This window comes from Haemaphysalis longicornis, unplaced genomic scaffold (assembly GCF_048455015.1).
Source record: "Haemaphysalis longicornis isolate Haplotype H1 unplaced genomic scaffold, Haemaphysalis longicornis Haplotype H1 scaffold_7, whole genome shotgun sequence".
Taxonomy (NCBI): domain Eukaryota; kingdom Metazoa; phylum Arthropoda; class Arachnida; order Ixodida; family Ixodidae; genus Haemaphysalis; species Haemaphysalis longicornis.
In genome coordinates, this window is record NW_027526422.1 from 26,014,544 (window position 1) to 26,243,995 (window position 229,452).

Consider the following 229,452-nt stretch of genomic DNA (forward strand, 5'->3'; position numbering starts at 1 on the left):
TGTTTCCTTTTGTTTTCGTCCTTGTCAGTCCAGTTCATGCCGGCAGACATGGTGCTCGGTCGCACAAACCCAGACTCTTCAATGCTTTCACGAGTGGTTCCATTCTCGCGTATAACCGAGCTGCGATCACAGCGTGGTGAGCCCCCGCAGTTTCAGCAATGAAGAGCCCCCCATCTGCCCCCGTCAAAATGGAAAGAGCATTTCTAGCAAAAAAACATAATTTCCAGCTTCATTTCTGACTATATTCATAGATTCTAGCTGGAATGGACAGCGTCTAATTAGAAAAATTCTTATTCTAGCTAGATACGACTATTTCCAGCTTGCAGGTTTCTTTTTCTTCCAGCTGGACTGTCAAATGCTAGCCAGAAGTAATAGCTGCCAGCCGGAACAGAATCTCAATCCATTTAAAAATGAGCTAGAAACTGAACTTCTAACTAGAAATTCTGCTTATTTCTAGCTAGAAATATTTCTAGCTGGAAGAAATTTTTGTTTTAATAATCCAGCTAGAAAAAAATATTATTTTCACGTGGGTGTTTAAATTTGTACAGACAGTCACGCTACTTCAGTCTCCCACTGAGGCACAGGCCCCTCTGCCTGATGTATCTTTCCCCACACAATAAAAAATGGTTTAACGACTGACTTGCACTCTAACATGAACCGCAACCTTCAAATTGACTGTATCTTTCTTGACTTTTCCAAAGCATTTGTCCGCGTGCCCCACTGTCGCCTAATCTCTAAATTATCTGCTCTACGACTTGACTCTTTAACATTATCCTGGATTCGAAACTTCCTTTCTTTTCGGCAATAGTTCACAGTTGTTAACAATTTTTCTTTCCCACTTTCTTCTGTCAGTTCCGGTGTGCCGCAAGGCAGCGTCCTTGGGCCCTTACTCTTCTTAATCTACATTAACGACTTACCGACCCAAATAACTTCCTGCATGCGACTTTTTGCAGATGACTGTATTATTTACCGTCCCATTTACACTACTGATGATCACTTAGCACTCCAAGCAGATCTTAACCTTCTTTGTAATTGGTGCTCCAAATGGCTCATGACATTAAACTTTACCAAGTGCGTGGTGATGTGCTTCAGCCGTAAACATGTAAATTCGGAATTTTCTTATCACTTAAACAACACTGTGCTTTCCCATACCTCTTCGTACAAGTACCTTGGTGTTCTTCTTTCAGCCGATCTTTCATGGGTCCCTCATATCACGTCTTTATGCGCCAAAGCATCACGTTCGCTGGGTTATCTACGTCGCAACTTGCGAAATTCACCTACTAACATTCGTAAACTCGCCTTTCAAACATTCATCGTGCCACAATTAGAATTCGTCTCGCCAATCTGGTCGCCTCACCAGAATTACGTAATAAATATGATAGAAATGGTACAGAATAGAGCAGCCCGGTTCATATCACGTAACTACACTATCAATTCCAGCGTAACACAAATAAAACTAGACCTGCAACTTCCTCCATTAGACAGTCGCCGTAATATTGCTGCTTTGTGCCTTTTCCACAAATATATTTTCACCCATAAACGAACCCGGCTACCACTTCAAATACCTCATTGTTTATCACGCAGATTGCATAATCAGTGCAGTTTCATGCGCATATACGGTAAAACCAATGCATTTAATTCATCCGCACTGCCTCGTGTCATCCGCCTTTTGAATGATCTGCCACCATATCTAACCCCGAAACATTTCGCCGTCAGCTACTCCTGCATTACACAATTTAATGCTGTTAAAATATTTTTGTGTAACACCCATTACCAGGATTTTCGTGTATGTTGTGTATGTGTGTGTTTTTTTTCTCTCACAAATTGTAGGCCACAAGTGTTCATGTACGGTGAAAAAGTAATCGCCTTGTTCTTGCAAAATATGTATAATGCATTTGCATTTTGTTGTTACGATGTTCCTGTCTTCAATTTATGCTTTGTATTGTTATTACGTTTTCACACGCCCCCCTTACTCCATGCCCTCCAGTAGGGCCTGTAAGGTTTCTATGAATAAATAAATAAATAAATAAATATACACCTTTACAGCAGGAAGCGAACTTGTTGCCGTGCTTTGTAACACATGCCGGCCTTCTGCGGGAGCATGTAGTTAGTCTTCTTCGGATGCTCATCACAGTCATCAGTGTCTCGGGGACAGGAAGAACAACCTTTTCGTCACTGCGACTCGACAAGGGGCCGACCAGCGAGACTTACAACAGTGTGGAGTCTCACCAGAGCACCATATTTTTCGTACCTTCGCCGATTTCCGTCAGCAGTGAAGTTGAGCTGTGGTGACTTTATCATCAAGTTTCAAGTTTATTGTACTACAATGAAATACATGTGCGTATAAATATACAGGCGATTTAAGTGGGAGTCAGAACGCACGCAGCAGTAGGGTTGCTTCACGTGTGTACGGCAGAGCGGCCGTATATGCCCCAATGGCTGTTACATCTAAGGCTAAGTGCCGGGCGCCCTGGGGCCAGAAAAATTACTCGGGTCGCATGTTTACGCATTTTGAATGCGAAAGCGTTATGGCTTCTCCTGGTAGGTTTAAGTGCCCCGAGTAATCTTACAGCGAAGCAGTTTATGACTACCGGGGTACCGCGCATTTTTGTTCTTCGTCAACAAAAACACTTCCCTATGTTTGTTCCTCCGGCTCCCTCAAGGTGGCGGTAGTCATCCACGCAGAAGCACAATCCCGAGGCTTAACGTGTTTTTGAGGCGGGAGGTGTTTTCAAGGAGGTTATACTAAGTTCTAGTATAACCTCCTTGGTGTTTTCAAGGGTGTTTTATGACACCTGAGGGGTTGTAGGCGGCTGCTTCCGAAGGAGGCGTCCGCCGAGGCAGAAATTTCAACTCTGCCGCCCGCGCACGCAGCAACAAAGCCGCACCGTCGGCGTTGTCGTCGCCGATAATTTTCACAGCAGCACGGCCCCTGTGGTGCTACGCGAGGGCCGGGATCGCTTCACGACTTCAACTTCAATATCACGAAAAAAAAAATAAATCTATCGTTGCTACGAGTTCGTATCTTTGTTCAAATTCTGCGTCACCTCAGCTTCGCTGGTCACCCACCTTCACAGACTGGAATGGCTCATGATCTTTTTTACCCTATTTATTTATTTACTATTACATAAATGCAACCAGGTTTCACTTCACGCCCCTGCTTCCCCTAAATCGGGAAAGTGTCGCGGAGCCCCCCGTTCTGTTTGCTTTTTCTATTTTGTAGCACCCCTCTTCGGTCGCCGAGCCCTGTTTTTTCTAAGTGTTTAAGGTTAACAGGTTTACTTTACTGGCGACATTACTGATCTTTAACGCTTACAATTTTGGAAGACTACACTTATTACATCAAATGAGAAAAACAGTCAATAGAGCTTGACGTTGATGTCGAGAGGAGTATAGTGATGCGTATCACGGTAATGCAGTTTTAAGAAGTGTGATAAGCAATGAAAAGCAATGTGATAGGCAACGACCATGATAGGCAATGGGATGCTTATTGCGGTCATACTTACCACGGCCATTCTTATCATGGAGGTACCGGTTCGCTCGGGTATACGAGCTATGCAGACATGCACAGGTGCGCCCCGCACGGCGCACAATCGCGTGAAGTGACATCGCGTGAAGTGAAGTGAGAAGCACAATCGCGTGAAGTGAAGTGATTGAAGATAATCTAGCCCGCGGGCTATCAGTCTCACTGCTTTCAAGAGAGACATTGAGAAATTGAAGCACGGGTCACTGATCACGCGAATAACAAAATGATGTTTCTGGTTCATTAAGGTTTTTTTTATCACAATATGCACAGTCATGACGACGATTGAAAGAGCCTCCAGTAATCTTGTGAGAGATTGTGCATATCTGAGATTCATGCAGACGTCAGTTCTGTTAATCGTGTGTGCCGTTGTGTGGATATAGAAGGTGTTCGAGATTAAGGCATGCCCATATGTTGCGCCCCGTGTTTGAATATTTTTCATCTCGATAGCATCTATGGGTCTTCTCCCAGTTTCCCCGCAATATTTCTTTATGTTGACGAGTCAGTGCTGTTCATGAGGTTATTCGTTGACAACAATAATGCGACTTCTAAGCAAGGCTTATCTGCATCTCTTCTTTCTGCAGTGCCGTACCTCTACTGCGTTATTTTAGTTTCATGATCGTGCGTCAACCAGCTCAAACTAGCACCTAAAATATGTATTTTATACATTTTCCCGTCTGCCTAAGGTCAAGATGCTCTTGAAGGCTTCTTTTTAATTTAAGAATATGTACTGTATGCGGAATTCATAGGAACCATCAGCATGCTTACACAGAAATACTTAAAATTTGTGGAATTCCCTCTTCAGCGGTAAATGAGCCATTTTCGAGAGCATGCCATTCCTAGGGTCAGTAAAACGAATTGCTTTGGAAGCCCATGCGATGTGAACATTTGTCCACATTTTTCTAGTTCAAATCTCAAGCGTTTAAAACTTCTTGAAATCTCCGTGCGTCATAATCATGTTGCGAATATGTGTTGCTGGAACCTCCGCTTTTCGTGAACCGCTGGTTGGAGAAACGTCATCGATGGTCATTGCAGGCCGCAAATATGCAAACATTTAAATGCATTTTTATTTTATAGAATCGCCCAGTGTATGCCGGTTCACTGATATAGGCTATATTGGCCGCAGTAAATGCATTAAGTCAAAAATAGCTTTTCTGCTTGGTGCGTTTCCTGCGAAAGCTGCGGTTTTGGTGCGAGGGGCCAACATAGAAGAATAAAAACGAGGGTATATAACGTATTGCGGCGCTTATTATTATATTTTTCAGCTCATGACTACTTCTGTTGATTTTGGCATTATGTTATAAGCAGAACTTGACGTCAAAACATGACTCTGGGAACAATAGCACTAAAGAATGAGCGCTTGTTTGCAGACCTATTTCTACAGATGTCGTATTCATGAATACCTGAATGCGTTATGGTGGACGCTTTATTACCTATCTGCATTGTGGTTTTGTGCCAGAAACTACTCCGATGTCAATGATATTTAAAATATTGCTTTCACGCACACTGAGAAACCGGATGACAAAGCGTTTCCGGTTGAGCGTGGTCAGCTGAACGGGTGGCTCCATCCCTCGGCGCTTCCCACGTTGCCGGAATGGGCCAGCACATTACAGTGCGCGGCGTCCTCAGAGGCTTCGGAAGTGTTTTTCAGGTGGTGGTGGTGGGGATGGGGGTAAAGACAATTACTGCTACTGCTGATTATTTAGTGGTTCTAGAAATCAAACTGCGTTTTCTTTAGGGGTTGAAATGAATAGTTTTTTTCCCACAATGTCGGCTCTGGCTTTTCCAACTGAATCTTTAACCGAACACCATTTATTCTAACTAGCAGCTTTTTACCCGCCTTAAACATCTTACGTAATGTATTTCTTAAGCTGCAGCGCAATAAAAACACACACAAGGGTAAGTAAGGGACATACGCAGCGCTGACTCCTCCCAAACATCAACGTTAGTAAGTTACATAATGTAGCAATTAAGAAATTAGGGCTTTTTGTTTGTATAGGGAAGATAAATTGTACTGTCTGCGTGCCCCTCCAAATGCACTCGCAAGTGCTCCGCGTGTGTTATAAAGGACATCATCAATAAAACCACGGGAAGGAAATTATTGTCTCCCCCTTGAATGAGGAGCAAAACTCTAATGGTAGTAATAAGTTGTAAGAAACGAGGTGAACGAAATATTAAATAACGATTACCCTTGGCAGGCTTGACGTGTGTTCTGGCGCAGTGCTCGTTTGAGCCTCTTCCTCCGGTTTTTTTTTTCATTGGGTTCTGGAGCCATGAATTGTCTAGTCATGCGAATCCTACTGGGGCATGCCCCTTCTTTTTTTTTTAAAAAAAAGGGAGTGGGAAGGGAGGGCTGGAAACCCCCCTGACCGCCTCCCCCACTCCGTAGCCCCTGCACCTTCTGCATGTTTCGTCGTTTTTGCTTCGGCGCTGTTAATGCTTATGTGTAGTTGTGAGCTAATATTGTCACGGAACTCACATATATGCGGACAATCCCCCACAGGGTCATGACCCAATTAGGACTACGATGATGACGACGACAACGAAGTTGCGGGCGCGGGCTCTCTAATGGAAGCCATGTAAATACTGTACATAGTTCATTCTACCTTTTAATACATCGCTTCATCTTCAACATGGTTCGAGTCATTTGCTCTGCCGCCACGTAACATTTGGTGGAGGTGCGGGGTACATCCCATGCTAGCCCCAGCTTTGCAAGACATCGGCGTGGACCCAGCCATCAACGTTAAGGGAGCCGCGCCGGGCAGCCCCAGCCCCGCCGTGGCCACAGCTCGACCATGTCCTCCGCCCCGTACCCCAGCCCATGAGACGCCGACGAAGACCTGCAGAGAACCGCTGTGACGAGACAAGCCGCAAATGTCGTATCCCCAGCCCTTTCGTCCAACGTGGCTCCTACAACCGCCGACGCTGTCACGCATGAAGACATCGCTGCTGAGGGGCCAGCATCCCCAAGAACATCATCGGCATCCGTGGCGGCAAGCGATTATTCCTTGTACATGCTCATCGCATTCCTCATCTGCATCACAAGTTCATCCTGCCGCGGCGTCGACCGGGATGGTCTCCCTTGACCGGGGGGTCATTTCACGGAACTCACATATACGCGGACAATCCCCCACAGGGTCATGACCTAATTAGGACTACGATGATGACGACGACAACGAAGTTGTGGGCGCGGGCTCTCTAATGAAAGCCATGTAAATACTGTACATAGTTCATTCTACCTTCTAATACATCGCTTCATCTTCAACATGGTTCGAGTCATTTGCTCTGCCGCCACGTAACAATATGTCCAGTCAAAAGAAGTCTAGGCGGACGTAATGTGTTAGCTGCACTAACATCCAAGGAAACGCGTACGCTTCTAAGCAGATTCACTTCTACCGGTTTCATTTACAACGGTTTCCGCGCCAGCCTGAACGGCGGGATACCTGATACCAGACGCGTGTGACTATTTGAAACCTCTGAAATTCGAAGTGAATAGCGGGATATTAGATTCGGTTTCGAATCGAATAGCACTGTCAGAAAATTCAAAATTTTCGAAGTGTTTCGGCGTTCGAAAACCCCAAGAGACAGTTGTTCAGTGAACTCGCATGGTCAAATTGTGCCTCGTTTAAAACTGGAAATCCCCCGATAAAACACATGCAAAGCATGTTGAGGTGAAATCATGCGAAGCAAAACTATTGTGGCATCGGATGTACCAAACTTTGGTCGCTAACGATCGGCCGGCGCAGATATGCACCGACGTTCTCCGCTTGCGGCGACAGGCTTTCCCGCACCACTCCGGTGACGTGCGGCTGAACGGCAACAGAACAGGCAGGGGTCTTCATAAGAGTTGCTGTTGGGAGAGTTGGTTCATTATTATTTTTAGGAGCGAAGTACTTTAGGGTCTCGGGCTGTCGGAGTCTCATGCCGTTGTCGTTCGTCATCGTATTCTGATGTGGTCATGTTTCTAAAACACTGAGACACTGGTTTTCCAACGCCTCGCGCTAGAACGTAACGCGCACTAAAAGAATACACCGGGACACTCGTTTCCCAATGCCTCATGCTAGAACGTTTCTTCTCCATGGGCAAAAACACGTACTAAAAGAACACACCGGGACACTCATTTTTCGTTCGCGCTTGCTTGCTTGCTTCTATATTTCGCTCCGTGCTCGCTTTATCTTAAAAGTTTGCAGTTCTCCATTTCGAACTTCACTTCTCCTCAGTCTTCGTAATTGGGATGTCGCGTATAATCAGCGCGCGCCATGTGGCAAGAGAGAGACTTACAATCTTTGAATACACTTATACACTGCATGCTTCGCCCCTCTCCAGGTTTCACGTTAGTGTATATGGCCCATTTATTCTAAAAAAAATAAAAGAGCGAAAGGAATAGGCAGGCCTAGCGCTCCTGTCTATTGTTCGAAAGTCCTGGGTTCATTTTCTGTGCTCCTTTTAAAAGAAGGAGGAAGGTGCTTTTGAGGAGCCCCTCTTATCTCTTTGGGGCTAAATCTACCCCCGCGCTTCTGTTTTCCTATCATGGTAAATTAAATCGCGCTCAAGCTGTCCTGGTCAACACTCTCTTGGGACCACTCCAGCCGGTCCTTTTGTTTTTGTTTTGGAGCATTTGTCTTTTCTGTTAGAAGAATATAGACGTCTCACGAAAATAGGCGAATAGACGTTTGGAGCAATGCATGCCTTATCTAATTAGGCCACGACCAGGGGGGGGGGGGGGGGCGGTGTGTCCATTTATTTTGACAAAAAGGGGGGGGGGGGACTTGAGCCCCTCCTGACACCCCCTTCCGAAGCCCCTGAAAATACGTTGTATTGTCTAGCTTCGTATTCCTATACGAACTCCGATCAAGCTTTCTCAACCACAATAACAGCAAAAAAAAAAAAAAAAAAAGGGGCTAAGCTTGCACTAAGTCGCGCAAGGCTTGAGCGGTAGCGAAGCTGGAGGATTTCTTTCTATAAAACATTGAAGGACGCACCACAACGCATTGCATTAGGTTTGAAATTGTTTATTTACATGTTCCGTACTCACCGCACCCGTGCTAGAAGCACTAAAAGACCAGGGAATACAGGATACCTAGATAAGACTTCTAGAAGACATATATAAATAATGCACGGGCACGATAATCCTCCACAAGCAAAGCGATACAGTCCCGCTCCGAAAGGGAGTAAGACAGGGAGATACCATCTCGCCGAAACTATTCGCAGCATGCCTGGAGGGGTTTTTAGAGAGCTTGACTGGGAAAACTTAGGACTAAGGATAAATGGGAACTACTTGACTGCAGAACACCTGCAAACAATGCCTGAGGAACTATAACCAGAAAGTATGGCCCTGGGGCTCAAAGTAAATATGAATAAATCTAAAGTAATGAGAAATAAGCATGCGAAAAACGTCATCTTCAGCTTAGGAAACGAAACGCTAGAAGAAGTAAAAGAAAACAGCTACCCCGGACAGATGCATGGTTAGCGCTGACCCCAACCACGAAAGAGAAATCAGGCGCAGAATAGGTATGAGTTGGGGAGCACTCGGCAAGCACTCCCAAATAATGAAAAGTAAGCTACCTCTGTCACTCAGAAGAAAAATGTACAACCAGTGCATACTGCCGATTATGACGTTTGGAGCAGAAACTTGACGCGCTAGAAAAACAATAAAAGCAAACTTACGTCGGCTCAACGGGCTCAATGTTAGGAGCAATACTCAGGCACAGGAAATGAGGTATCTGGAACAGAGAACAAACTGGAGTAGAAGACATCATAGTTGAAATAAATAAAAAAGAAATGGACTTGGGCTGGCCATCTGGTGAGGCGAACCGGCAACCGGTGGACAATTAGGGTAACAGAGTGTATACCATGAGATGGGTCTAGAAGAAGGGGAAGGCCAGTGATCCGTTGGAGGGATGAAATAAGGAAATCCAGTGGTAAACTGTGGACCCGAGCAGCGCAGGACAGGAGAAGGTCGAAGTTAATGGGAGAGGCCTTCGTCCTGCAGTGAACTTGAGGATGATGATGATGATGATGATGTTCCGCCGTCGCTTTTCAGTATGGTAGTAGTGGTAATCGTCATATCCATCTATATCGTCGTCTTCCTCATGCATGACTGGTGGGCCCTGATCATTTTGCCTGCGGGCTTCCACATTTCTCACAAAGTGGAACGCGTCAGTACGCGCTAGAACTGGCGGCAACCGGCTTCGCGAACTGGGCATCTGTAGCGTGAGCTGTCTTGTGCAACTATGATAGCACTTGAGGCGCGGACGCACGTGAACTGTTTTATTGGTATTTGTTTTGCGATCGCCACGCGCAAGCCGTGCGTTCCTTATAAAACGCGTGCTAACAGGCGCGGTAAACGGCAGGAGTAACTGTGACCTGGGGTTTTTTTGATGTACTGCGGGGATACGCAAGAGAATGTAGACGCTATCACCTTCTTTACCGCCTTCCCCATCTCTGACTAGACCTTGAGTCTCCCCTTCCGAATAAAGAATTATAATAATAATAATATTGATGCCGCACACATTACGGCCAGCAACAACAGCTCCGCTGTTAAAGGCGTGAACAGCGCGCCCCAGATAAACTGGTTTGCGTACAGCGCATGGACTCGACTCTCTTCTCGTCCTCGTTCTCGTCCCTAGCCTGTTTTATGTCATCATAATTAACCAACTTGCCCAGGCTAATGTCGTGTCTTTTCTAATATTTATATTAGGCATAAAATGCCCTTCTTGGAAAACATTTTTGAGCGAGGGGCACACGTGTTTCTAGTGTCACTAACCTTATTTAGTGTCACTAAGTGTGTCTTTAAAGTTCGTGCGTTGTTAGTACCGGCAAAGGGTACGCGAGCAGAGGGTTGCAAAACGGGAATGATACCGTAACGCCATTAAGGCACGCGTTTGTAAATCAGGCTAACTTTTTGTGTTTTGCGTTGCCCCATATGCCAAGCTGTTTTCCTCGAGTTGACATAAATGTTCGTGGAACTACATTTATTTTTCATAAGGCGATTTTGTTAATTATACAGCTTCTCAAAATATACTGTTATGCCCTTATTGAAGTTGAAGTCTTTAAACGAGCCCTCTAATTTTCTACAGGCCATTTACTGAAGCATGCTTGATAAACTGCAATTTTCAATGGTTGTTATTGAAAATCGCTGAATATTGCAATTTATTCGAAAATGCTAGCTTCGATGATCAATTATTCGAACAAAAATTATTATCCTCTTCGTATTCCTCCTCAAGCAAAAATCACTATTCGCACACTGGGTACGGTTGGTTCGATAAGAGAGGAGCTTACGTAAGAGTTCAATTACTGTGTGGTCGTGAAAACCTAGTGGCAATTCAAAAATTTCTTTCTGTAACCACATGTTTTGTGTCTTCTACTTTCAAGGAATGACGGAGCGGGAGCCTGGGAGCTGAAGTCACACTGCCGCGTCTGGAGTCGTCATTTTATCGAGAATAGAAGTAATCCAATCAACAGCCCAAGCTGCAAGCCCACATTTCCCCACTGGTATGAAATAAAGGCCAATGGACTGCCAATGGCGTTGAAGAATGTGACCGGTCAACCTGTCATTTTTAATGCGCACGCCAACATTGCCGTGTACTTAACGCGAGCCATATGTAATGCCTTGTCGAAGCATGTAATCGTTATAATAATGTAAACACAAGTCATTGCAAAAAAAAAGGCGTTGAAACGAAACAAAAGTAACAGAATTTGGATATTCATAGGCAAATCTGGCAACTGTTGTATCTCTCTATGCTGATGACATCTGTATCTGGGCTTCTGGCAAAAACCGGAGAAGTATACGATCAAAACTGCAGAAAGCTCTTCTTGCAATTCAAAAGTACCTTAGCACCTGCGGCTTGGTAATTTCACCCGAAAAGTGTGCCGCGGTCGCCTTTACGAGGCGGGATTTATCCCGCTATCCTCTGGTCATAAATGAAACAGAAATACCATACGTTCACAACCATAAATTACTCGGAGTTACATTAGATCGCTCACTATCTTGGGCCCCCCATATCCGTATCCTTAGAGAACGCCTGCGTTCATTTGTGCCCATTTTCCGGATGATGACAGGAAAAACATGGGGCTGCTCAGTGCCTTCACTACTACGACTTTATAAGGCACTATTCCTTGGCCGTCTGCAGTACAGCCTCCCAGCGCTGATTGGTTTGTCTAAGACAAACTTCAGAGTGATAGAGTGTGCACAGGCTCAAGTTCTGCGCATCTGCCTGGGCCTTCCAAGGTGCACATCCACGAATGGAACTCTCTGCGAAGCAAGGTGTATGTCCGCCCAGACACTCCAAGCCCAAGAGTTCCTTCGCACCAGCCTCCGTCACGTAACCCGGTGTGCTGACCATCCTCTAGCACAGGTGTCTTCCCCGCATGTACGGAGCCTCCTACCGGCCAACTTCTAACGCCCAAGCAAGCCTGCCTTTCCGCCATGGAAAGCTGCACCATGGGATATAGGCCTCACCATACCAGGTATAGGCAAGAAATCATCTCTGCCTGAGCCAGCCTTGCGATACTACACGCTGGAGCATATCAGTTCGCGTTATCTTGGCCATATTCAGGTATATACAGACGGATCCGTGAAGTCTGACTCGTCAGCCATTGGAGTTTGGATTCCGTCGGTGGGACTAACTGTGAAAGAGAAACTCAGTCACAAGACGTCGTCCACCTTCACTGAGTTAACTGCTATTAGGGCGGCACTCCTTCACATCACCAATAGTCCCTCTCGACAATGGGTGATTTTTACCGACTCGCGGCCTGCCTTGCAAGCACTGATGAAGCCATCCCACCGCTGCGGCCAACTTGTGCGTGAGCTAAACGCATTGCACACACTAGGGCTACGAGACGGGCACCGCATCTCGCTTCAATGGCTACCAGGTCATTCCGGCATCAAGGGGAACGTCATCTCTGACGCAGCGGTGAAAGAGGCGCACAATCTGCTTGTGTCTATCGGAATCCCGTATTCCAGACAAGACGGAAGTACGGCCGTGAATGCGCTTGGATGGAAACTGCAGTTATCAGCTTGGCAGGACCCTCTTAAGATACCCTTGCCTCTGCACGCCATTGACCCTCAGTGCAATTTCCAGTTTCCGCGAGGTCTGCAAAAGAAAACTGAGGGTGTCCTTCACCTACTACGCCTGAACGTTGCCTTCACTGGTAATTTTCTTTTTAAGATAGGCTGGGCGGACTCGCCATTGTGCTCTGTGTGCTCTGTGAGAGACGACGTACAGCATGTCTTGTGTTACTGCCCGAAGCATACAACTCAACGCGAAACAGCTAAAAGAACTCTAGTGCGACTGCTACGAGGACACTCTTTAGAGCTGCGTCACTTTCTTGGTCCGTGGCAAAATCACGCTGACGCGGCGCGAGGGACAAAGGCTCTCTTAACTTTTCTGTCTGACACGGGACTAACCGATGTTCTTTAAACTTGGAATCCTCAGATTTTTTCTCCTAGTGCTGTAATTTTTTTATACGTTCCGAACTGATTGTATTTTCTTCTCCCTCTTATTCATTGTTGGTGCGCACTTCTTCCCCTCTTTTTTTTTTTCACCTCACTATGTTCACTCCCATCTGAAGTAGCAAGCCCTGCCGTTTGTGGGGCTAACCTCTTCAGTATTCATTAAAGTTTTCTCTCTCTCTCTCTCTCTGTTGTCTGTTGCAAGAAAAAGAACGCGCGCAAAAATAAAAAAAGGAAATGAAGTAACGAAATCGCAAAGTTCTCCCTAACCGAACGCCTTCATGCAATTATATATATATATAAAAAAACTAAGCATGAACTGATGAAATCACTTATCTGTGTTGTGATCTCGCACCCTCACGTGATCAACTCAACCTAGGAAAAAAAGAGACGCTGTCTCGTTTGACGCGTTTAATTCCACAAAGAAAATGCAAGGTTGCTGAAATGAAGAGGCCGCGTAACACTTTTCGCGTACTAATAGACAATTCGCCGAATTCCTGCAGCTTTTTTTTTTTTTTTTCATGTTGAGCGTTTTGCTTCACTAAACGCTTGTGACAGCTGACGCAGTTTTTGTTTATGCGAGCGTAGGCGATAGAAACGTGGTAAAACGTGATCACAGCATTCTGATGTGAAACTAAAGGAAGCTCTTCAGAGAGAAAAAGACCTTGTCCTGGAGAGAGAGAGAGAGAGAGAGAGAGAGAGAGAGAGAGAGAGAGAGAGAGAGAGAGAGAGAGAGAGAGAGAGAGAGAGAGAGAGAGAGAGAATGATCTTTATCTTTAATGAAGTCGGCGATGCTAGCCGGGCTAAAATGCCTTGCTTGCTACTCCAGACGAATGTGGTGACAATGCATGATAGATATGATAGGAATGATATGTTGAAGAAGAATTTGATGTTCACGAATGCGTTCATAGCTTCTGTGGCCCGGGAAGCACGTTTGGGACATGACCACGCGGTATTTATTCTTGAAACGCATACCGGTGGGCGCTGCAAACACCCCGTATAGCCGCGAAATTAACCAATACGGCATGAAAAATTCTGTTGTGTATTTAAAACGTTCCCACAAAGGAATAATTTTGCACAGCCCCGCCGGTAGCGTAGTGTTCATCGCACCGGACGCGTATTCGCGAGGTCGTGGGTTCGGATCCAACCGGCGGGCATGTTTTTCCCAACTTTCTTTCTTTCAAGAACCAGTATCTGGTTCGATGATCATAAAAATGACCTACCACATTATCCTCTTTGCCTTCCTTGGCTTTCTTGATTGCCTACCCTTATTTTTGTGTTAATTGAATAAGTCCCTCATTTCCCATCCTGACTCGCTACATGCAAAGCGAGGATCTCTGTTGCAGTCTTGGTGCCATAGGTAGCTTAAAGAGGGTTCAACGCTGGTCGGTAGCTCTCGACATGTCGTAGACGCTCGAGTCACGGCTCGGGGGTTAATAAGAAGGACCCCTTAACCCCGAGTAGTCGGAGTGGATCTGGCTACCACCCCCAACCACAGGAAACAATCCCCTTAAAGTGGAGGGGAGCACAGCCCCACCGCTAGCTTATGGTCATCGCACCAGACGCGTGTTCTGGAGGTCATGAGTTCAGATCCCAACCGTCAGGCATGTTTCTCTCCACTTTCTTTCTTTCAAAAAACTGTTGTTTTAATTATAATAAAAATAACCTACCACATTTTCCCCTTTGCTTTCCTTGGTTTTCTTGACTTCCCACCTTGTCTCTGCCGTATGTATGTATGTATATATATATATATATATATATATATATATATATATATATATATATATATATATATATATATATATATATATATATATATATATATATATATATATATATATATATATATATATATATATATATATATAAACGCTTGGAGAAATGGCTTTACTCCTTATGCCCGATGTGAGGTACGTTTCCTTGAGACCAAGAAGTTACCATCTGAATGTCGCAAACGACAATTAAAAATCAACTCAGTTGGTTAGTCCATGGCGTGAAAAAGTGTGCCTATATATAAATCCTTACGTGTCATCCTCATTAGTGAGATCGGGAAGAATTTCGACGAAAGTTTATGTTCGGCAGTTCCTTAGGAATGTGGGTAAATTCTGCCAAGCGCTGGGCGGGTTCACCAGGGTTGACTTGCGGTGGTGCCTCACGCGATTTTTTCGGCGCACACTTATCCATGGCGTTTCTGCGCGAGGAGCCAATTTCGTGCACCGACAATACCGTACCCCAGCCTCTCCGTATTCGCCAGGTGCTTGGTTGGATTTTGCTTAGTGTTAACGCGTTGACTGAATGTGTACTTCTCTTCAAAAGCGCCACCCTAAAAATAGATGTAACCCCTAGAAAAAGAACTCCTTAGTGACGACACTCAATATTCTTCAATAGACAAGTCATTAAATTATTCACATTCTTAAAATGAGCGGACGCACGCACACACACACACACACAAACACACACACGCACACACAAACACACACACAAAACACCCACACAAACACAACACCCACACACAAACACACACTCAAAAACACACACACGCACAAACACACACGCACGCAAACAGACACAAACACACACACGCATACGTACACACACAAACACACACACAAAAACACACACGCATACGCACACACGCTAACGCACACACAAAAACACAAACACACACACACAAAACCCACACAAATACACACACGCACACACAAACACACACACAAACCCACACACACACGCAAACACACACACAAACACGTACACACAAACACACACACAAATACACACACCAACACACACACGTGCACACACGCGCACACACAAACACACACACGCATACGCACGCCACACACACACGCACACACAAACACACACACGCAAACACACACGCGAACACACACACATACACACGCAAACGCCCACAGAAACACACACACACACACACACACACACACACACACACACACACACACACACACACACACACACACACACACACACACACACACACACAGCTGTGGTAGCAATGAGCGGATAACGGTGCCACATGCAGCCTCCCTTGCGAATCACTGTTCTGCACTTTCGACAGCTTTCACGTTGAGTGGAACTGCTTTGATTTTGTTGTATTTTTTGGTGAAAATATTGTTTTCAACGCGTATTTTTATTTGATATTGTCACGAAGCCAAAGACGACGCAGTTGTCTTCAAGGAAAATAAGTTTATTGGAGTTGACTTGTGCTCCCCTAACAACTCAAAGAATACACAGGCGGCGAAACAGCAGTCAAGAAAGTGACGTACGTAGTCGAGCGTCGAGAGTCGAATCGAATTAAAGCCGCGGCGTCTGCTTTGCAGGCTTTTATCTTTAGACGCGAGTGTTTCTCGAACCGTTGATTTACACCCAGAACAAAGAATATTATTCTAGGCTGTTCACATTAGTTCGGAACGCTCTCCCTATCAGAAGAGATAACACATGCGGCATAGAAAGAAAGAATGGAACACGCCCTTCCTTGCACAGATAACACAGACCGGCGCAGCCGGTCGGTAAAAGCAAAACATAAATAAACAAACAAACCCAATGCATGGTTCGCAGCAATATCGCAAATACGAAGCCCAGATTTATTTTCAAATAGAAGAACACTGTGACTACCAATTGTGCATTGATGTTGTGTCTCAAATATGCCTAATGTTTTCTTTTTGCTCAACGATGTTGACAAGTACGAAGTACGTTTCCAGATTTAGTGGTTCGGAAACGTTTTGACTATATAAACTTATCATTCGAGAATTCTTTTAACTTTTGGCCGGATCGCTCAATCAAGGGACGTAAAGGCAAACAGACAGCAGGACACACGAAAATTTTCGTATTTAAGTAGCTCAAGAAAGACTTGTCCTTAATAAAAGAGTGGTTTCGATGACACAGAACTGTTCCTTTGTTTTCAAGTTCGCTTATAGTAGTAATGCAATAGAAGCTATCGCCCAGAATTACGTTGTCTCCCACAGAGCCGCACGCGCACGAGGATGAAGAGAGCTTAGGCATGAAAATTTTCAAAATACGTAATTTGGCTGCGGCCACAATTTGTGGGAAGGGGGCTAAAAGCTCGGAGGCGGGTTATAAAACTATATAGCGTTGCCTGCCAAGGACTAAAAAAGGAGAAGCAAAATTTTGCGGTTACTTCTAATGTTAACCCAGCATAGCTAAATAACGTCACCAGACTATATGGCTTTTCTGTTCTCCGAAACAACTCTGAAACAAATCTGAAACTACTTTCCGTGATGCAAATTAGCTTAAAATGACACTGCGATTCACGAAAGTGATTTGTAATGTCTCTGTAGGACACGAGACGAATTCATTCGTATCCAAACCCTGTTACGTCCACCTACTGCTACCCAGGGCAATATTCTGACAAATACCTCAAACGTAAGGACACGGCAGACCTAGCACATGTACTATGGGCTATAGCCTGCAGGTGGCTACAACCGCTCGCAGAATCACTCAGGCGGAGCAATGGGAGACCGTGTTGCTCAGCTGCCACCCAGCAGATCAAGTGTGGGCCATGCAGCTGGCCTAGGACGCTGCTAGAGCCCAAGTTCGCTTTGCCGAGGCCTAGGATCACCAGGTTTTCCCAATGATGTTGTTTCTCTCTGCGTGTGATTTACGGAAGAAGCCGTTGAAACAAAACGCGCTAATGACAAGAGCACAATTCCGAACGCCATGTTATCTCCAGCCGTTGCTTCCGCTTCGATAAACAGAAGGCACGAGCTATTCTAGTTACAGAATTGTTTTAGGCCGCACACATCTATACGGCACAGCGACTCCTATGGGAAATGACTTGACCTTCAAAGCGAATAATGTCAACGAGTGCTCAAAGTTGAAGTATTTTTTCTCTCGCATCTTCATTAGGCGGAGGTTGATGATGGCGATTAACAATGATACAACAGAACACGCGCGAGGAAGCCCAGACAAGCCACGAAATAACACTCATTTGTTGACAGTTTCGTGAACGCGTCACGCGGTCTGACACAAACTGCGTATCACAATCCAGACGTTCTTTATTTTCATTGCTAAAAATATGGAACGACAAGTGGAAATTTTCTCTTGATTGATGTCCCTGTTTTTTGTGCTAATTTCGATGACGCCGGATATCCATTGCCAAAAGCCAAAAGCCGTATAACCTGTACGGCTATTTTATGCCGCTGGAGAAAACGTGCGCTAGCTTTTTTCCGACTTTAAAAACCGCATGTAACCTTTTCAGCAATGTAGCGGCCGTTGAATTTTTCTAAAACCCGCAATGTGCAGCGGCCATCCAATACCGGCATCGATAAATCCTTACATGCTAGGAGGGTCCGAAGTTCGCCACCTTTTTCCACTTGCTGAGTGAGTGCCGAATCACGACTAACAACCACGCTTACTTAAAAAAACCCCGTTATGGGTCAGGAAAGCTCTACTGCTTACCGCCGTGATGGTACACTATAGGAGGAATGGGTGTCGACGTAGAAGCTAATGCACGCTGGTATTTCGGCGTTCATCTGGTCGTTTACTCTTTCAAATTAAGTTTTTACAGCGAAAATGTTTATAACGAAAGTTCCGCAGATTTTTCGCGACCGTCCAAAAATTCGGGCGGCTAAGACGCCTTGCGGCAAAGCCAACTTATCGCCGGAGCTCAGCAGAAAACAGCTGTAACTCGTTTAATCAAATTTTTTCCTAAAACAGTTACACGACAGCTAAGACAACTTTATCATTACTCTGAGTTTAATTTACTTGCAATAATTAGTTCGGAGAAGTGTAATAAACATTGCAAAATTTCCCTCTGCTCCCTTGTTCGTCTGCTCTTGTTCCCTTGTTCGTCTGTTAGCCAGGACAGAACTCTAGCGCTCCTAAGTTTTATTAAGTAATCCCAAATAAATAATCACTACCATCTAAAAATATGAGGAAAATGAATACGAGTGCATTCTCTAACCGTGTGCGCGCGTGTGTTATACAGCTTCGCTCATTAACAACCTTCACAGAGTGGAATTGTTCTTAACTTTTTCTCAAGGGTAGATATTACACTGGAAGGGAGACGGGAGTTTGGTATGTCACTATTTGATATGAATCGACATATTTCGGAGCTTCCAATGATTTTTTCTGGCAACAGAAGTGGTGAAAACAAGAGTATGTAAGAAAAAATCTCCCGCCTTTCTCTCTATTTCGTGGCAAGTGCCAATGAATAACTTCGTACTAGAATTGCAGTTATGCAACTAGGTTTTAGAACGATATAAACGAAACCGCTTTAAATACACTGCTTAAAGTCACTCCTTTGACTCATAAATCACCCAGCGGAGAAAAAAGAGAAGGGGGGAAGCTGGTTCATTGGCTGAACACAATTCCAGCTAACTAAAAGCGCAGTACTTATTAGTGGGCCACCTACGATGCCGGCGTATGTGCATCTTTCAAAAATTGCAATAATATTATGAATAGTCATAATTATCAAGTGACCCGGCCATTGGATTGTCGTGACAATGCCCGCGTGCCATCAACACGAAATACCTGAAATGCCAGAAGATGACAACCTCTACACGCCCGCCCGTGACGACATTGCCGGGCTGTAGCGAGCAGCCGCACCTACGCCATGCTCAGGGCCAGTTTTCCTGAACGATATCACGAACTTCTGCAAATTCATATCTCCTGCCAACCGGAGCAAAACAAACCCGACTTCAGAGTCAGTGACATTCACATCTCCTGCCAACTGGAGAAAAATAAACCCGACTTCAGAGTCAGTGACATTCACATCTCCTGCCAACTGGAGCAAAACAAACCCGACTTCAGAGTCAGTGACATTCACATCTTCTGCCAACTGGAGCAAAACAAACCCGACTTCAGAGTCAGTGATGCCACCTTGCTTCTCCCACTTTACTCTATTTCAAAGAACTTACTTTTTCTCATGCCGACGGCTACTGCGTAGGCTGCGGGTGATGCCGTTCTAACATATATCTACACACAAGCCCCAGACCTTACTGGGCTATGTAAGTCCTTCTGCGCCTCCGCTTGGCCCAAGGAGCGGAAGAGAGTTTCTCAAAATTCTCAGGGCTGTGGAGCATTAATGGCGGCAGAAGCATCGCGAGATGTCTAAAAGGAGAGAGGACTGCAGGGAGCAGTATAAGTTACCTTAAAAAAAAATGTCTGAAAGCACAAGAGTTCGCGTTGTCCTATCTACCGCAATTGCGAACTGAGAAAAGTCTTTTGTGGTTTCGAGTAGCGCTTAGTTTCCCTTGAATAGAAGCAGAATTATCAAACTCAAGGGTATATCCATGGCTGAAGACGATGGTATTATGATCAAGATGTAAAGAATTATGACGCTCTGGAGGAACATGTCACACACCTATAGCCATCGCTTTCTCTTTTTATGCCGAGCGGCAAAATAAATATTTCGTTAAATAGTTCTGACGAAAGTCACGCCCATAGATGTATAGATAATGCGGCATTCAGCGTTAGCCTTAGTACTACGACACAATGCGCCGACATTGCATACAGAGCGTGATACTACAATCAATCTTGCAGTTGAACGCCGCATTATACCTTCGCAGTGGTCGTCCTCATTTGAATTTCAGGATCAAGATAGCACGCTCAGTCACAACGACGTTCCCGCCGTCGCAAGACCTCCACTGCAAGCGTTGTCACTCACTTTACGCCGATATGTCACGCGAGAACTAGAAGACACAGTTGGGTATACGGCGGGCGGAGACACGAGGATTGGCGCGTCTCGTGAACAACGCCAGCAACAACAAGAATGACGACGACAACGACGATGGCGACAATGACGCAAAAAAATGTTGATGATGTCGGTGTTCGTTTACAGGAGGCAACAGCAGATCCTTCTAAAAATGTCGAGGCAAAATCAAGTTGCATCTTCTGTTGAACTTTGCGACCGCTCCCGTCACCAGTTGACCAGCCCCCTGGACAGCCCACTTCCAAAGCTCGTTCCGCTTACTCGCCAATGCCCGGAGCATCCTGGTACCTTAACCTGGTGGCTCTTATTGCATGTGGGGAGCGGACGACCCCCCTTTGACGCCTCCCTTTCTCGGCGCGTGCTGCGTCGTCTTCTCTCAGAGCCCTCTTCTGACGCTCCTCACACACTGCTGCCTCCTTTTCTTAGCGTGCGATACCGCGCTCATGCTGCCCGGCTCGCGCAGCTTCAGTTTTTCTCTGTTTCAAGCACGCGCGTTGTGAGGTACAAAAAATCTTTCCGAAGAAAACGTAGATATTAGTTTTCAGCGCTCTACATTTTTTTGTGACTTAGACAGCTTTTTAGTGTTTCCGTAGTGCAACTAGCTGCCTGTACATATATTATACACAATATTAATATATTATACAAAATATTCAGCGTAACATTGATGCTAGTTTCACTATAGCGGCCATCCTTTTCACCATGTACCTGGCCACGCAGCCTTGTCATCAATACCAGATGCCGGAAGTGCCAAGCTCCCGACCTTTATATCGCCACCTGTGACGACAGTGCCGGACCGTCGCAGCCGCGCCTACGTCACTTGATAGGGCGAGTTTTTTTTGCATGACATCATGAAATGCCATCTGCAAATCAATCTTTCCTGCCAACTATAGCAAGACAAACACTTATTTGTAGCCAGTGACGACAACCAGCTTCCCCCACTTTATTCCATTTCCTGCATTTCAGCGAACTTATTTTGTCTTATGTCAACGGCTACTGAGTATTCGCCAGGGCCGAGATCAAACGCAGTCGGCCCCTTGTGGCGGAGGGTCGTCCGCTCTCGCGTCGGCTGCTCGTTCACATTGCGCACGGCGCAAGACGCGGGCTGCACATGATTAAAAAAAAAACAAATAGGTGTAATTGTCTCACGGTAAGCAATGACATAGTTACCTCTGATCGCGGATTTTATCTAGGAACGCAGCAATGAGTGACCGTTGCGGGTTAGTACGCTACTTAATTTCCACGAAATGTCGTCACCACGCTCATCGCTTGAGCGTGAAATGTGTTAACAACATTGGTTCGACAGTTTGCACTTTTCCTACCCATGAGTGCAGTCGCCTTCCGTCTTGGGGACGTGAAAGTGTGCTTTGGTGAAGGTGGCGTGGTGCTTATTTAGAGGACAAAAGTTAACTACATGGGATGTTCAAGAGATGAACATTCGTCACACCATTGTAAAATTTAACTGTTTCCATTTACAAATAAGAAACAAACAAAAACAATTATTATTCACAGGACCCAGTCGCTATGACCTGCCCATAAATTACGGGGAAGTGTTTCCCACACGCTAAAGAGTCTTTGTCAGGGAATTCGCGACGTTCGTATTTAAAAATAAGTACGGTTTTTATGGAGTCGTTGCTGGCACTGTTCAACACATTTGATAATTTTTAATGTGTAACTTATGTATATTTTTGAGGATGTGACAAAATATTTCAGGCGGACCTGTCGGTAGAATTAAGCAGTTGTGAGTGAGTTCGCGTTTGCCCTTGCCTAGCTTAGGGTTTCATTTTCACGTATCCCATTTTTAAATCACGACAGGAATCAGCTTGCACAAAAACGTGTTTTTCTCACCATAACCGTATGCTTGAAATTGTCAGGTCTATCCCTTAAGATGGACCCAAGTTCAAAAAGTAAAGATCGCGTAATTAAACATTACCCGGCCGGTCGCGCGATTCACAAATATTTTCTACAGCATGTACGTCGTTGCACTCATGTGGGCGCGGCGTGCTTTTTTTATTCCATAGTTTTTTTTATTCTTGCCACACTGCCGGCGTTCAATACCATTTTGAAAAAAGACCAGGCATAGTTCCTGTACAATCAAAAAGGGGCTGATTAGTTTTCGAAATTGTGATGTTTATTACTTGTTGGAATACTGTTTTTTTTACCGTTACGGAACACGACGCCGAGGGTGATTTCAATTTCAAGTAATACTTGTTGCCATCGCTTGGCTTTTCGTATTACATGCGGTCTCTTCGCACGGTGACTGGGGCACCGGCAGGAACTTAAGGAAAAGCACAAAAAACTTTATTTGTTCCTTTCCCAATCAACCTCAAAAATTTAATTCGAATACAAATTCAGTCAGGTTCAGTCAGGGCCGGATTAAGGGGGTGGCTACGGGGGCTGCAGCCCTGGGCCCCCAGCTGTCAGGGGCCCCGCTCGATCATATGAAAAAAAATATATATATATATCTAGAGTGTGCTCGCTGCCCGCATTGAAAGCTGAAGTTAGGAACTTCAACCTCACATTCACACCGAAGCTAACTCGTGTGGGGGCCCTTCACGTTATGGTTGAGAACCTTCGAGTCCATTTCAATTTAATTTAGTTATTCCTATTCCTCTTCCTTGTTTTCCCGAGGTTAATGAGAAGACGTCTTGGACCAAAAGTCGTGGGTACACAGCTTGACCGGGCCTCGTAAGCCACATAAAAAAGGCCCCGAACTCGGCTCCGGTCTTTTTCGGCACGCGTTGTTTCGGTAGTTTTTTGGGTACGGGGACATCTAAGTACACCGATGTTTCGGCGCGCGCACGTTTCGGTATAAGAAAGGGCCAAGCATGCGAATAATGAAATAATGTCTGAAGAACATTGTAAATTGTTTAAGCCTGAGGGACGTTATATATAAATATTGTCAAGTTATGCACTGCCCTGCGGGCTCATACACAGTTTTTGCCAGAAATTTCAATGTGTAGCGCTTGACAAGGAAGTTCATTGCGATGACGACCCGTTCAATAAAACTAGTGGATTAGTTGAATCGCATAGGCGTGATATGGACTCGATATTTCTGGCTGAATGTCAGCGTATATATGGTTATTTAAATCTTCAAAGGTTGTGTAGGCCACTAGCGGGGTCGTTCGGCTTCAGCCCGTGCCTCTGTGCTGTAGCCTCTGCAGGCTGTCTGAGCAACAAGCGTTCAGGAAGCTACATGTCCACACGACTCCATTCGTAGCGTAATTCTCTAGGCGAGACTCCGTCTGGACGCAGAAGCCGCCGGGCCAGACCGACCCTAGCAGCTCCCTTCAAGCTGGGGAATCAGCAGGCCTAGTGCGGTGTGAAGAGCTCAGGCGTGGACGCCAAACAAAGCAACAACAACGTCTTTTTCCTCTCGGGATCACGAAAGCTGTGTCCACTTAAAAACGCATCCTGCGTGCGACTCCTTCGATGCCATCTTGAAAGCGGACCCCGCCGCGACTCGGGGACGGTAAGCTGTTTGTTCCGGTGGGCGCTTTTCGCTTTGGAATGAGCCGGTGGACGGCGCGGACCAAAGGGCGGCCCGCAGATCTGGTCCCACTTGTGCGCGGCGGCAAGAGGAGAGGAACCCCTGAAGGAGCGCGGGAAAAACAGTGGACGTGGCACACGTGTTGAGGACTCGACAACGAGAGGTCCACCCATACTCGCCTCCGTCGTAGACCCCGAATCTAGACGAGATGCTTCAGCGTGTTTCCACTGCCGGTTACGACCGAACAACGACCTGACCGATCGACAACGAACTACTAACTGCTGGAACTGTTGTGCGGCACCGACGGGAGCCACAGCGCGGGAATGAGCAGATACATTCTATACCTATTAAACTGTTGTCTGATGCCATCTCTCGTGCTCACTTGTCGCCCTCCAACCCAAAGGGGACCCTTTATTGTGTAACGGCTTACCGACTAGCAAGATTATCACAGCTGCGCAACAGGAGTTCATCACCGCTGAAAGTTCGACGGCCATGCGCAAACCCACGCACGAAACGGACCGCTCCCTAGCCCAAAAAGCGAGATTTTTCTGCTTATCGTCTTTGTGCTAATCGTGCTGTGATAGACAGGTTGCGTTACGCGACACGTCCGAGCCCCCCCCCCCCCCCCCCCCCCCCCCCTCCCCCCTCTCCTCCCCCATCAACCTCTTTCATAGGTGGTGCGTGGTCTAACCGTCGCGTGCTTTCTCGTCTGCGCGGGTAACCTACAGGATTTTGGCCCGTTAGCCGTGGCGGCCAACTGTTTGGCAGATGTCTGTGAGTGAAAGCTGCCTGCGCGGACTTTGAGCCCTCCCATATATGCAGGTGGAGAACTTTACAACAAAACTAAAACCTTACAGGCTTAATAAAATGTGCTTCTTCTAAGAAAATACTCTTCTGTACACCATGGTGTGTGCAGACCGACACGACGCTTCGATTAATTGTGAATCTGTGATGGACCGGCATTCAAACCATACCAACCTTTACGCCTGATAAAATTCGTTATATAATACCAAACATCAAGCCAAGAAATTAGTTTCCGGAAAGCGTAAAATTATGTATAAATTATCACTGATCAGAGAGCATAACATGGGCTTCGAAAATTTTCGCATACTAAAGCGGAATCATTATCATCATCATCGTCATCATAAGCATCATCATCATTAGGGCCCCAAGGATGCAGTAGCCCCGGGCCATAAAGTTTCCTAATACGGCACTGGGTTCAGTGGACAACATAGCGCAGTTATCGGGAACCCGCTGGGGTATTTTGTAACAAGAAAATTGGTTAGAACGTGTTTCCACCCCTGTAACTGGCCAAGTTCAAGGTTTTGTGATTTATTGTTGTTTAAATGTCTCTGTAAGCGACATTTTGCAAGATTGGAAACAGATATCGTTGTTCTAGGAAGCTGTTAGATTTTAGGACCACAAATGGCCAACAGCGAAGCCGTGACAAAAAATTAGTGCTCACTTTAAGGAAAGCGTCCAAGAAGCTTGGTTTATAATGCTGTTAACCTTGCTGGTAACGTTGCAAAAATATACCTAATGGTGAGATGTTGACTGTACTGGGCGCGTTAACAATTTCATTCGCAACCTCACTTGCTACGAAAGACTTAAATAACTGACACGACAGCGTTATTCATCAAACCTGCCTTCAATGTGACTAAAATTTGAGTTCACTGTAGCTGGGCGTATCAAAACCCGATTGAATGTTTGCATTTATATCTCACCCGCCGCGGTGGCTCAGTGGCTAAGGCGTTGTGCTGCTGAGCACGATGTCGCGGGTTCGATTCTCGGCCGCGGCGGCCTTTTTTCTGGTGGAGGCGAAAAAGCAAAAAACGCCCGTGTGTACGAGATTCCTTTGGAGGCGTGGTTTTTGGGATCAAAACCAGACTGTTGGGTTTTGTCCGGGGGTCGTTCGAGAGGGATCTAGTTCAGTATAGATCTTGGCTGAACAGGATGCTGCGGGCAGAGTGACAATGTAACCGTCATTCTGTCCTGATGTAAATACTTGGAGTAATGTAAATAGAGTAAATAAACCTAATAACCAGCAAGAAAGGCAGTCCTCATCCCTCACCTGCTTCAAGCATCGGACGTCGGTCATCGGAGTGAGTCGAGGTCGTTTCTCGGCTCGAGCATCAAAAGAACTTCATTATTTCGTCTTCATCATTCATCAAGAAGATGGAGAGCCGAAATCTAACTCGTACTAAATTACATTAATAGTTGTTGTTATTTTATGCATTGCTTGGTGCTATGTATATTCAGTTGTGTTATGAATTATGAAACAAAACGTATTAAATTTTTCCGTGACGACGTTAAGCATAACATGGACGCACGAGCAGGGCTTGTTTCGGAGGATTTCAGCGTTACTTGCATTTGAACCCCAAAAAATGTGTCAAAATTTTTCATCATAATTTGGTTCCACGTTTGCCTTTGTTCCGATTACTCTCAGTGTGTACCTCCCGACTGTAATTTCCCCATTCGAGTTCTTACGAGAGCGGGGGCATTGAAAAATTCCCCGCATTTCCCCGAGGGGAAGAATGTGAAAGTGCGAATGCAGGAGTTGAATTTGCGTGGTTCGGTAATGTTCGCGAAAGAGAGATCACACACACACACACACACAACTACAAAGAAAGAAAGATGCATTTATTCACAGACACCTATTTGTGTTGTCGTTGTACTTGATTGCTAGAGCGGATCTCAGCTTTGAAATTTCGTGTCAGTACACCTTTAAGCGGGTGCATTAGCCCTTCTCACGCCCGATTCCTGGCCAATCCCCCACGTGGGTATGTGCCATGCACAGACACCTATTTGTGTTGTCGTTGTACTTGATTGCTAGAGCGGATCTCAGCTTTGAAATTTCGTGTCAGTACTCCTTTAAGCGGGTGCATTAGCCCTTCTCACGCCCGATTCCTGGCCAATCCCCCACGTTGGTATGTGCCATGTCAGCGGCCAGGCAGCGCGCGCCCAGCTCCCCCCGTTGCCAAGGAAGACGAGGAGATTCCTGGCCAATCCCCCACGTGGGTATGTGCCATGTCAGCGGCCAGGCAGCGCGCGCCCATCTCCCCCCGTTGCCAAGGAAGACGAGGAGCGCGCGCACCCGCAGCTGTTGCTATGTGGACAGACGGCGGTCACGTGAATTCAGGGTCGCCTATAAAGTGCATTCGCACTTAAAATATGACCCCATTTTCATGATGTCTTGTAACACGCAACACCTACTCCACCCTATGATGGATGGGATAGTGCGCGTTTGCATATTGTGTTTTACTGGGACGCAAATACTTTAAATGTAAAAGTTCTAAATGTCAAAGCGCGCTCATTAAGCAATGCAGCGGCGTAACAAAGCTTACCCGATACACGCGTGCCGCACGTGTAGTAGGCTGATGCAGGATATGATGACAGAACAATGTTATATACCGGGAACATACATACTGGTGCGGCCGGTATTTAGTCGTGTAAGACCGCGATGCTGTCTTCACTAATGGCGGTAATAAATTTTGGATAGGCTGTGTAGCCATTGAGTAAGGTAAGTGTGTCTAGTTCGCCGTTCGAATGTAGGCAAGATGTATGATACGAAAGTTTTTCAAGTACGCTGAAGGAGGTGCAGTGTGGTAGTGGTTCATATCACCCGTACTGGTGACGACGTAATCCATGACATGTGACTGCGGGCACAACCCAGAATGCAAGAATATGGAAAGATGTTGAATTGAGTGGATTAGCCTGCACGAGAACTGTATTTAAAGGGAATATTCCATCGCTCGCCGGTGATTCTATACTGTCTGATCATCTTGAATTTATTGCTTCGTAAGCCTTGCTGATGCGAAGACCTTATTTGCCTCACGAGTCAGAAAATCCAGAGCCGTTGTTGACCGTCAACAGCAGGTGGTACCAAAAATAACCGACGGCTCAAGGACTTAAAACACGTCAAAAAAGCGAAGCTTGATGTCACATCTTTCAGGGCGGTTCATGTAAACAAAGTATATTTATGACCTTAAGAAAATTTGGTGCATAGCAAGTTTATTCCGTTTGCTATTCTTGTAGAAAGGCGAAACAATTATGGTGCCAAAGCATAAGCTTTGACCTCAGTGTAGAAAAGGGACAGACAACTGACCTTCCTCGCTAGTGCATATAAAAGCAGAAATTGTTCACAGGCAAAGTATGTAAAAAACATGATTACACTAAGGGAACGAGAACGACATTCGGTGCTTACGCTTCTGTGGGCGCATTACTTGACCTGCAAATGACACACCCAACTACACATTAGTAAAGCATACCGAAAGCGTATAGACTGAAATATTTACGCAGGCTGCTACGGTTTACTTCTTCACAGCAACGTTTCCTCCACCCCAAAAGACTTTAAAGTGCCGCTGTATTAATAGAAAGCAGAGGTGCCATAAGCTACCGCCCCACAGGGGCTTCAAAACAGAGAGAGAGAGAGAGAGAGAGAGAGAGAGAGAGAGAGAGAGAGAGAGAGAGAGAGGCAAAACGGTTATAGTGAGAATTTATGGTGTCCTTGTAGGAGTGGTCCCCTCTTCACAGGAATTCATGAGCCATCTTAGAATCAATGTTTTCCCAATAAACATGCTCTTTCCAGTTGGAATTTTCCGGGAAGATAGCCTTTCATAGTTATTTTGATTTGAACATCCGTATTATCGACTTTATTTACCATGGGCCTTATTCCCGGTTTCGCCTGGGCGCTGCTATACCGACATGACGCCGAAAACACCCTTTCCTGTTGAACAAACTTTTAGGAAGATGGTTATGACCAAGCAAAACTAAGAATAAGGCAGCAGGTTATTTGTAGATCAAATTCAGGTAATTTACTTATCGGCAGCTCTGCCTTGTTTACTCCATGGTTCAGAGAGCCCTTTACCAGCGTAACGACGAAACGCGTTACGCAGACCGGCTCTACAGTAATACATTCCATACTAGAATGTCACAATTGTGCCAGTAGCTACTGTTTTAGTTTAAATCAAGTTTTTAAGTAGTGTTTTTCTATCCTCACGTGAAGGTAAATTCAGGTTGCACTGTGGTTTAGCGTCATGATTCGCAGAATTGATCTTCGTGGCTGAAAAGCCCAATATCATCGATGGGGCTTCACGACGTTACCAGCAAGTCAAATTCTGTGTAACGCGCTCTAGGTAATTCTCTTTCGCTAGGCTAGAGAACATATACTCGGCGAATTTCAATAGTCTGTGTCTTCAGGAGCTGATGCATCACCCTGCAGCACTGTCAGGTCAGGGTCTTCTGACGCCACATCTAACTGTCCGCTGAATAGATTGCAGCCATACTGCCCAGGTTCAAATGGGAGATACAGTTCATTCTTTATCGCTCCACTTCTAGTGAATGATTATTCATTTTAATCGACAGTACAACATTTGTTGCCCTTTGAAAAGTATATGCCCCGTTTCTTCAGTTGGGTTGTAGTCAATGCTAGGGAAACTTGTATTTTAATGCCAATGTGCAACTTGCAATGTTTGAAATAAGACGGTTCAAGAATGGATAGACTTGAGCGTATTTAATATGTGAAGGAAAGCTTGACATCCACCTAAATGAAGCCATACGGCTACAAAGGAAAGCTATACAGTTTTCTCAGAAACTTCGCAGTTGAAGAAAAATTCGTCCTCGTCCTGGCCCGGTCGATTAGCGTATTTAATATTTTTGAATATTTGCACCTCCCTATTGAAAAATCCTGTTCAAAATCAAACAGGATCGTACGGGATCTGTCTAACGGCCGTACAGGTTAAAAGGGTTCAAACCAGACCCGTTTGAGAATTATACAGGATCAAACAGGCCCGGTCTGTCAATCATACAGGTCTAACCGGGCTTATTTGCCAGTATTATAATCGTTGCTCGCCTTTAAGCTGCGCAGTGTGTTGGGGGTTCGATGTCCTTCCTTATCATGACGAAGTGGTTGAACAGATACAAGGAAAGTCATCCGGCACAATCCTATCTCGTCATTTCGGCGCAAAATGCTCCAACAAGTAAAACTTTGCTACCTATTGCTTCCAGTCGGCGTCAATGTAGGTTGAAATGCAAGTGCCACCATTGCTTTTTCCGCGCCATTGTTTTGGGCACGGCGTTCACGGCAGAGACCTTTACCTCGGAAGCTCGAATCCCGCACTTTCATTTCGAGATGTTTTTTTGCCGCTTTTCAGTGACTCGAACTCTCGGCTTCTCCTGCTCTTGCTTCGCTCTATAATTGTCGCTTATGTCGCAGATGCAGAGACACATTTACATGCAGCATCTGGTCCCTGTGTCTGCGCAGAAATGTGGGTTGGACAAAAACAGGCTGCAGCCTTTTCCATGCTCTTTCCAGAATATATTGCAAAGCATGCATACACTGTATCCCTCGGCCTCCATTTTTATTAGGCACATGTGCTGTATAAACCATTGAACTACACAACAGTATTTTGCCTTAGAGTAGCCACGAAGACAAAAAAAAAAATGGCTGCGGCTTGTCTCAGCTAACCTTGGATATGCAAAGCAAAAACTTGGCTTAGTCTGGTTGAGTCTTGGTTTCTCTTGGTTAACCTTTGGTTTAGCTGTATTGCCGACCCCGTCTCAAAGCCGTTCGGTTGATGGACTGATGGACAGTGATGATGATGGACAGTGTAGAAAAATGATGGACAGTGTACTGTCGGACCTGAAATGGCAGTTCTGCTTAGTTTACCCGGATGACGTTGTCATTTTTTTCCCGGCCCTTCGACGAACATCTCGATCGCCTGCATGCCGTGTTGAACGCGATCCGTTTAGCGGGACTGTCGCTCAAACCGGAAAAATGTCACTTCGCGTTTCAACAGCTCAAGTTCCCCGGCCACGTAGTTAGTCCTGAGGGTGTCAGCCCCGACCCTGACAAGACGGCGGCGGTGTGCGCATTCCCGACGCCCGCTGACAAGCGCGCCGTGCGCCAATTTTTGAGTCTCTGCGCTTACTACCGGCGCTTCGTGGGTAACTACTCCAAGATAGCCGAGCCCTCACTCGTCTGACAAAGGACGACGTGCCATTTTTTTGGGGCGCTGAGCAGACAAAAGCTTTCTATGAGCTGAAGGCGCGCCTGCAAAGTACCCCTATTTTAGGACACTTTGACGAAGACGCCGACATTGAACTTCACACAGATGCGCGTAACGTCGGTCTGGGTGCACAGTAGCAGGATGGTGCTGAACGCGTCATTGCTTACGCAAGTAGCACGTTATCACGCGATGAGGCAAATTATTCCACGAACGAAAAGGAGTGCTTGGCCGTGATATGGGCAGTCACAAAATTCCGCCCGTACTTATACGGCAGGGCGTTTTGAGTGATCAGCGACCACCACTGTATGTGTTGGCTTGTCAACCTTAAAGATACGTCAGGACGTCAGAAGAGTTTGACGTGACGGTCGTATATAAGTCTGGAAGACGCCACACTCACGCTGATTGCCTGAGCCCCCCTGGAGCGAGTTACTGCTGACCAGGAAGACGAAACACCCTTTCTCGGAGCGTTGGGACCATCAGTCCTCGCCGAAGAACAAAAGAAGGACCCAGAACTTCCGCCGCTCATTGAGTACCTCGAAGGTCACAGCTCGAGTCCTCCACGGCTCTTCCAGCACTCGTTCTCGTCATTTTTGCTGCACAATGGAGTCCTTTACAAAAAAAGATTTGACCAGGAGCCACCCACCTTCTTCTTGTTGTGCCAACAGCGCTACGTGATGACATCCTACACGCCTCCCACGACGACCCTTCGTCGGGGCATATGGGTTTCAACCGCACACGCTTCGTAAGAAGTACTACTCGCCAAAGTTGGCTCTGACAGTCAAGCGCTACGTCAAAACATGCCGTGGCTGTCAACGGGGAAAGACACCGCCCACTAAACCAGCTGGTTTTCTTCAGCCTGTTGATCCACCAAGCAGGCCATTTAAGCAGGTCTGCATGGATTCTCTAGGGTAATTTCCTAAGTCATCAGCTGGGGATCGGTGGATTGTTGTCGCTACTGATTATCTTGCCCGTTATTGCGAAACCAAAGCATTGCCCAAAGGAACATCGGCTGAAATTGCCAGATTTTTCGTCCATAACATTGTGCTCCGTCACGGCGCCCCATCAGTCATCATAACCGATGGAGGCACAGCGTTCACCGCAGCAGTTACTGAAGAGGTAATGAAACTGTGTCATACCGACCATCACAAAACCACTGCATATCACCCCCAGACAAACGGGCCTACCGAAAGGCTGAACAAGACTATCGCTCACATGGTTTCGATGTACGTTGATCTTGACCCCAATAAATGGGATGACATACTGCCGTACGTGACCTTTGCAAACAATACGGTAGTTCAAGAAGCGACAAACTTTACTCCTTTCCGGTTGGTCCACGGCCGCGAAGTGACGACTATGTTGGATGCGATGCTGCTTCCGGGTGAAATCCACGAGTTTACTACAGACGCCACGGAATACGCTAGCCGCGTTGAAGCTGCCAGACAACTTGCGCAACAACGCATCCGTCACCAACAAATGACTGATGCCCGCCGCTCCAACTTACGGCACCGACAAGTAACTATCCAACCCGGTGACCAAGTCTGGGTGTGGAGCCCTGTGCGACTCCGAGAACGTTCCGAAAAACTTTTACGCCGCTACTTTGGGCCTTACAAAGTGATACGCCAAGTAAGCGCAGCGAACTATGAAGTTCTTCCCGAAGGAACACTGCGGGCACCGCGTATAGGACACTCCCTGAAGTGGTTCATGTTGCCCGGATGAAGACGTATCCCTCACGTTGACAGTGGCTTGCGAAATTTTTGCGTGTTGCGTCGTGCTGTTTTGCTTTGTGTTTTTTTACATTCTATTTAAATATGTTAAGCATCGAGACAATGCTTTGAAAAAGAGAGGGGGTATTGCCACGATGACATAGAATTAAGGAGGGGGGGGGCTCATGCTTTTAGCAAGCTGCTGCCGCTGCCAAGCGGTTGCACGGCTTTATGAGCGAGGGGCTCTGCCTGGTTGCTCTGTGTTCTTCTCTCCTGGCTTCGGCTGCTAGCTGTTCTGATCGCCGCTCTTCAACCATTAAAGCACCCCTCCATCCGGACTCGGCTTTGGGACGTGAAAATATTATAATAAAGCATTTTTATCGCTATACAGTCTTCAAAGGGTCCCTGACATTGAATAGTACTCTTTTCGAAACAGGGTTGGTTGATTGATTCCGTATTGACTGATTGTGACGCCTGACGCGCCGGCGCTACCCAGGAGATGAGGCGCTACACAGGCGCTGCACAGTAGAGGGCTCCGTATTAATTTTCACCGCATAGGGATCTTTAACGTGCGCCAAAATCTCGAAGCCACAGGCGTTCTCGCTTCTTGCCTCCATCTGAAAAGCAGCCGCCGCAACCGAGAATCGAACCCGCGTCCCCATCGATTCCATTTTGTAGGGCAAAACACGGCTTGCCATGATTAAAAATCATGTACAGGGGGGATTAAAAGAAATGCGAACAACCGAGCGCACAGCCTCCGACGCATGCCGCACCGTCTGGCTGCAAAGTCAGTAAACTGCGTGCATACGCAGTTCTTTCAGATCGTTTGAGACTGTGACCTACTGTTAGAGTAAATGCTTGATAAATACGCAACGCCGGCCATTTATTTTGAGGCGGCTTTTCACGCTGCGTCGCCACTGAACAGGATGTTCGTCGAAGGGCACCGTGCTAGCTGCAATCAGCCTGAACCCGCCGCGGTGGCTCAGTGGCTAAGGCATTGCGCTGCTGAGCACGAGGTCGCGGGTTCGATTCCCGGCCGCGGCGGCCGCTTTTCTGATGGAGGCGAAAAGCAAAAACGCCCGTGTGTGCGAGATTTCGGCGCACGTTAAAGATCCCCAGGTGGTCGAAATTAATCCGGAGCCCTCCACTACGGCGCGCCTCATCGCCTGCGTTGCGTCGGCGCGTTAAACCCTACAATCATGCCGCACGTGCCTCGTTACTCTGCGTGGTCCGCTCGAGCCACCGGAACGACTTTTGTACAATGGCTGCGTACTTCGGCCCCGCCTGTTCAAGGCCGGAGTGGTGCACTGTTACCGATGCTTTCGTCAGGGGCACATGAGCACTTCGTGCCCCTCCGCGACGTCAGAGCCACCGGCTACCTCTGAATCGGAACCACCAGCTACCCCGTCGGCCGCACCGCCAAAAGTCACGTTTCGATGCGGTCTGTGTCGTAGCGATGACCATGACATTACGGACAAGAAATGTCCTACGAAATGCAAAGCTGCGCTTGCTAAACGACGAGCGTGGCGACGCCGGTCTGAGCCCAAGGGAATCCACACGTCCAACCGCTTCGAGTGTTTGGCGGAGGATAACGAAGACGCTATGGAGGAAGCAACTGCAGAGCCTGCTGATTACACACAGCCTTCGTACCGTGATGTGCTCCGTCGCTCCAGCCGCCGACAGAATAAGCACAACAAAACTGGGAAGGCATCTCCAGTTACGGACGAGCTAGTGGAGGTGGACCAACAGTTGGCTGTGCTGCAAGCCGAGGTCACCAAGCTCAGCCAGCGCCGTGCTCGGCTAATTCGTCGGTCACAACGTCAGCAGCCAGAAAAACCAAGCCATTCCAGTCAGCCCGGTCTCTCACAACCGAGCCTGCACCAGCAAAAGCCAGTCCCTTCCATCCGCACCCAGCAAGAGCTCCTTCAGTTTGTGGTGCAGCAGCTACAGAATTTGGTGTCTGTGTTAGCAGCCCAACTTCGCTAGACCTCTTATTACTATGCCTGACCCACAATATGTAGTACAGTGGAACTGCCGGGGGCTCACAACGAAGATGGGCGAGCTTCGTGAACGTCTCCGCCTAGGCAAACTTCGAGCTTGGGCGTTCCTGCTCCAAGAGACGAACGGATTACCTCGCCTCCCCAATTTTAGAGCCTATGCTACGCCTTCCATACCTGATGGGCGCTGTGGCTCCACCACGTCTCCACCAGGCAAAGCCGCAATTTATGTGCACACGGCGTATGCACAAACTCCAATTCCATTAGAAGCATGGTGTACGGCTTGGCAGGAAGTGGTTGCGGTAAAGGTGCAACTGCCCAAGTGTGCAATAATTCTTGTATCGTGTTATGTGCGGCCTCACAGCGGACGTGCACCACGGCTACGATTAGGCTGGCTAACATCTCTGCGTCGTTCGAACGCTGGCTGTCCCATACTTGTAACTGGCGACTTCAATGCGTCCCATTGCAATTGGGGATACCCTACCTCAAGTGAACGTGGACGCATGTTACTTGAGCATTTCAACGATGCTCAATTCGCACTACTAAATGATATAGCAAGCCCTACGCGTCGATGCACTCATCCCCGGATGCCGCCCTACTCACCCGACTTAACCTGGTGGCTTGGGAGTGCAGTGGTATCTTGGCAGCGAGAGGCTGACTGCTGGGGTAGTGATCATCACCCTATCATGCTTGGCATTGCCCCGAACTCGACGCGTCGACTTCGGCGAAGCTGCACTCTAGTAAACTGGGATGAGTTCCGGTGCAACATCAATGCAACCATGACGGCCCCCAGCATAGACCCCACCACTGTGATTAAAGAAGCTCTGAGCAGTGCCAGTCGGAGGACGTGGGTAGAGGAGTCCCGGCCAAAGCCTGACCTCCGACTTTTGCAGCTGTGGGCCCAGCGCAAACAGGCTGAAGTGGCTGCCTCGCGAGATCCCTCGTGTGCGCCGGCTCGAATTCGTTTGCAACGCTTGACCGCTGCGGCCAGACGACATGAGAAGCGTCTTTCACGGCAACGATGGCTTAGCTGGTGCGAGTCACTCGGCCCTTCGTCCACCACATCGTCTATTTGGCGCACTTTTCGGGCAATGGAATCAGGCGGCCGCACTCCGGATGCAGCAGCCAGTGCGTGCCTGGCATCAGGCAAGAACCCGGACCAATTTGCCTTCGATGTGGTTCGCGCCTTGTACCCTGCATTTGACATCCTCCCGGCTAGCATCCCGTGCCCGTTTCCTCTACCGCGCCACGTCGGTGCCTCTCCGTCTGACGATGCAGTCCGTGGAATACAATCAGCTTTCACTATGGCAGAGTTCCTGGATGCGATAGACCAGGCGAAACTTCGGTCATCTCCCGGCCCAGACGGCGTTGCGTACGAGGTTTATAAAAACCTCGACGATCCGGCCCTGAGCCGTCTTCTCGACTCCATCAATGAGGTGTGGCTCTCGGGCCAAATACCAGAGTCATGGCTCCGGGCAGATATCGTCGCTATACCGAAGCCAGGCAAACCACCCGAGCATCTCCCCAATTTGCGCCCAATCGCATTAATGTGCACCTTGTGGAAACTGTTGGAGCGAATGCTGGCTACGCGACTTCAGTGGTGGATGGACACTTACCAGTGGTACCACCCGGCACAGATTGGGTTCAGACCTCGTCTGGGGACAGAAGATGGACTTGAGCACTTATCATCAATGGTGCTACTTGGCGGCCGATCTCACAAAGTGCGGACGTTGCTTGCCATGGACATTCACAAGGCATATGACAACGTCAGCCACAGCGCTATCCTGGAAGTTCTCCAAAGCCTACTTGTCCCGGAAAAGGTCCGCTCTTTCATCCGGACCTTCTTGTCTAAAAGATCATTTTCGGGTACGGATTGGTGGAACTAGTTATGGCCATTTTACGGCCGTCCGTGGAGTGCCTCAGGGGTCGGTGATTTCACCCTTCCTCTTTAATGTAGTTATGCTGCCGCTTGCCTGGCATCTTGGCTCCATATCGGACCTACACCTTCTGGTGTACGCGGACGACATTACAGTATGGACTGTCCACCCAGACCTGTCTCAGCAAGCCGCCAGCCTGCAACAAGCTTTAACGGACACACAGAAATGGTGTGAATACGCTGGACTCTCGCTTTCAGCTGAAAAGACAGCCATTCTGTCCGTGGCCAATGCTTGGGGCCGTCGTAGACTGGAGATGTCACCGATCTCGCTGCAACTCTCCGGCCAGCCTGTGCGCACTGCCACCTCGCTTCGTGTGCTGGGATTGGAGATTTCATCATCAGGGTCAGCTGCCTTGTGGCTTCGATCTGCCCGCCAACAAGCAGGTCAAATGCTACACCTTATACGACGCATTTCACAAAAGTCTGGAGGCTCCTGCTTCAAAATGGCCCGACTCTTGGTGCGGTCAATACTTCAGCCGCGACTTGTCTATCAGGCTCAATTCCAGCTAATGACCCAAGCGGAGTGGGCCCGACTTGAAGCAATTAATAGAGCTGCAATGCGGACGATCACCTGCCTCCCTCAAATAACGCCTATACCAGCTCTTCAGGCCGAAGCTCAACTTAACACCCTGGATGAGCTTGTACATCAACGCCGCTCCGCACGCCAGAACAAACTAAATTTTGTTCCGGAGGCAGCGGCGTTGGCGATCTACATGGGCCGTTCTCTACCCGCCTTACCAGCCCACCCTGTAGCTAGGCCGCCCTGGCTGTACCATCAAGTGACCGACAACCGGCCTCTCATTCGACTCCACAGTCTGTCGATGGGAAACGTAGTCGAGCAATCCGCGGGTGTGCCATTAATAGCGACTGCGAACCTGCCCCAGGTTGTAGAGGCATTTGTGGATGCTGGGGCCCAAGACGGCGTTTTAACTACAGCGATCGTATGCCCCTCTCATCCAGAAGCAAACCAAAACTGCGCATATGAAACACTCCGCACCTGGCCTTCTATGCTGGCGGAGCTTACAGCCATCCGGGACGGACTGCAAGCTCTCCTACCGGCACTTCTTGAAGCTCCTGGAAGTTTTACGGCACACATTTACACGGACTCAACGGCGGCCATACGGGATTTGCGACGTGTAGCCTCCAACTCGTCTGTCTCAAGAGACATTCATGACCTGCTGGACACGTGGCCCTGCCCTCTCCGACTGTCGTGGATACGGCGTAATACTATCACCGCTCATATTGCGGCGGATAGTTTCTGTCACGTTACGTCGGTTCCACGGCCCCTGCCCTTGCTGACAACTGACCCACATGACCAACTTGTCCAACTAAAGGAAGATCTGCGTCGCGCCACACGTGCTCTCATCCCACCGTGTGGAACAGACCTTCCCAGTGGGCTCGCTCGCTGGGAGGAGGTCCTGCTGCGTAGACTACGAGTTGGGGTGGCCCTCTCTCCTGCGGTAACCCGGGCGTGGCCACCGCGATACCATGCCCCGTTTTCCACGACCTGCCCCTTTTGTACGGCTCCTGCCGAAGAAGCCGACACCAACCACCTGCTATGGACGTGCCCTTCACTGAGTGCAGCGAGATCCCGGCACCTTCGCGGCACAGGCCTGCATCCGGGGAGACCCCCCGATCTTCAGCGATGGCTGTGGGGGCCCCACCATCGCTGTCTTCTGGACTTCATCCGGGAAACGGGTGCAAACTTGTACCTGTAGGAACTTATGCCAAAGGGCATACTGTCGCAATTAAAAAAAAATCAATCAGCAATCAGCCTGCTGTGCGCTGGGCTCCAGAATGTAGTAGATAACAGGATGCTCAGTGGCGAGAGGCCACAAAAAGACTCCGAAAAAATGAATGACCTGCGTCGCTTCTTTATCAAGCACTTCCCCTAACAATAGGCCTCACTCTCAAACGGTCTGTATAAACTACGCATGCGCGCAGTTTACTGAAAGAGCATCCAGACGGTGTGGCATGCGTCGGAGGCTGTGCGCTCCGTTGTTCGCATTTCTTTTAATCCCTCCTGTACCACGAGTCCTGAATGATCTATGCTCTAAAGAAATCAATTTACATAGTGTGCATTACACCTTCTCAACGGGAACTTTAAGGTCTCAACAGTCTTTCGTAAACTTTTTTTTCGCAGTCTTGAGCATTATTTTCTTTACCAGACTGCTATTGTTACTTGCTGTCAGTGTGATGTAATTGTATATTTTTATACATTTGAATTTCGCTTTCTTTCAATTGATAAATATTTGAAAAGAAAACTTTGTGTTGCACTACGAGAGGTCTGTGCCATCACCTTTTCGCTGCAGAGGGTAAAAGAAACATCAACAATGCCTTCCCTTCATTTCTTTTTTTTTTGCGAGAGTTTGCCTTACGGCATAACAGCTATATGTACAACATAACATTTGTTTCACGCAGAAACGTCAGCAGATGGCTAAGATAAAAGTCTTCTCGGCTTCTCGGCCTTTTAGTAAGGCTTCTCGGCCTTTTGGCTAAGATCAAAGTAAGTATAGTAAGTGTAGTAAGCTGTAGTACCTGACCCCTGGGGGCTCCTCTGAGAGCTCCTGTCCCTCCTGGACGCCTTCAACCCCTGAAACCCGGACCTGCTGCCTTCGGACCTGCTGCGCTGCTGACCAGCCGCCATCTTGAAGGCGCCGGCCGCCTGGATCGCCACGGTATAGTATATTCTAGGCACTATAGCCACGGATCGTCGCCCGGATTGCCTTGCCTGCCTCTCGGATTCATGCTGCCTGGAGGACCTGCTGCTGTTGCATCGGTTTTCTATTTTGAAGGGTCGTGCAGCCGCATGCCTGCATGTTTGTTTTTAACTGTTGCTATGCTGTAGTTGTGCATTCTAAAGTGTAGTTATGCAGCATGCCTGCCTGCATGGCACTCCCTGGCGCTTCGGCAATGTTCAGAGTGTAGTTTCGCACACGCACTTTGAAGAGATTGTCGTTTTGTGCCGAACTTCGCACCGCTTCTGCCCCGGACACCCGCTGACCCTCAGCGCTGCTCGGACCAGCTGCTTGCCTGCTGCCCGGACCCTCTCGGCTGCCCCGCTGGCTCTCGGATGCCTCCCGAACCCCTGCTGCTGCATGAGCCTGCTTCTTTGGAGCATTGTGCTACTGCATGCTTGCTCGTCTCTCATCTTCTTGCTATAGTTCTGCCCTGTGTTTTTCCGCATAATGGCTCATTTCGCTAACAAAACCGCCCTGCTCCTGCTTGACTAAACTCATCTGTAACAATGTAAACAAACCGCCATCTCCTCGCTTTTTCTGCTTTCTCCTACCCATCTTCTCTTCTTTCTTTCGCTTCCCCCCAGCACTAACAATGCACAAACCGCCCTAACAAGGCCCTGCCCACACGTAGGATGGTGTTTACAAAAAACACACCCCTACACGCTTGCTTCCTGCTTAACCTCGCATTGACTTCCTTGCTTTCTTGTTTCTCTTTCCGTTTGCAGGGGCAGAATGACCAGGCCCAGCGCAACCTGATGCACCACCACAATGGCAAACGACAGGGCTCCAGTAGCCAGGCGGCGCAACAGCGGAATCCCGGTGCCCACACCGCGGACACCTGAACCCCCCCCCCTTCCCCTCTCCACCACCAGATAAGGGGCACCAACCTCGCAGAGATGGAGACTCACTGTTTGTCTTTTTTCCAGCCCCCATGTCTTCAGGTGCACAGACATGGGCTGCACGTCAGCCTACACTGCTGCTGCCTGGACGAACAAGCACCAGTCGCTCGAAGGCACCTCGAAGGAGACCACGGCATGCGAATTCGCCGTACGGTCCACCTCTGTGCCCTGTGTGGGGACACGCTAGGCGCCAGGCCAACAACGCACTTCCCATTGGCAATGCAAAGGCCTGGCCAATGGGAAGGCCACTGCAGCCCCTCCCAGCAACGGTACCAGTGCACTGAATGCAGGCTGTCCCTAGTAACGTTGGGCTGTCCTTCCCTTCCATGAAGGGCCTGCACAACCACGTACAGTGGCACAGAAAAGAGGACGCCAAGCGACTGCGTGCAGCCAGCTCCCGGCCAAACACCGCCCCAGGAGATGAGGAGGGGGAGAATGAGGAGCAGCCGCCAACACAAGCCACTCCGGCAACAGGCGGCGCTGCGACCCGGCACAACGAGGGACCTTAGCACAACGCCCAAGCTTTCAGCAGCCCAGAACGTGGCAATGGGGAGGAGAGCCAACAGCCCACCCCCCGTCTAACAAACACCCCTCTCCCGCAGGCCAGCGGGCACTCTACTCCTAGCCAGTCGGACCAGTCTGCCACACCCTCACGCCTGTTCTCGCAGTATGGCCCCAGCCAGGAAGGGAGTCCGCAGGCTGACGACGGTGCACTAATCGATGACAGCTCTGTGCTGGGAGAGCACACGAAAAAGCTGCAGCGCGTGCGAAAACTTGCTCCGAATGCAGAGGCCTGGGACCAGTTCCTGGAGATCCTCAATGACGCAATGACCGCAGCGGCAAGCACAGTCAAGCTGCCCACAACCACAGGGGAGGGAAGACCCCGGCGCTGCCGCCAATGTCCAGCAGATCCAGACGCTGTACCGTCGCAACCGCCGCCGTGCAGTCCGCCTCATCGCATGGGCCCCTCCCAGATGTGTCCCATCCCACCAGAGGAGTTTCAGGCGCACTTTTCCACAGTGTGGGGGCCCAAAGAAGCAGACACAACGCTGCTAACACAGCATCTGCCTGCCCCCGGGGAGATGCACCTGACCCTACTCACTGCAACTGAAGTAGCGGAAAAAAATTTCCCCGCATTTCCCCGAGGGGAAGAATGTGAAAGTGCGAATGCAGGAGTTGAATTTGCGCGGTTCGGTAATGTTCGCGAAAGAGAGATCACACACACACACACAACTACAAAGAAAGAAAGATGCATTTATTCACAGACACCTATTTGTGTTGTCGTTGTACTTGATTGCTAGAGCGGATCTCAGCTTTGAAATTTTGTGTCAGTACTCCTTTAAGCGGGTGCATTAGCCCTTCTCACGCCCGATTCTTGGCCAATCGCCCTAAGTGGGTATGTGCTAAAGAAATTAGGAACTCTTCTTGGCCAATCGCCCTAAGTGGGTATGTGGTGCGGACGGACGGACGGCGGTGGACGCGTGATTCAGATTACTTGGCCAATCGCCCTAAGTGGGTATGTGCTAAAGAAATTAGGAACTCTTCTTGGCCAATCGCCCTAAGTGGGTATGTGGTGCGGACGGACGGACGGCGGTGGACGCGTGATTCAGGGTCGCTTAAGAAGTGCATTCGCACTTAAAACTCCTCCGCTGTGACAACACTGCCCCCGGTAGCGACCGACTTACCTACCACCATTGGAAGTCCGTCGACCCCGAAGGTTGCTTCCTTGCAGCACTCTTCAATGTCTGCTTGCAGCACCGCCGGGTTCCTGACTCCCGGAAGGCGTCCCGCACGGTACTCATCCACAAGAAAGGCGAGAAGAGCGATCCCACAAACTGGCGCCCCATCTCCCTTGGGAACACGATTGCAAAAACTGTCCGTCGGATGCCTTGCGTCCCAGCTTCAGGGGTGGTTGTGCGGCCATGGGGTACTGTCGCAATGCCAAAAGGGCTTCATGCCACACGATGGAGTGTTCAAAACAAACTTTGTGCTGCAGGAGCGCCTGGCCGCAGCGCGCACAGAGAGGGGGGAGGGACCCTCTGCGTGGCGTTCCTCGACTATGCAAACGCCTTTGGGTCCGTGGCCCACAATGCCCTCGTTGAAGCGGTTCGAGGTGCGGAGGCTGGAGATTCCTTCACCAGTATTGTGCAGGATTTGTACGAGGGCAACTCCACCGCCATCATAAGCGAAGGAGGAATGACGGAGCCGGTCAGCATCAAGGCAGCAATTCGTCAAGGCTGCCCACTAAGCGGCCTCCTGTTCAACATTGTGCTGGACCCAGTGATCCGGGCGGTTCAAGGAGGAGAGCACCAGCACAAAATCCTCGCGTATGAGGATGACCTGACCCCAATAGGCAGCAGCCCAGCAGAGCTACAAACACGCATCAACGTGGTAGCGGCACTGTCCTCAAAATTGGGGCTAGAGCTGAACCACAGAAAATGTCGAACGCTCCATTTGTCTGGGCAGACTCCCGTGGGAACCAGGCCCACCACGTTCAAAGTCGGCGCGGCAGAGATTCCCCACATCGGCGACTTCGAGAGCCACGAATTCCTTGGCCACCCTGTGGGCCACAGAGTCCTGCCCGACACAGCCTGCGTAGACGACGCAATCGCCCTAGGAAAGCGCCTCCTGTCATCAATGCTGGCCCCCTGGCAGAGGCTGGACGCCATCAAGACATTTCTATACCCGGCACTGAACTTCGCCTCGCGAGTCGGGGCTGTGGGCAAGGAGGAGCGGCGCCGCCTCGATGACACTCTGCGACCCCTCATCAAGCAGACGCTGTACTTGCCTGCCAATGCGTCCAACAAGTATCTGTATGGCAGCGCAGGTGCAGGAACTGCGAGGATCCCGGAGGCCGCTGAGATCAGCGATGCATGCCGCATTGACGGCGCCTTCAAGCTGCTCTCATCACCAGACAGCGAGGTTCGCGACCTGGCCCTGCAGGCGCTGACTTAGGTGACGGAGCGAAGGTTGCGGCGACCCGTGACAGAGGAGGACGGTGGAGGCCTTCCTGTCGGGTGAAACCGAAGGAGACTTCCAAGCTACAGCTACCCAAGTCCAGTCGGTGTGGACAGAGGCCCGCAAAGCCTCTCTACGCATGGGAGTAGCCTGGGAGCTCGGAATAGAGGGGGCGCGGATCACCTGTGGAGACATGACAATCTCGGCCAAACACAGGAACCAGGTGGTTCGCACGCTGCGAGGCATCCCCACAGCAGCAAATTATCGGGCACTGCAGGAACAACCCATCCAGGGCAAGGTGATGAATGTGTCGCCGCCGACCGCGCCAGCTTCCACTTCATGCGTTCTGGGCGCTTCACGTGATTCGCCGACTGGCGCTTCGTCCACCGAGCCCGGCTGAACCTGCTGCCCCTCAACGGCACGCGACCTTGGGCCTCCGCAGTTGACCAGAGGTGCAGAGCGTGTGGCTACCAGCAAGAAACCCTGCCACACGTCGTCCGACACTGCATGGTTCGAAGCCAGGCCCCCACCTGCCGCCACAACGCCATCGTGGACCGCACCAAAGCGGCAGCCATGCCGCGGTTCACAGTGAGCCATGAGAACCGGCCGGTCGGCAACTCGAGTCTGAGACCGGACCTGGTCCTGGTTCGAGGGGAGGAGGCCATCGTCATTGATGTAGCCTGCCCCTTCGACAACCGCCGGGCTGCCCTCCAGGAAGCTCGGCGGACAAAAGAGGACAAGTACGCCAGCATCAAAGAGTACTTGTCCCGGCGCTTCCAGCGTGTCACTGTGGAGGCGGTCATCATCGGGGCCCTTGGGTCCTGGGATCCAGATAACGACCGTGTCCTCCACTGGCTGTGCAGCAAGGCCTACCTGCGCAAGACAAAGCGGCTCATTGTCAGTGAGACCATCATACGCACTAGAGACATCTATGCTGCACACATTGCTGGAAAGCGCTAGGCACCCTGCTCATAAAGGGATTGCTTTTTTAAAGTTACGTTTTTGTACATATTGCAGATAGTGTATTTAGTATTGTATAACTTCTTGCTGTTTTTTGTGTATAGTTTTGTATAAATTCTGTTCTTATCAGCTTTATTTATTTTCTTTGTTGATGCTCTTTAAGGTGCAAGAATATTTAGAAATTGTTCGCTGTCTGCTACTGTTAAGGAAGTTAGCTCATCGTCAATCTGGCTCCGACCAAATTTTGACACTGTTTCCTCTATTTTTTATTGTTATTGTGAAGGAAGTGCAATAAATTGAAACTGAATGTGAAACTGGGACGCGCTATGCATCGACCTTACGTTAGGCCCGCAGTGACCTCCCGCTAGGCTTTAAAGAACACCTTGCCTAAACTAGAGTAAAGTTTGGTCGTATCTGAATCAGAAAAGGTTTATTTGTACGAAATACACATAACATGTGCAGGATATACAGACAGAGGTCCCAAAAGTCACTGACTGTAAGGGGACCTCTTGTACAATGTAGAAGTGGAAATAGTTTTAATGTACATAGCAGAGAAACGGAACTTCAGTAAATTGCAATTGAGACAAAGAAAGTGTCGATATACGCTTACAATGTCACAGAAACAATTGAAAATCAAGAAAACACGCTGTCATTACAAAAACAAGTTATTACAGAAAGCAACTCACAATCCACCATAAACAACTAAGAAATAGAAAAACAGGCTAGCTACTTGACATAACATGATTTTTTATCTTCGTTTTAATTACATTCATAGAACGGGATGCTTTCAGGTCAAAAGGTAAACTATTCTAAAAAGAAATTTCTGAAAAATAAATGATTTGCTTGCCGCAATTAGTGCGAACTTTAGGCAAGAGAAAATTATTGTGAACCGCAAACCTCGTGACATTGCTATTCGAAAGAATCGAAGTTAAGGGCGGAAGTTGATTGTTTCTTATCCTAAATACCAAGGTTATATTTAACAAGTTCGGCAACAGTTAATATATTGTTTTCGTGAAGCAATGACGTAGCTTTAGAATGGGCTTGACGTGGCAATTCTTATTGCTTGGTTTTGAATTGTCTGAACTGAAGTAAGATGACTGCTGTATGTGTTACCCCATCAAATAATACAGTAAGAAGAGTGTAGCCCGAAACAACCGATCCCCGTTTGAACCCGCCCCGCTTTAACCTATTCCCAAAACACCCTTCCCGTTTGACCGCTTTCTGTTTCAACCCGTTCCCAAAACACCCTTCCCGTTTTAACCCCTCCGAAAACGCCCGCCTCAAATAGTTCAGATAAGTTTCTAAGCACGCAGTGCTTTTGAGCCCCCAGAATTGGGCTGAGCAAGGTAGTCTAGGTTACTGAGTAATCACTACAACATATTTTACTCGTTTCTTGCCTAAATATTTAGCGCAGGGTCAAATTCTATTTTACCTTGACCCTAACTCTATTCGGTAGATGGCGCCACCGACATGTTCTCTTTTTTAAAGCTCTGTTAGGTGACGGATGGCTACAGTATTATCAAAACAACTACAGTAATTGTGAACGCTTCACCCGAAAAGTGAAGTATTCAAGCTACTTTAAACGGAAGGAAATGGATATGAGCAACAAAATTATGCGTGATTTGTTTTGAGACTAATTCATCAGATATCGCTACCTGGGCCGCGGCGGCCGGATTACGCAAACCGCAGACGGTGTGCTAAAGTGCCCCACCATTTCCAGCGGCAAACGGAAACTCCGGCTCCGGGTAGGCCCTCATTCACACAGCCGTTTTACAACCCGCCACGTCACCGTCATGTCACCGTCTTCCGTCCTGAGCAACGGTTTCTCGGACGATTTCTCGCCGAAAACGGTGCGACGGTGACGGGAAGCCGAGCTCTACGTTTCCGTTCCGTCAACGCGACGGGACCACGTCCATGGTAAACCAGTTAACCAGAAAAAAAATTTTTACGACTAAATTTAGCGAAAAGTGAGCACACGTAAAAATCTAAGCCATTTTCTTTACTCTTCGGATTAAGCACGCTCAATTTTAGGCTAAACTGACCACTAGGCAGACGACCCTGTACTCTGACGGAGAGCTCCGGTACGAACGCTACTCCGTTTACGTCTCTGTCGCGGTTTTTTGACGTGAGGGTGCCATGACGCAGAAGGTGATGGCAGTGTGATTGAGGGCTAACCCGATAAATGGTGACGCAAACACGGTAAAAATATGCTAAAACTCTAAGACGGATAACTACCTAAATGTTTGCTTTTGCTTTTCCGTGCACTGCATGCCCGCCTATGTATCATCCGTAAAAAAGTACACGCAAGAGAATACAGCGTGGGGTTTTCTTAACGCTTGGATGAAAATTGTGTGCGAACCATTTCCTCCTAGCAAAAATTGCAGCTTTAGGCTGCAATGGCCATTCTTTTACCGACATTTGCGTATAAAGTGACGGTTCGCCACGTACACATTAAAACGGATCGTACCACTGGTTTAAATACGCTTTTCTGGAGTTAGCTAGATTTGGTCATTCTATATCGCGAGATCTTTTTTTCTGCGCAGAAATAAATCAGTAGTACTGTACTACACCTAATAAATTAATAGTTGCATTTGTTAAAACACCCAACTTCATTCTCGGCCGGAGGTACGGACGCTATACAAACTGGCACTACGACCACGGAAAAGTTCCATTTTTTAATTCTCGCACTTTCTTTTTTTGTGTGTTTTGCATATATGTGCATGTGAGTTCGTATATGAAACTGTAGCGACTGGAACCATCACAGCTGCCGCGTAGTACGCATGCGAGCAACACATTCCAGACCGCTCGACCAACGCAGAAGCAGACGTAAGGGTGTGGTTTCAGCTGTGATTCACCAACGCTGTACCGGGTCGGACGTAACGCAGCAACCTACGTGTTGTTTTTTAATTGGTGCCGCGTATCATAAAACGGACCATTGCAAAAAGGTTGCAGGTTAAAGGTTGCAAAGTATGCAGGTCTGCATACTTCGGCTCCGCAGCCGTAACGTTTTTTTTTTTTTTTTTTTACGGTGAAATACGTCTGACGAAACTTCAGTTTAATTTTCAGGTTACGGTGGACGCAAGTAATTTTTGACTTTCGGTTACGTCGGACGTAACTCAAAACATGAGGTTAAAACACAGTTGGACGCAGCTTTAATTTCAAAAATCGCACGCCTCGGTTCGAGTCACCCAAGTCGAAACTGGGTTCGTTATTCCGGCAAAGGGGCATATGGGAAAATACGGAACGGGAAGGGCGTTTTCTACCGGGTTGAAGCGGCAGGGAACAAACGAGAAGGTCCGAATGGGAACGGGTTCAAATGGGAACACGCGAGGTTGGAAAGGGCGAAAAGGGAAGGTCGTTTTGCGCCCGGTTGAAACGGGAGGGAACAAGCGGGAAGGATGAAATGGGAATGGGTTCAAACGGGAATATCCTCGCCCATTACCGCCACGAACGACGACAGTTCCCGCCACCGCAGTCCCATCTGTCCAGATACGAAGCGACTGCCTTTCGCCGACTTCAGACGAATTCCTATCCCCACGGCGCTGTTCTCCGTGCCATGTACCCCACCCTCTACTACACTACATGTAATTTCTGTCCCAAACATGGCACCCTGTACCACATGGTATGGGAGTGTCAGAAAACCCTATCTCTTACCCCCAATCCTCACCCAACGTACGAGCTGTGGGCGGGCAAGCTGGCCAGCACCGACCTCTCAGTCTAGCCTGGTTAGAGTGTACTAGAAGTTGCCTGGTGGAAAGGGCTAGGGCAGCCAGCGTTGACCAGGGCTTCCCGTACTAGAGGAGGCACCCCACCGGGCGGGCGCCCAATCATCAGCGCCTGAAGCACGTCTCAATAAAGTTTTTCCCTCACTCACTCGTTTTAACCGAAACATCACAGCTTTCGTAGGTTCTTTGTCTTGCGTTTGACAACAAACGTTGATTTGTTTGCTTCAAAATAAATATTTACAGTTAGAAGTTTTCCCGTTGCTCTTTCGTATTCTTTCGGGACGTAAAAGAATCAAGACGTACAAGAACGAGTCACAAAATGTACGATGGTCAGTAAAGCTGAAATCAGGCTTCGACGCGTAGTCGACTGTGCGAATAATTTTGTCACTTTTTAGTCTGATGTATATATGCGCTGGTAGCAAGGCCTTTCAAGGGACTGAAATCGAAACTCAAACACCGCTGGAGTAAGTGAGGCACCCTTTAAAGTTTATTAATTGAAATGTAGTCGTTTAGTCAAGTATGTCCAGCAAATGTCCACCGCTAAAACTTGCTTTTCAACTAAAACTGGGTGCTATCATCTTTCGGGCTCGCACACACGGCATAATTGTTAGTAGCTTCTTAGATTCCCACCTAACAAACACCAACCCCTCAAGACTTGCACAAGGCCTTAACCTACTGCTGCCTAAGGTCTACACTAACTACGGCAAACAAACAGCCATTTTCGCAGCCATTCAACTATGAAATTCATTACCAATAACAATTAAATTGTCTTATTCTATGCGTTCATTCAACAGTAGTTTAAGATCGTTTTTGCTTAGCAATCTTTCCGAATAATAAAGTCTCGTATAGTAGTTATTCCTGTTTTTCCAGATGTAATATTGTATAATTTCTTGTTCTAGTGCTTCCATATTTTATTGGCGTGTTACACTGATCCGTACCTAACTGCGAAATTTTAGTACTTGTACAAAATATTGCTTCTTCATTGTACAGTAATTTAGGACCATGCTTGCTAACATTTTTCTTTTATTTTTTTTAAATTTTTTCTGATTGATACTTTTTGTGCTTCCCCCTGTTTATAGTACTCAAACCTTTTTTTTTCTGAGATAATATTGCAGAATTTCTTGTTATAGTGTTTGCATATTTAATTAGCGTGCTAAACTGACCCGTACCTCGACTGCCTACATATTTTTTAACAACATTTTCGCATTTATTAACAGGAGATCCCCCCGACAGTTTTACTTTGGGACCTCCTTCTGTACTAATAACTACGTGCAATGTGTATGTACCGAAACATGTTTAATAAAATCTTCGAATCCTTGAAAGGTTCCCAGATACATTCTGACTGCTATTTTGAAGAGTTTGAAGAGAGCAATGAAGAGAGCAGTTCAGTGAAGCTGGCGCTATGGTGGATTTGTTTGATAGGGTTTGGCTATATTACGGATTTGCTATGTTGAATTAAAAGGACGGTGGCGTGGTCTCTACGTCACAGACTAAGGACACAAAGGATTGGTGGGTATAAAAAAAATGAAAGCCGTTCCACTCAATGTGAAAGCGGTCGGAAGTGCAGAGCGGTGATTCGCCATAACGGACTGTAGCGCCGTTATCCGCTCACCGCTACCACCCAATGCAATTCCAATTTCCCGCCTTCGCAGTGCTCGCGCGCCCCCTGCCTGAAACTGCGCTAGCGGGAGTTCCGCACGTGCCGGCGTTGCACTGCCACCTTTTTTCGCTTACTGTCGTAAAAACCAACCCAACGAGTGTTCCTAACTAAATGAACGCGGGCGCTGCCGGTCAATTCCGTGTATTTTGCCTCAAATGTACCTGCAGTTTTCTTTGCGCTAAACAACGGGGAGATGTATCACAAGCGCTAGCGGTTCTCGAGTTTCGAACGCTTATGACTATATAAACCGCTTGGCGTTCGAAGCCTCTGGGTTATGCCGCGACGACAGCGGCTACGACGGAACGCCGTTTGGCTATGCTTGGGTCTAGCGAGCGAGCTACGACGACAAGGCGCGGCCCTAAAGTGCTCGGCACTTAAAATGACGTTTTAATATAGCGCAGCTACGTCAATCAGAGCGCAGGCTCTAGTGCGCCGCACTGGTGGCTACCAAAGAGCACGCGCTACTGCGAAATGTCAGAGAGATAGAGAGAGAGCGAGAGCGAGAGAGAGAGCGAGAGCGAGAGAGAGAGAGAGAGAGAGAGAGAGAGAGAGAGAGAGAGAGAGAGAGAGAGAGAGAGAGAGAGAGAGAGAGAGAGAGAGAGAGAGAGAGAGAGAGAGAGATAACTTTTATTTACATAAAGGGTTAGGGTGCGGTGGGCGCGACCCAGAGGGTCGCGACGACTTCAGGGGAGAGAGACACGGAAAAGAGAGGTCGGCGGCTGAGTGGGGACTGTCACCATCAAGGAGGTTAAAAAAATTCCTTGGTCACATACTCCTTCCGTAGGTTCACTGTGCAACACACAGTGTGGGAAAGCCAACCTACAGAGACCAAGCGTGTATCAATGACATTAAAGTCAACTTCACTTCTAAATACAAATGCATCGCTCTGAAGACGCTTTTCCAGGGGCAATATAAGCCGTGCTGTATCAAAAGATGGAGGCGATGTATCCTTTTACACCCAAGATGTCCGTCGCTAGGATCAAGCCGATCATCTCCGGCGACCGACCGAGCGTAGACCAACAATTTTCAGTGTTTGTGAAAAGAATCATAATGAAATAAGTAAGGTCCCAGGGGCTCCATATTTTGGCACAAGAAGGCTTGTATTGCCCCAGAAGAAATGTATTCCTAGAAATGCGTTTGTGTTTACAGGTGAAGTAGAATATAGGGGTATCGGCGTAACATCTTGAAGTGCAGAGGGGCGCTGCCTGACACGAAAACGTAGAAAAGGGGGAATTACACAGGAACAGACGAGGTGAGGCGCAAACTATCAACTGTTTATTATTATGAGAAGGGGAGCTTGGTTTTTGTAAGCTGGCTTTTTCTCATTGCATGTTGCGCAGTGAAGCTTGGCCGCCCACGGAGGGAGTATGGTTACAGCCTCACTTAAAGGGACACTGAAGTGAATTTGTCAAGCTCCCGTTTTTGCTTGCACTGCGTAGACTGGCTCAAAGTAGCACACTTTTCATGGTTTATCCGGTTGACAAATCGATAATTATTTTACAAAGCGCGAAAGAAGAAAAACTACCATGCGCGGTTTGCGGCGGCCGCACCAACTAAAGCTGTGACGTCGGGAGGAGCGGGCACCGTGATTGGACGATGGCCAAGGTGAGCAACCAAACAAGTTTCGGTTTCGGTTTCGGTTCTGTAAAACACAACCGGTGGCGTTGTTGGATGGGCATTCTCAATAACTCAGTAATCATCGTACCGCGCTTCTGCCATGTTGTCAGCTGTAAAAATGCATAAAGATAAGCCTCCCAGGACAGCTTGGCATCCTAGCATTCACTAGCAGAGGCCTACGCAGGTCATGGACGCCCTCCGCGTACCCGCAGACGCCCAAATGTCATGCGCTTTTCCCCATATTTGGAGCTTGCCTCACTCATGCCTGTACCGTAAAAAGCGTGTTCGCACCAGGCCAAGGGTCTGTTCATTCTGGCCTGTGCCCACTGCCCGCAAGCAGTCGGTGCTTATGGCAACAGCACGCCAACGAGAACTCGCTAGCGCGCCAGTGCCAGCCTGCGCGCGTTCTGTGAACTAGTTCGTGGAGCCATGATTGTTGCGGCCCAAAAAAAGGTGAACTCAATGTAGAAAACATCGGCAGAAAACGAAAAAGTTGACTTACAAAAAAAAAGCACGTAACCGCGGGGACTCGAACTCGTGACTTGCAAAACACTTGCGGCGACATACCTAGCGCCCCACACCACTCGGCCACGGAACGGGCTCCGCCGACCTTGGTAAGATAAGGTATATATTGTACAAGTTCACACTTTTATTTAGTTTTGGCATTTCAAGCAGCTTAGGTGACTATTTGTTGTATTGCGCTCGTGCAGTAAGCGTCCCCCGAGTTTCCACAATAGCTCACGTCTAGCAATTGCATTTCGTAGACGGAAAAGCGTTCGCAGATGCGTAGTCGTGCTGCTGACCGATGTGCTTGTTCGCCCAGCGCAAAAAAGTGCTTCCCGCACCCTATTTTTACGCTGTACGGTAAAAATATCAGTTGATTTTATTTCCTTAGTATTTATATTGACTTCGCTGACTCTTCTCCCGCTTTCAAGAGGCCTTATATTTTCCTACTGGCGTACCAGTCAGCGAAGCGTCGCATGTGCGCTTGTGCAGCGCTTGTGTGAAGCGACCTTGACTTGGAGCTAGATACAGTGTACAAACTAACCAAGTAAAGAAAGGCCCATTCTTCCATTCACAAACATGTCCTGGCTTCGTTTCAACTGAGCGAACGAATTGCGACGATCCGTCGGCGGCCGGCGGACGAAACGCTGGGCCGACTGACTCTGTCTGAAGGACGGGGAGCCGTGCAGTAGCGCAGCCAATGGCGAGCTCGGCTCCTCGCGACGTCACACGAAAACGCCGCAGAAAATGGGCGAGCGTAAAGAGAGGAGGACAGCATTTTCGAATTAATTTTTCTACTAAATAAAATCGCGTAAACGCGCCCAGAGTGGTCGTAACATGGGCTGGGAACTCCGGACTACAATTTGCGCAAGTAATCCCGCAATGTTTACATATCACTTCAGTGTCCCTTTAATACTCCTCTCCACCACCGCAGCCTGTTTTCCTAGCCGTGTGCACGCCTCGCCATGTGCGGCGTCTCTCTGCTCTTTGAGACAGCGCAATGCCGCGTGCTCTTTGGGCGGTCACCTTGCCGCGCTCTAGAGATGTCCCTGCCAATCAATTGTGTGCATCCTCTGTCTGTGGCGTAGAGATCGCGCCTCCATCCTTATAATACGACATAGCAAATCACCAATATAGCTAAACTCCAACGTAGCAAATGCCACCGTAGCGTCAGCTTCGCTGGACTTCCCTCTTCACAGGGTGGAAGGGCTCTGAATTTCTTTTTATGAATTTTTCAATGCGCTAAAAATTGTTGGCGCACGCTGGGTTATCTTCGAAAGTTATCTTCGAGATGTTCTTTTCCCCGGGGCTTCTCCTCCAAGCCGCAGCAGCGCTGAGGATCTGACCCCGGGTATCCTCAACCGACAGACTCAGCCTCCGATACAAAACTGTACATTTATTTACAGCCCGGCGGGCGACTAAAAAACAGGACTCGCGCGGAGCTCGAAGACGGCGGGCCGAGCTCTCCCGCGCCCGGACCGCGTCTCCTCTGTCTCATCTTCCCTTCCTCCTGCCGCTGACGGCCGGGGAAGAAGGAAAAGCAGTCGTCTTCGTCGGTGGCCATCCCATGTGGTGGCGGTTAAGAGATCCGGTGCGCGCAGGCGTTCGAAATGCGCGGCGTCTCAAAGCACCGCGCGACACGTGCATTTCATTTGTGCGCTGCTCGCCCCAGGGCCCCCGCCAGTTCGTGCGTCGAAGCGCCCGACACCTCTACCACCACTGTGAAACATAACTTCAGGAATGTTTCACACACGAAACACACACCACACACACTTTTGGCACGTGCACCATCGTTCCTTCAGTTTGACGACACAACAATCAGCACGGCCAGTGCCCCTTGACCCTGGCTGCAGGTCACCATGACAAAATAGGCACAATCCTCATCTAGCTCAATCAGAGCGAGCGGCCTTTAGCAGGTGGTACGCACCGGCCGTCGTCGTCTGAAAACCCCCTTGCCATGCGGCTCACCCCGTCGCACAACAGTAACAGGGGCCCCTCTCCTCCCCGCTTTCTCGCTCGAGAAGGAACCGCTTCTGCCTCGCCGGCCTGCGTTGCAGCCACGCTGCACTGCGGTGAAGCTGGCTGACACTTCCTCCCTTCTTTGTCCGAACACCCCAGTTCAGCCAATCCTGAGCTCGGAGCGCCGTGCTCCACTACGCGCCGTTCGTCAGCGTAATCAGCAGACGGCTGCTTAGCGCTCACACCAATGCTGACATGCAATGCTGGAGAGGCTATTTCTTCAGCCACTCCTGCAGTCCTACCTGCGATTACCTGGGGCTGCACTACACGAGTGGCCGTACCCTGATTTGCACTTTCCTCTCTCACTTCGCTGGAGCTTCCCATGGCAATCGCATTCTCGCGACATGACATCTCGGTATCTAGAGAAACACAGGATGCAGTGGGCGTGACACCAACTGCATCCTCGCGCGATTCCCGGGTTGCTGCATCCTGCAAAGCTCTTGGCCGCTCGGCCATGCTCCCGGAATGTTCTGCGCCTCCGCACGCTGCGACGACGGGCTCACGCTCACCTGAAGCCAGCCCCGGCCCCTTCAGAACGGCTGACTTAAGAAACTCATTGTCCTTCCGCTCCTTTCTGTGGGAACCCTCGTGTTCGGCCGCTACTACACCACCGTGCGCGCACGAAGCGCCGTTCTCTATCACACACCGTTGTGTGACGCAAGGAGTAGAGAAGGGCTCATCGGCCACATGAACGGGAACATGCGACGCAGCTGAGGCTGTTTCTCTTGCTACCAGCTTTTTCACCGGCATGCGCACACTCTCATTCACCTTTGACTGCCTGTCATCTCCCAATGCAGCCTCGCGCGTAACACTTTCCTTGACCTCCCTCTTCATGTGGGTGAAGTTTACTACGCGGGATGCTTCAGTATCCTGCTCCACGGTTGCAGGAAAACTGAACGCCCACGAAGGAACGCGCGCCACTATCCTCTCTTCGCCTATCCCGCGTGACTCTGATAGTGCCGAATCCCGCGAAACAAGAGGCTCACGCACGCCCAGTGAATGGACTCCACACCGCACATCTTTCGGCGTACTGGCGCACCCCAGTCCACTCTCTCCCTCAGCGCCGAACATTACTCGTTGAGCAATCGGTGAGGCAGGAACATTGTTAGCTCTCTTGAAACATTCACTCTTCGAACGTTCCGCTGCTAACTCTGCCTCAGCGATTCTCAATTTCGCCTGCAATAGCGCCTTCTGCTCAGCGAACGACATTGCAATGCTTGCTGTCCCTGCAACGTTCATGCACGCTTCCTAATCCTCATCATTATCTCGCGGCTACACCTAGATAGCCGCCAGATGTCATGGTGAACCGCAGACCCAGCATCAAACGAGGCACTGACCTGCATAGCTCGGCGCCTGTAGAGATGCCGCACCGGTGCAGACGGGGTATCCATTTATCCGCCGAGGTGTCCACCAAACAATGGCTCGCCGACTTCTCGCCTGCCGACAGCTCGCTGCTCCTGCCGCTCCTCGTTCAGTGGGCTGCTGATGCCTCCACTGACCGCTGGTCAAGCTGCTTCTCCGCCGCTCAGCAGGCCGCAGAGATTGCCTCGGTCTCCGTTGAGAAGTTCGTGGAGCACCGGTCGAGCCGCTTCTCCACCAGGCTGACGAGCTCGCTGCTCCCGCCGATCTCGTTCAGCAGACGGTGATTTCTCCGCGTGCCCCGTCCGTCGAGGGCCCGTCTCGCCCGCCGGCCGGCTGAGTCGTCGCTGTTGAAGATCGTGCCGACTGCGCCAGTTATCTTCGAGATGTTCTTTTCCCCGGGGCTTCTCCTCCAAGCCGCAGCAGCGCTGAGGATCTGACCCCGGGTATCCTCAACCGACAGACTCAGCCTCCGATACAAAACTGTACATTTATTTACAGCCCGGCGGGCGAATAAAAAACAGGACTCGCGCGGAGCTCGAAGACGGCGGGCCGAGCTCTCCCGCGCCCGGACCGCGTCTCCTCTGTCTCATCTTCCCTTCCTCCTGCCGCTGACGGCCGGGGAAGAAGGAAAAGCAGTCGTCTTCGTCGGTGGCCATCCCATGTGATGGCGGTTAAGAGATCCGGTGCGCGCAGGCGTTCGAAATGCGCGGCGTCTCAAAGCGCCGCGCGACACGTGCATTTCATTTGTGCGCTGCTCGCCCCAGGGCCCCCGCCAGTTCGTGCGTCGAAGCGCCCGACACCTACCCTTGCACACTGCAGAGTTCGGACTCTCAAACAATGACCCACAGTGGGAACACTTTCTACTGAAACGGCTCTCGGATTCTCTATAACAACACAGCAAGTCGTATATTCGTCTCCTCTCATATCTACGGCAACCAATCAACGAAATAGCAAGTAATCATTCCCGTCACACTCTTGTTATTTCCGCTCAAAATGCCAATCCTCCTTTAGAGCGCGTGTTTACAAAGATTGAAATGTAGGCTGCAGCCGGTCTGCATTTTCTGCACCTTTTGGATTTCGTGACTCAGTACCAACTCCCATGGAATTAAAGCGATGTTTTCTCGCCCTTGGAGCGGGTCTTTTGCGGCATCTACTTTGCCTCTCAAAATTGTTTTTTCAATCACCCGCACTCGCTCCTGTTTTAAAGCGAAGCTTTAAAACAGGAGCAAGTTTAAAATAGTATAGGTTACAATAGCGAGTTTAAAATTGGAGCGAGTTCCTGTTTTAGAGCTTCAAAACAGGAGAAAACGGAAATGATTGAAACACAATGCGAAACACAAGCGAATCATGTAAATCATGGGAAACACAAGCGAAGCTTGTGTAAAGTCAACGTTAAACAGTGGGAGGGCACATAATGATGGCGGTGATGATAATGAAATGCGAAGCAGGAAAGCCAGGTTTACGCAATGGGAGGGCACAACATGATAACTTATCCTGGTCGACACACATCGAATACATATGTACAAAAACGCTTAAGAAATTGGGTTATCTAAGTCGCACACTCAGTGAAGCACCGAGAGACACAAAAGTACAAATGCGTAAAACACTCGTCAGACAGACACTTGATTACGCATGCTTCGTATGAAACCCTTACCGTCAAGACGATATTAGAGAGTTTTAGTTGACCGTTTCTGACGGTCTGCTCCGCTCAGATAGCTAGCGGGAGCGCCATTGCGCATGCGAGGCGCGCAAGTGCGCTAGCGGCGATACCGGAGCGGGGCCCCGCTCCGCTAACCGGTTCCTTTTAGCGGACCGTCGCGGCGGCTTACGTTACCGTGCTGAATATCGACATGGCTGCCCTGCAATGCGAGCGCGCTCCGGCGAACTCGGTTTTTTTAGTTGAAACGCGAGCGACGGAATCGCGAAAGCTCTTCCGAATAGGCAAAGGTGCCACACTCCTCAACGAGCTTTAGTACGGAAGCGAAAAACGTCGACCGAAGCACGGGGCTGCTTCTATACAGCGCCGACAAAGACAGCCGTGTCTTGGCTATTCCAAAGTTTATCGGTTTCTTTAAAAAACATTTAGAACCATTATACCATGTAAGCGACTACATTGTATTAAAAAGGTGAAATAAGGCACTAAACACGGTAGTTTACATTACTTGAGCGACCAAATTCCAATTCGCATCTTTAAGTTTGCGATGACGTTTTGGTTTGCACACGCACAGGGCACGACCAGTGACGCGAATCATTCCCCGTCGAGGGAGATACGGTTATCGCTTAGCGAAAAGCCTTTCTGCCGCTGACGCTACGGTTTCGCTTAGCGGGCCGTCGGGAGCATAGCGGATTGTCAAAAACGGTCAGCTAAAACTCCCTATTAACAAAATAGAAGCCGTTCAAAGGAAAGCCATCCGATTTATTTATCCCGGTATGACCGTACGTTTTCACCATCCACTACCATCGCATCGCTAAACCTAGCCACCTTATCTGCCCGTCGCAAAATGGAATGATTTAACTTTTTTCGTCGTTTCATTCACGGTTCGTGTCTCCTGTCTTCTAACAACTATGTGACATATGCCAACCCGACACAGACCAGGGGCGGTATTCTCGAGTTTTGTCTCTTTTGCGTCCCTTTCAAAAGTGTCCCTTTTGGCGAGCCCTGATTGGCTAAAAGCAAACAACCGGAAGTGACGTAAAGCAAGCGCAACAAACCTACTGCCAACGCTTACTGCTTAACCGGAAGCACGTCACGATGAAAGGGACGCAAAAGGGACGTTTTCAAAAGGGACAGTTACGAGAATACCGGCCCAGAAGCAATCATGCTCTTAACGTTGCCCCTTATCGCCCCCGCACAAACACGTTTAAATATAGATTCTTTCCGCGAACAATTGACCAGTGGAATTCGTTGCCTGGCCACGTGCGCTCCCTTGACTCGGGTGCATTTCATACCAAAATTCAAGCGCTGTAAGCCATACAAATGCACAACTTTTTAATCTAATTTTTGGGTATTTTCTTTGTGAGACTGTACTTGTATGTGTGTACTTGTATTTAGACACGCATACTAGATCATTTTATTGTGATTCTTTACTTTAGCGCTTCTTTACTTTGTGTACTTCATTCTGTGTTGCTGCTAGAAAGCCAGTTGTATAATTACATTGTTTGATTTTCTTTTTTTACGAGCTGTCTTCACTTATTCAATGTATATTTCTCTCTTTGTGCCGTGTACCCAACTCCTGCTATATTCCCAAGAGGGGCTGCAGTATGTTAAAAAAAATAAAATAAATGATGGAACACGAAGCTTCTGCAATACACATACTCAGTACGCAATCCAGTCAGCTGAAGTCCAAATCAACGGCAACGCTGAGCTAACCGAATCAACACACTGAGGTGACTCAATCACAAACTGATAGAAAATCATAATATCACATTCTATTAGCTCAGCGCTGTCATTGATTTTGACATTGGCTGATTGAATTGTTGACTTTGCGTTTGTATCAGAGAAAGCTTCGCGCTTCAACCATCTTTGGTTTAGCAAGAGGCGTTGTGTTACGCTGATAAATGAGCGTCTTTAAAAAAACTTCTGAACAAACCATTGCTCCGTTCGAGTCCGAATTTCACACCCAGAACGCATCTTGTGGTGTTTTTTTGTTTAACGAAAACAGCAAAGACGGCACTTACCTGTTTATTCAGAAAATAAATAAATAATGATTTTCGCCGACGGGAAAATGGCGGCCAGTGTGGACGTTCATGCCAAACTTGGAACAGCGGCGCCACCGGAAGATGTAAACAATATTGATAGCTTTGCTTCACGGCATTAATTTCCCCTTCTCGTGGCACTTGGGCGGAATAACTCAAAGCCCCCCCTCCCCCCCTCCCCCCTCCCGAGGACGTCGTACGGACCGTTTGTTGAAAGACAAATCGTGATAGGTCATTTGGTAATATTGGAATTCGACGCAGTACAACTCGTCACGTACGGCAGTTCGTCATATTGTTATTCGTCGAAAAAAAAAAACACCTTTTTATCAACTTTAAAGCACGAAAGACTATTTGAAAAATGGCATAGAAAGTGTATTTGTAAAAAATAAAAGTTCAGACACCTCATAAAAAATAATCAACCACTGTACGGGAAGCTGCGTGTTAACGGGGCCAATCTTATCACTGAAAACCGAAAACTAGTGGTTCAGTGATCCTGCAGCTTCCAGAACGAATTTTCAAGAATAACAAAATAAATTTCATCAGCCAAATGCGGTAAATTAACTGGTCTAAGAATTTTTATTTCGCAGTACGTCGCTGTGGAAGCCACCAGAACTGAAAAAGGTGGAACGAAGAAACTGCAAAGCGAAGGTCGTGAAAGACGCCTCTAATCTGTGCGTTGTAAAACTCACAGATAACCACAGCCATACTTCAGACCAAACACAGGTTAGTTGCCTGAAAATCAATTCAGAAATAAATACCAGCGCAGGTTAGAATGCATGAATATTTTGTTCATGGGTTTTGTCACGAGAGCACTACAGATAATGTGTGCAGAAGAAGCGCCGCGGCATTTGATTCACCGACGATCGCCTGTGGATGTTGTCCTGTAGACTTATTCGACGCTTGTGTATTCTTTGAGTTTTTCCGGAGCCCAAGTTCCCTCCAATAAACTTCGTTCCTTCAAGAACCCGGCGTCGTTCTTGGCTACGTGGCAATATACTCGATAACAGCGATATACCTCTTATGAATTACGAAAATTGCGCTAACTGGACGTACAGAGGAAGGAAGACAAACAATGCGCAACTCACAACTATTTATTAGCACGGAAAGAAGTTGCCTTAAATAGGCTTATAAATGACATAAAAACATAAAAGCAAATCGTAAAAACGATGACACCACAATACTAAGAGCCCGCCTACCGCATGCTGTCTAAAAAAACGAAATTCATTGCTAAAAAGTGATAATGACGGTTCACTGATGCACCTGTCTTGATTTTTTAAAGACGATAGTCTTTCTTGGCCTCCTTAAACCCAGAAATTTTGGTCTGTCTGTATGTCTGTATGTCTGTATGTCTGTCTGTCTGTCCGTCTGTCTGTCTGTCTGTCTGTCTGTGACTCGATTCAGCCACCCGGCCAAAACAAAACAATGCCTGCGCAATAGTCTTATATAGTCACAGCTACATCTACCCGTCTATGTACGGTGTAATGTTCATACTTGTCAACATTGTTGAAGAAGAACAAGACATTACGCAAATATGAGACAACAAATCAATACAGAAGTGATATTTGCAGTGTTCCTTTATAAAAAAATCAAACATGCTTGATTTTGCGAAATTAAATACTTCATCAACTGCAGAAAAAGAATTCACTCCGCCGTCGCCTGCTGTCACCCGCGCCACTATAGCTGCTGGCGCCATTTTAAGAAATCAACCGGCAACAGTTACGCAAGGTTCCACTAGATAGGTTCCACGTTCTGCTTGCAACGCACGTGGAGTCGGGAAACGCGGATGAACGTTGAAGTAGGGCGCCTCGATTAACGCGCGTCTTCGCCGCACGGCAGCGTTCGCGTCGAGACACCCGGTTTGGAGCAGTGGAACGCGGGAAATTTCAAATGATTTAAGCGAACCTTTGGCATCTTTACCTTGGGAGGAGCGCGACGCAAAAGGAACAACATGAGCGGTGAGCGGGAAAGCGAAGGGAGGCATTTACTTCGCAAAAGCCGTTAAAGACTATCGTCTTTTGACGGCATTTGCAACGAAAGGAGCAGATACGCGGCCAATTTTTTAATGAAGTACGCTCCTGAAAGCTCACGCGCCACAGTGTCACGGCTTCTGTCAATGATTTCGACGACGATTCGTCATTTAGACAAATTGTCCTGTTGCAAATTGTCCTATGCGACGATTTGCTTTGCTACGAGTTACCCTATTACGAATTGTTGTTCGACGAGTTGTCCTAGAAACCCCCGAGGACCCCAAAACAGCTCAAACTCGCTCTCCGCAAGCGCACGTAAAGCATCGGCCGGCACCCATCCTCAGCCGGACAATTGATTACCTCCTCGTTAAAACTTACGAAAGTGTACTGGACAGGTTGTCTTGAACACATTAGGGAGTGCTTGAGGACGACAGGTAGCAGGAGCCCCACTCCAGCGATGCGGAAGCCTTTATGGAAGGGCAAATAAGAAATTTGTCTCTCTCTCGCCGTAAGTCTGCCGCTTAGTCAGCCCTGACCTCACTGCTAACTCAATTTAGCGACGATTGGACGCGTCGAGACACTGTGCGTCGGGCATGTCGGTCGGAGAAAGAGGCAAGCCGCGCATTGAATGACGTCCCCTAGCAACTATCGGCGGCGGTGCGAACGCGACGCCCGGTAAACCAATGCACCACCAGCTCGAGGACGTCGCTTCTCTCTGCGCGTGCGCTGTCTTTCTTTGTGTCTTCTGTCGCTCTCTATCGCGGATTGACGGCGAAAAGTTTTGTCAAAATGTCCCGTATATTTCTACCGAAATAATAGTTTAGACAATTCTCAAGTTGTCTTGTTTTGGGAACTATTAAGGGGACATTAAAGTGGAACAGCAAGCTTGCTTACATTGGAATTTGGTCGATTAGTGTGTTGTGAATACAAATACCACTCGCAGCAGCTGAAATTGCCTATTAAACGAAGAAAATGCCAAAAGCGTAAACACATGTGTCGACGCCCCGTCCACTTTCCCGCACTACATTTTGCGACATCATAAACTGCGAATGCATGGTTAAACGGGATTGGTGGAGCTTTTCTTAGTGTTTTCTGGAACAATCATGGAGGTAGCTGGGACTTAAAATGGGAAATAAATGTATACGGTAACTTTTGAATGTCAGTCGCTTTTGAAAAGACACAAACCACAGCAAGCTCGTTTGAAATTTCGATTATGTTCGAGTGTTTCACTTTGCGTACAAGCGCAGTCAAAAGATGCATGCATACGGGTGAACGCGAGAGCCTACCGCGCCTACTCCACTAGCGCACGTATACTTGACACAGCCAACGCTAAAACCCGGTATCATCAGCGCAATCGACCTAAAAACAGACAGCGTCAAATAATTTCATCAACTGAAAACTTCTTTCCGACATCTGTTCCCAGGTGGTGGCATGTCCTGGGCACTCGTTGAAAAGATTTGACGACGTCATCATTCTCCGCCAATAATGAGAGGGCCCTCGGTGGCCGAATTTGCAGAATGCCGCCACACCAAGAGGGCATCGAAAGCACCTTTCGTGATTGGCTATGACGAAATCGAAAGCCAATAAGGACAGGCTTTCAGGGAGATGGCAGCAATCGAGTAATACTGGACCCGGCTTGCTCTGGCCGCTTTGTGACGTACTCGTAAACACCACGAAAAAATGGTAGGGAAACGATAGAGAGAAATGCTAGCTCTAATTTTTTCTTTCTCAGCAAACAAGGCATCGTTGGCTGTCGAACAAAACCTGAGAGGGCTACGGAGAGCGGGTTCTTTCATTTGAAATAAAATGTAATTCTTCCTTTAGAGTCCCTTTAAGGGATTCGAGGTAACCAAAGTCCGACAATTTTAATGCGCCGTTTGATTTTTGCGCCTCCGAATGATTATCCTGTACGATGTCGAAGTAGTTTTTTTTTCTTTGTAGGGCTTTTCGTACGGTACATAAAAGAGAGACGTGCGCAAACCGAGGAGAGATAAAGATAAGAAAGTGAAAAAAGAATGAAATGGAAAGTATATATCATAATAAGCAAAATGAGTGAGAATGCAGTAAAGAGGGGTAGACGCAGTCCGATTTTGCGGTGGTATCACAGATGGGCTTCGCAGTATTTACCTACACGCACACAGTCGCAGCAGCATGCCTGGCTCGCGTTTAAAAAAAATCTGGAATACTCCATTGTATATCTTTCACCGAAATGACCCAATAAAAAAGTTCGCATTGGTAGTCCCGAAAACACTAGGGTCATGCGCAAAAACAGAACTGACGTCGAAATTTCTTAGGGGAGAATTAATCGATCAAAATATATGGCCTCTTGTCAGGAATTCTTCCTGACCTTAGCGCACGAGTATTCATGCGCACGTTGGACTGTCTGAAAATGCCGCTAAGTTCTGCTCCTATTGGTTGAGCCAGGATATCTTGATTTTGAAATATTTTCAGATGCTCATTTTGCTGTGTTTTCAAAAGCGCAGTTGGGTACAGAAACATCTATATAAACAATAGAAGAGGAGGAACAAAAACAAGGGATAAGATACTCTATTCTGAGGACTATTCCACAACAGAAGCTAAATTATTTTTAACAGAAGCTGCATCCGCCCTTGGAAATCAAGCAACAATCGTGGAATAAAACTTGTCAAGTAAGATTTGCATTTTTTATTAGCACTTTCGTAGTCATAGGTTTACTACAGTCCCAATGCTAGCTAATATCATTTTCATTTTATCCGTAGTGTTATCGCAAAAAAGTAATACATTTCAACCTTAACTTCTGTACGTGAAACAAGTGTGAAATACAGTCAAATCCGACTATAACGAACCCGGATAGAGCTATATATCGAACAAAAACAAATCAGTTACGGAAATACACGCGAAACATATTCCTAATAACGAACTTCACATATGATATATCGAACTCGGCGTGCCTAGAATGGCCGCCAAAATGCTTGGTCTCAGAGCGGCGATTGAGATGTTGATTGGCCGCGACCACTGAGCAAAGGCCGCAACTGAGACATTGCGCCTCGTATGGAGTGACATGACGCCCGACACTTTCCGTAACTGTTTCCGACGCTCAGAACTCACGACGGAACCCGCCCAGTCAGTGAGTCCGTACCAAGACGGCAGCTCGCGAACTTTCCCGATGCTGTGCCGAGGACACTCGTCCCCGAGGAGTGTCCTTCGAAGTTTTTGTGAGCGTCGACGACGACGTTGCCTTCACTGTAAGCCCCTCGGACCCGGGCACCGTCAGCAGCACCGTCTTAATGCTGATGAAAAGCACTGAGGAGGCAGAGGATGTCGCGAGTGAAAGCCGTCTGACGCTTAATGATGTGCTTTTTATGATGTGACAATAATAAGTGCGAATGCACTTCTTAAGCGACCCTGAACCTGCGTCCACCGGCGATGTCCGCGCACGTGGAGATGGGACAATATTATGTGATGTGACAATATTAAGTGCGAATGCACTTCTTAAGCGACCCTGAACCTGCGTCCACCGGCGATGTCCGCGCACGTGGAGATGGGCGCGCGCAGCCTGGCCGCTGACATGGCACATACCCACGTGGGGGATTGGCAAGGAATCTTTTCGTCTTCCTTGGCAACGGGGGGAGATGGGCGCGCGCTGCCTGGCCGCTGACATGGCACATACCCACGTGGGGGATTGGCCAAGAATCGGGCGTGAGAAGGGCTAATGCACCTGCTTAAAGGAGTACTGACACGAAATTTCAAAGCTGAGATCCGCTCTAGCAATCAAGTACAACGACAACACAAATAGGTGTCTGTGAATAAATGCATCTTTCTTTCTTTGTAGTTGTGTGTGTGTGTGTGTGTGTGTGTGTGTGTGTGTGTGTGTGTGTGTGTGTGTGTGTGTGTGTGTGTGTGTGTGTGTGTGTGTGTGTGTGTGTGTGTGTGTGTGTGTGTGTGTGTGTGTGTGTGTGTGTGTGTGTGTGTGTGTGTGTGTGTGTGATCTCTCTTTCGCGAACATTACCGAACCGCGCAAATTCAACTCGTGCATTCGCACTTTCACATTCTTCCCCTCGGGAAAATGCGGGGAATTTTTTTCTTCGATATTGAAGGACACGGACTTGAACTGGTGCAAATTATGTCTCGTGTAAATAATACTATAGTAGTTGACGCTGCCAAAACGAAAGGAAAACAAAAATCACCGTTTTTTTTGAAGTAGGAAGTTATGGCGTTAAGGCGGAAAGTAGCTTTATTGTTTGTAATAAATCGATTGTTTTGTGTATGGTAACGAAATACTTTATTTTGTTAGTTTCTGCATGCGGGGATGGCAAGATGATTCCCAGGTATTGCGAACTCGTAACAATAAACTCGTTATAGGCGGGTTCGGCTATATCGAACTAGTGGATATATCGAACTAATCGTGGTGAATATTAACTACTAAAAAAAACAGTGAATATTGTTGAAGCCTCTGTAGTTATTGGGTTGGATTAAATCTATAAACGCTTCCCACACAAACATATATAAGCCAATATAAGGATTTTTAGAAATTTCTTCGCTCAATTTCTACTCAGACCCGCTCAACCGACAATTTGTTCTAGATTCCAGCACAATAAAAATCATGTCAAAAAGTAGCCGATTATGAACATTCTGATATATTGAATCATATCTTTGCGAACGTTTATTTTTCGAATTATTCAAAATAAAGATCGATTAAACACGAGATCTCCGTCAAATAAAACCTTTGCTCTATGGCACATAAAATGGCGGATTGCTCAAAGGATTAAAAGCAGACCAAGGAATTCTCAGAACAGTGATGGCGCATTCTCAGGAAAACAGCTATACACAAAGTAACGAATGGAGTATGAGCTAAACTTGGCGCTTGGTGGGACTTGAGCCAGTGTCCTACGCGATGCGAGGCGGGGATGGTACCGCCGGACCGCCACAGCCTGCTGGTATTAACTTCCTAAAAGTGAATATAAGGAATGAGTTGTGGCTTTCAACTGAGAAACGTGTTAAAGCGATCCAGGATAAATTTGAGCAGGATAATTAAACAAGGACCAATTAAGTAAATAGAAGAGAGCGTTCTCGTTAATAGCGTATTTTGTGGGCTGGAAAGGGCATTGGCCAAACCTCTCAGTCATTGGAACCAAAAAAGCAAGAAAATGTTGTAAAGGAAAAAGAATGATGATAATTGGATGACATATGCGAACCCTTGTACACGTGCCCCTGCAGGCCTTACGCCCTTACCGCGCACAGAATGAGCGTGCTGCTTTCCACACGACACTTGTTCTACAAATTTCATCAGTTCGGTGTATACAGCTGTCGACTCTGATCTGCCTCCATCAACAGCCCCTGTGTGACCAGCGGCGCACACACTGCCGGCATTTCCATTCCACAATGCAGCACTAACGCTTTCGTATTGACTTCATCATAAGGAGGGCTTCGGTGTACTACAATTTTTCGGTGTGGTAACATTTGTATGCTCAACAACTTTTGCGCTTTCCCTCCCGGCAGCCTTTCCTGCCGTAGGGTCTTCCTGCCACAATAAAGGGGGTAACCTTTATTGTGACAGGAAGATCCCACGTCAAGTGGCGGTAGTGGGAGTAAAAGGTGGGGTATTTGTAGCTTGGGACCTCTCTCTCTCTCTCTCTCTCTCTCTCTCTCTCTCTCTCTCTCTCTCTCTCTCTCTCTCTCTCTCTGTCGATGACCAGTCGATGCGAACATGAATGCCGCTAGATTTCAAGGGCGGAGATGTGATGAAGAATTTTGTTGGTGATGGTATTGTTTGATTTAGGACTTTTTAGAATCTGTAGGAATTCGAAAGAGTCCGTCAGGATGCGTATCTTGGAAGGCACGGAGGATTGAAAGTCAAACATGAGGCAGTCTATGGCTTGAATGATAGCACGGAGTTCCGTTTACCGGATGGTAGCAGATGGAATATTAAGGGATCGTTTGCCTTGGATGGAGGGGAGGTCAGGTGAAGCTCACGCTTTGTCAACTAGCGGAGGAGCAATGCTTGCGTCGGTGTAAATGTCGATTTCGTGGTGGCGTTTGCTGTTTCGGAGAGCGTTGATGCGGGCAGCGCGGACGGGCGGGCGTTACGCGGGACGGGATGGGTGGCCGCAGAGCCCATGACAAAAGGGCGGCTCCAGCGAGCCAGAGGAGGTGGGATGTCGCGGGGTTGTAGTGGCTGGAGATTGTCCCAGGCAATGATGGAGAAACCATGATGAGTTAATGTACGTATATTAAGGGATTCATTTACTTGCTCTTGAATGTGCGCATATTAAGGGATTCATTTACTTGCTCTTGAATTATATTTTCCAAGGGGAGAAGAGCAACTGCAGCTTGCAAATTTTCCAGACGAGTATGTTTTGGTAGCTCGCTGATGGTGCGAAGGGTGGTTCTGTGCAGATGTTGAAGTGTTCTCATGGCTGTTTTGTTGAGGTCGTAGGATTGGGCTGCGTAAGTTATGGTACGAATGGCGACAGCATGTGCTAAAGTTTTGGTTGCCTTCTGGCTTGCTCCACCAAATTTGTTCGAGAGGCGATGTATGACATGTTGAATTGTTTTCCATTTAGCTTTCAGTTGTTGTAGTTATACTGATGGGCTATTTTTGTGTCCGATTGGGATTCTGAGTAATCGTATGGGTTGAAAACTAACGGTTATAGGCGTACCCGCGAGAAGTGTTGGAAGATTATAGTGTGGAGGGCGTTTGTGGCCAAATACGGGTAAGAATTCGGTTTTTTCGGGGGTAATTCGAGACCAAGAGAAGACAAAGAGCATTCAAGGCTAGTTGCGGCGGCTTGGAGTTTCGCTTGCATGCCTTCGGGGCATGAAAGTCGGCTGATTCAATCCATACGGTTACATCGTCTGCATATATTGTGAATCGTGCAGCAGAGTCACGTTCGAGATTTCGAGCTACGCTCACCATGGCGAGGTTAAATAGGATCGGGGAAAGTGTTTATCCCTGAGGTACCCTGTGGTCAAGGTAGTAAGTGCGAGGAGTCCAGCCTGGGTGATACCCTTGGTATTGGCCGAGCGCTCGGAAAATTGCGGATCCAGATTTGCGCCCGGGTGCTTGGGTAGGCGTGCGCCAGTTCCTCTAGTATGACGTATTTGTTGACGCGATTAAAAGCCTTGCGAACTGCTAGGATCAGGTCGGGAGGAGAGTTATGACGGGAACGATTGATCACTCGGCGTAATAGCCAAAGGCTATCGTGGGTGCTCAGGTTTGGGCGGAAGCCAATCTGCGCAGGGCGAAAGAATGGTCGTACATATTCGAGGTAGTGGGTGATACCGTTATTGATGAGCCGTTCTATGAGTTTGCAGAAAACAGGAGTAAGCGAAATGGGGCGGAGGTTGGTGAGGTCAGTCGCGCCGGTCCAGGCTCCTTGGGTTTGGTAATAGGGGAGGTGAGATTTAGCTTAAGATGTTCAGGAACTTCACCAGTTTCCCAGAAACGGTTAATATGACCAAGTAAGGCAACAAGGACAGGTTTTGGCACGTTGCGGAGGTGTTTCCATGTCACAACGTCATGTTAAGGGGCAGATTTGTGTTTGCCTTGATGAATGGCCGTTTAAAGTTGAAGGGAAGGTCGAGATCGTCCTGAGGCGATGAAATGGGTATGAGTGGAAGAGGGGGAGGGGGATGGAGTTGGGCGTGCGTGAAGAAAGCCGTAATAATATATTGTTCAACGGTGACTGAGTCTTTTGTGAGAGTGAGGGTAGAAAATAGCGGAAGTCACTGCTTTTTCGGCCCAAGACTTTGGTGAATTTTCCAGAGAGCCCGAAGACCTTTTCCAAGACCGCGTGTGACACACATATTATTGCACTGGTTATAGGAAAGGCCACGTTGATACGACGTAATGAATAAATTGTCAATCGTTAAACTGTTTTTTCGTCCATGCCTTCAATATAACTGCATTATTACGCCAAAATAAACTTTGGCTCAGAGATTTACCAACCCTTTGATAATGTTTACACTATCATAAACACAGACCGTCAAAATGTAGCATGCATTTTATATTTCAATTTAAGAAGCTGCAGCCTGCTGTTCAATGTAGCATAATGCCTTGATTACTCAGCGTATTCCAGATAGCAGCAATACAAGACGAAGGAATGGGACCTTCTACATTACGTTTAGTAGACAAACATATGTACCATCAAATTATTCTTGCAACTCTCTGGGTTTCTGTTTACGTATCGGTGAGCGCCACCGCATCTGATGGCACCGCATCTGGTGGTAAGTGTTTTTAAGTACGGGCTGTAAATTCAAACTGCATGTAAAATTTCTTGGAATATTCAGAATTTAAAGAGGACATGTTCATAAAATGCTGACGGAAAGGGAAAGCAACCTATTTTAGCAGCACATATGTCTAGTTCTACCATCATTGGAAATGAAACGTTGTGTACTTCCACAGTGACTAAAATGTATGTCATGGGGGTTCGAACCAATCACAGATGGTATTTAGAGGTGACAGTGTCATTCTTCAATCAATCAATCAATCAATCAATCAATCAATCAATCAATCAATCAATCAATCAATCAATCAATCAATCAATCAATCAATCAATCAATCAATCAATCAATCAATCAAGCAAGCAAGCAAGCAAGCAAACAAGCAAGTGTTTATTATCATTCCTAAGAGCAGCCAGGGCGTGTTGATTCTGACGAACGAAAAGAAAGGAAATGAAAAAAAAAATCAAGCCACGAAGTATGCCTCTCACAAAAAAAAAAAAGAAATGAAATAAAGGGTTAGGATTGGTTAAACAACAAAAATGACACACTTGGGCATACGCACACACACGCACCTATACACAGTCACAAGTATAATGCATAGCAGCGAAATTGTGAAGCTAGTGATCACGGGTCTTAATGGCAGTGCGTTCACTAACACTCGCAATCGCAATATTAACTGATTGTAGGGTTTAACGCGCCGACGCAACGCAGGCGATGAGGCGCGCCGTAGTGGAGGGCTGCGGAATAATTTTAACCACCTGGGGATCCTTCACGTGCGCCGAAATGTCGAACACACGGGCGTTTTTGCTTTTCACCTCCACCAGAAAAGCGGCCGCCGCGGCCGGGTATCGAACCCGCGACCTCGTGCTCAGCAGCGCAACGCCTTAGCCACTGAGCCATCTCGGCGGGTCAATCGCAATATACAGATATAATATGATACAGGAAGGTTGCAACAAAAATGGTGTGATTCGGGCTTGCTTACATATGAGGCAAGCAGCGTACAATGAATGGACATGCAGGGGTGCAGGGGACTCGAGCCAATGATTCAGGGGAAACTGAAAGCACAAGAACTGGCATGCAGCGGTAAAAATAAAATAAAGGAAGGATATTCTTGTTAATGGTTCGTGCTAAAGCGATATCGTGAAATTCAGCGATGAATCATGTACACAAGAATAAAGGAGACAAGTAACGACAAAACAACCTCAAGGGCGTGTTTACGAGAGAGGGTCCGGAAATAAATAAACATTAAAGCGACGCTTTCTACGCCTCACTAATGGCGTCGACGTCCGAGCAAAACACACTCCAGGAAAGCCAACTTGAAAGACACTACGATAAAGTCCTTCCTCCTCTCCATGCTTTCCCTCCACTTTAAAAGGTCTGAAGCAGTTATTGAGGCTCTATCACGGGAATATGGTTAAACACATAATACTCTTTAGATCTCAAAAAAAAAAAAAAAACTGGGTGAATCAGCCCAAGAATTCTAACCAAATAATAGCCGGTGGAAATGTTCTCCGGAGAAGTGGAGATTTTCAACAGTGTCCATTAGGTTTCTCGTGCCGTGAACGTAACTTGTTGGCAACGCCGAGACAGGTGGATTCAGAGTTATACCAAGAAATATACAAGGCTCCTCTTGCGTGAGTTTCCGAGCTGTGTCCTTGTAGCTAAGATGCGCCTGACTTCATAAGGAACGCGACACTCCGGGGCGCAACATTCGGTTCCCTAAACGATACAGCACTTGCGCTTCCTGCAAGAGTCTAGCGCCATGTACTGGTTAGTTTTAAACACTAGATATTCTTTTGAATAAACTACAACAAAGTTCTCGCCATTTGATCTGGGTGAATTTAGGTACAGCCTACCTCCAACTGTAACGGCCTGGGTTGCAGCCCACGCAATTTAAAATATTTTTTCAAGTCAAGTGATGCTTTGTGTAAATTGTTTTGAAGCACTTATTTGTAAATAACGTTGGTTCGGTAGGCTTGATGTTATATTCGGTGCAGTGGGCAGCCTATCAATGTATTTAATGGATAGTTTGCACCGTGAATGAAGTGCCCGTTGTGTACCGTTGTGGAAACGGAATGTCCGCACGTGAGCATTTTAAGAACAACCTTTATACGAGTAGCAAATATAGGCGTTGAAAATAGGACGAATAAAGGAGGTGGCGTAGGCTTGCAGTGCCTAGAACACACTCAGAATTTAGGGAAATGACATTGGTAAACTTTGCCACAACTCGTGAAAAATTGGCTTGAGGAGCGGTTGGTACGCTTAAGTTGTGCACCACTCACATTGCAGGTACTCATATGCCAGTTTTGTTCTCGTTTTGTTTTAACGTGAAGATTTATCACTGCAAATCCTTGAATTTTTTTCGGCCTTTTCACTCTTAGAAAGCAGCAAATAAAGCAGCCAACAGTTCTCTACCGCTGTGGATGGTTTGCTGACATTGCTGAAAAACAAACAAACAAACAAACAAACAAACAAACAAACAAACAAACAAACAAACAAACAAACAAACAAACAAACACTAACGTTTCACGGTTCTTTATCTGTCCGTCACAGTCAATGAAAAAAAAGTTCACGGGCATAGCTTCACTCGCACATGCATCAACCTATTACATATTGAGTGCAATATTTGCCGTGCAGCAGACTGCATTTTAATGCGTAGCATTCTTTGCCGACTACCCCCAAAACCAGGACCGTGTAACGCCCTGCATTTCCACAAAAATTGAGATATCGCGAAAGTTCCACCTGCAATCGTTATAATGGCGTAAATGGAGATAACTAGTCGCACGAAATTTTGAAAAAAAAAAAAAGAAAAATATGAAATAATTACAGAAAATGGCGAACCGCGAAGCGCCCTGCATTTCCACAAGAATACAGATTTCGCGAAAGTTCCAAATGCAATCGTTATAATAACGTAAATGGTGATAATTGGCCGGACGAAATTTTGAAAATTAAAAAATAAGAAAAATACATAAAACTTACGGAAAATGGCAAAACGTACAACGCACGGAATTTTCACAGTATTGCAGATTTCGCGAAAGTTCCACATGTAATCGTTATAATAGCGTAAATGGAGATACTTCATCGAACGAAATTTTGAAAAAAAAGTAAGAAAAATATAAAATAATTACTAAAACTGGCCAACCGTGCAATGTGCTGCGTTTCCACAATAATGCAGATTTCGCGAAAGTTGCAAATGTAATCGTTATAATAGCGTAAATATAGATAATTGGTAGGACAAAATTTTGATAAACTAAGAAAAAAAAAATCAAAAAATTACGGAAATTAGCAAAACGAACAAACCATGGCATTCCCACAAACGCGGACTTTGCGGAAGTTTCACCGGTAATCGTTATAATAGCACAAATGAAGATAAGTGGTCGGACGAAATTTTTAAAAACTAGAAGATAAGAAAGGTATAAAATAAACGGCAACTGGCGAACCGTGTAACGCCCTGCATTGCCACAATATTGCAGACTTCGCGAAGGTTTGAAATGTAATCGTTATAATAACGTAAATTTTGAAAAAATAAAAAATAACAAGAATATCTAAAAATTACGGGAAATGGCAAAGCATATAACGACCTGAGTTTCCACAATGATGCAGATTTTTCGGAGGTCCTCCTATAATCGTTATATCAGCGTAAACTAGATAATTGGTAGAAAAATATCTTGAAACACTAAAAAACAAGAAAAATATAAAAAAATTACGGATAATGGCGAACCGTGTAATGCCCTGTATTTCAACAATAATGCAGACTTCGTGAAAGTTCCACTTCTTATCGTTATAATAGCGTAAATGGATATTGGTCGGACAGGATTTAGAAACACCAAAAACTTTGGCTGGAAAAAACTCCCACTCACGACAAGCGGCATAAGAATTCTACTCATTAGTAGATAATTTTGTGAATTTCTGTAGAATTTTTATCTGTTTTACGAAATCCTGAAGGTTCATGACAATACGCCAAAATCATCTGACACCCACTGTGCAGCTCGTATAAGCAACCGAGTGAGGAAACCGTTTCCTTTAATTTGTTAGGTATTGAGAAGCTCTGTACACCAGTTCCCGTTGTGTTCTGTGGGTAACCTGCATCTTACCCATCATCCCAAGCCTCTTGATTGGTAAGATTTATTAAATATACAGTTGGAGGGGCTTTTGTTTGATTGTATGAACAATTCAGCGTAGCTGTATTTTGTACTTCTTACAACGTATCGTCAGGAAGTCGAAAGAGTTCGAGTTGCATGGCTTTTTCCAAATTTGTATCCCTAGAAAATGTCATGCTGGCATACAGCACAGAACGTACAAAACGCGTATAACGTTGAGGTGACATGAAGAACGCCATAAACAAAGCTGCAAAAATATCCTTGTTGGGAGCACAAAATGCATTTGGTGAGCAGTGTGAGCCACGCAAGGCCGGGCGACCCCGGTTGCCCCCGAGAGAGTGTGATCACCTGGTTCTAATCACCAAGACGGGTCAGCGAATTCCCGAGGTTTATGAGATCCAGGTGCTGGACATACTGATCAGTGGCAATGGTAGAAAAGATACTCTGATGAAGAAGTTGGCTATCAAGAAAGGAAGTACCCTGCGGTTGACCCAGCGCGTGTCGTCCAAGCAGGCGGGCATGCGTGAGGGAGGGTTCGCGAGGCTGGTGCAATCCTTCGCTGTAAGTCACGGCGTACACGGCGGCTTACCACAAGTGGTCGCAGACGGACAACAACACGATTGACACCATGATCAGGAGGTTGCAAAAGCGAGCGTTGGGGTTGACGGAGTCAACGAACACCGAGTGGTTGCATGATGCAGTTGGGCGTTCACAACACGGTGGACGAGGTCATCAAGGCGCAATTGGCGGAACAGCGAGAGAGACTGGCGGAGACCAAGACGGGCCGGGCCATACTTGAGACCTCGGGGTACGGCTATCAGGTCACGGGGAGGCAAGGCAGCTTCACGAACTGAGTGAGTTCGAGAAAACGTGCGGGTGAGTCCCATCCCGACGAACGCACATACAGAGCACAACCCGGAGCGGAGGCGAGCCAGGGCCAAGCACCTCATCGAATAGTACAGCGGTGACCCGAGAACGAGGTACGTGGATGCAGCAGACTACGGAAAGGGCAGATACGCAGCGGTTACCATCAATGCGAGAACGGGGGAAGTGTTCACGTCAGCGAGTATGCGGTGTGTTACTGCAACCGAAGCAGAGGAGCTCGCCATCGCCTATAGCAATGGCCGAGCGGTGGTGTGACACCGTCCTTAACGATTCGCTCAAAGCGATCTGAAACCTGGCGAGCGGCCGGATCAGTGACAAGGCAGCCAAGATAATCGAACGAGTGGTTGCACAGGAAGAAAGAAGAGTGGAAGTCAGGTGGATCCCGGCGAACGCGGGTGAATTATCTCCAAATACACCCAACCACAACGAGATGGCCCACAGGGAAGCGCGCGCTATTACGCACCGCGCTCCCAATGTGGAGAGTCGTCCCGAGTTTAAATGGTGGTCGGAGACGAAGGACAGAGCGAGAGGCTATGGCGAAACACTCAAGAACATGCTGCTTTCGAGACGGGCGTACCGGCCGCCACATAGGTCGCTGGGTCGCGAGGAAGCGGTGTGGCTAAAAATACTCCAGAGAGCGTCGGTCACATCACCGGCAGCGTTACATCGGATGTTCCCGGACGAGTACCCCGAGGTCCTGTGCAGTGTGTGTGAGAAGGGACCGGCCAACCGGTTGCACGTTATGTGGGACTTGGCCACCGAACCGGACAGTGCAAGTTTCGAGATGTTACCAGTGAACAAAAAGGAGCCATCGAGTCGGCCCGCAAGTTGGATCAAGAGTGGGCCATCTTCACCGCGCTTGAAAGGCACGGGCTCCGAAAAGGAGCTAGAGCTCAGTAGGACTGCGAAAGGAGATGCAACGTTAGGCCGCGTTGAGGCGGAGCCGTAAATCGGCTCCCGCCTAATGCAGGGTCTTTGTCATTAAAGTATTTTCCAATAAAAAAATCCAATCCAAAATCCAGTGCGAGCCATTCGCTTGTTCTTTCTCGCGTGCCTCTCAGCGCGGAGTTGCCTGCGTACACTGATAACTCTGCGCAGGGTAACTAGTTTTTAGTGGCAGTAGGGTGGCTTCCGTTACACAGAAACCGTCATCCCACCGTTAAAGATAAAAAAAAGTAAAAACAAGAACTGAAAGTTTAAGGCGGGAAGCTCGACTAGTTGGTTATTAGTACTGTTCATCTTTTATTGGCCTTGCATTGGCAGTGCGAAATATACAAAGACGAAGAGCCTAAAAAAAAAAAAAAACACAGGACGAGCGCTGGACCGGCGCTTGTTTTTTGTCATCCTGCTCTTCGTCCTTGTATAATTTGGGCGGGAAATTTGTTTCGCGGCCGCCACAACAGAAGTCGGGATATCAAAATATCGAGCTTACTTGTTGCTGCCACCACGCACCACTGACATTTTGACTTTTTTTGCAGGCGTTGGGGCAGCAGACGATTATAAGAATATCTGTGATGAACGGGAGTGTCAAGAACTGGGTAAGTTTTGTTCTTTTACTTCCGTTCGGACTGACTTAAATTCGTAAATGCTGTATATTTAGTGAAGAGAAGAGACATTATATCATCACGCGTGCTGGGGCATCGGGCCCATCACATGCTCTGTTCGGCTAGCCTTGCAAGTCTACCTGTTGTTGTGCCAGAGCGCCGGACAAAAGTTCGCTTGGTGTGAATACGCGCCGAATGCCTGGGCTGAATTTAAGAATAAATTAGTCTAGTTGCAAGGGGAAAGAGGAGTAGAAAGGAAAAAGCGAATGGGATGGCTGGAATATTCACCAGGTGTAGAACTCGGTCTGTTTCCATGCATTGAAGAGTAGAGTTCAGTTTTCAACAGGGAGGGCAGATGAAAAGGTGGAAATCGTTACAGGAAAAGCGGGAGCACTGATAGTCCTTTTTTCAGACACTATAGACGTCCGTGTAAATCTGTATGAATCGTGAAACTGAGAAGAGGTTTGGTTGCCTTCTGTGATTTTTATGGTAGACTAGAGATGGTTTCTACGTAAACGGCTGATCGTCCAATAGGCTTGCACACCCTGGATTGTTTCGTGAACCCCACGTGCTTAGCTGCAAGCGATGCTGGCTATCCTTATGAAGGAGGAGTAGGCTTTCGTGAAGGCTACTCCACAGTCTACAAAGTACAGTCGACTGGGATTGAGACAGCTCACACAGAAGACGGTAGGGTAGCGAGGGATCCGGAATGGAGAGACGGGGGTTGACAAAGGCCGCTGTATTCTATGGAATGAATTTGCGCAAAACAAGCTCGCTGCAAAACTTTGACAATTCGCAACAAGGAGGAGAGGCAAAATTGCACGTGCAACCTGTTAAACGATAGTTTGTTTGATTTTTTTTTTCGCGCTTATACGCTTCTGATGACATTTTTATTTGAAGAAGAGGCTGCGTGCAAGTGTACTTCAAGAACCTTCTAACCGAATGGCTTGTATTTCAGCTGGCACGATGCGAGAACAAATGGGAGGCAAACCTTGCGAGGACTACTATAAGTATGTCTGCAGTAATTGGGAAGGTGATAGAGAACTGAAACGGACGCTGTTGAAGAAAAAAGCCGTGCGGATCCTTATGTGTAAGTCTGGATATTTCTAGTTACTTAGAATGTATTTAAACACTGCGCACATAAATGCACAAAAAGTGCCGCGTTTGGTGAGTTCCTTTGTCCGCTCGGTTCGACGAAAGGCATGCCGGCGCGGTGCGCGTTTCCCGTGCTCCGGATATAATAATGCCCGAAAAAAAAAAAAAAAAATGTGAGAAAAATACGCACGCACGCACGTACACATACACACATGCACCCAATGTATTTCGGAGAGCACTCTACGAACGTAGAGAAAAATGAACTCCAAAAGAGGCCAAATCTTAAGCACATGCGAAAAAAACAACTAAAATCTTAGAAGTGATTCCTGGGAAGGTTGACACGACGGTTGTACCCTTCCCCTTAATTTGCAGCATAACCATCCTAATAGGGAGCTATAGAGCTGCGTAGCTATGCATAGCGGTTTTAGCCTGAAAATGGTATGCTCTCTTGTGAAAAAAAAAAAAAAAAAACAATTTCAGGAGTTTGACATGGTCTTCGACCGTTTGCTCTTCTCTTCTCCGTACATATCAATGACTTAGTTCGCATGGCATAAGCAGCAACGTTTATTTTATATAACGAGGACGCCAGTACATTTCCGCTTCACATAGCGGGGAAAAAAAATATATCCGCGTATCTGCTAACTTCGCTGCACGTGTCGTCGAACAACAGTAGTCTTCGGACACCTATGCGACGTATTCGCCCTTCTTCTCTCCCCGTACACCCCTCACGCTCTTCTCCTCCGTTTCGCTCTTCCCACGGTAAACACGGATAAGGTTTGCTAAGACAATTCAATTTTACCGCGTTCCACTGCCCGCGCATCCCGTATTGGTACCTTTCGTTACCGCCAAAGTTGGAACGCCGCCATCAGGTCCAGGGTCGGGCGCGAGTTCTTTTTGTATTTTTGGGTCAAACTATTGTTTTCAACGCGTATTTCTATTTGCTATTGCAAATATCAGGCACACATTTATTTACTGCGAAATAGTGCGAGTATAAAGTTGTCTATTTATTTTTGCCTCATATACACGTAATATGTTTTGTTTAACAATGTTGACAAGTATGTAGTGAGTTTCCAGATTTGGTGGTTTGGAAAAGTTTTGCCTATATAAACTTATCGCTCAAGAATTCCTTTATCTTTTGGCCGGATGGCGGAATCAACGTCTGTGTTTTCGAACTGTTTCCTTACTGCTGGGATGTTGCGGTGTACCAGAATTGCTGTGAGGGCAGTGTTCCTGTTTTAGAATGCTCTGTACCCAGGGAGCGAGACCGTTTTTCCTGTTTCCTGTAGCGTTATAATTTGGGGTGTGGATTGCTGAGCTTGGATATGTAACTCTAGGCTCAGCTTTTTTCAGAATATCCTTGGCGATTCCATTGCCATAGCACTATACTCTTTTTGGGGTTCGCCATTAAGAGCAGGGAATGGCATATCATGTTGGCCCATTATGGGTTGGATTGTTTCGAGTACTCGTTTAATTCCTTCGTGTAGTTCGTTTCGGAGTGCCTCAAGGCTGGCATTAAAGCTGCTGCTGGTTGATTTAAATTCTACCCGCTGCTCGTGAAGGGTTCTGCGGGTGTTTCTTAAGCACTTCTCAACAATCGTAATACGATGATCAAGTGGCGGTTCGTGATCATTAGGGAGTGGATCCTCCGCTTTGCGTTTTTGCGCGGGAGGGAGATCTGTGTTCATCTGTGCGTCTGTTTGTTCGTTTGTAGCTTTAAGAGATATTTCATTTCTTAGTGTTTTGATTTTCTGCCCTGACCAGTGCTTGTATTTTCTGGCGTATAGCCTTAAGTTCTTGGAGGAACTCGGGGGGTATCGCGGCTGGTGGTGGTGGTGGGGTGGCGAGAAGGTGGGGGTGGTGGGGATGTGATTTTGAGGGTTGAGCAGTGGAAAGAAGCAACTATGTGGCTCACATTCGGGTCGCCGTTCGGTTTGCTTGCTATTCGTTGGGTGTTGCTTGCTTGGTCCTCTTGGTCCCGTTGTCATTTGAGGGTTGGATAGTACTGTTTGATGAGGGGTATGAAGGAGTCTTTGAGCACTTTAGCGTATGTTATGCGTCCGCGTGGTTGAAAACGTTGAACGTTGCGGGCACTCTGTCGTCCCGGTCGGGTGGTTTCCTTCACCCACAATGCAGATTTGGGAGCACGTGTGGTCTTCGGTGGGATTCAGTGTTCCGCAGAAACTGCAGCGGCTTTAGGGGTTCTGATTCGGACAGACAGACGTCCTGTCTGTGCCCTGCTTACCAGCATGGGAAGGATGCTTCAGTTTTACGTCGATATTGCTTGCAGCGGTAGGTCGTCGGTCTCTACCGGTCCCAATAAGGGACGCGGTTTCCATTAAACAGGACTTGTGCCATTATCGATGTCCCGAGTCTCTTCACTGCCAAAATGGAGAGTTCTGGGTTTGTAGCTAAAAATGCTGCTTTGGATTTCTTGATGGGTATCCGTTTCGGGGATACTGAAAATTGTCCCCGCCGTGGTGTTCTAAGGAGCCCCCACATGCGCAGCAATCATGTAGGTATTGCCGCCTACCTGAATAGCTTTGATGTCGGCATAGCGTTGAGCTCGTTCTTCGGAAAGAGTATTGATGATGACATAGTTTGGTGTAGGTCGAATGCGTAGCTGATCTTGCGGGTTTTTGGGGTATTTGGGCTTCCTAAAGCACCGTATCCGCTAGTGCTTCCGGCGTAATTTTGCGAAGATGGAGTCATCCACGGGGTCGCAGTACGATCTTAATGTCGTCGGGCGGCAGCGGCGCGGCCGGAGGGTCACGGCGTGGCCGCTTCTTGAAGGGGCGATTTTCCATAGTTGAATTTTTTGCAGGCTCGTGAAGACTTCGTTGTCTGCTGCACACAGTCTTCGAATCCTCGTGAAGAAGTTCTTCCGGGTTGATGGGCTCACCATCGACGGCGATTGCCTCCATGTTGGCAGCGCTGCGCTGACGCTCGGCAAGGCAAGTCGGGCGAGGCGTAGGCGTTAAGCCTAACCTGGACGTGGTCTTCGATGGATCGGTAATTTCGGCACGAGAGGTGTAGACAACTACCAAAGAGGATACTTGGGCTAATCCTGACGCCTTCCGACGTCTCTGGATGCTGATGTTAGGTGGATAGGCCTTGAAGTTTCGGCTGTCCGCATGAAACTCGGCGGAGTCCATACGAGGCACGTCCGAAGAACAGATCGAGCAATCGGAGCACCCCCCCCCCCCCCCCTCAAGCGCGAGACGTAAACAAGTTTCCCGGTGTTTTAGTACCGTGACTACATGAAACGACGATTAAGACGACGATTACAATGACGACGACGACAGGAGACGCTAAAATCCCCATCCCCTAAGGGGCTTCGTCCCTAAAAGGGACAGGAGGGGGGGGGGGGCGAAAGACAAGTGATGCAGATAGGGAGGCAGATAGGGAGGGGACGGGAAGAGCGTAATGAGTGTGAGGGGAGAGAGTAAGGGGGCGTTACGTGGCGGAGGAAGAACAAACGTTTTAGACTTTAGACCTAATTTGCAGTTTAGCAGGCACACACGCCTTGGATAGTTAATGAGCTCACAACTTGCCTGTCCTACGTTCCTTGTGCCATGTAACTTTCCCATATGTACCAGCTAGACCAACTTTTGGTGTTGCCTCAATACATACGCTGCTGTTTTTTTCACTGAATGTGGATGTTTCATGTCATACTTAGCCGAGTTGCAAAGAAATTCAGGTCATTCTTGAAGCTTTGGCTATTAGATTTTGCTTATTTGCTTTGAGTTTGAGCCATTTCTTTGCTTGCTGATTTAAGTCATAACATTTGCGTGCGTCTGGATGGAAAATAGCTCCTAATGTAATGTTCTAGGTGTATTTACTTTACCAGAGTACCGGAATGTCTTAATGTAAATAATTTATCGGTTCGTTGAAAACCTCCACCCGTGCGCCCTGCGTACTTAGGCTTAATTTTCTGTTTTCTTTGCGAGTGTTAATGCTCTACACACCTTCCGGCATACCGTTTTTCCTTTTTTTTTGCTGTTGCTGGCAATAAAAAACAATAGCAGAGAACTTTTCAACCCATCCGGAACGTTTTCTTTTTTTTGACACCTCTTAGTTGCATGGTGAAAATAAATAAAAAAAATCTACAAAAAATCATATAAGCTCAATCGTGCAACAATTGAGTCACCAAGGAGCACCACCCGATTGTTGCAGATAAAGTGTTTCTTTTTTGGTATTATGTACATCTAACAGTAATTTATCTCCGCAGGCCTCCCATACTCCACTTCTCTGTATGAGAATGCATAAAACACTGTTTTTAACTGCGCCTAACGGCATTTTTAGCATGTAAACTTTACAAGATACCGGTTGCTTATTGACTATTTGTGCCAGAAATCCATAGTGTAATGATTTATAAAGGCTGGTACAAGGGAGAGAGTATAGGCCTAGTGCATGTGGCACAATACCTACTGCGAACGCTGTTGCATTTTCTACACTTTTTGTCTATGCGCTGGACATACTAATGAAGTTGTTTTTTCTGCAGATCTTTTGGGGAATGCCTCAAAGCCATTATCAGAAAATTTGAATGCCACAGATAAACTAATCATTTCTTATAGTTCATGCACTACGAAAGGTAAGAATATGTCTCTCCTCAAGGCGGGACTTTTTCTTTACTTGCAATTGTTAAAAATACCCACCCGTTAGATAGCGTCGACAGTGTTTCGACTTTATAAAAGTCTGTTCTTGTACCGAAAAGAACATGCTGTTGTGCCGCGGTGAAATCAAAACTGAAAAAAAAAGCACTGACAACAATTTAGGAAGGTAGAAACTCTTTGACGCTTTGTTCACCATTAGTTCTAATAATTATTTTATCTCTGTTAAGGTGGTGATAAAGAAGCTTTAAAGGCCTCCGTAAAAAGAGTTCTTGCTGAATACAAGTTGGCGAAGGGAATGTGGCCAATAATTGAAGAGGGCTTTTTGCGAAACAATATCACCACTTACCAGGACATCCTCAAGAGGGCCGGGCCACGTCCTGTGTTGTCCTACTCGATTTCCTCTCAACAGAACGAACCAATCATTCTCGTAAGAAACCTCTAATAATACAACTTTCTAGAACGCTTACTAGCACTTTCCCATTTCATGAATTTTGTGACGTGTTGTCGTGCAGATGAGCAGGCCATCCCACTTCTACATGGCAGCGATCCCGGACCTAAGTTCCAGAAACGCGGACGTGGAAGATGGTTCAATGGATTACAATTATACTGACTATGATACCCGTGAGGAGGAAAGCTACAAAACATTCATTGCGAAATCGGCGGTCTTACTCAATGCAGCTGTCAAGGAAGAAAAAGCAAAACAGGTAGCTGAAGAAATCGCTGCCTTTGAAAAGGAGCTCTCCAAAGTGAGTACCAATCACGGTATTTCATTCTAGTAAAAGTTATTATTATACTTACGAACTTGAAATAAGACTGCAAAAATGGAGAGTACTAAATGTCCATATACATGCTTGCTTCACTGCCAATGACGTCGAAAGAAGATAGCGTTTCTGCCGCCACAACCGGGTAACGCCTTACTTTATTCCCCCTCCCACCTCTCGAGCACTTCACCTACCGTCTTTCTCCAATTCATTTCCCGCCTATCCTGTTTCTGTTTTCTGTCTTCAACTCGCTATCGATGTACGTTACTATTTTCCTGTCTTCCCACGTCATCTCCGAACCTCCCGCTTATTCCCTCACGTTCACTGTACCCTTGATTACCCATCCTCCTCCTCGTGCTCTATTCTTCTCTCCCTCCTCGCATACCCTCCTCTCTGTTTCATTTTGCCTCAATGCTCTTTTACTCCTATCTTCATCCTTCCCTAATATCCCATGCAATCCTACCTTCCCTCTCTTGGACCGTTCTTCCTTCCCCTCCTCTTCTCTCCGATGCACCACTCCCCTTCCTTCCCCGATATGTGTCCCTGTCCTCTACTCTTCTGTTTTCTCGTCCATGCAGCCCTACCCCCGCCTCTTCCCATCCTTTTCTTATTCTCATTCCACTCACCAGCAACAACTCTCCTTGTTCTACCTCTTGCACTCCTCTCCTTCTCATATTTTCTTTTACCCAGTACACCCCTTCTTTATTCCCTTCTGACTTCCGCACCCTGTCCCTCTCGCTGTAACCTCTTTGTCCAATCCTCGTATCCCTCACTGTTAAATATCACGATCATTTATTCTGAAGAGGAAGAAGACCTGCTCCTCGAAGCGCGAGCACGCGATCTGTTCTGCAGACATTAAAGAAAGAATGCAAACGGTTACCCGGGCCCTCTCGTGTTTACAAGTGGTGCCGTAACCAAAAGTTCCATCTCCATGCAACGAACGCCAGCAGCCTGCCTTGGAGCAGCGGAGAAGACGGTGGCGTTGGAGCAGCTGATCGACCAGGTGATAGAAAATAGCCAGCGCAAGGAAGACGAGGACGAGGAAGGTAACAACAGACACAGCGCGGCCTGGTCTGGATCGACCTGGTCCTAACAACGAGGAGGCTACCGCGGAAATAAACGGGATCCGACGAGTTGACTGAAACGTAAGAGAGCTTCAGACAACCATCTTCCAAGATGAGCAAAGAGATTGTAACGAAGAAGAGGAAGGCTTTGCTGTCGCAAATAACGCAGCTCATCAACGCAGCCGAACAGCAAATAGAAGGAACCGAAAGAATGGCGCTTTGCTGAACGCGAGCACAGATAAAGGGACCAGAAGCGCGACTAAAAGAAGCAAACAACGAAATGGAGCAATATTTAATGGATGAAGTTGCAGATAGTGAATTTGAGAGAATAATTGAATAAGACATGAAGATATTGGCTATCCTACCGAAGCTTGAGATAAGCGTTGCGGAGTCCATCCCAATTAGAGTAAATGCCCAGATTAACATCCAGACGTTAGCAAAGAGCACTCAGCACAACGCCAGGCCAGATGACGTGGAGCTGGTCAAGCTGCCGTACCTGGAGCTTATAAAATTCGATGGAAATGAGTTGGAGTGGAACAGATTTTGGACTCAATACAAATCATCAGCTCACGACAGGCCTAACATGACTAAAGCACAGAAGTTCAACTATTTGATGGCTTCATTAACTGGCAAGGCAGTGGCTACAATAGAAGGACTGCAGTTTTCCGCTGAGATGAACTATTAACACCCAATATGGTTATTAAGGGACAAGTTCGGAAGGAATGAAAGATCAGTGGGTCTGCACATGCGCGAACTGCTAAACCTTCCAAAGGTGAAATCAGCGAGGGATACCGAAGAGCTAAGAAAGCTATCCCAAGCCGTACAAGTGAACATGCTTACCCTCGATTCCCTGAATGCAGAACCCGAGTTCTATGCACCAATGATCATGCCAGTGCTGAAGAGAGTTATTCCATCAGAGTTATCAGTGGAGTTCAAGTTGAAGGAGATGGCTCAGAATAGGCAGGACAGTGAAGGGAAGAAGGAGAGCAAAGTGAGTCAGCAGGAAAAACAAGTGCGGGAGCCCTAGCATGACTTCTTGAATTTATTCGGCATCAAGTAAACTTGAGAGAGGAGACAGAACAGGAGCCAAGATCTGGGTCTCAGAAACAGACAAGAGAAAGTACTAGACAGTTTCCAACAACATCGAGTTTTTAGAGCTATTCTGGAAGAGTGTGCATCATTTGCAAACAAAGAAACCATGCGAAAGAAGATTGTCGGCGCAGCCTCCTGATGGAAGAGAAAAAGGCGGCCCTCGCAGCCAGCAGGACATGCTTCAGGTGTACGCGGCCAAATTACACGGCACATGTTTGCAGAGCTAATGTGCCATGCAAACAATGCAAAGGAAGGCAGGCGACGTCAATGTGTCGGACGAAACGAGAAGCAAAAGCAGAACAACACGCCGCAATGGGGCAACCAGAAGAATCGACCGCGTGCAGCGTGCATACCATTGAACGGCAAGAAAAGCAATGCGTGCTCCTACAAACTGCGATAGCTTGGATTAAAGGAGAATCCTCAGAGAGCTACGTCAGACTGTTACTTAGCATCGGCAGCCAAAGATCATTCATTATAGCCGGAATGGCAGAATCAATAGAAGCAAATGTCATCAAACAAGAACGGTTGACTATTCGCTCGTTCGGCGGTAATCAAACGGTGAAGATTATGGACGTGGTACAAGTAAAAGTAGGGCCTCAAACGAAAAGCTCTGAAAATGTTATTGACGTACTAAAAGTGGATGTGATATCCCGTAATTGTCTGCCAGAACGCAGAAAAGAAATTAGCGAAGAAGTGAAGAAATTACAGTTGGAGATTGCCGACCAGACGAACAAAACAAGCACGAAAAGTTCCATAGGGTTGCTAATTGGCTCTGATTATTATTGGGAGTTTTTCACGGGACAAATGAAACGACTAGGTGACAAGCTAATGGCTGCGGATAAAACGCTTGGATGGATAGTTCAACGACCATGCCAACAAAACAAGCTGAAAGTAACAAAGGGACAGGCAATCATAAAACTTCACATTGAAACTGCTGACAAAGGAATGCCAGACGAATTGCAGAAAATTTGTAGTTTCCGGTCGATCGGCCTAGCAACAAAACATGGTCAACCAAGCTCCGAAGACAAAATCCTGAAGTGGTTCGAGGAGTATATATCTGAGAAGAATGGGCACTGCTTGGTAGGTCTTTCACGGATAGAAAACGTGAAACTGGACACCAACAAATAAATTGCAACGAAAAGGCTACTACACTAACGACCAGGCTTAAGAAGTGTGATTCTCTCAGGAGATATGACGAGGTGATATAAAAGTATTTCACCTCTGGTGTAGCCGAAACAGTTAAAAAGGCAAAAGGACAAGCCAACTATCTTTCTTACTGTATGCCTCACCACGCATGCAGTAATTCGGGAGGTGCGAGCAATCACGAAAGTTAGTCGTTTTTGACGCGTCGGAAAGCTCGATGGAAAACAGATCGCTCAACGACAACTTAGATGCGGGTCAGAGCTTCAGCGAAGACATACTGTCACTTTTCCGAAAAGAAAACATAGCACAAACCGGACGCTTAGAAAAACATTTTTGCAGATAAGCATCAATGAAGAAGACCGAGAATCTTGTCGTTTTTGATGGCGGAAACACGACGGCCAGGGAAGAATAACGGAAGAAATTCGAACATGGAGAATGGCAAGCGGGACATTAGGAACCACAGCGAGCACATTTGTACTTCCGGCTACGATCAAGCACTATCTGAAAGAAATGAATTCCGAATTTACAAGAACAACAGAAAAACTACAGTTGGCAATTTATGTCGTTGGCAGTATACTCGGAGCAGCCATAATCAGTGAATCCATCAAATCGTACAAGACAAAAATTATTTTTTAGAATGGGGGAGGATTTTATCAGCATCTTATACGAAGCATTGCGACCTCCACGCGGAAAATCCTTGGTAGGCTGACAGTCAAAGTAGAAGAGCTGCGAACCTTCGTGACAGAGGTGGAAGGAGCGTAAAATAATCGACCCTTAACCTACGTGTACATCGAGCCTGGCGAGCCCATGCCAATTCATGCCATGCCTCGCCATGCTGGTTCGGTATTCTATCACTCAGCGTTGCTTACAAACGGACACGAGTTCTTGTTTGCTCGACCTTTTTCACAAGACATTCTTTTGCTGACGATGGCACACGATTCCGGCCTTTTCGTGAACTGCGCGGCTAGTGCACTGGCTCTAAAGCGTGACCAATTCGAAAATATTCTCACAACTATATACCTCGCGGTGTATCAGGCATTTGTTCGGGGTGCTGTATATAAGATAAAGTTATGTATTCGATAGCATGCTACTAGTCTGGTAAAAAAACGCTCAACCTATTTTTTCGTAAACAGCTTTACCATAGATGTGTTCATCGTTTGACCTCACTGGCTTTCAAGTATATTTTGCTTGGTGGAAAAAAAAGCTGCCGTACATATTGGGTTGAGGGCATTTCCATATAACACTTGCGTGGGTTACTGGATATGTAGAAAGTTTTTAAGACAAGCGTAGAGAGAAAGAGGGAACATACTTTATTGTCACCCTTTTAAAGGCGAACGCACCGTGCTGGAATGTCTGGAACCTTCGTCCCATCAGACGGCGGTCAAGAACTCGTGGTCCCTGGCAGCGTCCTCTGCCAGTTATATGATATCAGCCTGTACCCCGGGAACAGAGCTGAGCAATTCGGCCTTCCACTGCTCATTACTTGTTTTATGTATGCCTTGTTCAAAGGCCTGTGGTCTACTCCAGTAAAACGTAAGAACACCGCGAATGACATTTTTGTTAACACGAAAGTGATTTATGCCCGGGTACACCAAGATCTTACTGAGGTCATACCCGTCACGGAAGCGACGTCACCAAAAAAAGTGCCATTGACGCGGCGGCGGCCGGATTCTAGCCCGCGAGCTCTCTCGCCTCTCGACGCAACGGGAGGTACGAGGCGCTCTACCAACTGTGCAATGCACTGAAACGTAAGCATCTCTGCGAACGCGCCTTATGTCCTTCCCTATGACTCATTCAGATGGTGCTGCCGTCTAGGAGAGGCGAAGTGAAGTAGCGCATCATGACGCTAATGAGCGCCGACAGTTGGCGCCGCAATGCCAGCGCCTTCGTGTACGGAGGACGCGCGTGAATTGAGGCACCCCCACTGTCGCGTTGTTCCCATGACCGTTATGTGTTCGAAGATGCTGTGTCTGTGCATGTCATTTTTGGTTTTGTTGCCCAGGAATAAACCGCTATTTTTTATTTCTTTATTTCTTAATTCTTCTCGAGCGTCCACAGGAGAGGTTGGTGCCTGCGCTCGTGCTAGGGCAGCACACATTCGGCGCTCTTCCTGCCAGCGCAGGACAGAGGCGATCGAGCGCTGCGTGGACGCCGTCGCAGTTAGTGCGGAAAGGCTTCTCTGCCTTGCACATTGTCATGCGGTGGGAACCCCCGCATCGCTATCACCTCTCGCGGTTGCAGCTTGCTGTGGCGTGGTCGAGCCCGCCGCCCCTGTCGCACTGCAGCGGTCGCGGCAGACACTACCTCACCGGCCGCCAAAGCTTGTGCAGCGCTTCCTCCGCAGGACGATGGGTGCCGAGAATCGCAGATACACTGCACGCCCCCTGCGAATGGCCGACTGCACCGGCACGGGCGTATCGAGGCTGGAGACGACTGCCTCGGCAGGGATTGTCATGTCGTCAACCACGATGACGCCCGTGCTGCTCGACGACGGCTCAGGGGGTTCCCCACGATGCCGCAAATGGTAATGGTGTGGGGGATAGTCCCCATGGCTTACTCGGTGGCTGCGCCTGCTGCAGCGACGTTCCGCCCGCCGTTAACATGAACACCCAGCACGCCAGGTTGTACAGTGGGCTGCCCAGCGATAACGTCGCGCGCCAGCTCGCGAACGTAGCCCTCGGCGCCTTCGGCCGAAGAAACTTACACCATCTTCCCGTGGGGAACCCTGATGAGGATGTGAAGCATCATGGGGGTTCCGTGTGGGTCTATTGTGTAGCCGTTATGTTGAGTGATCTGGGGCGGTATTCTCGTGTTTTGTTCCTTTTGCGTCCCTTTCAAAAGTGTCCCTTTTGGCGAGCCCTGATTGGCTAAAATCAAACAACCGGAAGTGACGTGACGCAAGCGCGGCAAACCTACTGCCAACCTTTTTCCATGCTGCCAACGTCCACTTCTAAACCGGAAGTACGTCACGATGAAAGGGACGCGAAAGGGACGTTTTCAAAAGGGACAGTTACGAGAATACCGCCCCTGGTGTTTAGTAGCGCCAGAGGGAATTCCGCGTCCGGGTCCACACCGGTGGCAAAGGCACGCAAGTACTGTTGTGTGACGGTGAGTAGGTGGTGGTTCTCGAGGCGCCGAAACTCGTCCATCATGTTCTTGTCGATGTTGTCGTCTCTGTGGGAGAATAGGTAGTCTCCGTCAGCGTTGGGGAGATAAAGGTTGTTGACGTTGATGCACCGGCTGAGAGCAACGTACACGTCCTCCTCTTCGCAGCTTTGTCTTCTTCTCCTTCTTCTTCAGCGGTTCCCGTACGTTAAGATGACGACGGTGGTTGAACGCGAAGCTATGTCGTGATGTATTAGCAACGTACACGCCCTCCTCTGAGCAGCTTTGTCTTCTTCTCCTTCTTCAGCGGTTACTTTTCCCTACGGGTAGATGACGACGGTGGTTGAACGCGAAGCTACCTCGTGATGGATTCTTTGGTTGGCAAATCCCTTGGGGCACCCTGCCACAATCATCATTAGATGCGCTGCGGACGGGGCACGGACAAGTGACATGCCCTCGAGCAAGAGATGCTTCGCATATAAGCGTTGACGAGGTAAAGGTTGTAGACGTTGGTGCACCGACTGAGAGCAACGTACCGCCCTCCTCTTCACACCTTTGTCTTCTTCTCCTCCTTTTTCTTCCTTTTTCTTCAACATCATCAGAGGTGCTGCGGACGGGGCATGGAAAAGTGACAACCCCCCGAGCAAGAGATGCTCCGCATCTAAAATCATTTCGAAAATGCTGTCTTCCTCTTTGCATCCTCGCCCATTTTCTGTGGCGTTTTAGTGTGACTTCAAAAGGAAATGACTTGGCTTGACTGCGCTACTGCACGGCTCGCCGACCTTCCGACAGAGTCAGTCGGCCCAGCGTTTAGTCCGCCGGCCGCCGACGGGTCGTCGCGATTCGTTCGCTCAGTTGAAACTGCACTTTTGTGAATAGGAGAATGTGCCTTTCTTTACTTTGTTTGTTTATACACTGTATCAAGCTCCAAGTCCAGGTCGCTCCACACAAGCGCTGCACAAGCGCAGATGCGACGCTTCGCTGACTGGTACGCTAATAGGAAAATCTAAGGCCACTTGAAGGCGGGAGAAGAGTCAGCGAAGTCAATATAGGTACTAAGGAAATAAAATCAGCTGAAACTTTTACCGTACAGCGTAAAAGCAGTGAACAGGAAGAATTTTTTTGCGCTTGGAGAACAAGCACAGCGGTCAGCAGCACGATCAAACATCTGCGAACGCTTTTCCGTCTAAGAAATGCAATTGCTAGACATGAGATATTTTGGAAATTTGGGGGATGCTTACTACACGAGCGTCATACAACAAATAGTCACCGAAGCTGTTTGAAATGCTAAAACTAAATAAAAGTGTAAACTGGTTCTACATTGTATACCTTATATTTACAACTCCGTCAGCGTTGGTCCGTGGCCGAGGACTGTGCTTCCGGTAGCGCTAGCGGGCGGACGCAAGATGTCGAGCTGCTCAGTTGGAGCGGTCATTGCGGCTTCGGGCCGCGGAAACAGGACAACGGAAAACGAAGCGCAGGACTACCAGATAATTCTGCCTCAACTGCCATCAGGTCGGTTCGTTTTGAACACAGTATTCTTGCACGCTGACGTCAAAGCGAGGCCTTATCGAGTGGAAGATTTTCGAGACGCGCTCGCACACTTGGAACTGCTCCCCGACGTGATAGCGTTGGGAGCGTTCCAAATGAATCACGTGTGGGCAGTAACATTGAAGGACGCCGAAAGTGCCAAAAAGTTGGTTGATTTTCATCGACCCGAATCGACCCGTGGTCATCGACCCGAGCATGGTCATCGACCCGAATAACCAGGTGCTGCGAGTTAAAGTGCTCTGGGTTCTTGATGGTGTGCCCGACGACATGGTGCGAGCCGCGTTTGCGCCGTGCGGCGTTGGGACTGACGTCGCAAGAGACCGGTGGCGTGTGTCTGGGTGCGGCGACAAGGGCTCGACAACGCGCCTTGTGTCGCTGAAACTCAAGGCAGGCGTCACCCCCGACGACGTGTCCCACCAGCTCCAAATCGCCGGGGACAACGCACTCGTAGTCGTTCCGGGGCGTCTGCCGCTTTGCCTGCCGTGTCAGCGTTCTGGACACGTTCGACGGCAGTGTAGCTGCGCTCGTCGTCGTTTTGGCCACGAGGCCTCACAGTGTGTGCAAACTTACGCCACTGTCGCAGGACCAGTGGGGTGTGACGACAAATCTGAGCACCTCATGGATGAAGCTGAAGCGGAAGAAGTCGCCGCTGGAGGAGGGGGAAACGAGCCAGCGTCGACGCATGAGCTCAAGGACCTGCCGACGTGCAAGTCACCCACCGTACAAGCTGGCAAAGAGGGACAGGGAAAAGGAAATGACCGGCCGGGCCTCAACACGGACGACTTATCACTGCCACCAGTGAACCAAGCTGCCCAAGGCGGAGCCATCCTGGAAACCGACCAAGCGGACGGTGGGAAGGAGTCAGACGATGTCACCATCGATATGGACAAGAGCAAGGACCTCGCTAGTAGCACCTGCGGAAAGTATGGACGCGAGAGTAACGCCGAAATGACAGAAGGCGACAATGCGGCTTCCGACGAGCCGCCTTGGAAAGCGGTAGCGGTGCTGGGGCGGCGTTCCACACAGAAGACCAAGCGTAGCGTTTCCCCGGACAGGAGGGAGTCAGCGTCGACGCCGGCGAAGACGCCGACGTAGTCGCGCGAGTGGTGTGCGCCGGTGTGCGAGTGAGCCAGCGTCGGTCATCCTTGTGTCTGAGAATCCTGGTCCGTAATGCAGTAGTGTATTCTGCGCTGCTTTTGAATCCACGCCCCGTACCCGTGGTGCTTTCTGTAGTGTATGGGGGGGGGGGGCAGGACAACGTAAGGATATTGTCGAGGTCCGAACAGGTGCCATAAATTGGTATGGGGCACATGACAGCTTCTATGTCATTTCGACGGCGCATTTTGCTGACTACAGCGATTCGTTCCTCTTCCTGGCATTAATGAAAGCACCATCCTGTCCACACGCTCATTAATGTGAATGGCAACGAATCTCCTTCAGCACTTAATGTGGCAACAATCAACGTCAGGAGCCCGTCGTCAAAAAGGAGACAGTACCAGCTTAAACGCCTTTTTCTGGAAGACGATATCGACATAATCGCCGTTTAAGAGACGAAAATTGAAAGTCAGGAGCAAACGGACCGGATGGTGCAAACTTTCAGAGCACGATATAACGTTTGCGTGTCCCACTCGGTAGGCGCGTCGGCTGGATGTGCGCTTTTTCTGCGTAATTCTGCGGGAATTTTTGAAGAAAGTGTCAGTGTTTGCGAACGTGGTCGCTTTATTGTGTGCTATTTTTTTTTGTACTCGGAATTGGCATGGAGAGTGATTTGTGTATATGCGCCAAATAAGGAAGTGGATCACCGCCTTTTTTTTTTTGAAAGTTTGAAAGTGTATTTAAACTGCGAAAGGCACGTAATATTTCTTGGCGATTTCAACTGCGTCTGTTCAAGCACTGATAGAGCAAGAAAACCGTCGACACATGATTTGAGTGCGATGGTTTTAAATAGCCTAGTGCATGAGTTTGGCCTAGAGGACGTCGCGTGTGTTCTGTCGAACATGAATGCACCACAGTACACACATTTTCAACGTGACAGTCACGCAATATTAGACAGAGTTTACGTATCACTGGGTTTTGTGCCTCTGTGCGAGGCCTACAACGTGAAACCGCTGTCCTTCAGCGACCACACCATGGTGACGTTTACAATAGGTCAGAAGCAAAGAAAAACTCGCTTTAGCTGGGATACCTGGAAATTCAATGCCAAAATACTCAATGATGAACCATTCACAACTGGTGTAAAGAAAAGATTATCGCAGGCAATCGGAACAGAAAGTGGGTCACTTATCACTGTCTGATAACAGCTAAAAAGTGACGTTAAGATCAGTGCAATAGAAAGATCGTCCGTCATACGTCATAAAGAAAAGGAGGAGGAAACACAACTACAAAGGCAGTTGCACAGCCGGAACTTTTACAAAAGAAATAAGAGAGGTTAAAAATAAGTTGCAGGCCATTGACATCGAAAAGTACAGGGGTGCCATAGTGCGCGCACGGGCAGACCGACTCTGGTTGGGCGAAACGCCAACCAAACGTTCGCTGAGTGACGAAAAGGGTTATGCGAAAAAGAATGAGATTAAAGCTACTCGATACAATAATGTGGTTTCTAGGGACTCTGAAGTCGTGGAGGGCGCGTTTTTTTAACATTATAATCACCTGCCCCCTGCAATAGCTAGTATAATCGATGTACCTTCATTTAAGATTGCCATCGAAAAATACTTTTGTTCCTTATAATTGCATTTATGTTATTGACTCTGTTGTGTATACTACCTTGCATTTTTGTTGTCCACTATTGTTTTTTTTTTCTTGTCCCCAATGTTTTGTTTCACTTTTGTTTTTGTTTTCTGGTGATAATGCCAGTGACCACTCCCTTCTGTAACGCCCTCTGGGCTTTGAAGGTATTGAAATAAATAAATAAATAAATAAATAAACTGCTGGGAACTGGAAAGCAAGGCAGTAAAGATTACGAGCAGTAAAGATTACGAACAAACTTTCTTGCCGTCAATGCCAAAGTTAAGTGATGATGACAGAGCAAGCATGGAGGCGCCGATCAGTTTGCAGGAGATAAATAAAGCCATCGACGAATTATCCATAGGGAAGTCACCGGGGCCAGATGGATTGGGAACCGAGTTTTACAAGTTCTCCAAAGAAGATATAGCAGTAATTTTGTACAGGGTCATAACGGAAGCGTATGAATCCAAGAGAACACTGCCTTCGTTCCGGAATAGCCATATTGTGTGAATTCCTAAAACTGATGATCCTGAAAAACTGTTGGCGGCAGAGTCGTATCGGCCAATCAGCTTAACGACTGCTGATTACAACATTTGCATGAAGGTTTTGGCTAGAAGATTGCAAGGAGTAATAAAAACAATTGTTGGAACCCTTCAAACATGTGGAATTCAGGGACGATCTATTTTTACCAATATTCATGTCGCAAGAAGTGTATTAGAGTGTTGCGACGCTCTAGGGGGCCACGTGGGGATGATCCAAATTGATTTGCAGAAGGCCGTTGACCGTGTTGCGCATAACATTCATTTCTCAGTGTTAGAACACGTTAACTTAGGATCCGTCATCATCGAAGGTGTAAAAATGTCGTACACTCAGTGCTCAGCTAGTGTTATTGTAAACAAAAGAGTGGGACGAAGTTTTGATATACTGTCGTCGGTGAGGCAGGAGTGCCCCTTGAGTCCCTTGTTGTTTGCGATTTATCTTGAACCCCTTTGTTTAAAGATTCTTCAAAATGGAAATATACATGGATTCCGTTTGCACTCCAGTGAAGTTAAAATTTTGTCATATGCCGATGACACCGCTGATTTTCGTAGTGTGAGTGAGGTGGTGAACGATCTAAAGCAATTTTGCGAGTTGTCTGCCAGTGCAGTTAAGTGGAACAAGTGCATAGGATTTTGGCACGGTGACTGGCAAAGCAGGCCAGTGTTTTTCGAGAACATGCGTTGGACGACAACTCCGGCCAGGTATCTGGGCATCCCACTTGAAAACTACCAGGACGCTAGAGAGTACTTGGGCGGAGAAACTGATAAAGTTGGAGAGAAAGTAACACAATGGGGTGGAAGGGATCTGTCAATGTTTGCCCGTGCATCAGTATGTAATGTGTTTGCTGTTGCCAAGGTATGGTACGTCCTACAGGCGATTTGTATGTCAAGAAGGAACATACAAAAGCTGCACAGAGTGTTTGCGGTGTTTTTGTGGAGCTCAAGTTGGGAGCGCATGAGTCGACCTAATTTGTTTCGCTCGGTGAAAAGTGGTGGATTGGGACTGGCACATTTGTTTATCCGACAAATAGTTTCTAGGTTTATGTTTCTGAGAGATCAGAGAGATTGCTTTCTACGTACTGTGGTACAAGTCCGAATACGTGATGTTATTCCAGACTATGTAGTTTCAACTTCTGAAATGCGATGTGTACGTGTGCGTGGGTTTTTGCGCGAAGTGGCGGATGCTTTTAGGATTTTAAGGGTTAGGTTTTCCTCGGAGTATTTAAGTAGTGTACCGCGGAAACGTTTGTACAAAGATATGATTGATGTGTGTCTGCCTGTTCCGGTTTATCGTCAGTTATATGCAGTGGGTCCAGGAAAAGATGTTCTAAAAAAAGTGAAACGAATGCCAGTACATTCATCTGTTAAATCTTTCTTCTTTAAATTTCATAGTGGCACGCTACCGGTAAAACCCTGGCTGCAGGGAAAAGGACTATATGTACACCCATGGACACTTAACTGTAGATTATTCAAAAAGCTGGAAACAATTGCGCACATATTTCTGGACTGTTGGGATGCGGTGTTTCACAGGGGCATCCTCGAACGAACCCTGAAAAAAGACTTACCATTAACGCCTTATGGCATTCGCTTTTTGCCCGTAAAAAATGGTGGAGGCGTGCCCTATGATATGTTCATGGCACTTAGTCTGAATTCTATGTGGAAGACTCGCATGGCGGTTCAAAATGCCGAAGAGGATGCTCGCACAGTGCGAGAGTACTTCATTGAAAGCGTTGCTTATATAAGAGAAGTTTATCGAGACATGCCGTCAGAACCCGAGTGGTTACCCATTCTGGATGTTCTAGCGCAATTTAAGATGTTTTAAGCCACTCCCTTCAGCCGATTGGTGGCTAGAGCTACTAATTTGTGTACTGATCGACAGTGCGTATTGTGTTGTCGCCAAGCAGGCAATAAAGAAAAAAAGTCCGTGGCCGAGTGGTCTAGAGTGCCAGGTTTCGTATTTTGCTATTCGCAAGTTCGAATCCCCGAGGTACCTTTTTTCTGTAATTTGATTTTTTCGTTTTTGGTCGATGTTTTTTATACCGAGTTCACTCTTTTTCGGCCGTAATGTTCACTGCCCTACGAGCGAGTTCGCAGAACGCGCGCAGGCTGACACTGACGCGCTAGCGAGTTCTCGTTGGCGTGCTGTTGCCATAAGCACGACTGCTTGCGGGCAGTGGGCACAGGCCAGAATCACCAGACCCTTGGCCTGGTGCGAACACGCTTTTTACGATACAGGCATGAGTGAGGCAAGCTCCAAATATGGGGGAAAAGCGCATGGCATTTGACCGTCTGCGGTGACGCGGAGGGCATCCATCCACTGCGTAGGGCTGGGCTAGTGATTGCTACGATTCCAAGCCGTCCTGGGAGGCTTATCTTGTGCATTTTACAGCCGACAACATGGCAGACGCGCGGTATGGCGCTTATTGAGATATCCAGAATGTCCATCCAACGATAAGGTCGGATGTCAAGCATGTTGTTTTACAGAACCGAAACCGAAACTTCTTTGAATGCTAATCTTGGGCATCGTCCAATCACGTGCACCTCCTCCCGACGTCACAGCCTTTAGTTGGTGCGGCTGCAGCAGACCGCGCAAGGTAGTTTTTTTTTCGGGCTTTATAAAATAATTACCGACTTATCAACCGGATAAACGATGAAAAGTGTGTTAATTTGAGCCAGTCTGCGCAGTGCAAGCAAAAACGGGAAATTGACAACTTCACTTCAGTGTCCCTTTAAAGCATGTACTGTGCGGGCATACCTGAACACATTGAGTCGTGAAAACCCGGAATTCCAGTGTAGTCATTTATTTGTGTGAATAAATGCTGCACCGACGGAAGCAATTCCACTTATTAAGCACTCCATGGCAGAACTTGTTGATGTGTGTGGGTGGTGTCTTCACGACTGCATTTGATTTCAGCTTTCTTGATCGCATTTGAGCGTCTCCGGTGACGCGGAGGGCGTACAACCACTGCCGCACTGCGCTAGTGATTGTTACGATTCCAAGCCGTGCTGGTAGGCTTATCTGACGAACTTTACAGCCGACAACATGGCAGAAGCGCGGTACGCCGATAATTGAAATATCCGGAATGCCCAGCCAGCGATAATGTCGGATGCTAAGAATGTTGTTTCGCAGAACCGAAAGCGAAACTGGTTGGAAATTGGAATTCTGAACTCTAACATCATCCAATCACGCAGCACTTTGTATGGATGTCACCGGTCTAGTTGGTGCGGCCGCCGTAAACCACGCAGGGTAGTTTTTCTTCTTTCAAATTTTATAAAACAAATACGCCTTACGGACCGAATAAACGATGAGAAGTGTGCTTATTTGAGCGAGCCTTCGTAGTGCTAGTAAAAACTGGAGCTTGACCTGCCCCAAAACGTTGACACATGGGCGTTTTCTCTTTTCGCCTACATCGGAAAAGCATCTACCGCGGCCGGGATCGAACCCGCGTCCTTGGCCTCGGCAGCACAATGCCTCAGAAACTGAGCCACCACGGCGGGTAAATTACCAATCTGATGATAACACTCAATTACTTCCATGATGACGAGCATTTTGCTTTGCTTTTCAGTTGGCCATGCAAGCAAAAAAATCCGAAGAGGAAAAAATGAGCCTTTATGAATTCAGCAAGGAGTTGGCTGTCAACGTGAGTGAAACCTGTCGTTCTTGCTCAGAAAGCAGCGAGTCGCTTTTGGTAAAGTCCAGCTACTCACGAAGTTGTATCCTTCGATATTTGGTGCTTTGCAAAATCTATGTTGCTTTGTAAAGGCTGTGCATCGCGTTATTGTAAAAACTCTACTTGCGTCGACAGGATTCGTGAGGGGGTAGTTTTCTCGCAATGGCATGCAGCGGGAGTACTCGCGGGAGTAATCATACGGATGAGAATTTAGAACAGCGGGGGGAAGAAAGAAGTGGGGAGCGATGGGAGTTTAAAACAGGGGGGGGGGGGAAGCTGGGGGAATTTTTTAGGTTAGCTAGGAGTAGGGCAAGTAAGTTGAATAAAACATGGAAGTCGGTTGCTTACAACCGCCGTCCCGATGCAAAGGGAGAGCCACTAATCATCATCATCACATCAAGGTGAGGGTAAGGGAGGGTTCGGGTACACTCTTTCATGCCAAAGGTAATATGCATGTGCAAGACTATCACCCCCTCCCCCCCTTTTTTTTCCAGAACATGCCCCGTTCCTCTGCACATGATTTTTTAAAAAGTTGACACAAAAGAACAGTATGTAACAAAAAATCCAGCATTTTAAAGTTTGTACAGAAACTTACTTCGCGTGATATGGTTGCTTGCATAAGTGTTTGTATTCCGTGACGCACTCAGACTGTACTTGCTCATAAAAATCCGAACGTTCAACCGAGAGCCATGTCGAAATACATTCAACCACAACGAACTCTTGCTGACCGCCCTCGGTTACCTGGGCCAGTGGAGTGGCCGATTCATTATCTCTTGCCACAGCGTCCTCGCTCTTCGAAGCAGTAATCTCAGCGTCCGCTACGCGCTCATAAGATTTTGCTCTCGACAGTCGCGGAACTATGCCTCGGCGGGGCTTCTTTCAAGCAGCAACTTACTGGATCTATCCGAAAACAGGCGCAGATATTTTAGTAGTAGGAGACGAGAAACTACGGCCTGCGTCTGCAGGACTCCACAGGGGCCCTCTAAGTTAATTTTAGCAATTGGTAAGCACACGCTTCGCGCCTCTACGACCTGTTTTCCCCGAACACACTACCCTGTAAACAGATGCGGATCTTGGTACGCAGGATGAACATCAGCCGTCGCCGTCGAATAGCCCATCACCCGGAGCGGTTTGTCATAATGTACAATTGTCGCGCATGTAGGGATTTCACAGCAGCATGTTATCGTCACTGTGGTCGACCAAGTGAAAAGCAAACATTGCCTTTGGGCAGCTTGCTGCGAAATCCCGTATTTCGCCACGGTTGAAGCACGCAGGCCATTCCCGCATCTCAAACGCCCTCATTCTGTACTGGGCGTTGATCTTTTCCTGGAAAGCTCTGCCTTTCGGCACAGACCGGTCAGTAATCTCCATGAAATCTCTGTGCGGGTCTTTAGGCTCCAACGAACGACGTACGGCAAACTCCTCGGCGAGTTCAGCTGCTTTCTCTGCAGGGTTTACCTCTTGCCAGTCGTGCAGACGTCTCCTAATGTTGTCAGGTAATCGGTGCTGAAATTGCTCTAGCCCAAAGCACTGAATGACCCTTTCGTACCCACCCAAAGCCCTTGTTTTTTTAGCCACTCTTCCATGTCGGAATTAAGCTTGCAGGCGAACTTCTAGTACAATTGGCGCTTAGCTACTCGCGGTGTGACGGAACTTATGCCGAGATGTCTCAGCTGACAGCCTGTACTCACGAAGAAGGCTTGATTTGCCCCCGTCGTAGTCTTCTTCCCCCTGCTCACTGACAAGCGGGCCACCACGGCAGACGCATCGCTTGGCAATAGCGTAAGCAATCGCTGCAGCCATGTCTCGTGGCTTAACTGGGCATTCTTGCACTAATGCAGAAAACTGACAAAAAGAGACTTATGTCTCTACCTACCTTATAGGGTCTCATAAGATCTCTACTCAGCCTTCGCGGACTGCACGCATCTGTCACCCAGAAGTTGAGTGGGCGACATTCGGAGCTCCAGGCCTTTCTCGTCAGTTTCCTTTTCTGGTATTCTTTAGACCCGCCGGAGTAGCAGTTTTTCTCGTTCGAGTTTATGTTCTCATTTTTCTATTCCTAGATCTCATGTTCTTCGGTTCGCTCCCTAGTTCCTGTCCTCGCTTTTATTTCTCGTGTTCCTGTTGCTGTTTTTCTAGCTGGCATTCAGCCGCTGCCGCGTGACGTTTAGCAGTCTCCCCTTCATTGATAAGCTGAATGCATTAAGACACCTTCCCATTATTAGCCTCACCAAGTATAGCCTTTGTCAACTACGGCTTCCTTAGCGCTTCCGAAACATCTAAACGCTACTATCCCGCAAACGCCAGCAACTGCGTTTTTTTTACGCTATGAGCCGTCTAAAGCATCTGTTCCCCAGGACACAAAAATAGTCTTTCGCGAATAACCCCCGCGGCACAGTCACATACCTACCACCTATCATCTGAAGCCTGGTAAAACTCAGTGGGCAGCAGTCTCGCAATGCCGGTCACGCCAACGTCTCTGAGGCGACTTGACGTCGCCGTTTGCAGAAGCTTTTCAGAACACGTACCCTTTGCTGCAGCCGGCAGTACTCCCTTTGCGTTGCTGTGTAACGGCTGCAACGGTTACCACGATATTTGCGTAGGCGCCTCCATGGCGCCTCTTTAAAAAAAAATGGCTGCGTATCGCTCACTTCAGTGCAAATGTCGTCGAAATACTATAGGCTGCTGCCGCCCTTGCCACGTAAATGTCTCTCTTCACTCCACCGCAAATTTCTCATGCTCTTCCTTTCCCTTTCAATCCTGCGACGATAAACACGGAGGAGGTTTGCGAAGGTCAATTCAATTTTCCCGCGTTCCACTGCTCGCGTGCAATTTATAAGAACATTTTGTTACTGTTGAACTTGGAATACTGCTACGAGGTCCAGGCTCGCGCGAGCTCTTTTTGCATTTTAGGGTCAAAATATTGTTTTCAACGGCTTGTTGTTATTTGCAATCGTAAAAGTCAAGTATACATTTATTTTCAATTAAAAGAACAGTGCAGGTAGCAGTTGTGCATCGATGTTTTAGTTCATATATGGCTAATATTTTATTTTTGCTCAACATTGTTTACAAGAATGAAGCATATGTTTCCAGATTTAGAAATACAGAAATGCTTTGCCAGTATAAACCTGCCGTTAAAATATTCCTTTAATGAGAGGGCTGGTTCGGGCCTGTTGGTAGGACATGGAAAATAATGTCAGCGCTAAGACTAGGACGAACAAGTAGACAGCGAGTAGCGCCTTGTGTGCGTCTACTCACTTGTCCTTGTTGTCCTAGCGCTTCCATTATTTGCTATTCCTTTAACTTTTGGCCGGAAGGCTGAATTGAGCGACCGACAGACAGACAGACAGACAGACAGACAGACAGACAGACAGACATACAGGCGTACAACAGACCAAATTTTTAGGGTATGAGTAGCCCAAGAAAGACTATCGTGTTTAAAATGTGCAGGGACCCGAACTCCTCTCCGGCATTGCTGGACAATCTGATAGCGCTGCTCCCAACGGCTGCTTGCGAACGGACGCAAATGGGGCGCGACACAGGTTATTCGTAAGAGTCCATTAAAAGAAGACACCTGCAGTTGATAAATCGAGCTTGTGGGATTCTTTTTATTTTTTCCTGATAGTTTTCAATGGCCAAAGTTTTTAAGAAGGATTTTCAAGGCCTAAATATTAACATCACTGGAAAAACGGACGTGCTTGTTCAGTATATCGATTATTATGTGGCCGCTGTGAACCTCATGAAGTGCACGCCCTTGTAAGTAGACTTTATTTATTTATTTATTTGTTTATTTCATTGTATCGAACCAAAAAAAAAATACCGATTCAGGATTCGGTTTCGGTTCAAGTTCGGGTGAAATCATTCTGTTCCGGTTCAGTCGGTTCAGTTCCGGTTCGACTATATCAACCCGAACCGGTTCGCCAACCAGTTCGGTTTGTTAGAATAATAGCGAAATGCGATTTTTTTTTTGCAGTTTAAAGCGACCATGACAACTAAAGGCAATTCTGGTGCATTCAAAATACTGATTTTTTCCCTGTAAATGTTCCGCAATTTTAACATCAACAGTGAGCAATTGGGCAAGGTATTGAAAAAATACACATGAAGTACTGACGATTTACAGCTAGTTTCCGGCCCGTCCCTTATGTTATCCTCCGGACTACTTAAAACCAACAAGGGTCATAACTGTCTGTGGGGTACACTTGGTTCCGCTACTTTTTTGTTTTGTTGGAATCGCAATCTCCTCTCTGGAATCGCATATCACCCTGAACGTTAAACCTTAAAGTTAGGCCTGGCCACCGTTGAGTCCCCTACGTACATTAGCAGGAGACGTGTTTAAAGCCCAGCGGTGTACTTATTTTCATCAGTTGTGGCGCAAGAAAAATAATCCTACAGCAGCTAGGTAAATGCTAATTCGATTATTTCTACACCTAGGGTAATATTTTTAGCAGTCATCCACTCGATGGTGCGAGACAAAATGTTTTTAGAAGTGATCAGCGCCAAGTCATTCATTATCACTCTGATCACTGATATACATTTTGAGATAGTGATTACGGACGTGTGCGTCACTGTGAATGTCTCCGTAACGCCTGACCACTGCCCCCGTTCCGTCCACTGAACTGCGGAATCTTATAACAAATATTGCGATTATGAACTGAAAGGTACTTAATTAGACTATCGTTGTTGTGGTTTGAGGGAAAGGAAAAGGAAAGGAAGCGCAAAGGGGATATATTAGAGGTCAGCAGGGAGCTCACCAGCATACAGCTCAAGACGGGGGAGGGGGAGTAGGGGGAGGGACTAGTAAAGCACAATATAAAACTCTTTTGACGAGGCGCTCTTTAATTTGTTGGCAGCAGTATCCCCCCCCTTCCCCTTGAAACCAGTAGCAGTACCAGCAGATAAGTGATGTGACTAGTAAGGGAAGCGCATGTCCAAAAACAAAGCATCCCTGAAAATACAAAACAGCAGAAAAAACGCAAAATATAACCGCTCAGCAAATGCAACAATGCGAACCGGCCTGTCTCTCTCCCTGCGCCCTCTACATCTATAGTGCCGTTTTTTATCCAAGACGAAATACGTACAGCACCTGCAAGGTCGGGGGCAAAGTTTCTTGCAAAATGCGTGCCATACGCTAACAGCTTTCTCTGCGATATCTATAATTCTAATATTGATCTCTTAAAAAATTGGTTCCAATTCACGCTGTAAAGGTGATTGGAAAGCAAAGCTTTAAACGACACCCACAATTGCCCATGCGAGGTCACTTGAATTCACACACGTGGCTCTACAAAGAGTGAAACCAAAGATTCTGCCAGCCGTTACCTGTAATTCGCGGGGGCGGCGTCGGCCACAGCCGGGCTAGAGCGGCGGACGCCACCGCTGTAGCCCGGCAGTGCGTCCGCAGAAAGAAGACGGAGAGGAGCGTCGTTCGAAGGGTTAGACAGCGGAACCTAGCCATCCTGATGTGCTAGCTTGGGGTTACACCACCGCGCCACACATGCGCAGACACCGAAACAATTCGCTTATGCCCATTTATGCCGATTAAAACTAGTTAGTTTAGTAAGTTTGAGAATTTCGAGAAAGCTGAGAGAACTTTTATAATCACTATTTATGGGAACCAGTTGTTCCTTTCGCCTTTTGGCCTCTTAAAACACAACCTCTTAAAACACTTCTTAAAACACCTCAATACCTCTTAAAACACAACCGAATCGGTATTCACCAATTTAGAAAACGAGTCCCATTCGTGGCAAACAATTTCAAAAGGTAGCGTTTCTCTAGCGGTCAGATCTCTGTATGTGGTCTCTACATTTTGTTTTTCCGCCCTGCAAACAAATCCTTAACGTATCTTTGCCGTACGACCACTTAATTCCATCGGGTGCGGTTTACCCAGGAGGTGCAGTCAAACAACTTAATCAAGCTGTGCGAATTGAGCGAGCAATGGACGCGAAGCTGCGCTAAAACAGGCCCAGAACAACCGTCGCTAAAGCAGACGACAAAGCCGTACCGCCGTGTGCCCGCCGGCGAGCAGGCATCTACGCGCGGGGAACGCTGAAATTCGCCGCGGCATCTACAGTGTGCTTCATTGGCCGGGCGGTGCTTGTTTGGATATTTCTTACTACCGCTCGGCACGCATATGCATAGGGTATTCCGGAATGCACCCGGCTTGTGCTCCCACGCCCTGGCTCTCTGTCCTCGTGATGTATTTATCAGCCATTATGGGGTGGCGTGTTTGTTTAAGGTACTAAACATTTTTGGTTGAGCGTGCGCTACGGACATGCGAACGCAGTAGAGGGGGGCGGGATGTAACGACAGCGCATCAACCTCGGCGATGCGAGCTCACATATGCAACCACTGGGAGTGTTCGTATCCGTGGTCGCCTGTCGGCCCTTCTAGCGAGGTCTCGGCGTCGCGACGACGCAGCTTTCAAGATGGCGGTTGTTCCGGCAGGACTGGAAACCAACCACCCTTTGACTAAAAACGCTGTGCACCGCCGCGGGATATTTACGTACTGAGAAGGCAGCTTTAAGGGTGGAACATGTTTCACCGAAATGAGGGAGGACAGCGCTCCGATCGCACACGCAGACGGCTGAATGCATTTTTATTGTAAGCGATTTCCTTGCCATTAAAGTAATGGTGTTAGTTTTATGAAAGAAGGCATACAAATAAGAGCAAAACTAGCCGGGGCAGCTCAGGAAGCCGAGGGAGTTGTTCATGTTTGTTTAAAGGTGGCAGATTGCGGTACTGTGTACTGAGTGGAACCCTGCTTCTGCTGTATTGAAGTTTTTCGCCTGTTCCGCCACAGCCTCAGGAGCGAAGCGAGTACGTTTCGCTGCCCGTGTGGCACGGAAACGATATTCTCTGTTCGCGGGAAATTTTTTAGCACACGAGATGGAAGAGGAGGAATAAACATTTAATTGACCAGTCAATGTTGTTGGGTTGACCGCCAGGTGGGGGACCTCCTTAGTCCAGGAAGCCGTGGGTTTTGGCGGCCTGTCTCGCCCGGTCTATTAGATGTTGTTGGTGATCCGGGTTGGAGCTGGTCAACCGACCCTCCAACTGCTCAAATGAGGGATTAGGGTTGGTGGCAAGGGATCAGCCCACGCCATCAGCATAGTGAATAATCAGGGACTGGAGCTAGCGTCAGCTTCGATACCTACCAAGTACATCGACACCGCCGAAAAAGCAGCCATTGCCCTTGCACGAGATGGCGGTGACAGAATTTAGGGGAAAGGTATGAGCAAATTTTATTTTTCTTAACTGTTGACGGCGCTCATCCCTATATATAATATATGCACGCACAGTTACAGCCGTTTCATGCTGAGCATTTTCGATATAGTCAGCTTTTCCTCGAGGCGTTTTTGAACACGCAGAACAACAATGCACGGAACGCTAGCCTACTTAGGTCCAGTACTCGGATGACTTCACCCAGTATACGTTAAGTAGCATCAATGAAATAAATTCTTTCTCTGAAAATTCGGGCCGTATAGACTGCGCTCGAGCCAATGTCCCTAGCTCCTTACAGGATGAAAACGAACATCCCGGGGTGCTCCATAACTATGCCACCACCAAAATCATAGGTCGCTGAAACATCAGGGGACACAGATTGGGACGTTCATTTTCCTGTGCCTTGAGCTATAGAACGCCTCGCGCTTCGATAATACGTGCAGCCTATGAAGCTTTTGTAGACGGGCGACAAAAAAATTCAGGGAAGCTTGCAGTTACGCGCGAGACTTGAATGGCGAAGCTGTTGCGGATGAGCATATTACCGGACATACAGTTCAGTTTCAGTCACTGGAAAAAAAATTCTCGAAAAAACAAATTTTCTGGCAGTTGTGTGCCAGCAATTTTCTGTAAAATTGTTTCCTCTTTTTCATGTTTTTATTTTACGAACATTTTATTTTTTTCACTGCAGAAAATGTATGTCAATTCCCTGTTTTTTGTTTCTTGTTTTCCGCTTTTTTACGAAATTGTTCTTTAATTTAAGGTTCTGTTCTTCCTCCACAGAAAATCTGTGAACCTTCTGTTTTTCACTGTCAGCTATTTTACAGACTATTTGTGTTATGAATACATCGTTTTTCTTACTGAAATTGTAACAATGTACTGTCACGTTTTCGGTAAAATTGTTTTGCTCATTTAACAGTTATAAGGTTAAATTGTGTTGCTTTGACTTATTTTGACACCAATATCTGCCAAAATAAGTCAAAGAAAAAGTTTCCAGCACTTTGACACAATTTCTGTTATGGTCCTTCATAAAAAAACATTTCCTGCTACTTTTTCGCATCTTGGAAGTACTGCAGTTGACTTCGCGGCTTTCTTCTTCATGGGTGAGAATAATCATACATTAAAAAAAAATTAAACATCACCCTGTATCATATTGTTTGAAACTGCCAACACGATTACTGGTGTACAGTACAAAGCATAAGGTGACCACTCAGTCACACAAGAGAGCAGGATGAAAGTATCAATGAGATTATTTTTCTGCCAAATTAAGGTCATTACTACCACGAATTAACTCAGTTTCAGACAGCATATAAACAAAATGAATCAAATATGAGTACTATGAGTATGAACAAAATCACTTTTCATGACATTGTGGCGCAGTGCACAAAAGGAGACTTTCAGTGACAGTGCTGCTGGACTAGGAATGTCACATCTTTTTCAACTTTTAGAAATGCGCGCAAACACGCCACTGAGTTAAAACACACTATTTAAAGAACTTAATCTTGTAGCAAGCACAGTGATGAAGGGTGAGACTTCTGGTGAACGTAAGTGACGTTAAACTGAGGACATCTTCCCTTCAATGACATTACGTTACAACCTGTTCATATCTTGTATTAGTAGAGCACAATACTACTACAATGAGAACTCCGATAAAACTAGGAACACATTTTTTTCTACTTAAAAAAAGAACATCAAGAAAATAACATCAGACGTTTTTTCTGCTTTCTCGAAGCAGAAAGACGCAACACAACGCAAGCAACACGGTAATCAAGAATGAGAGAGGCAGTTTTGTGAGACTACGAACATACCATCTTTTCCACCTTACTAAAATCACACGCACAAAAAAGCAGAGAACATTTAAATCTCCATATAATACCAGAGTAACCAAAGATGCGGCACGTTTGGTGCAAGACGCTTCGTCAGAGGTCTTCATTGCTGCTCAGGGAAGGCGGAGGGGGACGGGGTACTTTCAACACAGTGATCAGAGATGCGACCTTTGGAGACAGGAAAATTAAATGGTGCTTTTGCTTCGCCTTCTCTATCTTTGCTCCCAGGTCGGGGTTGATGGCTGCAGTTACTCTGGAATAACCATAGCATACGTTTTGCATATAAACTACATGTGCACCAACAAAACAACATCGTTTGCAGGGTTTTATGCACGTTATCATGGTGTTATAATACCTGACAGTTGTTTGAAATCAAGTGTTAAGCTAGACTCAGGTGCTTGATAACTGCATTCCGTTTTCTTGTGCTGCCTAGGCGCTGCAGACGTACTACCTGATCAAAGGCAAGGAATATATATAGCAGACTATCAACATTGCAAGGTGGTGAACAAACACAGTTCACTGGATTTCTTCACTGCCCGCTTCACAATACGCAGAGCGAGCAGTCAATCTTGATCTTTTTCACAACCGGCCAAACTGCTTCCGCTGACTGACTAGCCCGTCACTGTAAATTATAAATAACTATTAATTTATACAGATTATCCTACGTAACTCTATCAATGGCTACATCAGCCTTGGCTTCAGTGAGCGGCAGTGGTTCGGCCGGTTGAATAAAAATCAAGACCAATTGCTTTCACCGCGTGAATTGTAAAGCGGGGCGTGAAGTATAGCTACAGCGGCAAGGTCCTCGGAGGATTAGCCGAATCACCCCCCTACCCAGCGACCCATGTTGCAAGACTAGATTTCCGTGGTTCCGCCAACTGAAGCGGAACTTTGTTTTGCTTGTTTTTATTTTATTATTTGTCCTTGCTGGCGGAAAGAGGGGTGCGTCCGACTATGTTCCGCGTAATGCGCCGCTCGCACTAAAAGCCCTCCATCACGGCCACCGCCGCTGTTCTCGTCCGTTCGGCGGAGGCAGCGGAGGGACTTTGCTCGCACCACCCAAGCTCTGTTTCCGAGCATACTACGCGACTATAGTTGATGACAGGGTAAGAATGCAGCTCCGCCCACAAGCGTTGTTTGGCCGCTAGCTGACTCTCCGCGGTTAGAAAAAATAGTTCGTTATATTGCAGCTGTTTATACCCATGATTACTAATATGAGCGGCTGACAGTATAATCATCTGATTATGATGTCGTTTATATATGTTTCATTCCGAAGAATGAATAATTTTCACAGGAAAAAGAAAAAGTCATCCTCATTTAAAACTGGCTCAGGAGAAAAAAAATTACTCACTAAAACAAAGGTTATTCTTGATAGAAACTATTTACGGTGTATTTTATGCTTAAATAAAAGCTATCTGTGATTGTTTTACTGTTCGACAACAGAAATAAACATATAAACAACGCGCACACGATTTTTTAGGTCTGAATAGTTCGAATTTCGACCGCTGCACGTCGCTTAGCCGTCGTCTGCTTGGAGAAACATAATCAACATAATGGTCGTCGTTATATTTTGTCGGGCTCGTCGCAGTTCGACTATTTCTTCACTTCGCGTGTGCAATCATTGTCAAGAAATGTAGTCGGTACAATATCTTCCACAGCCATCATCACCGCTAAATCAAGCGTCGTAAACGCAGGGTGGAAGAAAGGGGCGGTTCGTCGCCGCAATAGCTGGATGCAGTGCACGGACTGTGTAAGCCCAGGGTGAAAAGGAAACCAGCGGCGAAAATTTATCGGTGTCTTTCAGAAATCGGCCGCGATATCAACGGGCCACGCATTGTTCTATGCGACTGTTTCGAACGTAGTGACGCACTGCAAACACCTATCGCGGCGACGCACGTAACCGTGGAGGTATACGTGCGTAGGTGTAGGTGCTGTAGGTGCGAAGAAACAAGCGTTATTTTATTCCGCTTAAACGAGACGACAACACCGTAAGCGCGAGCAGGGAACTGCGGGATGTTAAACGTTACAAGACTAAGCATTTCTACTTCACGAGACACGCGAGTGGCAAGACGCTCTACGTCAGTTGGTTAGACTGACAGTATACAGTGTCATGCTTTCAATCCAGGCGACCATTTCCGAGGTGTTTCCCGGCGATGTAATAAAAAAGCTGCCGGCGTTTCTTTAGTGTCATATCACCACCGCGCAGTTTACAGTGGAATGATAACGCAGAGAACCCCAACTGACTGTGAAAATTGATAGAAAAACACCCTTAAGCACTAGCAGCCGCCTAAAAAAATTGCTGTTGCGAGCTTTTATGGAAAAAAACGAATAGTGACCTACAAATGCATCCGTCCGAAGTTCGTTTCCAAGTTGTGCTACATTCAACTTTCATTGGCTTTACACTGATGTGCAGCAGCCTACCGTGAAGATATTTTTATTGTTGATGAGGCTTTTGAAATAGCATACATAAACAAAATATTCGGTTCAACGTGTAGTTGCTTTGCAGCCATGTCATGTCAAGCTTTTGTGGAAGCATTTTAATTTCTGATAATCTTCCCGAAGCCAATAATCTTCCCCTATGTACACCAAACAGTGACGTCGAACACTGACTGCCCCATACGAAACCTGAACGAACAGCTATACCAGTGCACTCAATTCTTACTGCACCTATTTAGACAACCACACTCAACAGGCCCAATGATATGAGTATGAACGTGAGATCTAAGTGAATTATTTAAAAATGTGCCGACATCTCCATGCAAGCATTTCCATTTTATCCACTTCTGCAACCAATCAGAGCACCAAACTGGAACAGGGAGAAGAAATAATTAATTCTCATTGCCCCTTGTCAAGGTGTCATGGGCTACTGCACAAGCATTTTCTATTCTTACCACACTTTCCAGCCAGCAGCAGCAAAGTGGCACCCTGAAAGCCTGACATTGGATCCATTTTGATTTGCTGCACCAGTGTTTTCAATGCCTAATGCAGCTCTAAAGCCAAAAGCAGCATTGTGTACGTGAAAAGCAGTGACTTCACAGCGTGAAGGTGTGGCATGAATTCATTCTAACGTACTACATAAGCATCTTCAACTCTCACCACAACTTCATGGCCAGAAACTACAATGTGTGTGCGAGAGAAGCAGCGATTTCATAGCCTGGAAGTTTGGCATAAATGTATTCTAACGTACTATGTAAGTGTCTTCAACCCTCACCACAACTTCATGGCTAAAAGCTACAATGTGTGCATAAAAGGCAGCGACATCACGGCTTGAAGGCCTGGCATAAACACATTCCAACGTATTTTATTAGAGCTTGATTGATTGATTGTGTGGTTTAACGCGCCGACGCAACGCAGGCGATGAGGCGCGCCGTAGTGGAGGGCTCCGGATTAATTTTGACCACCTGGGGATCTTTATCGTGCGCCGAAATCTCGTACACACGGGCGTTTTTGCTTTTCGCCTCCATCAGAAAAGCGGTTATTAGAGCTTTCACTTCTTACCATAGCTTTCTAGTCAGAAGGAGTAGTTCAACCTTGCAAAGGAGTTACATAGCATCTTGAAGAAGTGACGTAAAATCGTTGCGACCTGCTGAGTAAGTTTTTCCAATTTTTACTGCGTCTGAACCAGCTGGAAGCAACAGTGCGCACAGAAAGCAGCGACATGACACTCTGGAGGCCTGAAGTTGAACCATTTTGATATGCCGCATCACTGCTTTCTATTATTCTTGCAGCTGTATAACCAGAATCAACAGTGCATGCTTGAAAAGTATGAACATAGCATTCTGAAGGGGTGACATACCTCATTTCTACATGATACACAAGTGTTAGCAATTATTACCACAGCTCTTCAACCTGAACCACCTTCAGTCACTGTTTGAAGGCTCTCCACAGTTGCTGGAACAATAAAACCATCTAAAAGTGGGAAGCGGTGTTGAATCTAAATTAAAGTATGCTCCATGATAAGACGCTCAAACATGTCCTCCACTCTGTATAATAACAGCCTATCATGACAGAGACACTGGAAATCTGAATGTCTGCCAATACACTGTAACCCCTTTGTTGAAACTTAAACTGCACAAGCACCAAAATGCAATCATTAAACTACAGCCATCACTATGAAACACAGCTGCAATAGACAAATTTTTATAACTCATAAAGCCCATCACACAAACTGCATGAAAATAAAGGGGAGATAAACTATTGGTTCATTCCTACTAAACGCATTCAGCTATTTCAAAACAACTTTAACAGCTCACGACACTTATGAGAAATTCCACACTGCACACGAAATACGCAGCCTCAGTACATGCATAGTCAGTTTCTCTGATGCCACTTAGTGTAGCGATGGGAACATACGCACCATAAGCTTAGCAGGCATAATAAAAAGCTGCGCGCGTGTGTATTTTTGGCAGTGTATAAAAAACTACGTGGTCATGTTGCGGGGCCACACATTTCCGGCTTCCTTCAACGACGTGGTTCAAAATCCACCAATCATGCAGTTCCGATGTTTATTTAGCCCTCTTATACGTTTCAAAAATGCTACTGATTGCGACCAACCAATGAGTCAAGAAACGAAACGCAACCACATTTGATTACCTCAACAATACTCGCACTCGTTCATACTTTTGTATGTTCGATAATGTGCCCATTGGCACAAACAGAACGCCATAGGCACCCGTCTCTCGCAGGAAGGCAGGTTCATACCGATTTTCTTAAAGCTACCCAACTCAGTCTCGGATAATTGTGCACGAACGTTTACTTCTTCGCGAGTCTCTGCAATAATGGTTTAATCATACCTGTTTACGCCAGGGGAAAAAAAACGCCACACCGCTGCTCCGTTCGTACCCCGGCAGGGTAAAGCAATGCGCGAATCGGCAAGGAAAGATACCTTACATTGTAAGATTTGGCAATCGTCTTAATAACGTGTTCGGCCGTACGAGCGGCCGTATCCGGCCAAAAAACACGCCGCACACGTTTGCACGATCCGCGTCGGGCCGGACGGACACCACGTAGGCCTGCGCTCAACATCGGGCGCAGCTTACGGTCACAGCAACAAACGAAAACGCTTGCAACTTGTCACCGCTACTGCCGTAGACGAAAGCAAATCGCATTATTTCTTCACAAAGGTTGCGTTACACCGACACAATTTCCACAATCACACCATGAAACAGATGCAGCTTCGACGCTTTGCCGTTCTCAGATCGAGTTCGTTGACGACGTTCCGAGTACGTAAAACAGCCCAGCAGTGCCGCCACGATTTCCTCACGTACGTACAAACCACGACGCGGCAAGACACACACGGGACAGGTGACGATAAGCGGCTTCTTGATGCACTACAGCACATTCGTAACACAAATCGCCTACAGAGCTGTTGGTTCTCGGCAACCTCGTTGTCGCTCGACAGCTCAGCGGCGGTGGGGAAGCGAGCGCGGCCATATTGTAAGTAGTTCTCCTTTCAAACGTACGTCGCAGGCGTCACACAAACGGCGAGACGCCATTGGTTGCGGATGAACACAAAATCCCTTTGATCTTGAAAAGCCGCTGCAGAGTTAAGCTGTCACCAACTATAATATTAACAGCGCGAAAAAAAGACGACGGGCGAAGGGAGGTAACACGGACGTGCTCTCTTCCGTCTTTTTCACGCTGTTAATATTTTGCGATAGAGTAACAACTCGCCCAAACCTTCACGTTAATTCACTGACTAGCCAGAAGCACTGTTTATTATTAACTAATAATGGTTGTGACGGTCGCACATAACAACCAATGGAGCCAAGGCAAGGAACAGCAATTAATAACAGTGACTGCAGCTGGTCAGCGAGCGCTCACGGTTTAGTGTGGGCGTGTTACTGGGTTGCCAGGGTAGGAGAATAAGCAGTTCATTGCCAACATTTAAAATAAACATTTTTTCATGAACAGCAGGAACACTTTACTACATATTAAATTTAAAAGACAGCTATCAACACGTACATTGTTGACAGCGGTTAAGTGGGTTAACTTCGCTAATTACGTAATTTTGCGCAGTTGCAAGGTGTAGTTCACGGTTGGTCCACTATCACAATTTTTTATTCGTGTTTCCGTGGTTCTTTTTCAGACTTTTTTATTTTCATTGTCATTTTGCCTGGAAGGTATATAAGAATCATATTTTTGATTTAGTCATTTAGTTTTATGACTTTTAATTTTCTATTTTTTAAAACAGAGGTAGAATAGAGTTGTGCCACTGCGGTCCGAATCGCCGCTCACTGAACACATCACACACTGCACTGGTGTCGTGCTACGTCCGGGAGATGAGTCTCAGCAGGAGCGGTGAAGCGACGACGCGAGATGGTGATGCGACAATTACGAAATGCAAAGTTGGCTGGGCGAAGACATGAACGGATGAGCGGGCACTGGCGAGCGGGAGCTGACACTCAACGGCCCCACGCAGCACAGCACCCACCATACGCAGTCAAAGTCCAGGGTTGCGGACGTGTGGCCGGCAAAGATCACAAATCCGAGGCCGCCGTGAAGGAGCGAAGGCGAAACGGCAGCGACCAAACTCGGAGTGCCGGAGTGCCAGCGCGCACTGCACGGTACTTAATCAGATGTCAGATGCACCCCTCTTTCCGCGGCAAGGAGAAAAAGAAAAAAAGTAAAAGCAAGCAAAACAAAGTTTCGCTGCAGTTTGAGCCGCCACAGAAATCTAGTCTGGCAACACGGGTAGCCGGGTAGGGGGGTGATTCGGCAACGCTAAGGCGGATAGAATGCTAACCACCTTAGCAACGCCTCCGAGGACCCCCCCCCCCCCCCGCGCGCGCGCACACACACACACACACACACACACACACACACACACACACACACACACACACACACACACACACACACACACACACACACACACACACACACACACAAAATAACAAAGAGGAAAGCATGGGGAGACTCGAACCCGTTATTATAACATCCGTAAGCAGAGACATTGAAGTTTGCGCGCGACAGCAGCGCCACCTCTCGCCGCCACCTAGCAACTCTGGGTCGGTGGGTGTTGGGACCGGCCGTTCACGCACGTAAAAACGCGCACGCTGCATGCGGTTTAACATTGTGTGACGGAAGTTTTTTTAAGAAACATAGTTATAATTGCATGTTGCCGGGTCAGAAAGGATCAAAATGCTGCAGGAAAGAATTAGTGTCAGCGCCGCTACTGCTGCGTGAAGGACTGCCACAATCGCGAAAGGCAGCCTGCCTGAAAGGCATCGCTCTGTACAGGTTTCTTGGGCAGCCGTGGAGAATAAGCGTCGCAAGAAATGAATTTGCAGTAAGAAAGCCCTGACTTTTTTTGTCAGTGTAAGGAGTAAAATTATGAGTACGATGACTGTAAAACTAAAACGTTTGCTTTCAGTGTTCCATACACATCGCGAGATTCGATGAATCGCATGCCGTCGTAGTAAATTGCATAACACAAGGCATTACGGCTTCCGCCACTATTGTTTTATCAACAGTAACCTTTTTTTAGCGACATTCATGGCACCGAATGGATACCAAAAAGCGGCACAAGAATATGTTCACAGCACTTCGCGGGCGATTCCAAAAGCAATGTAAAGACGGTCAATACGCATCCCGCTTTACTGCCCTACTTCGTTCCCCAGAGTTCGGCCACGCATTCCAAGCGAGAGCGTGGCATGCTATCAAAGGCAAGGTTGCATTCACTCGCGCTGACTTCTTTAATGTGTTTTGAATACTCCAAAAGTTTAAGTTACTATTGTTTAAGCAGAGGATAGGGAGGAGGAAGAAATACTTTTTTGGAGAATTCTGAACGGCCTGAACAAAGTGTATCACAATTAGCCGCTAAGACGACTCTAACATTACTCACAATGTAGAAGCCGAAACTAAACGGAATCTTTGTAAAGACAGCCGCAGCTCCGCAGCAGATTTCCAACTGTGTGAAACTGCGTTTACTTTGTCATCGGCTAATGACGTTTGGAAACTGTTGTTAATTAGCGACAACACCAACCGAGCCGAAGAAGGGCAACCGGAAAAGAAACTAGTGTGGTTGCGCGAACAGAGGAAAAAATAACACAAACACTCTTCTGTCGTGGAGCGCCGTTGTATACGGTGGGGTCAGTTTATTAGGCTGTGATACAACAAAAAATTAATACTGACCTAAATTGGCGCTGTAAATAAGCTTCCCTTGCTGAGAATGGGACTTCGCAACGATGTCTGTCCCATCAATTTCTTTCACGGTGTACACGCGCGTGGGAACGTACGATCTCTAACTTCTCGCGCACGCAAGGCTGACAGTAGTAGTTCAGCCCCCTAATTGTCCGGAAATCGCACAGAAGCTGTTGAGACATGGGGAAAATATTTGCCAGAGCAGTTTTCAATTCATCACGAGACACCTTTCAAAAACAATCTCAGGATCACAAAAACAAACAACCGAGAGGCGCCGAATATATGAACGCGCGGCAGCCGTCTGGTTCTCACCGACCAAAGTTAGCTAAAGCTTCCGCGGGGCGGCGCTGGGTGTACTTATTCGTCGCGCCCTCTGAGCAGTGACCGGTGCCTATACACCATTTTCCATAAGCAGCCGGGAAAGGAGGAAAATACTCTCAAACCAGTTCTCTCGGCGGCCGACCAGCGTTGCCTGTGCGCGCTGGGCTGCTAACATCGCTCGGCGCGGTGTGTTCCGCTGCGTAGTTCTGAAGTATTTCGCACCGTGTGCTTAGTTTTTGCGGAACTTTCAACTGTTTTAGCAATGCTACGATGCCGTTCAAGGCGCAAACGTCGCTTGGTCCGCACTGCGCGGTGGTGGGTTATTGAACAACCAGAGAAAGCGAGAAACAGTCGCTGGCAGCCCGCATGTGCACGACACTGCCTGGAGAAAATGCAGTGCGGTTGCGGCGTGTTTTTGCTGCATCGCTTCCCAACACACACCGAGTTGAGATGGTGGATTCCGCTGATTAATCGCAATGACTTTGTACCAAAGGCCAACTCCGGGGTTTGTTGGGTGCACTTGGACGGCAAGCAGACGGAGCAAAATCCATTTATCACACGCAAAGCTGCGACAGGGAACGGAGCCCCCTGAAAAGTTAGAAGCAACTTTATCCTTTACAATACAGCATTGATTGATTGATTAATTTATTCATTATGCTGTTTAACGCCCCGACGCTTCATGGGTGATGAGGCGCGCCGTACGTGGCGGAGGGCTCCGGGTTAATTTTGACCACCTGGGTTCTTTCACGAGCGCCGATACAATACAACATTACAATAACTTCTGGTTCCTTGGAATCAATTTAAAATACCATATATTGTTTGGTCATTACAGCCGATTAGCATTAAAGAATACCCTTTTCATCTAATCTAACCTTTAAAATCATGGCGTTTTGTTTACTTTTTTTCAGGCCAACGCATTACACTGCCAAACGATATGAAAGGATAACTTTCTCCATCGCACTCTGCTGGTCGGTAGCGGGATAAGCAGGCAGCCCAATGTGGAAACGCAGCTCGAGATGCGCGTGAACGCTGCATTTGGAAAATATCTGAACCTGTTCACAACTCGGTCAAAGGAAAAGCTTCCAATCCTTTTGCGTTAACGGGTTACAATTACAAAACAGTTACTGCTGGTCGCGTAAAGCATTTGAGGTGCAAGCAACGGTTTCACAAAGGTGGGCTCCGAGCGACAGGCCACATGCGTTGCGCAGAGTTAGGTCAATCATGATCACGATCATGATCAACCAATATTAATTCGCCCGAAGGCGTTGACCATTCTAGCTGCTCAACCTTCGAATAGTAATTTGACTGGTTGTGCGGTCGTGTTATTTTTCCGCCCAGGTAATTTCGTTTCATCAGTAACCGTCATAAGTCTAGTTAAGAAAGATTATATTGCATTGCAATGTCAACAGTGTAGCAATCGCCTCGCCGAAAGTCCATTGCGAGCACGGATCACCGTGACCCACATATGCTGTGCGCGCTCCTCATTCGACGTCCGCGCTTCCGTAAACATGACAAATCGGTAAACATAACAAGCACGGTGGCAATCGAAAACACGTATTTACTCCCCGATATCGATTTCTATGTCAGTCGGTGTCATACCGGTACGTTAATTTGCATCGCGGAACTGCGGAGCACCACCGGCACCGCCACCACACTGCTACTGCTGCTCGCAACAGCCGGGGTCGGCATTTTCAGCTCTGGCAGCAAATTAGGACCTGAAATCCGTCCGCAGATGATGAAAACAAAACAGAGCACACACACACAAGCACTGCAACCGCTAACTTAACGCCAAACCACTACGGTTCACTCGGTAATGCACGGGTACCGAGCAGACGCACGGAAAGAACGGAGCACTTAACAGCCCAGCGCGGAGGTTTCGGCGGTCGCTTCATAGACGGCGCTAGCGTCCGGTCAGAAAAAGCAAATGGCGGCGCCCACCTCTAGCAAGGAAAATGGTGTATACACCAGACTCCACGGCAGAAAATGCATCTGATCAGCCGAATTTCATTCCGTCTGGACGGAACTTTTAGCAACCCGCACTAGGCACTGCATATGTATAACCAGTATAACCACAGACAACGAGCGAGGCCGCGTTGATCCGTGGTCAACGGCGCATTGCAATACAGCGGGTAAATAGAAAGAAAGGAAGCGGCCGCGTCGTGCGTATAACATTGTTCACACACACACACAGAAAAACTCATGTTAGGAGAGCGTCGCAAGCGGGGCACGGCATAAAGCTCTTGTCGCGCGAGGCGACGTATCGTTACGGGGCGACCGCTTCATAACAATCTGCTTACATCCAACAAGCGAACAAACAGCAGTGCAGGCACGAAATATAGGGGCATAAATAGCAACAAGGCGCAGCCTCCACACGACATAGTTCAAATTTAGTACTCAACCTTGGAAGATGAAAAATTCAAGAAAAAATTCCCTCGCACTTCCCTGAGGGGGAGAGTGTGTAAGTGCGAATGCACGGTTGTTGATTGCGCGATTACGGTGGATATCGTGATCTTGGAGTGGAGAGGAGGCGCCCAACACCCGCAGTCACTGAGCGGAGAGAGGAGGAGGAGAGTAGCGCCCGCCGATCCGGCGAGGGCTACACGAGCGCCCTCACGCGTCGGAATGCGGAGCGCCCGCTACGCGAGCGAGAGCTCTCCCGCCCGAAGTGGAGAGGAGGCGCCCAACACCCGCAGTCACTGAGCGGAGAGAGGAGGAGGAGAGTAGCGCGCGCCCATCTTCCCCCGTTGCTAGGGAAGACGAGGAGGAAGACGAGGAGCGCGCGCACCCGCAGCTGTTGCTATGCGGACGACGGCGGCGGACGATTCAGGCTCGCTTAAGAAGTGCATTCGCACTTAAAAACCCGCCGCTGTTTCGTTGCGGTGGTACCTAGAGGGCGGCCATTTGCGAAGGGCCGCATTTCAAAATTACAGGACCGCAACAAAACGACGTCGGCCGGGCGCTGTTTTGACGGTTCAGTAAATTCTTCTAAAGCTTTTAAAAAATAATTCATATTTTATTCTACTTCATGCAAATTAATACTGGAATATTTTCACGATTTCCCACCTGCTGTTGTTCAAGACGAGAAAATAACAGAAAATTTGTTTTATCTGTTAAGAGATTTCTGTCCACTAACCATCAAAGAAAATTTTTGTACGGCAACAGGCATTGTAGCAAAGACTAAATTTACATAAATTTTCCTATTTGCTTAGTTTTGGTGCTAGTAATAATCGTGGTCATATGTATCAAAAAAGTCGTCGTCGTCTTCGCGGCGAGTGGTGGATGCGAAGTCATCCTCAGCATTGTTGTCTTCAACCAGCTGAAGTTGGGCAACGCTTGAACCATAGCGAAGTTGCAGGATCTATTTTACGTGAGCACTGAAGGACACATCACCACGCATTTGTACAAGTCTGAAATTGTTTATTTACATGTTCCGTCGTTGCTTTGCACTCTGCCAGTAGTAGTCATCATCATAGCATCGATATCGTCGTGTTCCTCATGCCTAGCATTCCATGCGTGGTAGCGCTTGACGATAGCGCTGGAGTATTTTTCTTTTCTTCCAAAAACCACTGCACGAGCCGGGGACTCGGCGACCACCACGAGGCGCGCGCTCACGAGCGCTGGGCACTTTCTCGCTCCTCGTAAGTTTTGCGAGTTTTTTTTTTTTTTTGCTGTAGCCACTGTGCTTTCCACTCTCATAAAGTAGCCCATCCCTTTTGTAATTAAGCTTCAGTTTTTTTGTTTTGCTTGGGACAGCACAAGCCAAAATATTTTTTAAAGCAACGTTTTTTACCTCCGGAATTGCCGGAATTTACCTCCGGAGCCTACCGGAATTACCAGTCGGGTTTGGTGTCTCGACCTGCCCTGCGTTGGCTAAAAAACCACTCCCCAAATGGTTCCCTTCAGCTCATCTGGACACCCGATAACGCTTCCAGGGAGGGCAACAAATACACCCACCAAGCCTGCACTTTTACCCCCCGTGCTATGGAGCTGCACGAGAACAGTCACTCGTTTGTCTCGTTCAGGGACATAACCCAGCATTATCGCGTTCTGAGACCGACACTACCTTCGCCTTACCCTGACCCACGGAGAAAGAAATAATTCTTGCACCGTGCCCTGACCTTTCCATAGAACAACAAACTACCCTACGGCTCATACAACCCGGCTCCTTCCCACACCCAACGCGTCTTCATTTAATGCATACGAATCGCTACAACGCTGAATGCAAATTTTTCTCAGAAGTACGAACACTCCGCCACATAATCGGGTTGTGCGACCAAAGCACTGTGGACCCTCCTCTCTTTCCGTCAACTACCGAACAAGAGCAATGGGAGATGCTGCTGTCCAGCTTTCTCTGCCTACCCAGCTTCAGTTAGTGGGCAGAGCCCACGCGGCGCGGACTGCATATGGGCTACAGTGAAGACGGAACCACTCCCCTTGGCTGCACTCTGGGCCGTTCAGAAATCTGAATAAAAATATCTCCTTCTCCCCCCCCCCTCCTCCTCCTTCGTCTCAGCCGCCGATCTCGTCACCTCCGTCCGCGACGGCAGAGACGGAGAAGTGAGATCATCTAACACCGGGTTTGAGCCTCCTTTAATTTTATAAAAAAAGAGGTTCCACTCATGTGCTACACCAATTCAACTCAACCAACCACCGTTCATGCATCATGCTTTAATTTAACCTTACCAAGAATATCTTTTTAAAGTAATAGAGGGTGTGGTTAAGTGCATTTCACTTCTTTCTAGTTTCACTATTTGTAGAGCGAAGTGAGTGAATTTAAGTGACGTCGCATGGGTAATTGTTGTGGGTGCCGCTTACAGCTTTGCTTTCCAACCACATTCACAGGATGAATTGGTGCAAATTTTTTAAATGTGTGCTTTTCTCTCACCTCGTTTTGACCCATTTCTAACATTTTTAGTGGCTATCTTAAACATTACCACAACATGTTTTCGTAATGACAAGAACGTTGGTACTTTCGGGTATGCATTCAAGTTGCGTCTCAAATATGCCTACGGTTTCCTTCGCGACGAACAAGGTTTAGGTGCATAAGCTATGCCAGCAGCGAAGGCAATTGTAAAGGGGACCTATGTATATTTCGCGTTCAATCTTTATTTTACCTGTTCGTATCCTCAGATGCGTTGGCTATTTTGTGTGCCAGGGATGCCTGATTTTCGATTTAAGAAGTTAACTGATGCTCTCGGATTTAAGACGTCGCACTAAAACTATCCCCGATGGTGTCGCATAGCGTACCACAGATATTTGATTACGTTCTGACCACTTCCTATATTGCAACGATATACCTGTGGGCACTGAACTGCGCCCGCTGTTCTGAACAAGTCGAACTGATGCCGATTTGGGCGTTGTTTGGACTGAACTAAGCGAGGCCAGTGATTTTTAATCTAGCGATATCTTCTCGTTTTCGAAAATTTGCATGCTGTAAAGTTTTGAGGTAGACGTACAGATTCCCTCCTTCCTTTTATGGTTAAAACGCTCAGCGAAGCCAAGCAATGAGAGGACGCTTATAGCATAGCCGCTTTGGCAAATGCTGGAAAGAAATTCAGGCAGGAAACAATTTTCACCGGAATATTACTTCACTCTCACTCGTAAACCATGTCCCCGAAATTCAAACACACATTTTTGTACAATGTCTGCCCCTATCATCTTCGGAACGGCAGAGATGGGGAGGGCGAAAGCCACTTTCAGTGTTGGTTGAGTAGTAGAAAACTGAAATAAAAATTTTGGGCGCTTACGACTTGCTCCTCACATTCATTACAGTGAGGCCGTATGTTTTTTTCAGGGTTACGCTGAGTAACTATATTTTGTGGACACACATCCGAAAAATGGCGGAAGCAGAAGGGACTGACCTGCATAAAATATACCTTGAATACAAGCACAACACATCTATCTACAGATCATCCGATGAGGAGTACAGTTTTGAAGCAGAGGCTGATTCGATAAGCCAAAATTTAAACCTGCACTGCGTCCGTCGACTGCTTGGTAGCGACGTGATGTACACTGCTGCCGCTTATTATTACATTACAGCCAAATTTAATAAGTCCTTAAAAAAAGACGTAAGTACGGTGCTCTGGTGTAAAATTTTCTGATTGCCCGAAAAAAAAAAGAATTCCTGTAAATATTGTTATCTTCACAGGTGCTGGAGATCATGAAATTTGTCAATTCTAGTTTTCTTCACGTTGTGAAGAACAACATCTGGATGACAAATTTTACAAAAGAAGCTGTCATCGCAAAGGTGAGAGTAAAATAGGTTTACATTTTAATCACGCGTCGCACATAGAGGCGGGGTTTTAAACTGTATGTATATCGTAGCTCGACCACCGAATCCACCCTTCATTATACCCTTCCCCAGAATTCCCTGCATGTGGAGCCCTCACCGCCCTTCCCCACATCTTTTGGGGGTGTCCTAAAGATCTCTTTCCCCTAATTTCCTCTGATGAGCAGTGAGAGGAGGCGCTGAGGAGGTCAGACCTAGAGGCACAAACCTCCTTGGTCACCACAGCTGCCGATGTCGCCGCCCGGCACAAGCCAGCGGCCACAACCGCCCCTTGAGCCACATAAAGCTCAATAAAAATGTTTTCTCTCTCTTTATAGTAGCTCGAAAGTTATTATCCTGTTTTCTTGAAGTTCCTTTACCTTATATGATGTAAACCTAATCACATACTATTTTTAATTTACTTTCAGCTGCAAAATACAGCGGCTATTATTGGTTACCCCGACTGGATGTTGAACGAAACCATTATAGACTCCTTGTATCAGTTCGTAAGTTGAAATATTTTTATGGGTTTGCAGGAATGATGTGAAGTTATTTCTCACCGGGGTATTGGTCGGGCATTTGAACGCCATTTTATCCGTGTTTTTTATGCAATGTTTCATTGAAGCCTTTTTATCGAACGCAGTTTGACTTATATACATTTAACATAATTGGTAGCCTTTATTTTACGCTTTTTAGGGGCGAAGCACCTTACGGGCTCGGGTTGTCGGCGTCTCCTGTCGTCGTCGTCTCCTGCCGTCGTAGTCTCATGTAGTCCTTGTGCTAAAGCACCAAGACATTTGTTTTCCAACGCCTCGTGCTAAAACGTAACGCGTACTAAAAATTGCATAATGGATAAGGCCGGTTCAAAATAAACTAACATGATTTAAAGATTTGTCAGACGCTCCCTGTCCGCTTCAGCCGTCGTCAAGCACAAGCAGACGGTGTTTGTATATGGGGTGTAATTTGTGTTACACTCAAGTGTCCACTTGCTGTCGACGCTAGGCCTGATGGGCTCGGGTGGTCGGTCAAAGCAAGAAAACGCATTCTTACATGGTGTCGGGTACTACATTGATCACCCAGTACGAGCCCCCAGGGCGAGGCGTGGGCATTGCACTGCTCTTGCGTTGATTCCTGCTACTTCCCCAAACTGAGGCAGATGGGGCATGCAAATTGCTTGAATTTACTTCAACGCAAGAGAGGGCGCCACATCCTTAGCAAGCGCGCAATTGCTCCTCCCACCGGCGCTTCTCCGGCGCCCAATCAGTGCGCGCCGTGTGGCAAGAGAGAGACTTACAATCTTGGAATACACTTATGCACTGCATGCTTCGCCCCTCCCGAGGTTTCACGTTAGTGGAGAGGGCCTGTTTTTTTTACTTCCTTTTTATCATTTCTAAAACGGATGTAAACTCTCACAAATTTTGCTGGTTAGTTGCGCCGGTTATAGTGTTACAACTATCTTTCGCTCTCTCTCTTACTCTCTCACTCTTGCAGATTTTATGTCTTTCTCTCTCTCTCTCTCTCTCTCTCTCTCTCTCTCTCTCTCTCTCTCTCTCTCTCTCTCTCTCTCTCTCCCTCCCTCCCTCCCTCCCTCCCTCCCTCCATGAGCATTTACCCAACGCTTAATGCAAAGGTAGCCCATTCTAATTATACCGCAATCGCTGCAAAATGCCGATGTCTTTAATCCCATCCCACAATAGTCATCGACAACAGGGCTTTAGGATTTATACCATGTATGCTGTTTGCCGACTCTACAGAACGAGGAAAATGTTTTTCAGTGAACGTAATCTGCGATTCTCACTCAGGCCAGATCACAGAGAATTACATTCAACATGAAGAGAGCTGTCAGTTAACTATTTGCGGGACTTACTACACGGCTACATTAACAGCTGGTCTTCGCCATCAAACTCACACAGAAAAGGCTCAACGCGCCGAATACTTGGAAGGTGCTCGTGTTGCGGAGCGTCGCCGCTTGCAAAACAGCACACGAGAAAAAAAAATGCCACTCTCCATATTGTTAACTCTGATTTTGTGAGGGATTTGTGTCCATATGGCAGTATGCAGCAGCGGGTAGCGGAACTGGAAGCTGCTTTGCGCTCTCAAGCGAGCAGTTTCGCATGAGAGAGGACCTTATCGTCTTTTGCAATCCTACCTTTCTCATGGGGTAAAATAAGGAGCAGTGAAGTATTTTTGTTTCCAACAGAGGAATAGCAACTCATTTCACCAGGAATACCTTAAACACACAAAAAAGTTATTATTGTTGATGCTCATTTGACTTGCGTCATTGCCTTTCTGTTTATTTGTTGTAATTGTGTGTTTGCCAATGTTGGGGCCATGCTTCTGTCATTTGCACCGTTTGTAGAAACGCCAGGTGAATGTTATAACTGCCTCCTGCTGCCTTTGTTTTTGCTGAAAACGGTTAATAATGTGGTTATCATAAAACTAATCTTGTCTCCGTAAACAGAGGACGTGGATGGTCTCTGAGTAGCATAATATATGAAGCCTGGAGCTAGCTGAAAAATTCTGCACACACCTACCCCATGAAAGCGTACACCATGTACGAGATTTTCAGGAGATTTTACAGTAGCTGCGAAAAATAATAATTGTTATGAAGTCGAGAGGTCCAACTTTATCCAATCCTCATTAATTCACCACTATAACTCCATTTCGCAGAAGTTAGAATGCAGCATTCCATCCTTCTGATAGAAACGAGACATTGTGCTAAAATTTACGAGTGCACAAAACCAAATTAAGCCAAATCAAATCGACAAGTATAGGTGTGCTTTTTTCTGAGATAGGGGAGCCGGGGTTAGTGGTGCAGAGTAATGTTTTATTGCGCATTTCTTGGTTACGGTCTTTCTTACATACATTTCGTTTTTTATTGCTCCGAGCACTGGTCAATTAGAGGCCACTGTGGGTGGCCTCAAATTTACCAGTGCTCGGGGCAATGCTATCAAGCGCCGGTGGGAGACGTCACTTCCTCCTGCGCTTGTTGACATGTACAGACTAAAGTCACTGGAACTTCCAGTGACTTTAGTACAGACTGGGGCAACATGCTTAAAGGGAAGCTGAAGCGCTTTCCAAAAAAATTGAGTTAGATTAACAGTTATATAGTTTCTTGCGCGCTGATTCCGAATATCACATTGAAATTTATCGTACATGAGTGAAGTGGCATTTATCTTGCAAAAAGCGCGGCCCCGTTCGAAAGACGCGCGCTTTTCGTCTTTTGACGCCCCTGATTGGTTGCGCCCGTCATGACGTCGAAGGAGGACACCCTTCGGCCGCGCGGGTTTTCGGAAGCATTGCGAACGATCGCACGGTTGCCTTTGCGGCAATTTAGCTTGCAGTTTAATTTTCGCACATGACTGGAAGTTTGTTTTATAATTTCCCGTGCCATTTGTTCAATTATCTTGGAGCTTAAATTTGCTTTACACGACAGAGAACCCCAAAGCAGTGACTGTGACGTCGACTAGTGGGTTTCATTAAAATATTTTTGAATTAGGCAACCAGCATAGGGGGATTTTATACCTTATGTTAATATTAGGTACTGCCTTAACTGTTTCTTATTATACACAAAACCATTTATGCCGAAGATTAATGGGCGTTTTATAAACAATTCTACGAGCGAAAAGCATGTACGTGCACTGCGCGAAAAAATAGCGTTCATGCGCTGTAAACGTATATGCGAGACACATCTTGCCGGTACACGCATAAACCAACAAGCAGACTCAGCTTCCGCATTTCCTTTGTTCGTTGTCGCCCACCCCAGCCCCGTTGCTCACCCCCTTACACAGACCCACACGCGCGCGCCATTTCGGCAGCGGCGCTACGGCGCCTCCGCGATTGCTAGCTGCACTTCGATGAGTGGCGTCTTACTGCTTCACATGCATTTATTCTGAAAACACTGCAGCATACTACTGCCTGCTCAGCATTATTGGCTGTAGTAGGGCTTGATTTTCGCTTGTGCGTTGCGCATTCTGCTACAATATTACGGCCACCTCGTTATAATTAACAGACCAGTCGGACAAGGCAGTTACGTTATAGTTACGTTACTTTAGGTAACAATCACCAAACGTTTGTGATAATGAATCGTTGGCCTGTTTCAGCATTTCTAGATTTAAGCATTTACCGCGCTAGTCGGACAGAGGGCGTATATTTACTCTTCGCTCCTAATTTTTTTAGTATCATCATTATATATATCACCGACTATCACTGGAGCACACTTGAGGTTCAGTGACAACAAGTGCTTGCCAAATTATAATATGCAGCCACACGGAATCTTGGGCAAAAAATTAAGCCCCCGCAGTCAACACAAATTATAACACGGTGGTGGTTCGGAGTGGTGTTTTTTTTTTTAAATTCCAGACAAACATCACCTTATCGTGACATGTATACTTGCAAAATAAGTAATCTGGTTGTCTTGGTTCTTTTACTTTGTAGGAATACTGTTTACCTCTTAGCCGGGAGAGAACTTCTATCAGGATTGGCCCCTTGTTTTAGTTTCGCCAAAAAAGTGTTTTTTTTTAACACTGTCCTGAGCCCATAGAAAAAAAAACCGACGCGTTGAACGAAACAAGTATTTCCTGAACAAATGTGACTTGGTTTCCGGAATGGAACGAAACATCCCCGGCCAAAGTACAGCAGTATTCCCCATCCTTCCTAAATCTAGAATCTAATGTGAACATTCACGTCCGTCGCATAAAAAAAAACCGCATTGGAGCGGTTTACAAAGTATTTAACGTAGTGTAGTATATTCTCTGTCATCAAGCACAGCCACCTCGGCTGTCGCTTCCGTAAGTTATCAAGCATCCCGGTGTGGCATTATTCTGCTTAGGATGAGAACGTATGCCTCGTTTGGCGTTCGTGCATACTTATTGAACACGAAAATTGTACAAATAAGTGCTATCAACCACAACAACAACAAGTATCATTCACAAGGAAACACGGCGAAAAGAGCATGGCCGAGGCGGCAGGATCCGGCCGGAAGTCCAGGTATGACGTTTTTCAGCCGGTTTTCGCCCGCGCTCTTCGGTCTTCCGGCATCGCGCGGCGAGATGGGGGCGGGGCATCGGGCCACTTTTGTTTGCTCATTGCGCCGCTTCTATTGCATGTATTGCGAAAATATTTCGTACACATGAACTATTCAATGTGTACTTGCTGCTAGTCAACTTTTCTTTTAATTCTAAAACCGCTTCACCTTCCCTTTAAGCTAGGCCAGCCACATTATCTATAGACCGCAACCTGTATTCACATCACATTCGAACTTAGAACCCCAGACACCTGCGGGTCAAACATCCGACTTAGAGGACTCACATGACAGACCACGACACCACCGGCATGGGTCAATGCGCCTTACGTTTCATAGCTTAGAACCACGGTAAGCCAGTCAAGCAGTGTCATCAGACTCATCACCCGCTCGAACAGTATGCGCAAACCCCGGGAGCTGCTTTTGCGGCGCCCACTGGTGAACATCTGTAGTCGAGATAGCCCAAGGAAGGCGCTGGATGTTCTCACATATCGACGCCACGACTCCTTCTTCGGAATCAGAGCGCTCTTTACCAATCGGCACTATCTCGTCCGAAACTTATCTCAAAGGAGTGCTGGAACAGTTTGCACGTTTACTGACGGCTAACCGTCTTCAATTCGAACGCGCAACCCGTTAGGGTACTGTCCCCATTCAAATAAAGCTGTTCCCAAATAGCCCTGAAATTTGAGGAGGCGTTATAGCGGTCGAGTTCGACTACACCAACAAGGACACCATGTAATGGCTACACTGGAGCGTACTGGTGCAGCAGCGCTAATTTTCAGGAGAAAGAAGAGAATAGAAATAAAGCGTTGAAGCAGGATGACGTACAAGTCCGCATAAAAGTAAACGGCGTACGGGAGCGATGAGAGAATTGCATCGCGGCGCCGCCTAGAAAGGCCGACGACAAAAATTGGCCACGTATCTGCTCCTTCCGTTGCAAATGTCGTCAAAAGACGATAGTCTCTGTAGACATTTGCCAAGGAAATGCCCCCCTTTTCTTTCCCGCCCATCTCTCATGCTCTATCTGTACCGTCGCGCTCATCCCAAGGTAAACACATTAACGGTTTGCTGAAGGTGATTTGAATTTACCGCGTTCCACTGCACCAGGCCGGGTTCCTCGATACCAGTGCTGCAGTACGGCGGAGACGCGCGTGAATCGAGGCGGCCGACTTCAAGGTTTATAGAACCGCGTTGCCGTGCTCCACGTGCGTTCCAAGCAGAACGTGGAACCGAGCTAGTGGAACCTTTCGTTGCTGTTGCCGCGTTATTTCTCATATGCCGCCAAAAGGTGGCGCGGGCAACAGCAGGCGGCGGTTTTCTGCAGTTGATGTAGAATATCATTTGCTACCGAAAAACCAAGCATCCATGAATTTTTTTTAAAAAAGGAACACTGTAAATATCCCTTGTGTATTATTTTCGGTCCTATATTTGCGTAATGTCTTGTTCATGTTCAGCAAAGTTGACAAGTATGAACATATAAACCGGGCTTAGACGCTCACATTTGGCTGTGAGCATGTATGTAAGACTATTGCGCAGTATGCATTTTACTTTGGCCGGGTGGCTGAATCGAGTAAAAGACAGACAGACAGACAGACATACAGACAGACAGACATACAGACAGATAGACAGACAGACATACAGACAGACCAATATTTACAGACAGACATACAGACAGATAGACAGACAGACATACAGACAGACCAATATTTCCGGGTTGAAGTAGCCCAAGGAAGACTATCGTCTTAAAAAAAAAACAAAGAAAACGAACGTTGTTGTCAGGATTAATGCTTTTCTGGCGTGTATTTCTGTGCGCAATAGTTTTGAAGGGTAACGCTTGGTTTCGCAATGGCGCGGGTTACAGTGCTCGGTAAGGCGGTTTGGTATCAACTCAACTAAATGGTGCATTTTGACTGCTATGAAATCGGCCATGTGGCTAATTACGGCTCGTAGAAGACTGTCTGCAAAAAAAAAAAAAAAAATGTAGGGATGCATAGAGGACGACATACAGCCTAGGGGACAAATGGTCATTTGGCTGCCAACACGAAATGCCTAAGTTGGTCTGGTCCTCAGTATTGACCACCGCTGATGTTCCGGATGGCATATAGTGGTGGACCACATTTGTAGACACAATAACCACAACAAGAACGTGGAAGCGTTGCTGCCCTGTACAACATCAAAAACACTGGCACCTCCCAAGACAAACAATCCCAACAATGAAGACATTTTATGACAATTCGGCGAACTATGGATCGAGTATAAACAGTTGCGCGCGGAGTACCGGCATCTCAAGGTAGAACTCACTGCCAGCCATCAGCAAGCGCCACCATCGCCAACTGCAACAGCAGATTCTTCCCACAAATTTGCCGTTCGGGATCATTCGGCTGCTGCCCCAGCCGTAAACGCATCCGTGCACCTCCTAGATGCTCGCATGCCCAAATGCATGCAAGTGCTTAAGTTCATCCTAGCCGATCTCTAAAAGAAACGTTTGAACCTTTAACGGACATCAAGGAACTCTGCCTTCTTACCCAACAAAACGCCACGCAGACTATAGCCGGAATCCAGTACATGCGTAACAACCTGCCCGGACAAGCCGCCGATGACGAGCTACCCCCACGAAATGTTACAGCACGCAACACAACCCGACAATGAAGCAAGCACAAAAATCTCTGCACCAATACTGCAATAGCTACTCTCAAACAGGACCTATTCTAGACACTCGTGTCGCCCAATCTTTTCGCATTTTATTCGAGAAAACACAGCCACGAAGTCATTTTGCAACTGCACCACCTTCAAATAAACCATTAATTGCACACTTTAACAAGAAGCTCCTAAGCTTTAAGCAACTCGTAGACGAACAAGCGCCTAGCCTAGTTCATTTAGTATTTGGGTGTCACGGTGTCAGTGTCCATGGCCAGTGTTCCAAGAATCCCGAGGTCGTCATCTTTCACATTAAGCTTCCGGACTGTAAAATACGATTGCGGCATCAGTTTATTACAGTCTGGTTAGCTATCCAGAAAAAAATACGCGTTCTGCACTTGATTCCAGCATATCATATCTCAGTATCCCCGAACTACGCTGACTATAGGCGGCGATTTCAGCGCCCGTGGCATCAGGTATCGGTTTGGGCACCAAATTTTCACTGACCCCACTCTGGGTCAGTGAATGCATTGCATTGGCCTTCATCCCGTTCACCTGAACTCCTCCCCTGATATCACTATTGCTTCTAACAGCATTGGTCGCGAGCGGGCCTTATACTCCATAACGTGCGTAGCGATCATTTCCCATTGCATTTCACGGTAACCGTTTTGTGACGTGCCAACGCCTCACCCGCTTGGGCTATGTGGCCTTTAGATCACAAGCCGCTCTCGTCCTCACTTGTCCGATAACCTTCTTGAAACTCATTCATAAAGCGGAGGCGGGGGATAAAAGTAATACGAGGGACCAGTTGCCCAACTATTCTGGGAAAAATAGACCACAGCCTGAGGCCGTTTTCTCAGCTGATCCTCGTCCTGCTAAGTCCTGGTCCTACGCCTGTTTTTTCCCACTGGTCTTTACCGCAACACATACCATCGCTCCTGCCAAGGAGACCATGAGGGGTAGCCTAAAAAATACGCTCTTTGCACAAAGCACATGATATCTTGCCCTTGAAGAGAGGCCTAGCACACGTGTGCGGGCACTGTTACGACTCAACGCTCCGCTACCCTGTGCGCGCGCGCTGCAAGTTTTGTGTAGTGCGGGGAAGCTTCGTGTGCTTGGAGGTGAAGCCGCCTTTCTAAAAAAAGCTACGACACGTAGGAGCGTGTCCGCCGTACGGACACTTGCTGGGGATGGTTCATGCCCGCCAGAGTTTCAAAATCTGGAACAAATTGGTTCCAGCGGGTAGTGAGGGAGTGAGTGAGTGAGAGTGATTTATTGTTACAGAAAGTGGAAAAGAAGTACACTGGGGATATTTTGAACTCATTTGGAGTTCACCAGCATAAAACCCAGTCTGGGGGAAGGGCAGAAGGGGAATGAAAGGGGATGGGGGAAAAATGGGGATAGAGAAAGAGGGAGAGACAGAAAGAAAGAGATAAGGAGTGCGTAATGCTGGACGGCAGGCATTCGGGTACAGCCGTTGCATGAGGTTCGTCTTCTCGGGAAAGGCCAGGAGACGTCGGAATGCTTCCTGCCAGATGGAGTTGGGGCCCGTCGGGAAAATTAGGTCCATCAGGGCATCGCTGGGCAGCCCGAGACGCCGGAGTGTGGCCCGAAGCTCTGCTCGTGGGGCATCGTGCTGGCGGCAGGAGCAGAGCAGGTGCGCCAGGGTCTCTGGCTCTGGGCAGTCAGCACATGTGGGTGACGACCGGCGGCCTTGTCGGTGCAAGCGGGCTGCCACATCACAGAAATCGAGCCGCACGCGGAGGAGTATGGGGCGGGCGTCCTTGCTAATGCGGCCAAGCAGGACCCGTGGAGCTTGGCTGCTGTCTTATTTCACCGAGCCCCTTTTTCCCATTCTGATTCCCTACATGCATAGCGATGGCCTCTGTTCTGGCAGTCTTGGTGCTATAGGGAGCTTAAGAGGGTTCAACACTGGTCGACCACTCTCGACATGTCGTAGACACTCGAGTCACGGCCCGGGGGTTAAAAACAAGGTCCCCTTCACCCCGAGTAGTCCGAGTGGCGCTGCTACCACCCCAAGCACAGGAAACAAAAAATACCTTAGCATAAATACCCCAGAAAGTGGAGGGGAAAATCGCCCCGCAGGTAGCGCAGTGGTAATCGCACAAGACCGGTATTCTGGAGGTCGGGGGCTCGGATACCACCAGGCGGGCATTTTTTCTCCACTATCTTTCTTTCCAAATTGTTTATCTGTTTTAACCACTTACCACATCTTCCCCTTTGCTTTCCGAGGTTTTCTTGTATGTATGTATGTATGTATGTATGTATGTATGTATGTATGTATGTAGGTATGCATGCATGCATGCATGTATGTATGTATGTATGTATGTATGTATGTATGTATGTATGTATGTATGTATGTATGTATGTATGTATGTATGTATGTATGTATGTATGTATGTATGTATGTATGTATGTATGTATGTATGTATGTATGTATGTATGTATGTATGTAGGTATGTATGTAGGTATGTATGTATGTATGTATGTATGCATGAATGTATGCATGTATGCATGTATGTATGTATGTATGTATGTATGTATGTATGTATGTATGTATGTAACACAGAAATCAGAGCTGGCAGTCAAGAAAACCTCGGAAAGCAAAGTGGAGGATGTGGTAGGTCATTGAATCAGATAAAGAATTTGGAAAGAAAGAAAGAAAGTGAAGAAAGAAAGAAAGTGGAGAAAACACCACTTTCTTTCTTTTTTTCCAAGTTCTTTATCTGTTTCAATGACCTACCACATCCTCCAGTTTGCTTTCCGAGGTTTTCTTGACAACTCCACTTTCTTTCTTTCTTTCCAAATTCTTTACCTGTTTCAATGACCTACCACATCCTCCCCTTTGCTTTCCGAGGTTTTCTTGACTGCCAACTCTTATTTCTGTGTTATTTTCAACGAGCCCCTTTTTCCCATTCTGATTCCCTACATGCATAGCGATGTTCTCTGTTCTGGCAGTCTTGGTGCCATAGGGAGCTTAAGAGGGTTCAACACTGGTCGACCACTCTCGACATGTCGTAGACACTCGAGTCACGGCCCGGGGGTTAAAAACAAGGTCCACTTCACCCCGAGTAGTCCGAGTGGCGCTGGCTACCACCCCCAAGCACAGGAAACAAAAATACCTAAACATTAATACCCCAGATAGTGGAGGGGAATACCGCCCCGCCGGTAGCGTAGTGGTTATCGCACCAGACCGGTATTCTGGAGGTCGTGGGTTCGGATCCCACCTGGCGGGCATTTTTTCTTTACTTTCTTTCTTTCTTTCCTAATTCTTTATCTGTTTCAATGACCTACCACATCCTCCCCTTTTGCTTGCCGAGGTTTTCTTGACTGCCAACTCTTATTTCTGTGTTATTTTCAACGAGCCCCTCATTTCCTATTCTGATTCGCTGTATGTATGTGTGTATGTATGTATGCATGCATGTATGTATGTATGTATGTATGTATGTATGTATGTACAGGTGCCGAAAAAATTGAACAGAACACGGGTTGGGGCTTTCGAGGGGATTTCTCCGCCATGTGCCTTGCCAGCAACATCTAAGACTTTTTAAGAAAGTCATTGCTAAATAAAATCGGGCCGCGCATATTGTATTTATGCTGGCAGCCGCACAAAATAAAAATTATTCTAATTTCCCAAAGGCGTGCCCCGTTTACTTTTTGGGGCATCTGTAGGTATATGTGCAGAAACAAACTTACTCCACCTTAGGGATTTCCCCTAGATCTGGTCGAGTAATAGGTATGTGTGCATCGTCGCCTTTATGCATGCCAAATAAAAGAGGCAGTAAATCATCGCGCCGCTGTCTGACGCAGAATAAGCTGAAAAACAAGGTGTTTTGTTGTTGTTTAGTATTAGAAAAAAGAGAAAAACAACAGCTCAAACTGAGCATGCGTTCGGGATGGGTCGCACGTGTGAAGTGCGTGGGAGGGCTGCTGGATACAACGACAAATACAATGAAAAATCTGCAGAAATTTAGAAAATTGTCCACTAAGAATGTTCCACTCTTATGCCGCTTGTATAGACTGTGAGTTCTTTATAACCAGATTTGCCTATGAGTAGCCAAGGGGTGGTGTTATTTTAATGTTTTATGTTTTCTTTTGTAACTTTGGCAAATGATGCATATTTATACCGTCATATCGATTAAGTGACTTTACTTCGCCAATTATTTATTTTCCCCACATGCAAGGCATAGTGCGGGGTTGGCCCGTTTTCGCTATTTTTTATTCGTACTTCGAAGGTATTTCGGGGGCTTTTTTAGTTTGGTTCCAATTTTTTAGAGGGAAGGTACATGATTCAAAATTTTGAATTCGTCAGAACATTTTTGTAAAATTTCTACCTTTATTTCTTATTTTGTGTTTTTGGTAATTCTGGTCGACGGAGGTTGTTTATTGCCGCTCTTATAAAGATTGAATGTGTTACCTCGGCTAGTTATGCCTTGTTTTGGTAATGTGAGGCGTTACACGATTCGCTTATCTTAGGAATTTTTTATTATAATTTCGAATATGCTTTTGCGGTTTTTTAAACCATCGGGTTTTGGATGATATGTATCAGGTGGATAGGTGTGATTTTATAAGATCATTTTTGTAGCATTTTTTCCCCTGTATTTTATTTCTTGGTTTTTCAAAATTTTGCTTTACCACTTATTTCCAGCTACGTTACTATAACGAATAAATGTGCTACGTCCACCAGTTATGCAATTTTGTTGAAATGCAGGGTGGTACACGGTTTGCTCATTTTGGCTAAATTTTTCTTAGTATCTCAAACGTTTTTTGAGGGCTTTTGTCGTTTAGGCGTCGGTTTTTTTTAGATGTACAAGGTACATATAATTGTTATTTTTCAGATAAGTTTTGTGAAAAAATTTTTCTTGCTTTACATATTTCTTGATATCTTAAAATTCCCTTCGAGGAATTACTGCCATTAACGCTACTATAACGATTAAATGTGTTACTTTTACCAATTCTGGATTTTTTGTGTGAACGCAGGGCGCAAGCTTTAAAAATAACGGTACCTTTAAAAAGTAATTTCATTTCTTCGATTGCAATAACTCATCAATTATAATAAATGAATAAAACCAACCATCCCAGATAAATCTGCTGAAGGTCGCACTTCACCTTTGCTCTGTACCACACGGAAGTTTCCCGAGAACTCTTCTTTTCCTTGGTTATAGTTCGTATGTTCACATAATCACATTTTTGCGGATGATTGCGTAATATGTTCTAACATTTTCCCCGGGTGTGACCGCTTAACCTTGCAGTCTAACGTTAACACGTTAATCTCTGATGTCCAACTTAGCTTCAGTCTTTAAAGGTTTTGAGAACCAAGTTAGTGTACGTTACTGACGCTACTACCCGTTTTCCTAGTCATTGAGTATTTAATAAAACAATTGATTACATTCGAGAGAAGTACCTCGTCTTTCGCTTTTAATCGGATCTAAAATGGCACGTACAAATGTCGAACTCACTCTTGCATCCCCTTACCCGAATCTTCGGTTACTGAAAGATAATAGAAATACAGGCTACGTCTTAGTTAAGAAAGATCGCATTTGCCGCTTTAGTTCGCCCTGAAATAGAATGCGGCCGCGTTATTTGGAACCCTTACTAGGCCTAACCATATTAAATACTGAATGCTTGCGAAATTTTGCTGATAGTTTTATTAACTCAGAATTTTGTTCGCATTACAAGCGTCACAAACTTAAAAAAACCGGGCTGAGCTAGAGGGTTTTGCCCTTCGTCGGAAATATGAACGCTTATCGCTTTTCCCAAAACTTTGCAAAGGCATCATTGCATGAGAGTTTTTTTCAATGCTCCTTCCTCTTGTACCTTTCCACGGAATGACCTCGCCAACAAACGTAAGCACCCTGCCGTGTCGTTCACTTTGTTTCGCATACTTATTCATCCTTGGCACAATCTTGAGCAGAATAATTTGCCGACACGTATTGCCACCGAAAAAGACACGAATAAATTCTTAGAGCTCATGCGCGCAACAGTCACTAACGACATTCCTTTTGAACAGTGAGTGAAGCTGTGTTTAAAATGTTCGAACGCCGTCGCAGCGATGTGGAGAGGGCATAGCTTAGCGAGGAGGAGAGCGAGCGCCAAGCACAAATGCAGCAAGTTCAGCGAAGTTGAACGAGACGCTTATATAGACAAAACTTTTCTAAAATACTAAATCTGGTGGCACTGTGTGTACTTGTAAACATTGTTGAGCAAAAAAGAAACGTTAAGCATATTTGAGGCAAAACATCAATATATAAGTGATATTTGCATTGTTCTTTTATTAAAAATACATGGCTCTTTGATATTTCCGATAGCAAATAAAGAAACACTCCATGAAAAACCAAGAGCGCTCGGGGCGCTCCCTCGTGGCACGTTTCTAGGTTCAAACGTAACAATAGGTACCAGTAGATGGCGCGAGCAGTTCAACACGGCAAGAATGAATTGGCGCGAACAGGAATCGATCTGCTAGCTATTAAAAGTTATATCAAGCTTGGCTTTGCTATTAGAGAACGCTAGGCATCTTCGCTGTTAATATCAGTGTTCGTCACGTTAAGTTGGGCTATTTCTTTCACTATTTTGTTCTTGTCATTTTTTATTTATTTCATACCACCATGATTTATCACGTGTATTAATGTCTTTCCATTTTGTTGCAGTCGATTTCTGGTTGCGTCGTGATTTGTTGTATTGTTTTTTCTTGTCTCGCCCCCCCCTTATCTAGAGGGCTTTTAGGGGTACTCTGAATAAATGAATAAAATTCTTCCGTTAATTTTAAATTAATTTGGGCTAAAGGTACCTTTTTCGAAGCACTTAAAATGTTTCTGTGTACTTGCATTTACGTGGAACGAAATGTGCTCTTACCCTGCGGTGGCAATACGGAGCGACCATGTGTGCTTTTTCAGGTTCCGAATATTTCAAAGGATGCGTCTTTCGTGGAGTACTTCCATTACCTGCTGGAAAACAATCATAAACAGACTCTTCTCCAACTAGTTCCAGACCGATATTTCAACAGAGAGTACGTATTGGTAATTTGTAGGAGCTGTGAGTTTACGACTTTTCTTGCGTTAAATGTACTTGCTTTTCTTGTCCTTTCTAACGAACAACAAATTTCAGTTCATGGCTTTTTTCTTGCAACCTACGGTTATATAGCAGTTATCTATTGTGTATTTTCCTACAATATAATCTTTAGGTCAACGCGGCTCGCTGTGTAGTTTTATTTGTCTACGCATTTTTTGTGCCTTCACAATTATTGCCTTCAACGCACCAACAAAACCGCAATATTATTACCTTGTAATTAACGTTTAGTTTTACAACAACCCTCTAACAAAGCTATGTACAATTCAAAGTACCAAAAGGGATGAGACACAAGTGAAGCACAATTATCAGCAATGTAAATATCGGGTGCTTTATTAGCCAACGTAGTTTACGATTAACATTCTGTTTAGTCTGATCATAAGGTTGCGTTTGACTTCATTGTGGCATACACGCCTTCGCCTTTCCTGATACTTCTGTAATAAAATGTCCATAAAACAGGTCGATTCACGTTTCCCCTGTAAAGATTGCTGGCTTCCTTCTCTTGAATTCCCAGTTCTCAAAAGGGGCACTGACACAAAATTTTGAAGGCGAGATAACTTCGGAGATAGATTGGTGGGTACACATATACATCATCTGCAAAATATCAGCGGCGAATACAGCCTAGAACATATTTAAAATCAATTTTAAAGTGTGCGAAACGCAACCGAGCAGCCAGCAGAGGACCACGCGCAATCGACATCCCGCAGATATTTTGTAAATAAACAACATTGATTGATTGTGGGGTTTAACGCGCCGACGCAACGCAGGCGATGAGGCGTGCCGTAGTGGAGGGCTCCGGATTAATTTTGACCACCTGGGGATCTTTATCGTGCGCCGAAATCTCGTACACACGGGCGTTTTTGCTTTTCGCCTCCACCAGAAAAGCGGCCGCCGCGGCCGGGAATCGAACCCGAAAATAAACAACATCCAAACACGTCACGAGTTTATGTTTGCCGCTTCCGCACTGCCGGCGTTTTTCGCCGGCTCGCTGGGCTCGCCGCTCCAATCGGAGGGCCGGAGGGCGGAGCTTCTGCTCTCGAGAACGAACGACCCGATCGTTGGCGGCGGAGGCGCCGTGATTTCGTCAGCTCATCGGGCAGCTGGCCGCGACCAAAGTTCTACAGCGATTCCAGGCACTCTGTTTCTATTACTTTTTATTACCATTGGATGCGAAAAAGCGCCGGAGGCACGAAAAGCCCACTGAGCTAGCCGCACGGTCTCTGTGCAGGCGGCGGCCACGGCCGCGAAGTGGCCCAGGCCGGCGCACGTAGCTTGAGTGATAGCTTGTTACCGCAGCACGAAATTGTCCCCAAGTCCCGACCATGGTGGCTTACTTGAGAAAGGAGTTAATGATGCGATGGCGGGTTGCATTAAAAATTGTCATCTGCACCGCTTGCGAGAGCGGCACTCGAATATCCACCGCAGTGCTTAGTCGAACACATCTGTAGGCAGACCGGCCTGCTGCTCCCAGCGCGCGTCTTGCCACCCACCGTCTCGAGCGTCGCGCGTCGTTCTTTAGCCGCGGTAGCATTTGCACTCGCAGCGCCTGTGTCACATCCACGGTCGCTTTTTAATTAAGCGCCTCAGGAGATCAGTACGTGGGGGCATTCGCAGAAACTGCCGTCGATGCGGATTCGACAGTGCTACGGCGGCTCTGCTCTGCGATATCCCTCCGATGGTCACGTGGTCAGCTTTGTTCACACAAAATCCACAAAATCCACGGTTTCGCGGCACTCGCTCAAACCGAAACTGCGACTGGCCGCATTGAAAATGCCTCTAATTAAACAACCGTCGCACGCTGAAGCAAATGAGGTTTCTACAGGTTATAAGTAGGTCACTAGCTACTTATCGAAACAAAAAAAAAAAAACAAGATGCAAAATTTTTGTGTCGGTGCCCCTTTAAGCATATATAAGCAGGTTAACAATTTACTCCTACACATGCCGGCATAACAAGTTGAATAGTCATATCGATAGCTTGTAAAGTGATTCGGTCAACACGCGAAGGCAGCGCATGATGTCGATGCCGTAAGGTAACAGATGAAGAGCGGAGATCTTCACAATGTTCTCAAGGGGACGATTTCCGCATCTCAATTATTCATAAGTTCAGAAGGCAAGTCCTTGTAGCTCTATTTTTGCTATAAACCTTATAAATAAATATTGCTTCATCGGGCTATACATAAATTTCTTGTTTGAAAGAAATAAACAAAAGTAACCTTAGTCTAAGCCTTGCAAGAAAATCAAAGGTCCCGCGCTGTTTGCTTTAATTCGCCTTGCTTGAACGTACATCAGCACTAAAAGAGAAATAATAATGTCGCAGGGTGTAGCCCTTCCCGCACTCATCGTGAGAAATGAACACCCTGCACGACGAATATAAAAATGTTTCCAGGTACACAAAGCAGAGAGCTCTTCATTTCTGCCCACGTAATTAAAGACGTGGGCTATTTTTAATAACTGTAGTAGCAGCAGTATTATGTCCATTAAAAACAGCTGTTTAAGATTTTTTCGCGTTATCTTTTAGCCAGTTAAAATGCAGTCAACATTCAGCCGTAAAGCGTTAACTTTGTAAACTATGAGCTATTCTTGTATTGCGGTGCAATTGATCTTTTGCATTTCTGACCTTTATTCATTAGACCACATTGGAATGTTCACAATAATTGATTGCAAAGTCTTGCCTTTGTTTCTTTTTATTCAAGGAATGAACGCATCCCTCTTAGATCGCACGCGTACTACGACAAAGGGACTCAGACAATTGGTATGTCATAGATTTACTTCGAAATGATGAAATTTGTCAAATGCACGTCCTTGTTCCTATACGTATGCTTTTTAAAAGGGGAAAGTGGCAAAAAATTAATATTTCAAAATACTTTTGGAGCACTTAAATACTTATGAGTTGTGAATGAAAACGCAATGATGTACAACTGGACACCGCTGCGTGTCCATTTGAACACCCAGGGAGCCCTGCGCCGCGCAGTGTGCCCAGACTCGCGGGTGATTGCAGCGCTACTGGGCGAGGAGCGCCAAGTAGCGCTGCAATCACTCCTAATCCTGCAATCACTCCTGCTGAAATAATACTGGTTCAACCAGAGGCGTTGTCGAAAAATGAATGACTGAATGAAGCTTCATTTAGAAAACTACCAGCCGGGGTAGGTACCCTAATTTCTTTGCGAAATCTGCCAGATCGGCAGCCGAACAGCAGCCGCTACCACCGCTGCACTTCCCGCTTTTATTTATTTATTTATTTATTTATTTATTTATTTATTTATTTATTTATTTATTTATTTATTTATTTATTTAGTTATTTATTTATTTATTTATTTATTTATTTATTTATTTATTTATTTGTTTATTTTCGATACTGCCAGTCTCATACGAGGCCACAGCAGGAGGGCATCAGTTCTTGTATACAGAATACACCGTTTTCTACGTAGCTGTGCGCATGCCCGGACCTTTCCTCAGTGGATGCACGCGTACTCCTTTTTTTTTAGGTTTCATTCGTTTCTGAGACAAACGCTATGGAGACACGCGACGCGATGCAGCTCATGAGAATTTCGTTACTGTTCCGCTGAAGCAGATAACGCTGACGCCGACGCTGGTATTTTTCGCTCAAGGGGTGATCGATTGATTGTAGGGTTTAACGCGCAGACGCAACGCAGGCGATGAGGCGCGCCGTAGTGGAGGGCTACGGATTAATTTTGACCATCTGGGGATCTTTAACGTGCGCCGAAATCTCGTACACACGGGCGTTTTTGCTTTTCGCCTCCATCAGAAAGGCGGCCGCCACGGCCGGGAATCGAACCCGCGTCCTCGTGCCCAGCAGCATTCGCTGAAGTGGTAAGGGTTTCGCAATAAGTTAGTGGAAATAATTTTGAGCAATAATTGTGAGGGAATTTCACTCAAGGATGATTGGTGCAATGGTTTCTGCTAACATTGTGTAGGTTTTTTTTTCGATTAGCAGAAGCGCAGCACTGAACATGCGCCCAATGTTCGTTCAAATATATCCTAAGCAGTGCTGTCTGCACTTGGCTCAGCGGCAGTGCATTTCATTTTATTCAGACAGGACGAATTTCCTTTGTAAAAAGGGGCAGAGTCACAGAAGCGTTGAGGATCTTTCTTTACTAGTTTGCAAGACAAAGGAAGACCAACTACACTTGGTTTCATTTCAATCGAACAAAATCAATTCGATCAGTTTCGACTAATTTCCTTCGGTTCCAACGAGCAGCTGTAAGCTGAAAACAGGTGGCTATCTGACGCCTGTCTGGGTCCAGGGCTATGGTTGCTTTACGTTTAATCTGGTGGCTGGGTTTTCTGAAAAGCAGCGCATTGCTATGGCAGAAACAAACAAAAACAGTTCTTACATACAACAACAGTCTATGGTGCTCGGTTAAGGCCTTACGTAATCATATTTGTCAGTTATATTACCTGCCAAGAGGGCTGTATACTTTGTGTGGAGGCGGAAGACAAAAAAGCACCTTTGAAAGATATTTAGGCGCAGCCTGAAAAACCATGAATATAGAAATCAAAATTGATTTAGATTAAAATTCCCAGAATCCCTAAGACGTTATTATGAGTTGCGAATGCGTAGGCTGTAATGACAAATTGAACGCCGCTGAGCGTCCAAGCGAACAGCACACCAGAGGCCTGCCACGGCCGCCGCCCCACTTACGTGACTCCGGGGTCTGATACGTAGACATGGCGAGCTACACTGGCTGAAGCACCATAACGGCAGTGGTAGTTGATCATTAAGGCAACGCGATATCTTCGTGTTCAGTCCCCACGTCCCGTCCAGACGCGGGAGAAGAGTTGGCCATCGCACTCGCCATCACAGGTGCACGGGCCAGCATCATCATATCGGGTTCGAAGGCCGCCCTGCGCAACTACGCAAGAGGGAGAGTTTCTACGGCAGCAGCGCATATACTCCGGACCCCCTCTGAGACAACAGCAAGACAAGTTCGTCCCGGGGAACGAGATGACACGCCAGGCAGGCAGAGGATTCTGCAACCAGGCTGACCTTCAGTCCGAAGAGGTGTCGTCTGACACGGGGGAAGGGACAGGCTCTGGACACACCAGGAAATTACAGAGTACTATAGGCTGAGTCGTGTAAAACCTCCGACAGCTCTCAGATCCCTTACAAGAGGACATTCACTAGCGAGGCGTAGGCTGCAGACATGCACATTCCCCCCCTGACTATGTGACACCCACAATACCCAAAAAGGTACCAGGACACATGTAAATGGTGTGTACTATCAGCCGCTTCCCTCACACACATGGTTTATGCCTGTCATCTCAAACCCCAGCCCACAAAGCCCGGATTTCACATCAGTAATTACGAGCAGCGGGAGGACGCGCTGCTCAGATCTATCCTCGAAGTGCAAGTTGCGGTCGTCCAGCTGGCGGAAGACGCTGCCAAGGAGCACGAGCTCCTGGCTGTCGTCTGGTGAAGTGCCCAGCCGAAAACTCCCTCTAGGGTGGTTACGCGCAGCAAAAATGACGAATAAAGTTTTCTCTCTCTCTGTGCGTATACCCAGTCGTATAGCTCTTTTATATAGCTCCCCTATTGCTAAATAAAGCTATAGTATATAAACAAAGTTGTGTGCAGTTCCGGGGACTCTATAGCTATATATACAGGACATCTATATATAATAACTGTAAATTGCCCTCGTAGAGAGCATATACCGTATCTGAAGTGGCGCGAGAATACGTGAGAAGGGACAGGAAAATGATGCTTAATTTATGTAATGCGCAGTCTAGCCAGATACCGATTCTCTTATTCCGATGCCGGAAAACTCATTAACTGAGTGTTTAACAGCAGTATTGAAGGAACTTTATGGCGATAAAAGTCTTTGGAAGCGTACAAATGATTGGCCACCGGATGAAAAAAGGTCTCGAAAACGAATGGTTTGAGCACCCACTCATTGTAAAGACCATATAATCATAGTTCGTGCGCGTGTGATTGTGTATGAGTATGCGTGCGAGCACACCCACCACCGGTCATTACACGCTGCCTTCTCTCGCGATATTTGATGACCTTTTCTTTGATGGGTGCTCACTATAGGGTGCGGGATTAACTTCGGTGTTACATGGTGGCGATATGAAAAATCGTATTCATTAAAACTTCTCGTAAAAAGCCTGAAGGGATGAAGGAGGCGTAAGGAAGGCAGGAAAAGTCATCTGGCTAGCTTAATTATGAGAAAAGGTGGGCTTCTGGAGGCGCATGTTAAGTTTGTTTGTAGTTCTGATGCCCCTGAAATTAGCAGAATGTGAAGAATTTGGCTCCAGGAGGCCGTTGAGGCGAAAGCAACAGCCACTGACAACAACCGCAACTTTCTCTGTTAACTTTTTCATTATTAAAATACGGATCGTTACCGTCAAAACGTATACACGCACTTGAATATAAACATCTGCACCAGTTCGTTTTATGTCGTTTGCGGGCACGATGCTCGCCCTTGGCGACAGGATCCCGCACGGTTGCACGCGCAATATTCCTTTGTTTATTGAAATGAGATATGGCGTATGCATGGGTGGGCATACCCCTGCAAGTGTTCTTGGTTTGGTTATTCTTCGAGTTCTGAGGAAGAGCTTACGTGTGGGATAATTGATACTCCTTGATTGCATTTCCAGCGCACAAAAAAGAACGCGAACAGACAAGAGCGTATCAGTCTGTCGGTGTCTTTTTTTTTTTTTTTCGTGCGCTAGAAATACAATGACTCAATTTCTTCTCTTCATGCATGCCCTACACACAATTCTGCTTGAATATATAAAGTTTCTGACATTGTTTATTTACAGTGTATCCAGCTGCATCCCTCGTGACTCATTACAGAAGCTCTCCAATTCCCAGGTAAGTCATGCATTTCAGTAGGAATATCGGAACGCCATTTGTACCTCTTGATTTCCAACCGCAGGTCTGTAAACTACGGGACAATAGGAACCATTCTTTCCCAGCTGTTCATCGCGATCATCGATAGATACAGCAGTACGTATTTTTAAAACTTTCGCCACGATTAGTAGCAAATGCTGTTATACTAGTTCCTATTTAATTTTATTGCTTGTTTGAAATCTTAGATATTTTAGTAGTTTGTTTATATTTATGGCTTGTTTATTACTAAAGGGGTTTATACCATATGCGAAAATTCCACGCTGTGGTTTTAAGAGTGACGCTCTTTAGCAAATTGGTATTTTTAACTTCAGACAAAAAATTACAAGAGATCGTCGAGCTTGCGCACGTGAGCGCGGGCCTCCCTGCGACCGCCCGGCAGTTAATAAAACCAAGAAAAGCGCCCGGGAGCGCACCACGTGAGCTCGTGCCTCGCGACAACTGCCCAGCATTTAAAACGCCGGCGCACGTTTGTCACGCAAAACATACCCACTTAAAGAAATTGGCCAAGATTGCAAAAAAAAAAAAAAAACACCCCAGCGTAATCATGGCAATACAATCATGGCGCTAAATAATCGAGGAAGCTAGAGTAGTGAATGAAGGTGAGGAATTTATTAGGCCCCTTTCATTATGTTATCAAACGGAGAAATAAGTTATAAGAGGTATGCCGGAATCTAATGTTTCGTGACAAATTTCCAAGATAAACTTGCGATACGGATTCATACTGGTTTGTTGTAAGTCTGATGTGTCCTTTTCTTACTACTTTTTGAGGTTTCCTTCTTTGGATATAGGGGTTGCCGCAACTTGTTTCTTGCGAAGTAAAATGGTGTGGGCTTTCTATTGAAACGTAGCTGAACATCGGTACTTCTTCGGTGTCTTTTGTGTCCCGTTTTGAGCTGTACTTGCTATGTAAGTGGGGTCATCCGCTCCCCTCTGTGCACCGAACACCTAATAACTTTGACAATAAATGACGGGCCTAAAGGTGATGAGGAGTTGGAGCTGTGCTTGAACAGTCAAGCCGGTGTTCCCGCTGAAACGAAGCAAACCGACGGATGCCCTTTTTGGGTTTTTCAACAATCAGAGGTGACGCGGTTGATGCCACAGCCGCCTGAAAAATTCCAGTGTACGTCTTCAAGCGTTTAATTGCCGTGCTGCCAAGGGCTATTGTGATGAAAAAGCCACGAAAGCGACTTTAGTTCATAATTAAGTGTCTGCATCACGGCTTTCTTAATGTGACCTTCCAATGTCCGTGCAGTAGTATGCAGGAGTGGGTGAGTGAGTGAAAACTTTATTGCATGGCAGCCAGTAATCCTAGACGTCGGCCAAGAGCCCTTGGGCTCTAGCAGCGTCTTCGCAGGAGAGAAAAATTTTAAGCTTGACCCTTATTTCAAAAGCAATTTCGAAAACAACGAAGCCTTTATAACCCCATATTTAAGTTTTACAACGATACACATCGCATACCACAGGAGATATTTATGTCTTAGAATTGTCCCTCTTAGACCATTCAAGAAGGGAATGTTCACAGTGCAAATGTTTTGTAACGGAGGTGTTTGCTGGGCATGCGCTTGGTTTTGCAGATGTCCACATTGCATAAAGCTCGTGCTACAAACAAAATATTTGTATTGATGTATGTAACGCTCATGAAGTTCTGATTAAATGTTTTTGGCAGCGTTTCTCACTGTCTGAAAGCAGCCAGCGCTGATGCAGGATTTTGTGGCCGATCACAGATATTGTAGTTTTACTCTTTATTTTACGCATAGGCCTTACGGAATGTGTGAGCATACATTTATTTTATGCACTCCCATTTTTATTGTCTTATTTGATATTGCCAAGATTTCTTCCACGAAATTCAAGCACAACATTAGATGAAGAGACTATTGCTCTCTGCCTGGCATTAACTCGATGTAGCACAAAATTATTTTCCCCCACCAGTGTCAGAATTAAAACAAAATATGCCTCCTTCCTGAACGGTTATTTCGTGTGTATACCATCACATTTCCTGTGCGGGTTTCACTTCATGGACTTCATATGAACAGAAATCAATACGTGAATATCCCAATAAAATGCAGGTCTATCAGAAGAAACCGGACGGTACGATAAGAGCACCTGGGACATCCAGACGAGGGATAACTTCTGCAATAGGTCTTCTTGTTTGAACCGTACAGAAGAATGCAATGATACATCGGTAAGGGCTAAACTTTGCATATTTTTCAATTATTTTTTATTTTTTATGGTGCGCATTTGGATTTATTTTACGTGCAATTCCTGGTTTCGCGTGCAGTCATACTCTTGTAGCGTTATGGCGGCCGCAAGCAGCTAAGAACATATTTACTGAAGAACAGAAACTGCAGCAATCATGGCGTACATTGTAGATTAAATGCAACCTGCAATGACTACGACGTCAGTGGCCGGCACGCTGGAGTAGCTGAAATTTTATTTATTTCTAATATTTTAGTTTGCCTACCATTATGCATAATTTATAACCTTTATTATGATGCAAAATACTTCTTTTTTTCTATTTTCAATATTTTTTTTTATTGTGCATAGGGTTTAGATTTATTTGTTTTTATCATAGTGGACATTTAATTTTAAATTTTTTTCCTGTGTTTTTTATAGTTGTATTGTATTTTTTTTTTAATTCAGTAATGCGTTTTATGCTCTCTTAAACTCCCGTGAAGTCGGCGCTCTAGCTTTATGGTCGCGTAAGCAGGACGTTTTCGCAGCACCCACCGCAGTAGTTCAGTGGCTAAAACGTTGTGCTGCGGAGCCTGGGGAGGCGGGTTCGCGTCAAGGTCGTGGCGGTCACTTTTCAGGCGTAATGGTCAAATGGTCAAATTAATCCTGAGCCCTCCACTACGGCACGCCTCGTTTCCCAGGCGTAGTTCCGGTGTGGAAAATGATTCTTTTTGATGTTTTCGCGGCTCCTCAGCCCGCTTACCCTATTGTTGTTGACGCTGCAAAAACTTTGTTATTCTACTGTTCGCGCTTCGGCGCCGCGGTGACAAGGTATATGTAAGCCTTGCGTTAGGCTAAAACTACGTTATCACATTTTTCGTTATTTCCCAGCAAACCATTCTCAGGAATGTAACGTTCATGACTGTGATGTAAACTGCCTTTTTTTAGAGTTTATTTATTCTACGGCAATAGCCAGCCATTATGGATGAACTACCCAAACGTTGTGTCGTCCGCGAACGAAACCTCCCCAGGAACGTCACCTGTAGGAAATCTACCCCTGATTTAATTAGAGGATGTGTCTCCCGAAACTGATATTTGGCTGTCAGCAGAAATCGCTCATGTTGCTCTTTCTTTTTTTTTATTAGGTGCCGACAATCAGTGACAAGTACGAGAAGTTACATGACTACTACGGAGTACGAATTTCTTTCCAGGTTTGTACACCTTATTTGCTCATCTTATCCAGGTTTACGTGACAGCCAAAACGGGAGCAGTCAAGTTTCTGAGGTGTAATCACCGTATTTTGCGCACACTGCTGCCACAAAAACAAACTAAAACCAAAGTGCCTTTACCTGCACTGTAAATGCATGAACTGTCGGGGACCGTAGTGTGCTTGGCGTAATTTCAGCTATAAAAGTTAATTTCCCCCCTACCTCACGCTTAAAGGGGCACTTAATTTACTGAGTTCCAAACATGTTTTACAAGAAAAGACAGAAAACGCACACCATGATGTGTGTTTTTCGGGCTGATTTACTCGAATTTTTTTTAAAGAGAAAAGTGCGTTGAGAAGAGCTGTTCGAAAGTGCCATCAACAAACCGTCCTCCCCGCAGCTTTTTGGTGTATGCTACCACAGCCCATTTTACCTCGCCAGGGCTAAATGTAGCGCACTGCTTACAAGTTGCAGTGAAGTGGGTGACAATCAAAACTTTGAAAGTTTGAATAAAATGCAAATCCATTGCAAACTAGCGTGACGTCATTACTATAGTTGGCCCGGCGGCCGCTAAAGGCCCGTGCAATTTTCTCCTGCACTGTGCATTTACAATAAACTAAGGCTGTAGACATTCGCTAAATAGTCTAGTAAAAGATTACACATACTAAGCTTCCCAATGCAGCCAGAAACACTTCTACAAATTTGTTCTTCTTCAGTGTCGATTAAAAGGCGTGTGAAGACAAGATGCAAAGATGTTTTATATTAAAGAAGAAGAAGAAGAAGAAATTAATTTACTCTTTTGCATAACAAAAGATACAGAAGGAGGTCACGAAGAACGAGGCTGGAGGGGGACCTCCTATTACAGATAGAAAGTAAAAAAACTCAATTATACAGCAAAGTCAGCAGTGAAAAGAAGGAAAAATGCGTTAGTGTGAAATACAACTCAAAGGGCTTTTTATGGATGTTATACATGTACACCGTGCGAAACTCAAAAAATATTTTCAAAAACACTGTTACAAAAATAATAAAGTAATGATCAGGTCAGAGGTGCAAGAACAAATACAATTGAAAACATAGGGTTGATTGATTGATTGATTGTAGGGTTTAACGCGCCGACGCAACGCAGGCGATGAGGCGCGCCGTAGTGGAGGGCTCCGGATTAATTTTGACCACCTGGGGATCTTTATCGTGCGCCGAAATCTCGTACACACGGGCGTTTTTGCTTTTCGCCTCCATCAGAAAAGCGGCCGCCGCGGCCGCGAATCGAACCCGCGACCTCGTGCTCAGTAGCGCAATGCCTTAGCCACTGAGCCACCGCGGCGGGTAAAACATAGGGTCCAACCAAATTATTGAATGTGGTTGAGTAAATATGCACGGAGATTTCTCTTAAAGCTTGGTAAAGATGGCGATTGTTTTGTTTCTATCGGGAAAGAATTCCAGTTATTTACAGCCACAAAAGTAGTATTCAACTTGCCATAATTGGTGCGTATTTTAGGCAGAAGTAGAAAGAACTAGGCTTCTGTAGCTGAGCTGACTATATTCCGCCCCCGAAAGCGTTTTTTTCACCAAAAAAAAATAGGGAAAGTTCGAAAACTTCTCAAAACTTCTCAAAAACGCAACAGGAGGAACACTTAAAACAGAATTATTCATCTTTTAACTCCGTACGCGTTTGCAGTCAAGTGGCATTATTAAGTGGTAGAGGCACAAGTATACAATGGCGCAGTCATGTTTATTGGCTGCGGCTGTTTCCGGTCCCCGCGAATCGCACAAAAATGCTCCTGTTACGTCGGAAGTACTGGGCGAGAATTAGGCTAGTGATTCGCCACTGTTTCATCCGTTTTCCTTAATATATAGGTACTTCGTTGTTAGTTCGCGTTAACAAGTGTTATTTTTATTGGGACAAAGAAGTCTTCTTAATGAACCAAACTTGTATTTTGCTTCATCGCATCTTTTGTGATGCGCGTTTGAACGTGATGCGCTTAGGTATTAGGCGTCACTTACCCTCAGAAACCGGAGTTTCAGGGCGCAGCCCTTTGGCGGCTGTCTCTGGCCTCTGGCCGGATGTCTGCGGATGTCTGCGTAAGCGAGTGAACGTTGGAAAGTGAAAGAAAAAGTGAAAGATGAAAGAAAGCAAAGGAGGAGAGTGTCGCGAAATTGGGAGGGGAGGGCGGTTTGCCGTGGCGGTGCGAGGCAAGCCAGCGCTCTCTGAAAGTGTGCGGTGGAGGAGGGAAGGGGGGCAGTATGCTGTGCCCGCAGGAGGCGCTCGACGGCGCGACCATTGGCGAAAACGGGAGGCGGGCGTGAGCGTGACTATGATGTGCGTTCGCCTGAGACGCAGTTTGCGGTCCCTTCCTGTGACTCACTTCGTGCCGCCGACGCAGAGGCTCATCATCGCTGTCGTCGAGAGAACCCACGAGCGAGTGCTGCCTCAGCGCACTGCTGCTGCGCCCAAATATCGCATTACGGAGTATCGTAGTCGCCAGCCAATTTTCTGCCCCCGTGAATGGAAGAAAGACTATTAATTGTGGCTGCGTCCCACCAATTATTGTTACCCATAGCACACGATTTTCGCATGCGTGACACGTCCTTGTGTTTTACTGGCGAAAAATCGTTTATCGTTTTAACAAATCACATTAGTCTACCCGTTGTGACCCCGCGTTGCCCCTTCTGCTTTGAAAGCGGCGACATGCCCATGTACCATGCCCAGTTATTTGTTCTTCGAGCTAGAATATTTAATTTATTCCCAAAAACACTTGCGAGGCCTGTGGGGAGCTGTGTGAAAAGAAGAGAAAAAAATCACTACTACGTGTTAATATGCGTTATCATTAAAGTTACTTGAGCACGCCTGTTTGCATTGTGTGTCCACCGGCAATGACTTAAATTTGCGTCATAGGAATTTATGGTATAGAATATAACTGAACGAGCTGATGTGCCGATGTTAAGTATCTCCAGATGGGTAGAGGTAAGTGAAGCATTGCTCATTGGAAGTTAACAACGGTGAGAGGGGTTGGAAGAACCTAAAGAGACTTAAAAACACTTCTATTTTCAGCCAGGCCTAACGAGGCCGGCGTAAGCCTACGTTCGCAGCCAATGTAGTGTTTGATACTACTAATTTTAATACCATACCGTAGGTAGGCCACCAAACAAATTCTGGCAGAACTGGCCGTGCAGTGCTTTTCCACTAATAATTTCTGCGTAAAAAGCCTCCAGCCTTCACCCCAACCCAACTCACAGTGAACCGGCCTTCGGACGCAGCGGTCCTCGTGCTCGTTGGTCCCGTTTCCTTCGTCTCAGCTTCGTATAGCTACATGGGCTTCGCCTCGGCCGCGTGGTGGTGGTTGTTGGGGTGGCCTGCTATCTTCCTTTGTATGGGAGCCGCAACCAATCTCCCAGTGGAAACTCATAACCATTACGCCAATCTAAGGTGTCGCACGTACATGAGACCAATGATTAAAATGATAGATATTCACTTCAAAAAGATAGGTCCAAAAAAGGGCCGGATGCATTCGTTTTATATTTACACATACTGACCGTACTGTTCCTTTCCCTATTCGCAGTTCGGGACGCCGCAAATCGCCGACTGTGAAAAAATGACCGCGTATCTGCTTGCTTCGCAACGAATATCGTCGAAAGACGATCCTGTTCCACCGCTGCCACTGAAATTCCTCTTTTCTCTCCCCCAGCACAACCGTCACGCTTTCCCGCTCCCGTCTCGCTCTTCCCACGATAAAAGCTGGGGACGTTTGCTCCAGTAAATCCGATTTTTCCGCGTTACACTGCTCGCGCGACATCTGCTGGAACCTTTCGTTACTGTGGGACTTTTTGGAATGCCGCCACGAGGCACGAGCAACGAGCGTGAGCGATCTTTGTATGTCTGGGTCAAATCGTTGTTATCAATGTGCATTTTTTATTTGCTTTCACAAAAATCAAGCAGCCGTGTATATTTACTTAAAGGAACACTGCAAATGCGACTTTTGTTTGGACGTTTTGCCTCAGATAGGGATATTGTTTTTTTTTCTGTTTTCTGAACAACATTGAATAGTATGAAGTGTGTGTTCAGGTTTAGTGGTTTGAAAATGTTTTGCGTATATAAACTTCTCGTGAAAGTATTTTTTGAACTTTTGGCCGGAAGGCTGAATCAGGGGACGGATGGACGGACGGCAGACAGGCAGACAGACAGACAGAAAATTGTGCGTTTAAGTTGCCCAAGAAAGATTATCCTCTTTAAAAGTGTGTAGGACAACGACACCATTCTCCATAGGCTCTTGGCTTTTTCTGCACTAGGCACTGCTGCGTCCGGCAGTGGTCGGTATATATTCTCAGTTCTGCAATTTACAATAAGATGATTGTCCTCGCAGTTTAGTGTCCTCTTAGGGGAGGAGGCTGAATGGATTTGAGATCAAAAAGGAATATGATTGACGCGGAATATCAGTGGGAGTTATGTAACTAGGTTACTTCTATATGCGATAGATTCACTTTAGATAATTCATACACAACCGCACTGCAGTATAGGATGCCGTTTTGCTCAAGTTGTTTTTCATTGCAAGTGATATTAATCACGCACAACAACAAAGGAAAATCTTTCGCAGTGAACATGAGGGGCATTTGCAAAGCGAAACGCAAAATAAGTGACAGTTGCCCTTCCCTTAAGAAAGCCACCGACCGCAAAATTACGGGGGCGGGGGAATGTGAAGAGAAATGGCTAGTTGGACATTCTGTCGATTTGCTCTTGAAGTTTCTCTTAAATTTTGCGGCCGCGTCCGGCCACACTTGACCAGCCCTCCGGCATAGCACCCTGCGAATCTCGTATCACTCGCTTGCCATCGTCAATGGCATAGTGCTCACCCCTACGGTTTCTTCACCTCTTAAAGGGACGCTGAAGTGGTTTGTAAGCATTGCGTGATTACTTGGTCAACTTGTAGTGTGAAACCTCTAGGCCATGTTTCGACCGTTCTCTCTGCGTTTACGGGACTTCATTCAGTAGAAAAAACGAATCGAAAGTGCTGTCGTCCTCTCTGCATCCTCCTTGCCGATTTCCGATGACGTTTCGTATGACGCTAACTCGAGATGGCTTGGCTTGACTCGGCGGCTCTCCGACAGAATCAGCCGGCACAGCGTTTAGTCAGTTCAGTCGACCGGCCATCTGCGGGTCATAGCAATTTGTTGGCTCACTTGAAACTAAGCCACGACACGATTTGTGTTGTAAGAATGTGCCTTTAGTTTGTAGACCGTATAAAGTTCTAAGTACAAGTAGCTCCACACAGGTGCACATGCCACGCTTCGCTTACGAGTACGCCAGTAGAAAAATCTAAGGCAAATTAAAGGCGGGAGAAGAGTCAGCGAAGTTAATATAGGTACTAAGGAATTAAAATCACATAAACTTTTATGTTGCAGCGCAAAATAAAAGTTTATGTTTCCGGCACTGTTCACTCAGCACTGTTTCCGCTGGGTGAACTAGCACAGCGGTCAACACCACGACCACACATTTGTGATCACGTTTCTGCCTAAGGATTACAATCGCTAGAGATAAGGTATTTGTGGAAATCTGGGGGCGCTTACTGTAGGAGCGTTATTCAAGAAATATTCGTGTAGGTTGCTTGTAATGCTAAAAACTCAAATAAAAAATTGGCCGCGTATCTGCTCCTTTCGTTGCAAATGTCGTCAAAAGACGATAGTCTTCATCGACTTATGCCAAGTAAATGCCTCCCTTCCCTTTACCGCTCACCTCTCATGCTGTTCCTTTTGCGTCGCGCTTCTCCCAAGGTAAAGACGCCAAAGGTTTGCTTAAATCATTTTAAATTTCCCGCATTCCACTGCTCCAAACCGGGTGTCTCGATGCCAACGCTGCCGTACGGCGAAGACGCGCGTGAATCGAGGCGCCATACTTCAACGTGTGTAGAACTGCGTTTCTCTACTCCACGTGCGTTGCAAGCAGAACGTGGAACCTATCTAGTGGAACCTTTCGTAACTGTTACCGGTTGATTTCTTAAAATGGCGCAAGAAGCTATAGTGGCGCGGGCGACAGCAGGCGACGGCGGGGTGAATTTTTTTTCTGCAGTTGATGAAGTATTTAATTTCGCAAAAGTCAAGCATGTATGATATTTTATAAGGGAACACTGCAAATATCACTTCTGTACTAATTTGTTGTCTTATATTTGCGCAGTGTCTTGTTCTTCTTCAACAATGTTGACAAGTGTGAACATTACACCGGACTTAGACGGGTAGATTTAGCTGTGACTACATAAGACTATTGCGCACGCATTGTTTTACTTTGGCCGGGTGGCTGAATCGAGTCACAGACAGACAGACGGACAGACAGACAGACATACAGACAGACCAAAATTTCTTGGTTTAAGGAGCCCAAGAAAGACTGTCGTCTTTAAAAATGTAAGCAGGCTACACAATATATACTTTATATTTCCTTTCCTGGAAGCGCTGGCTTATTATGGCCGACTGGTATGGAGCCTTATGTGTGTTGTTTCGAAATTCGCAAGTTTGAATCCAGGATAGCCCATGTTTATTTTTGAAGGTGATTTATTTGTTTATGGGCAATGCTTTATATACTGAATTCACCATTCTTGCGCTGTAACGTTCACTGATCCACGAGCGAGTTCGCAGAACACGTGCAGACTGACACTGGCGCGCTGGAGAGATCTCGTTGCCGTGGTGTTGCCAAAGCACCGACTGCTTGCGGGCACAGTGCCGAATCAGCTGACCCTTTTCCTGGTGCAAGCGCGCCTCTTGCGATACAGGTACGGGCCAGGCAAGCTACAAGGGGGGGGGGGGGGGGGGAGGGCGTTCGGGAGGGCGTTCATCCACTGCGTACGCCTCGGCTAGTGATCGTTACAATTCCAAGCCGTGCTGGAAAGCTTATCTGACGCATTTTACTGCCGGCACCATGGAAAAAGCGAGGTATGCCGATTACTGAGATATCGAGAATACCCAGCTAACGATAACGTCGAATGCCAAGCATATTGTTTCATAGAACTGAAACTGAAACTGGTTTGAATTCTAATCTTGGATATCGTCCAATCAACATCGCATCTCGTATGCGCGTCACTGCTGTTAGTTGTTGCGGCCACCGCAAATTTCGCATGGTATTACTTAGTTTTTCAGGCTTTATAAATTAAATACTGCTACGTTGACCGGATAAACGATGAAAAGTGTGTTAATTTGAGACAGTCTATGCAATGCCAACAAAAGCAGAAGTGGGGCAAATTCACTTCAGTGTGTCTTTAAGGCAGCTGGTGTTGCGCTTGCGGCAGCGGCCTGCCCTCTTTCGGCGCGGTTGTTTCCTTTTCCCTGCACGCACTGCGTCGCCGTTTATCAGTGCCTTCTTCCAATCCACTTCCTGCCATTTTCAATTCTGTGCACCTCACAGCAATATTTTGATCCTCATGCGTTCGAAGAACACCGAGATCTATGGCTTAGGACTTAAAAAAACGAGAAACTTGGCCGTCTAGCGCTGGAAGTCAGCAAGCAAGGACGCTCTCCAATTTTTGGCATGGTGCGGGGAGCCTTTAGTCATTCTTCATCAAGCCCACACAGGGGTGTGTGCTTGATGAAGAATGACTAAAGGGTTCGTGCGAAGTACTTTTGGGTTCGTGCCTTGGGTTCGTGCGAAGTACTTTTCATCTTCATGGCAGATAATCTTTTAAATCTGCCTAGCAACCGATTGGGCGTGGCCAATAGTTTGGTCAACGCAGCCATGAAAGGTACGGGCGCCGATTATTCGTTTTTGACACCCGAAGAACTTCCGGTTTAACAAGGGCCTGTATCAAACTGACGGTTTCTTTGCCTCACGTCACGGATGGCGACCGTACGCGAAAATGCACTGCAGGAAATCTAATTTAACACAAAGTTCTAACACATGATGATGATTGGTGTTTCCACAAATTCACATCAAGCGCCTCAAAAGTAAGTGAGTGAATAAACTTTATTGCGACCAGCCAGCTTCAGGCGCTGATGGTTGGGCGCCTGCCAGGTGGGGGTCCTCCTGTAGTCCGGGAAGCCCTGGTCCGCGCTGGCTGCCCTAGCCCTCTCCACCAGGCCACGCTGGACTGAGAGGTCGGAGCTGGCCAGCAGGCCCGCCCACTGCTTGTACGTTGGGTGAGGATTTGGTGTAAGGGATGGGGTTTTCTGGCACTCCCATACCATGTGGTACAGGGTGCCGGGTTGGGGACAGAAATTACACGTAGAGTAGTAGAGGGTGAAGTACATGGCATGGAGGATAGTGGGGTGAGGATAGGAATTTCTCTGAAGTCGGCGAAAGGAAGTCGCCTCTGCGCTGGATAAATGGGACTGCGGTAGTGGGAACTTTCATCGTCTGTGACGGTACTGCGCTAGGATTTCTGCCCTCGATGAAAGAGAAATGGGCTTGGGAGAGTCAAGGGGCAGCGTGTCTTCGCCTTCTTGAAAAACGTCCCCGTGGATATGAACGTGGGTAGCGACTTGTGCCGCCTCGTTTCCCTCGAAGGACTTGTGTACGGCGGTACAGATGATGTGCATTTCCGGGAGCTGGAGGACCCGTTGCGGTATTCTCAGGGCCGCGGGTGATGTGCGACCTAGCAGGAAGTTGCGGCAGGCCGCTTTGGAGTTAGTGAATACCGGGAGGTATTCGTTCGCAGTGGTGGCGGCCAAAGTTATGGCAACTTCTTCTGATGCCTCAATAGATGTCATGGGAACTGTATCGGCCGTCGGTTCTGCACCGTTAGAGTCGGTGACGCGCACGACATGGGCAGGTTGTTCGGGGTACGGTAAGGCATCCATGTAGCGACTGAATTAAGGAGGAGTGCAGGAATTGGGAAGCGCTTTTTAAGAGTTCGTATCTGGACTTCTCGGAGTAGCTTGTTGTAGTTGGGGTGCATATTTCTAGAAGTGGGTGCGACTTTGATAGCGTCAAAGGTCTAGAGGAATGCGTTGCTTCTGTTCGCATTTGGGGGAAGCCTGTAGCCGTCCCGGATTAGTTTAGCCCTACCGATCAGCGTAAGCTTGAGCTACGCCAATTGGGAGATGTGATGAGCTTTGATGAGCTTCCGCCAGCACCTCCCTCAAAAGAAAAAAAAAAGATTTTCGTTGTTGGAATTGAACTTGGGTCTCTAACCTTATAAGGCCGACGAATGTCCGATTGCTTTTTTTTTTCTTTTTGCCCAAAGCGGAACACTCCCTTTTAAAGGAAGGGGGGGGGGGGGATGGACCAAGCTGGTTGATTGTCTTAAAAACCACTGTCATGCTTTCAGTTGGCAGTTATTTATGCGCTTCATTACCGTAAGTTCATGCATTATTAGCCGCTACTCATCACCGCAACCTTGGAGCCATGCAGACCGAATGCAAGTTTCTTTCATTCCAAAGATTGCCTCCTTAGAGTCACCCTTACACCACTTTTGGCGCGAACTTCACTCAAATATGCTCTCTAATAAGGAAAAAATAGAATGGTCATGCAACCCACTAGCTCATTTTCCGCACTAGAACCCATGACGTAATATGCACAGCTGTGCGGTAGGCTGAGGCTGGCAAAAGCAAGCGCATATTGAACAGGGATTATACCTTGCGCTTGGAGAACAAGCTAATTGCGCTTAAATTTAGAGCACATTATTTTTATAGCAGTAAGAATGGTGGAGTGAATGATTGAAGTTATGAACGAACCGGTGAACATCGGAGCAGTTAGTGTGGAACTTTGCCAGCTGACACTACCTTACAGAGCCGTCAAACTCGTTGGGCTTGCCTGACAACGCTAACCAACTGACGTAAGCGTCACGGCCACTTACGTGATAAGCGGCGTGGCCACTTAGGAAACGATTAGTATCAATCCTAATAAAAATACGGCAGGTATAGAAGTCCGGCCAGAAGTATATCGCGAACACTAGAACTTCAGCGGTATTGCAGCGCCATCTATGAAAGGGGGCGATAAACATGATAACCAAGCGGCCGTCTGTGAGATGGTAACAGCCCTGGTCAACGGACTACCTTTAGTTTAAAGGCCAGGCTCTGGATACGTCATCGTCGTCGTCCCGAAACACACGAGTTGGTGGGAGAATTGAAATTTTGGCTTAAAATTTTTAATTTCTCAGTGAAAAAAGCATTGTTTGCTGCCGCACAAGCACTGAGGCCGGTTCGAAACATTAAATCTTTCGAATAAAACAAACCTATTTTGTCTGCATGGCCCCTTTAATGAACACTTCGCGTATTTTACAACCATTCTACACAAAGTACGAGCGCACTGAACGCACATCTAGCATTGTTGCTAAGGTCCCATATGAAATTCTCACTCCAATATCAACCAATGTCTTGAAGTATCAACCAATGTCAAACACGAAAAAAAAAGACAATGAATGAATTCGTGTTCCTAACAGCCATACGGTTTCTTTAGACGCGGAGCAGGTCAAAGAGAAAAAACAACGCGTACGGTACAGTTTCAGGTGCGAAAGATAGGTACCGAAGGCCGTTGGATGTGAGATGAAGGTCTTTTTTAAAGCGCTTTGGAGGACATCCTAAAAGAAGTCGGCATTCTGACAAATAAGAAAAAAAAATTCCCCGCATTTCCCCGAGGGGAAGAATGTGAAAGTGCGAATGCACGAGTTGAATTTGCGCGGTTCGGTAATGTTCGCGAAAGAGAGATCACACACACACACACAACTACAAAGAAAGAAAGATGCATTTATTCACAGACACCTATTTGTGTTGTCGTTGTACTTGATTGCTAGAGCGGATCTCAGCTTTGAAATTTCGTGTCAGTACTCCTTTAAGCGGGTGTATTAGCCCTTCTCACGCCCGATTCCTGGCCAATCCCCCCCGTGGGTATGTGCCATGTCAGCGGCCAGGCAGCGCGCGCCCGTCTCCCCCCGTTGCCAAGGAAGACGAGGAGATTCCTGGCCAATCCCCCACGTGGGTATGCTATGCGGACATCGCCGGTGGACGCAGGTTCAGGGTCGCTTAAGAAGTGCATCGCACTTAAAACGTGTTCTACACTTTCTGCCTTTTTGCACAGAAGTAATCGGCATTCTATGGCAGAAAAAAATCTTTGCTTGGCATCCACGCTGTAACCAGTAGTGTTTCTATGCGCAGCTTGTAAAAGGTCTTTCCCCCTTCTGGTATTGACATCTTTTTGCTGTATTCAAGACATCCTGACCTGGGCCAACATGGAAACGAGTATTAGACAGAGGCTTGGCTAACAAGGATTAAGTTAAATCTTTGAATAATTTCTTGCGGGTTACTGAAAACAGGAAATTGCGAGAAAAACGAGCAGTCAAGAACCGGTATGCAGAAATGACTCAACGCAAAAAAAAAAAAAAAAAACAGATATCAATTCGTGCTCCTTGAACTGCGGACACAACCGAATCATGTGAAGCATTGTCCAACTTAATCTGCATGAACGCGCGTGGTAGTAGCAGTAGTAGTATGAAACTTTAATGAGCCTTATAAAGTAGGAGTGGTTCCCTAGTCCGGGAATCCAAGTGACGACCGGGCGACCGACGCCCTAGATGCCAGTAGTTGCTGGACGCCCAGGTGGTCGCTGGTGATCAGGTTCTCCCACAGCTCATGGAGGGGGAGGGGGGAAGGAAAGGGTGGGAGGTCAGGGTTATGCGTACACTCTAATAACATGTGGACGAGTGTGCCAGGCTTAGAGCAAAAAGTGCATTGGGCGGGAAATTGATTAGGAAACATGTGGTGTAAGCGAATTGGATGGACGAAGGTATTTGTTTGGATGCTACGAAGAGTCGTTTCTTCTGATTTGGACAGCTTGGAGTGAGGTTGAGGGAATTGTTGCCTGTCGAGTCGATAGTACTGTGTGATGTCCTGAAACGTAACCAGTGGTGTGGACTCCGCTTGTTCTTCTGGGGCCTGGGAGGAGAGTGCGCAGGCTTGATGATGGGCAAAATTATTGCCTGTCAATGTACAGTGGGCGGGTGTCCAGACGAGGGATACGTTTCTTTGTGGCTGATGTTGTGAGAGGAGGCGGAAAGTTGGTGGGGCCACCCTCCCCGCCAAGAAGCTCCGACAGGCAGCTTGGGAGTCGGATAGGATGACCGCGCTCTTGGTGTGAACAAGTGCGAGTGCGATGGCCAGTTCCTCAGCAATATGCGTGGATGACGTGGTAACTGAAGCACAGGTTATAAGGGCCCATTTGGTGGTGACGGTTGCAACCTTGTGCTGCCCGCCTGGATACGAGCTAGCGTCTGTATACGCGACGTCCAGGCGGTTCCCATAGATGTTCTCGTGGGCTTGACTCCGTGCTTGTCTTCTGCCCGGGTGGAGATCAGGGTGCATGTTCTTCGGTAATGGACGAACCCGTACAGCAGATCTCCAAGCCTCGGGGAGGACAAGAAGAGCAGGAGGAGATGCTGGGTGCGCGAGTCGTAGGCGTTTGAGTAGCCAAAGGCCCGGAGGTGTTTGAGTGAGCCGGACGCGTTGACTGGCAAGGTGGCCTTCAATTAATTCTGAAACCGTATTATGAAGGCCCAGTTGTAGAAGCTGCTGAGTAGAGGTGTTCATAGGCAGGCCCAATGCCTGTTTGAATGCCTTGCGTATGAACTTGTCAAGGGCGTCCAAGTCTCCTTTCGTGAGGCAGAGGTATGGAGCAACGTAGATAACCCTAGAGATCAGAAGTGCTCGAACCAGTCTAATCATATCTTGTTCTTTCAGGCCCCGATGGCGGTTAGATATACGTCGGAGCATATGCCAAGACATTCGCTCAAGTTACGAACGCGCGTGCAAAGGGGCGAGACTGATCTCTTAAAAAGGGAAAACGCGATATCAGCTGGTGAATAAACAAACTGGGCAGTGCAAGACAACCACCTTCGAGCCGCCTGAAAAGATTGCTTCGACTCGTCCTTTCGAACTATGACTGCCATACAGACACTGCAAAGATACAATGAAATTTTCGCACATTGAACTTGGAACAATTCAATGCCTGCATGACGTACCATAGTTTCAAAACAAGAAGTACATTGGGTACCGTTGCTTGAGCAAAAATGGACATACTCATACCGTCCCATCTTTCCGTTTGCGCGCACAACTCGTGTTCTGTTTCGCTCTAAATACTTAGTGTTTCGTCGGTAATGCTCAAACGGGATGCTGAGATAACACGTCGGCTTCATTGACCGAGACACTAGCTTGCAAACACTTAGCGCTGCTGACCAATCCCCATGCCAAAGACTAACGCATTTTTAAATGCGGAGCATTTCTTATGCTCGCCAACTCCTCCGTCCATAGGCGTCCGCAGCTCATGACGTCACGTCGAGGCGCAGGTGCGCGCCTCTCCCCCGCACCCTCCTCGCTCTTAACAACAGCTGCGGCGGTGCGGCAGGAGGCCGTCTGCGCGCGCATGCGCCGTAGCTGCCCCGTGCGCCTCGTGGCTCTCAACAACAGCTGCGGCGGTGCGGGGGGAACGCGTCTGCGCGCGCATGCGCAGTAGTTACCCCGTGCGCTCCGTCGCGCTCAGCAGCAACAGCGGCAGGTGTACACGTGATAGCGGCGTGCTAGTGGTGTGACAGCTGCGTGACAACAGTGTGGTGGGGGGCGTGGAAAGGTCGCGCGCTTGTGTACGGAAGTGCGCGCATGCGCGTCTCTCCCCCATACTCCTCTCCCTCGACAGCGCGCGCAGTGTATATAAGCGGCGGAGCGCGCGTTCGAACTTCAGTCAAGCACGAGGTCGCGGGTTCGATTCCCGGCCGCGGCGGCCGCTTTTCTGATGGAGGCGAAAAGCAAAAACGCCCGTGTGTACGAGATTTCGGCGCACGTTAAAGATCCCCAGGTGGTCAAAATTAATCCGGAGCCCTCCACTACGGCGCGCCTCATCGCCTGCGTTGCGTCGGCGCGTTAAACCCTACAATCAATCAGAACTTCAGTCAAGTGCGTCTTTGATTGCCTTTCGTTTGGCTCCAGATGATGTATAAGCGATGGAAGCAACAGTACCGTCAACAAGTTAAGCATTCCAAACCCTCCCCACATCCAAACGGTAACCACAAACTACCCAATTACGCAACGTTCACGCAATACAACCACCCCTATGCGACGCATTTACTCGAGTTCCCCCCGTGGGAAGATGCGGGCGGGCGGCTTTTTTAAATATTAGCAGAACTGCTATTCTTATCATAGAGTTTTTTCACGTTGCTCAAAGCATACTAACTCTTTCGCGATCAACGCTGAAAATAGCGAAATCATCCGCATGTGCTAGCACTTTCTCATCACTGGATTCTGAGACGTACCCCCTGAATACGTCACCATGGTCAGTTTTGGCGCGTAAAGATTTGACGACAAAGCGAAAAGCAAGGACGATAGCGCGCATCCTTGCCATTCTCATGAACGCACTTGAACGCTTTCTGTTAGTTTATTATTAGCGTTTATTTTAGTTATTAGAGTTAGGATATGCCATCCTAACCCCTTGGAATATGTCTTTACCGCTGCGACGTGTCTGGGAATTATAAACAATATGTCATGGCAAACTATATGAAAGGCTTCTTCAAAGTCAATCTGTAGCATTGTTACACGCCTGAAATTTATGTCGTACGATTCCAATATAGTATGTACAACATGAATATTGCAGTAAATGCTCCCCCCCCCCCTTTTGCCACGATTTGATGTGGGCCTACTGTCGTTTTTATGCCAGCTTGTAATCTTTTAGCTAGCACTGTCAAGAAAATCTTGCTGCCTGTTTGTTAGTGGGATTGGACTAAATCCAGTTATATTGCTAAGCTGCTATGGGTCATCGCTTTTTGGGTATAAATATAGTGTGGGCTTGTGAAAAGGAGGTAGGTAAACAACACTGACCGAGCGATTCACGGAAAACATTGCATAAGACGACCGCGAAGTTTGAGTTGAAGGCTATATAAAAACATGCCCCTAAACCCATAGATTTTCATACTAATATATACTAGAGGGAAATCTGGCGCCACTGTCTAGGGGAACCGCGCTTCAGCGAGCGTTCCGTCATGTACCCGGCAGGTACGTTCCACTTGTCCTTGGCATGGCTCATGAACAGGCTGAAACGTTGGCTATGGCTGCAAAAAAGCAACGATATTACCGTAGATGGTTCATGAAATTTGTTTTGTTATTGTAAAATTGAACCTCCAAATGTCAGTAGTTTTTTAGAAGCTTAATGTACGATGAACAAAAAAAAATGTTACTTTTTTTGTTGATTTTGGCTTCGAGACAAAAAAGAAGCCGCATGGCTAGCCAGCAGCAACGTCGCTAGCAGCAATGCCGCCGCCCACGGCGGCCCGCGACTGCAGCGACAGATTTCCTTCTAGTATATATTAGTATTAAACTCTATGCCTAAACCGTCAGGTCCAGGCTATTAGCCATTATTGAGGTTTTCTGTTGCCTCGGTTACGGGTACCCAAAGTCCTTTTGTAATGTAGTTGTCTACTTGAGGTAGGTGCGTGGGGAAAAGGCGGCCAAAACCATTTTGAGGCGTCTTTTTAAGAGAAAAGGTCTTGGTAGTTTTTAAAGAAGGCGAGTTGTATTTCGCGTTGTGGTTCTGTTTCTGTTTTAGCGTCCAGTGGAAATGAACGCTAAGTATGGTCTCGTGCTTTCAGAAAAAAATAGCTTGTTTGAATACTACTGAAGGCATTTTATCCGTAATAATGAAGTTGAATTGTTAAAAAAAAACCGCAAGATATTTTAGATATTTTCAGGTGAGCAGTTCCCCCGCGCATAATAAAAAAAATGTAAACACTGATTTTTCAGGCAATGGAAAACGACAAGGAGAATTACAACTCTACATTAATAAAGCGGAATGAGAAGAAAACCTATTACACCGAGGAAGAGCTATTTTTTATTGCGTTCGGAAGTGTGAGTGGCCACTAAGTCACGCTCAATGCTCCTTTTTTTGGCATGTGTCGTGCTCTAGGTTTCCTTGATATAAGACTTCTGGAAAAGCCCAATCGAGGCACCGAAATGCAGCTTTTTAACGACAAGAATTTTGACTAGCAGCAAGACAGCATCAAGGAACCGTTAAAACAGCGTTTTAACAGAAAGAATTTTGATTTAATGCAAAACAGCATATATTTAAGTTTTCACCGAGATGATCTTGATAAATAATACAATGCAATGCGCAAAACCTTAGCTGATGCGAGTTCTTTTCCTAGTGATTGCCGTGATCATAAATTTTCTTCACGTTTCGCGTGGCATCTCTGGCCATCTCACGCACATTGCATGCGATTCTCTAGAAAGCTGTCAAGACGTAATGCATGATATTAGCTATACAAGAAAACTTTGCATCCTTTTTATACTTCTTCTTTCCTTGTGGTTATGGGGGAAAGTGTTTCGGTATTACAATTACTGACTTTTTGTTGCAGTTGTACTGCCCATTCAGCGTTAATGAGAATCTCGTTCAAAGTAGGACCGATGAGGAAGAAAAATTCCCTGAAAGGTGGGCTTTTTTCATGTGCGTTTTGCAACCTAAAAATTTGATCAACTTTTTAGACTGCCGTCATAAGCGTCAGCTGACTTTAAAGCGCAGTTAATTGTTAACTGACCCAGAATGGTTTGCATATGTAATGCGACGGTGCTACGTTGTCAACCATTTATTTATTTATTTAATGATTTGTTATTTAATTATTCGAAGTGCTCAACAACAGCGCAAGTGCCTTCTCGGGGGATGCACTGGGTACATGAGTATAATGTATACAAAAGACAATATATAGGAAGATAAATAAATCAAACATGGGGAAAAAGAAATGTGTAGATATGTATAAAGAAGGAGAGTGACCAAAGAAGCGAAAAAAATTTCTGAACAACAAGAGCTCGGAGGTCTTGTGAAGAGGATGCCTTAATCAGCCCAGACAAGCGTAAGAAAGGTGGTGCTTATGCCGCAGAAACACAAGAACAGAAGGAGAAGTGCATGTGCGACCTCTCTACAACATGTCCATTCAAAATGTCGAATTTTTCAAGGATCGTTTTAAAATAACCGTGCCATTACAAAAAAAAAAGCCAATGAAAGATAAAAACAGACTGTTATAGGCATGTTGGCATCGGTTAGCTGGTGCCAGGCTTAGTGTTCTGTTGACATGAAAGCAAACATGCGACCGCAGTGGTCTGCGTGGCATTCCCAGGTGAATAGCTTACAACGTAAGGGCAGTCACACCTAGAATGAATACAGTTAAAAAGAAAAACCGGGCCACGCCTAGAACGCCTAATACACAGCTCATCAAGATTCAGGAGCTTGAGAAGCCCACAGTGCAGATATTGGCCCACTGGTGAGTAACGATAAAATATGGATCTAGTGAAGCGCTTCTGAATCCTTCCTAGACGAAGAGACGACAAAGGGCGTAAACAATTCCAAATAGCACCGGCCAAGTCGAGCTTCGGTAAAATTAGGATGCAGTAGAGGGAGGTTAAGCATGATCGATCGTTGAATTCACTGGAGGCCCGGGAAATCACGCCAAGCGTTCGGGCACGCGAGTTTGATTCGCGGCCGCAGCGGCCGCTTTTCTGATGAAGGCGAAAAGCGAAAACGCCAGTTTGTTTGAGACTTCGGCGCACGTTAAAGATCCCCGGGTGGTCAAAATAATCCGGAGCCCTCCAATACGGCGTGCCTCATCGCCTGTGTAGCGTCAGCGCGTTAAACACCACAATCAATCAATCAATCAATCAATCAATCAATCAATCAATCAATCAATCAATCAATCAATCAATCAATCAATCAATCAATCAATCAATCAATCAATCAATCAATCAATCAATCAATCAATCAAGGCCATTTATGCATAAATTTAGTTCGGAGTACGAGCCTTGAATTTTAGCTTAAGCTGCGTAAGCATCCAGCGAAAACCCAAGGCAATGTCGTTAATAAACGTGCTACGGCATCGCCTTGGAAGAAGGCTGAAAAGGTGGCCGTAGTTCCTTATATCCACCAGGTGTTCCACAGGCTGAAGGAAATAGGGAGAGTGCCCAAATAAATGTTGTTCTTTCAGGGGCACAAAAACTTTCAAAACTGCGCAAGGAAACGTCCCTTGCCAACACAGGGAGGAAACGCTGCCTGATAAAAGAAAAAATAAGTTTGTGCCTTGTGTTGAAAACGTCGTCTATGTCACGGAGCAAGATAAACTTGCTCCGTGGTCTATGTTATTCTGCTCTCTTGCGGAAAAAAGTACGTGGGTCACACTTCAAGGTGCCTCGACGTCCGCCTACGTTAGCACCTCAGGAATGTAGAGTGGCCACACCGGACACTTGAGCGCCCATTGAAAGGGCTGTGCCCTTCAGAAGGATTGCGCCCCTGTTTACAATGAGTGTGTGGTCGTTTTTCGGAGCAACAACCAAAGAACAAAAGAGATTGTCGAAGCCGCCGAAATGGCCGGTCTTGGCGATGCATGCGTCAGCATGCGATATCCCCGATCTTTCAGAGAAAGAACTGCGTTATCTGCTCTCGGCGGCGCTGCTCCTCAGGCGTTAAATAGTGCCTTTTTTGTTAGGTGTTTTCTGTAGTACGGTGGTTATCTTCATTATGTGCAGTGCCTGCTGGCTTACAGGTGGTTCGCGCAGCTCGGCATATCTGTGAATACTTAAATTTGTGTTTTCTGAAATAAATTATTAGTTGGAAGTCAGCGCTGGTCCGTGTATTCACTCCCTTCGTTCTTCGGCTTGCTGTTCCCTTGATTGATTGATTGTAAGGTTTAACGCGCCGACGCAACCCAGACGATGAGGCGCACCGTACTGGAGGGCTCCGGATTACCAAAAGGGTCATGGTTTGGGCCTGTTGGTGATGCATAATGGAAACTGAAAGCGCAAAATAGACAGGGACAAAGAAAGGGGACAACAGGACGAGCGCTCGTCCTGTTGTCCCCTTTCTTTGTCCCTGTCTATTTTGCGCTTTCAGTTTCCATTATGCTCCGGATTAATTTTGACCACCTGAAGATCTTTAACGTGCGCTGAAATCTCGAACACACGGGCGTTTTTGCTTTTCGCCTCCATCAGAAAAGCAGCCGCCGCGGCCGGGAATCGCACCCGTGACCTTCTTGCTGTTTGCTCTGTAAGCGTTAATTCAGTTTAGGGAGAGCAGTGTATGCAAAAGCATCATTTTGCACCCCAGCTATTTAGTTCGTAATGCAGAGAAAAACTGTAACAATATATACAAAGTGAGAGAGTGAGCGAGTGAGTGAGTGAGACAGAGAGAGAGTTGCATATGAAATGGAGAGACTAGCGTCGCAAGAATGCGCAGCAAATATTATGCTCAAGCAGTTCTTTCCGCTGCCAACGCCTGGAATATAACACACGGACCATAAGACGCTCGTGGAATGAAGAACTACACGCATACATATCTAGTCTCGATATTGCCGCGAACCATGTACGGGTTTGTTTATTTATTGTTTGTTTTTAATGCCCGGCCGCGCCCGGCTCTGTTATCTGTGTCCCATGCGAAGCGCGTGTTCCATTCTTTATTTTTATGCCGCACGGCTATCTCATTCAGATAAGCAGAGTGTTTCGCCCTAACGCCGCTAGCCCAGAATAATCTTCTGTGATCTACAATGTTCTGGACGTGAATCGACGGTTCCAGAAACTCTCGCGCCGAAAGATAAAAGCCTGCACAACAGACGCCGCGGAATTCGATTCTGCGACGCTCGCCGACGCAAGTCACTTTGTTGACCGCTGCTTCGCCGCCTCCGTATTCTTTTGAGTTGTTAGGGGAGCACAAGTTCGCTCCAATAAACTTGTTTCTCCTTCAAGACAACTGCGTCGTCCTTGTCTTCGTGACATCTGGTGGAGATGCGGGGTACTCACCCTTTATGCTTCCTACGACATCTGGAAGCCGCCAAGCCAGTCCAACAAGAGAAAGCCGCAGACTGCAAGGATTGCTACCCGAGTTCGGTCTTATGTCAGAAGGGCCCAAGAGATAAACGCTGCAACCAACACCATGGTGCAAGAAACAACGTCGCCAATCGTCCTGCAGCAGCCCCGGGAACCGCCATCGTTCCGGGGAGCCCCCGCTGAAGACCCCGAGGAATGGTTGGAGAAGCTGGAGCGCGTGCGGACCTTCAACAGGTGGGAGGATGAAGAAACCTTCCGGCATGTTTTCTTTTACTTGGAGGATGCAGCTCGAACTTGGTTCGAGAACCACGAGAGCGCCTTGACCGACTGGACGCAATTCAAAAGCCAGTTCCTTAGTACCTTCACGACCGTGGTGAGAAAAGAACGAGCTGCGCTTATACTGGAAACTCGAACGCAACACCCGAACGAAGGAGTCGTAATCTTTGTTGAGGAAATGAAGCGCCTATTTCGTCGCGCGGACCCGGATATGACGGAAGAAAAGAAACTGAGGTTTCTGATGCGAGGAGTAAAGCAAGAACTTTTTGCTTGCCTTGTCCGCAACCCCCCCAAATCGGTGGCCGAATTCTCGCATCCGAGGCGGCCGCCATGGAGAAGACGTTGGAAATGCGCACGAGGCAGTACGACCGTCCCATCAATGCGCTAGTTGCGGACGCGATCGATTCCGGGGCTCTTAGCTCTGACACACTACGTGATACAATCCGCGCTATCGTCAGGGAAGGACTGCGGAAACTCTTCCCAACAACGCCGCAACCCCAAGTCACCTCTATGAGCCACGTGATTCGGGAAGAAATTCAACTCGCTTTGGGGACTTCTACGCCTCCCGAAGTACCACGTGAGCCTCAAGCGATGACCTACTCCGCGGCTGTTCGACGACCCCGCCCTGCTCCAACCCGTCTTCAAGAAGTCCCGCCGTACCGCCGTCCACTGCACCGCCGTCCACCCCCTGCACGCCAAAACCAGGCGCCGAGGAAGACGGACGTATGGCGAACCGCCGATAATCGTCCGCTGTGTTACCACTGCGGAGAGGCCGATCACACCTACCGTCGCTGCCCGTACAGGAGACTCGGACTGCGTGGTTTCGCCGTCGACGCCCCATGCCCCCGACCCGGCCAGCGCCCTACTGAGATGGACGAATACCTGTCCAACACTAACCGAGGCCCAGCCCGCTCCAACCGATCACCGTCACCCTACCCATACCAGTCGCCCAACCGCCGTAGCAGTGCTGATTTCGCACGTGGAAGGTCCTCCAGCCCACGCGGGGGAAACTAAAAGCAGCAACTTCTGGAGGTAAAGTTGCACGATCGCGGAAAAATGAAAACCCTCCAACGACGCAACGAGTCACGGAAGACAGTGATTCACGACATGCCAACATCCCGACGACCCGACCTAACCCTGACGAGACTCCCGAACACGACGACAGCTACACGGCGCCACGCGTACCCGACCTGACCGAGACGTCCGCTGAGAAGACGACGACAACGACGACGCACAGTGCCCGACCGTCAACACACATAAGCCTAGATGCGACGCCCCGACGAACCCGGAACTCGAGGAAGGCGGCATCCGACGTCAAGGTGTCCATCGACGGCTTTGACGTAGTCGCCCTCGTAGACACGGGAGCCGACTACTCAGTAATGAGCGGACCATTTGCGTCTAAGCTGAAGAAAGTTATGACCAGATGGGACGGTCCGCACATACGCACAGCGGGAGGACACCTCGTGACGCCAAGTGGAACGTGCACATCCCGCGTCACCATAGACGGCACGACGTACCCTGCCGCGTTCGTCGTCTTGCCTAACTGCTCCCGCGACGTAATTCTAGGAATGGACTTTTTGACGGACAACGGCGCAATAATTGATCTGCAGACCAAGTCGATAACTTTTTCCTCCCATCACTCCATGACGCCGGAACCGAACCCCGAACACCATGCAGCTGTAAGGATAGCCGATGATCATGTCACCCTGCCACCCCGCGCAAGTTTGATGATCACCGTCTACTGTGAAGGTGCTGCTCCTGACGTTGACGCTATCGTGGAGAGTGACCAAAGGTTGCTTCTCGACCGCGGTGTATCTGTCGCAAGAGGCATTGCGCGGTTTAAGCAGCGCAAATCCCACGTTTTGGTCACCAATTTCACTGAGGAGTACCAGCATTTAAACAAGGGCGCTTCAATTGCGTTCCTCGAAGAAACGCAACAAGCAAGTGACGTGATCGCGGTTGCCGAATTTGAACGCGCACCCGAAGGTACCTTCAAGCTTCCGAATCCCTTCGACGTGAATCCGACGTTACCGCAAGCAGAACGAAACAAATTATTGGCTTTGCTGCGTCGCTACAGGGAGTGTTTTTCGTCGAACTCAAAACTACGCCAGACACCTCTAGCGAAGCACCGAATAATAACCGAAGATGGAGCCCGACCTACCCGACAGTCACCGCACCGCGTCTCTTCCCACGAGCGGGAAGCCATCCGGACTCAAGTTGACGACATGCTCAGCGACGACATTATACAGCCATCGAAAAGCCCCTGGGCTGCGCCGGTCGTACTCGTAAAGAAAAAAGACGGAACATTAAGGTTTGGCATTGACTACCGGCGACTGAACAAAGTCACCAAAAAGGACGTATACCCCTGCCACGAATCGACGACGCCCTCGACCACCTCTGCCATGCCAAGTACTTCTCATCGATGGATCTGAAGACCGGCTACTGGCAAATTGAGGTGGACGAGAGAGACCGAGAGAAGACCCCATTTATAACCCCGGACGGCCTATACGAGTTCAATGTGATGCCGTTTGGGCTGTGCACGGCGCCAGCAACGTTTCAAAGAGTCATGGACACTGTGCTAGCTGGCCTGAAGGGGCACACCTGCCTCGTATACCTCGACGACGTTTTGGTATTCGCCCGGACTTTTGACGAACACCTTGCAAGGTTGGAATCTGTACTCGAGGCCATCCGTACGTCGGGGTTAACGCTGAAGCCCGAAAAGTGCCGCTTCGCTTACGAGGAACTCAAGTTTTTGGGACACGTCGTCAACGCCGCGGGAGTCCTGCCTGACCCGGCGAAAACATCAGCCATAGCGAACTTCCCAAGACCGAAAGACAAAAAGAGCGTGCGAAGATTTCTCGGACTGTGCGCATACTACCGGCGCTGCGTCGCAAGCTTCGCACGCATCGCAGAGCCACTCACGCGCCTGACAAAATATAGCACCCCTTTCGCCTGGGAAAACTCACAAGAAAAAGCATTCTGCGAGCTGAAACAACGCCTGCAAAACCCGCCTGTGCTCGCTCATTTCGATGAAAACGCCGAAACAGAAATGCACACGGACGCCAGCGATATAAGTTTGGGGGCCGTCCTCGTCCAAGAGCAAAGCGGGTGCGAAAAGGTAATCGCCTATGCAAGCCGTGATCTGTCGAAGGAGGAGAAAACCTACTCTGCCTCCGAAAAAGAGTGCCTGGCAATCATATGGGCAATTTCAAAATTTCGCCCATACGTGTATGGTAGACCATTCAAGGTTGTGACGGATCACCATGAGCTGTGTTGGCTCGCCAATTTGAAAGACCCCTCTGGCGGTCTTGGGCGGTGGAGTTTGCGCCTGCAAGAGTTCGACGTTACAATCGTCTACAAATCCGGCAGGAAACACTCCGACGCCGACTGCTTGTCCCGCGCCCCTGTCGACCCACCACCACAAGACTCCGATGAAGACAGCGCGTTCTTCGGAGTTGTTACGGAGAGCGACCTTGCCGCCCAGCAGCGTGCCGACCCCGACTTGCGCGTAATGATCGACTACCTCGAAGGACGAAACGTCGCCGTGCCTAGAGCGTTCAAGCGAAACTTACCAGCATTCAGCCTCAAAAACTCCGTCCTCGTGAAGAAGAATTTCAACCCCCGAACGAGAACGAATTATCTACTTGTCATCCCTGCAGACCTTCGTGACGAAATTTTGGAAGCGTCCCACGACAACCCGTCTTCCGGACATCTCGGCACAGCTCGCACTATTGCAAAAATTAAGGCGAAGTACTTCTGGCCCCGCCTTACATCTGACGTCACCCACTACGTTCGGAGTTGCCGTGACTGCCAGCGACGAAAAACGCCGCCGACAAGACCCGCCGGACTTCTGCAACCGACCGCCGTCCCGTCAAGGCCCTTTCAACAGATTGGAATGGACCTTCTAGGCCCGTTCCCTACGTCACAATCAGAGAACAAGTGGATTGTCGTAGCGACAGACTACATGACGCGCTACGCAGAGACCACCGCTCTTCCGAGGGGGACATCACAAGAAGTCGCCAAGTTCTTTATAAACCAGGTTGTGCTGCGACATGGAGCCCCTGAAGTCCTAATCACGGACCGCGGAACGGCCTTTACCGCGGAGCTGATGCAAGAAATCTTACGCTACAGCAACACGGATCACCGAAGAACGACGGCGTACCAGCCCCAAACGAACGGACTAACGGAACGTCTGAACAAGACGATTGCGGATATGCTGTCCATGTACGTCGACGTTGAACATAAGACTTGGAACGAAGTCCTCCCGTATGTCACGTTTGCGTACAATACAGCGACGCAGGAAACTACGCAGATGACACCGTTCGAGCTTGTCTACGGAAGACGGCCTACTACGATGCTCGACGCCATGCTTCCGCATGTAGAAGACGACGACCTCAACGCCGACGTCCAAGGATACCTTCAACGTGCGGAGGAGGTCCGCCAGCTTGCTCGAGTTCGTATAACGGACCAGCAGCTGGTGGATGCCGGCCGCTACAACCTCCGACGCCGAGACGCCGAGTACCAACTAGGGGATCGTGTGTGGGTTTGGACTCCCATTCGACGACGCGGACTCAGTGAGAAACTTCTGCGACGGTTTTTCGGACCCTACCAGATTCTACGACGTGTTGGCCAATTAACCTACGAAGTGATCCCCAGTGGTGATTCCGGCACAACACGACGACGCACGCGACCCGAAGTCGTCCACGTGGTTGGCCTCAAACCGTAATTCGCAAGATGGCGAACTCTTTTTCTTGTTGTTTTGTTGTTGGTGTTTGTTCGGACTGTTGTTTTATTTTAGCATCGGGTCGATGCACTGTTAGAGGGGGGGTAATGCCGCGAACCATGTACGGGTTTGTTTATTTATTGTTTGTTTTTAATGCCCGGCCGCGCCCGGCTCTGTTATCTGTGTCCCATGCGAAGCGCGTGTTCCATTCTTTATTTTTATGCCGCACCGCTATCTCATTCAGATAAGCAGAGTGTTTCGCCCTAACGCCGCTAGCCCAGAATAATCTTCTGTGATCTACAATGTTCTGGACGTGAATCGACGGTTCCAGAAACTCTCGCGCCGAAAGATAAAAGCCTGCACAGCAGACGCCGCGGAATTCGATTCTTCGACGCTCGCCGATGCAAGTCACTTTGTTGACCGCTGCTTCGCCGCCTCTGTATTCTTTTGAATTGGTAGGGGAGCACAAGTTCGCTCCAATAAACTTGTTTCTCCTTCAAGACAACTGCGTCGTCCTTGTCTTCGTGACAATATAAAATGACGCGGGATCCTGAGAAGGTACACGGCTAGGTAATGTTAGAAGCATATTTTAAGACGTGGTTAAGGCTGTGGCGTTTTTTGGCCAGAGAAATGATGCTTACTTTGTTCCACGCCAACACGAACAAAAAATGGCATGAGTTACAAGATCATTGTTTTGCTCCTGACACTGCCGACAAGCGACGCAAGCAGCGGTCTTGTGACCCCGCTTGTTAAGATAGTGCGGCCTAAGGTAAGGATCCAGGCCCTCGTGCTGGTCATCCGTCGTTATTAAGATGCATATGATGAAACATCAGGCTCCTTGCGCCTGATGAGGAGCGCGTACATTTCATTCCACTCATTACTTCAAGGAGGGAAGGATATGAACACCATGCTCCTACTAGAACGCATACGCAGACTGCGAAACGTTGTAAATTGGTTCCGTAACCCTTCGAGCGTTACGACTCCGCCCCACTTTTAAAATGCCTGAAAGCTAGAAAACAACGAATACAAACGCTTACCAGCGTAAAGTTTCATATACTAGTACATAACAGAGGCAACACTGGAGCTCAAGTAGGGTGCCGCCGTGAGGTGTGCCATAACAGCTGACAGGGCCCCATTCTTAATTGGCCTGGCTTGCAAGATGGTTTGTTTTCGCTCCTTACGAGAAATGCAACAAAAGGTGCAAATTTTGCTTTTATTGTTTGTCTTGTAGGGAGCGTTAGGAAAACCCTGACAAACAAACATTCCAAGAGCAACACTTTCAAGTGTATTAAAACTTTATGTAGCCTTTTAACAACATTACGCCTGTTTGCAACCACAGGTTCGAGCTGGTCCATGACCCATGCTAAGTAAAAATGGAACGCTTCTCCTCTGTCCATGAGGGCCCGCTCCTTGAAGTCCGGCTCGCGTAGATGCTAACATACGATTTTTCTCTAGTACATATTAGCTATTATCAAACTACATGCATTCTGTTGTGATAAGTACAACACTGCATAAAAAGCCTCGGAACCAAAGTATACAGTGAAGAGAGTAATACAAAAAAGCAGGGCTATTCCTGTATACGTATTGTGTAATAAATATATTTCGCATTAACAGCATGCGGCCGGAATTGCTTAATAGTCTTAAAATGACTGCATTAAAGGTACTGTTAATGCCACGTGCTAAGAGTATTTCCGCAAAAACACATTAACTTGAAATGTTTACAGCCAATAATCATGTGTTAATTGCAGCTTGAACGAAATTGTGTACAATTACCCGGAATTCAACAAGACTTTCAACTGTGAGCCCATGACAAAGGACTTATGCGATCTGATGCCACCGGAGCCAAGCAACCCATTCGGTTGTTGAATAAATTTTGCACCTGCATTACGCAGTTTTGAAATTTGCGTGTCCTAATTTATACGTGCTTGTAATTAAAATTATTCGACCACTTAAGTCTGCTTACATGCTTTGAAGGCGAAACCCTAGCGATACTTATCGGCTTCTTTAGTCCTTCAGGATATTAAAGAGAAAGCCTCAGGTGTCTCATTAAACGAGCGAAGTGACCGTAATCTTTGTGGTCGTTGTCGTCGTCCATCACTAAGAAAGGTACCGAAATGGTCGTAGCTGTAAAAAGACAATAAATAAATAAAAACGCGTTTGGGTTCTTGTGAGATCTGAATCTGGGTCGCCAAAGCTTTACCAGTACGATCTTCCACTGTTGGAGTATTTCGCGTCAAGACAGCCCGAGCACTTTTCACCCTTGCGTACGATGTGAACTCTTTCCTCCATGGAGCGAGATCGACCAGTAACTGTCTCCTCACTTTCAGAGAGGTAATACCGCATTTCCGCGTCTCCCGGCGCAAGTTTCCCACCGCTCACTGATTCCCCACTCTGGGGGAGGAACGCCTCTGGCGTCAACTCCAAACGGAACGTCTACCCAGCAGAGCCGCCCTGCATCATATCAACCCATCCCTCTACCCATCCCCACTCAGCCGTCGCTGCGGTGGAAGGGCGACAGTCCAACACCAAATGTGGGCTTATGCAGATGATCCATTCCCTCCCATTAATTCAACTTACCAGTGGATGGAGGCGCTGTGCTGCTCGGACTCCAAGCTGCAGAAGGAGCTCGTGACTCAAGCGGCTGAAGTACTCGCGACCCCCAGGGTCGCTCCCACCGCGCCCTAATCCTTTCGGCCAAATGGAGTTATTTCTCTGTCTATTTAGCACCCAGAAAGTTTGATAATCACCTTTAAGCCGCGTAAGCAGACTTTAGTGCCCGACGCATTTTTTCGTCTCTTTCTTCGCTTTCGTTTCTTCGTGTTTTTGCTCGAATTACTTCAACAAGACTGGTTACACACGCCCCAGCTTTTCCAGAATCAAAGTTCTGCGCATCTGCGGTGCACCTGTTCTACTCATGCACATTCACATTGAGGTGTTACATGGTACGCGGTATTGGTAATTTTGTTTAGCCTCTCCCAGCGTTCGGATAAAGCTCAGGTGCAGATTTATAGTCTCCAACTCTGGAGACAGGGATGCAGATCCCACATGATTTAAAATTCGTATTTTATTTACTCTTTACCGTGACGGATATTTTTTTACTGGACAGAAAAACCTACAACAGCGACGGATTTCCGCCGAATGGGGCACTTGAAGTGCCCTAGCAACGCTTTTCTTCGAGGTACTTTTGACAGCGAAGCTGTTGTACAAGCCGTAAGTTCGACGTTGTAGGAAAAATTACCTAGAAAACGCTAAGCACTCGTGAGCGCGTGCCTAGCGGTGACCGCCGAATCCCCGGCTCGCGAAGTGGCTTCAGCAAAAAAAAAAAAAATAAAAAAAATAAAAAGGGAAAATCCACCCCGGAGCTGCCGTTAAGTGCTACCGCGTGTGTAATGCTTGGCATGAGGAACACGAATATATCGATGCACATGACGATGACTACTTCTAGCACAGTGAAAAGCAACGACGGCACCCCCAGCTTCCGGGACGCTCTAGTCTCGTACCGGGACATTACCCAGCACTTCCGCCTCCTCCGCAGGATATATCCTCCTCCACACCCTTCCGTCACACACGATGCCACTCGTCACTGGCGGCTACTCCAAGCCCACACGACTTCCTGCCGAGCTATCCTTCACGGCATCCACTCAAATCTCTACCTTTCGCCTCTTTGCCTTCAGTGTCTCGAACCGGATATCCGCTACCATGCCCTCTGCGAGTGCCCTCACGACCCATCTCCCCCTTTTCTTTCCCCCTTACACTGGGAGCAGGCCCTGGCGAGCTATGACCCAGAAGTTCAGTTGGCACTAACTAACCGGGCCGCCCAGGTCGCGGAGAGCATGGCATCGTCCGCCACCCCTCTCGCCTTGACCCAGTTTGCAAATAAGGTGTATCTCCTCCTCCTCGCTATTTGAGCTGGTGGAAGACTATAACGCTGACGACGACTTTGCATCCACCACTCGCCGTGAAGACGGCGACCTCTTCGATGCATATGACGCTGATTACTGGCACAGTAACTATGCAAATAAACAGTGATACTGAGACTTAACTGTGTCCGGCAATGCTAACCTACCACAGCGTCGTCATTCAAGTCTTGCGAGTGAGTGCAAGCTTCCCTGAATCATCTGGCACTACGCCTGTTCTTGGTGTCATGCAGATACAGAGCAATAAAAGTGATCAAGATCGGTGCAGAAATAGGAAACTTATTCAAATTTTAAGACAAAAATACAAGAAAACGCGGCACCGGCTGCGCCGCACCGGAAGCCTGCGGGTATGACAACGCAATGTGGAGACCCTACCATTTTGTGAGCTTGCGGGACACCGCACTAAGCTTCGAAAAATTGACACCACGTCAGGTCAGGCCTATCTAAAAACTTACGAGGAGCGTGTAAGAATGATAGGAAAAAGGAACGCCTCTATCATGAAGCACAGAGCCCTATGGTGATGAAACAAATACGAAGTAGTGAGAGGAATCTCAAAGGATGTAATGCTACCGGCCCTCACCTCTTCAAACGCAGTAGTGTGTGTGAAATCAGGGATTCAGTCAGGGCTAGAAGTGAGTCAGAGGGTGGTAGGTCGACTGGAATTAAGTGTACACCGTAAAACAACTAACAAGGCAGTGCAGGGAGACATAGGATGGGCCTTTTTTGAAGTGAAAGAACCATAGAGCAAAATATGTTTCGAAGAATGCCTTAGAAATATCGATGACCAGAGATGGGCGGCCAGAGTGATACGGTACTTTTACATCAAAAGCGTGGACACACAGTTGAGCAAAAAAAAAAAAAAAACAGGAGGCTCAGGACAACGTATATGGGTAGGTGTGTTTCACAAACAGTAAGATGTCTACGATGTGGGAGTGAAGCAGACGGGTCTATGCTTGTCCCTGAGACTAAAGCTCGAGTCCCTTCATGTTTGATTCAGATAATATGCTAGGAAGTATGCTAAGTCGCAAACCACAAACAAACGTGTTTTGATTTATGCGGTCCTTGTACTGCACCCATCTTCGGACGTCGTCCTTCTTCACAGAGTGGAAGGGTGCTAATTTTTTTATCGAGGCGCAGTTTTTGTAGTACGGTTTGAGTATGGCATTTAATTGAATACAATGTTGGTTCATTTAAACTATCTTTAAACTTACGTTACTTATTAAAATATTAACATAAGCTTGACATGTATGCTCCAGCTTCCAAGGTACAAAATTCAATTAAAGAAAAAAAAAACCTACGCAGTAAACAAGAATTCCGGGACATTTGCACTCACGCGCAAGACTTGAATGGCGAAGCTGTTGTAGATGAGCATTGCCAGACACATAGTTGAGCTTCAGTATCATTGCTTATTTGCATAGTTGCGACCAGTTTTAAAAGGCTCCCTCCTCGCTGCCGCGCTGATGGGTGAAATAAGCTTTGAACGACCGTCTACTCTTCGAAAGGGAAAATTTGGCTGTGGAGAGAAAGCGATTAGCAGGCTCTCACTAAGGCGGTGGTTAGGTTACCCAGGGTCACCCCTAACAAAAAATTAAAAATGAGAGGTGCTTTTCTCACCGCGGACAGCCGTGTTGCGGCCGCGGCATAAAAAAACACGTGCCGAGAAATCAGTGTCGAGGGACGTGAAAGGGGGGTGGGGGTTAGTTAGTGGCCTTGGCGTGGGGGGGTGATCGTACGACTCCCCCCTTCCCCTCTGGATTTATTGATTGGATTGTAGGGTTTAACGCGCCGACGCAGCGGAGGCGATGAGGCGCGCCGTAGTGGAGGACTCCGGATTATTATTGAGCACCTGGGGATCTTTAACGTGCGCCGAAATTTCGTACACACGGGCGTTTTTGCTTTTCGCATCCATCAGAAAAGCGGCCGCCGCTGCCGGGAATCGAACCCGCGCCCTCGTGCTCAACAGCCCAACGCCTTAGCCACCGATCCACCGCGGCGGGTCTCCCCTATGGATGATACTTATATGTCCGAGGCCTAAATTACGTTTTTAACGGCATGCTACATTGGTGGCGACAGCGTACTAAAAGAACACACCAGGACACTCGTTTTCGAACACCTCGCGCTCGAACGCTTTGTGTTTCAAAAACACGACACTTCTCATTTGCAGGCACAAAAAATATATAGCATCCTATCAATATAAGCTTCCCTTAAAAAGCGAAAGCTGCTGTACGTTGTCGTGTTCAGTTAAAATGACGAGCTACCCGCAGCGGTGGCTCAGTGGCTAAGACGTTGTGCTGCTGAGCCCGAGGCCGCGGGTTCGATTCGCGGCCGCTGCGGCCGCTTTTCTGATGGAGGCGGAAAGCAAAAACGCCCGTGTGTTCGAGATTTCGGCGCACGTTAAAAATTCCCAGCTGTTCAAAATTAATCCGGAGCCCTCCACTACGAAGCGCCTCATCGCCTGCGTTGCGTTGGCGGGTTAAACACTACAATCAATCGATCAATAAAATGACAAGCTTAAGCCTATAAAAATATGGACGCCATCCTGCCCTGCGAAAGTGGACATGTACTGTGCAGCTGTTGTAAACCACTACACATGCTGATGGGGTATGGTATGAAATGTTCCTCATTATCTCGGCGGGCTTTTCGCCTGCACTCGTCTTCTCTGGCTGCAAATGCTGGGTCCTGACGCATTTTCTCGGAGTCTTTGGCGAGAAATGCTGGGTCCTACATAGCCTGACGCCTGCGCTAGCCCTCGAATGGCCCTCGAATGAACCACCCTTTCGAGAGCAGCTGCAAACCTAATCTTTACCAAAACACATGGGGGTCCCATTGGTCACCAGTGCCTTATCATCCATCATGTGGTTTCGTTGCTTGTTTTGTGTTTTTTTAAGTGCGAATGCACTTCTTAAGCGAGCCTGAATCATCCGCCGCCGTTGTCCGCATAGCAACAGCTGCGGGTGCGCGCGCTCCTCGTCTTCCTCCTCGTCTTCCCTAGCAACGGGGGAGATGGGCGCGCGCTACTCTCCTCCTCCTCTCTCCGCTCAGTGACTGCGGGTGTTGGGCGCCTCCTCTCCACTTCGGGCGGGAGAGCTCTCGCTCGCGCAGCGGGCGCTCCGCATTCCGACGCGTGAGGGCGCTCGTGTAGCCCTCGCCGTAACGGCGGGCGCTACTCTCCTCCTCCTCTCTCCGCTCAGTGACTGCGGGTGTTGGGCGCCTCCTCTCCACTCCAAGATCACGATATCCACCGTAATCGCGCAATCAACAACCGTGCATTCGCACTTACACACTCTCCCCCTCGGGGAAGTGCGAGGGAATTTTTTTTATTTACACGTACACTGAGCTCTATGCTGCATGATATATTAGCCTGACGCATGCGCTAGGCGTCTTGGGCGAGAACTACTGGGTCCTGCCCGGGTTTTTTGTTGACGACACGAGATATTCCGACCAACCAGAGGCTAGCAGCTTCACTGTAAAGTTCTGTGTGGTAAACCCAGAACACGGTAGGTTGGCGACAGCGATTGATGCTGATGATAAATAAGATTTGCGTAAGTAGCGCAACAGACAGGGTGAACCAGGTTGTTCCTAAAGGTGCCATGCAGCACTGCCGTCGTGCCTGGAAGCTCTCTGAAAGCTATATTTATTGCCAGCACCGACGGCAGTGTGTGATTTGCTCGTCACAGCAAATACGTCTTTTAATTTCGTCTTTCCTTTTGTGGTGGTTTTCTTTAAAGTAGCTATCGAATCCATTCATTTGTGCGACTGAAACGAGGCCGGTCAATAACCATGATATAGCTCGTGTGACGTCACTCGAGTGCACAAACATTGTGCACTACGAGTAAGACAAAAATATTTTGACGAAGTTCCTGCGTTGTTTGATGGGTGTAGAGCAGCAGTATATGACTGGGGTACTTTGTTTCACACTGTTCTGAGCACTGATTGCGGGAAATGAATGTTTGCGAATGCTACTTGTCGAAATCCTCAATGTTTTGGGTATGTGAGCCCACCCCGTAGTAGCCTGTGGTACGTTTCACGAACGCCATTTTACTGAAGGGATTCCTGTTGCATTGTTTCTTCGCCGCTTTTAACTTTACTTTCACCATACCTGCCTATTCTCTTCTCGTCGTGGTAAACTTCGTCCCACTGATTTATTTTTGCACGGGAACGAGGATGGACTTTTCAGTCTTATCTTGAGTTTCCCGGTTATTTTACACTCTTGTTGTAGCAAGAACATTTTTTTTACATCTTCTTCTTAAGCTGCTTTGAGTACGTATTTATACACATCGTGTCTAAGACATTTCGGTGCGCAAACTTCTCGGTGAACGGCATGGTGTGCTTCGTTGTTCTAAACTGTCAGTAATGTTATTTTCGCGGATTGTAGGTTGTGAGTGACAATTTATGTCAGGACTTAGCTTTGTTGATTATTTCGGTGGTTTGAAAGCTAATCTTAGGAATTCGAGTACTTTTATGTCTTTTTTTAATACCACCTCTCGGATGATACCTCTACCGATCGTTTAGCAAAGTTAGGTTACTTTTGTACCCCACTTTAATTAGATAGAAACTTCAGTATGCCTGCACGGTTTCAGTCCCCTATAAAATAAATAACATTGCATTGCTTGGAAAGGTTCTAGAAGGCTATTGACTTCATTTATTCTAGATGTAATTGCACAAATTGTTTTTGATATCATGTAAGCTTATGGGATTCAAATATTAGTCAAGAATAAACTTTTTACACCTCGTATTTTTTTACTGTTGAGAATTATAACTACAGTCACACGATATAGTTGTGTGGATTCTGTTTCTGAGCTCATTATAACTAGTTCAAGCATTGGGGGAAAAAGAAAGCCTTAATGCCTTAAATTATTTGCTGTTATTATGCTAGAGGGAACGCCGCGGCATACTCAAAACATTTTTCGTCATTGCCGTTTCTGTTCTTTCAGCAGTGCTACCAACCTGCTCAAAGTTTCTTTTTTTCCACATGTTATTATCGAGTGGAACAATACACCTGAACATATGTCTTGACTAATTTGAATGAATAGGAGTAAATGTTCAGCTTATTTTAACTTTTTCTGCTTTTTCATTGCTGACAGCGTCGTCTCCGCCCGACTGTGAGCAAATAATGTAAATCATGTAAATACCGAAAATACATCGTTCTCCCATCGCATGGTTCAAGTCGTTTGTCCTGCCACCGTGTAACAATATATATATATATATATATATATATATATATATATATATATAATATATTTTGTAGAACACAGACGTAGGGGACGAGGGATTCCGTAAGGACACATATCAAAGTTGCAGTCCATATTGCCAGTGCTGTTTGGCGTTTTTAACAGTGTTTTATAGTGCCGAATGAGGTATGATTGCCTTTTTTTTATGCAGGAATAAATAATTGAAAATTCAAGTCGAGAAAAAATGCGCCGTTTTTTCCGGAAGCGGGAATCGAACCCACAACCTCCGCATAACCCGTGCGGTGCTCTACCATTGAGCTAGTTCCGCGGCGACTCCTCTCTCGACTATACAGCGGGGTTTTGTATTTACGACTGCTCAGAGCCCGGTCAACTAGCGCCGCCCCTAGCGCAGGACCGAACCCACGCCTTTCGATTAGATCTCGAATGCCTTACCAATTCGGCTGCCGTACCAATACCCTTCTCCCCGTGTTGTCTGAGTGGCGCTGGCTACCACCCTCAAGCGTCAGATACAGTTGTGGTAAATATAAATACCCCGGAAAGTGAAGAGGAACACAGTCGCCCAGATAGCCGAATTGGTAAGGCATTCGAGATCTAATCGAAAGGCGTGGGTTCGGTCCCCACTCTGGGCGCGTGTTTTTCTTTCTTTCTTTCTCACGTAATTAAACGTAATTAATAAAATAAAAAAATAATGTAACGTCACTAACGGTAAAAAATTGTCTAACCATTCCCCTATGCCTTCTTTGGCGTTGTAGGCTGCCGGCATTTCTTACTGTGTATATATATATATATATATATATATATATATATATATATATATATATATATATATATATATATATATATATATATATATATATATATATATATATATATATATTACAGCGCAGTTTCTACGACGGATATTGCTTCCCGGGTTTCTAATGGAAAGGGATTGACCAAGCCCACTGTGGTTTGGTAGAAGAGGAGGTTGAGGTGGTGACTGTGCCGGCCGCTTCCCGATCTGTTCGCTTGGCTCTTCGCGGACCACATCACTGTAAATAAACCCATTTCATCCATCAAGACCATGTCACGTGGTAGAGGTGCGGGTAACAACGTTCTGGACCCTGTGGACCCAGCGAAATCCTGCGTTCTCCGTCGGAGTAGGCGAATCGCCGGCTTGCCCTTGGACCCGGCTGACATGGCGCAGCCCCGGAATGGTGAAACCTCTTCCCCAGTGGTGTTCAATGGTTGGCCCCACAAGGAACCACGCTCGTTCTCTGGGAACAAGGACGAAGAAGTCGAGAAATGGCTCAAACACTACGCAATGGTGAGCAAATACAATCGCTGGGACACAGCAGCCCAACTAGCCTATGTAGGGGTGTATCTCGTCGAAACAGCGTGGACCTGGTTCGAAAACAATGAAGCAAAGCTCACGACATGGGCGATCTTCATCGAGGAGCTGAAGAAATATTTTGGCGACCCCATTTCCCGCCGCAAAATGGCCGAACAACGCTCGCACAGCGAGCACAGGTACCGGGCGAGACTTGTACGGCATACATACAAGAGGTCCTTAAACTCCGCTCTCTTGTAAACCCGACCATGACTAAGGAGGACAAAGTGGGCCATTTGCTAAAAGGTATAGCGGAAGACGTATACATCTTCTTGATTACAAAGGAAAACCTAGCCTCTGCAGCAGACGTGGTCAACCACTGCCGCACATTTGAAGCTCTCAAGGTTCGGCGGATTTGCCCCAAATTTGGCCATCTTCCAAACGTTCCCACTGTCGCTAGCGTGGACAATGGTCCATCGGAGGATATCGCATCCTTGGTTCCCCGTATTATACAAGAAGAACTAGGGTATCAAGTTCAAGCGTACACCGCCGATCCGCTGCCTATTCGGGGCCTCCTGCAAATTGTGTGTAGCTCGTGTGCGGCGTTCACGAGCCTTGTTTTCAAGTACCAGCACCGAGACCACAACTCCGCTACACAGAGCCCTGCGGTACGTTTTCGCAAGATGGCATCTATGTTCAGAGCTTCCGAGCGCCATCACGGCGACTCGGCTACGAGAACGAATCCCGTAGAGTTGTCGCTGGCTACCCACGCCAACAAGTCGAACCAGCCCGCTACCGGCAACAAGGCGACCAAGACCGCTATCGGGGACCACCTGTTTGCTATTTCTGTGGCGTCAGTGGGCACATCGCTCGCTTCTGTCGCCGTCGTCAGCAGCAAGATCCGCGGTTCTTTGCTCCTTCTTCGCCCAGCAGACGGGATGGCCCAATCCACCAGGATCCACTTTTCCACCACCCTGCTCCGCTCACTGACCGTAGCATCACGCCACCGCTTCGCCAGGGCCGATCACCGTCGTCTCGCCGCCGGTCCGTGCCCCCGCCGCTGGGAAACTAGCGCGTGCGGCCGACAGGGGTGAGGTCGCAGAACGGTCGGTTTTACCAAATCCCCTGTCAGTAGTGATTGTAGAAAATGAGGTGTGTATTTGTGTTGACGGTGTAAACGCAACTGCTTTGGTGGATACTGGTGCTAGTGTGTCAGTGATGAGCTTGTCATTTAAAAATCGCCTTGGACATAAAGTTATGTTTGAGTGGGATGGAACTAGATATTTCCGTGGGGTTGGTGGTGAGCCTTTGCGGGTAGTTAGAATTATCGAACACGGATATATCGAACTCCAAGGGGATCGCGAAATAGTTCGATATATGAAAAATTCGATATAAAAAAATATGGGCTCTGACACCTCACCTATGGCGGACGTTCACTTACCGATCGTCGCATTCAAGAATGACAACTAATTCCGTACTCACGACGAAACAGGACGCTTTATTTCCGTGAAAAAAAATCGCTGATCTTGGCCTGCTTCTTCGTCCTGGAAATGAAATTAAAGACGCGGGTCTCGATCTTCTCGAGGCTGCACAACTAGAAAATTCCAGCAGTACGCTGCGCCTTCGCACACCGTGCACAACACGCACGCAAAAGAAGAACAGTGCGCACGTACCACAAGAACTTTGAAGGTAACAATTCCAAGGCTCTCGGAACGGACTCCAACAAAGCGCTCGCGATGGTCATCTCCGAGAGAAACAGGGATCTCCGAAAGGGGCGGGACAACTCGCCAAACAGCAGCAACAGCAGCAAAATGCAAAAGAAGGAGACCGCCAGCGCCTTCGTTCCCTCTTCCCTTTCCCGAGACGACATCCGGGGAAGACAGACCCAGAGAGAGAGAGAAAAAAAATCCTTTTTCGGCAAGCCGGGGAACGTACGCAGCCGCAAAACAAAAAAAGGACGTGCGCAGTCGGGGCATCCCTACCTCACATTGTCACATTTTCCGAGCGTTCGGGCTTGTGTGCCTAGAGAGATTTAGCATACCGGGCTCCGTCCGCTAACGCTACGGCGGGCGGTAGCGGGGCCCTACTGGGCAAGCGAAAATTCGTCCCGGTAGGGGGAATTAGTTCCGCGAGCCAGTCTTCGCCATGCCCGCGCATTCCTCCACATCCTCCTCAACCTCAATCGGGGGTGCAGCGACCGCCGAAGAGCACCTTCCAGCTCGTGCGGCGTTCGATATACGCAATGTCGGGAAAAATATGGTTCGATATAAATGTACGAATTCCTATACTTTTACACAGAATTTTCAAGGGGATAATTTATGAGTTCGATGCAGACAACAATTCGATATAGCCGTGTTCGATATATCCGTGTTCGACTGTATCTCGGCCGACGTTGTGCTTGGCGGAGACACCTTCAGAACTGAGTTTACAGTATTAGAGTACGCAACGCACGATGTCATTTTGGGTATCGACTTTTTGAAAGAATGTGGGGTAAAGTTAGATTGCGGTGCTGGAGAGATTTCATAGCGAAGTGTATTGCCTGTCTGTATCGAGCAAGCCACCCAAACCGGCCGAGGAGTGTTCGCTGTTACCGATGATACGCTATTGCCTCCTATGTCAGCCATGTTCGTTCCCGTGAAGTACAGCCATATGAGCACGGGTAGCTCCTGTATGGCGTTAGTTGAGCCCGAACTGAACACAGCGATGAAGAAAAATGTGTTCGTACCTCGGGCTTTGGTTCATCAGGAGGGTGGCTTTACTCACATGTGGACAGTGAACGCAAGCTCAGAACCCGTACTTTTCCCTCAGGGCCTCACGCTCGCCACTTATGCCGATAATTTAGATACTTCACTGGACGCTATTTCTATGGCTGACTCTGCGACTAATGTGGAACCGGGCTATACAGCCAATTTCATTAAAATGGTTAACAAATCGTTGCCGTCTGAGCAACGACACGCGTTACAAAAATTGCTGGCTCGGCACGCTTCGGTGTTCGATTTTGCGCAGGGTAAATACCCTCCTGCGTCGCCGGAGTCTCGGACGCAACATCGAATTTATACCGGTGATGCACCACCCATCCGGCAGAAACCTTACCGCGTGTCTCCTGCTGAGGGCAGCGCTATAAATGGACAGACTGAGGAAATGCTCCGGAACGGTGTTATTCAGGAATCTACCAGCCCATGGGCCGCCCCTGTAATACTGGTCAGAAAGAAGGAGAACACGTGGCGATTTTACGTTGACTACCATAGACTTAATAATGTGACGAAGAAGGACGTCTAGCCACTTCCTCGGATTGACGACGCCATCAATTGTCTGCATTCTGCCTCCTACTTTTCGTCGGTTGATCTTCGATCGGGCTACTGGCACATTCCTATGCACCCGGACGACAAGGAGAAGACAGCATTCGTCACACCAGATGGCTTGTTCGAATTTAATGTTATGCCGTTCGGCCTGTGCAACGCGCCTGCAGCATTCGAAAGATTCATGGACTCTGTCCTGCGGGGTCTGAAGTGGGAATCTTGCATGTGTTATCTAGATGACGTCATAATTTTCGGCAGGACGTTCGACGAGAATAACCAGCGGGTTGATGTTCTCCAGCGCATCGCACAGGCTGGCCCGGCCCTGAACTCGAAGAAGTGTCATTTCGGAGAGCACCAGGCGCTTGTGCTTGGCTTCCTTGTGGACCACGATGGAATCAGGCCTGACCCTCAAAAGATTGCTGCGGTTCGTGATATTAAAAAAAAAACGATCACTTAAGGACCTGCGGAGCTTCCTTGGACTGTGCTCCTACTTTCGTCGGTTTATCAAAGACTTCGCCAAGATCGCCTGTCCCCTCACAGCTCTTCTTCGTAAAGACACGCCCTTTGTGTGGACTCCCGAATGTGACTCGTCTTTCACGGAGTTGAAGCATTTGTTGACATCCGGTCCTGTGTTGCTCCACTTCGACCCCTCGGCCCTCATTGAGATCCACTCAGACGCCAGCGTCATCGGTGTTGGGGCTGTGCTCGTCCAACCGCATGGAGGTGCGCATAGCGCTGTCACCTATGCAAGTCGTACCCTCTCGAAAGCAGAGCGTAACTACACTGTGACAGAACTAGAATGCCTTGCGATGATTTTCGCCATTCAAAAGTTCAGATCCTACATTTATGGACGTCATTTTACCATGGTAACAGACCATCACTCCCTGTGCTGGCTTGTCGGACTACGCGACCCCTCTGGTCGACTCGCTCGCTGGTCTTTACGGCTTCAGGAATTTGATTTCGCTGTTGTCTACAAGAGCGGGTGCCGCCACACCGACGCTGACTGTTTGTCCCGCCTGCCTCAACAAGCGCAGCTATTTAAGGAAGAACACCATGCCCATTCCTTAGCTTCCATTTCGACCACGCTCCCCAATGCACTCGTGTTTCAGGAAGAGCAACAAAAAGATAGCAGCTTGAAACCATTTTTTGTCTCCGCACGGGCGTCTCAAGCGTCGACTTCACCGTTCGTCGTCAGAGATGGCTTGCTCTGGAGACGGAATTATTCGTCCGATGGTGCTCGTTTTCTGCTTGTCGTACCTGAGAGCCTCCGGCCTGTCGTCCTGCATGCTATGCACGACGACGTCACCTCGGGACATCTTGGCTTTGCCCGCACGCTTTACCGACTCCGTCAACGTTTCTACTGGCCTCGCCTCCGGAAGACGACGAAGCAGTACGTCACCGGATGCCATGTATGCCAGTGCTACAAGCATCCCACAGTTCCTCCTTCAGGTCATTTGCATCCCGTGCGTCCACCAACGTCCCCTTTTGAAAAAGTAGTAGTTGACTTGCTCGGCCCGTTTCCAAAGTCGGTAGCCGGGAATCGATGGATAATTGTCTGTGTCGATTACCTGACGAGATATGCGGAAACGACTTCTGTGCCATCCGCTACAGCTTCCGAAGTCGCACACTTTTTTTTGCACTTCATCATACTTCGCCACGGTGCCCCCCGTGTGGTTATAAGTGATCGCGGACGACAATTCACAGCGGATATCGTCGAAAAGCTCCTTCGTCTCTGTGGGTCACAGTACCGACACAGCCCGCCGTATCACCCACAAACCAACGGCCTTACTGAGCGAACAAATCGTACACTGACAAACATGTTGGCCATGTACGTATCCTCAGATCACAAAAACTGGGACGATGTGTTACCTTTTATCACATATGCTTACAATACCGCTAAGCACGAGGTCATGGGATACGCACCTTTCCTTCTTTTATACATGCGACTGCCAAGTTGCTTCCTCGACACTATCCTGCCCTTTTCTCACCATGAAGATGTTCCTATAGCGCAGACTCTCTTTCGTGCTGAAGAGGTGCGCCGCCTTGCCCGACTACGGACTTCGACGTCCCAGGCGGAGACTAAGGCGCGATATGACCGACGACACGCACCAGCTTCGTACTTTACCGCTGAGCTTGTCTGGCTCTGGATGCCGCTACGCAAACGTGGTTTGTGCCAAATGTTTTTATCAACCTATACTGGCCCGTTTGTAGTTGTGCGAAAATTAAGCGACCTGAATTATGAAATCACTAAAGTGATGTCACAAGATCGTCGATCCCGCTAGACTCAAGTTGTTCACGTCGCCCGCCTGAAGCCTTGCCAACCTCGACAACATCAACTCGCTCGGTGAGCTTCGTCTCGCCCCGGGGAAGTGTTGCAGCCTAGTTTATAAGAAGGATATTGTCTCCCGGGTTTCTAATGGAAAGGGATTGACCAAGCCCACCATGGTTTGGTAGAAGATGAGGTTGAGGGGGTGACTGTGCCGGCCGCTTCTCGATCTGTTCGCTTGGCTTTTCCCGGACCACATCACTGTAAATAAACCCATTTCATCCATCAAGACCATGTCAATATATAAAAAACCAACCAGCATTGTACAGGATTGCCTTTCCTCGCCTCATGCCTCTTACCACGTCTTATATCGTTGCGCTGTATCAGCATTGCTAACTTTTTGGGTTAATGCACATGGATAGATCTTGTGGTTTGTGTTTATTCTTGGACGCAATCCCTTTTTATCATGATTCCTTCTCGCCTTCCTTTCTTGCGTATATTTCGCAAGCCGCGGAAAAAAACAACCAGTTGCTAGTAAGCGCCGTATGTCGTCGTTTCTTGTCCTGTCTTTTTGCGCTGTTTTGAATTTCAGTTAATATGCACCAACTAGCCCAAACCACCGTTCTAACGCAAATAAAACTCAATGCATAGCCCATAGTTTGTGGGTATCGCAGGGGTAAAAGTAGGTAGGTTTACTTTTCCCTGCGATAGCAAAATCGGCGACGAGAGACAAACTAATCAGGCCTTTGTTTTCTCGTTTCGCCCAGCTAGCAAGCTATCTCCCACCCCGCGGCTGCGCGCTGTACCGCGCCAGCCGCGGCGGGCCGTGGCTCGACGGAACAAAGGAAGCGACAAGTGTTTTCGCTCATTGACATTTATTACTCAATAATCAACATTCAAAGAGCATGCAAGAGTTGGTTGATGGCGAGGATGTAGTACCTCGCCCGGGCAATTTAAGGGAATCGGGAGGTTCGACTCACCGCGATAGCAGTCATCTCCGGGGGCGCCTCAGCGCGCTCGCGTTTGCCTCGCTGGGACGCCGATGGCAGCCATTGTCGCCCTCCTTTTTGCCCGATCCTCGTAGGAAGGAGGTCACCAGGCGCGTCCTGTCACCTCGCTTCCCAAGCTCCGACCTCCCGCCGCTTGCATACCGCGCGGCCACAAGACACTCCTTCGGCGAGGAGGTAGATCCCCTCGCCGACGTTTCGCCAAGCAAGTTCTCATGAGGAGCAAGCAGTGCGGCGAAGCCGAACGAAAGGAAACGCGATAAGGTTGCGTTCCCACAAGTTCCAATAATTTTAATTTACTTATTGAATATTCCGCTGTTCTGTCACCACTGCAAGGTGTGCGCGGCAAATTAATGACAGCACTACGCGATGAGGCTAGAAAAGCCAACCAAAAGTACTGAAGATTCTTTTGCTGCAGAACACAAAAGCAAGAATATACTGTATGGTTCTACTGTGAAGCGTCATAGCCGGTCTCACAACTGCCATAGCCGGTCTCGCAACACAATATCGCCTAATCCTTAACGGATTAGGCGATATTGTAAAACGCATAACCAGGGAAACAGCAACAGTAAAAGAGGAAACGATAAGACTCATGATGGCACTGAATATTGCCTTTTTAAAGCGAAGCTTTCCACCTCTACCAGCCAATGGTTCTTTCGTGGCGTGCGGGACAAGAAACTCCCAACGCGACTGCGGAGGGAAGGACGGTTTTCACTCTCGGAGCACAGTGTAGATGGCGCGACGAATTTACCCTGCGTTCCTCGCGCGCTCACGAAGGCAGGCGCATCGGCGCGACCCGGCTGTGTCGTCTGCTTTAGCAACGGTTGTTTTGGGCCTGTTTAGGTGCAGCTTCGCGTCCACTGCGCGCTTCCTTCGCATGGCTTGAGTGAATTGTTCGACAGCACCACCTGGGTAACCCGGTCACGATGGAATTAATTAAGTTGTCGTACGGCAAAGATACATTAAAGATTGGTTTACATGGCACGGAAACAAAATTTAGAGACCACATACAGACTTCTGTCCGGTAAACAAACACTACCTTTTGCGCACTGCTTGCCACAAATTAGACTCTGTTTTTTATATTGGTGAAGACCAATTTGGGTGTGTTATTACAGGTATTACAAGAGGCGAAAGAAGCAACTGGTTCTGATAAATAGCGTTTATAAGAGTTCCCGCAGCTTTGCCGCAATTCTCAAACTTACTAAACCAACTAGTTTAAATCGGTATAAATGGGAATCACTAAGCTCACATGCCGAATTGTTTCGGTGTCCGCGCTTGTGTCGCCCGGTGATGTAGCCCCGAGCTAGCCCATCGGGATGGCTAGGTTCCGCTGCCTCACACTTCGAATGACTGCTCTCCGTTTTCGTTCTGCCGTCGCACGTCCGGGCTACAGCGGCGGCGCCCGCCGGTCCAGCCCGGCCATGGCCAACACTTGTGCGTTCGGGACGCCGCCCCTGGAATTCTAAGTAACGGCAGGCAGAATCTTTGGTTCCACTGTTTGTGCAAGAATCCACGTGACGTCGCATGGGCAATTGTTGTGGGTGTCGTTTACAGCTTTGCTTTCCAACCACCTCCACAGCGTTGGTTGGAGCTAATTTTATTTCTGCCTTTTAAGTGGCATGGTTTGGGAATCGTATTCGCGAATTCAAAACAAGGCCTTTTGGTTGAACTGTGAAACTGCCATATCAAACTTGAATGCATAGTTTAAGTGATAGATACGAGTCGTTGAGTTTAAAGCTGGTGCTGTGAATATATAAAAAGGCAATTGCACTTTCAGAGGAAGAAATACTGATGTGTGTATTTTGTAAAATTCGTATGTCTTTATATAGAGTAAACATAGTTTCCTCCCATCCACTTAAACTATACACATGGTAGGCGTTCTGCCGCTGAGCACGAGGACGCGTTTTCTATTCCGGGCGGCCGCAGCCGCCTTTCTGATGGAGGTCAAAAACATAATCGCCTGTGTGCACGAGATTTCGGTCTCAACCCCAGTCGGTGCAGGCATTCGTGGACGCTTTGGCCAAGGATGACGGGGTGACCACAACACTACAAAGTCCTTCCCACCCAGAGGCCTGTCAAACGGGCTTCCACAAAACACTCCGCACCCTGCCGTGCATGCTTGCCGAGCTTACGGCCATCCGGGACGGTTTGCAAACACTAACTCATGCACTTCATCAAGACCCTGGAGTTACTACTTTACAAATTTATACAGACTCCACGGCGACCATACGTGATTTACGTCCATAAATAAGAACTCAGCTATCTTGAGGAACATTCATGATAATCTGGATACGTACCCCTGCCCTCTGCGGCTCTCTTAGGTCCGGCGAAAAACGCTCCCCGCTCATATTGCGGCGGATGGTGCCTGCCACGCTGCATTTGTTCCACGACCATTGCCTTTACTGACACTAGACACCCCGGGACACTTTCTCCAAAGGAAGGATGATCTCCGCCGCGCCACACGAGCTCTAATTCCTCCGTGTGGAATAGACCTCCCTAGCAGACTCGCTTGCTGTGAGGAGGTCTTTCTGCGAATAAAAAACTACCACCTCCCCTCGCGGGAACCCCTGTGTAGATGCGACGCATAGGCGGAGCGGCGAAGGGACCGCGTTTTATAGCGCTGTTGCGACCGAGCGGGGGCACCCGATCCGAGCTCCGTGGCCTCCGACATACGAGGGGTAGCGTGTATGATGCGAGCGGCCAGCCGCTGTTGCAGCCGCGAAGAAGTCCAGAAGCCGTAGGCTAACGTAACTGTTTACTTCATAGCGAGAGGTGAGCCGAAGCCAAAGAACAATGCCCCGACGGGCGAGGTTACAATACAGGACTCGAGCAGAGCGACAACATCGATTCGCTGCTCTAACAGGAATGAGTTACAACGCTTGGGCAGCTCTATTTATACCCAACAGCGGTAACGGTCAAAACGCCAACAAGTGGGAACACGCACAAACGTCACAGACACACGCAACGCTCTTTCCAGTGTTCGTTAGTCGTCGGTAGCCTCCGCGCACGTTGAGTCCGAGAGAGGGGAGAGAGGAGGACTCCGTTGCGATCGACGGGGTATGGTCCCTAGAACACAATTTCTAGGGACCATAGACGGGGTCTCTGTGTCCTTGAAGAGCGTGGAGACGAGCCACGCCGGCAGCCGCCGAAGTTGTGAAATGCGCGAGAGCAAAGTGTCTGACGCGGCTTTGTCGCAACTTGCCACCGACATGATTGCGCCTGTTTTCGAAGGCGCACGAGTGGCTTCGCCGCACAGCCGAGGAGTGATGCGGGGAAGTACTGCGGCGCTGGCCCATTCGTAACAGCGCGCATAACGTTGAAGGGACTGCGTAAGCCGGTCCCAGTCGATAACGACGTTGGCGTACTTGTAAAGCGGCGTGGACTCTAGGTGTTTGAGTCAAGCGTGCTTCGCCGGAGAACGGCACACCGGTTATATGCGGAGCGCGCCCGAAGGAGAGGAAACCGGGGAAGAGAGAGTACTGCACATGCGCCGGCCCCAGCGCGTCTGCCGCGGCTATGACGCAACACAATCCAACAAAATCCACTTTAATCCAATCCAATCCAAATCCAATCTAATCCAATCCAAGCCAAGCCAAGCCACTCCAATCCAATCCAAGCCAATCCAATCGAATCTAATCCAATGCCCCTCGCGAAAGAGTGTTGGCTATCGGAGAGGAGAAGGGGTGAGCGGCGGAGAGCGCAGCTGGCGCGGCGAGGAGAAGGGGGAGGGGTGGACAACGCCGCCGCCGACGACGACGACGACGCCGGAGGGACAAGGCGAGTGAATCAGATGCTCTGCATCTAAAACTTCGTGTTGGTGTATCCCTCTCTCCTGCTGTTACCCGGGAGTGGCCACCACGCTACTATGCCCAGCTCGCACAGAACTGCCTTTTTTGCACGCTTCCTGTAGAAGATGCGGGCACAGAACATTCGCTGTGGACGTGCCCTTCTTTGGAAGCGGCCAGAACACGACACCTTCTAAGCACAAGCCTCCACCCTGGCAGACCATCTGACCTTCATTAGTTGACATGGGGACCCCACCACCGTTCCCTTCTTGCGTTGCTTCCCGAAACGGAAGTTAACCTATACTTGTAACATAGTATTTATGCCAACGGGCATATTATCGCAAAAATAAAAAAATAATCTTCCAAATATAGCCTCTTCCCCGTTACAATATGTTCTCGGCTGCATTTACCGCTGATATTTTGCAGATGATGTATGTGTGCTCACACCAATCTATCTTCGACGTTACCTCGCCTTCAAAATTTTGTGCCAGTACCCTTTAGAGGCTTAATAAAAAAATTCCCCCGCATTTCCCCGAAGGGGAGTACGAGGAAGTGCGAAGCACGGGGTGATGCTATGAGGGGGAGTTTGTTGAAGTTTGGTGGCATTTTGCCCGTTAGTTACATTAACACCCCCTCGTGATCACGTTCGGCTTAACACGCCTCGTTTGTCCCTCTGCGGAAATCTTGGTGAATTAACGTGTATGTTCGAGAGGAGGAGCGCACCGCACCGCAGCGCACCGCAGCTGCGAAGCGCCGACCGGAGTGAAGGGAGAGGAGGCGCAGTCACGTGAGAGAATGCAGAACTAGCGGGTTTGTAGTATCACGTGTACACCACGCAGTTATCAAGCCGCTATAACGCCGCTGAGTCGCCAACGCACGCCGCTGACGACGTAGTTTGAATGCGTTAAAGATATAAGGCGCGTTACTAACACTTATACAACGTCGCGTCCGTGGCTTAGTCGGTACAGCGTCGCGCTGCGGCCGGAAAGTCCGCAGATCGAAACCTGGCGCCGGATGCTGTTTTTTTTTATATTGTGTAGTGGCCTGGCTGGCGCGCCGAGAGAGGGTGTTGCGAGCTGGAGAGTAGTAAAGGGGCTTTAGGAGAGTAGGTGAGGGGGGAGAGGAGGCGCTATGCGAGCGCGACGATTCAGGCTCGCTTAAGAAGTGCATTCGCACTTATTCCTGGCCAATCTCCCACGTGGGTATGTGCCATGTCAGCGGCCAGGCAGCGCGCGCCCATCTCCCCCCGTTGCTAAGGAAGACAAAAAGCGCGCGCACCCGCAGCTGTTGCTATGCGGACGGCGGAAGGTTCGGGGTCGCTTATAAAGTGCATTCGCACTTAAAATTCCCCGCATTTCCTCGAGGGGAAGAATGTGAAAGTGCGAATGCACGAGTTGAATTTGCGCGGTTCGGCAATGTTCGCGAAAGAGAGATCACACACACACACACACACACACACAACTACAAAGAAAGAAAGATGCATTTATTCACAGACACCTATTTGTGTTGTCGTTGTACTTGATTGCTAGAGCGGATCTTCTCAGCTTTGAAATTTCGCGTCAGTACTCCTTTAAGCGGGTGCATTAGCCCTTCTCACGCCCGATTCTTGGGCAATCCCCCACGTGGGTATGTGCCATGTCAGCGGCCAGGCAGCGCGCGCCCATCTCCCCCCGTTGCCAAGGAAGACGAGGAGATTCCTGGCCAATCCCCCACGTGGGTATGTGCCATGTCAGCGGCCAGGCTGCGCGCGCCCATCTCCACGTGCGCGGACATCGCCGGTAGACGCAGGTTCAGGGTCGCTTCAGACGTGCATTGCACTTAAAATTTTCGCACAAGAAAGCGGAATCACTATCTTCATCACCCCAATCGTCATCTTTAGGGCCCCAAAGACGCAGTAGCCCTGGGCCCCAAAGTTTCCTAATGCGGTACTGCATGAATATTGGAAAAACTGATTTATCGTGGGGTCATATAGAATGCTTAATAACCATGTAGGTGGCATCAAAAAACACATAGGCAGTTGGACACTCGCTCTGCCACCAGGCTGTGAGGGACCACCACAGCGCGAAGTAACTGTCTCCGTTAGACTCTACGCTTTGCTTCTTCATCCCGTGAATAGTGTAAACACGTCTTATAAAACACTTTCCCCGCAACAACGCTTGTTGGAGGAGGTGAAATAGCGCCTTATCGCCACAGATTCACGAAGCAGGATAGCGGCTGCATCGTGATGGCTAGTGCATTTCATCCGGGAGGTACCGCCCCAGTGGGCATCCCGTCGCAGCGTTATTTATGATCCTGGAACTTCAGAAGCTACCGATGACACCGGTGTTCAAGACTCGGACAAATAAGTAAGAACGTGTAAGGCGCTCACATCAGCTAAGAACCAACTCTCGGGTTCACAAATGTTATACAGTATAAAAAACCCGTTCATCCGGCCCCCGTTAATTCGGACATTAAGTTAATTCTGACACTCTCTGCGGTCCCGCGAAATCCCATATTACCAGGTTTTACTGCATTACATGCATTTACAGTACTTACAGGATTTGAAAACGGAACGCCAATCTGGAATAGGTGGAAACGGGTTAGATTTACTCCTCCTCGTCGTAGTCCCATGATAACCTGGCAGAACAGCCAGTCGCTAACTGCTAATTCCGTGAAATCCAAAATTGTACGCTCTGGACTACTCCGCTTCGATATAACTCAATATTTTCTAAATATAACTCTTTACTGCTAGCGACAAAAGTGGGTATAAACAATGCATAAGTTCATCCGGAAGAGAGAGGTCGTATATGTTTTTTGTAAGTGTTTAGGAATTGTGCCGTTGTGTTAGCTAGCGCAGTCAGAGTTGACAAAGTCTGTGTAGAATGTGGAGGCATGTAATCGAGTGATTGCGGCATTTATACTGGGAGAAAAGGTGCACTTCGTACAACTCGTCTGATCGGTTATGCCGATACATAAGAAGCGCTCCGTAGAGGCGTTAAGCGGGAGCCAACCCGGTGGCATGCTTGTGCACACTTCTAGGAAGGTTGTGGACAGTGTATACATCTGCCTGAGTTAGGGTAAGTAATGTAAGGCGGCTGAGCATGAAATTCCGTATGAGGTGTATTAAATTAGGTTCGAATGGCAAGTTATAGCCGGGTACATGCGCAGGACAACACCGACGCCAACGCCACCTTCTTAGCTCGATCGGCATTTTAATGCGTTAGCAACAAAGATGTTTGGTATAAGAGGAGCGATTCATGACACCAACAAAAGTCCAGCGTTTTCAAAAACGCAAGCCTCTCACGAACTGAATAAAAAAGTGAAGCAAGGTACAGTTCTAATAGCCCTGTCAACTTTCCAACACTGATGCCACGTAAGGGTTAAAATTTTACGCTTCCATATCTGTTAGGGAAGTCTTGAACTGCGTAAAGGTGCCATGAAAACAAAATGCAAGTTTGTTTAAATAAATGGGTACTAAATACGTCGCGATTTCAAGGGCGCTATCGCTAGATAAGTAGTCTTTTCTTTTCTTGTTTACGTGATAAGTTTTGCCAACAATCACCGGAGCATTGACGTCGTAGCTTTATTTATTCTGACGTAGCTTCTATGACGCAGCTGGCACTGAAGACTATGGCGCCGCGATTGCAGGGATCCATCAAATTCTGCCGCCAATCTGCGTTTCCGGCTCTGGGGAAAGCCGCCGGCGGATTCCGCTGCTCTGGCGCGGCGTTTACGAGGAGGAGGAGGTAGCCTTTATTGTGACAGGAAGACTCTACGTCAAGTGGGGGAAGGGGAAGTAGAAGGTGGGGGGTTTGTAACTTGGGACATCTTAAATGCGTACAGTTCGACCCAAAACAGGTGGGCTCCTTAAGAATGCTGAAGAGACCGCGTGGGGTGAGGAGAGCAGGCTCACGACTCTAGACTGCTCGCGCTAGACCGCTTTTTAGGGAAAAGTGTGCAATTAAAGCCAGCATGGAGGGTACGAGGGTCGATGTAAAGAGAGGATGTAAAGAGAGGATGTATTTGGAGGAGGCTTGAAGGTTCTGTAGCGCGCGAACTTCGGGCATTGCCAAATTAGGTGCTGGAGATTGGCGGGAGTGGGGGAGGCGCAGAAGGGACATCGAGAGCGACATTTACGAGAGCGGCGTTTACGAGAGCGAGAGGCACATCATCTCTCGCGTCGCCCATAGTGCGTGTGATGCATGGCCACGCGAGAGATTGGCCGAAGAATTGAGCCTCGGAGAAGCGACAAAGAGAAGGTGCCGTGCGTGGAGGTATCGCCGGAACACGCACGAAGACGGCCAGAAGCCAAGCGGCGGAACAGGGTACTTTTGTTTGAATGGGCCAAGAACCACGCAGGCAAAGAAACAAACGCTGACTGACACGCTGACTATATTTAACTGCATGAGGGACATGCGTAGGACGTGACCATAATAGACGACTGGACGTTACAGGCAGTACGGGTTAGGTCCACACGCAAAGCACAGCTAATGTACTCGGATACTAGTTAAGAACGGCAACGATGATGATGATGATGATTGCTTTTGGTTTCCCCTTTGAAGCGGGGTGATGACATGTCATCTTACCAAAAAGGACTATATAACCATGTATAACCATGTTTTACACTCTTGGTTTAATACTAGCGCTGCTTAGGGCAGGCACTAAAGCTTATTAGGCCCGAAATACTTTTTTTCCCTGTTACAGGTGGTAACTGCCCTAGGCAATATTCCCCTCTCTGCTTTTCGTCCAGCAGCATTTTATTCTTATTTTCGTCCCCTCGACAGCCTTGAAGTTAACTTCCTCTCTGATACCCTTAAATCCTAGGGCTTCTGGAAGCCCAATATTCCCTTCATGTAGATTTGGATGGATACCCTCACATTCTAACACTATGTGCCGCATAGTTTCTGTTTCTTTTCCGCAGACAACACATACTCCATCATTTTGTGAATACTTCCCCACAAAACTCTTAGTTCGCAGGCAACCTGCTCTAGCCTCAAAAAGCAAAGCACTGCCCTGGGAATTATCGTAGAAATTTTCCTTTCTGATGTTCAATTTCTGACCCCTGTACATCTCTAACGACGTTTTAGCTTCCATTTTTTCCCTCCATTTATTCGTTTCAATCTGCCTTGCCTCTTTTTTGGTTACCTTGGCTGTTTTCGATTCTCCACTGTTCTGTCCGTATTTCATCGTTAGCCTTCTCGTCTTTCTTAACCACTGCGTGTCCACGCTTTTCAAGTATAGATACCTAAAAACCTTAGCTGCCCACCTTCGTTGATCCATTGCCCTCAACCTCATCTCAAAGCATATTTTACTCTGAGCTTCTCTAACTTCAAACGACGCCCAGCCCATATCTCCCTGAACTGCTTCGTTAGTTGTTTTTCCATGCGAGCCTAAGGCCAAACGTCCTACCGTTCTCTGGTTTACTTCAAGGCCTGATAGAACGTCTGATTTTAAGCAGAGTACAGGATTCGCAAACGTGAGACCCGGAACCATTACTCCTTTCCACATTCCTCTTACTACTTCATATTTGTTATACCCCCACAGAGCTCTATGCTTCATGATAGCTGCGTTTCGCTCTCCCTTAACCTTGAGTTGCTCCTCGTGAGTTCTTAAATAGTTATCCCCTTCGTTTATCCACACTCCCAAATATTTATATTCCTTCACTCTAGGTAATTCGCCTTGCTGGATAGACACTACATCAGTGGTAGCGTCATTGAAAACCATTATTCCTGATTTTTCTGCACTGAAAAGTAACCCGAGGTCGGTGGCTTCCTGGCCGCTAATATTTATTAGCCGCTGCATATCAGTTTCGTTATCAGCTAAAAGAACAATGTCGTCTGCGTATAACATTACCGGAATATGCTGTTGTACAACTTCGCCTTGCAGCATATGGGTTAGGCTAAACCCTACTTGACTTTCTTCCAGTTACTTTTCTAACCCTGCCATGTAAAGCATGAACAGTATTGGGCTCAAAGGGCATCCCTGTTTCAGTCCCCGATGGATTTTGACCTGCTGGGTGCATTTCTGTCCTTCCCAAGTAAGGTGCACTCTATTGTCTTTACAGATTGCTATAAGTAACTGTACAAACTCGTCATCTAATCCCTGGAGTTTCAGCGTTCTCCACAGCCGTTCTCTGTTTACGTTGTCATATGCCCCTTTAATGTCCAAGAACGTAATCCATAGTGGTCTATTCTGTGCTTTCGCAATTTCAATGCATTGCGTTATCACGAACAAATTGTCATCCAATCGCCTCTCTTGTCTAAATCCATTCTGCAGTTCCCCAAGTATTTCATTTTCTTCCATCCATGCTTGAATTTCTGATTTTATCGCCTGCATTACAAATCTATACACCACTGACGTTACTGTGAGTGGTCTGTATGAATCAATACTGGCTTTGTCTCCTCTGCCTTTATATTTTAACTTCATCCTACTTTCTAACCAGCCCTCTGGTATTTGTTTGGTTTGTATCACCTTATCTATTGCCCTCATAAATGATTCCTTACTTTTAGGTCAAAGCATTTTTATCAGTTGCATTGGTATTCGGTCGGGGCCCACTGCTGTCTGGTGGGAAACCTTTTGCTCTGCTTTTTTCCAATCAAGGTTGCTCAAACTTATTTCCCTTTCCGGAGTATTCTGTGGCGCTGATGTTATCGGTGCAGGTTTCCCTACCACTATTGTCCTAAACTTCTCCCTATTCACTCGATGAATATGCGCCAACGCGTGGTCTCCTTCTAAATGTTCCCCCTCCTCATCAATCAGGAATTTTTGATGGTTATCGTTTTTTGAGCTTAGTGATTTTACATGGTTCCAAAACTTCTCGGATGCGCTTTTGTCCTTCTTCCGTATTTCGGACATCCATTGTTCGCTTTTCTGCTTGATCTTTGTTTGCACCATTTTCTGCACTTCTAGTTTTTTCCCACGGTAGACATCCCACTTTTCCTTCACTACCTCCGGTTCCATACCAGTTCTTTTTGCTTCTCTATGTTCTCTCGACGCCTTTCTTCGCTGGTCAATAGCGTCTTTTATTTCCTTATTCCACCAGCTTCTCGGTTTTCTCTTCCCTTTCCATCGGTTTCGTTGCTTTGCTTCATTCATCTTACCCTTTATGAACGCAATCATTTCGTCGTAATCCCAATTTTTGTCTGGGTATTTATTAATTTCATCTTCCAATCTATCAGCGATGATCCTTAACTCCTCATTATTCAAATTATTTCCTCCTATTGTACCTATTTCTGCATTTGTCCGGGTTGCGCCTCCAAAGTGCAAGCTAAACCGCTTGTGGTCGCTTCCTAAGCTGTCTGTTCCATTTTTATCTATCCTCATTTCCCGCAGCCTTCCGTATACTGTCTCGGATACTAAACTGTAGTCTATGCTGGACTGTCTGTTATCGCTTTCCCACGTTATTTGTCTGTCACACTTTCTTTCCGTGTTCACTATTACAAGCCGGTTTTCCTGGCATAGATCTATCACTAGAGAACCGTTGTGGTCTGTGTATCCATCCAAGCCTTCTATATGGGCATTCCTATCTCCAACTATGATTATTTCGCCCGAATCTTTGAACTCGTTTATATCTCTTCTCAAACAGTTTACCATTTCCTCATTTTCCTCCCTAGCACTACTTCCGGTCCACAGATACACCACTCCTAACCATGTATTTTTCCCCTCTATGGTGCCTCTAACCCATACATGCTCTTTACAATTTTCATGCACTCTCTGCCAGTCGGTCCCTTGTTTAATGAGCATGCCAACACCTCCCCCTTTCTGCATTCCTGTGGTCCTGTTGCAACCTTCCCAGACACAATTGTCTATGATAGGTGGGGCTTCTAGGTCCCGGAGGTGAGTCTCGGCTAAAGCGTACACGTCTATTCCTTCCCGTTCAAGTTGCTTTTGAATTTCCACTCACTTATCTGGCTTTCTACCTCCCTGCATATTTATGTAGCTGATTAAATATTTATTGCATTTGTTTTTCCCTTTCAGCTTACGGGGTCTGTTTTTGTCTTTTACAGAATTGTTTGGTCCATTGTTTCCACTTAAATGGCTTCTGTCAACGCTCTCAGTCACGTCCGTAGGTTCTCCGTTTAGCTCTAGGCCTGGCTGCCTCCCAGCGTTGCCGCTGTGCCTCATCACTGCAGCTGGATGTTACTCCGCGCGGTGGAAGTAGTGCGTCACTAGGAAAATTTCGAATATGGCACGAGTCATTTCCGTGATTGTGTGAGCTTACTACGCTTAGAAACTATTGCAGCTACGACCGACGAACTTTGTTAGAAAAGGCAGACTGTATCACCCATTCATAGGAATCTCCATTCAAAATGCGCGCGCCCTTTGACATTCGGATCCGTCACCTGGGCGGAGTAATACCGTACATGAGCTACGCCCGTTCTTAAATTGTTCCAAAGTATAGTTGTAACCGTGGGGTTGAAGATTAATGCAGAAAACTAGAGTGATTCTCACTAGTCTCGGGAGAGCATAGCGGTTTGAGATGGGTGACGAAGCAGTGGAAGTGGTTAGGAAATATACCCACTTAAGCCAAGTAGTGACCTCGCATCCAAACCATGAGGCCGAGATAATTAGAAGGACAAAAATGGGGTGGAGCGCATTCGGCAGGCATCCTCAGACAACGAATGGCAACCTAACACTGTCCCTGAAGAAAAAGGTGTATGACAGCAGCATCTTATTGGCACTCACCTTCCCGGCAGTAACTTGGAGGCTCACTAAAAGGGTTCAACATAAATTGTGAAGGACTCAGCGAGCAGTGGAATGGAAGATGGTAGGTGCAACATTAAGGGACAAGAAGAGAGCGTAGTGGGTGAGGGAACGAACGCGTGTTAAGGACATATTAGTAGAGATTAAGAAGAAGAAATGGGTCTGGGGAGGGCATGTAATGCCAAGGGAAGATATCCGTTGGTCATTAAAGGTAACAGAGTGGATCCCTAGGGAAGGCAAGCTTTGCAGTGGGTGGCAGAAAGTAAGGTGGGTCGGTGAGGTCAAGATGTTTGCGGGGATAAATTGGTTGCAGTTAGTACAGGACCGGGATAATTGGGGATCTGTGGGAGAGGCCTTTGCCCTGCAGTGGGCGTAGATAGGCTGATGATGATGATAATGATGATGTGACGTACAATCGACCGTTGGCAAAGTTGCGGCATGCCTGCTGGGAGTCTGTGATTATAACTTGGCGTCGCTTTGGGTAAGCGCAAATGCTATTGCCGCTTCCTCGGCTTGGAGAGGGTTGTTTCTGGTGATTGAGATGCTGCACCTGTGTTGCTTATTTAAAACGACGGTGACTGCCTTGGCTGCTCTTCCGGGGTGTTTATTCCTTTCCCTGACCTCACAATGATGTTTGGCCTCTGGGCTCTAGGCTCAGCCAGACAGAGCCCAGAGACCAAAGAGTGCGTTTATAGGGGCCACGCTTACCACACTGAAACAGTACCGCGAGAAGGTTGACGACTATGTTGAAGCAATAACACCCGTTCGTTGTGAGGTCAGGGAAATGAATAAAAAATATCGTTGATTGAGAGAATCGTAGTCGACGGAACAATCTAGTTGTGCATGGGGTAAACGAAAAGCAGGATGAGCATTGTGGCGCTCTTGTGTAAAGTGTTGTGGCCAACATCTTTGCGGTCGTGATAGGGCAACAAGTGACGGTGGTCGAGCGCAAATACCGCGTTGGCAAGGAAAATGCCATGCGAGAGCGAGCTGTTGTGATTCGATTTTATGACTTCCCAGAAGCAATGGCAGTGCTACGGAACCGTTTCAAGCTGAAGGGTTCAACTCTGTCTGTTTCGGAGGATATTCCATTGGCTGTCCGTGAAGCGCGTCGAAGATGTGGCAATCGCAAAAGTTAACCGCGACAACGGCGATAGTTTCTCTAGTGTATGACGAACTTAAAATATATAAAAGCTTGTATGTTTGCGACCATGCGCAGACTATGCGAGAGGGAATAAAACAATCCGATGACAATTTGCTTGCAGGTGCCCGGACTTCCAACGCGTGACGCATCAGGAATACTACACCGCTTTCATTACTGGGTTTCAGTGCGAAAAGTACTGTGATCAAAGTAGATAATTTAGAAGAGTTACGGTTGTTGTTCTCCCTGGATATAGCAGGTATAACGGAAACGTGGCTAAATACTGACATACATAATTTTGAAGCAATTGCTTTGTCCTATACCATGGTATACATACGGATCGGGACAATCGTGGAGGGGGCGTAGCTATTGCCATAAAATTGTGAGCGGCGGAAAGCGCAGCTCGCGCGGCGAGGAGAATGGGGGAGGGGCGGACGACAACAACGCCGACGACGCTGCATGGACAAGGCGAGTGAATGAGATGCCGTCACATCTAAAAATGGTCTCTTATTTTTTGCCCATCAAGGCGTCCCTAACCACGAAAGTACCTGGCGCACAATTAAGGTTAATAATACTTGAACTCTTATAGGCGGAATATATAGAAACAATAACGCCCTTGAGTTAATTTCTTTTAATTCAATGTAACTGAGTGCACTAAACTTGTCATAAAATGTGATGTCAACGTGGGTGGCATTGATTGAGATCAGCTTACAACTGTTAGTGACGAAGTAAAGAGCTGTGAGCGGCTTTTAAATATTATATTAGCTTCACGCTTTCTCAGTTGGGAAAAGAACCCACGCGCATACATGTTAGCGACCATGAGGTGCTTGGTCTCGCGTTTGTATCCCTCCAGTTAACCACTGAAGTAAATGTAGAAGAAGGAATTTCTAACCACTTACAATTGGTAACCAAAATCAAAATGTCAGCCGCACAAATATTCTCTCAAGAGTTCCAGTCAAGCCGTATAACTGGACGAACGGCGAAGCATTTTAGATCATCTAGAAATAGTCTCTGAGGAATTTTTATTTGATTGTGATACAAGCATTAATTTTTTATGTTTAAAGTATAAACAAGCATTAGAGTTTTCCGAAGTCAACTTCATTCCTACTGCATGTAAACGTGCAAAGTAGAAAACACCTTGGATTACACGTGGTATCAATCGTATTAAAAGAAATCTACAAAGAAAGAGGAAAGGTCGAAATAAAAATTGCGGAGATGATTTCTTTTCGACAACGGCGACAAGTTGTATGATAGATCAGCCACTGAAGTTTGGGCGATATTTGTCTAAGCCAGTTGCCCCCATCACCCCATTGGAAGTAGCAGTTGCCGTTGTAAGCAACCCGAAATAATTTCGAACTCCTTCAATGAGTATTTTCAGTGAGTACAATCGACATCGGGAATAAAAAAAATCACGGGGTACTTGTCTGCTTACGTGCTGTGAAGCTGACAGCATGTTAGTATCTATTGGCGACGGCGCGGTTTACTTTAACAGGCTTCTTCCCTGCTACATAGTTGCACCTGCTCTACTCACGGGCCATCATATTCAGGTATCTCGCGACACGCGCTCTTCTACAACTTTTACGTTTCTAACTCAAAGTTTTCCGAATCTTGTGAAGCGGGAAGATAATCTCGTCAAAGCTCTCGATTTTTGGCCAATCGCCCAAGCGGCATGCGCCTCGAAGGAACAACAACCACGACAGATTTTTTGAGGACATTGATTTTTCCGCCGGGCACTGATGAAGGATAATGAGTTGATGAAGGAAGTTGATGAGATGAAAATGAACATGTTCAGTTCGCTTGTTTCTCCGGCAGAAACGTGCAGGGACTGCCGTGTGGTAGTGCGCCTGGCTGGTACTGTGGAGACTTCGGGTCAAATCCTAGTGGTGGAGGAGGAGAAGGAAAAAAAAAACTTTGTTGAGGAAATACAGTAAAATATTAATGATCCGGTGTTTGGTTGGCATCATTAGTCCGGGATACCACATGACATGGCCGCTTGCAGAACTCTTTGAACCAGAGTCATTTCGTACTCAAGTACAGAGCAGTTGGGAAGGTCTGTCTCCCAGGCCTTTCTGGTAAAAGAAGGGATAGGAGAAAGGAAGGGGTTGTTCTACTAAGCCCAAACCACGTGGAAATTATAGGAAATATCGCCACAGAAAAGGCATCACCCATTCGTTTGGAATAAAACATTTTTTATAATGTGTTAGGCAAAACTGGTCTAGAATAAATCTTCAGCACGTCGCTTCTGCAAAAAAATCTCGTTTTGTCGTCACCCTTCGAACATAATATCACTGAGGTTACCGCTAAAGACTGCATTGCTGTTATACGTGCTACGCTACGGCTCCCCCCTAAAATTGGGACCGGCAGAGTGACGTAGGGTTTCCTCAGAGAACGGCCACTGAGCGGGTAGGTTTCGGAGAGTTGATGACAGCTGCCGTCTATCTAATCAAAAACGTGGTTGCTCGGATAAAACGTGCCGTATAATCACGAGCGTGCCGCATCAACTTGGTGACATTCCGATCAAATAGCAATAAGCACAAGCAAATGCCACCCCAAGCCAGAAAGAACAGAGAGGGGTTGTGGGTGGCATAGTTTGGTGTACTAGAATACTAGGTATAAAACACAGTGGAAGTTTTAGTGGAAGGAAACGCTGAATGTGCGAGTCAAGTGCACCGACACGTGCACTCGTGAATTTTTGGATAGTCCATTTGGTCACTATTACCTCCCGGGGAAGACAGCCCCAGTGTATGTCGAGGGGCTTCCGACCCGCGTGCACGCAACAGATGTCTTGTGTTTTGCTGCTTAAGCCCTTACTTACAAAGAGCACTAATGCAGGCGAAGCGATGCCCTGGGCTGTGGATGGTGGGATGCATAATTTTTGGAAAGAGCAGCAATGGAGGAATTTGTGCGTAGGGGATTAGAGATTGTTTGTTGGAAGTTTAAGAGGCTCGGTAATTCATAAACCAGGTGCATGAGGAGGTTGCAATGCATGTTTTGTTCGTTGTGACAGCGTATCTGGCCTGATGAGGTTTTTGAACCAGTACGTAGGCATGAGGTCTTTCAAAGAGAAGGATTGAAATATAGAAAAAGACCGAGAAACATTTATAGAAATGTACATGCAGTGGTTGTAGGCCACTGTGTGCAGCCTGTGCCCCTGAGTTCTAATATCTCAATTTTCTTTACACGACTCACCTTTTGCACTTCGTCTAATGTGTTGCATATGGTCATCTTCAGAGTTTCGCGGGGAAAGTCGCTGAGAGAACTTTAATCCTAGTTTCACTGTTTGTCGAATTATGATGTCGAGTTTGTGGCAGTCGCTGTTTTGGAGTATAGGTAGGAGGTCAGGTGTGTCTTGTTGGCCGCGGCGTTCGCTGCCTTTTGTAGTTATAGTTAGCGGAGCCGCATGCGATGCAGCTTGCACGTACTGCTTGTATTAGGCAGTGTAAGTCGGCATCTTGAAGCCCCTGACGGCGGTAAGCGATACAGTGGATCAGATGGATAGTTTGTAGGATGTACCCCGCAATCTGTCGATAGCAATAATTTTTTTGGCTTGCACTTTTTCCGGGCAACTCCGTGCGATGACCACAAACAACGATACTAAACAAATGATTTGAAAATAAAGGTCAAGTCTGAAAGAGCACATGTACGTACCAAAATATTTATGGAAGGTCATCCTATGTCAGACCAGCCAGGACGTCACACTAGTATAGTATCTTTATTTTTTTCACAACGATGCGCATTTCGAAGATCCAGTGCTATATATTGTTATACTACAGATACGTTTTTTTTAATGCTTGTGAAGGTAGCATGGACATTTTTAGTGTTCTTAGCTTTATTTTAGTTTTAGTTTAGTTTAGTGTTTTTCGTTTTTAGTGTTCTTTTTAGTGTTTATTTTTAGTATTCTACGCTTTTTCGTGGCTTCAGCAGCTTTCTACTTTTTCACAAGTGCAGGTAGGCACCTGACGTAAATTTCACATTATTAAATCAAGAATCCATCCTGGAAGACCCCCCGACCTTCAGCGGTGGCTCTGGGGACCCCACCACCGCTCCCTTCTTGACTTCCTTCGAGAGACCGGGGCCCATGTATATTTGTAAATAGGTTATTTTTATGCCAACGGGCATTTTATCGCAAAAAAAAAGAAAATTGCATCAAAAGTATGTTTAACATTAACCTTAATTAAAGCGGACATCAAAATGTGGCTTGGCAATGACGCTTTACCACCAATACCAGATGCCTGAAGTGTCAGAAGCTGCTGACCTTTGTAGCCCACTGGTGACGACAGCGCCGGACAGTCGTGAGCAGCTGCAACTGCGTCATGGCACGGGGCCGCTTTTCCCTGCATGATATCATAAAATGGCATCTTCAAATCCATCATTCATGCCAACCGACTCAAGATGCACATTATTTCAAAGGCAAGACGAGCACCTAGTGCTTTCTCCACTGTATTTCATCCCCTCCTGTTCAAAGAACTTACTTTTGCTAATCTGAACCGCCAGCAGACGGTCTGGTGGATGTGGTCCAAAACAACATCTCCGAACGAAACTCAACACCTTACTGCGTCTACTTATCATGGTTCTGTAGGGTGTTGTTGAACAAGTCGTGCCTTTATTTTTACTCCTGGCGAAAACTGAAATGTTCAGTTACAAGAGTGTGATGAAAATAGCAAGTAGGCCGGCTGCACGGCTACCACATAACGCACCGACGTGATAACCTGAGCGAGAGAAGAGGCTAGAAATGACCTTGGTGACATCTAATTCGGCATTTCACGCGCGTGGTAGTTCTCAGTCAAATGGCACGATCATGAAAACAAGCTTAGCCACGCGCACTCTCCCGTCCTGCAATACCTCCTCTCAAAATGTACGCGGTTCTACGGAGATACACCACCACGGCAAGTTCAGGGCAAAGCGTGTTTTGTTGGAAGAGTTAACGCTGCAACAACAAAAATTAATATGTGTTGACAGCGCACGTAGACGAGGGCGATAAGAAAGAGGAGGAGGAGGAGGTAGCCTTTATTGTGGCAGGAAGACTCTACGTCAAGTGGGGGAAGGGGAAGTAGAAGGTGGGGGGTTTGTAACTTGGGACATCTTAAAATCGTAAAGTTTGACCCAAAACAGGTGGGCTCCTTAAGAATGCTGAAGATGCCGCGTGGGGTGAGGAGAGCAGGCTCACGACTCTCTACTGCTCGCGCTAGACCGCTTTTTAGGGAAAAGTGTGCAATTAAAGCCAGCATGGAGGGTTCCAGTGTACGAGGGTCGATGTAAAGAGAGGTTGTATTTGGAGGAGGCTTGAAGGTTCTGTAGCGCGCGAACTTCGGGCAGTGCCAAATTAGGTGCTGGAGATTGGCGGGAGTGGGGGAGGCGCAGAAGGGACATCGAGGCGGTAGAGACGGGGTGTACCATTTACGGAAGGTCTCAGGGGTAAGGCTAGCATTAGCAAAATATTTGTTTATGAAAATTTCGGCTGATCTTGGGAGCGGGGGCAGGGCGGATAAAAAGCCGGTGGGAGTCAGGGCCTTGAGGCGGTCTTTTTTTTTTCCTTTTTGTAACGTAGAAGCTGCATCGCTGGTGGTGATGTCTCAGTAGGTGGAGGAGCCAAGTCGGATAGCAGCGGAGGACTAGAGGTTATACATTCCCGCGCAGCCGTGTGGGCTGCCTGGTTCCCCGGTGATGACTCCTCGTGTCCAGGTGACCAGTCGATGCGAACATGAATGCCGCTAGATTTCAGGATGGAGATCTCATGAATGATTTTGTTGGCGATGGTATTGGTCGACGTAGGACATTTTAGAGTCTGTACGGCTTCGAAAGAGTCTGTCAGGATGCGTATCTGGGAAGGCGCGGAGGAGTGAAAGTCAAACATGAGGTTGTCTATGGCTTGAACAATAGCATGGAGTTCCGCTTCGAGGACGGTAGCACATGGAATATTAAGGGATCATTTGCCTTGGATGGAAGGGAGGTCAGGAGAAGCCCATGCGGTGCCAACTAGCGCAGGAGAAATGCTCGCGTTGGTGTAAATGTCGATTTCGTGGGGGAGTTTACTGTTTCGGAGAGCGTTGATGCGGGCAGCGCGGACGGGGCGGGCGTTGCGCGGGACGGGATGGGTGGCCGTAGAGTCCGTGAAAGAAGGGCGGCTCCGCGGAGCGAGAGGCGATGGGATGTCGGGGGTTTCAGGCGGCTTGAGATTATCGCAGGCGATGATAGAGACACCTTGATGAGTTAATGTGCGCTTATGAAGGAATTGATTCACTTGCTCTTTAATTATATATTTTCCAGTGGGGGGAGAGCAACTGCAGCTTGCAAGTTCTCCAGACGAGTATGTTTTGGTAGTCCCCTGATGGTGCGAAGGGTGGCTCGGTGCAGGTGTTGAAGCTTTCTTATGGCTGTTTTGTTGAAATCGTAGATTTGGGCTGCGTAAGTTATGGTACCAATTCCGACAGCGTGGGCTAAAATTTGGGTTGCCTTCTGGCTTGCTCCACCAAATTTGTTCGAGAAGCGATGTATGGAATGTTGAATTGTTTTCCATTTAGCTTTCAGTTGCTGTAACTATAATGACGCGCCTTCTCCTGCTGCTCGCCCGGTCGCTGTTTTTCTGCAGTAGGCCTTGTCATCTTAATTCAAGTTCACCGAATGACGCGCCTTCTCCTGCTGCTCCCCCGGTCGCTGTTTTTCTGCAGTATTAGTGTTCTGGACGAACAACTGCTTGAAAACGGGCAGATGTATTATTACTGGCAAATCAGCTGTGTTATTACAGGCAAATCAGCAAATCAGCAAATCAGCAAATCAACTGGCAAATCAGCTTCAAATTTGTACTCAGCTGAAGCAGTTTTATATAAAGTAGGTATTAAAGTGTGTCGCAGTATATTTTATTGGCTAGGGAAAGCCTTGTTGTCAAGAGAACGCAGTCAATGAAGCAGAGTCATTTCGTGTTCAGTGCAAACAACAACGCAGAAAAGCTGCCATCGGAGCTTATGCACAGATATTGCACGCGGTCACGGCCAGCGGTGAGAAATAACCTTAACCGAAACTACTGCATTTAATCGGGTGATATCTGAGCTTTTTGTTTTAGCCTCAGTGCGACGTAGACGGCCCCTTCGAGGTATAATCCTACTTCCCCAAGCAACTAAAAGAGATCAAGGGTGCCGAGTTTGTGCGAGCTTTTTAGCGGACTGGTAAGTGGCCACGGCGCGCATCGCCCAAGCCACGTAAGAAGAAAAAATTAAAGCCGTTCCACTCAATTTGGAGGCTGTCGGAAGTTCAGAGCAGTGATGCGCCATAATGGGCTGTATCGCGGTTATCCGCTCACTGTTACAACCCCATGCAGTTCAAATTTCCCGACTTCGCAATGCTCGCGCGCCCCCTGCCTGAAACTGCGCCAGCAGGAGTTGTGTTCTTTTGGTGCTTGCTTTAATTTTGTATGGTGGAGGTGTTTTGCGTTTGTTGGATCTATGGGTTCTCCAGCTGCGGCGCAATGCTCAGGAAGCGGAGCGACACGTCTTGATGCGTCTGCTAGAAGCGGGCACGAGCCGGCGCAGCCACGAGAGCGCGCGGCATCTCGCGACGAGCGTAATGAAATGATGATGAATAGCGTCGTCTGCTACAAGAGACGACAAAGAGGAAGTTGCAACAATCTCCCCCGCCGACAGATGATGCTAAGTGTCTTTCGAATGGTTGAGTAGCGGTACGAAAAGCCTGACTGTAGTGTCGCAGGACAAATGTGAAGAGGCGGTCCTGACGACTTCGTCCCGTCCACTTATCGACACTCCTATTCATACCAAGGTCCACAGTTATCTTGGACGCCGTGTTTCGCCGAGTAGAACGGTACTGCCCGCCTTCAATAAGTGTCTTATTTGCTTGGTCGGATGTGAGATTCCTGTGAATCAGTCATCCGCCATCCAGAGAGCGTTTTCTCCGCCATCGCTGTTTCCACCGCCTAGACTGTTGATTCTTAAAATTTGTACTCGGTGTTTTGCAAGCCGGAGCCGATTTGTGAGGGTATGAGCAAGAACGGTTTCTAAACCAGGGAATGCTGCTGTGAACGGAAAACGTTTCTTGCAGGTGTTGGGCCTTTGATGAGGGCGTGCTTTGCTTTTGCTGCCTTTCCTTTGTGTTTTCCTCCATGGAAGACGTGGTGTCTTGACTTCTGTTTTGTTCCTTGTCTCGAGCGCATAAATTTTCCCTTGACACCTCACTTTGTGCTCGGAATGGCGTCTTCTGGCTCGTGCATCGTTTTGACGTTGGTGTCGTTTCGTCTCGGTCAGTTTTACAGACGTTGGCTCACGAAGGTGTCCTGCATCCTGTGAAGCCTCTTCCCTGTAGTACTGAAATATCTGGGGCTTGATAGGAAAGATGTCCGACTCTTTGTTGCAATTACGCCCTACCACTTTTAAGGTTCCAGAAGGCGAAAAAAACATTTTCCGGTGAAGCCAGTCCTTGGTATGAGGCGTCTGATACAACAGGGTCTTTGCGGGACAATTTACATGTAGTCATTGTAGCTTCTCTGAAGATCTCATTATTGGGCATCTCGATCGCTTCTTCAGTAGTGCAGTCTGCTCCAATGTGGGGATCGTTCATACACGTGGAGTCTTGTGGTAGTCGGGCTGTCGTTGGGTGCCAGTTTTCCACGGATTGAAGCTGGTGGTTTAAAGTAGCCGTTAGAATTGCAGGACTCGAAGCAGCTCCAAAAGGCACCCGAAATATTTTCCGTACATCTAAGTCCTGTAGTGGGTGGTCAGCTTGTGGAGATGTGCGCTTGCCCGTTGGTATTGGATGAACGGTCGCCTGGCGTGGCGTCGAAGACCGGCATTCCTGCATCTTGAAACGCAGACTAGCCATCAAGATGGCAACCTTGTCGCGGTACTACTCGGCGTCTAACGTCTCAGTCTCTAGCAAGTCGTCTGGTGTCTTACGTTTGGTGTCAGGAAACTGTACTGTCATTAATATTCATGTTTTAATTGCGGGATAGTGCCACATGCTTTCGGTGAGTTCTCGTGTGGAAATGTTTTATCGTTCATATGGGCTCAAGCGTTCTTTTCCTAACCTTTTGCACTACACTTTTGTAGGTCTTTCAGTAATACAGCCATGTATTACTTTTTTTTGGCTGTTTTCGGCAATTTAATACCAAAATGCAATTTCCCGAAAAGAGATGGATAAACTTGGTATGGCAAGCGCAATGAGTACTATCGCCTTTGAGTTGCCTCATTTTATCTGATAAGGCAGCATATTTTAGGCTCACTGTTGTATAATGTCTAAATCTCTAAGTCAGCGACGCGGTAGATGCACAAGTATATTTGTGACGCAGTTGCCCCTAAAGCGGTCTTCATTACCCATGTTTATGAGTAAAGTTGAGTATGTTAAAATGCCATTTATAGCCTACTATGGTGTTTATTGCTTGTACGTTGGTCATTTTCTGTGCAATTTAAAACAGACAGCTATCCATATCTGAAATGCACGCATATCACCACCAGATAAAGTTGTACAGTATATTCAAAAGTAAACATCTTGTTTTTTTACATGCAGCTAAAACCCAGAACAGGATTCTGCGGGTGAAGCCAAAGACTGTGTGCCGCTCTAGGTGCCTCAGAGCAACTTTTATAACGAACTGTGCTCCGATAGGCAACTTTTGGGAACTGTCAGGGACTACATTGCTGCTTCTGTTTCTGCTTTCCTGTTATTGGTATGACTGCTAGCCATATGTCGAGGCTGTGCTGAAATGCTGCTCGTGGTTTCCTTCTGGTACAGTGCATCTTTCAGCCTGGCATATTACCTCGGTTTAACCGACAGGAAATCAGAAATACTGGAAAAGTGGAGTCCCGCCAACAGCTTTCGAGCGTCTATAGGAACACCGTTTTATATAAACAGCTGGTCTGAAGGTACCTGGAACGGCGCACCGAATAAATTCATAATCATTTTACGTGCATCAGCGTTCCAGTAACTTAGACTACCCCTTTATTTGGAACAGTGATCCGCATACTTTTATTTGGAACGCCGATCCACATGATTCAGTAGCCAAATAAGAAGTGCACTGTTCCACGTACTTTTTCAGGGTATGTGGAACATGTTTTCAGATATATAACTAACTTTTTTGCAGAAATGTTCTAGTTCCAAAGTGGGTCCAGATTAAGAGTGGCTGTGTCGGACACAGACAGCTCTCTCTCTCTCTCTCTATCACCAGAATAAGATATAGACAACCCAGTGTATTCGGTGCAAACCTTTCAAGTGTACCTACAACTGATCGCACGGTGAGGCCAGTGATACAGCAGAGCGATATAAGAATATTTTGGCCCGGACAGACCGCCACTGGAACTGAGCCTTGCAAGATTTAATGCCATATCTCAGTCTAGCGAGGGTAGCTTAGCTGTACCACTACAGCAGCCATGAGGAGGTTAAACGAGATATCGCAGGATTAAGCGAAATTAAAATATATGAGTCTTAAGTTTTTGAATCGCCGGTAAATTTTAAGCTGCAAGGTCATGAGAAAGGGAGGAGTTTGGGGTAGGTTTCCTGGTCCGCAAAGAGGTGGAAGGGAACGTGGAAGAATTCTATAGCATTAGGGTAAGGGTCACAACTTCTGTGACTAAGATGGTCAAGAGATGTACGTTAAAGACACCAAGCTGTAACTACGATGATGAGGCATTGAATAGTTTCAACGAGGAGGTCGGATGGGCAATGAATAAAGTAAGACAGAAGTACACGATAGTGACGGGAGCACAATGAGGAAAGAAGCAAGTAGGCGAACATGCAGTGCGAAATGTTTGGAATAGATTGTGGAAATAGCCGACGAGATACACTGGTTGGGTTTCGTGAGATTGATAACGTGAAAAAAATGTACGAATTTTTCTGTAAATGCAAGAATAGGAAATGGACATAAAGAAGTTCCAACGAAGAAACCTAAGAACATCATTGACTTCATTCTATGCGAGAATTCTGCGACTGTGAACGTTCTTGAGGTCCAGGCATGACCATAGAATAATTAGCAGAATAAGGCTACATCTGAAAAGGGAAAGTACGAAATTGACTAAAAGAAGGCAGTCGAACGTACAGTCAGTAGGATACAGATAACAGTGGTTTAGAATAAAGGTTGAGAATATTTTCACGGTCTTAACTAGTGAGAGTAATGTACACATACTGAATCCAACCTAGCGGCGATAATCACTGAGGCAGCAGTCGATGTTGGAGGGGAGAACCTAGAAAAGAAACCTAACTTATCTCAGAATAAGAGATACCTTATCGCGAAGCACACGATAATGAAAGTGCCAACAACTATGGAACAACACGCATTTGAGGATCTGTATAAATTGATTGACAGATGTAAGGTTGCGACATTAATTCATATTATAACATGGTAAAGATTGAAGAAACTGTCAAAAGTAGGGAGATTGAAGGTAACCTTGAAGCAAGAATACGCGAGCTCTCCAAAATTGCTTACAGACTCTGTCGAGTGTGTATTCGGTAGCTTGAATGGGAGAGGTCAAGAACACGAGTAATTGGACAACATTTGACTGACTTGAGATTTGCAGACATAAGATTGTTCCATGAATCAGTAGAACAAATGCAAGAAATACTTACGTAGCTGCACTTAGAAAGCTCTCTAATAGTATTAAAGATGAACATGAAGAAATCGGTAGGCATGTTGAACAGACAAGCCGAAAGGTTTACCTTTAGTGAAGGCAATAAATGACTTGGAGGGATGGATTAATATAAATTTCTTCGGCAAGTTGTCAGTGTTGACCTCAACCACAAAAACAAAATCCAGCGTGGAAAAAATGTGGAATAAGGAGCCTTCGGTAGGCACATTCAAATAAGCCACAGCTGGCTCTCTTTATCTCTGAAGGTGTACAACCAATGCATAGTGCCATGATGACATATTGTGAAGATACCTGCGCCTTGCTAAGCGACATGAAGGAAAACTTCGGTATACTAAACGTGCAATAGAAAAAATGATAAAAGTAACCTTTAGGGATATCAAACGAGCATGCCAAGTTAGAAAACAAATTCGGGTGGAAGACTTAATAGCTATGATTAGGAGAAAAAGCTGTATCTGGACTGAACATGCAATGTGGAGAGGGAACTGACAAAACCTGTACCATCGGGATGACAGAGTGGCTACTCAGAGACGGGAGTAGAGGTACAGGAAGCCATTAACTGGATGGAGGGATAAAGTTAAAAAAAAAAGAATAAACTTTGGAATTGTTCCCCTATAGTCAACAGCTACTGTGCGGTTCGGGGGAGTGTCTTTCTAACATAAATCTACATTCAAAGGCCGAAACGTTACGGGGCTACCTATTAGTCTTTTTTAGGGTGTTTCTGCGTTATTGTCCGTGAAAGGAGAGAGAGAGAGATAAAACTTCATTTGAAGCGACCCGTGATTGGGCTGCCGAAAATGGGGTTATGAGCAGAGAAGAGTGGCGGAAGAAAATTGCGCCAAGTCTCAAGACCATAAATGGCGACAAGAACTTTGCGAGATGTCTGGAAGGGGAGAGAACCGCAGCGGATAAGCAGTATGATAACCATAATATGTGTCTGCTCTTTGGGGTGCTGTAGAACAAAATGGTTTAAAGTCAACTGATATGCAGGTCATTGGTAGAAAACTGTTTTTGAAAGTGGTAAGTTTGTCCGGGTAACGCGGTACAGTGAAAATCGCCTAAGCACATGCCCAGTGGCGTCAGAAAATCATGACTATGCCGCCGGTCTTGTTGGGACCTCTGATCGCTGCAGTTAGCTTGCGACAAACAGGATCCTCCAAGCTCTATTTGATGTAAAGGCATAATAATTGCTCAAAGAAAATTTAAATATTTTTAACGCGGAACTCATAAGGTTACCAGAAACGTGGCGCCAAAGTTTCGACGTACTGGTCCAAATTAAGGGGTTTAAATATATTGTTACGTGGCAGCAGGACGGATGACATGAACCATAGCCGGTGCTGAAGCGATCTATTTACAAAAGAGATGTGACCAATCTACAATTAGGCCATCAGAGCTCGAGCAATGTCCCGCGCCAACCAACTTCATCTTCGTCGGGATGGGATGACCATGGCGCTACGCTGCCCTGTCCACTTTCTCTTCTTGTCGTAAAGGCCCTGGATCCAGTACTCGGAAGCCTCGGGTGAGCAACTGCAATGACCAATGTGCGCCCTTCGTTGAGTGCGGATGTCAAGGACGTTTCCATTTTTCAGTGGAACGCCAGAGGTCTGCTGTCACGCATCTGTGATCTCCGGCAATTTGTGTTTACGAAGTCGATCCCCATCCTCGTCATCTGTGAGACAAAAATTTATAAAGCTATTAGGCTGTCTGGCTATGAACTTTTTCAGTCAGCCACATGCGAGGAGCCCAGAAAAGTCACGGTTTTCATCAGACGTGAGCTCACCTACGTTCACCATCCTGTGCAGCCTCACAGGGGTAACGAGTACGTCTGCCTGACCATCAGAAAACGCAAGCTCACCTTCACACTTGTGGGTGCGTACATGTACCCAACATCTCGTTTTGATCGCAAGGGGCTGGAGGGCATACTAAACAAAACTACTGGCCCATGGGTCATTACGGTGGATTTGAATGCTCACCACTTGCTTTGGGGGAGCTCAGGCATTAACAGCAAAGGCCGGAGCCTCGTGTCCTTTGCCTCAGACCATGGCCTGTGCTTACTGAACGATAGAAGTCCTGCTTTTTTACGCGGCATGAAGTACGGCAGTTGCCTGGACCTAACGCTTCTGTCGTGATGCGTATCCGGCCGTACACAATGGTTTCCAGACATAGATAGCCATGGAAGCGACCATATTCCGACCTATTTAAAGATTCACGGTCTACAAAGTCGCTTCGACCCCAACGTTATTTGTGTGACCAATTGGTCACAATTTCAATCCAAGATGGAAGATTTTTGCGAGGGCGACGAGCCTGGAGATCTGGAGTCTGCCATTGGAAGCACGCTGGTTGCTTGCAAACGTTCCGCCCGGCTGTCTCCTAAAATCACAGAGTTTGACATAGAGCTGGAACGCCTTTGAGCTGTCCGCCGGCGTGCCGAACGAAGATACAGACGTACGAAGTCTCTCCAAGATTTAAAAGATGCGAGAAGGACGCAGAAGAAGATCCAACGTCGCACTATCCAAATGCAAGCACAGCGTTGGAAGTGCTTTTGTGAATCACTCGACCCTTGGAAGTCTTTGTCTGGAATATAGAGAACTGTGCGGGGGCTAATGACCCCAGTGCAACAGCGTTCCCCATTCAAGGCTCAGGCTCTTCACCAGAAACGCGGGGAGCTCGAAGTAGCAGAGGACGTCTGCATTCGGATCGCCAGTGGAACAGGCCCTGCTGGTTCACCACTTGCCACTGACATTCCCGTTTCGCGGGATTCTCGGATGGACGTCCCGTTCTTGATGGAAGAGCTCGAGGCGGCATTGGCTCTCTGCAGTCATCTCCTGGGCCGGATTGAGTCACCTATGCTGCTCTCTGTCACCTTGGCAATGGCGCCCGGCACGCCCATTTGAAATATTTCAACGAAGTATGGCGTGATGGCACAGTCCCTGAAAAATGGAGGTCTAGCCGCCTTGTTCCGCTCCTTAAACCTGGAAAATCTCTGCTGGACCCGGCGGCATACCGACCCATAGCACTTGCCAGTTGTGTTGGAAAGCTTATGGAACGAGTTATTCCTGCACGCCTGGAGTGGTTCCTGGAGTACTACAACGTCTACCCTGAAGTCATGGCTGGTTTCCGTCATGGCCGTTCTTCAATGATTGCGTTATCAACCTAGTAACCTTTGTGCAGCAGCAGAGATGCATTAAGCGCATATGCGCTGCACTTTTTCTGGACGATAAAGGAGCGTATGACAACATGGAGCATGGTGTCATTCTTAAAGCACTGCAGGCAGTGGGGCTTGGCGGCCGAGTCTACCAGTCGGTGCGAAGTTACCTCTCTGGGAGGCCATTCTTTGTAATGACTCAAGATGGCCCAACATCAATACACTATACCCAACGAGGTGTCTCCCATGGAGGCGTCTTGAGCCCCACGTTGTTCAACCTGACACTCACCGGCCTCGCAAGCTCCCTCCCAAGAACGGGTCATCTGTCGATTCACGCGGATGATATTTGCATCTGGGCAGATGGAGTGACTCGAGGGCACGTGCGCTCGCGCCTGCAAATTGCTAAAGATTTGACCAACACCTATCTGCACAAGCAAGGGTTCGAAGTGTCTTCCAGCAAATACGAAGTGCTTGCGTTCTCACGGAAGCCTATGTGTGCGTACCCTGTGACAGTTAATGGCGAAAGGGTCTCTAATGTGGAGTATCACAAGTTTATCGGCGTTGTCGTCGACAGAGACCTTTCTTGGAGCCCCCACGTTCGTTGTTTGAAGAAGAGGCTGTCTGCAGTGGCCCGTATGCTCCAGTTCATCGGCGGCAAGACGTGGGGAGCATCTATGTAGTCAATGTTTCAGCTGTACGACGCACTATTCTTGGGCTCCCTACTGTACAGCCAGCCTGTACTTTCAGGTACGTGCCGCACCAATATTCAGCAACTGCAAGGCTTACAAGCGCAGGCTCTCCGAACGTGCCTTGGCCTACCACGGTGCACGTCAACAGCTGCAACCATTGCTGTGGCTCGTGATCACCTCTTACCCACTTACGTGACAATTGAAACACCCAGGGCGCACATTAGGCACCTAACCAGGCTGCCGGATCATCACCTTGCTAGTCTGCCACCTAAACGCCCCCATGCGTATTTCGCAATGGTTGTAGCTCCCCACATCACCAGCATGCCTTCCAGCTATACGCCTGCCATCAGGCCGCCACTCCCACTTTGGTGCACGACGTAGCCTCGAGCATGCCTCACTATCCCAGGCTTAACAAAGAAGCAAGATTTTCCAACGCTGGCACTTATTTACACGCATTTATTTACACGAAAGATACACTGACCGCACCCATGTTTACACCGATGGCTCTGTAACAACATCTAGTTCTGCGGGCGCCGTTGTTATACCACGAATGTCCATGTCCACAGAAATCAAAATAGCCCATCTTAGCACTTCCATGGCTGCAGAACTTACCGCCATCCGTTGTGCCCTTCACACCGTTGAACAAACTTTATGCCGAAGGTGGGCGATCTTCTGCGACTCAAAGCCTGCGCTTCAATCGCTCTAGTCAGGCCTGTGCCGTGGACCTCATGGACAGCATCTGGCCGAGATAAGACTACTGTACGACCGTGCCACCCAAGCGGGTCATGACATTGCCTTTCAGAGGCCTCCCAGTCATTGCGGCATTGTCGGAAATGAAAGTGCGGACGCTGACGCCCGCTTGGCACACCAAAAACGGAGACCATATCCATTCCGTTATCCAAGACGGACGCCGCCAGGACTCTCCGAAAACTTGCTCGGGAGATCACGCTATCCAAATGGACCACCCAAGAGTTCACAAGCGCTCGTATTCATGCCCTGGACCCCCATCTTCAGCGCCCCCTTCTGATGCAACCATTGATGCATCTGATGCAACCATTCTTTGTCGTCTCTGGCTTGGAGTCGCATTCACAAATGTATACTCCTATTTGATTGGACTGGGAGCCAGTGAGGCGTGCAAAGTCTGTGACACACCAGAGACCATACGACATCTCCTATGCGAGTGTCCACGGTTTTCATCAGAACGAAGCCAACTCTCTGCGACTCTACGAAAGTTAGACTCTCGGCGCCCGTTCTCTGAGAAGACAATCCTGGGCCACTGGCCTCCTCCGTCATCTACGGGCAAGGCGACAAAAGCGCTCCTGTATTTTCTAAAAACGACCAAATTGCACAAAAGACTCTAGCGGAAAAGACTACACGCTATGAACTCACTGAACTTGTTTGTCTATAGTGTCCTACCGCTAGGAACACCACTCAACGCAATGTCTGTACGTTTCCAATTCTTCCTCTATTTTCCTCTTTTTTCTCATTGTTCCCCTTTCCCCCGTGCAGGATAGCATAATATGCCGTAGCCTGGTTAACATTCCTGCCTTTCCTTTACCTTTTCTTTCTGTAGGAGACATGTGAGATACGATCATTTTTTCATAACGCTGTAAATAACCTGGGGTAACAGCGCCGGCCCACTGAAAGATACTGAGTGTCGTAAGCGGTTCCCTTGATGTAAATTCCCTACAAAACCAGTCACACATGTCTTTGCAAGCAACCTGAAGGCAGGAACAAAGAAACGTGTTGGATTGATTCGATTATGTTTCACGAAAGGTGTATTTCAAGGAACTTTACAACGCTCAGAGGTGCTTCTGCTCTCCCAAATAATTTAATTTATTATTGCGTTTAGTTTATTGATGCGAAAGCATTATACGCCTAATGAGCAAAAGATGTCAGGTGGCGTTGTTGACCCTCTACAGAGGATAGTAATAAAAAATTGCGCCCACCTCCCCGCGAGGGGAACCTTGTGTAGATGCGAGGCATCGTGGGGTTCACTTGGTGTTTCCGTTGGATTGATTCTGAAATCGCGTGAAACGTGTCGGGAACGTGTATGATTATTGTGTTTTATGATTATTTTTATGTTTTATGGGCCAATCTTTGTCAATCTCTCTAAGTGGTATGCTTGGGGCTTCGCTGTCGCAACGACCTTTACTCCATCATTGTTGCTGTAAGTGGGAGCTTCTTTTTTTTTATTCCAAGTGTTAATCATTGCCCCATCATGCATTGTATCAGTAGCATCTTGACGTAGTTTGAATTAGTCAAGAATATAAGGCGCGTTCGTAGCATTTGATTCTGTCTCGGTTTTGTGGCGCAGTGGGAAGAGCACCATGTACCTCGCGTTCCGGCCGCAGGGTCGTGGGATCGAAACCGGGCGCCGCTAACCGTTATGTTTTTTTATAGTGTAGGGGGAGGGGCGTGGACGGACAATAACGCCGTATGGAGGGACAAGGCGAGTGAATGAGATGCAGTCGCATCTAAAATGGCAAATGTCGCAAAAAGCAAAAACATGTTGCTAAAGCTGGGATTGGCGTCAAATCTTTCGGAGGCGTTCCTATAAACAAAGTACTGCCTGTGAAAGAAAAAGAAAACCGCTAGGTACACTCTCATGTATAAAACAGGTGACCGATGGGACCGGTCAAAGGCCCATGCCATTTCGATACTGGCTTTTTATTCCAGATTCTGACTCTCGCCTTGCACCAAGCAACAAGAAAAGTCGAGAGAATTTTAAGGACAAGAAATAAGGACAAGAAAAAACATTTTTGGTGCGTTCACCTAACTACAAGACACTCTGAAGCACTCAAGGGCATTATACAAAACTCATCTGCATCCCAAAACCGAAAAGTTCGCATCCATCCAGAACACAATAAAACCTGCGGTAGTCTTCGAGGCTCGTCCGTCGCTGCGAGCCAGCAAGCAATCGGTGGATGGGGTTCCTCGTGCCACATAATTGAAAGGTTCGCAAAAATAGGCAGCATCGCGGTTAATAGTAGATTATCCACTCACATTATACTGATTGGTACATGTTCCAACTCGAAAAAAAACAGTTATACACACATATTTTATGTTTGTGTTATAAATAAAGTACCTATGAAAACATAGTATTACCCCCCCCCCCCCCCCCCCTCCCAAAAAAAAAATGCTAAGAGAAACTAAGGACATAGAAACGTGAGCTTTACATGGTGGTACTAAGAAATAAATTATTTTTCAGTGTCACTTGGCTGATTTAGACTGGAACAGTCCCGGCAAAAGAAAGAAAGATGAACTCCGAGAAAACGTAAAGTCCGAGGTCAACCTGGGCCTAGGAGAAAACAACAACGGAGTGCAACACACTTAACTGATACTCGTTTATGCATTTCAGGTGTTTTGCAGCAAAAAAAAAAAAGCACAGTGAGTCAGCGCTATGTAGCTCGTCATCGAACCTGCGGTTGTGTTGACCCAGCAAATAAGATGGCTCTTTAGCGGCACCAACGTAGACGAGCTGCCGGATTGATTGATTTGATGATTGATTGTGGGGATTAACCACCGACGCTACACAGACGATGAGGCGCGCCGTAGTTGAGGGCTCTCGATTAATTTTGACCACCTGGGGATCTTTAACACGCGCCGAAATCTCGTCCACAAGGGCGTTTTTTGCTTTTCGCCTCCATCAGAAAAGCGGCCGCCGCGGCCAAAAATCGATCCCGCGTCTTTGGGCTCTGCCGGATTGATCGTATATGCCGGGGTAATTGGAGATTAATGAGAGATGCCTTTGCTCTGCAGTGGGCGTAGATAGGCTGGTGGTGGTGGTGGTGGTGGTGGCCCCCTACCGGCAGTCAGTGCGTGGGCACAGCTCCCGGATGAGTATTGCCGGAATGACAAAGAAAAGAAAGCTCCCGACCAACCGTTAACACAGCGTTTGCAGGAAGACCCCTGGATCGGCCGCTCCCGCGCGCGTCGGACCTGCCAGACGTTTTGCCGCGCTGCGTGGGAAACCGGATCACTCAATATGAACAGTAACGGGAGACATTTTCGAGGCCCAACAGATTGTGTTTAGACGACAAGTGCATTAGATCTGCTTCGAAATTGCTTGCAACGAAATACGTGCAGTTTTCGTCACTGCACCAAGGTTCAACAATCACGCGCACCTTTGCACCACGCCCTTTTAGTATATTTCTTACGTTCTCCCTAGGTCTTTTATCTTGCATTGGCGGGAAGCGCGAATTAACACGAGGACAAAAGAAGAAAACAACAACATAGACGAGACTCTTCCCGTCAATGCAGTGTATTTCCAACTCGCCCAAATGCTTCCGCTCTTGAAAGTTTTTTTTACCTACTGGGGGCCTTTCTCTTTTCGGAGCTCGAAATGCTCGAGATTAAACCGAGGTGCAAAACAGGAAAATAAGTTTGCTGTTAGTAGCAGCGTGCACCCAGTCTTCTCATGTCTTGTTCGTTCCTCTCGCACTGTTATCCTTTCCGCCATGATAATCAACTGAGTCGTCCAACGGACCACACGTGGTTTTATGAAATGCAATTAAACTCAGACAGTTCTTATATGGCTAAAAAGACACTTATATAGGGTTTCTTCGTCAAACGTCTTGTTAAATATTCGGAATACTTCCGTCTGGTGAATAAAAAACAATACTGCTCTTAGAATCAGAATTTTAAGCGCTATATTTGACAAAACTGACCAAGTCATCACTAAATTTTTGTTGGAAGTTAGTAACAGTCAGCACTGGCGCACTTCAAGCCAATACTGTGAGATCATAGTTATATTGTAGGACATGATATACTCCTGATCCTGAACCCAGAACCAATTTGGGGGCAGGTACGTCGCGATGCATCGCCATTATACTTACCGGCTGTTGATTGCGGCATTACGATGCCTGTGCTGATGACAGATCATGGCCGGCCATCCCTCTGCCCACTTGAGTGTGGCGAGGAACAAGGAGCGGGAAAGTGGTCTCCGCTCTTCGTGAAACACAGGGCAAAATTGGTGCGTGAAAGATTGGGGAGAGGTTGGGGAGGAGCGTGGGTTTGCGCCGCCGTTGCCACCACCATTTGCGTCGTCGCCGTTATCATCGTCGTCATCATCATCATCTTCATCGCCGTCGTAGTGGCAACCACCACCATTTTTATCGTCGTTGTCGTCGTCACCATCATCATGGTCGTCATCATCCTCTCCCGCCACAGATATCCTACCGCCCACCCATCCATATCAGTGGAAGTATTAGCGTCAGCTTCAAACTGAATTCTTACCCTCGTTAGCCGGATTCATCATATTCACCCCTCACTGTATCTCACAGCACTCTGTCAGCACTGCGGAGAACGGGCCACATGACATCACTATATGTAGGCCTGTAAATTTGACCCATTTTCTCTCATAACCTCCCTCGACCAGTGGGAAGCAGCGCTGCGTTGCTCAAACCTTCATCTCCAGAAATCGCTCTCGGGACGGGGAGCCACAGTCGCCGAGGTACTACGGCCACCAAGCTGCACTAACCCTTCGTTAAGCTCTCTCTCTCTCTCTCTCTCTCTCTCTCTCTCTCTCTCTCTCTCTCTCTCTCTCTCTCTCTCTCTCTCTCTCTCTCTCTCTCTCTCTCTCTCTCTCTCTCTCTCATCATCATCAACAACAACAATAATATAATCACCGTCGCCACCACCATTACCATCGTCACAATCATTACCATCATCATCGTCGTTCTCGTCATATTCTACGTTTTTACCGACCTCACACAGTGGCTGTAGCCCGGGCTGCCGTGTTAGTGACTAATGTGCCCGGATTGACTTAGCCCTCTCTTTTATTCCTTATTTTCTCTTTCTGTATCTTTAACACACTGTTCTACTCTTTTATTCCCCCTCCACCCCCCCCCCCCCCCGCAGGGTGTTGTATTCAGGTGAGCTCCCTGCCGAGCTCAATACTATCACCAGTTCAATTCATTTCCGCGTCCTTTCCCTCAAACCACAAACAACAACAACAACAACATCCTAGTTTATTCTCTATAGCTAGATACAGAACTAAAGAATGGCAGCGGCAATAAACGACAACAACACTTACAGCTTTGTGGTGGTGGAGTACGGACCACAGATGTAGACATGTTGAAGCATTATACTGTCTACTGTACTCAAAATAGTGATTATCAGAACGCCAATTGCTTATTCCAAAATCACCCCCGTTGTGGCTCAATGGTGAAGGCGCAGTGCTGCTGAACACAACGAGACAGGTTCAATACCGGCCCTCCAGTAGTCAAAATTAGTCCGGAGCCTTCGACTACCGGCTCATCATAGCCCATATGTAGCTTAGGTGCATTAAAGCCGTGAATTTGATTTTTTATCCAAAAAGCGGGTAAACAAATACAAATAAGGTAGTAACACCTATCCGTGAGTATCAAAATAGCGTTTTTTTTGTCCACTCTCTCCGATTACGACGGCAGCAAAATTTGTAAAAGCCCACTTGTCTAAACAATTACTGTGACGTTCTTGACTGAAGTTATTTCGATTTACAGTTTTCAGAAATATACTGCCCTAATTGACATAACAATTCATTGTGTAACAGTAAATTTTAAATAAGTGCAATTCACCATGAGATTTCAATCAAGAATGCAGTAAGGTGTTTCTGTTCAATCTCAGTAGAAATAAGTTTTGCTAACATGCATCAAAAAGAGACGCCAGTTTCAGCGCAGTGCTACGGCTCTAATATTCCAAACCTATACAGTCTGAGGATTTTGTAGTATGTGTAAGGCTAACTACTAAACTTAGACATTTTTTCTACAAATAATTCAGGTCCCAATGCAATGGTTCTGCGTAGGTTGAGGGAACCGACTACTGACATGCAGAGAGATTATGCACGCTAGTTCACATAAATATCGGCATTTGGTATGTAATTCAGTTTGATTCGTCTTCTTTCTGACAGACAAGAGCTGAATTAAGACGTAATACATCAGTTAAAGTACTGAAAGAAAATGCTCTTTTGTTGCCCAGGCAAGTGAGCGAAAAGAAGTGGATGACGTTTGTCTGCACCTCGCTGGCTTGCGATTTTAGACTGCTGCGTAGCATTCGTCTAGATCGGCACATTTTTCAAACGCACACAGCCTGCACAGTTGAATTTCCTCTGGGACACATCAGAACAATAGGAGATTTTCCGCATGAGAGGAAACAAAAATACACTACAGCTCTGTCGAAACGGCAACGATGCAGGAATGCCAAGCTTTCCAAAATCAAGTCCAACAACAAACGAACCAACCAAGAAGCAAGCGGGCCCTATTTATTTATGATGATTAGTATGGCGGTAACGCGATGGTAAAATGGTGCGTTGCGGGTCCCCTGGGTTAGACGTCGGCTTCATTACGCAAGGTACCGAAGTTCGATTCCGACGACGGGAAGCCTTTCAACTTTTTTTCACTTCACCGACGATCAACATCGTCATCATCATCATAGTCAAAAACCTATTTAGGTCCACTGAAGGACGAAAGCCTCCCCCATTGATTTCCATCCGCTTCTGTCCTGTGCTGCCAGATTCCATTTTTTGCCGCCGAATTTTCTTATTTCATCTCTCCATCGAGTTAATAGCCTTCGTCTTCTAGTCACGTCTCTCGGTGTCCATTCTGTTGTCCTTGTGGTCCACCTGTTCAGTTCGTCGTGCCACATGGCCAGCCCAAGCCCAATTCTTTTTTTTCTTAACCTGAACTATGATATCATCTATACGAATTTGCTCCATATCCAGGTATCTCGTTTTCTGTCCTTGAGCTTTGCGTGACATTATTCACTCCACGGAACGTTGGGAGGACTTAAGTTTGCTTTCTAATTGTTTAGTAAGGCGCCAAGTTTCCGCTCCGTATGTCCTGACAGGGAGGGCGCATTGGTTGAACACCTTTCTTTTCAGGGATAGAGGCATCGTACTTTCATTATTTGCGAGTGCTTGCCGAATGCACCCTAACCCAGTCCTATTCTGCTCCGGATAACCTTCTCGTGTTCAGCATGTTTTAAGTGCGAATGCACTTCTTAAGGGAGCCTGAAGCGTCCGCCGCCGTCCGCATTCCGCCGCCGTCCGCATAGCAACAGCTGCGGGTGCGCGCGCTCCTCGTCTTCCTTGGCAACGGGGGGAGATGGGCGCGCGCTGCCTGGCCGCTGACATGGCACATACCCACGTGGGGGATTGGCCAGGAATCTCCTCGTCTTCCTTGGCAACGGGGGGAGATGGGCGCGCGCGGCCTGGCCGCTGACATGGCACATACCCACGTGGGGGATTGGCCAGGAATCGGGCGTGAGAAGGGCTAATGCACCCGCTTAAAGGAGTACTGACACGAAATTTCAAAGCTGAGATCCGCTCTAGCAATCAAGTACAACGACAACACAAATAGGTGTCTGTGAATAAATGCATCTTTCTTTCTTTGTAGTTGTGTGTGTGTGTGTGTGATCTCTCTTTCGCGAACATTACAGTTGTGTGCGTGTATGTAATCTCTCGACTACTCATTAAGATCACGATATCCACCGTAATCGCGCAATCAACAACCGTGCATTCGCACTTACACACTCTCCCCCTCGGGGAAGTGCGAGGGAATTTTTTTAACGTTACTTTAGTTTTATTCATATTCATCCTTATCCCCACAGCGAAGCTCACAGATTGTAGTTCCTCAATTATTTTTGGAGTTGTTCTGCTCATACACTCAGCAAGACTATGTTGCCTGAAAACCTTAAATGACTCAAGTATTCTCAGTTTATCCGTCAGCATATGTTTTCCCAGTCAAGCCTCCTGAATACACTCTCCAGGCATACTATGAACAATTTTGATGAGATGGTATTGGTTTGCTTGTGAAGGGTAATTGTTTCCGTGGATTCCTCATATATGTCGTCTGGGAGTCTTAGGTAGGTCTTCTCTATTCGTTGGCCCTTTAAGGCGTCCATCACTGCGGCGGTGCTTAGGAAATCAAACGCTTTTTCAAAGCATATAAATATATGTAAACTGGTTTATTATACTATGGGCACTTTTCTATTACTTGGTTTATGACACGGATGTGATCCGGTGTATAGTATCCTTTTCTAAATCCCGCCTGTTCCCTGGATTGTTGGAAATCTAGGCTGGCGGTTATGCCCCTGACTACTATCTTGGTAAACAGCTTGCAATACAATCGACAGATGGCTGATGGGTCTGTAGTTCTTAAGATATTTGTTGTCTCCCTTTTTGCGAACTAAAACTCTCTTCGCGTTTTTCCAGGCTTTTGGTGCTTGTCTGAATGCTTGCCACTTCCGGAGGTGATATTTAAATATACAGCGGGGGATTACGCAGTCAAAAAACTTCCACGCTGTTTTTCTTCGCGGCGGGCAAATACGGCTTAAAAAGAGGAGTCGAAAGGGGAGTCAAAAGTTAGAGGAATGCTTGAATGAGTGCTTTATAATAAAGGCGAAACATTTCTAAATCACAAAATCTGGAAACACTCTTCATACTTGTCATCATTGTTTGGCAAAAAGAAAACATTATGTACATTTGAGGTAAAACATCAATACATAAGTGGTATTTGCAGTGTTCTAATTAAGTGGACATAGCAAATTTACGTTTACGATACTGTATAAGAAACGTGCGTGTTGAATACACTCTTCTGACTTAAAAATACAACTGCGCTCGCGCCAAACCTTGCTTCGGGTCGTCATTCCAAAAAGCATAGCATCCCTGATCAGCTGCCGGCGGCCACGCTGATCACGGAGAAGAGAGAAAATTGGCATTTACGCGCCGGCGACGGAGACAAGAGAGACATTTACGTAGCAGAGGCAGCAGAAGACCGTCGTATTTTGACGGCATCTGCGGCGAAGTGAGCAGATACGCGGCCTATTCTTAGTATCAGAGGTCGTATGATCGTATGGTACCCCGTTGTCCCTAAAAGTGCCTAAAAAATTGGCTCGAATCCATGCTGTGCAGGCGGTTGGAAAGCAAAGTTTTAACCGACACGCACAACAATTGCTCATGTGAAGTCACTTCAATCAACACGCGTGGATCAATAAAAAGTGAAACCAAAAATTTCGCCCATCTTCCCGCGATGGAACCCTGATGTGATGCGACGCATCAGGGGGGAGCGTTTGGACTGACGCTGGTATTGGATTGCGTCAGTCCACTCGCTGAAGGGACCGTCGCTTCCATCACGTCTTCATCGGAAGAATCAAGTTACGCACGCAGTCGTCAAGCAAAGTGAAGCGAAGTCGGACGAGAGCGAGCGCTGACTGAACCGCCGCAGCGCGCTACCCGCTTTATATTCACAGCGCCTGAAGGAGAGGAGACAGCGGAGGAGAGTCGCGCATGCGCGCACTTGCGCGACGGGGCAGAGCGAAGCGAGCGATGCGCGCGCACGCAGCTGTTGTTTATGATAATGAGACGGAGTGAGAGTGTTGCGCACAGCTGTCGGAGAGAAGAGCGGAGAAGAGTCGCGCATGCGTAGGTGGCGTGCGGACGCCGCCGATGCCGACGCCGACGCAGGAGGGACATGCCTCAGAGAAAGAGATGCGTCGCATCTAATAATCTGTCAGCCGTTACCTGGAATTCGCGGGGGCGGCGTCCCGAATGAACAGGCGTCGGCCAAGGCCGGTCTAGAGCTGCGGACGCCGCCGCTGTAGTCCGGCCGTGCGTCGACAGAAAGAAAACGTAGAGGAGCGGGTTTCCAAGGGTGAAACAGCGGATTCTATCAATTATGTGCTAGTTCGGGGCTACACGACCCGCGCGACACCAGCGCAGACACCGAAACAATTCGGCATGTGAGCTTAGTGATTCCCATTCATACCGATTTGAACTAGTTAGTACACCAGCGTTTAAGCAAATACCGTTAGCTGGGTAAGCTAAATTTCGAACCCCCCCCCCCCCTTCCACCCCCTGTCCCATCAGCAAAGAAGGTTGGCCAAACCTGGTATCTGTGGCACCAGCTTCTGCTTTTCAAAAAGTACTGAGAGTCTAGTCGGCAACCCATGGGAAAACCAGGGAAAACCTCCGCTCTGAGCACTAATACACGCCCGGGCAAACTCACTTTGCGCCTAAGACTAGTCAGTGAATCACTGTCGTTGCTGTTATTACAGTATTCTAACGAGCACCGTTCTTTCCTAAAAGTTGCCTTGAAATTGGTGAGCGCGTTCCAATCGGGCTCAAAACCGAAATCGGCTACACTGTGGTCAGCAGCATTGCGATGCACATGATCACCAACCTACTGCAGGACAAAGGCCTCTCCCATTAATCTCCAATTAACCCGGTCCTGTGCCAACTGTGACCAATTTATCCCGGCAAGCTTATTGATCTCATCTGCCCATCTAACTTTCTGCAACCCCCTGCAACGCTTGCCTTCTCTAGGGATCCACTCTGTTACCCTTAATGGCCAACGGTTATCTTGCCTTCGCATTAAACGCCCAGCCCACGCCCATTTCTTCTTAATTTCTACTAATATGTCGTTAACACGCGTTTGTTCCCTGACCTGAAGTAAGGAAGGCTTTGAAAGAAATGAAAGGGGACAAAGCACCTGGTGGGAATCAGATAACAGCAGACCTCTTGAAGGAGGGCGTAGAAATTGTACTTGAAAAACTGGCAAACCTGTATACGCAATGCCTAATGACGGCAAGTGTACCGGAATCTTGGAAGAACGCGAACATCATCCTAACCCGTAAGAAAGGTGACATGAAGGGCTTGTAAAATTATAGGCCAATCAGCTTACTGTTAGTCGTCTACAAGGTACTCACCAAAGTAATCGCTAACAGAATTTCTGCAACCTTAGATTTCAGTCAACCTTAACAGCAAGCAGGGTTCCACAAAGGATATCCAACAATGGACCATATTCACACGACCAATAAGGTGATAGAGAAGTGCGCTAAGTATACTGAGCCCGTATATATAGCCTTCATAAATTATGAGAAAACATTTGACTCGGTCGAAACCCTAGCAGTCATTCAGGCATTACGAAACACGGGTGTAGATGAGCATTATGTAAGAATACTATAGGATATTTACAACGGGCCTACAGCTACCATCAAGAAGAGCAGTAAAATATTTATAAGGAAGGGCGTCAGACAAAGAGGCAAAATCTCTACAATGTTATTCACAGCATGTTTACAAGAAGTATTCAGAACATTGGACTAGGAACAGGTGGGAGTAAAAGTTAATGGAGAATACCTCAGCAACCTCAGATTTGCTGATGACGTCGCCTAGATAAGTAACTCGGGGGACGAATTGCAAAGCATGCTTACCGCACTGGACAAACAGTAGAACCATGGGCTTGAAAATTAATATGCAGGAAACTGAAGTAATAATCAATAAACTCGGTACAGCACAGCGGTTTGAGATAGGGGGCGAGGCCGTGGAAGTCATAAGCGAATATATCTACTTAGGCCAAGTTGTGACCCCAAAATCCCAACAATGAGGCAGAGATAATTAGAAGGATAAAAATGGGGTGGAGTGCATACGGCAGACATTCTCAGATAATGAATGGCAGCCTACCATGGTCCCTGAAGAAGAAAGTGTATGACAGATGCATCTTCCCGGCACTCAACTACGGGGCAGAAACTTGGCGGCTCACTAAGAGGGTCCAACTTAAATTGAGAATCACTGAGCGGGCAATGGAGCGGAAGATGATAGGTGTAACATTAAGGGACAAGAAGAGAGTGGAGTGGGTGAGGGATGCATATGAGCTAATCCCAAAATCTAACTTCATTCAATCCAAAATAATCAGCCAATGTGTCGTTGCTAAATTTTGGTGCACCCATTTCTCGGTGGGCATACCATTGCTAGCTGCCGCACGTATTTCTTGTTATGCAATTAGCACCTAGCTTCAGTTGTTAAGGCTCCAAAGAGTTACCACTTTGAAGAATTCTCTGCCACCCTCCAGTTTTAAGGTCAGAAGAAGCTGGGTGAGCCGGTTCGTGAAGCACGAGGAATTTTCGCTGCCACAGTTACGTGCCTCAAATAAGATGTCCTGTCAGGTA

At 47.3% G+C, this 229,452-nt stretch overlaps 1 protein-coding gene and 1 pseudogene across 2 annotated transcripts; both read left to right on the forward strand.

Annotated features, from left to right (window-relative positions):
* Positions 1–43,080: 43,080 nt before the first annotated feature.
* LOC144146207 (uncharacterized) lies at positions 43,081–44,361 on the forward strand (annotated as a pseudogene).
* Positions 44,362–63,386: 19,025 nt separating this feature from the next.
* Positions 63,387–172,411, forward strand: LOC144147353 (neprilysin-1-like). Of its 2 annotated transcripts, none has more exons than XM_077679465.1 (21): positions 63,387–63,559; positions 68,959–69,116; positions 75,577–75,636; positions 76,601–76,732; positions 81,239–81,328; positions 81,578–81,777; positions 81,863–82,096; positions 96,896–96,970; positions 100,626–100,756; positions 120,302–120,575; positions 120,656–120,754; positions 121,204–121,281; positions 135,350–135,462; positions 138,215–138,273; positions 142,305–142,356; positions 142,421–142,491; positions 144,462–144,577; positions 145,713–145,778; positions 161,463–161,567; positions 162,074–162,147; positions 172,269–172,411. In XM_077679465.1, exons 2-21 carry the CDS (start codon positions 68,993–68,995, stop codon positions 172,384–172,386), a joined length of 2,271 nt encoding a protein of 756 aa, XP_077535591.1. In that variant the 5' UTR covers positions 63,387–63,559; positions 68,959–68,992; the 3' UTR covers positions 172,387–172,411. The 2 variants fall into 2 exon arrangements, with proteins under 2 accessions (XP_077535591.1, XP_077535592.1); XM_077679466.1 differs by having other exon boundaries at positions 68,969–69,116.
* The last annotated feature ends 57,041 nt before the right edge of the window (positions 172,412–229,452 follow it).

Coding starts and splice junctions, on each gene's coding strand:
- LOC144147353 (XM_077679465.1), top strand. CDS start 68,993: ATGGGACCTTCTACATTACGTTTAGTAGACAAACATATGTACCATCAA. Junction 96,971..100,625: donor GCAAGGAGTTGGCTGTCAAC/GTGAGTGAAACC, acceptor TTTTCCTGATAG/TTTTCAATGGCCAAAGTTTT. Junction 138,274..142,304: donor CAAAGGGACTCAGACAATTG/GTATGTCATAGA, acceptor GTTTATTTACAG/TGTATCCAGCTGCATCCCTC.